At 45.9% G+C, this 247150-nt stretch overlaps 1 protein-coding gene across 14 annotated transcripts; it reads left to right on the top strand.

The window, feature by feature from the left end:
* The first annotated feature begins 95931 nt into the window (after nt 1-95931).
* Nucleotides 95932-236495, top strand: ST3GAL1 (ST3 beta-galactoside alpha-2,3-sialyltransferase 1). Of its 14 annotated transcripts, none has more exons than XM_053245580.1 (13): nt 95932-96072; nt 112069-112171; nt 150919-150987; nt 174910-175102; nt 176982-177126; nt 183446-183536; nt 184364-184454; nt 196338-197200; nt 203981-204174; nt 208578-208757; nt 220960-221005; nt 227672-227791; nt 230554-236495. In XM_053245580.1, exons 8-13 carry the CDS (start codon nt 196886-196888, stop codon nt 230725-230727), a joined length of 1029 nt encoding a protein of 342 aa, XP_053101555.1. In that variant the 5' UTR covers nt 95932-96072; nt 112069-112171; nt 150919-150987; nt 174910-175102; nt 176982-177126; nt 183446-183536; nt 184364-184454; nt 196338-196885; the 3' UTR covers nt 230728-236495. The 14 variants fall into 14 exon arrangements, with proteins under 14 accessions (XP_053101555.1, XP_053101557.1, XP_053101561.1 ...); XM_053245583.1 differs by lacking the exons at nt 95932-96072; nt 112069-112171 and adding exons at nt 96516-96824; nt 152214-152389; XM_053245578.1 differs by lacking the exon at nt 95932-96072 and adding an exon at nt 96524-96824.
* The last annotated feature ends 10655 nt before the right edge of the window (nt 236496-247150 follow it).

Here is a 247150-nt window from a genome sequence, read left to right as displayed (position 1 = left end):
TTAACCATGGCTTTCTCCCATGCCCTGGGACTATACTATTATTATCTGCAAATGTTAAGTGGCTACCCTATCACAATCCAAGAATGGTGGGATTGGGGTAGAGATCTAGTCCTGCAGTAGCAAGCATGAATTCTCCCCTTGACTAAGCACAGTCTGCCCTGGTTTGCATTTGGATGGGTAAATGCTGTCTGCTGCTATTCCCCTTAGGGAATGGGCTCGTAGCTCAATAGTAGACCATCTGCTTTGCATGCAGAAGGTCCCAGGTTCAATCCCGGTCAGCATCTCCAGATAAGACTGGGAAGACTCCTGCCTGAAACATGGGGGAGCTGCTGCCAGTCAGTGTAGACAATACTGAGCTAGGTGGACCAAGGGTCTGACTTGATATACAGCTGCTTTCTATGTTCCAGTGCCTTCGCACATTGCCTTGAGTCTGTTCCCAATACATACAGTATTTGCAAAACTGCAGATCCTGGCCAAGATCCAGATCAAGCCACCACACGAGCACCAGGGAGATGTGTCTGTGCTGTGGGAAGCTTTCCTAGCTGCACAACATTGGGCACACCGTGGGGGAGCAAATTTCAAGGATTTGTGCTGCCTCCAGAAGTGCCCAGTGTCACCCAAAAACATGTCCCTGAGGGCTTTGCAGTAATGAGAAAGCTTCCTGCAGCACTGACAAATCTCTCTGGTGCATCCACAGTGGCTTGCTTTGGATCTCAGAGGAGAGCTGGAGGCTATTCTCACGGCTGCAGAAAATTGGGCTAGCCCAATTTTCTGTAATTGTGAGAACCACCGGGATCGGCTGCGAGCCCGGTGGTTCTAGTGGGTAACCCGCTCAAGTACCCCTGCCCTAAAACCAGGTTTGCAGAGCGAACGCTTGGCAAACTTGGTTTTCAAGATCGTGAGTAGCCGCGGCGCAGCTCCATGCCGTGCCTACTCACGAGGAGACCCCCAAGGGAAGGCAAAAAGCCACCTCCCAGCTCTAGGGGTCTCCCCAGTATGCCCTGCGCACTTGCGCAGGGCATACTGGAGCATCCAGGGGCTGCGTGGCCCCCAAGCTCCCCAGCCCCCGCCGGCTCCATAACAGAGCCGGCAAAATTCCCATCCGGCCATGAAACTCACAGGGTGACTCTGGGTCAGTCATGTATCTCTCAGCCTAACCTACCTCACAGGGTTGCTGTGAGGGTAAACATAACCATGTACACCACTCTGGGCTCCTTTAGAGGAAGAGATATTTTTTAAAAGATGGCAGAAGTGAGCTAACTTGAGAATCGCTTAACCGATTTGAACCAAATTTGCTACAGCTGTAGGGACACATAGGGATGCCACAATGGTGTAGTTTGTGATGATGTCACCCACCCTGATCCAAGATGGCAGATGCATAAACTTTTGAGGTGCAAGTGCACTAACTTGAGCACTGTCTAACCAATTTGAACCAAATTTGGAACAACTGCAGTGAGTGACACACAGGGACACCTCAATGGTGCAGTTTTTAATGATGACAACCACCCCAATCCAAGATGGCGGACACATGAACATTTGAGGTGCAAGAGATCTCAATTGTGGACCTCAATTTGCACCAAATTTAGTCCAGATGTAGAGACACAGTAAGGCAAGCAGGCTGATTAGTTAAGAAAATAGGAACATAAGAAACTGCCATATACTGAGTCAGACCATTGGTCTATCTAGCTCAGTATTGTCTTCACAGACTGGCAGCGGACTAGAACAACTTGTTGTTCACTTATTCAGCCACAGCTGTTGTGATCATATAGCTGCATTCTAGTGTTTTCTCTTCTGTCCTAGTATTGTGGGTTTTTTTAAAAACCTGCATTGTTGCAATTTTGAAAATAATAAAATCCCATTCTACAGCACTAGCCCATGCAGTGTGGTCTGGCAAAGCACTATGTGTTTTCAGGCTACTGTGCCTTTAAGCAAAATCTTCCTATTTGTAAGCTTTGACTGTTTTTACCTTTTTCAGTTAATTTCCTAGTCATTCCAAGGAGAAGAAACTCGCTCATCTCTAATCACTCATCCCCTAGTTCCACTGAATAGGAAGCAATGGAACAATTAGATACTGGGAGTGGGGAAGGAGTCCCAGGAAATGGTGTAGGTACTTTTGGGATTTGTAGTATTTTCTGTGGTTGCAGCAATGGCCATGGCCTCAGGAAAGACTACAAATCCCAGGAGCCCCCACACCATGTCTTGAAATGCCATGGGAAAAGGTAAAGTTCAAGCTGTGAAATGCAGCTGAGGGCAATCTTGTCATGGGGGTGAAGAGCAAGACTAGAGTATTTTCTCCTTGCCCCTCCGGGTGGGCTGAAGTTTTGCTTTCAGCTGCGAGAAGGTTTGGCTCAAAGTGGAGCTGAAGGCAGCCAAGACAAATTGGGAAGCTCTGAACTGAACCCCAGAGTGAAGCTGCCTTGCTGTGCACAGGCCTACACTTTAATTGCACTTCCAAATAAATGTAGAACAGCAGATCTTCGGCAGTGCTAAAAGCTCTAGTGAGGAAGTAACCCTAGCATTTTATTAACGGATTCCCAAAAGTGTAATTGTACAACCGAAAAAGGTTGTTACGAAAAATATTAATTCCCCGTCCCCCACCAAGGAAAAAGAAAGAACAGAAATTTTCAGGAATTTGGCACAATTTTAATGATTTGTTCATGTTCTGAAGAAATATATCCCTAGCTGTGGGTGGCTCCCCCCCCTCCCCAACTCCCCCCCCCCTTTTCTTTTGGCAAGTTATATTTATATCATGTTAAATTCAGTGCTTAAGTGATTTCCTAATTATTGTTTTCTCTTTTGTTCTCTTTTTTCCTCTTTTCATATATGCATATACATAACGCCTATCCTTGATTATGTTATATTATATATAATGCTGTAATCCTTGGTTGAGAAAAAAAAATACCCTAACACACTAATAATGAAAATGCAAGGTAATACTACATTAGAAAGAACTCCTGCATGCAACAGCAATAGTTTGCTCAGGTTAACAGAGAGTAGAAATGGAAAAGCACATAGGGAGCCCTACTGTCCAAAGCATGGCAACTTTCTTCTCTTCAGAACAACACTCAGTGCTCACTCTTAATGGGGTGAAATGAAAGGAGAAGGAGTGGGTAACATTGAACAGGTCAGATCAGAAGATCAGAGGAGAAGCAGTTGTCAAAACCGGCATACACAGCTGCAGCTAAATTATCCAGAGCAGTCAGGACTCTGAAGAAATGGAAATTGCTGCTGTCAGAACATCTAAGTGGTTTAGGAGGTCTTTTGCTTGTGTAGCATCAAACCGTGAGCTCTGACTCCCATGTGAGGAGGGGTCAGTCTTGTTCGACATAACTAGAGACTGAACTTCTCCTGAAAACAAAGCCCCTCATCTGGGATGAGGAGAGTGTTGGAAATGTGCAGAAAGTGAAGCAAAATGTAGAGAGGGAAGTCGGAACAATCAATCAAGGCAAAGCAGGATCAAAGATGTGTGGGTTTTTAGTCAATTAAAACAGGCTTGACAATTATAACCACTTGCCTGCTCACCTGAGGTGAGTGAAATGGCAACAAAGTGAAAATGCCTTTTAGTTAGCTTGTTTAACCACAAAAAATTAACATCGGCATGGAATCTAGTAAAAGAATTCATAAAGGTAAAATGTGCCGTCAAGTCGGTTTCAACTCCTGGCGCCCACAGAGTTTTCTTTTGGTAGAATACAGGAGGGGTTTCCCATTGCCTCCTCCCACACAGTACGAGACGATGCCTTTCAGCAGCTTCCTATATTGCTGCTGCCTGCTATAGTACCACTGGGGATTCAAACTGGCAACCTTCTGCTTGTTAATGAAGAATTTCCCCACTGCACCACTTAAGGGGACTAAAATAATTCAGGGACTAGTAATTTTGGGCGGGAGGGTCATTTAAATCACAGATCTAAAGGATTTCCATTGATTCGTCACCTGCCTTTGAACAAATGATTACATCAAACTTGTATATTACAAAAACCTCAGTTGAGTTTCTTTTTTAAAAAAATTAATGGCTAACATACAGAGCAAAGATGTCCCAGTGAAGCAAGACAGCAGCCTAACAGAACTTCCCAACTAGTGCAGCAGGGAAGCAGCAATTTTTGACACCCTCCCCATCCTCAGGAAGCACTCTGTGCCACCCCAAAATATGTCCCTGCAGTCCTCAGGGACATATTTTTTGGATGGCACAGAGGGCTTCCTGGGGAAGGGGAGGGCATCAAAAGTTGCCATTTCCCCTCTGCGCTGGTGCAGTTAGCTGGAAAGTTCAGTTCGGCTGCTCTCTTGCTGCACTGGTGCCAAAGAATTCTTAGACTGGTTAATTGCACTTGATCTGTCTGCGAACTAATTAATTCAATAAATGTACATTTATTTAGTGTGCATTTATGTACAGCCCTCAGCAATGATGCCTTGTCTCCTCTTACTAAAAGACTACAAGTCTGATAACAGCAAAGGGGCGACTCAAGTGGACAGAAAAAAAAAATGATATTAATGCCTCTACAATATGTATTGCGGAGACTATCACTAACTTTATTACAATCTATCCCTTCACTGAGATTTATTACATTTGCATCCTGAATGCTCAAAACAGTGTGCAAAGGATTTTCATCATATTATCCTCACAACAGTTAGGCTGAAAGACAGTGATTGGCCCAAGGTCAGGCTGTGGGCTTCAGGACCAACCAGGCACTTGCTTCCTGTTCTCCTTGGTTCAAGCCATGCTAGCCATTATATCGCTGTTCCAATATTAAGTATGTGGATTTCTGCTACTTCCAGAGCCTTTCGTAGGCATTCAGATGCAGTAGAAAATCCCTTTCTTTACTCAAAACAAACAAACAAAACCCCTCAGATTGTCTCTAAACATTGTTAGTGGCGGTCTGCCCTAGTAACCTAAATCGAGATGACCCAAGAGCTCTGTCAAGTTTCCATGTCTCAGATTCCTTACATTTTTGACCGCATGCTGCACAGCAGACTTTAATCATGACTATCCAAACAGCAGGATCACGCACAGCTAAAGAGCTTTATTTTTCTACCAAAATAATGTTTTTGTAAGGCACATCTTCTCAGTAGGGAACTTGAATCTGAAGACACTGCACACTTTGGGGTCATGGAAGCATTCTGAAACTGGAGGCTGGTCTTAATTCCTGTGCTTTTCCCAGACTGATGTGTTTCTAGAAGTACTACAGAATTTCTCTAGATTCCTGAATGCCAATGGAAAGTGTTCACTTGCACTTTATCTGACATGAATGCCAATATGCTAAACACCATTCTCTCGGGGAATCTCCTTCTAAAGCAACAATAAATGCAGCATGCTTTGAAGCATCAGTAAACGGTTTGCCTTCTATGGTGGTTTTATTTGATACGTCACTCTGTGCCACATTCCCATTAAAAGATTATAAGACACGCTTTGCTGAAGATGAAGTGCAAGTTTAGATGAATTCCGCTCTCAACATTTCACGCAATGATGTGTTAATTTTGGATGAGGGCCAAGCAGGAAAGGACTGGTTTGGGGAATGGATATTTTGGAGAAATTATCAAATGGAAATTGAAGAGATCCTCCATCTAATATACTAGAAAAAATGGCCACCAAGAATTCCCAGAACACAATGACTGACACCCTAAGGCTGCAAGTTAAAAAAGAGTACATGCAGTGGTTGTGTTCCTGTTCTGCAGCGCAGATACTCACACATGGGAGAGGGATGCGTTTTATCCTCAGAAGTGCTCCGGGCACCAAAAGCATGTCCCTGAAGGTCATGCAGCCTTCAGGGACATGATTTCAGGTGACCCAGAGCACTTCTGGGAGAAGTGGGGATTGGCAAAACACACACACACTCTCTCTCTCTCGTGTGCAAGCATCTGCACTGCTGAACTGGGACAGTTCACTGCACATATACTTTTGCTCGCACACATGCAGTCTTAGTAAGGTTATTGGCCACCTTACACAAATCCCTCTATCAATTGGACAGCAGCAGTGGTGGAAAGCCAGTCTAGCTCTAGAGAGCATGAATTGTCCCCTTGCTAAGCAGGGGTCACTTTGGTTTGCATGTGTTTCTCTTCCTGACAACCTGGGTATCTGGTGCATCACAATAGGTCAGCACCATAGAGGGGAGACACAGTGGTGGAGTGAGGATGCTGGTGGCCCCTGTCTAGCTCGCCGGTGGCAGCCACTGCCACCCAAGCTACCCGGTCAACTCTGCTGTGAGGTATTCCCCTTAGCAGGTGGGGTTGTAGTTCAGTGTTAGAGCATCTGCTTGCATGCAGAAGGTCCAAGATTCAATCCCTGGCATCTCCAGGTAGAGCTGGGAAATACTTTCCTGAAACCTTGGAGGATTGCTACCAGTCAGTGTAGACAATACTGAGCTAGATGGACCAATGTCTGAATTGGCATAAGGCAGCTTTCTATGTTCCAATGAATCCCTTCCTTCCTGATGCCCTGACACATGGAGCATCAGGAATAAAGAGCATGGTGCCTTTCCCCCTCCTCTGATCCCTCCATTGTGAAGGGCTAAAGGACTACATCTCCCACTAGTCAATGTGCTTCTCTTCCTGACAACCTGAGTATCTGGTGCATCACAATAAGTCAGCACCATCGAGGGGAGACACAGTGGTGGAGTGAGGATGCTGGCAGCCCCTGTCTAGCTCGCTGGCGGCAGCCACTGCCACCCCAGCTACCCCCCACGCTGCATTTGATGTCAGACACAGGGGGCATGGCCAAATTAGCAAATGAGGCCATGTGCCCCATTTGCAAGTAAACGTCAGCCGGCAACGCATTTGCAACGTGGTCAGGAGCGCCTCTCCCTGCTTGCAAAAGCAGAGAGATACCTTCCCGGCCAGGCTGAGAACCCAGAACTGGCTGAAGCTTTTCAAAAATGAAGCCGTAGCTCCCTCCCTCCCTCAACTGTTTCCAGGGCCAACAGCCTGTGGTTCCGAATTCGGACATACTGTACCACAGGCTGCCTGGAACTTGGGTTGCAGTGATAAAACTCACTACAATCCAAGGTTTAGATTAGAGTTCCAAATGTGAATCCTTGGTTTTGCCACTGCACAGAACTCTGCGTGTAACTCAGGTTGTCCACATTCGTATGCAATGTCCGTGGAACTGCAGGCCCATTCAACTGCAGCTCCAAGTTACGTGCAAATGCGACCAGTAGCTCCTTATCCAAGAACAATCAAAGAGAAGAGCACTGGAAGCATCAGCCACCACAAACCATTTCACCTCTTCCACATGAGCAATGATCTTGTTTCTTTCAATTCAATCTAATCTCTCATGCCCACTTTGTTGGTTAATATTGCTGAACTCGCCCCTGCTCTGACAAATATGTTAAATATCCCTATGCATCCAAAGTAAATATTCTGCTCCCATTTATGAGATTATTACAGTGGACTTCCTCATGCCTCATTCCACCCAAGAAACAGTAATAATACATATTTTGATAGCATTGTGTTTGGATGAACTCATGCTCCTATGGGAACCCTTAAAAGATATAGTTTACATTAGACAGAGATAACAACAGTATGTGCTGGGATAAAAGGGACAATCAAAAATCACAGTACAAGGTGTGAGTTAATAGCAGCTTAGCTAAGCTGTACACAATTGTCTAGGTCAATTAAAAAGAATTTTTCTCTGATAATGTCCTAAACCCTGCTAACTTGGCAAAGAGGCACCTTTTAACGTGGTGATTTTCTTTATTGAGCAGGGGGAGAGTAAGTGACTCTATCCACCCCCAGCACAGGACCTCCAGTGACTGTTGCTGGTGTCTCTCTTATGTTTCTTTTTAGATTGTGAGCCCTTTGGGGACAGGAGTGCATCTTATTTATTAATTACTTCTCTGTGTAAACTGCCCTGAGCCATTTTTGGAAGGGCGGTATAGAAATCGAATTATTATTATTATTATTATTATTATTATTATTATTATTAATATAATATAGGATGATGCCAAAAACAGAACCACCAATCAACAATAGGGCTGTGCCAAATATTCTCCCATTCCAGTTTTTGAGCAAATGTTAGCTATTTCAGCAAGGAGAGAAATAGAAATTGTTCCCCCAAAAGTTTTAAATGTAAGAATGTGTATCTAAGTACATAAGAAGAGCCTTGTTGGATTGGGCCCAAGGCCTACCTAGTCCAGCATCCTGTTTCACACAGTGGCCCACCAGATGCCCTCTGGGAAGTGCACAAGCAGGAGTTGAAGACATGCTCTCTCTCTTGCTGTTGCTCCCCTTCAACTAGTATTTAAGGGCATCCTGCCTCTTAACCTGGAGTGGCATATAACTATCAAGACTGGTAGCCATTGATAGACCTGTCTGCCATGAATTTATCTAATCCCCTTTTAAAGCCATTCAAGATGGTGAACATCACCACATCCCGTGACAGAGAATTCCATAGATTAATTATATTGTGTAGAAAAAATACTTCCTTTTATTGGTACTAAATTTCCTGGAAACATTACATGTTTCAATCCTGTTGTGTGTCATTATTTCCCTGGTGGCTGGTTATTTTATTTTCAAAAACGTTCATACCCTACTTTTGTTTCCTCAAAAGGAGCGCAAAGTAGTTTACAACAACACCATTAAAGCAACTTCATATTAAAATAACTACAACAAGCATAAAAACAAAACAAGAGAAGAGCAGCAGAGTAGAGATGTGCACAAATTGTTTTCTGCAATTCAATTTGAGCTCAAATCGAGTCACGGATACTTGAATTGATCTGTCAAAATGGCTGGCTACTGGTTGTGCCCCAGCCACTTGCCTGACCTCTTCAACCAGGAGGTCCCTTTACCTGGGCAGCTGGGCAGGGATGACCACTTTGCCCTTGATCCTTGAGTCACATATACAGGACAAAACATGCACTGCCAATGCAGCCAAGGGTGTGCTGTGCTGATCCACCACTCCAGTCCTCAGCTGACCTGCCAAGGCAATTGCTTCCCCAGTGGTCAGCGAGGTCTAGAGCTCACACATCACCCTCTCGAGGAGAAGAGCAACAGGCAATGCCTGGCTCAGCATTTGTGTGTCGGCACACAAGCTGTTCGCGGCAGCAAAGAATGGCTTGAGCACCAAGTCCTGGTTGGATAGGTTGCACATTTCCAAGTCATGCCTCCTTGCCAGGGCATGGATGGCCGCTTCTTACACCTGCAGGTGCCAGAGAAACAGAAAGTTGGAGTTTTACCAGGTCGGAACATTCTGAAGGATCAGGTGTTCAGGTAGGCTGAATTCAAGCTACCTCTTTTTGAGCATCCACCTACCCTTTTCGCTCAAGTAGAAGAAAGATGCTATCTTGTCGCACCTCTCTGCAGTGCAGCTGTGGCAGCAGGAGGATGACACCTAGTGCCTGGGTAAGAGGGTATGTCTCGCCCGGCCACAGCCCCAGAAGGGCCCAGCACATCCCAGATGACCAAATTCAGAGTCTGCTCCACACAACAGGTGGACACAAATTGAGCTTGCTCAGCTGCCCTAGTTATATTGGCAGCATTGTCATGATTATGAACCCTCGGTAGAGGTTTGACTGCTGGGACAGCAATTCCACCGCCTGGTGATCTATGGCCATTGACAGCTCACCCACCATATGGTCAATGCCCCTCCACATGCAGTGCGGACTTGGAGTGCTCCTCCACATGCAGGAGACCTCCACATGCAGCACAGCCCACATGTGCTTTGCTGCATGGGAAAGGCTGGTCATGCCACCACCAGCAGATGTCCCCTCACTCTCCTGCCCCCACCAGTGTGCTGTGACGGACAGGAAAGCCATGTGCCTCCCACTGGGACTGGTCCACAGATCCTCAGAGAAGTGCATGTTGGTGTCAGCCTCTGTGCATGGTTGGTACAGGGAGGTCACCACCTGCCTGCTAAAGGTGGTGTCTGATGGGAATGTTGTAGTCAAGGGCAAGCAATAGGAACAGCCGGTGGAAGCCAGCATTCTCCTCCACCTGGAATGGCTGGTCGTCCAAAGCAATCATCTCCCTGATGGCCTGGGTGATGAGATGAGGTTCTGGGTGACCAGACTACTTGCCCACGAGCTGCACCCACCACACAAGCAACTTCCCCTGCTTGGGAGTAGGAATAGATGCCTTGCCACTAACTGAGGACATACTAGGCTTGTTGCTGTCAGCAGGGGTAGGGACTCCTGAGTGATGCCATCACAGGTGCTGCATCATGCTTGTCGTCCCAAGGGTCCTTAACACTGCTGGCCTGTGTCCTGCAGTGGATGCAGACAGCATGGTGTGGGTCACCTTGGCGGAGCTCAAAGTGGTCCCACATGATGCTTCAATCAGTCCACGATCATTTTGTTGGTGGTGGTCCTGGGGCTGCTGGTTTGTTATGAGGGCCACCACCATCACCCTCCATCCAGGACTGAGAAGGTCCAGGAACAACTGGAATGACTTCCACCTGCTCCTCCTCAGATGGTGTGTGTTGGGGGGGTGTCACACTACCAACGGGGATTAGGAAGGATGGAGAGAGTGATCTGACTGAGCTAGCAGCCAATGAGACCTCCTCCTCCACTGCCACAGGAAAAAGATCCTTTTCCCTGACAAGGGAACCCCACCACAACACTTCTACCTCAGTCGCCACAGGTGGCTGTGCTCCAGGACCAGGCACCTCCAGGTAGGTGAGCCTGTGTAGCACCACAGCAGTGGGGATGTCTCAGGGAGTAGGCCCCTCTCCCCATTGCCCACAATGACCAGCAGAACAATCCCTCCCTCTACCTGGCTCTGGATCTACCTTACACCCTCCTAGACATCTTGGGGTTTGTTTGTTTTTAATTTAAACCCTAACTCTGATGCGGGAGGGGAGAAGAAGTGCTTTTAAGATAGTTTGGGGTTGGGGTGGTCTTTTCATGCTCTGCGTGGTCTATTTAAAGCACTGTGTTACACACACAGAAGCTAGATTTTTTTAAAAAAACCCAAATAAAGAGGCAGGCTTTATTTGGGGAGTGGGACTTTTTTCTAGGGGACTGAGCAACAATGGGGCAAGTGTAAGGGAAGGCAAAAGGCAGGGGATTACTGTGGCCCATCTAACCCAAGCCGATCCCTCCTGTCCTACAGTCCTGCCACTATTTTTTATTGATTGGTTGATTTAACATTTTTATACTGCCCAAAACTTACGTCTCTGGGCAGTCTACCCACCTAATCCCGCTTCCCCAAACTAGGCCCTATATAAAGAATACATTCTAATAACCTTACCAAGGTGGGGCAGTGGGGAGGGGGCGTTTCTCACCTTCCGGCTCCTTCAGCTGGTGGCTTCCGCTCCGGCATCTTCAGCTGGAGTCTGTCAGGTGTTGCTCTCAGAGAAAGCCTGAGCTGTGCAGACTCTGGGATTCAACTGCTGGGGGGAGGGGAGGTGGGTGCCAGCAGGTGGGCACCCATCTACCCAAACAATTAAAAAAACCGAGGGAGCCTGGCAGGTTGGGCACCACACACCAGTCTACAAAGACCAAAAATTAATTCACCAGGCAGCACGCAGACATTAGCCACAAAGGTGGCTGCAGGGCTGCAATTAAAATAGAAGGAGGAAGAGGCATAGCATCCCATAACAGCCACTGGGAGCTGGCCACAAGCAATGAAAGAGAGAGAGAAACCCACCTGAGAAATAAAATCCAAGCACCACCCTGCTAAAGCCACTGGGGGATGCTGGTACAATTTTTTAAAAAGAAGTGGAAAATTGATTGATTGATTGATTGATTGATTGATTGATTGATTTTTTTGAATCAGCACAGCATCTCAGTTCTTAAAGCCATTGGGGCTATCTGAAAGTAATGAGGAGGAGAAAAATCACTAAGGGGGAAAAATTCCAAGCAGCCAGCACCCAGTTCAAGCCACTGGGGTTGCTGTTTAAAAAAGAAGAAGAAGGAAATAAAGCAGTTGTTGGCAGTGGCACTGCAAATGAAGAGGGTGGTGGTGTTCAGATAAGCCCAGCAGGTACTCTTTGTCTTTCTCTCCACTCACTGGGCCAGGCAGGCAGGCTGGCCAGCCTCGATCACCACCACCAGTCTCTGCTCTCAGTGCTGATGCTGCAGTCTCTCTTCGATCCTTCTCTCCTGAAGCACAAATGGCTCTCTTTCTCTCTGCCTCCAAGTAGCCCTTTAAATATATTTTGAAAACCCCTCCTTTTGTGTGTCCCCCTGCTCCTTCCCCCCAGTCAATGGGGGCACAGTTACCCATGCCAGCACTTGATTTGAATGACAACAGGCCAACCAAGAAGCAAGGAGATCTCAAGCCAATTTGAAGCCAGTGCCAGAAAATCAACCAGCAAGGGGGAAACACAGAGACAAAATGGCACTTGCAATTCCAATTACTTGAATCGATTCGAGCTCAAATCAGGGGTGATTTGATTCAACCTTGAATCTGGCCCTTCACTTTAGGGGTGATTTGAATCGAGCTCAAATCACTCGAATCACCTCTATCTCTAGATGCGCATTTCTACAGCATAGTCATGAATAATGCTCAGAGAGTTGGCAACCATTTAACATTCATGCATAAATAAAACAGGTTTTGACCTGTGCCTGAATATGGGAAGAAAGTCACACTTTAGCGGGAGGGGATTCCAGGAAATAGGGGCAGCTGCAGAGAAACCCAGAAGTAGTGTTGTCACTGACCTCATCTTGGATGATGAGGAAAAGTGTAGACCAAGGTCTTACAGGCTGGATAGATTGATGCAGGAAGAAGCAAGTATCTTGGTCCAAAGCTGATATCGCTTCTTCCTGCATTACTCACATGGATGATCTCAGCCAATCAGGAATCATGTTGTGAACATGATGATCCTGTGCTACACAGCCAATCAGCTTTGGTGACATGCAGACACTGCTGAAGGCAAACAAAGTCGTTTTGGAATAAAGGCAATGTTTGCCGAAGTGGCAAACGCTTTCAAAGCACATAACCCAAATGATAATCCAGCAGGGAGAGTTTTCTTACTATGAATACATATTTTTAGACAAGATGAACAATGTTAACAAACATGCATTAAGACAAAGGGCAAAACTGATAAAAAGGGAGATGCTTTCTGACATTGCTAAACATGGAAATAAAAAAGAGTAAGGACTTCAGTTCAGCACTCATCAAAAGGATTCTTCTTGTTGTTGTTCTTGTTGTTGCTGTTGTTGTAGCCTATACAAAGAGTGCATCATGAGGTAAAAAATTATTCCTGTTCTGTAGCACTTCAAATTGCAAGTGGGAATGAATCACATGTTCCATAGCAAAACAAACAAACAAACAAACAAAACATGTGCATAGAAATCTAGCATGTCATAGAAGCTAGGCTGGAAACCTTCTCTTGACACATCCAAGCACTTTTTAAAATAGAGGAGTATTCAAACATCCAATTTTACACCTGCAGCGTGGAGTCCACGAACTGGCTTCCTACAGGTCAAGGATTGGCCATGGGGTGGGGGGCCTTGGGGGTCCCTCAGAGGCTGTGGGCCTCATCTCCCTTTGTCTTATTAATGGTATACCCATGAGATTTGTGATGTCGCAGTAAATGCAAGAATTGCATAAATGCAGTTGTGCAATTGACAACCATGATTTCCAATGGCTGTCCAATTACAAAACTGTGTTTGTGCATTCTTGCATTTAGCACAACAGTGCTCTTGTGCAACAGCATAAACATTTTACTGTAGTACGCATGTAACATTGTGCAGCATGTCAGTTACTGCCCTTGTTGAGTCCGGTTGGAATCCATCATTTTTGGCAGCATACAGGCCAAATAAACGCAGTGCACACCAGCTTGTGATATGCAATCTTTTTAAAAGGATCTAAACTAATTATGTATTAAGTGGGAAACAAATATTAAGGAGACACCTTTGGAAGGTTCTTAACTCAATCTGAGTGCACTGGAACACTCAAATGTGAGTATACTGGAATCTTTTGCTGAAGCACCCAAAATATTAGGCTTCTACTGGGAGCACATTTACTTGCAAAATCATGACCTCACACAGAGGGCCTGTCTTCTGCCATTTCATCCTGTCTACCCACTTTATCTTCATTATGCCAGATTTCTAATCTGCTTCTTACTCTGCACATTACAATTACTGTTCATCTTTGGCTCCTGCTGACTGTCCTTCCAGCACAAAACTCTTCTTAGACATGTGAGCTGAGATGTTTTGTGTTACATCTTAGTCTAATCATGTATAATTAGAGGAGTGCCCCCATTTTTCTCATCGGCAGTAATCCAGTTCCTTATTGGAGGTATAATCCTTTTTACCTGGTACATTATCCACTCAGCAACTGGATTATCCCCTCACTGAATGACGCTATACCCTCCAATTGTCTCTCCAATTAAGACATTGTTCACATTAATGTTAGACACAGAGGAGCAAAGGAATTAGTTTTTAGTTCTGTTGCTTTTGTTCAGCTAGCTCAGATCCAGTCACAGTCTGGGGGCTTCAGCAAGGGTCAGGCCCAAGCAGGACCTTTTTAAGACTCTGAGAGGGATGGGGGCAGAATGTTCACTTAAGCCCCCATACCCACTTTATTCTCTCTGGCTGACATAGTGTGCAATGCAGGGACATAACCTTTGCACAGTTGTGAAAAACTGCTGTTGCACAAGTGCAAAATTGCCCAAATGAAGTTGCACAACAGTGTACACACACACACACACACACACACACACACACACACACACACACTGTATTTACCCAAACAGAAGACAACTCTGAATTTAAGATGATCCCCTAACAATACAGGTTAAATACAGGTTATACCTGTATTAACTTGGAAGGAAGGGGACTCTGAATTTAGGATGACCTGATTTCTAACATGAAAAGAACTTGCCAGTGGTGGGGGGGAGGGACTAGTCTTGGATTCAGGTAAATACAATAATGACTGCCATGCAACTTCATTTGCACAAGTTAAAATAAAAGTTTTGCTCTTGCACAACTGTGCAAATGTTATATTCCACCATGTGCGTAACATGGCACAGCATGTCTGCCACTGCATCCTGCATTTTATAGCACTGGCATCCATTTGTTGTTACAGGTCTGAGAGGGGGTCCTGTTCTCGGCGATTCGCTGGGGTTCCGTTCGCTGCTATTAGCATGGATAACGAAACTGTGAATACAGAATCATTAAGTCTATGGCATCACATGGGTTAGGTTCCTGGTGCCTGGGGGGAACCCCAAATGGCAAAAGCCCCACAAATGCCAAACTAAAGGGCCCTACCATGCTCCACAAGCCTTCAGCAGTCCAGCAACGCCGCCCCCTCCCCCCGGTCCCAAAGTCCCAATTCTTTTAGCAAAAATATGTGGAAAACTGCATTTTCCCTCAAAATGAGCCACAAAATGACTCCTTGTCACAAAATGGAGTTCAGACATGACTTCCAAGGTCATTTCTGGCCATCCCTGACTCGCAGATACAAGGAATTAATCCCTTATTTGCTGTTTTTTTACCTGCATATACCAAGGTCAAGTGTTAATTACCCAGCCACAGATATGCAAATCCACGGATGTTGAATCCGTGGATATGGAGGTTCTCCTGTAGTAATGTGTTTTATGAAACAATGAATTTTTAGAAATGGGAAATTTTCCATGGGAAAATTTACTATGGTGATTTTTTCCACTTTGGAAAACTTCCACAGAAATTTTCAGCTCCATAATTCTGCCTCTCTCTCACCCTGACTAACATTGGGATAGGTCTGTGCAAAAGATTGATCAATGGAGGCTCTCAGAAAGCAAGCAAAAGGGGTGGGAAGATGCACCTTCCATCCAGCTTTAGACTCCTTTGTGTAGGAACAACAGAATGGATATCCCTGGATTCCATCTGTGGCTAATGCCTAATTCCTAATGCACCAGGCGTGGAGACAGAACCTCTATCCCTGTACACACAGTTCCATAATAAAATGTTTTGAAATGACTTGGGCAAAAAGTAGGAGGCTGGTCTAGCCTCTACAGCCCACTTGCGTGCACATTTCCATCTAGAAACTGAGACCAAAATAAGACATGCATGACACAGGGCAGCTGTTGATGTGGAAAATGCGAATCTCACAGCATTGATCACCTGTTGAGTTAAAATGGGAAGCAGATGCCTGAACTGAGTTCAGCACCCCCTGTGATAAGCCTGAGCCCTCCTCTACCACCAATCACCACCGCCATGCATATAACACAGCAACAGGCCTTAGGACACGTGGTTGGGGAGATCAATAACCGGAAATATGATTGCACATCCAAATCCCACCTTCTGAATGGTGTGATCAAATGGCCCATAGCTGTGCTAGTCATTTGGACCATCACTGGTGTGGAGGAGAGTGGAAGAATCAGCTCTCTTCCAGTTTACTCATACCCTTAACACTTCACAGATGGAAATAGGAACCCTCTGCAAGCCGTGCCTTGGCTATTTCTCCTTGCTGAAGGTTCTCCTCTGCCTGCTGTGTTAGTGTCCTCTGCAGTCATCTGTCCTCCCCTGATCTAAAAGCCAAGAGGGTAATTGTCTTTATGTGTCAGGATGCCCTCCAATATGTTATCTTCAATTCAACCCTTCAGCAGATACAGACTGTCAAGCTGTGCACTGCATGGTGCCTTAGAGCTGTACATGCATTACATTTGTCCACACCAGAAGCAAGCCGGAAAGAGGCTCTAGCTCAGTGGAAGAACAGCTGCTTTCCCTGAAGAAGGTCCCAGGTTCAAGTCCTGACATCAAGCTGCTGCCAGTCAAATCAGCTAATCCTGAGCTAGACAGACCAATGGCGGACCAATGGTACCTATGGATACAACAAAAACAAAATAAAACAAACTGTTAAAAGAATTTTAAACACTCAGATATTACTAAAAGCCTGGCTAAAAAAAAATGTGTCTTAAGGGCTCTTTCTGTTAGAGGTTGCTAATTTTTGCCCTCAATATGTAAAACAGCAGAGCACTAAGGAATTAGCACACTCCAGTTACAGAGTGGGTAGCAGAAGATGGTTTAGTTGTTGCAGCTATTTAGAGAAAACACATGGAGATCCTTGTAGAACTAAATACTAAATATTTATTGGTTAAATACACTTGGATAGGAAAGACCTAAACCTAATCTAAAGGACTACATAATGGATAGGTAAGGAGAGAGAGAGATGTTTCCGTCTGTTTTCTAAGAGGAAAGGAAGGATTGTGACTCAGCACAGGAAGTGCGGAAGAGTCAGATCAGGGGTCATAGAGTAGAGACAGGTAGAACAGTCAGGGAGACCCTTACATAGTAGCATAGGAAGCTGCCTTATACTGAGTCAGACCCTTGGTCCATCTAGCTCAGTATTGTCTACACAGACTGGCAGTGACTTCTCCAAGGTCGCAGGCAGGAATCTCTCTCAGCCCTATCTTGGAGAAGCCAGGGAGGGAATTTGGAACCTTCTGCTCTTCCCAGAGAGGCTCCATCCCTTAAAGGGAATATCTTACAGTGCTCACACATCAAGTCTCCCATTTATTTCCAATAAGCAAATAGCTAAGCAAGGTCTGCCCTGGTTGCATACAAATGGGAGACTTGATGTGTGAGCACTGAAAGATATTCCCTTTAAGGGATGAAGCCGCTCTGGGAAGAGCAGAAGGTTCCAAGTTCCCTCCCTGGCATCTCCAATATAGGGTTGAGAGAGATTTCTGCCTGCAACCTTGGAGAAGCCACTGCCAGTCTGTTCAGAGCTGATGGACCTATGGTCTGGCTCAGTATATGGCAGCTTCCTATGATCCTATGTTCCTATGATATCCTTCTGGCTTCCAAATACTCTGCCACCTGAGGTGACCACCTCATCTTGCCTCATGAAAGGACTGCCTCTGTGGTCACCTAAAGGAGATTCCTGCTCCCCAAAAGTGACTAAGCCTGAAGCTCTCATCACACCCACAGATCATGTGCCATTTTATTTTGCTCTGAGAAACCTCTGTCCAAGTAAGAGTCCGATATGGCTCAAGAGGTGGCATTCTTAATCACTGGAACCGATTCAACGAAAGGAGAGCTGCAGGCCTTAATTGGTTCGTTGATTCATCAGCGTGGGCCAGTTTTAGCTGCTACAAATTTTAATTGGCGTGGCAACTTGTTCAAGGGATACCTTTTCATTTCCGAAGCTATTTTGGTTCTGGTGGGTTTTGGCAAGAGGGATGAAAATGAAAATGAAAATGTAACAGGTGGCCTTTCCTTTTAGCAATGAATCTGTGCTGATGGCACATGTCTGCTCTGCTGTTTTGGATTCTGATCAGCTTCTTTTTGCCTGTGGGTATGGATGGGATCCCTGAGAGTGTGAGAGCAGATAAAGGCAGTTGGCAGCTGGTGGGGTGGGGTTTGTCCCAGTGAGGATCATGTAAGGGCGGGCGGGCGGGCGGGCGGGGTGGAGTCAGAAAGGAAAAGGGAGAGCAAGGAGAAGGAGAAAATGGATTTGTTTCTGAATAAACCCTTTGTTAAATCTACATAAGATTACTGATGAATACAAAGATGATGGATATTTATATACCGCTTTTCAACAAAGGTTTCCAAAGCGATTTACATAGATGAATATATAAATAAATAATATGGCTCCCTGTCCCCAAAGGGCTCACAGTCTTAAAAAGAAACTTAAGATAGACACCAGCAACAGTCACTGGAGGGATTCTGTGCTGGGGCCAGTTGCTCTCCCCTGGCTAAATAAAGAGAATCCACCACTTTTAAAAGATGGTTCTTTGTTCAGTTAATGTTTGAGAGGGAAGCAGCTATAAAACATTTGGTTATCGAACTAGCTATGCCTGTGAGCCTGCAAAAGTTTGTGAATGTTCCTGCAACCTCATTTCATTGCATTACTGGGCCTACATTCCTGAACTGCTTTCTACTATCGCTGCTGCTGATTCAATCAATCAATCCATCATTCAATCAATCATCTTTATTATGGTCCAAGACCAACATAAGATAAAGCAGTAGATCATGATTAAAACAAATTATGAAATCATAAAACTATGTTATTTTAAATTTCTACTCTAATGTTATAGAGCTATAATATAATACAAAAAGGCTACTACCCTTAGAATAAAGGATAGTTATAAAATTGTTAACATTATATAGAATATATAAAATGTAGAATATATAAAATACAAAAAGCAGTGACTAAAACAGAGTATATAAAATAAAACATCTAACTAGAAACACTAACAATAATAGTACGATCTATGCAGAGCTGATACAAGGAAATGGCCTAGCAGTCATGACCCAGCAGATCCTACACACTGCCACGCAGAACTTGGTGGTGTTATACGTTAGGGGTGTGCACAAAACTGGCTGACGGGCCTGGTTTGGTCCAGCACCCCCTCGAATACCCCCCCCCCCTTTGGTTCAGGTTTGGGAGGGTCACGAACCGAAATTTATTTATTTTTTTAAAAAAATTCTACCTTCTACTCACCTTGGGGGAGTTCCTGGAGGCAGCAGGGGAGGGGGTCCGCAGAGGTTCCGCCTCCCCCGCTGGCCTTCTAAATCACTCCCTCGCCCCATTCGGGCTCTCTTTGGCTGGTTTTCGTGCACAGGCTCCCAGCCCCCAACATGGCCGCCAAGCCGCTGGGTGAAGGCCGAAAACTGGCTGAAGAGTGCCCGAACAGGGTGAGGGGGTAATTTAGAAGGCCAGCAGGGGGGAGGGGAACCTCCGTGGACCCCTCAAAGTACTTCTTCCTTCTCAATCCTGGACTCTGTTATTCACTGGATGCCCACTGAATGGCTCAGATCCCACCACCACCATTTTTCTTGAATAAGATGGCTGGGGAAGTCATCCAAGAACTTGATGTTGGGTGCCATCCTAAAATTGGATGACACTCAATTTTATCTTTCCTTACCAACCTTAGCTGGAAAAGTAAACAATGCTCTCACATGGTATCTGGAGGTGGTCAAAGCTGGATAAGGGCTAACAAACTGAAACTAAATTTTATTTATTTTATTTTAATTTAGTGCATTTAATGCATTTATATATTGCCCTATATTTTTAAAATCCACAATATAAAAACCATTAAAACATTAACACAATTAAAACAATTTAAAATACAATGAAAACCTCTAAAAACCAAAACTAAAACTATAAACTAAAAGCCTGACTAAACAGTTATGTCTTTAGTTCCTTCTAAAAAACATTCAGAGAAGCAGAAACTCTGATTTCATTAGGAAGTCAAATCTAGGCAACTGGGGTGTACTGTCCATTGGGCAAGGGGAGACAGTTGTCTCCCACCCTGCTGACATGGGGGCCCCCCAGAGGCAAGTCACATGATCCATCCATCCTGACTCCCCAGCACCTGCCTGGGCTTTCTTCAGTAATTATTCCTTCTTTCCACGGTATTCTCTCTCTCTCTCTCTCTCTCTCTCTCTCTCTCTCTCTCTCTCCCCCCCCCCCACCATCTCCCTCTTGCCTAATTACTCATAGGCTCCTCCTTCTCCAGCCAGGCCCCATCCACAGGCTCTCATTGGCTGGCGGGTGGACATGTCGGTGCCCTCCGCATGAGGAAAAGTCCAGAAAGGGCACCAGCTGGAACACGCCAGTGGGTGAGCAAGAGATTGCTGTGAACTTCACAAGGGGAGGGATGCTAGCCCAGTTTATCGAGGCTGCTGTTCCCGCCTTGCTGCTGGTTATAGAAATGTCATAGGCAGGGAGGGCGGCTGCTGTGTGATCTAACAATCACACAGCAGCCGCCCTGTGGAGCCTGATTCCTCAGGTTAGCTGATCTCGCCGCCACCGCTGAGTAGGGCTGGTATCCTTGGGCTGCGATTGGCCTGCAAGAGGTTCCTGAGGGGAACATGGCCCCCAAGGCCTGAGGCACCACATCACACCAGTTAATTAACGGGGGTGGGGGTGGGAGGAAACTATTAAGTTCATCAAACTTTTATTGGGCAGTTAAGGGGATGGGAAGGGAATTAAATCTCTTCAGAGGCCAACACAGCAGCATCGAGGAGCCTTTCCTGCCCAAACCGCCAAGAGACCAATAACAACCTCACACTTCCTATCACGAGCAAGGCCTGGGCCCCGCCTTCTCGGTAGCACGAGCCGCTTCTCTTTCTGTACACTCCCAACCCAGCAACTACTCTCTCTTTGCCCCCCCCTTATTGCCAGACAGGAGGAGGCTATACCCAGTGCTTTTTAAAATGTGCACCCCCTAATTATTTCTCCCCCAGCACCCTCCTCCTCCCTTCGTAAGGGGGCCGTGGGTAGAGAAACTGAGGATCCTTCCCCTTTTAATCTTCGGGTGATCACAGCACAGGCAAGCAGGGGAGGGGAGGGGAAAGAGCAGAGTCACACAAAATTGTTGAGAGGAGAGAGTTGCAGTTTCTCCTCCCCAACTAACCCCCCCACCCCAACCCCGTCGTTCCGCACCAAATGCCTTCTAGCCAGAGATACATGTCTGTGGATCTACAAGTACAACCAGAACACCCAACATTTCCTCGTCTCCACTGAGGATCGCTTCATTCTCTCTCTGTCCTGCTTCAAGACTCTCCCCCACTCGCTTCCTATCTGCCTAGGGCTCCAATCCCAGAAACAGAGATCAGGAAGAAGATGCTTCTCTCTGTCTCTCCTCCCCCCGCCTCCCCCAAGCCAAGCAAGTCTCTTTCCTTTAGCTTTTTAGAAGACGGGGATCTCATCAATGTTTAATTCAATCGATGCTCTCTTTTGTTAATGAACATACTAAAACACTTTGAGGATCAAGATGTTTAAGATACAACTAAATGTTCAATAAACAATGTTGAGAAAGCCACATTACCAGCTTTTGTTCGTGTTGTGTTGTGATTTGTTAAGCACTTCACTAAAAAATAAAATCAAATAAAAATATACCTCTTCAGATTGTGAAACCAGTCAACTGCCATGGAAAATATATATGCATCTATGTAATAGACAAAACAATTACCATTTCAGTGGTTCTTAATGGTTAGATATAAAAGCAAATTGTGTTACACACGCATACCTGTCCTACATAAGAGGCTCTGTCACTCTTTCACGCATAAAGGACCTCCAAGATCTGAGGACTTAAATGCTTGATAGTGGCTCATTAACAGAAATGCTCCTATTTCTTGTATAACATGTGCTAGGTTTTTCTTTTGTCTTCAGGAGGCAGAACATAATGAGATCTTTCTCTTTGGCGCTCCTTTCAGTTTAAGGTATTTGAAATATGTCACTTAATTATCATACAAAGCTGAGCAATGGAAACTGCCAGTTTCTTTGCAAAAGAATAGTACAATGAAGTACAAAATTCATCACTAAGCAATAGCAAGCTGTACTTCTTTCTTGAAGAAAACCAAGATTCTTTTAGATTTGTTCACCTATTGCCTTTTTAAAAACACATTTTATTTTAAAAATAATTAATTAAAATGATTCACAGCATGCATTTAATTTCCAATAATATTTATAATTCTAAAAGGGACAGGCTTTATCTGAAATATTACAGAAGGCTAACATGTTTCATTTTCTGTGGGAATCTCTGCTTTCTATACATTTATGGAATACGTATACTACGGACTATAGAAATCATCCTTTTAAAGAATACTTCATTTACACAAAGCACCAATTCAAATCTAACAGGGATAAAAACTTTCTCTTAATGTCATAAAGTGGGATTCTCTTGCCTAAATATCAGTTCAGAAGTACTGATACAACATATTTGTTAATACCAGAACAGCAGGTCTTTCTCTAGTACCATTCAATGACTTGCATCGTCCACAATTCATAAAACCTTTTAAAAAATAATTTAGGATGATGTTCTATTGTGGCACATAGGTTTTATATATATATATATATATATATATATATATATATATATATATATATATATATACACACACACACACACACACACACACATATATATACCGCCCTGAGCCTTTTGGAAGGGCGGTATAAAAGTTTTAATAATAAATAAATTTTTATATATATATATATATAAATTACAGATTACAGATTACTATTATTTAACTATGCTTTTTGTTACCACTATTCAGCCTCATTAAAGATTTCTTTACCTCATGAGCTGAGCTTCAGATTATGCTTTGACTCAAGAGTCAATTGTTTGAAGAGAGTAACTAATAAACTTACTTGTAAACATGATAATATTCCAGGACCATGATAGTGATTTATCTATGGGTTAATCTTGCAGAGATGTTACAAACTGCTGAACTTGTAGAAGACAACAGTGTGCTGAATTTGACTGTTGAAGGTGAGAAGGTGAGAATGAGTGAGTTTGAATTTCATCTATCTAGCTCATGATATCTTAGCATCTATCTAGCTAAACAGCATAAATACTCTTTCCTCTAGTGTTTCTGGTGTGTTCTAAGCATTAAAAGTAGCACAAATATATCATTCATATATATATATATATATATATATATATATATATATATATATACACACACACACACACACACACACACACATATATATACATATATATATACACACACACATATATATATATACATACATATACATATACATATACATATACATATACATATACATATACATATACATATACACACACACTAGTTGGAATAGTTAGCAGAGACATCGGGCCAGGAGAAGGATAGGAAGGCAGTGAGGGGCCCATTTTAAAATCCCATCTCTGGGCCCACTCCAACCTTGGTACACCCCTGCTAGGCAAGACGGAGGCACTCAAGGTGCTGGTTTTGACCTTTGAAGCCCTAAATGTTTTGGGGCAAGGGTCCTTGAAGAACCAGCTGCTTCCACTTGAATCTGCCCACCCGCCCTTTGAGAACTTGCAGAGAGGCCCTTTTGTGTTTCCCCCCTCCTTCAGTGGTTGAGTCCTACATGACAGAGGGTAGAAATTGATCCATTCCATGCTACTTTTTCTTCATTGTTCTTATTATTCCTCACAAATATAAGGTACACTGCAGTTTCGACCTCAGGAACTTTGGCCTTCCTGGCCATTGCATTTCAAACTTTCTGAGCTTGGGTGCCCTTCTAAATTTATTTTTCAAGACACTGTTTTCTGTTTATAAAGGTGGGTTATACATTTCTAAATGAGTGAGTGAGTGTGTGATAGATTTTGTTTCTGTACATGTGTGATGTGCCTTGTATCTGTTCTGAAATGGGGCTCTTAGAGACACCTTTTGACTACCTCCATTGGTTGCACAAGACCTCAAAAGGAGGGAAGGAGGTTGGTGATCATCACCTGTGTTTCTTCTCTTCCTCAGCTCTGTGTTTGCACCAACTATGAGAAGCACACAGGAGATCCTTCAATTGACCCCTATCTTCTTCTAACAGTTATAGGACGTTTATCTGCCTGATAGGTTCATACGTGGTAATTAAACCCTAACTTGCAAATAAGCCCTTACTCATAGATCTTTATTTCAAAACTGACTGTAGACTTAACTCCTCAGAGAAAGCTTCAAGCTACAGTGTCAGTAGCTTCATGGTACCCTTCACTTAAGACAGCTGTTGTCGAACACATCCAGGTACTGCTTCCTGTGTTTTATTCATGCAGACACCCAGTTAGGCCCTCTATTTCTTGCCTTCACCCAGATGGTTAATCAGCTAACAGTTTTTCCACAGTTATCACTATCTATTAGAGATGTGCATGAACCTGTTCAGAGGCCCTTTTATGGGCCTCCGAAGAGGTTTGAAAGACTACTGGTTCGGCCGGTTCGAAGGCTTTGAGGGCGGGGGAGGATGCTTTTACCCCTCCCACCACATTTCCCCCACTGGCGCTGCAGTTTAAAAGGGTCCGGCAGGGCAGCAGTGTACCACCCTGCCGCCCCCTTGCCTCATAGGACTGGAAGTGACCAGGAGTACCTGGCGCAGGTGTGCACGTTGGGTGTGCACACAAGTGAGCACAACATGCACACACCCAGCGTGCTCATGTGCACTGGGTACTTCCAGTCACTTCCGGTCCAACAAGGCAATGGGGTGGCAGGGAGGTACACTGCCACCCCACCAGACCCTTTTAAACTGCAGCTCTGGTGGGGTTAACATAGCGGGAGGGGTAAGAGCACCCTCCCCCACCCTTAAAGGTATCCCCCTTCCACCCTCAAGCCACCCCCTGCCTGTTCCGTGCATATCTATATATCTATCATCTATGCATGCATCCATCCATCTACATGTACATAAATTTATACATATTATTCCCAGTCTTAAGGGAAATTGGTCTCTCTCTCCACACACACACACTCACACTCACACACACACTGTATATGGCACATATATGTCTCTATATATAGTTATATATATACCGTTTCATTGAACAGGAATGACATCAGTTCAATGAACAATATTCCTGAAATAAAAACACTCAGCTCTTTTCGCAAACCATATATCTCCTTTACCGTTCCTCATATTTGATCCAAAAATGTCAAGCTTTCAAACATCATTATTCCATTTTTTCTTTTCCCAAAGAGTTGCTTCTTGTATATTCAGATGCTTATTTGAATTGCCCTCAAGTCTGGGAATATTTTGCATAAAGAACTTAGATTTGGGCCTTGCTCATTTCCTGCCCGAATGTGGATGGTTTTCTCTTCTTTTGCTTCACTAGACTTTTTAGCCTTGCAGGTATAATTGGGTTCCTGATAAAATAAATGAACAATTTTCACTCAGTCCTTTAGGTTGCTAAAAGGCACTCAACAAGGACAAAAAAAGCAAAAGGGGACCTCAGGCAGAAAGATAAGGCTCTTTCATATCTCTCCTTCTTATTACGGTTGTCCTGTAGAGTGGAAAGAACCTGCCATACTCCAAAATATTACTTTTGGCTTGGACAATTAAGGTCAAATTGGGCTCCTGATTAAGCAATACACCGACTACTCTCAACACTTTGAAGTGGGCAGGAGATCCCTTCCATTCTACGGCTCCTGCATTTTTCTTTTTATTCCTCACAAATATAAGGAGCACTCGGGAACATCTGACCACCTTTGCCTCTGCACTGCAAACTTTCTGAATGTGGGCACCTTTCTGAATTTATTTTTCAGGATGCCCACCTGCACATTGAGAAGGGATCCAGAAACTCAGGGGATGGCCTGAAGGCACATAGTGAAGTGGCACTGTTAAAGCTTAGATTTCTGTAATGTGCTCTTAAGGCTGTCCTCATCCAGAAACAGCAGCTGGCAGAGAACACCATTGCTTACCTGTTGACATGTGAGTCAGTGTGAATATGTGAATGTGTGACCCCAGAAGTTCTCACACTTGGGTCACTGGGAAAATGATGGGATTAAGACTACAAAGGTCATCATCTCCAGTCACAATGGTCTTTGGCCTATCTCCTCGCAGACTGGAACAAAACCCAAAGGAGAGCTGGTCTTGTGGTAGCAAGCATGACTTGTCCCCTTAGCAAAGCAGGGTCTGCCCTGGCTGCATATGAATGGGAGACTTGTTGTGTGAGCACTGTAAAATATTCCCCTCAGGGGATGGAGCCCTGCTGGGAAGAGCAGAAGGTTCCAAGTTCCCTCCCTGGCTTCTCCAAGATAGGGATCAGAGAGATTCCTGCCTGCACCCTTGGAGAAGCCACTGCCAGTCTATGTAGACAATACTGAGCTAGATAGACCAATGGTCTGACTCAGTATATGGCAGCTTCCTATGTTCCTATGACTGCTAAGGAGGAATGACTTTCAAGCCGCTCTCTCCAGGATTCAGGGACCCTGTATTAGCCAGAACTTCTTTGATTTCCCTTGCTCAGACGTAGACCCTGGCTCCAGACCTCTGCTTGCGTGACCTTGGCTCATGCTTGCTTCCATGTAGACCTGACCCTCAGGCTCCTGGCCTCTGCATGTTGATCATGGCTTATACCTACTCCCTAGTAGACTGGCCTGTCCAGTTTCTGCCCTCAGCCTCACTTGACCCTGGCTCAGCTTTTCTCCCTCAGAATGATCCAATCAAGCTGTGTGATTGGCAGGAGCTTTCCCCCAGGAGACATGATAGTTCTTAGCTTGTTTCCAGGTTCATGTGCTCTGAATCTGGTTCTGACTTCTCCCACTTGACAACTGTTGATGGTTCAGCTCTGATACAGACCAATAGGGTTGTGGCTGGATGGCAACTGTAGGACACCTGAATCTCAACTGCCAGTTGGCTCTTCTGCAGACATTCTCCCAGGCTGCAGCAGAGGGAGAGGTCAGACAATGAGGCTCTCATTGAAGTGATAAGGGTAGAGGGGAAAAACAGAGAGGCTGTTCTCACAGGGAGGCAAAACTGGGCTAAGGAAGCCCAGCCTGGTTTTTCCTGTGCATGAGAACCACCAGGAGCCATGCGGCTCCTGGCAGTGGCATGGCGGCAAACCCGCAATGGAGCCCCAGCTGTTAGCCAGGGTTACGGGTACAAATGCACCATTAGCCTGGGCTAACTGATCGTGTGTCGGTGACAAACAACCCCACATGGCACCCACACACCAGCAGCGTCATAGCCAACGTCAAACAACTGCTCATAACCCCTGCTAACTTGGCAAAGAGGCACCTTTTAATGTGGTGCTTCTCTTTTATTTAGCAGCAGGAGAGTAACTGGCCCTATCCACCCCCAGCACAGGACCTCCAGTGACTCTTGCTGGTGTCTACCTTGTGTTTCTTTTTAGTTTGTGAGCCCTTTGGGGACAGGGAGCTATCTTCTTTCTTTATTATTTCTCTGTGTAAACCACCCTGAGCTGTTTTTGGAAGGCGGTATAGAAATCGAATAAATAAATAAATAATGCACCGTGCACTTGTGTGGTGCATTATGGGAATTCCGGGGGCCTCTCAGCCCCCCAAACACTCTGCTGCTGGCAGAAGCTGGCCGATTCACCCACCCAGCAACAAGGAAAGGATCATCAACGGGGGAGATCAACGTTTTGAGGCTTCCTCTCCTCGCCCCTTCAAGCCTTTCTCATGGATCATGAGAAAGGGCTCAGAGAGTCAAGTCTGATGTTATGCGTGTTTTGTCAGCCTCATTAAGGGTGGGGCTGCAGTCGAAGGGCACACATTTTGCATTAAATGGTACCAAGTTCAACCATCTGCATCTCTGAGAAGGGCTGGGAAACTCTGGAGAGCCATTGCCAGACAGAGCCAACAGTTCTGAGCTTGATGGACCAACAGTTTGACTCAGGGAAAGCCAGTTTCCTGTGTTCCTATGGAGGCTTTTTATCCCTTGCTAACTAAAGCATCTTTAAAGTGATGATTCCCTTCTGTTTAGTAGTGGGGAGAACCACTCCCCTATCCAGCCCCAGAATAGCATGCCTTAGTGGTTGTTGCTCACATCTACCTTGCTAGCATCCACTGGGATATCCTGGAGAGACCACATTATGCCTGTTCTTAAAAAGCTGCACTGGCTGCCAATATGTTTCTGAGCAAGGTACAAAGTGCTGATTACTACCTGTAAAACCCTGAATGGCTTATGTCCGGGTTACTGTACCTGAGAGAGTGCCTTTCTCTACAAGATCTCTTGTCAGGAGGGGATCAGGCCTTCTCGGTTGTTGCCCCTGGGTTGTGGGACACACTCCCCATGGATATAAGAGGATTATCCTCTTTGGAAGTTTTCAGAAGAGCCTTAAAGACCCATTGCTTTAGCCTGGCTTTTAATAATTTCTAATTTTAGTTTTAATTTTAATCTGGTTTAAATGTTTTCTTATTTTAATTGTTTTATTATGTGATTTTTATGTTAATAACATAAAATAAACTTTAATTTAAAATTAAAATTAAAATTAAAAGTTAAATTAAAATTTAAAGTTTAAAATTTATTTTAATAAATTTTTTTAAGGATTTTATTATATTTATTCAATATAAATTGAATGAATGAATGAATGAATGAATCTTTTTAGATTGTGAGCCCTTTGGGAACCCTCTTGTTTGTTTGTTTGTTTACATTTACTTATTTATAAATCTATGAGATGGGGAATTGGATGCATCAGCTCTAACACAGCGAAGAGACACCTGTTACAATAGTCATTCTCTTCTGTTTAGTATGGGGAGAGCAACAGCCCCTATCCAGCTGCAGCACAGCAACCCTTCAGGGGTTGTTATTCACATCTCATTTATATTTGGTTGAGGAAGTGGCCAGGAGTGCTTTTTATCAGCTTTGGCTGATACGTCAGCCGTGTCCATTTCTGGAGGTGAATGACCTTAAAACAGTGGTGCACATGCTGGCAACCTCCAGGCTTGACTACCGCAATGTGCTCTATGTGAGGCTACCTTTGTACATAATCCAGAGACTACAATTGGTACAGAAGGAGGCAGCCAGACTGGTCTCTGTGATAATCCAAAGGGTGCATCTAACACCAATTTTAATAGAACTATCTGGCTGCCGATAAGTTTCTGAGTGAAATGGGCAGACTGGCTTCCTTAAGAGAGAGCACATGATGGCAGAAGCCAGTGAGCTGTCCATGAGCTGTCAAATTCAACTCTGCCAGCCAACATTTGCAGCAATCAGTGGTGGCAGCAGCCTTGTCCTCTCCTCTCTGACTCACTGGCCTAGTGGCCCAAGGAGGGACCTCTTCTCTGTCTCTGCTCTGCTGCACACAGTGCGCTCCCTCCAGCCAGGTCAGGAAACTCATGCTTCCCCCACTCCTTATATGCACCTCTGTGGAGGGGAGGCTAGTATTAGTTTGAACTGTGTGGAGAAGGGGTGCACATCCCACCCGCCGCCACCAAAAGAAAGGAAAATGCACAATTTGTCCCATGGGATTCTGTTATCACAATGGTGAGTTGTATTTATTCTCAAACTATCCTATTTTTTTAGCAAAACATGCATATATTCCACTTCTTAGCATATGAAAATTGTAAGCAGATTTTTATGCAAAATGGAGACTTTTGGAGACCTTTTTAGTGAATAACACCAACTATTTCTGCTTCTTTGGTGATGGATTTAGATTATTTTCACCATCTGGACCTGGCAACCCTAAGTCCATCAGCATGTGGTGACCCAGGTTTGAGAATCCCTGCTTTAATACATAAATAAACCAGACATGACCACCAAGAAAGGGAGCACATAAATATCCCCCAGTGGTTCAGGCACTCCAGCACTATCGGTTCTGGCTAGCTCAGGCTGCATAGCCGATCGAAAGGAGGTGACACAATTGTCAGCTCTGCCTCCAGCTGACCCAGATCCATGCTACCTTCTGTCTGTTCCCTCCAGCTCATAGCATAATTCACCCCCCACCACTCATGTTTCCAGATTCATTGGCACAGAAAGAATAAACAGAACAGTTCACTCATTGGCAACGGTCTCAGCTTTTTCACCTCTGTTTACTCGGCTGTTCAATAAGCAAGAAGGGACATTGGTCGAGCTCTTGCCAAGACACACACACACAAATTACTTACCTCAGTGATTCCGCATCTACTATTAGTGCTGCTTCCAGCCAGCTATGCTGGTGGGTCTGTGGGGAATTGGGTATTTCCCCCCAGCTTTTCTTCCATGGGAGAAAATAGAACTGGAGATATTAATAGGTGCATTTATTTATTTATTTTCCTAACCACAGATTGCTTAATTCATATGTTTAGCAAGCAAAAATCAGTTGCTGCAGACAACACTGATTTACAGAAGTATAAGAAGGAGGGAAAGTGCTGTGGAAATGGTTATTTGCAGGACAGCTGGAGAACACAAGTGGAGAAGAGATGGAAGATTAGAAAACTGGGAGAAAGCCACTGGATCATCTCAAACATGGAGGAGTCCAGGGGGAAGAAAAGGGTAGCAGACACTCTACTAATCCTTCTGCTACCCCACTAATCCTTCTGCTACCCCATACATCTGAGCAGAGAGGCAGCAACACTTAATGAACTGCAGAAAATGAATTATCATCATAGATTAATGTCAGCATTTCAGTAACATTTAGAGAAAGAACCTAGCTGGAATAGACTGCCGGACCTCAGCAAGAGTCAGGTTCTACATAGTGAAGTTCCAGGATTAGTGGGGAGCTGGCTGGCTGTTTTTAACATAGTTTTGCACAAGATTTTTAACACAGATGAGTATTTGAAAGTGGTATCCTCTAACTGCAGCCTGAAGTGGAGTAGATGATTCTGCCACCTCAGCATAGGAACATAGGAAGCTGCCATATACTGAGTCAGACCATTGGTCTGTCTAGCTTAGTATTGTCTTCACAAACTGGCAGTGTCTTCTCCAAGGTTGCAGGCAGGAATCTCTTTCAGCCCTATCTTGAAGAGGCCAGAGAGGGAACTTGAAACCTTCTGCTCTTCCCAGAGGGGCTCCATCCCCTTAGGGGAATATCTTACAGTGCTCACACTTCTAGTCTCCCATTCATATGCAGCCAGGGCAGACCCTGCTTAGCTAAGGGGACAAGTCATGCTCGCTACCACAAGACCAGCTCTCCTCTCTTGGCATACTACATGTGTAGACCCAGCCTGAGTCTTTATTAGACTGGGAAAGCATCTTAACTAGGCCAGGAATTATAGCTGGTTTACATATGCAATATCTCATAATTAACTTAGCATTTAAATGACTCACAGATCAAGATGGTGAAAGCTCCGTGAAAATGCCAACTTAGTGCAAACAGTTACTCAAATTCACATTGAATTCACATTGAACTGGTCCACCAATGAGGCCTGGTAAGCCTCATTGGTGGCAGACCTCGGGTGGCAGATTGGTGGAGGTGGCAGCAGAGGGGAGACATGAGGCACACCAGGAAGTTACAGAAGTGAGGCCGGCTCAAGTTCAGCTATTGGTTTGAAGTACTCAGACAACGCTTTGGCTGTGGGCCCCTAGTATGATCCAATTTCTTTCATGTCTATAGCTTCCCTAGCAGAATATCCGTTCAAAGGGTCCACTGGTAATGCCATCCTGTGATACATTTATTTCCCTTTAGGCAAAGCAGGATATTGTTCCATGCCAAGACCCTATTATGCTCCTGGATCAAAGTTCTGCTGCTTGGCAATTGTGATCTATGGGTACTGCCTGTGTCAGCCACAACCACTGAAAGAAATGACAGGCTGGATCCGGGGAGGAAAACCGATGCCCCAAACTCCTTTTATGTGCAGGACAGGATGAAACATGAATCAAGGCAGTGATGGAGGATGATCAGTGGATGCAACCAGCAGCTCCAGGCTCCCTTCCTTTGGCATCTAATGAGACTGGCATTTTTTTTTTAAGGTAGTCATTCAGTACCAAATAAATCCATTGCAATTTGACAGTGAACAGAAGCACACACACACATATATACACAAATGAACACACATCACTCAAGTCCTACTGACTGCTGGGTTTCCCATTCCATTTGTTTTCATACAAATGATCTGCTACATTCATTTTCATCGGCAGCACTCACGGGAAATGTGAGAGGAAATAAATTTGCTACCCGGGCATTCAGCTCCATGCTGCAGTAATTACAAACTGCTAGCTTGGAAACGCAGCGAGAGCTTCTCCAAAGCATAATGTGTACGTGTGTGGTTTATTTGCTTATTCATTGCATGAAAATGATGCTTTGTGCTCAAGGAGGATTTGATATTTGGGCTGAAAGAATGTGGGCAACAGGTTTTATGGCCCTCTTAACTGCTCTTCACAGCTTGGCTTTGAGAAAGGTCACATTGACGGGCTGTCACTCAGTGGAAAAGCAGCTTCTTTGCACACAGAAGGCCCCAGGTTCAATCCCTGGCAGCATCTCCAGGTAGGGCTGTGAAATATGTCTTAAACCCTGGAGGGCTTCTACAGTCTGTGTAGACCAGAGGTTCTCAAACTTGGGTCCCCAGATCTTGTTGAATTACTACTCCCTTCATCCCCAATGACAATGACAAAGGGGCATTGTGGTTGGGGATGATGGGAGTTGTAGTCCGGGGTAGAGAACCTTGGCTCTCCAGCTGTTGCTGAATTACAAATTCCATCATCCCCAGCCAAAACAAATTTCAGCTGGGGGTGCTGGGAGTTGTAGTTCAGCATCTTCTGGCGGACCAAAGTTGCCTACCCCTGTTGCAGTCCAGTGACATCTGTGGTTGTAGTCCCACAACATCTGGAGACCCAAATTTGAGAATCCAACATTATATGGACAAGACTGAGCTAGCTGGATGGACCAATGGTTGATTCATTATAAGGCAGCCACCTCTGTTAATCGTATGGATGCTGAAGAGGAGATGATCTCATCCCTGAATTGCTTTTTGTTGTATGCTTGCTTAGCATCAGGCTTGGTAGCCTGGATAAGGCTCTGTATCACCCTCTTCCTTCTCTCCCTTTTCTGGCTCCTTCTCAGAAGCAGTCCATATGAACAGCCATTCAAAAGGTAAGACTGTTCCTGGTCAGTAGCTCTTCAGATAATGTGGGCGGAGGATCTTATGCCTGGTTGGATGCATAAGACGTTTCTAAAATGATGCTTTGTGCCGATTGGAGAGACTAGATAACGAAAAATGGGATACAGGATGAACGTGATGGGTGTTTGATTCAGAGCAGGCAAATGAAAGCTCTTTTCCACACCATATGTAGTTTACTGTGTGATCCTATGGTTGCTTCTGCAGAGGAGGTCTCACTTTAAACAGGGTTATGGAATATGCGTAGAACGGGGATTAAGATGAATGCCCCCTCGTGCAATTAAGGGAAGGCTCGAGAACACATCAGGATGTCACCTAGTGATGTCAGGGCGGGCACGTCTCAACACATCCCTGTATGTATGTGGGGGGAAGGTTTCCTTGTGGTGGCAGTCTCTCACACTAGGAACATAGGAACATAGGAAACTGCCATATACTGAGTCAGACCATTGGTCTATCTAGCTCAGTATTGTCTTCACAGACTGGCAGCGACTTCTCCAAGGTTGCAGGCAGGAATCTGTCTCAGCCCTGTCTTGGAGATGCCAAGGAGCACTCTATCAGGTGCTCCTCTGGAACTGCTGCCGGAAAGGCAAGCTGAAAAATGCCCCCCATGCAAAATAATAATAATAACATGGTGTGTGTGTGTGTGTGTGTGTGTGTGTGTGTGTGTGTGTGTGTGTGTGTGTGGTCCCTTGGCTCATGGCCATTAAAAATGTTATTATTTGTGTTGTACTCTTCCTAAGTGGCAAGGACAAATTTGACAGCTTCAGACATGCATGTACATCATTTCATTTTTCATAATTTGATGACTCACAGGCTGACTGAGAGTAAATTCAGTGATTAAAGGGGGAAAAACATATTAAGCCCCAAGTCTGCAGTTCCAGGAAAGAGAAGTGGGTAAGGCTGATTTGATCTGGAATACACACACACACACACACACACACACACACACACACACACACACCACAAACTAAAATGCAATGTGACAATGACTTTCATTTATATCAGTGCTAATGCAAGGAAGTTGTGCTAGCTAGTTCCACCAAGTCGGGAACTTGCATTCCAGAGGAGGGCAGCAGGGTGCATTTCCACAACCTGTGGTGTGCCTCCTGCTGCTGTGAAACCTCTTCCACAGTCCACACATGTTGCAGGGAATGATGCCAAGCTATCTACCATCCTTGTGGCACAAGCAGACTGAATTGCAAGAGAGATGGTGCAACTTGGAGCATCCACACAGCTGTGTGACTTTCTCCTGTCTGTGCTTCTTCCACGCAGAGGTCATCTGGATGTCAGCTAGTGGGAATCTGGACATTGCTTCAATGTAGGAGAAACGGGCACAGCAGCACTCTTGTAAAGCATAGCACAGGCATTTATTTGGCTGTGACTATATGTGTTAGGAAGCCTGGGCGGATCTCAACAATCTGGTACACTTACTAATGACTAATTACAGATTTTTGCCACCTGTCACTAGTGACAATATGCCCATTTTTGCACCACCACCACTTTTATCACTATGCAGGAGAAATCGCATCTGTGAAACAGCTTTTGGTCAACCTGAGTTTGAGAGCAGGATAGGACTCAGTTTTTACATGTCCTACATCTGCATTGACTCAAATGGGAAAGTGTCCTTTTGTCTTTTTCCAACAAGTGGTGCCTTCCAGACTTAGCTCTTATTCTCTTAGGTGGTAAGCCTTTATCTGGACTATACCATTCAGATGGCAAGTGAGGAGCACACATCACTGTATGCTCCTCCATACAAAAGAAAAAGCAATATCTCCATGAATAGTATGTCAGGAGAAGGCCAGGTCAGACTTCTTTTCTTCCTGGGATGTAGTTTATGTGCTAGTAAAAAATTCTGACAACCGGAAAGGACCATATAACACCGACTTTGAAAGAATTGCATTGGCTGCCAATATGGTTCTGAGCAAAATACAAAGTGCTGGTTATTACCTGTAAAGCCCTCAATAGCTTGGGTCCAGGATACTTGAGAGAGTGCCTTCTCTGTCATGAACCCAGCCACCTTTTAGGATCATCGGAGGGGGTGGGGGGTGGGGTCTGGTTATGGTTGCTCTCGGCTCGGGACTGGTTTCTGCTGACTCGGTACCGGGCCTGCCCTGTGGCTGCCCTGGGGGTTTGGAATATGCTCCCTGTTAAAATAAGAGCATCTCCTTCTCTGTTTGCTTTTAGGAAGACCGTCAAGGCATACCTGTTTTCTCAGGCTTTTAACTGAATTTTTTTTTAACTATTTCATGCTTTCATCTTGAGAGATTGTTTTTATTTCTTTTGTGAATCTTAACTGTTTTTATAATGTTTTTACATCTGTTGTGTTTTCTAACTTTATGTAAAACGTTAGGAAAAGGTCTTTTTTTAATGTAAACCACCCTGAGCCATTTTTGGAAGGGCAGGATAGAAATCAATCAATCAATCAAACAAACAAACAAATAATAACTTTTACACCACCTATACAGGCATACACTAGGCAGTGTGGAAATATGATAGATAGATAGATAGATAGATAGATAGATAGATAGATAGATAGATAGATAAATTTTTCAGTATAGAAGAACATTCCATCATCATTTCCCCCTCTTCCCCACTGTCTGAAACCCTACAGCGCAGATATAAGTTCACCTCTGCAGTGAGAACTCACCTCTGCAGTAAGAATTTGGCCTTAATGTCAATGGTGAAAGCAGTGGGTACCACTGAGTGGGAGGGTGTCCAGGGGTTGGACACGCGTAGTCCTTCTTCTGTATTTGCAAGAGTTCTGTGCTCTAAGACATGTGCTCAGGCACATCGGCATCATCCAGACGCCAGGTTCTTGAGCAAAACAGTTCTTTCTGCCAAGTCGTTTTCCCGGCTGGCGATAAATAGAAATGCAGGTATACGTTTACTCGAGACCCACAAACACACTCAACAGGCAAACTGCACATATATATCATGTCATGTCAAAGGTGCCCCAAAGGTGAGATAGTGTTCTGTCTCAATTTTCCTGAATTTTGACACAGTCCCAGAGGCAACACTCTTGCAACCTTCTTCTGTTGCCGGTGAGAATGAGAAATTGATACACTCAATTAAGGCTGAGGCATTTGCTGTGCATACGCAAGCATCACAGGGTCACAGCAACAGCAGCAGACAGCCAGGTAGGCTCATCTCTTTGTCTTCACATCTTACTCGGTGTGGAAACTGCAAGGAGCATTCACACTTCACCCTTGGACCAAACCAAAGCTAGATGAGGTCTTGTGGAAGTGAGGGGTCTAGCTTGGTCTTGTGGAAGTGAGGGGTCTTGTAGCACTGGTCTTGTGGCAGCAAGCATGAATTGTACCCTTTGCCAAGCAGGGTCTGCCCTGGTTTGCATTTGAATGGGAGGCTGCATAAGAGCACCATAAGATATTCCCTTTGGGGATGGGACCACTCCGGGAAGAGCACCTGGATGTTTACATGCAGAATGCTCCAAGTTCCCTCTCCGGCATCTCCAAGATAGGGCTGAGAGAGACTCCTGCCTGTAACCTTGGAGAAGCTGCTGCCGGTCAGATGGACCAAAGGTCTCACTTGGTATACAGCAGCTTCGTATGTTCCTATGTAACTGAAGCAAACATTATGAGCCATGTCATCCGGCTTCCTGGCTTAGCCACTGCAAGTGAACGGCATGGATTCATGAGCACAGAATGCAGGCCACACCTTCTTCTGTCTGGGTGGGTGCTGAGATGAGGGCATTGCTTGGGAGGGTGTGTCACAGGGCAGGGAAGAACTGAGGGTGCTTGAATTTATTTCTATAAAGGGAACAAAGTCTGTGATTTTCCAGCAGGCTGTTAAGAAGAAGTCCGGGGGACTCCTCTTGGTTTGGGGGATTTGCTTGAGGAATTAGGAATTAGGAATCCTGCAAGCAGCAGATGCACATGATTCCCACCTACTCAACCTGTACATTGTAAATACATTTTTTGTAAGGCAGCATTAGGGTTACCAACCACCAAGGACCGGCCTGGATTCTCCAGGAATAAGCATCAATCTCCAAGTGACTACTGAAAGCAATTCTCAATATTTTAATGGCTCAATGTTGTAAAAAATATTGAAGGGGGAGGAAATACCCAGGAACAGTTTCAGTCAGAATTGTCAAACCTAGGCAAGATAGGTCTCCTTAACTCTTTTCTCAGAAGCGAATGACCCTTGTGTCTTGCACTGACAGATACCCATGCCACCCTGCAGGATCAGGGCTCCTCAGGAAGACAGAGGAAGTATCTGGATCTCTGCAGAACTGGCCTCCCCCACTCACCACCTGGAAGTCCTTCAAGGCACAATTAACTTATGAAATTCACTCCCTGTGGTGAAGGCCATTAGCTTAGATGGTTTTAAAAGGGAAATACACAGAATAATGGAGGAAAGGTCTGTAACTGGCGATCAGCCAGGATAGTTAAATGGAAATTCAGCATTCAAAGGCGGCAGCGTTCAAAGGCAAAGAACAAAGAATAGAGATGGCCCTCTCATTCATACCCTCCCTCGCTTGTGAACTTCTGGAATCCTCTGGCTGGACTCGCTGAGAACAGTATGCTGTACTGGACAGACCCTTGATCTAATCTAACAAAGCAGTTGTGCTCTCACAGAACTACAATTCCCAGAGCTCACTTGGGGAAAGAAAAGCAATAATACCTCTTCACAGCTACAGCAATGGGTTCCCATAGCTCGGAATGGTTGTGTACTGGACCACAAAGGTGGTACTGTATCACAATGGTTGTGATGAGATGTCTGGGACCTCAGTTTTATTTCACTGGATAAGCAACCCATTTGAAGGAATCCTACACATAGGTTTTCGGAGGCATTAATATATTCAGGGGGGGGCTTCCCCTGAGGGGGGAGGTTTAGGCCATCTCTGCTCCTGCCAACTCCTCTGAAGACACAATGGAAGCCTGAGAATACCCACCTCCACCTTCTACCCCAGAATCTTCTCCTTCCATCCAGTCCGGCATCTGACAATCCCTGCTTAAAGGTCTCTAGCCTCCTCAAGCATCATCTGTCAAGAGCAGAGCCATAACCCAGTGACAGAGCATCTGCTTTAGATGCAGAAGGTCCCAGGTTCAGTCCCTGGCAGAATCTCCAAGTAAGGCTGTGAGAGACTCCTGCCTGAAATCTCGAAGAGCTGCTGCCAGTCAGGGTAGACAATACTGAGCTGGATGGAGCAATGGCCTGACTCGGTATAAGGCAGCTTCCAATGTTGCTATGACATCACTTGGAACCTCTGTTAGAGCTGGGCTCACCTCAGGAATGAGCCTTAGGAATGCATGTGTCCTCCTCCCATTCCTACACAATTTATTTATTTATTTATCTATCTATCCATTCATTTGGTTTCTATACCACCCTTCCAAAAATGGCTCAAGGCGGTTTACATTAAAACAAAACAATTACAATCAACTAACAGTTAAAAACAGAGACTATAGAACACCACAAAACAAGTAACAATTAAAACATTCAACCCTGGAAAACCAGGTTACAGCAGATTAAAAACATTTACAACAATTTAAAAAACCCTGGAAGGCCAGGCGAAAGAAATAGGTTTTGAGGGCTCTCCTGAAGGCCAACAATGAATTTAGATTATGGATTTCTGCAGGGAGTGCATTCCACAGCCCACCAGCAGCTACAGAGAAGGCCCACCTCTGAGTCGCCAACAGACGTACTGGTGGTAACTGGAGATGGACCTCCTCAGATGACCTTAACGTGCGGTGGGGATCATGCAGAAGAAGCACAATGATCAAGCAGAAGAAACACCTAGGTAACCTTCACATCTAGGTTAAAATAAGCTGAGATTTAGTTGTGTCATCCAAACCCACGAATCTCAGGTTATTCAAACCTATCTGCCTTGCTGCCACATATGCTTGAAACTGCCTCCCAGAACACCTACATGATGGCTCTTCTCTTACTCCCTTGAAATCCCTTCTCAAAACCCACCTTTTTCATAAAGCTTTTGTCTCAGCACCTTAAACCTCATTCGCTGATGTCATTGAACTCAAGAATATGAATGGGGAGAAGAGCTGGTCTTGTGGCAGCAAATATGAATTGTCTCCTTTGCTAAGCAAGGTCCATCTTGGTTTGCATTTGGATGGGAGACTGCATCTGAGTGCTGTAAGATATTCCCCTTAAGGGTTGTGGGGCCATAGCTTAATGGAAGAGCAGCATGCCAAAGGTCCTAGATTTCCTGCCTGTCATCCCCAAGTAGGGCTGAGAAAGACTCCTGCCTGAAACCTTGGAAAGCTGCTGCCAGTCAGTGTAGGCAATACTGAGCTAGATGGACCAATGGTCTGACTCAGTATAAGGCAGCTTCTTATGTTCTTAATGTGCAACGGAAATTTGCATATTCTGCCCCTGCTAAGTCCTGCTCCATTTCCCTTCCTTTATCCTGTTATTCGTCTGCGTCCGTATCTAGATTACAAGCCCCTTGGGCCAGAGAAATATCCATGTGTGATGCCACATATATGGATAGTGTTATATACCAACCAAATAATGATGATGATGATGATGATGGTCTGCAGGGAGCAAAAGGAGCTTGAAACCCTGGCAGGCGAACTTCCTGCATTTCCAGCTCATTTGGCCCCATCGTGAAGAAACAGCAAGAAACAAGTTAACCGATGAATCAGCTGATGAGTCAGCTCGATGGAAGCTATAAAACTGCTATTAGTATAATACTATGTTTAATTAGAGTACAAAACTGCATCGTGTCGCCTTTGATTAATGCTCGTTAAGGAGCCGCGTATGCTGGCTCAGATTGGAAAACTGGCTATCTCAAGGGAATAAAAGATCCGGCACACACATGACGCTGTAAACAAAGAAAAGGCTTGGAAAGAAGAGATCAAAAAGAGAGAGAAAAGGAGGCAGCGTATGGATGTTATAGCACAGGGAGGGACAAGAAAGGCAGGATAACTTTTAATAAATGTCTTTATTTCTATTTCTTCTTCACGTCTTTAATTTCGAAGAGCATCGTATCTCAATTTAAAGGTTAAACCTACATAACTTAAAGGTTAAACCTACAAAATATAGCTATAATTGAGGGCTGCAAACTGCGATCAGTTAAACCAATAAATCAAATTGATATTTTAATAGCCTTATGTTAGCAACATGAAACATCCCCTTTGCTAAGCAGGGATTCCCCTGCTTTGCATTTGGATGGGTGACTACATGTGAGCACTGTGAAATTAGGGGATGGGGCTGTAGCTCAGTGGTAAAGCACCTGCTTTGCATGCAGAAAGTCAAAGGTTCAGTCCCAGGCAGTAGGGATGTACATGGAACTGGCTGGCCCGGTTCGGTTCGAGCCCGGACTGGACTCAAACCAGACCAGGCCAGTTTGGTCCAGAACCCCCTCAAACCCGCACCCCCGGTTCGGTTCAGTCCAGGGGGGGCAAGTGCGCAGGCACGCGGCCTCCAAAATGGCCATTGGGCCACCAGGTGAAGGCTGAAAATCAGCCAAAGAGCACCTGAACAGGTGAAGAGCCAGCCGAATGGGCTGGAGGGGGCATAATGGAGGCCGGCGGGGGGAGGGGGGACCTCTGCAGACCCCACCACTGCCTCCAGGAATTCCCTCAAGGGGGAATAAGGTTTTTTTTAAGGAAAATGGTCCATGAAACACCCCCCCCCCGAACATTCGGGGGTGTTCAGTCCGGGGTCGGACTGAACAGGGGGTGGTTCAGTTCAACCCTGAACAGTCAAACTGAACTGGATTGACATTGAACCTGTTTGACGTCGAACCTGTTCGCAAATCCCTACCTGGCAGCATCTCCAAGTAGATGACGAGGGAGTGAAAGGGATTATTAAGGAGGATATGGAGATTGCAGAGAAGCAAAGTGAGTTCTTTGTATTTGTTGTCACAGCAGAGGATACTGAGCCTATACTTGTGCCTGAACTTAGCTTCTCAGGGATAAAGGCTAAAGAACTGAGTCAGAAAAAGGTGGTGATGTTCTAAAGTGGAAAAATTAAAAATTAACAAATTGCCAAGGGCAGATGGCATCCACCCGAGAGTCCCTAAAGAACTCAAATGTGAAAATGCTGACCTCCTTGTATTTGTATATAAATATATATCCAATGTGTGGATTGGTAACTGGTTGAAGGACAAGATACAGAGGGTAGGAATAAATGGACAGTTCTCTTAATGGAGGGAAGTAAGAAGTGGGGTCCCCCAGGGATCTGTACTGGGACTGGTGCTTTTTAATTTATTCACAGATGATCTAGAATTTGGGCTAAGCTGTGAAGTGGCCAAATTTGTGAATGACACGGACTACTTAGGGTAGAGAAATCCATAACATATTGTGAGCAGCTCCAAAAAGATCTCTCCAAACTGGGGGACTGGGTAACAAAATGGCAGATGCAGTTCAATGTTAGCAAGTGTGAAGTGATGCATATTGGGGCAAAAAAAAACCCCAACTTCACATATATGTGGTCTTGGAGTCATTTGTGGGCAACTTGTTGAAAGTGTCAACTCAATATGCAGCCACTATGCAAAACTTCGACTCTGGGTGGTTTATAGCAACATAAAACAGGATTGAAACACAGGAAATAAAAACCTTAAAACAATTTAGAACTGGAGTCAGATTAAAAAGCTTGGGTGAAGAGGTAAGTCTTCAAGTGCATTTTAAAAGTTGTCAGAGATGGGGAGGCTTGTATTTCAGTAGGGAGTGAATTCCACAGTCTTGGGGCAGCAACAGAAAAGGCCCGTTCCCGTGTGGCCACCAGATGAGCTGGTAGCAACTACAGATGAACTTCTCCGGATGATCTCAATGGATGATGGGGCTCATAATGAAGAAGATGTTCTCTTTAAATACTCAGGGCCTAAGCTGATTAAGGCTTTATAGGTAATAACCAGCACCTTGTATTTTGCCCAGAAACTTATCAGCAGCCAGTGTAGCTCTTTCAGCACAGGAGTAATGTGGTCTCTCTGCTGCATTCTGTACCAACTGTCCGAAAACTGCAGTTTCTGGACTACATACAAAGGCAGCCCCATGTAGAGCGCATTGCAGAAGTCAAGTCTGGAAGTTACTCATATGTACCACCATTCTAAGGTCGTACATATCATGAAATGGACACAGCTGGCGTATCAGCCAAAGCTGATAGAAAGCCCCTCTGGCCACCACCTCAACCTGAGTCACCAAGGAGAGGTGTGGATCCAGAAGCACTCCCAGACTGCACACCTGTTCCATTTGGAGAAGTGTGACCCCATCATTAGGAAGGGGATTGAAAATAAAATGGCAAATATTATAATATCCTTATACAAATCTGTGGTGCAGCCACATTTGGAGTATTGCATACAGTTCTGATCACCATACCTCAGAAAGGACATTATAGAACTGCAGATGGTGCAGAAGAAAGCAGCCAAGATGATCAGGAGCCTAGAACACCTTCCTTACAAAGTAAGGCAACTCCTGAGGCTTATTACTTTAGAAAAAAGATGACTGAGGGGAGACATTATAGAGGTCTATAAAATCATGAATGATGTAGAGAAAGTGGATAGAGATAATTTTTTCTCCCTTTCTCATAACACTAAAACCAAGGGTCATCCCATGAAACTGATTGCCAAGAAATTTAGGATCAACAAAAGGAAGTACTTTTCCATACAACGCATAATCAGTCTGTGGAATTCTCTGCCACACGATGTGGTGACAGCCAACAACCTGGATGGCTTTAAGAGGGGTTTAGTTAAATTCATGGAGAAGAGGTCTATCAATGGCTACTAGTCTGAAGGCTATAGGCCACCTCCAGCTTCAGAGGCAAGATGCCTCTGAATTCAAGTTGCAGGGGAGTAACAGTAGGAGAGAGGGCATGCCCTCATCGTCTCCTCCTTGTGGGCTTCCCAGAGGCATCTGGTGGGCCACTGTGTGAAACAGGATGCCGGACTAGATGGGCCTGGGGCCTGATCCAGCAGGGCTGTTCTTAGGGATGGGAAAGACCCTTTCCTGAAACCTGGAAGAATGGCTGTCAGTCAATGTAGGCAATATTGAACTAGATGGACCAATGGTTTTTCTCAGCTTCCTATGTTCTCATGTTCCTGATTTATTATCTCATGTTTCCAACACATTATTCCATTGTGCAAGTTAATAACTATTTATGCAAACTGCAAGCGGCAAGTGCCATTTTAGGAAAGGCATTCCCCTTTCACTCACACAGGTGGGAACTCCTCTTCTAATATCGCACCGGCTGCAACTTATACATGCACCATCTAAAAACAAAGTACTGTATTTACCTTAATCCAAGAGTAGATTTCTTCCAAGTTCTTTGCTGTTAGAAATCGGGGGTGGGGGTCATCTTAAATTCAGAGTTTGCTGTTACAAATTTTGGGGTCAGCTTAAATTCAGAGTCCTCTTCCTTTTGAGTTAATACAGGTATAACCTGTATTTAAGCTCTATTTTTTAATGAGAGTCATCTTAAATTCAGAGTCATCTTGTATTCGGGTAGATATTCAACAGGCCCTATCCAACTCCAGCACAGCATCCCTCCAGTGGCTATTGTTGGTGTCCATCTTATGTTTCTTTTTAGATTGTGAGCCCTTTGGGGACAGGGGATCATCATTCATATATATATCTATATATCTATATATCTATATCTATCTATCTATCTATCTATCTATCTATCTATCTATCTATCTATCTATATATATATGTAAACCGCTTTGAGAACTTTGGTTGAAGAGCAGTATATAAATATTCATAGTAGTAGGATTAGTGAGCTCTGTGGAGCTGATTTCTTTAACCAGCTTCACTGCGATTGTGAGAATGCAGCAGGCATGGCTCATGAACGCGTCTCCGGGGGGGCAGGGGGTGGCTTCTTTAAAGTAAACGGAGCCGGTGCTCCATGCCGCCCAGCAGCCCCCGCGGTGGGGAATCGCCTCCGCCACTCACCTGGCTTCCACGGAGGTGAGCCCCCGCCAGCGGCCAGGTGAGTGGTGGAGGCAATTCCCCACCGCCCCTGGAATGCAGCCTTATGCTTAACTAAGTCTCACTGAAATTAATGGGACTAAAGTTACCGTGAGAAAATTGTCTCACTGATTTCAATGATGTTTAATCGTAACAAACTCGGTCAGGATCCTGCATAATAATGCATTCTGCAATCCAGATTTCCTTCTCAAATCCAGCTGGAACAGAACCCAATGAATGTTGGAATCCCAGAATGGTTTTGGAATGGAACTATTCAGTTCTGCTGATCTGTAGATTTAGCCTGAGACCTTCTATGTACAAAATATGTAGGCTGCCTCTTTCCAATTTTAAAATACTTGTGCTTCGGAGAGCGGCAGGAGCCCTGTTCACTTCCGACATTTGTGAGTGCCGCTGTGCTCAAAGTTACAGCTGCAAAAGTGGGGAAGAAGTTGTCATTCACTCACTACTGCAGGGCATTCCTGGTTAGGGAGCTGTTTGTGTGAAAGGGAAGCACCATAACTGTGATAGCCAGCAATTCTGTGAGCAGCAACCTCAGGTGATCCAGGTTGCTGCTCATAGAAGCACCAGCTATTGTGGTTACAGTGCTTTCCCCTTCATGCAAACAGCTTCATAACCTTGAGTGTCCAGTAGGAGAGGGTGACTGGTGGTTCCTGGGTGGGACTTCCTCCCCACTTCTGCAGCTGTAAGCATGAGCATCTCTGGGGTGAGTAGCGTCTGAATGAGGCTAAGTTGTAGAGCCTAATCAAATGGACCTCGGGCAGATCCAGAGCTTGGAAAAAATCAGCAGGATATGACTATTGCCTGGCAGGAATGGGTTTTTCCATTTTCCAGACCCTGATTCTGGTTACCGGACAGAACACAGTTCTGCTGGTTAGACAGTACATCACTGGCTGCTTGGCAAACTTACATTCCAAGCACATTACATAGTTAAGTTTGCCAAAATCTGTAAGTCATAATACGGTGTATAAGTATGTTGGAAGTGTGTCTCATTGATTTCAATGGCACTTTCTTTCCAGCAGCTGTGCTTAAGACGACAGCCTAAGGCGATAAAAACAAAAAATTAAGCAGGGCAGTTCAATTGTCTTGCTCTCATGTTTCCATATGGCCCCATTTTAATTTTGGATTTTTTGTTTGCTTCTCAGCCTTCTTGGGTAAACATGTACAACAAATCAAAACACACTGGCACAAGCAAAGCACAGATTAAGGAATTAAGATGCCTGGGGAGTGTGCATGATTGTTCCCATATGAGGAAAAAAATCCCTCTTTTTTGCAAGGGGCCCTAATCTTTGGTGTACATTTTTCTATCCCCCATTTGTCATGGAGATATGTGTATGATATTGCCAAGAGATAATGAAAAGAATCTCCCATTCTAAATACACACAAAAATTAAAAAGCAAAGGAGATGGACTGGAGGGGAAAAGAGAAGGCTGAAATTTTAATAAATACTTACAGGATTATTGTTTTCCTAGGGAAAGATGAATATCAGTGTATTCGAAGACGAGCTCTGATTGAATTATTTTGTGCCTGGGCTGTTGGCATTTATTGTGCAAGGTTTCTTAATCACGTTGCCAGAAGCCATCCTTTCAAAAGCAGGCTGTTTAAATTTGATGTTGTTAAAGGCAGTGGCAATCAGTTCGTACTCCTCACTGCATTGATTTGGCTTAAGTCAATCCCTTTTGATTCTGCAAAGACTAGGCATGCATTCAGCTGAATAGACTTCAAGGAAGCCCACCAGCAGGGACCCTCACACCTCCGCCTGTGCATGAATATCCTTAAAATATGGTTTGTTTATTTCTTTAAGGGATTATTTGTTTGTTTGATCTAATCCCCCAACTCCTGATTCTGCCTCTGTTTTCTGGCCCTGCCATTTCTGTGAATGCATGTGGAGACAAAATGGCCAAATGACTAATTGCATGGCTTCTTTACTCCTCGGAATGTGGACTTGCTGCTGGCCCAGTTTGGTTTTGTGGTGCTTTTAATTTTTTCTTTGGATTGTTGTTTTGGTAGTTCCTTGAATGTTTTATTATGGAAGCTGCTGTGAATGTGTCCTTTTGGTAATATTTAAAGTGGGTTTTTAAAAAAATCCTTTTAATAAATCATTGAGGTCGGGGCGTAACTATAATAGGGCAAGGGGAGACAGTTGTCTGAGGGCCCACTGCCTTGGCCCCCCACCCCAGAAGCAAGTCACATGACTGACTCCCCCAGCCACGCTCCCGCCTGGACTTCCTTCAGTTGTATTCATCCTCCCAAACTGATGTGAGTGTTAAGACCTGGAGCTACCAGAACAGCAGGTCTTTCTCTAGTACCATTAAATGCCTTGCATCATCCACAGCTTGAGTGGATTTTAAAATCAGGGGCGCATTTTAAAATCTTGTCTCTGGACTAACTCCAACTTTGCTATGCCCCTGATTGAGGTCATTCAGTGGCCCCTGCTAATTTGGCAAAGGGGCACCTTTTAACACGGTGATTCTCTTTATTGAGCAGCGGGAGAGTAACTGGCCCTATCCACCCCCCGCACGCTACCTCGAGAGACTGTTGCTGGTGTCTATCTTATGTGTCTTTTAAATTGTGAGCCCTTTGGGGACAGGGATCTTTCTTTCTTTCTTTCTTTCTTTCTTTCTTTCTTTCTTTCTTTCTTTCTTTCTTTATTATTTCTCTGTGTAAACTGCCTTGAGTCATTTTTGGAAGGGTGGTATAAAAATTGAATAAATAAATAAAAATAATAAATAATAATTCACAGAATTAAAAACTGTGTCCCACCCAGGTTCGGAAGTTGTGTGTGCTCCCAGTTTTCAGTTGTGTGGAAGCAAAGTAAGAAGAAAAGCTACCCAGGTTTTCCTCCTACTCTGCTTCCACACGATCACTTCTACCCAAGTTTTCCTCCTACCTTGCTTCCACACAACCAAAAACTGGGAGCACACACATTTCCTAAAGCTGGATAGAACACAGTTTTTATTGTGTAAATGACCTCATGCTTTATTTTGCTCATGTGGTACAATATATTTCTGGGTTAGCCTGGAAATAAAGTTGCCCACAAGAATACACAATTTGCCCATTCCTGCCATACCTCAAATTCAGACGTAACAGGAAACCGGAGATCCTGTCACCTCTGGTTTCATAACCTACATGTCCGAATTCATGGAAATTGAGTTTGCAGGGGAAAGGGACCTGCGGCTTCCCTCCCCAAACTCCACTCTGAACTTTCAGTTCAGAGTGGAGTTTGGGTGCCGCAAACTCCATTTCTGTGGTGCCAGTGTTACATCTGAACAGTTACATCACTGCAGTTTTGGCTCCACAGAACTGGATTTGAGGAAGGAAGCTCCTCCCTCACTCCAACCTCATTGTTCGTGCGTTCTGTCTAGAATGAATCCTACACAGCCAGCTCCCCCGCCTCTCTGCAGTCTTGCTGACTACAGAGATGCAGCTCTCCCCAGTGTCTGAATGTAGATGGGAGAGTCGGGTGAGAGGGCACGGAACCACTGGTCCATTAGACCCACAGTTCCACATTGCATCTGAACGGGGCCATAGAGTAAACAGAGAATGCACTGTACTTCTTCCATTTTGGAATGTTATTGTTAAAACATTAGTTTAGAGCAAAAAGGTACATTGCCTCTAGCAAATCTCTAAGGTCACTTTTGTCATGGTCACTGGTACCATCTTAAAACGAATGCTTCATACTAAACTGGTTTGTGAAGCTGTGTGCAGTGGCTTCCTTCTGAAGGGGAAGCTGGGTGTAACCTTCCTCTGTTCTTTCCTTAGTCCTTCTCCACCCCAAAAGAGTTGGGGTAAAGGGAGCTAAACCTGCATCTGTATTGTGTTGTAGCAATGAAGCCTCTATCATCAACTGGTTGAACTGGCATGATGATAGGGACAGTTCATGAACATTCTAACTTCTCAGGAAACAAAGCTGTCAGAATGTATGCTACCCATCTTTTGTGAGGAAAGGCACAGTTGTAAGCTTGGCTGGGTTAAAAACCTCACACAGGACCTAAGGGCAGGAGTAGCTTTGAAAGGCAGACTAATAGAAAAGAAGGAGCCCAGAAGGGAGAGAAACTAAAGGGCAGAGAATGGTTGTAGTAAGTGGGCAGAACAGAAGACTGTGAAGCAGGAAGGAAAGGGTAAAGGAAAAGAAAGCTTAAGTGAAAGAGCAGAGGAGGGAGGGAAATGAACAGGGGCATAGCTAGGGGAGAGGGGGTCTGTGTTTGCCCCTCTCTCCGGTGGCCCCTTGGAGAGAGGGAGATAATAAAGAAAATAGGGAGAGGTGGAGCTGGTGGGGGGCACTCAGGAGCTCAGGGGTCTGGGTTCTTTGAACCTATTCCATTTTAGCTACACCCCTGGAAATGAGGCAAGGAAGGTTCCTGAAGGAACATTTCTTTCCTCATGAACCTTCAGAGACCAGGTTTTTTCAGTAGTGGCACTCCGACTCTAGATTCTTCTCCTCAGGGAACTACTGAACTCAGCCAGACTTTCAATGGTTCCCTGTCCAACCAGGTGTATTTGGTCAGGCTTTCAATTGATTTTAACTGTTGCTTTATGGTGTTTTAGTGTTTTTCTACTTACTCTTTGAATTTAAATTTGTTGTGGTTGTTTATTTAAATTATTTTATTATGGCTTTATTTGTAAATCGTTTTGACAATTTCATTCTAAGAACAAGATTAAAAAATTACAGACCAGCATCCTGACTAAGACTGCATGCATGCTGCTAAGAATGCACTCATAGAACACCAGTATTTGGTACTTCTGAAGCATGGGAGCTTCTATTGGGGGGGATATTTACGGGCACCCCCCTGCTTCCCTTGAAATGCTCCATGCTGCCTGGAAGTAGGTTCCTGAGAGTTGTTCAGCCCTTGTGGGTCCATTTAAGGGCCATACAGAATGCTTCTGTGGGGAAGGGATTGGCAAAAAGGAGCATCTGTGGTTCAGAAGCACATCTAAATCAGAATGTCGTCTAAAGAAAATAAATAATATCAATAATAGGAAGTCTGAATTTGACACAGTAATTTAGAATAACTGACCAGTTATTTGGCTGCAAACTTCAAATTTTAAGTAAAAGAAACTTTAAAAAAAAGAAGGCGGCTACAATATTTTATTTACTACACAAAGAAACCTGTTAAACACAAATAACCTCTTCTCTCTGGAATATGCTAAGCTATAACCTTCAAGCAGGCAACTGTGGTTTTTCCTCTCATGGCTCAACAGATGCAAAGAGTTTTATTAAAATCGAAACATCTGGACAATCCACTGGTGGTTTAGTATTTCATCCTGATGTGATTAGAACCAGCTGAACTCTTGACCTGAGAAAACTAGGCTCCAGAGGAAGGGCTCACATAAGAGGGTTGCTGGCAGGAAGTTAAGTGTAGGATTTGAGCAGGTGGTTAAAAATAATACAGAATAAAGATTAGCATTTCAATAATCCAGGGCATTTCCAACAGACCACAAATAGCAAAGAGTTATCCTATCAATGCAATACGTCCTCCATTAGGTGGGTGCTATAAATAGCTGCTGAAGACTAATGAAGGACTCTGCTAACTGTGCATTTTGTCCCGTATTGCAAATACTCCTGCAACTTACTTGTCCACCCTGGGAAATCTGGCTTGTGACCAGTGTTCCCTTTAAGGCGTGCGCTCATGCGCATGCACACAAGCTTTTTGATGTCAGCTCAGTTAATTTTAGATCCCGCTCAGATTGAATCAGGAAGGTCCCATTATGAATATACGTGTGCACACGTATACTCTGTATACATGCCACCCAGAACAAAACTCATTCCACACAGAGATGGGGGAAAATTAGAGAGAACACTGCTTGTGACCGTTTTGAAAGAATCCAACATGCACCAGCAATTCTTTTGCAAAACTGAAGCTGGAGAGACTGCCACTGATATCCCAGGCTGTTACCAAATTTATAATGAAGGGCTTTGCATGCAAGGCGCCTGAACAAAGGGGTTGTTTTTGCCTAGAGAAAAGAAGATTAAAGGGGTCAGGATAGTTTAGAGCTCCTGAATAGACTGCCGTAGTGAAGACCAAGAACCCTGAGTGAAGGATAAAAGGCAACAGATTTATGTTCCAGAAGCCACAGTTTTTGGCTAAATATTATGAAAAGGGTTTTAACTTGAAGAAAAGTAGGCATTCGAGCCAGTTGCCTCATGGAGTGGTGAGGGTGACTTTAGTTCAATGCTTCTCAAAGTTTTGGAACTTGATCCAGTCAGACCTCATCTGTGTCCAGATCTGGATGCCAAATGGCTAGTTATTTGGCTGCAAACTTCTATCTATCTATCTATCTATCTATCTATCTATCTATCTATCTATCTATTTATAGTACAAGAAATTTTAAGTACAAGAAATCTTTTTAAAAGAAGGCTGCAATATTTTATGCATTACACAATGGAACCTGAGTAAAGTACAAATAACCTCTTCTCTGCAAGATACTAGGCTATAGTGTCGACACTTTGGAATGGATTCTGAGGAGGACAACAAAGATGATCAGGGCTCTCTCAAACAAGCTCCTTGAGGAAAGGCTGAAGGAGCTTGGTATGTTAAGTCTAGAGAAAAGAAGACTGATTGGAGCTGGGGTGGGTGGGATGATAGCACTATTCAAATACCCAAAGAGCTTCCAAAAAGAAGAGGGCAAAAATTTGTTTTCTGGTGTCCTAGAAGGTAGTATTCGATGATCTGATGGACTTATAATAGGAGAGTAGATTTAGGTTGAACATTAGAAGAAAGGAGAAACTGTTTAATGGGAAGAGTAGTTCAGGGATGGAACTGTGGTGTTTTGGGTTAATCCATTCCTTGATCCAGGCCAACTTTTAAATGGGGTTAACAAATTTACAAATGGCTAACAAACAGCCAACAGCAAGAGCACAGAAAAGCAGTCTGCACTTGCCTACATTATGAGGCTCTGCACACAAGAGCCATCCCTGGGTGGCCGGATCAGCCATCCACATGACTACCAGCTCAGTCATGGAGCTGGTAGAGGCAGCAGGGATTGGAGGCCGCTGGATCCCCCAGGTGTCCCAGGATACCCCATGCGAGTGCATGGGGCATTCTGGGGAGACCCCCAAGGCCGGGAGGCTTGTTGTAGACTCCCAGTTGGGGATCTACTCAGGTGTTGCCCTGGCACGGGTTAGTGGAGCGAGTGCTCTGCTAACCTCATTTCAGGGGAGGGGTTCTTAGGCGGGCTAGCACCATTTAACCACTGGGCTCGCCCATGGGTCTGGTGGTTCTCACGATGGAGGGAAACCGGGCTGGGCTCCCAGTTTCCCTCCATCATGAGAATAGCCTCAATATCTATTTCAGAAAAATATTAATATGCTTTATTCCACTCCCCTGCCTTGTCCTTGCATACCACAGCTCTTTCCCTTGGATTCTACACGAACCAATTACCTAGAGGGCTGGTGGGCTCCCCTTTCATGGAGGTCTTCAAGCCATCTGTTGAGGGTGCTCTAGCTCTGGACTGCCTGCATTAAGCAGATGGTTGGACCAAGTGGCTAAAAGGTCCCATCTGACTCCTTGATTCTATGACTGCCACCTCGAAGCATTCTCTAATTTCTGGATCAACTTCCTTTTCCAACCTACCCTCAGCTGCCTGTCTGGCATAAAAGTGTGTAAGGTCATTCTCACAATCAAACTGGTCAGCTGGGGGCGGAGTAGGTGAGGGAGGGAGGCAGACTCCTATCTACCTCCTCCCAGATGACTGGCGGCTTCTCCTGGCTCTGCCAATCACATGCTCAGATGACTGGTGTGGCTGCAAGCAGCCCTGGCTGGCAGACTTGGGGAGGGGAGATCCCCATAAATGCACCATGCACTTGTGTGGTGCGTTATGGAGCTTGGGGGTGGAGTGATGTAGCATGATGCGTCCCGGCACCCTGACCCTCGGAGCTGATGGCAGTAGCTGGTGCTCGTGTGGGTGGCCAATGAGCCCTCCCAGGGATGGTGGAATTCTTGTGTGTGAATTCCACAAACTCAGTAGCTCTTTCTTGTGAGAAAGGGCTCTTAGTTTTGGTTTTAATTTTAATCTGGCTTGATTTGAATTGTTTTATTATGTGTTTTTAATTTTAATATAAAACCATCCTGAGCCACTTTAGGAAGGGCAGTATGTAAAACTAATGAATGAATAAAAGGTTTGTGAGGTGCTCGAAGATTGGGGATGGGGTCAGCGCCATTTTCTCGTGCCGTGTTGGGGGAAAAGCTTAAAACAAACTCTGTCAAGTAGGGGTGTGCACAGAACCAGCTGGTCCTGTTCAGTTCTAGTCCGGACCGGACCTGAACCAGGCCAGTTCGGTCCAGCACCCCCTTGGAACCCCCCCCCAGTTCGGTTTGCTCTGGGGGGGCTCGCAAACACTTTTTTTAAAATACCCAAAGGGGGTAAGTTATTTTTATAATTAAAAAGTCTGAGAACCCCACCCCCCAGAATAGTTGGGGGGTTTTCGGTCTGAGGTCGGACTGAACAGGGGATGGTTCAGTTCGACTCCAAACGGTTGAACCAAACCGGTTCAACATTTGACATCGAACCTGTTTGCACATCCCTACTGCCAAGCTCTCTTGAAACTAGTGCTGTGTCGTGTCCTTCATTTTTGAAATAATACCTGGCATTTATACGGTGCTAAGTACTATACTGTACCAGTTGCCTGCTTAATCTGGCCTGCAGGATCACTGCCGTGCTTTGTTTTACAATCCTTTTGAACAATGTTCAGGATGTTTCCTCTCACAGAAGCTTGGTTGGGTTAAGGATACACTTTGTGCTTCACCTGAAATTCCTCAGATGCTTTGCCTCAAAATATTTCTTTAGGTGAGAACCAGTAACAACACTCTGCGTGTTTCTAAAAGCTAGAAAGGAAAATGCTGCATGCCAAGCATATGTGGAACTTTGCAAAAACATCATGTGTCAGTGCAAATCTAGTTCTTCGGCAATTTTGTCTCAGTGTAACAGCATTAACACTCAACTGTTTTCAGATGTTTTCAGATGATTAATGAAGTTTAGATTGATTCAGTTTATGAAAACTACTGCTATATCTAACTAATGATGCCCCAGTGGATCAGATTTCCTGAGGTGGATAAATTTAAGGTTATTTCTTTTCTATTATTATTATTGACTTTTAAAACTTACAGCAAAATAATAGAGGCAGACACAGTAAAGGGTATTACAAAATGTTCTCTTTTTAATAATTGCAACCAGGGTAAAATGTATCATTAAAATTATATTTCTTAATAATATACTGGTCTCAGAACCAAATTGTACATTGTCATCTTGTTATTTTCGTCCTGATACTTTTCTTGGTGAGAAAATGGTACCACCCATTAAAGTTGCCTCCACTTTTTTTTCTGACAGGAGTTCATACTGTTAACAACTGCATGACAGTGAGAAATTCAACAGGTGCAACTGCAGTGGTGGAAAATCATAAGAATCTCTGACAGGAGAGGAAGTGTGGACCCTGCCTATGGTCTCAATCCCTCCCCTGCCTCCATGAAACACTTTGCTTTTGGGGCATGAGGAAATGCTTCCACTAAAGATAGGATGATAATGAAACAGAGAAGCACCCAATTACTGTAAAAGTCCTTAGAGATGACGTAGTCAGTTAGTTTATCTCATGCTCAGGTTCTTATCTGTTCAAACAGCAAAAGGTTCCCCAGAGGTCTTATTGTATTAGGGATGTGCATGAATCAGTTTGGCACATCTGGTAGGGATGCACCAAATCGATTCGGTGCAACCTGCCGAATCGATCCAGTGGGGCAGGGAGAGGTACCTTTAAGCATGAGTAAAGCAGGTCTTTACTTGCTCCTCCACTGCTCTCCCCTTTTTCCAGGCATGGTGCTGCACCACTCAGTCCACATGTGGCCATGGGGTTTCTTTCTGAGTGCAGCGGCGGGACGTACATGGTCACCGTGCATGCGCAGCACATGCTCAGAACTTCTGAGCAGCACATCTCTGTGCATGGGAAATGGCAGGGCAGCGTAAGGACCTGCTTTACCCATGCTTAAAGGTACTGCTCCCCGCCCCGCAGAAACGTTCATGCACATCCCTAAATTGTATAGCAAGAATCACCTAGAGCTATCATCCATATCTGATCTTTGCTTAAGATATCAGATATTCAGATAATAACCAACTCTCTGTTGGTTATTTGAGGCAGCGCCGGCTGGAAGGAGAGAAAGGGGGAAACATCCTATCGGGCAGCCAGTGCTGCCTGAAATAACAAATGGAGAGTTCTCTCGGGCTCTCGGTAGGCCAGGCATGAGAGGGGAGTTCACTCTGGGCTCCTCCAGAGCCCGAGCCATGCCCCCATGCATATGACATCACACGCACAGAGAGGGCTGGAGAGGGCTGCCGAGCGGGGCCAGACCCACACCACTGTTTGGCTGGTTCCATGGCTGCTCTGGCTTGCTAATCAAGTCATTTCCTCACTTGAGTACAGCCTCCAAAAAAAGGGAAGCAGAAGTCCCACCTGGCACATCACTCATTCTCTTCTGCCAGGTGGGTCCATCATGCTTACAGCCGTCATCTGAAGAGGCAAAGGCTGTAATTGTGATGGAGGGTGTTTCTGTGAGCAGGAGGCTCCTGTTCCCGAACCCCTTGCTCGTGGAATTGCCCTCCAGCACACTTACAGCCTTTGCCTCTTCAAACGGAGGCTGTAAGTGTGACGGGCTCGCCCAGCAGGTGAGAATGATTGACATGCCAGGCAGGACTTCCTCCTCTCTTTCAGAGGCTGTCAAGTGCAGCCTTCTCTCACAATGTCTGAATGAGGCCAAACAGTGCAGGGAAGACTTTCCGTGTCAGGTATGGCTCATGTTGAGCTTGTGAGATGCCGTGGGGGGGGGGGGCAGCAAAGGCAGTCCACAGCCAGCAAGGAGCAGAAGCTCTGTTGCCTACACCAGGAAGTACACCAACAGGTCTGACCAACAAGTCTTTATAAGGGCAAAGGAGGACCACCTGACCTGCTCTAGCCTAACTATCGATACATGCCAAATAATGAACTGAGGAGTGAGGGCCAATTTACATATGATGCTAAGACAGTACTATAATACTGACTTTTCAGCAAGTTGAGGGGGGGCACATTGAGATTGGGCCCATGGCATGGGGGAGAAGGGGAATTTACTCTTTCTCTCTATGCCACAACCATCCCCCAAGCTGTTCTTTGCCCCCTGTTGGTGCCAATGGCGGCTTCTTTTCTGGGGCAATCCCCTCCTTCTCACACACAAAATATACACTACCGGCGAGTAACAGCCTCCCCCAGGCAGCTTAATTCACTAGCTGCAGAGATCCTTTCACCCGGTACGCACAGTAGTGTAGCCAACTTGCAGGTCGTCTGGGGGCAAAATTTGGAACACAGGCTCCCGCTTGCCCTAGGCCACCCCTTCAACCACCACTTGCTGCTTTGCTGGCTGCTCCCCACAATGCTTGCTCAAGCAGGGAGGTGGTGAGATGGGAGATCTCCTGCCATCACCCAGCATTCCACATAGCATTCCATGCATGTACCAATGTGCAGCAGCCATTTGAGGGGTCAGCAGGCAAAAACTTGCAGACCCCTTCAGATGGGTTCTTTCCTGCTGACCAATGGCTGCCCCCATGCGTGCACATTGGCCAGCTGGTGCGGAGTTGGGGCCAGCAAGGCCTGGCAGCAGCACAACGGTGGGAGGAGGGGGCACAAAATTGCACGAGCACAGCAGCCTGTGACAGCCCCAGGCGCCAGGTTCACCGCATGCCCCCACACAATGGCAGTTGCACCACTGCCTTAACAAGAATCATATGTTGTATGATATGTCGCTTAAAATATTTCTGTGCTAATCCTTCACAATTAATGTAGCACTGACCTGGAAACTGTGGTTTCTGTTGGGGCATCTTTTAATCACATGAGAGGGGTGTTCATCTGAATTACCCCACTAAATACTCACTTCAAAACCCTGCTTAAATGGGAATTTGGAGCATAAGTAAAGAGGAAATTCTTTTTGACACCGTCTTACGTGATCAAAAGATTCTGCAACATCATGTCAGGATGTCCTGTGGTGACATCAGGATGTGTGCACTCTGAGCACACCCCACCCACATTACATGTGCTATCTGGCATTCATCAGAACCAGCTCCTTGTGTCTTTGTAAAAAAAGGAAACGTGACAAAGACATCATAATTCTGCAGAGTTTTCTCACCCAAAGGAAACCAACCCCTGTAGTACTTTGAAATTCTCTCTGCTCAGGGAAGTGGGGAGTGCATGTTGCCCTCTGCATCCCATCTCTATATTGTGTATTGTGTTGATCTTTCACCATCAATTTAGCACTGGCTGGAACCCACATACCCTGCTTTTCATCCAGCTCCTTAAAAATGTCTACCTTCACGTGCATTTCTGTGTCATTTATAGTACATAATGGATTATCTTGTTCCATGCCTCCAACGAAAGACAAATCTTGATTGCAATCCCTCTTCAGGTATGCTGTATGTTTTGGCTTTGTTTGTTTTTTAAGATGACAACATATTTTCTCTATAAAATTTGTCCTTGGCATTTCTTGTGTACTTGCTTGGTGTTCAAGAAGAAAGGAAAGTAATGCTGGGACTGAAGTAATGAACACTAGGCCTGCATGTATTCAGAAAATTTGGATTTGGATTTGGACTTGACCGAATCCAAATTTGACAATAATGTATTCAGATCCTATGGGCTCTGGCGGTATCAGATATTGGATCATATTCAGAATTCTAATCCAAATTACAACTTAAATTCTGATTTTCCCCCATAGTGGTCAATGGGGAAATGGGGTGGGGTGGAATCACCAAATATAACCAGTTGGTCCTAGAACCTTGAAACCTGCCACACATTTCAGGAAGAGGATCAGACCACCCTGTAATGAATTTGAATAGAATTGGTCAATCTCATGATTTTTTGCGAATTTATGAAAATGCCAATGTGGACTTCAAGTGTGCCCCATTTCATAACTTAATGCCGATCCATTCTAGAAATATAAAAGGGGAGGCAAAAGGCACATGCTGTTACCCCTTTGCGTGAAGGCAAAGGACAGATTCCTCCATATGCTGGTGGGATGATGGTGCAAGGAGGTTCTTCAGTTTCAGAAGATTTTGTAAAGTTCGGGCTTGAAACAAGCCAGATTTCATGTTCCAAATCTTTTTGCACCTACAGACCCCCAGATCCTCAAGTATTACCCTTGGACCCCACATTTTTATATGCAGGGGTGCAGATCTCCCCTAAGCATTTGAGTAGTTCCCCCTTCATTTTACTGCACTCTCCCACCAAACCTAATAAGACTTATTTCTCCCAAAAACGTGTCTCTCCTCTCCCCACAAAAAATTGTGAAGAGTTACTCCTCAAGCTTCCCCTCTGTTTATAAGGCTCCAGGAAAAAAAATAGAGGAAAAAAGAAGTACTCAGGAAGGATTGTTATTTTCAAGAACTTTATTTTGGCTCACCAAAAAAGCAAACTAAATTCAGTACAGCAAAGATTTTCCATGGACCATCTGTCATCTGGACCAACCCCAGGGTCCATGGACTCCAAGTGAAGAACCTGTCTTAACATATCCCAAAGCAACCAGATTGTGCCACTGTTAAAAACAGGAAATGAGCTCTGTGATGGGCATGATTTGCTATGGTAGTTTTCAGTAGTAGTTTCACTGTCATCATCTTCTCTGATGCTTCTCTTTTAATATGTCCAGCTATTGATTGCTGCCAGATGCTTGAATTTTGAATCCTGTGTTCCAGCAGCAATACCAAGCCTTTTATCTTGTTCAGTCATGGGATGGCTTCTGTATTTTCTGAAAGCATTTTTTAGTCCAGCAAGAATTTAATTTGTCCCTGGAATTGAAGTTTGCTTTGTCCCAGAGAAGTGTAAAGCCCTAGAGAAGTCTTTCATCGAACAGATTTTCTTTATGTGGATGTGTGGGGATCATAGCAGGGGTGTTGCCTAACACCTTGGAAAAAACCGTCTTTTTGTCTCCACTATGTGAGTGGGTGGAATCCAAAAGGTTATTTGTTCATGCTGAGCCTTTGAATGGGTATGAAGGATGCTTGAGGTCCAGGAAACAGTGAACCTATCAACATACCTCTGCATATGATAAGAACATAAGAACAGCCCTGCTGGATCAGGCCCAAGGCTTATCTAGTCTGGCATCCTGTTTTACACAGTGGCCAACCAGATGGCTCTGGAAGCCCCACAGGCAGGGGCAAAGCTTGGAGAAAGACAGCCCATGTTCACCACTCTCCCCTGCAGCCCCTCGGAGTGAGGGAGATAATGAAGAAAATAGGGAGGGGTGGAGCTGTGGGGCCCTCGGGAGCTGGGGGGGGCCTGGGTTCTTTGAACCCATCCAATCAATTATAGCTACACCCCTGCCCACATGCAAGAGCTGAGGGCACGCCCTCTCTCCTACTGTTGTTCCCCTGCAAGTGGTGTTTAGAAGCATCTTGCCTCTTTGGCTGGAGGTGGCCTATAGTCCTCCAACTAGTAGCCATGGATAGACCTGTCCTCCATGAATTTATCTAAACACTTCTTAAAGCCATCCAGGCTGTTGGCTATCACCACATCTTGTGGCAGAGAATTCCATAGCTTGATTATGTGTTGTGTGAAAAAGTACTTCATATTGTCAGTCCTAAATTTCTTGACAATAGTCCAACATTTTCAAGATGGTCAGCCAAGATGATCAGAGGCAACAGATGATCAGGGGCCTAGAGCACCTTCCTTATGAGGCAAGACTGCAACACCTGAGGCTTTTTAGTTTAGAAAAAAGACGACTGCGGGGAGACATGATAGAGGTCTATAATATCATGCATGGTGTGGAGAAAGTGGATAGAGAGAAATTCTTCTCCCTCTCACATAACACTAGAACCAGGGGTCATCCCATGAAATTGTTTGCCAGGAAATCCAGGACCAATAAACAGAAGTACTTTTTCACACAATGCAGAATCAGCTTGTGGTATTCTCTGCCACAAGATGCGATGACAGACAACAACCTGGATGGCTTTAAGAAGAGTTTAGGTAAATTCATGGAGTACAGGTCTATTAATGGCTACTCGTATGAGGGCTATAGACCACCTCCAGCCTCAAAGGCAGGATGCCTCTGAGTACCAGTTGCAGGGGAGTAACAGCAGGAGAGAGGGCATGCCCCTTTCAACTCCTGCCTGTGGGCTTCCAGCGGCATCTGGTGGGTTACTGTGTGAAACAGGATGCTGGACTAGATGGGCCTTGGGCCTGATCCAGAAGGGCTGTTCTTATGTTCTTATTTCACAGATCCGGGACACTCTTTTAGCACCCTTAGCCTGATACCAAAGCCCTTTTGGTATCACATGCTATTAATTTCCTATTTCACATTGTTGAAGTCTATATCCTGTGGACTGCATGCTTGTAGAGTCATAAGCTCCATCCACATATTATTTTATCAATCAATCCATCATCTTTATTACCGTCCAAGACCATCATAAGACAGAACAGTAAGGCATGATTCATAATAATAAAAGAAAGTTATGGAACCATAAAACTATACTATTTTAAAATTGCTACTATAGGACTAAATTATAATACTGTAAAACTGCTACACCTTAGAAAAGAGGACAGCTATGAAATCATTAAAAACCTTTTTATAAACAGCTATATTTAAAAAGTTATGAGCATAAAATATATAACATGCAAAAAGCAGTGGCTAAAATGGAGGATGTAAAATAAATTAGCTAAATGGGGACTCTAGGAGGAAAAGATGTCTGTAGCTGAAAGCTATGCTGAGCTCATACACGGGTATAGACTGCCAGTCAAGGCCCAGCAAATCCTACATACTGCCACGCAGAACTTGGCAGTGTTATACGTGAAGGCCAGGTCATGTATTATGTTAAACATTTGCACAATCTGAGTGCAATATACCCAGGTACAGATCCATGTGCAGGTACAGTTATTCACATGTTATACAGGTCATTGGTACAGAAGTAAATTTCCTGTCTATAGCCGGCATTTGAGAGGGTCTGCACTGCACCCACATTCTCTTTCAAAATGAACAGAGGTACAGTCAATCACGCGAAAACGTGTACTTGTATACGGACATCTGGACGCACATACAACATCATGCAGGCCTTGACAGATTTTCTTTGACTATAGGAGCCAGCTGAAATATTAGGAACCAGACAACAGACACTTGACAAAATTACTGGATTTAGTGAACCGCCCTGAGCTATTTTGTAAGGGTGGGCCAAACATTGAACAAACAAACAAACAAATAAATAATAGTGATGAACATTGGGGAGGGGAAGAGTAAATTGTGGAGGGGAAGAGAGGGGAAAGGTAAACCCTAACCCTAACCCCTGCTAACTTGGCAAAGAGGCACCTTTTAATGTGGCAATTCTTTTTATTGAGCAGGGGGAGAGTAACTGGCCATATATACCCCCAGCACAGAATCCTTCCAGTGGCTATTGCTGGTGTCTATCTTATGTTTCTTTTTAGATTGTGAGCCCTTTGGGGACAGGGAGCCATCTTATTTATTTATTATTTCTCTGTGTAAACTGCCCTAAGCCATTTTTGGAAGGGCAGTATGGAAATCAAATTATTATTAATAATAATAATAATAAATAAATGGGCTTCTCGTAATCCCCTTTACAAGCCACTTTAGAAGTAACGTTTACAAGAACTGAAACAAGGTTGCCTCAGACAAATCAAAGATTTCGAAGCTATTCTCATGCGCAGACAAAACTGGGCTGTTTTGCCTGTGCGTGCACACCGCCGGGATTGGGCCCGATGCTGGTGGCACCTTGGCAGCCACCCTCCAAAATGAGGTTAGGAGAGCGAGTGATTCTGTGATCATCTCCCAGCCATGGCTGTGTGCAGTTGCAACTACAGCTGGCAGACTGAGGAATTCCCCGGCAGCCTCAGGGAGGAGAGGGGGAAATCCCCATAATGCACTGCACACGCACGCAGTGCGTTATCAGCGCTCTGGGGGCGGGGCGACACGAGGCAATGCGTCCCAGCATCCTGGCCCTCCGAGCTACAGGCAGCAGCGGGTAGTCGTCTGGGCAGGCGATCCACCTGCCAAAGAGGACACCCTTGATCGTCTGTGGGGAAGTAAGCTCTTCAGGGCCTCCTCCTCCTCCTCCTCACTAACCCTCTTGCTCTTTCTTACTGCTTTTGAAGAAGGACTCTTTGTTAAATAACACTACTTCTGAATATTTGAGCCCAGGTGCCATAGTTAAATTTCTAGGCACCATGGCTTCCTGGTGCCTGGAATTTATCAAGCACTGAGATAATGCCAGAATAAGGCTGTAGAATAATATAATTTTACAGTTGGAAGGGACCTTTAGAGGTCTACTAGTTCAACCCTTTGCTTAGCACAGAAAATCGCTACGGCATCTCTGAAAGACGGCTGTGTCTGGACACCTCCAATGAAGGAGAGCCCCACTACTAACTATTTAAAGAGCCACCTTTTAAAGTGATCATTCTCATATTTAGCAGGGGGAGAGCAACCGGTCCTATCCAACCCAGGCACAGCATCCCTCTGGTGGCTATGGCTATTGCTGGTGTCTGTTTCTGTTTCTTTTTAGACTGTGAGCCCTTTGGGGATGGGAATTCATCCATCCATCCATCCATCCATCCATCCATCCATTCATCCTTGTGAACTGCTTTGAGCACTTTTGTTGAAAAGCAGTATATAAATATTTTTAGTAGTTGTAGTACACAAGGTATTCATTTATTCAAATATAGCTTTGTGTTTTGCTGATTTAGAAGCCAAGACATCCAGCCATTCACTTCAACGGAATTTGACGCAGGGATGGGGAACCTTGGCACTCCTGCAGATGTTGGCCTACAATTCCCATAATCCCTAGCTATTTGCCTCTGTGGCTGGGGATTATGGGAGTTGTAGTCCAAAAACAGCTGGAGTGCCAAGGTTCCCCATCCCTGGCACTAAGGTGTCCCCAAGACAGGGGAAAAAGAGAGAGGCAGTGATTGATTAGGGACAGGGACCAAAACATAGGGACTGCCCCTGGTCAGTAGGGACAGTAGAAGTGTATGTGCTTGCAGGGTTAGAAACACATTGAAGAAACCCACAGCATTCCAGACTGAGCTGTGTCCCAAGCAGGGTGGGCAAACCTGGTCCTCTAGTTGTTGCTGAACTACAATCCCATCATCCCCAGTCACAACGTATAGTGGCTGGGGATGATGGGAGTTGTAGTCCAGCAACAGCTGCAGGGCCAGGTTTGCCCACCCCTAGTCTACAGGCTTCTCTTTGTTTCACTTTGTATTGCTGCCATCAGGCCTTGGAGTCCAAAGGGATGGGTGGGATGCAAGGACCTGTGTCCCTCCAGTGCATGGTGCAGGACAGCTACAATGAGCAGCATCCAGATGCATTTTCAGATAATGGGTGGGTTCAGATATCATGTGGAACCATGATTTATTCAAACGAAAGTTTATTTAAGACACCTGGATTGGTGCCACAAAGGTTTTGTTTTGTTTTGCCCTATTGTGGCAACAACAGAAGTCAGGGTAGAGTCAGGATGAGCAGGAGTCAAGCAGAAATGCCAGAGCCGGGGGATCATTGCTGCCCAGGCAATGATCCTGCCCTATATCTCTAAAGGTGTTTAGGTGTAAATATAGTAACCATAACTGATTGATTGGTTGGTTGGTTTATCATATTTTTATACCACCTGATATGTACATCTCTAGGCGGTGTACAAAATTTAAAATATTTAACAATCACAGATTAAAATACATGACACAATAAAAACAATAGAATAAAATAGTTATTAAAACCAGTTTTTAAAATTATTGAAATTAATTCTAATTAAATGCCTGTGAAAACAGGAGAGTCTTTTTTCCCCCCAAATTCATTTTTTATTAATTTTAACAATAGCAATATTATCATTCATTACAAATACACACATAAAAGGTGGACTTCCCGCTCACATTTCTTCGTGATTTATCAACTATAAAGTTTACCCTTGCTATAATAATAATTCAAAACGTAAGTTCAAACCCTTACAAACATAATTAATCTAACCAACCTGCGATTTATACTAAATTTCAAACTCTGCTGTCAAGTCCATAGTAGGGAAGTAATTTTTTAGATACAACAAGAATGGTTTCCAATCTTCTTTAAAACATTCCAGGTTTTGATCTCTTAACAGTGCTGTAAGTTTTGCCATCTCCGCATATTCCAAATTTTTTATCAGCCAGTCTTCTTTTGAAGGCAGTTCACTAGACTTCCATTTCTGTGCATATGTAATTCTAGCTGCTGTAGAGGCATACATAAAAAATGTTAAATTGGTTGTAGAAATAGCTCCTTGTGTTATCCCCAGCAGGAAGGCTTCTGGCTTCTTAGGAAATGTCATTTTAAATATTTTCTTTAGTTCATTATATATCATATCCCAATAGGCTTTAGCCTTCCCACAGGTCCACCACATGTGAAAAAATGTGCCTTCAAAATGTCCACACTTCCAACATTTGTTGGAAACATTTTTATACATTAATGCCAATTTTTTTGGTGTCAGATACCATCAATACATCATTTTATAATAGTTTTCTTTGAGAGCATAACATACAGTAAATTTTAAATCCTTTTTCCATAACTTTTCCCAGGCTACCATTTCTATATTACGCCCCGCATCTTGAGCCCATTTTATCATAGTCGTTTTAACCACTTCCTCTCTTGTCTCCTCCAGAAGCAACAGTTTATACATTTTAGAAACTAATTTTTCATCATTTTGACATAATTCCTTCTCAAAATTTGAGATCTGCTCCTCAAATCCAACTTTAAAATCCTTCTTATACATCTCATTTAACTGATGATACTGAAACCAATTTCTAACTTTATCTTGTATTTCAGTTAAACTTTTTAACTTACAATCCTTTTCGTGAAAATGTACCAAATCCCTATAGGTACCCCAACCCGTTTGCATATTTACTTCTTTACATGATAAAGCTTCAAAACAGGAGAGTCTTGAGGTTCTTCCTGAAAACCAGCAGAGAAGGAGATGCTCTTATTTCATCAGGGAGCATATTCCAAAGCCCTGGGGCAGCCACAGAGAAAACCTGGTCCTGGGTCGCCAGCAAACAAGCCAGTGGCAACCATAACCAGACCTCTCCATAACTGGAACAACTGCACTCAAAATTTAAATGTATAATCTCATCTTGAATGAATATTGTAAACTGCCCAGAGATGTAGGTTTTGGACGGTATACAAATAGGTCGAAGGGAGGGAGGAAGGGAGGGAGGTATCCTAGGACATACCTCTGAACCTTGCTGTGATTCTCTTCCACCCACACTGAAATCTCTTTCTCCCGCCTCTTCTAATGGGCCTCTGGCCTTTAAATAGCCATGTAAAGTGTGCCTGTCACAGCTGGCTCAACACATTTTGGTACCCGAGGCAGAAAAACCAAATAATGAGAGGGAGACGTACAATCAAGAATAGCATAAAGCATTAAATTGCTGACGACTGCCATTCTTTAACTATGCCCAAATTCTGTCACCTGCGGCAGCTGCCACCTGATAGAGATACCCCTGAGGCCAGTATTATTACCACCAGACTGTCAGAGGGACAATGTGTGTGTGTGAAAAGCAGAGAGAGAAAGAGAGCAACTTGCATGAGGCTTTGTGCTGGATTTGGGGCCGGAAAGATCTGAACTTGGGACATCCCAGGCCAGAAGTCATGCTGAGCCACCAAGGAAGGAGCCAAGTCATAAAGCATTAGAAGGCTGGCATGAATATTCCACTCTGTTGAGAACATCATAACAGCCCTGCTGGATCAGGCCCAAGGCCCATCCAGTCCAGCATCCTGTTTCACACAGTGGCCCACCAGATGCTGCTGGAAGCCACAGGCAGGAGTTGAGGGCACGCCCTCTCTCCTGCTGTTGCTTCCCTGCAACTGGTATTCAGAGGCATGCTGCCTTTGAGGCTGGAGGGGGCCTATATAGCCCTTGGACTAGTAGCCACTGATAGACCTCTCCTCCATGAAGTTATCCAAACCCCTCTTAAAGCCATCCAAACTAGTAGCCAACACCACATCTTGTGGCAGAGAATTCCACAAGTTGGTTTGTGTGTTGTGTGAGAAAGTACTTTCATTTGTTGATCCTAAATTTCCCGACAATCAATTTCATGGGATGACCCCTGGTTCTAGTGTTATGTGAAAGGGAGAAGAATTTCTTTCTATCCACTTTCTCCACACCATGCATGATATTGTAGACCTCTATCATGTGTCCCCGCCGTCGTCTTTTTTTCTAAACTAAAAAGCCCCAGGTGTTGTAGCCGTGCCTCATAAGAAAGGTGCTCTAGGCCCCTGATCGTCTTGGTTGCCCTCTTCTGCACCTTTCCCAGTTCTACAGTGTCCTTTTTAGATGTGAGCTCCATCCATCCTTTCCAAAATATGCCTTTCCATGCTACTGGTGCCACTTGGCCTGTCTTGGGAGAAGTGGCAAAGGGAGAGCATAAGTGGCCCATTTTCATACAGGCACCCTCCCCTCGTGGTGTGTGTGGGGTGCACCCTGACCCAGCAGTCCACAGCAAAGCTGCCGTGCCCCCGCCACTCAGCTGGCCTCTGTTCATGCGCAGAGGCCATTTGATTGGCTGACACAGCAACCAAGTGCCATGTCGATGACTCAAATGTCTGCCACATATGCATCGAGGCCAGCTGGGTGGAAGGGGAAGGGCAGTCTCATCAGGGGCTTCTGGGTCAGGAAGCCTGCCACTGCCACCCTGTGCAGCGGCAGGGTGAGCAGCACCGTGGGGAGGAGAAGGGGCCAGCATGTTGACCCCAGAAATGAGCGAGGCAGCCCCAGAAGGCTTGAGACCCAGGTGACCTATTACAGCTCTGCTCTTGCCTGGCGGGCTTACTGGATGTGTGTCTCTGATGTGGCACTGAGGAGCCTGCAGCCACTGCGACTGCCTGCCACTGAGATTGCCTGCCACTGCGACTGCCTGCCCCTGCTTGCCACCTGGTGAGGCTAGGCAGGCCCAGCAGCAAAGCAAGCCATGCATTTGCCATCCAGTAAGCTCACCAGTGTCCACCAACAAAGGGAGCAACAAGTGAGCCCACTGACAGGAAGCAGTGGCAAGACCCACTTGTATGGGGGCAGCAAGGTGGCCCAACAACATGGGGGGGGCAGCCAAAAGGCATGTCCCTTAGGGCACCCTGAAACTTGGAGCCAGTCCTATCCGACTGAACATAGCCAAGAGGAGTGCTGGCTGTAGAGGTCCAAGTTCATGGATCTCTTACGTGAGGAGCGCCTGGCTGATATACTCAGGTTCTGATATGGTTACAGGCCCTGACAAGTTGCATCCTGCATGTTGCATCCTGCACCACTAGCCCTCCCGGTCCAACTGACTCCTCCCCCTCAGAGTCCTGGCTGCCACTTGAGGTTGGGGTCAAGAGCAACTGGTCTTTCTCTTTCTTACTTCTTGTGTCTGTGGCTTTTGTCCTGTGTCCTGCCAATGTGTTGGTATACTCCAATGTGTTGGACTTTATTTGTTTTGTGTGTGTGTGTGTGTGTGCGTGCTGTCGAGTCGGTGTCAACTCCTGGCACCCACAGAGCCCTGTGGTTGTCTTTGGTAGAATACAGGAGAGGTTGACCATTGCCTCCTCCTGCGCGGTATGAGATGATGCCTTTCAGCATCTTCCTATATCACTGCTGCCTGATATAGGTGTTTCCCATAGTCTGGGAAACATACCAGCTGCGATTCAAACTGGCAACCTCTGGCTTGCTATTCAAGTCATTTCCCTGCTGCAGCATTAGGTGGTACACCATCCCAAACTTGAGTCTCCGGGCAGTTTACAACAAAAATAAAAAACTTACAACCACAATTCTAGTTTAAAAGTTTTGGGGACTAAGTGCATCTCAAGGGTCTTTCCTAAAGCTGTCACGAGATGGGGATTTGGCAGGGAGCTAATTCCAAAGCTTCGGGATAGCAGTAGAAAAGACCTGTCCCTGAGTAGCCAACAGATGGGCTAGTGGGAACTGCAGACAGACCTCTCCAGATGATCTCAATGGGCAGAGGGACTCATAACGAAGAAGACATTAGGGGTGTGCACAAAACCAGGTTTCCTGGTTCGGTTTGAGTCCGGATCAGACTTGACCTGGACCGGGCATGTTTGATTTTGCGACACACACCCGAAACCGCCCCCCAGTTTGGTCTGGTCCATGGGGGGTTCATGATTTTTAAAAAAATTTACTCACCCCCTGCAGTGGGTTTCTCCAAGGCCACACAGGGTCCTCCGGAGGTTCCCCCTACCCCAGCCGACCTCCATTATGTGTCGCATCACCCAGTTCAGGTGGTCTTCGGCCCATTCCGGGCCTCACCTCCACAGTGGTGGACATTTTGGAGGCCGCCGCACACACCCAATGGGCCTCTGTGTGGCCAGGCCAGTTACCTCAGGTGGCAGGCAACTGGGCATCAGCTGGACAGCAAAATACTTCCCGCTGTCACCTACTGGGCAGCTCTTTGGGACAATCTGAACCTTGCAAGCCTTGCAAGGAGTGCCAGTCCTCACACCTCTTGCAAAGCTTGCAAGGAGCACAAGGAGAGACGAGTAGGCTGCTGGCAAACCTGCCCTCCAAGCTTGCACAGGTTGGTTCTGAAGAGCCCTACAGGTCATGGGGCACCAGGCCTGGGGCCACCCCTGCATCAGTGTAAGCACCACCTCTTTCTTTGTTCTCCCCCTAGCTGGGGGCATAGCCCTGCCCAATGAAGGCTTTCCATTGGCAATAAGTATTTTAAGCCATGTATCACTCTAGTCTTTTCTTATCTCTGTGTCAGCCAGGCCTGCACAACATAAGGCCCGGCCGGGGGCGGAAGGGCAGATCTGGCCCACGGTAAACCTTTTCCTGGCTCCCAGAACAGAATAATGTGTTGCAGCAGCAGGAGCCCCAAAGAGGTCTTCACAGCAGTGGCTCCATGTAATTGGCTGCTTGAGACCTGATGAGCAGGAGCCCACTGACACGTCCCACTTTCCCTTGCCTTTCCCCTTGACTCCAACCCTCTGCCCCCTCACTTTCTGTAATACTTTAAATCATTTTAACGTAATAATTAATGTGTCGAAAATTAACCACCACTCGACACCAAGTCATGGTTGGTTCTGGCCCACCGGGGCATTGGAGTTGTGCACGCCTGGCCTACACTATGACAGTAAAGAGGCTCCAGTGAAGCTCCCCCTTCCATGCTTATCACTCACTGGTCCCTGTACAGGGATACTTGTTCAGTCTTCCATGTGTGTGTACCAAGAGCTTCCTCGTCCTGCTTTCGCTCTGAATTGCACACAATCTCTCTTCTCTCCTCTCCCTCCCAAGACGCAGCTGTGATCTATTCCCAGCTCACTACCACCCACCACACTTTCTGCAGTCTGTCACCTCTTTGGTCTCTGACTTTGATGCCGGTCTTCCTCATCTCTCTCCCTCTCAATCTTCTGCCCTTATCCTCAGGAACTTCAATATTCACCTTGATGTTCCTTGTGATGCCTGCGTCTCTCACTCTCTCATCAACTCCTTTGATCTCCATCTTCATTCCATTTGCTCTGCTCAGGTTGCAGCTGTGTCCTTGATCCTGCCCTTTCTTGGAAGCACATGTTCCTTCTCTGACCTCTCTGTCAGAAAGGTATGTCAGCATCACTACTCCGGGCATCAGTCAGCCTCGGCAAACTTGCTCAGTTGCCACTGGGCATCATCACCACCTCAGTGGATGAGAAAAAAATGGCTGGTTTAGAATTGAAAGCATACTAGGACAGAGTCTTAGGAACAAAATGTCCAGACCTGCCATCAAAGGGTCCATCAAAGGGCTCTCTCCCCAAGGGCCCTCCCATGCATCAGGTCTGGGGGAGAAAGGAGAGTAACACAGGAGACAGGGCATGCCCTCAACTCCTGCCTGCAGGCTTCCAGCGGCATCTGGTGGGCCACTGTGTGAAACAGGATGCTGGACTAGATAGGCCTTGGGCCCGATGCAGCAGGGCTGTTCTTATGTTCTTGAGTGTCTGAGCAAACTTCTGAGATGGCATGGGAGATCATATATACACCATCCAGGGAACTTGAAGAATTGGAGTGGGGGATTTTTTATTTTATTTTTACATTTATATCCCACACTTCCTCCAAGGAGCCCAGAGTGGTATACACAGCTATATTTATACTCACAACAACCCTGCCAGGTGGGTTAGACTGAGAGAGAAGTGACTGACCTGGAGTCACCCAGTGAGTTTCATGGCTGAACGGGGATATGGACTTGGGTCTCCCCAGTCCTTGTCCATCATTCTAACCACTGCACCATGCTGGCTGGTGTAGTGTCACAACCAGACTTGCCCCCTAATTCTGGACCTCCCATGATCACCACTGAGACCTCAAGAACGGAGATGGCAGTGAGCCAGAACCGAAGCTCTGACTAGACATTGCAGTGTTCTCTTGGCAGTCCAGTTGAGAACCCAGATTAAGGAGAAGGAACCCTGTCCTTGAGAATAGTCAGGAGAAGGTCCCCTCTAGTATGCCACCAGGAAGAGTATGGCAGCTCCATAAAACCTCTGGTGTTGCCTGGATGCTGGAAGTACAACAGACTCAGTAGATCAACTGACTTCTGGACTGCTCCTCTTTTGCTCAATACTGGGACCTCTGAGTACTGATCACTTTCCAATCTTGCTTGGAAGTTCAATGTGGGATAGCAGTCAGCATACCCAGGTTTTGGGCAAATTGATGGAATATTCAATTCAGTATTTGGAGCATGTACTATTTGATTCAATATTTGGATTCCCCCGCTCTGTTTGTATTTGTTTAGTCATATCCATATATTCCAGTTGCATGAATATTTGTCCATAGGATATAATCAATAAAATTTCTGTAATATCTTCATTTCTTTGTATAATGGGATGAAAACAACAGGGGTGGAAGCCACTTAAGTCAACATAAGGCCTGCAAACTTTCAAATGAATAGATGCTAGCATTTCCTTTTTTTAAAACTTTAACATGTTGGGGGGGGGAAGCCTTATAATTTATTCTTGTTATTCAGCAATGGGATGAGAGTAGCAGGGAATGTTTATTCCTATGACCTTTCAAGCAAATAGGTATGGGGGATTCTGTATAGGAAAACTTTAAAAGAGTTTTTTAAAGTGTTATAAGTAGTTTGTTTTCAGGTGGAAGAGAATGAAAATAACAGGGGTGGTAGCTCCTTCACAAGGCATTATGCCTGCAACATTTCAAGCAAATGGGTGTAGGGGGTTTCTGTAAAAGGAAACTTGCTTCTTTTCTTCAGAGCTGTAGAAGAAATTCTCCCTGTTCATGCAGGCTGGCAGGCACTGCCTGGCAAGGAGTAGGCACAAAAGGTGGAAGCAATGTTGGAGCATTCTTGCTCTTTTGGTAGGCGGACTAGCAGACACCCCAACCCAACCCATTCTCTTTACTCAGCAATGGTGTTATACATACTGAGTCAGACCATTGGTCCATCTAGCTCAGTATTGTCTACACAGGCTGGCAGCGGCTTCTTCAAGGTTGCAGGCAGGAATCTCTCTCAGCCTTATCTTGGAGATGCCGCCAGGGAGGGAACTTAGAACCTAGATACTCTTCCCAGAGCAGCTCCAGCCCTTAAGGGGAATATCTTGCAGTGCTCACACATCGTCTCCCATTCATATGCAACCCGGGAAGACTCTGCTTAGCTAAGGGGACCTTAGCTATAGGCCACCTCCAGCCTCAGAGGCAGGATGCCTCTGAGTACCAGTTGCAGGGGAGTAACAACAGGAGAGAGGGCATGCCCTCAACTCCTGCTGTAGGTTTCCAGTGGCATCTGGTGGGCCACTGTGTGAAACAGGATGCTGGACTAGATGGGCCTTGGGCCTGATTCCAGCAAGGCTGGTCTTGCGTTCTTATTACAAGTCATGCTACTGCAATGCCATTGCTCTAAGCCTAGACAACAACGTATGGTTGGCCACTAAGGCCAATCCTACAGATAAGGGTTCCCTGAAGGAACAAAGCTTCTCGGAAGTCCAAGAATATCATGTCCACAGATCAGCCATATTCACATGATTGTCACTCTCAAACAATTCTAAAAGGCTGGCGAGGCAAGAATTCTTTTTACAGAAACGATGCTGATTCTTCCTCAGCAAAGCTTGTTCTCCTATATGTTTAGTCATCTTAGTTTTAACCCTGCACCACCTGTGGCATAATTTAACAGACAGTGTTCCAATTTGGGGTAGATTTCTGCCCCAATGTCTAACCCAGAGTCTATGGATGTGCGTGAACCACAGTTCGAAGTGTACTTTGAAAACAGTTTGGGAGCACAATCTAAGAGTTTAAAGAAAGAGGAGAACAGCTACCTGCTAGGGTGGCACTTGGCCCAAGTACCCAAAGAATCCCCACACAGCACCAGCACACACATGGTATCTGTGCATGCGCGGGTGCCATTTGCATGGTCAGCAACATGACCATGAATGTGTGAAGGCCATTTGAGAGAGGAGAGCTGGTCTTGTGGTAGCAAGCATGACTTGACCCCCTTAGCTAAGCAGAGTCCACCCTGGTTGCATATGGATGGGAGACTAGACATGTGAGCACTGTAAGATATTCCCCTCAGGGGGTGGAGCAGTTCTGGGAAGAGCAGGAGGTTCCAAGTTCCCTCCCTGGCAGCATCTCCAAGATAGGGCTGAGAAAGATTCCTGCCTGCAACCTTGGAGAAGCTGCTGCCAGTCTGGGTAGACAATACTGAGCTAGATAGACCAATGGTCTGACTCCATATATGGCAGCTTCCTCTGTTCCTATGCGCATGCTGGTGCTGCATGGGGATTCTTTGGGAGGTGCACTGCCCCGGGAGGAAGCTGCATGGGGAGGCAGAGAGAAGGTAAGGAGCTGCTCTCCTCTTTCTTTAAACTCCCAAACTGTGATCGAGCCACGCATCAAACTGTGGTTCATACACATCCCTAACTCAGTGTAAATTCTTATTCACGGAAAAGACCTGGCTGTATGTTGGATGTGTTGTGTAACAAAGTGCTGGTGACAGTGTCTTACTGTACAATCCTATGCATGTTTACTCAGAAGTAAATCTCAGTGGCTGGCATCCAGACTAACTTACTGGATGGCACCACTCAGGAGTTACTCTAAAGTTCTACTTGATTTCAATAGGATTACTCAGGGGTAATTAAGTCAGGTTGTCAGCCACTACGTTCAATCCATCTTACTCTCACATGATGAGTGTTCATAAGATTTTAGCCTGAAAAGGACAAAGGTGAAGAGCAAACCATTTACAAGATTCTGAAGGAGATATGCCTCTGGGGTACATATGTACCCGCAGACAGTAATGGAATTAATGCTTTTAAAATTAATTTGCCTAGGCGAATGGGTACATAATTTCTTGGCTCTTCCTCACTCCTATCACTTTTTAAAAAATGTTATATTGCCTCCTTCCAATTCTCCAATAGGGAGGCAAATTTTACTGATATGTTACATATTTTTATTAGAAGAGTTATTCATATCCGAGTTCTTTTGGAACACTTGGGTGTATGCTGGCGGAGTCCACTGACTGGTTAACAATTAGCCTTAGAACTTTATTTCTTGTCTCCTTTGTATGACATATTTGTTTAGATGCCCTCCTGTAAAAGAGTGGTTCAGGCACAGGCAACAGTCCAACAGTTTCTGCAATGAAGATCAACACAAAGAATTCATTTAGCTGCTCTGCAATCTCCCTATCTCTTGTCAGCAACCATCATATCTTTGCCATCTAATACTGTACCTCCCTGGCTGGATTCCTGCTTCTGGTGCACTTAAAGAATTGCATGTTTTAATGTGTATGGCCACATTAAAGGGAGGAGAGCTGGTCTTATGGTAAGAGGCATGAATTGTCTCCTTTGCTAAGCATGGTCTGTCCTGCTTTACATTTGAATCGGACGGTAACTACGTGTGAACATTATCTGCTGTAAGACAGTCATCTTCTTAGGGGGATGGATGGGGCTGTAGATCCATGGTAGAGTATCTACTTGCATGTAGAAGGTTCCAAGTTCCCTCCCTGTCATTTCCAGGGAGGGATGAGAGAGACTGCTGCCTGAAGCCTTGGAGAAGCTACTGCCAGTCTGTGAAGACAATACTGAGCTAGATGGACCAAGGGTCTGACTCCGTATAAGGCAGCTTCCTATGCTCCATTTGTTCCTCAGCTTCCTCTTTTGCTTGCATTATGGTCAACAGCATTTCCCCCTAATCCTCATATGTATGATTTTGTAAGCATCTAAAAATATGTCACTGTGAGTGTGCAATATGACAAAATTGAGCGATATAACAAAGTTAAGCGATGACTGAATCAGACCTGCCTGCAGTCATACAATGTAAACAAAACATAAGAAGATAAGGAAGGAAGAAGGGGTAAGGAAAAACAACAATTACTATTTAGAAGATTCATTCGTGTGGTACAATGAGAACCGCAACCGATTCAAAGCAATCGATGCTTTGGAGAGCCCCTTGATCTGATTGGGTGCTTTGGATGGCTGGGCCAATTCAATTTCTCTCAGTTAGGTGAGGTTGCATCAGCTGAGATCTGAGGCTTTGGCCTGGCCTGGTCCAATCCACCCTAGCTGCACGAACCCACCCACACTGGAACATCTCACCAGAATCTACACTCCCCCAAACCCTGTATGTAACATGGCAGCAGACCCACCCTTTGGGCGGGGCGACCTGGGTGATCATGGCCAGATGCAAACACTCACGCATTGCCTACCAGCTGCTATAATTGAGCAGATGGGTTCAACCAACCCGGGCCCCCAAGCTCCAGAGGGCCCCCCCAACTCTACCCCTCCCTATTTTCTTCATTATCTCCCTCACTCTGAGGGGCCACCGTGGAGAGGGGTGAACACAGGCCCCCTCCCCCCTAGCTGCATCCCTGCACAGCACCAAGGAGTTCAGTTGCCTGCCTCATTCTAGTGATGAGATGGGTGTCCAAAATTCCCAGCAAACCAGATACTAAATGAGAGATAAGCATGTGCCCTGATTAGGCATCAGCATGCACATGCACCCCTCATTTGATATCCAGCTTGCATGGTGCTGGGAAGTTCTCCTCTTTCCTCACTCACGCAAAGAGAGAGGTGACCGAACTTCCCAGCTCTATTTATTACATTTACAAACCGCCCCATCCAGAGGCTCTGGGCGGTGTACAACAACTTTTAAAAGACATAAACCCCACAATTAAAACAATGCTAAAAACAATATAAAGACAATTCTAAACGATTAAAACTATTGAACACCTATTAAAATACACTTAAAACCAACAACACTTTACACTTTAAAGCTGGGTACTCAATGAGAAGCAGGTGCCTCTCACTGAGTATCCAGCTCGTGCGGCGCTGGGAGGTTCGGCCGCCACTCTCATCACTGGAACGATGGAGGTGATTGAACTCCGTAGTGCTGTGAGTGCTGGGTACTAAATCCAGCATGGCAGTGGCGCGGGGGGGGGGTGGCAGGAGTGGCAGAGGCAACGAATGAGGAGTACTGCTGAGGGGTGCTGCTCACTCTCCCCCGCACCACAGCCCCGCCCCCTCCTAGGGATGGCCCTGCAGGGCAGGAATAATCTGGGAGACATTGAGGTAGTTCACACGAGCAGCTCTACCCAAGCTTGCACAGCCCTACCCGGGTAGGGTTGCTCGTGTGGAGTTCTGGGATCAGGCCCGATCCTAGCGCTCTTCACTGGAGTAGCCTGGGGTTTGTTTTTTTTAACCTGGGCTAATAGTGAGGTAGAAGGGCACAGGTGCGCCTGTCTATCCCACTCGAAGGTCATGTCAATGCTGGGGCTGCCTGCAGCTGGATTGTCCACAAAGTTGGACGGCAAGAGCGCCCTGCAGTGGGGGAATCCCCGGTGCTCCTAGCGCAGTGCATTGTGGGGTGCCAGAGGACTTCCTCCTCGGGCTCCTAGCTCTGGTGATCTCCACAGCGCTGCTCATGTGCCGCATGAGCAGCAGAGCAGTAAGGGGAAGGGAGATTGTGTGCAGGGAGGCAGGGAGGAGCTGCCTCCCCACCATCCCACCCCAGTGAGGCCGTGTGAATGACCTAATTCTCCATCACGTGTATTTTGCTTGCCTGTTTAGTGTGTCATTCCTTTCCTGTATTGGGTTGTGGGGAGACGGTTAAAACTCCTTCTTGCCACATTCTAGTCTGGGAGGGCTTCTGGGTCCACACCTTTCCCTGGTTCCCCAGGTTGAGGCAGTGGCCAGAAGCGCTTTCGATCAGCTTCGGTTGATACGCCAGCTGCGTCCGTTTCTTGAGGTTCATGATCTCAAAACAGTAGTACACTTGCTGGTAACCTCCAGACTTGATTACTGCAATGCGCTCTATGTGGGGCTGCCTTTGTATGTAGTCCGGAAACTACAATTAGTACAAAATGCGGCAGCCAGGTTGGTCTCCGGGTCGTCTCGAAGAGACCATATTACTCCTATATTACAGGAGTTGCACTGGCTGCCAATACGTTTCTGGGCAAAATACAAAGTGCTGGTTATAACCTATAAAGCCCTAAACAGCTTAGGCTCACGGTACTTAAGAGAGCGTCTTCTTCTGCATGATCCCCATCTCCCACTGCGTACATCAGGGGAGGCTCGTCTGTGGCTACCTTCATGTCGTCTGGTGGCCACTCAGGGACGGGCCTTCTCTGTTGTCACCCCGAGACTTTGGAATGTGCTTCCCGTGGGAAGAAGAGTCTCCCCATCTCTAGCGGCTTTTAAAAAGTGTCTAAAGACTTATCTTTTTACCCAGGCCTTTTAGCTTTTTAACTTTTTAAACTTTGGATTGTTTATTGTTTGTTTTAAACTGTTTTTAGTATTTAATTGATTTTAATGTTGTTTTTGTTTGTTGTGAACCACCCTGAGACCTTGGGTTGGGGCGGTATAAAAATGCACTAAATAAATAAATAAATTCCCAATCCAGATGAGAGGGCACTGCTGTGATTTTATTTTTATTTTATTTTTTTAAGGCTAGAAAAAGAATGGCATGTTAAAACATCATGTCTAGTATGACTGTGACAGAAGACCTGGGAGAATCGTTTTGTGGAGCTTAAGAAATAGTGGAAGGGACTGAATTATTTGAATATCTGGAAGCAATGAATTCGAGATAAGCTGCAGTCCAAGCAAGTGGATGGAGGCATGAGACAACAGATGTAATCACTGGCCTAACTACGAGATAAACTAGAATATGTGCTTGTTGGTTTTTATTTTCCTTCTTTGGCCCAGACTTCCCCTTTTGTAAAGGAAGCCTACCTTCATTTCTTTGCTGGCTCCCTTGACTCTGCTCACAACGCTGGCATCTTTTGAGTTTTATTTGTACTTTCCCCAGCCTATTACATGGTATACATTCTAGCTGTTGTTTGTAGTTGCTTCGAACAGTAAAACATTCCAAAGAAAGTCTGAGCTCCATGTGACTGGCGGATTTGTTAACTCTGCCAAGAATGTACCCTGAGCTATAGGCCCATACACAAAAGTGGGCTTCTGTTATCTTGGTTTCAAATAACTTTAAGTATCCTGGTGATATTTGACTCCTGACTCTCCCTTTTGCCTTCCTTTTAACTAATCCCCTCATTATTTGAAGTTTCCTTTTTTTGAAATGTAATACAACCACATTGGACTTCTTGGGCAACTTTCCACATCCATATAGGCTGGATCTGAAAGCAGTGCATTCACTCCTCTCCAGTGGTTTGATAAATCTTGCACAGTGGCGGCGGCTGCCTCTTGGGGCTGGGGGCAGGGCGCAGAGCGGAGGGAGCTGGGGTAACAATAGGCAGGGCTAATATTTGGCAGGTCCAACTCTAAGTCAGAAAGAATTAGCCCATGGTTTTCTGCATCTGTAGAGTTGTTTACTTGTGTCAACCAAAATCTCCATCATTCATAGGAACATAGGAAGCTGCCGTATACTGAGTCAGACCATAGGTCCGTCTAGCTCAGTACGGCTTCTCCAAGGCTACAGGCAGGAATATCTCTCTCATCCCTATCCTGGAGATGCCAGGGAGGGAACTTGTGGTTCCTTCTGCTCTTCCCAGAGCGGCTCCATCCCCTGAGGGGGGAATATCTTACAGTGCTCACACATCAAGTCTCCCATTCATATGCAACCAGGGCAGACCCTGCTTAGCAAAGGGGACCAGTCATGCTTGCTGCCACAAGACCAGCTGTCCTCCCACACCATCTATCTATCTATCTATCTGTTAGATTTGGTGCTAAATTAGCCCCTTGATTGGCTGTGAGTAAAGGAATCCTGCCCTTAGAGTGGTTAATTGTACAGGTGAAACTTGGAAAATCAGACCTCTGAAAAGTATACAGTGTACTGTGCTTGATTGGCCAGCAAACTCGCCTGACCTGACCCCATAGAGAATCTATGGGGCATTGCCAAGAGAAGGATGAGAGACATGAGACCAAACAATGCAAAATTGCTGAAGGCCGCTAATGAAGCATCCTGATCTTCCATAATACCTCATCAGTGCCACAGGCTGATAGCATCCATGCCACGCCGCATTGAGGCAGTAATTGCTGCAAAAGGGGCCCAAACCAAGTACTGAATACATATGCATGCTTATACTCTTCAGAGGTCCGATATTGTTCTATTCTTCAATCCTTGTCTTATTGGTTCCATGTAATATTCTAATTTTCTGAGATTGTGGATTTGGGGTTTTCATGAGCTGTACGCCATGATCATCACAATTATAACAAATTAAGGCTTGACTTATCTCGCTTTGCATGTAATGCGTCTGTCTGATATATCAGTTTCTTTTAATTTGCATTCCTTTTAATTTGCATTACTGAAATTAATGGACTTTTGCACGATATTCTAATTTTCCAAGTTTCACCTGTAGGTGTCAGTGTGGAAAGCGCAGAGGTGCACCTAGGTAATTTTGGAGCCTGGACCTAAAGGTCTTTAGAAGCCACCCAGCCCAACCACCCAACCCTGCAAGTTATACATCATCCCTCTACACACACTGTGACACACACAGTATTTTTAACACGTGGGTTCTTGAGGGCACAAACAGCAACTGAGCTCACAAGAATGTAAGAATATAAAACAGGTATATTTATGCAAATATGCATTCGCAGAAACATTTCAATACACAACTTAACATATTCCCATCCCACATATTTCTTTCCCCATTCCCTCCTCTGATGTCTCTGAAGCAACCAGCGCAGGTCACACTCACACTTGGCCACCTGGAAAAGCACAGCAACCACACTACCCAGGACAGACTAAAGAGGATTGTGGGGGGCCCAGGGGGTGTGGAGGCCCTGGACTTTGGTAAGAGCATCTTTGGTAAGAGCACCTCTGGGAAAGAAGCAATGCACACACCCCCTCAAGTCCCTATGCCTCTTCTCTTCAGTAGCTCCATCGATCCTCCTATCAGCATTGCTTCCATTTCTCCCCCTCCTTGCAATCTCAGCCCCTCTCATCCCATGCAGGACTAGGCTAAGAAGATCAACTAAAGTGTGTGTGTGTGTGTGTGTGTGTGTGTGTGTGTGTGTGTGTGTGTTGGAGTCTTGAGCACTTATTTTCAGGTAGCACTTGCATACACACAAGTTTCACACCTCTTGAAAATACCACAGTGTATTTGGCCACACAGCTACGTAATGGTGCAGCGGGGATATGCTTGACTAACAAGCAGAAGGTTGCCGGTTCGAATCCCTGCTGCTCTTATATCGGGCAGCAGCGATTTAGGAAGGTGCTGAAAGGCATCACCTCATACTGTGCGGGAGGAGGCAATGACAAACCCCTCCTGTATTCTACCAAAGACAACCACAGGGCTCTGTGGGCACCAGGAGTCAAAATTGACTTGACGGCACACTTTATTTTGCTACACATAGAGCCCACTAGTTTATTTTCTTTTTGCAAATATGCATGCACATTACATACTTAAATATTTAAAAAGCAAGCCTTATTTCTCCCTCTCTCACAATATAAACATTTCTGGGATATGTCCTTGGGCTGCTATCCTATGCACACAGCAGTTACTTGGGAGTAAGCCCCAATGAGTTCATTAAGGCTTGACTTGGAATAAACTGCATAGAATATGCTGCAGTTCTGTGTTGCATTTACTTGAAAGAATCCTTTATCAGATTTGAAAAGTACACCATATAAATCACAAACCTGTCCAAAGAACTTACGCTGAGGATCTCTCCTTTCAATACTTTCAATACACTCACCAAAAAAAAGAAAAAAGAAAAAGAGGCAAAACACAAAATAACCAACCAACAGCAAACAAAAACTGGCATAAGTACTATAAAGTGAGGGAGCTACTTGATTATTTTGGACTGGCCAGGATTCCAAGCTTTGCCTGTTTTGTTTTTGTTTTTAGATATATTTTATACTGCCTGATATGTACATCTCTAGGCGGTGTACAAAATTTAAAATATTTAAAAGTCCCAAATTAAAATACATGACCAAAAAAAAAAGAATAAAATTATTAAAGCAAGTTTTTAAAATCATTAAAATTAATTCTAATTAAAAGCATGAGAGAACAGGAGGGTCTTGAGGTTCTTCCTGAAAACAAACAGAGAAGGAGATGCTCTTATTTCAGCAGGAAGCTTATTCCAAAGCCCTGGGGCAGCCACAGAGAAAGCCCCGTCCTGGGTCGCTACCAAACGAGCTGGTGGCAACCATAACTGGACCTCTCCAGAAGATTGTAACAGGTGGCAGAGATTATGACAAAGGAGGCACTCTCTCAAATAGCCTGAACCCAAGCCATTAAGGGCTTTATAGGTAATAACCCACATTTTGCCAGTGCAGTACTTTTAGAACCAGTTTTATGTGGTCCCTTCATGTTGTCCCAGAGACCAATCTGGCTGCTTCATTCTGTACCAATTGTAGTTTCCGGACTATGTACAAAGGCAGCCCCACATAGAGCGCATTATAGTAGCCAAGCCTGGAGGTTACCAACATATGTACCACTGTTTTAAGGTCATTCTCCTCTAGAAATGGATGTAGCTGATATATCAACCTAAGCTGATAAAAAGCGCTCCTGGCCACCACCTCAACCTGAGAAACCAAGGAGAGCTTTGGGTCCAGGAGCACTCCCAAGCTACATACCTGATCTTTCAGGAGGAGTGTAACCCCATCCAGAACAGGCAGATCTAAACCATCATTAGGTTGTCCATGAAGAGAAGGCAACCATCTCAGAATTCTTAAAAAAAATTAAAACAAGTATTTCTGTATTAAAGACACACACATGTCAAACAGGGTAAGTCTGAAATGGTCCAGTTGTAATTTCAGTCAAAATGCCTTGTTTTATTTGCAAGCTAAAAAACCCTCCCTGGCAATAGGTGAGAGACTTAGAGAAAGATAAGCCAGCTAGCAAGAGGCTTTGCTTAAAGTCCCAGGACAAGAGGGAAGGCAGGGGGCTGCTTGCTTACTTGTTTGCCTGTTAGTAAAAGAACTACTCAAAGAGGAAGTGCCAGCCTACCAAAATCCCCCACTTGCCCCCTCATTCTCTAGGTCTCTGAATGTTGTCAGCATTTGCTGGTGGCATTTAAAGAAAGAAAAAAGATCTCCAAGCAAATGCTGGAGAAATCGAAGGCCAGAGCCTGAGGGCTTTGCTGGGGTGCTGAGTGAGGAGAAAGGGGCTGCCTTCCCTATGGAGAAGGGGAGGGTGGAGAAAGGTAGCTCCTGGTAGGGATGTGCATGGAACCAGGTGGGGGGATTTTGAAGGCAGTGGGATCAGACATTAAGGGCAGGGGAAGGTGCACTTACCCCTCCCTCCGCTTTTCTCCCACCAGCATTCAGTTTAGAAAGCCTCTTTCAGGGTGGCAGCAAAACTCCCTGCCGCCCCGTTTCTTCCTTAGTTGGAAGTACCCGGAAGTTCCCAACATGCATGTGCACACCAGGCGCATGTGCGTGCATATTGTGTTCACTCTCATGAACATCAGGCACAAGCATGACATGCACATGCATGCAGCCAGTGTGTGCATGTGTGCCAGGTACTCCCTTAAAAGGGCCTCCAAATGGGTTCGTGCACATCCCTAGCTCCTGAACCCCATTTGCTTGCAGACTGATCACTCCCATTTTGCACACAGGTCTCCAGAGAGTCTGCTCAGTCTGCCTAGAAGGATCTTGGGGAAATCAGATGACTGGGCTGGCCTTGTTTGCTGGCTATTGGTCAGAATAGGTGTCTGTAAGCTATTCTGACTTTTAATTGGTTGGGGGCAGGGCTAGCCCCTGCCCACCCTTAGGGGGCAGGGAAGAAAAGCAAGACAGATCCTGATTGGCGATGTCCTAAATATGCAATTCGGGTAACGGCTAAGTATGGTCATTTGGGGCAACAGATCCCACAGAATAGCCTAAAAGAGAGGAAATGGCTTTACCAGGGGATTTAGATAAAAGACCAAGAGCCAGTGCCATCTACTGGCAAGCAGTGGAAATGCAAGAGCAACATTCAAGCAAGAGAGACCTAGAGAAAGAAAGACACAGAGGAAGAGAAGGTATGTTTGGTGAGAGAATGGGTGTGGGGTGTGGTGGCAAGAATGTGGGGCTAGCAAGGAGGGGGGCAATGCAATGGATGTCAGCCATTAAAGCCACAGGTCTCTATAATTCCCATGTGGTGGGAGGGAGTGCCCCATGTGATGGCTGGATAGAAGAGTCCCATGAGTTCTCACCACTACAGAACCAAAGTAGGAGAACTCTCCTCTCCTCCGCCACCCTCAGTTAAAAGCAGGGTAGAAAAGCTGCATTACCTTGCTTGGAAAAACCTGAGTTGGAGGGATTTGCATGAACTCTCACAATCAGGCAAAACAGTTGGGTAACCGAGTGCCTACCCTGACTTTCATGGCGGTGTGAACCAATGTAAAGACTGACATATGGAAAATTGCTCAGAGGAGCTCCATTTACATTAAATGGACAAGTTACGCAATGCCTGACCAGTCCTTTTCGTTACAAAAGGACTACTTTGAGTGATTTCCCTCCTCTGACATGATCAAACGCCAATGCCATTTGAAAATTTATTTATTTTTTAAAAGGAACTAGTGAGACTGTAGTTAGAATTGATGAACTATTTCCTCTTCCCTCCCCACACCTCACTTCCTTGGTGCCTGTCTAACTTCAGAGTCATATTAACATACCCTGAAAACTACTTTCCAACGAAAGCCAGTTTCCTCCTACACCAAGTTTGTGCAAGCATCAAGAAAAGAATGGGGGCTTCAACACCCTATGCACTTAACGTTTCTAGCGTACTCTTTATTTTTTGGCTTAGCCAAGGGCATTTTCACACATGAAGCTCAAACAAGCCTTTGCTTTATTCATCACACATTGCAAATCTAAAAGCCTGCATCGCTTACAGTGTACACTTGATTTCTATCCTGCATCAACATTCATACCTTAACAGGAAGGACGAACTTCTGCCTGACCTGACTCTGTTGTCTGCCTCCAGCCCCTCAAATCCCTCTCTTTGGCATTCCAGAACCTGACCTGAACCCTGCTGCTTGTCTCTGAACCCAGCTGAGGTGCCTGGCAGGCGTGGAGTTGATACAATAATAAAGCCACGTGCTCCAAGCAAACAGCCCTGACCTTAACTTGCATTGCACTAGTTGATGTTGCCAAACAGTTCTGAACGGCAGCCCAACACAGAAAGCATTATCAGATGATGATGTTTTTCTACAATACCTTTAACTATTTCTCCTCCCACAACACTCCCGCCGCCGGCAACATTCTGGCTTTTATATCAATGATCTTTCAGTGTAAACCCCTGCTTGCTGTGCAAAAGTAAAATAAAGATTGTGCGGTCGAGTTGGTGTTGACTCCTGGAGACTGCAGAGCCATGTGGTTTCCTTGGTAGAATACAGGGGGGATTTACCATTGCCTCCTCCCGTGCAGTATGAGATGATGCCTTTCAGCACTTTCCTATATCACTGCTGCCCGATATAGGTGTTTCCCAAAGTTTGGAAAACATACCAGCAGGGATTCAAACCAGCACCCTCTTGCTCTCTAGGCAGGTTGTTTCCCTGCTGCACTGCACCTTTTAAAGTGGTGACTCTCTTACATTTAGCAGGGGGAGAGTAGAACTGCCCTTATCTGTGTTTCCTTCTCTCCTGTGTTTGTGGCTGATGTTGACCTTGTGTTTTTAGACTGTGAGACATTTTGGGTGAAGGGACCATCATATTCCCTTTTCTGTGTAAGCCACTTTGAGAACTTTTTTTTGGTTGGAAAAACGTCCATAAATGTTCACAATTGTAAATGAATGCCATATACCACAGCCTAACTGGAGATGCAGCAATGCATGATGGGAGAGAGGGGCTCAGGCAGTAGTCTTTGGCCTGAGAAGAAGGATGTAGTATTTCCCTAGTTTTCAATGGCATTGCGGAGTGCATGTGAGGGGGAGACTGCAGTGTGGCTGAAAAGGCCTGGCTGGTCTCATGCAGAAGTGAGACAGAGTCCTGTTTCAAGTAAAAGTCTTTTCCAATCTGGCTCTTTTAACAAGAGATGGCAAGCACTGAATGCCAAGCCATATACTTACCTGCAAATCCGGCTTTCTTACAACTGAGCCACCGAGATATGGGTTGGGCATCGTCTGTGCAGCTATAGATTTCTCTGAACTGGCTACCCCCAACACAGAGGTCTCTTATGTCCCATAAGAGCTCAGAAGGCTTTAGATAAGGCCTCACAGTTGAGCCCAAAACAAAGAGTGCTTCCGATTCTCCATATTTCTCACAGATATCATGTGAAAGGACCTCCCCTCCAAAGTTAGGTTATATGAGCTGGAAAACACAAGTTAAAAATTCTGCATGATAGAACAGCCTTTAATTATTCATTTTTAATTCCAGCCTCAAGGGTCCTTTTAAAAGTTGAATTCTGAGCAAGAATCCTCTTGTCACAGGAATGGCTATAAAATGAATTTATTTTTTAAAAAATTAAAAAAAATTAAACCGGGGGTAGAGGGCAACAAAGCCTATAGAACACCTCAGCATTTTAAATATTAAACAAAACTTGGAATAACAACCTATTCCAAAGGAGCATTGGTCCATTAAAGTAATTAAAAAATTCACATAGCTTAAATGTTTCAGAGCCTTGATGTTTTAAAATTATAGCTGTGTTAAGCCATGCTAAGTCAATGAAGGGACACATGGACAGATTCACTCCATCCATCCATCCATCCTCTCTGTGTTAGGACCTGGGATGATGGACCTGGGAACATGCATCATCTCCAGCTGCTGGGGTTGATGGAAGTGGTACCCATCAACAACTGGAAAGCCTGGTGGGCCACCCCTGCCCTCCAGAAGATTCTGACTCCTAAACCATGACAGCTTCCACAATGGATTCTAAAGTTGCCTTTCTGTCTGTAGTGACTTGTTTTTAAACTTCAGAGCATTGTTAACACCATTCAATGACAAAAAGGCCATTTTTAATTCATATCATTATCCATTTGAACAATAATGACAATTACAATTAAATGGTGGGTGCATGAAATATAGTTCCCGTGAATAGGCTGAAGCAGAATTATACATTACATTAAACCCATCATTAGGAGACAGGCTTGACATTGCAAGGTGTCTTTTTTCACAATATTTAGCCACCACAGTTGAAATGACCAGGACTGTGGCACGTTGAGAAGAGCCATAGCATTTTCTTCCTGTATATTTCCTAATCCAAATCCCCTCACCCCCAAAAAGAAGCACTTCAAGTGCAAATAGGTGCTTTGGGAGGTGATTTTCACAGAAAAAACAGCACCTTGTGAACTGAAATAATGATCCATGCCATGGGCAGATGGGGCTGTAGTTCAATGGTAGAGCATCTGCTTTGCATGCAGAAGATCCCAGGTTCAAATCCTGGTAGCATCTCCAGATAGGACTTGGAAAGACTCCTGTCTGAAATTCTGCCGAACCTAGGCCCTCCAGCTGTTTTTGAACTGCAACTCCCATAATCCCCAACCACAGTGGCCAATAGCTCTTAAGCTGTAGTACAGAGAGAGAGAGAGAAGGAGAGAGAATCTGGTCTTTATGCTACTCACCATTTTCTAAACCTCTGTCACATTCCCACTATCAGGCTTGTTTCCCCTGCTATGGGTTCCCAAACTTAAGTCCCCAGATATTGTTGGACTACAACTCCTATCATCCCCAGCCACTCGGTGGGTGGGCTGATCTCCTTGAACATCCACATATAATTCTACCATCATGTGCTACCACCATATGAATGCTGAGAACTTTCTGCCCACTGCCCAGCCATTCTGGAGTTAAAACATGGGGTGCAAAAAATAAATAAATGGAGGTACTACTCCTTTTACATGAAGGCAAGGGGCCGTTTCCTCCAAACGGCGCATGAATAATGGACAGAGTGGGAGATTCAATTCCCGAACATTTTGGAATATTCTGTAATGAAACAAAGCAGCTATGACATTTTAAAACACTTTTGGAAACTTTTTTAAAAAGTGCATTAAAATCAGTGGGTGAACCAATATCCTTGATAGTCTGCACACGTACTGCTGTCATCATGTGATAGCATTAAGCATTTTATTTAATTTAGTTAGCATCATGTGAAATTTCAGAGCTTTCTGCCCAGACGTTTGAGTAGAATATGAATAATATTAATATTTTTGAGTTTCCTATTGATCCAGTGGGGTCCATGTTCAGTTCTTGGATGTCAAGCCCCTTCAGAGCATATTATACTACTGACAAAATCAAACAATATTGCACTGTATTTTGGGACATTGTATTTTGATACTTTATTGCTAAACAATGGCATGGATTAGTATTTTAATTTCACAATAAAATTATTGTTGTTGTGTAAATGCCTGGTGCACTTTCGGAGACTGGCCAGATTATTTGTGATATGCCTGAGGCTTTGTTTCTACAAGTGTGTTTGGAAATTTGGAGCTGATGTTAGCTTACTCTTAGGCCCACTGAAAAAGAGACCTCCTCTTTGTCAGTGTGATCAGTTTGCCTCCTGCAGGCATGGATTCCTCTGAAGACTGCTGTAAGAGCACAAAAACCAGGTCATCTGGGTAGAAGGAATGTCTTATCTTGGAACAGTTCAGCAAGAAGAACTGTGGGGTGAGAAGCTTGCACCCACAGAGTAGGTAGGCAGCAAGCATGCACCTTTAATAAATGGAACATGTCCATGTTTCTCCTCGTTTTCTTTCCTCTCCTCAGTGAAAACACAGGTCTGTGTTCTTCTTGTATTGTTCTACCGGCTACGGAGCTGATGCCGAAGGAATGGCAAAGTACAAACCTGTTTACAGTTCATCCTTTGTTACTGGAAGGGATTCAGATCTCCAGTGCCTTTTTGAAGTCACCTGCAAAAATGCCTCTTAAAAGACTGATTGGAGGGATTTCGTTACCTGCTTTGGTTAAGGCTGGACCACTTTCAGAGGTCAGATTCAGCGAATGGTGGGGCTGACCCTGGCAAGAGGCAGGCTTTCCCGGGAGATGATGGCACTTCTCCCACAATCAATGCAGGCTTTGGAGCCCTTTTGCTACTACTGCTACGAATATCACACATTCACTAAAGCAGGGGTAAAATAAATCGTTTTATTTATTTATTTATTTATTTGCATACCACCTTGGGAACTTTTGTTGGAAAGCGGTATATAAATATTTGTTGTGTTCAGGTAGTGGGGTAGGACCTCCCTCTTCTGATCAACATGGAGTCAGCTGAAAGAAGGTCTTACCATGTGACTATAAAGTGGCACTTTTCAAGTGGTGCTTCGGTAACCTTTAGCAGGAGGAGAGCACCTGAGAGCAACAGTCCCTATTCAGCCTGGCATACTGTCTTTGCATGTGGCTGTTGCTAGTTTCTCTTAAAGTTAAAGGTAAAGTTGTGCCGTCGAGTCGGTGTCGACTCCTGGCGCCCACAGAGCTCTGTGGTTGTCTTGGGTAGAATACAGGAAGGGTCGACCATTGCCTCCTCCCACGCAGTGTGAGATGATGCCTTTCAGCACCTTACTATATCGCTGCTGCCCGATATACAGGTGAAACTCAGAAAATTAGAATATCGTGCAAAAGTCCATTAATTTCAGTAATGCAAATTAAAAGGTGAAACTGATATATGAGACAGACGCATTATATGCAAAGCGAGATAAGTCAAGCCTTAATTTGTTATAATTGTGATGATCATGGCGTACAGCTAATGAAAACCCCAAATCCACAATCCCAGAAAATTAGAATATTACATGGAACCAAGAAGACAAGGATTGAAGAATAGAACAATATCGGACCTCTGAAAAGTATACAGTGTACTGTGCTTGATTGGCCAGCAAACTTGCCTGACCTGACCCCATAGAGAATCTATGGGGCATTGCCAAGAGAAGGATGAGAGACATGAGACCAAACAGTGCAGAATTGCTGAAGGCCGCTAATGAAGCATCCTGGTCTTCCATAACACCTCATCAGTGCCACAGGCTGATAGCATCCATGCCACGCCGCATTGAGGCAGTAATTGCTGCCAAAGGGGCCCAAACCAAGTACTGAATACATATGCATGCTTATACTTTTTACATGTCTTACAACATGCACATAACGTTGCATAGTATATCAGCAAATAATATTATTACTGGCTTACATACCATGCCGTGCATCCAAGAGGGGTGCAGGATTGCTGCTTGCATGGCACTCACCAGCTCATCGGTGCTCCTACTGATGGTGGGACACGATCTGTGCAAATTATATGGTCTGTCATCGCTGCAGCAACCAACTCCCTTAATTGCCAGTAGAAGAAAGTCCTTGGAAGTGTTGATGCACTACATTCATCAGCCATCACGTCACAGCAGTCTCTTCAGCTGTCACTATGAATGCCAACAGCCTAATGAGTGCTGTGGAAGCAGCAAGCCTGCATCCCTCTTGGATGTGCTGCTTGCTGCACTGTATGCAAGTCATCAGCGTCATCATCATCATCCGACATTCTAATGAATGCTGTGCTGGAACTGTTCTGCGCCTGCACAGGGACCTCATGGACCAATTAACTAGCTCCTCATGCCACCTCCAACTGCCCTGCATGTGACCATGCTTCCCTTATCCTTGGCAGTTGGGGTGTGCTTCACTCAGTTTCTTGCGGACCGCCAGTTGTTGCCTTTGATGATCCTTTATTTCCTTCTGTCCTGCCTTTATCTTTGTGGGGAGGTTCGGGCGGGTTTTATGAATACAACGGATCACCTCCAGATCATCTGTTACAGGTGAGCAGCCTGTTTATCTGGATCGTGATCCGTTGCATTCATAAGGAATGAGTGATTAGCCAGCTGTGACCCAGTATCTAAGGCAGGACTTGCTTAAGGACCCCTCGCCCAAACTCTAGTTTGTCGTAGGTCGATAGCACAGCCCAACTCTCCATGCAGCGCTTAAAAATAGTCTTGGTCTGCGGTTTGGCAGACATTCTTTCAGACATCCACCAGACAAGTCCAGGGAAAGGACTTGCCAATCTCCCCATCCCTCTGAAGGTGATGCTACCGACGGATATTTATCTAGTGCTTTTCAACAAAAGTTCCCAAAGTGGTTTACACATACATACTGTACATACATACATACATACATACATACATACATACATACATACATACATACATAGGCTCCCTCTCCCGAAAGGGTTCACAATCTAAAGAAGAAACCTAAGATATATACCGGCAACAGTCACTGGAGGGATGTTGTGCTGGGGATGGATAGGGCTAGTTGCTCTCCCCCTGCTCAATAAAGAGAAGCACCGCTTTAAAAAGGTGCCTCTTTGCTCAGTTAGCAGGTGGGCATTTCTGCCTGTCCAGAACTGCAAGAACAAGGAGTTGTCAAGCTTCTGGCATGTAACCACGTTGGGCTGCTGCCCTGCGTTTGGCTGGATGAATCACTGAGCGTGCTTTAGGCCTGCTTTAACAGCAGCATGGCATGCAGAACCCATCAGCTGAAGCTTCCCACATCAGTCTCCCGCCCCTTTCTTTTTTATTTATTATTTTAAAACATGTATTTAAAATATTTCTATACCGCCCAAAACGTGCATCTCTGAGCAGTTTAAAATTAAAATCATTTAAAAGATTAAAAACCTTTAAAACCCAGTATTAAAATTATTTAAAACTATACGTCTAATTAAAAGCCGGGGTGAATAAATGTGTCTACAGTGCCTCTTTAAAAGTTGCCAGAGATGGGGAGGCTCTTATTTCAACAGGGACTGTATTCCAAAGTCCAGGGGCTGCAACGGAGAAGGCTTGTTCTCGAGTAGCTGCCAGATGAGTTGGCGGCAGCCATAGGCGAACCTCTCCAGGTGATCTTAGCAGGTGGTGGGGCTCACGGCGAAGAAGACGTTCTCTTAAATACCCAGGGCCTAAGCTGTTTAGGGCTTTATAGGTAATGACCAGCACCTTGTATTTTGCCTGGAAATTTATTGGTAGCCAGTGCAATTCCTTCAACACAGAAGTAATATGGTCTCTCCTAGATGACCCAGAGACCAACCTGACTGCCGAGTTATTTACCAATTGTAGTTTCCGGACTATGTACAAAGGCAGTCCCACATAGAGCACATTGCAGTAATCCAGTCTGGAGGTTACCAGCAGATGTACCACTGTTTTGAGGTTGTTCATCTCAAGAAACAGACACAGCTGGTGTATCAGCCGAAGCTGATAAAAAGCACCTCTGGCCACTGCCTCAACCTGGGACACCAGGGACAGGTTCAGATCCAGAAGCACCCCCAGACTGCATACCTGTTCCTTCCGATGGAACGTGACCCCATCCAGAACCGGCAGGTTAAAATAGTCTCCCAAGTTTCAACCCCGCATAATAAGTACTTCTGTCTTATCTGGATTCAGCCTCAGTTTGTTATCCCTCATCCAGCCCATTACTGCCTCCAGGCAGGCATTTAGAGAGGTCAGGCCTTCTCCTGATGACGACGACATGGAGAAGTAGATTTAAGTGTCATCAGCATATTGATAACACCCCGCACCAAATCCCCTGATGATCTCTTTTTTGTCATGCTTGCTGCTCTTACAGACCTAGGAGCCCTGCCCAAAAAGAAGTTGGTGACCTTTCAAAGAACTGAGAGAGACTTTCACAAGGTTTCAAGAATAAAATGGTTGTAAAGCACATTACCTCTTCTTCCCTGTGCTTCTTGAGGAAAGGGCAGGAATAAAAATGTAAATAAAATAGAGAAAGGAGAAGCATAAGGGATTGGGACCATGATGACGGGCAGAGAGAGAAAGAGAGAGAGAGAGAGAGAGAGAGAGAGAAGAAAAATTAATCCTCCCTCTGGCTTTTTGAGTAAACTGCGACTCAAACAAGATGAGGCTGAAAGGCCATATCCATTAAAACACAACAGCGATTTTTACACCTGCCGACACTGTGAAAAGCCTTGGGGTAATCAATAAATAATGGACGTGTTGGTTTATTCATGACAATATACCCTTTTATGATCTATGTAACAAGGAGGAGAGAGGGAGAATTGACTCTGCCCCCACTGGTCAAGTCCTCGATCCAATTTTGGCAGGCAGGAACTGCTGAAGAGAGCGTCCCGCCCACATCCACCGGGCTGCCTTTCAGCCTCTCCTGCTTAAAGTAGAAACTGTGAATTTTAATTTCTGTTGTGCTTTAGCTGCCACCTGTCTGCTGCTTAAGCTGTGCAAACAGGCATGCCACCTTTTTCCGGGAGGGCCTCTGTGCCTTTAAAAGCTGCCTAACCTATTGCTGCAGGTTGTGGCACTCTAGGACTACTGTGGGCAGAGCTTGTACCTGTTGCATTTCTGTCTGTCATAAAAAGGAGGGCATCCCTCAAGTGAATGAGTGTTTGTTTGTAAGAGATTGCTATTGCTTGCCTATCATTCATGCTTTTTACAGGCAAAGGAAGCACTTAAATGTGATCATGACCTGAACTTCTGTAGGCTACAGCCTAGACAACATCATAATGTAGGAGTCTGGCTGTCTTGTTTATTGTGAATGATTCTATTGTTATGGCCTTGTTTACTAACGGATGACCCCAAAGGATCTGAATTGTCCTTAATGGCATGGATTTTCTCTCTAGCCTTTGCCAATCAGATTCTGGGGGTGGGACAGAGAGAGATGGAAACATTTTGGGGATTGGGTTCAGAGAGAGAAAAATTAGATTTTTTTAGTTGGCCATGGCAAAAACTGAAGTGTCTTTGGGGTGCTGATACTGTATTAGAATGTGATGCAGGATTAGCAGTTGTGCCACTTGCAGTACTTCTTGCATTTACTATTATTGAAATGCATATTTGCAAATGCACAGATATTGCAAAGACAATGTTTAGTGCTTTATCATCCAAAGAAAAATCTTTGGATGACTAAAAACCTTCTTGTGCTACCGCTGGACTTTCAAGCCTCTTGGGGAAGTGGAGAGAGCTTAACATAACATTACAAACTGCTTCAGTAACTAAAACTGTTTCCAATACCTCACCCTCAAGACATGATAATGATGCCCATCTCTTGTCATTTGATGTCAGCTCTGATTCTGAGACAGCTAAACTGCCTCTGAACAAGGCTCTAAACTGTCTCTGAACAATGATTGTGGCTAAGAACCACCAAAAGGTGTGTTTTCCATGATCTTCATGGATGTCATCACACATAATCATTGGCTTAGAAGCATAATCGATTTACGTAAATCAATGGAGAAACAACTGATTTATATAAATCAATGGAGAAAGAAGCAGTTTGCATAGTGACTGAGAACTACATAAACCAACAAGAAGCACCACTGACTTGGTCTGCAGATCCACTTGGATAAAACTAGGTTAATCCAGAACATGGTAAGGAATCCCACTTTTGCTCCATGGCTGTGATCTCTCAGAGCCAAACCATGGGCACTGGATCGGCTGCCAATTTGTTGGGTGCAGGGTAGAGTTAGTTTGGAAGCTGCAAGACAGTCTCTGGAGATCTTTCTTGTCTGTTTCTGTAGCTGTCAGCCTCATTGTGTAGACTGCTTGTCCTGAATTGTATTAAATGGTCAGTGCTGTGGAGGAGACCATTTAAAGCAGAGCATAGGTAAGGCAGAAGGGGTAAACTGAATTCCTTTCTTGCCTGTAAAGGTAAAGCTAAAGTGTGCCACTAAGTCGATGTTGACTCCCGGCAACCACAGAGCCCTGTGGCTGTCCTTGGTAGAATACAGGAAGGGTTGACCATTGCCATCTCCCGCGCAGTGTGAGATGATACCTTTCAGCATCTTCCTATATCGCTGCTGCCCGATATAGGTGTTTCCCATCGTTTGGGAAACATACCAGCGGGGATTCGATCCGGCCACCTCTGGCTTGCTAGTCATGTCATTTCCCCGCTGCATCATTAGGTGGCTTCCTTTCTTTCCTGTGCTCCCCTGCAAAAATTTCCACTTGTTAAGTAGATTTCCCCATTGGGAGTTCAAGACTGGAACTGACCCTTAGTGCGAGAAAAGACTATATTTAGTTGTTTCAGGCAGGGCTGTCTGAAGGGAGGGGCTGGGGGAGCCATGGCTATGGTTGCCATTTTCAAGCTTCCCAAATCCGGGCGGCCTAATTTGCATATTATGCAGCAACTAATTTGCATTTTATTTATTTATTTGACAGATTTGTATACTTTCCCCGCCTTCTCTGCCTTCCCATGTGATCGGATCCAGAGAAAAATCCGGGCAATCCGGGCAGCGCACTTGAAATCCGTGTAAATCTGGGTGGAATTTAGCAGCCGGGTGGAAGAGCCAAAATCCGGGGGCTACTCTAAATTCTGGGGGATATGGCAACCCTAGCCACGGCTCAGGGCCTCACAACTATTGGGGGGCGGGTGTTGTAGAACAACAACAGAGACTAGTATTTATCCATCATGTGGGGGGTCCCCCACAAACTATTTTTGCCCTGGGCCTCAAAAAGCTGGAGACAACATTGTTTCAGGTGGAAAAAAATGGGGAAAATTTTAAGTACTCTCCTCCTGCCTGTCATGCTGTACTTAATATGTCTTCCCCTCCATGTTATGTTATGTATTTATTTTATTTGCTCAGTTTTAATACCCTCTTTCATAAGACACCCCAAGGCAATTTACAAAACAAAGCTTCATAAAATCACATTTTAAACCTTAAAATCAGTTAAACAATAAAAACCATGAACCACACACCCCCCGCCACCCAAAAAAAGCTTGTGGTAGCAAGCATGACTTGTCCCCTTTGCTAAGCAGGGTCCACCCTGGTTGCATATGAAAGGGAGACTTGATGTATGAGCACTGTAAGGTATTCCACTTCTTAGGGGATGAAGCCACTCTGGGAAGAGCAGAAGGTTTCAAGTTCCATCCCTGGCTTCTCCAAGATAAGGGCTGAGAGAGATTCCTGCCTGCAGCCTTGGAGAAGCTGCTGCCAGTCTGTGAAGACAATACTGAGCTAGATAGACCAATGGTCTGACTCAGTATATGGCAGCTTCCTATGTTCCTAAAAAGAAGCAGGAAAGCTGAGAGACCCAGCAGCCCCTAAGGGGTAAAAGCCTGAACAAATGAAAAGGTATTTTGCTGTTTTTTAAAAGCAGTCACAGATGTCAAAGAGTGGGCATTCATTCATTGGGAGAGCATTCCAGAGGCCTGGGGGCAACAACAGAGAACGCTCTGCCTCACAAATGTGGCAATTTAGCCCCTCTCTCAGTGTCAAAACACCGAGCAAAGGCCCCTCTGACAACCTTGTTGAGTGGGCAGAAACCCTTGAGAGCAGGTGGTCTTAGAGGTATCCAGGACCTAAACTGTTAAGGGCATTAAAGGTAATAACCAGCACCTTGAATTGGAACTGGAAACAAATTGGAAACAGTGAAGTTCTTTCCAAATAGGTGTGATAGGCTTCAAGCTAGTAGTTCCGGAGAGAACCCTGGCAATTGTTAGGACCAAATGTGATTCCTGCTGCCAATCACGTATTGTTGTGCCCCATCCTGAAATGACTCAGAGGCATTGGGCTTTTATCAGTGCCCTGGTCTGCAGCTGCTCTGTGCTTATTCTAAAATATCTGCAGCATGCTGCTCTCAGTGACAGGATATAGGAACATAGGAAGCTGCCATATACTGAGTCAGACCATTGGTCTATCTCCCTCAGTATTGTCTACACAAACTGGCAGTGACTTATCCAAGGTTGCAGGCAAGAATCAGCCCTATCTTGGAGATGCCAGGGAAGAAACTTGGAGCCTAGATGATCTTCCCAGAGTGGCTCCATTCTAAGGGGAATATTTTACAGTGCTCACACTTCTAGTCTCCCTTTCGTATGCAACCAGGGTAGATTCTGCTTAGCTTAAGTCATACTTGCTACCACAAGACCATCTCTCTTCATATTGCCCCCAGCAATAGAAAGTTGGTATTATACAGTGTGCAAAATCTTAATACTGGACAGTATTTCATTTCAACACAAATTTAAAATTTCAATGAATTCCATTAGACACCTGTGTGAGAGATGGTTCTTTTCATATACAAGCAAGATTAAGCCATTGCACCCTTTTAGAATTAGGTTGGTAATTTATGAAGGGCGGGACCCTCACTAAGTTGGGACTAAGTTCCATTGAAATTCATGCGGCATAGACATGAATTTCAATGGTGCTTAGTCATAACCAACTTAGTTTCAATCCTGCCTTAACTGTTGAGAAATTTACCTGGCTCCAAATAATTTGTTTTGCTCTTACAAATTCATTTCCTTTCCTTTAAAATTGCATTTATTTTCACATCTCTGGATGGCTATGTCTGCTATTCCCATGACAATTTGTTTGTCACTTACCTTTTCTATTATTTTCTGATGCTTTTGTAAGAAAGAAAGAAAAAAAGGGAAAATATCAAAATATAAAAAAGGGGGGGGGGAGGATAGATTGATAGATTCACAATTGGTTTGACCACATAAAGTTGTTTATATAGCTCCCTGAAACACTGAATGGTCTCTCTCCACCCCCCCCCCCACACAGACACCCCTCACAGAGACTTATATTACTCCTTTTGCCTCAGCCCAGGAAGCAAAAGCAGAGGCTCTTAGGTTTGGGGCTACCAGAACTGTTTTGCAGGTTGTAACCAGTTGGAAGTCTTTGGGAGCCTGGTTCAAGTCCTCTTCCCTGCACATTCAATTTCCTCAAAGAAGGAGGAGGAGGAGGTGCCTTTATCTATTCTATGGAGATATAGAGACAGACATGCAGTTGCTCACTAAGAAGTAGGAGCCAGCGTGGTGTAGTGGCTAGAGTGCTGGAATAGGGCCGGGGAGACCCGAATTCAAATCCCCATTCAGCCATGAGACTTGCTGGGTGACTCTGGGCCAGTCACTCTCTCTCAGCCTAACCTACTTCACAGGGTTGTTGTTGTGAGGAGAAACCTAAGTACTAGTACACCGCTCTGGGCTCCTCAGAGGAAGAGCGGGATATAAAATGTAAAAAATAAAAAGTAAACTTCCTCTCCTTCGCAGGTTCTGGCCAATCTCTGCAAAAGCACACCCGTCCTCATTGCTGTTTCTAAATCTTATTTTATTGAGATGTCTTAATGCATTAAATAGCGGTCTTGCAGGCACACATTTCCTACGGCGTCTCGGTTCCCACACACCCGTCTCACTGTTAAACACACACTTCCCCCTGCTGTTTATGCTCGCAGATACAAACAACACAGCCGCATGTTCGCGCTTTCGTCTGCCATTCCGGCACGAGGATCCAGCCCGTCACTCTCTCACATACAGCTCTCCGCCGCCCCCCCCCGCGCCCCAACCCTTCCCTTCTCTCTTGGGGAGGGTCCCTCTACACCGCAGCTCTACTGGATGTCGCCCGTGATCTCCCTGAAAACCCAGCCTCCCCAGGGTCCCCGTGCTATGATTGCCGCAGTTAAGACTCCGGCTCAGCCTGCTAGAAGGGAGCCCTGAGGGGCCCTAAAGCGACCAGGGTCCCGGCAGGAAGGAGGAAGCCCCTGGTGGTCATCACACCAGGAGACCTTGAGATCAGCTGCAGACTTCGCCTTATGAGCCCGACGCAGGACTAGCGGCTCTGTCTGGGGAAGCGGAGCCCCAGGCGTCGTTTGTCAGCGACTGGTCAGTTTCAGCTGCCCGGCCAGCGCCGGTGGCGCGCTCCTCGGGCTGCTCAGAGATGGGGGCAGCTTCGAAGCGAGAGTTCTGACTCCGCCCTTTACTCTCCCAAGACACACGTGGCTAAGGGTTTTCTTTTTTTACGGATCCGCTGACTGTCTCTCTGCCTCGCAGACAGAGGTCTCTGTCCCAGTCAGCATACCATTCCCTCCCTCCTCCACACGCCACAAGTCTGCTGCGACTCAGTAGAGGGCAGCTTCCTATGCTCTATTTCCTATTCGATGAAGGAGCAAGGAGGAGGACCAGCCTGGGGTTCACATTCCCGCTCAGGTAGGAAAGTTTGCCCAGAGGCCGAGGATGCAGACCACCCCCTCGCAAGCCTTTGAGGCGTTCCTCCCCGTATTTGACTGAACTCGCCCGCCCCAACATATTTTTCTCCCCGCAAGAATCTTTCCTCCCCCCCTCCCAAATCGCTGCTCAAGCTTTCTTTCTGGCTGCCTGGTGTGCGCTCTCTCTCGCTCACGCACACCCCCTTCTCAGCTCTCTCTCTCTCTCACACACACGAGTCGTGTGACACGACGGGAGAGAGCTCGTCCCCAATCCCAATCTCACAGCCCGCGTGTGAGATCGGCCGAGCCCTCGCGCTCTCTCTCTCGCCGCCTTGCCGATGTTTTAAACACACAAGCGGACGCGCCCCCTCGCTCCCGTCTCTCTCTGTCACTCCGGCCGAGGAGGGGCCAGCGCTGCGCCCCCTGCGTGCGCGTTTTGCTTCCCCCCTCGCCTCCACGTGGCTTTCTTGGGGAGGGAGTACTATATTAGGACCTCCAGAAGGCAGGAAGCCAGCGCTACGCTCCCTCCCTCCCAGCCAAGCTCTTGTTCTCGTCGCTGCCAGGAGCGAAAGGGGGCTCCTCTTCGCTCTCCTGCCTGCTAGGCTCGGGGAGGTACCTCGGCTTGTCTCGGCGGCGGGCACTTTCGGAAGGACAAAGGAGCGGGAGGCAGAGGAGGCGTTCATGGGGCGCCTCTAGAGCGATGCGATCTTCTGCCGGGAAGCGGCGGTGGCGGCAGCCAGCCCTCCGCAGGCGGTGAGTGAGTGCCCCGGCTGGGAGCCGGCATGGCGCGCCGAGCGGGGATCTCCCCCTCTCGCGTCCGGGAAAAGACCCCCCGCCCCGCGCGGAGGGTGGGGAGTGGCGGAGAGCGAAAGCAGCGGGGAACGCGAGGAGGGGGCGTGCTGCGGACAGAGCGGCAGGCCAGAGCCAAAACTGCTGGCGGTGGAAGCCACGCGGGGAGATAGCCGGCTGGCGCGCGGTCAGGCGCCGTGGGAGAGCAAGCGGGAACCGCGCCGGGCTGCCTCGGAGCCAGAGGTAGCGCGGGGGCTTAAACTGCTTCGCCCCCCCCCCCAAGTCTGAGGGCTCCTCCCAACATACGATCTCTGACATCTACTGACAGCCTTTGGAGAGGGGTGCCGGAGGAGGGCCCCGGGACTCTTTTACCCCGGGTTGCCTTTCTGCGGCTTTGGCTGGAGTGAAAACCAAGGCTGGAGGGCAGTCTCGGTTGGCCGCCTTCTCAGCGGTCAGGGTGTGGGCAGCTCAAGAAGTGGATGATCTGTAGCCACTTCCCCCTTTTTTTAATGTTTGTAGTTGTTGAGGGAAAAGAGCCTGGGTCCAGGGACACAGCTGAGGCCGGGTGGTGTTCTGGAGCAGATCCGTGGTAGTAGACCCGGAGCGAGGCAAGGAAAGGCAGGCGAGAGTGTGGCCCGCCGCCCCAGCGCTGCTGGAACGGCTCAGGCGGTCGGTCGACAGAGGATCCCTTGGTGGCACCGATCCACATCTCGGACGGGAGGCGGGGCAGAGAGAGGCACCCCGAGTTTCTCTTGCGGTGGTGCCTCGCGTGTTGAGGGGGGCCGTAGTAGCCTCGCTTCCTCCCGCAGCCCTTTCCCCGTTTGTCCCTTGCGTTTGTAGGGAGGAGAAAGAGCGGCATCGCTTCCCGATCTTGGACCGGGGCGGGTGGCTGTATGGCTAAGCGGCCGAAAGTGGGGATTCCGCCCTGGCGGGCCCGCTCCCCCCTTCCTTGTCCCCCTGTTAGGCTCAGAGGAGCAGCGGTGTTCTTGCCCGCGTCTCCCCCAGAGAGGCTGGAGGGGCCGGCTTGCGCGGGCACCGCTAATTGCCTTCTCTTCCGCCCTCCTCCTTATCTCTTCCTCCGGTTCTGTTTTGCCTTTAGGACGGGGCGGGAAGCCAGCCAAGGGCGGTGGGGGGGAGCGCTAGCGAAGGGAGAGAGGCCCGGTTATTCTCGCCCTCCTGACAGCTGCGGCGGGGCGGGGTGGGGAGGCCATTTGAAGGAGGGGGAGATGATGACAGCGGTCCGTGGCCAGCCTGGCTGGTCGGGTTTCAGGAAGGCGGAGGGGGAGGTGGGGGCGGAGATCGGAGGGGAAAAGTTAACTTCTCGGTGTTTTCCGCACGCCTCGCGCGGAGGAAAGGGCTGGAGAGCGCGTCGGCAGAACCGACGCTAACTCGCCCGGCGTGCTTCTCTGCTCTGCTTCCTTTCGCTCTCGCTTCCCCTTTGCAAGGCCAGTTCTTGTGCATGCAAGACTCGAGGTCGTGTTTAGGGAATGGTGGGGGGGCGGAGGTTGTAACTCAGCCGGAGAGCGTCTGCTTTGCGGGCTTCGGGTACACACCTTGGCAGCATCTCCAGGTCGGGCTGGGAGAGAGACTCCTGCCTGAAACCCCGGAGAGCCGCTGCCAGTCAGTGTACACAAAATACTGAGCTGGACTGACCGATGGTGTGACTCAGTAGATGGCAGCAGCTTCCTGTATTTCCTGTTACACGAAGGAGGACCAGCAACGGGTTCAAATTCCCGCTTGGGCAGGAAAGTTTGCTGCCTGCCCAGGGGATGCAGGCCACCCCCCTGCAAGCATTTGATGAGTTCCTCCCCTTATTTGACTGAATCTCCCCCTATTTCCTCCCCCCAAGATTCTCCCCCCCCAATTAAGTAAGTAGTTGCTCCTTAAGCTTTCTCTCTGCCTGCACCCCTGTGTTTGTTGCCCACCCACCCCCTAAACAAACCTACCTCACAGGATTGTTTGAGGAGAAAATGGGGGGTGAGAGCAATTTTGGTGCCACCCGGAGCTTCATGGAAGAAATCTGAGGGGAGGAATGTCACAAACCAATGTATACTTGGAAACAAGCAGCCAGGTCCTAACCAGAAATTTTGTTGGGGTGTGTGTGTGTGTGAGTATGTGGAGGGGCGGGGGGGGGGCAGGGAATCATGGGTGGACAGCCTGAACCTAAATGCAGCTGTCCTACCTGTAGAGCAGGGGCAGGCAACCTTGGCTGTCGAGCTGTTGTTGAACTACAACTCCCATCATCCCCAGTCACAATAAATTGTGGCTGGGTACAATGGGAGTTGTGGTTCAACAACAGCTGGACAGCCAAGGTTGCCTCCCTATGTTGTAGGGTGTTTTGTTTTTTAAAAATGAACAGTTGGGTAGAATCCTGCTCAAGTAAACAAGCTAGAACAGGGGTTCTTAACCTTTTTGCACCCCTTGACTCTCTTTGCCGATCTGCAAGTTTCCCCCTTGGACCCCCGTTCCATTTATGTATTCATTCATCATGCTCCAGTACGAATCAGAGAGGTGTGGAGCGAGAGAAAGTACTCAGGGTAGTTCTTTTCTGGCTCCATGCCGGGAAAGTCTGGGAACTGCAGTGGCCTGTTGCACTCTGGCACCCCATCTCAACAGTGAGGGTATAATTAAAATTCAAGGAAAATAAAGACTGTTCTGTACTTGCTTGTAAATAATGTTTTTGGGGGACATGCAGTTATATGCAGGTTAAGTATCCTGGGCTATAGACTCCCCCCCCCCACACTGAAAGCTAAACATTTAAGGAGGAATAAACCTGGAGGGAAGGCAAACTATCGCAACTTTTGACGCTCCTATGGGGAAATGGCTTGACTAGCAAGCCAGAGGTTGCTGGTTCGAATCCCTGCTGATATGTCTCCCAGACTATGGGAAACACCTATATCGGGCAGCAGCGATCTAGGAAGATGCTGAAAGGCGTCACCTAATACTGCATGGGAGACGGCAATGGTCAACCCCCCCTGTATTCTACCAAAGGCAACCACAGGGCTCTGTGGTCACCAGGAATTGACCCCGACTCGACGGCACAACGTTTCCTTTTACCAGGAGTTTGCTAGTTGGCTTTCATGGCTCTCATACCTGCAGTCAGGTTTGAAACAGAGCTAGTTTCTGTTCCTCCTCCTCTCAGGACAGTGTCCAAGCTTTCCTCTCCACTTTATCCCCAAACAACTCTGCGGTGCAGGCTGAGAGGTAGTAACTGGCCCAGAGGTGCCTAGGGAACATCATGGCTAAGTGGGGATTTGAATCCAGCTCCTCCCAATCCCTGTCTAACCCAGGGGTTTTCAAATGTGGATCCCTAGAAGTGGTTGGACTACAACTCCCATCAACCCCAGCCACGATGGCTGAAGTCCAGAAACATCTGGGGACCCAGATCAAATCTGAAAACCCTTCCTGTAATACACTGGCTCTCTATATCAAGGGCAGTTGCTTGCTATGTCAGTGTATACCGATAGGGCCAGTGTACTTTCCCACTGTGATGGGCGAAGTAACAGAAATACTTGACATCTAAAGCAGTGGTTCCCAACCTGGGAGCTTCCAGATGTGGCTGGACTATAGCTCCCAGCATCCCCAGCTACAATTTGTTGTAGCTGGGAATGTTGGGAGTTGTAGTTCAAACACAACTGGAGGCCCCCAGGTTGGGAACTGCTGATCTGGAGTGTTCAGAATGCTTCGCACACACGTGAGTACAGCCCTCTTTGCAACAACCCTGTAAAGTGGGTGAGTTCAATGATCCTCTTATGGAAGGTGAGTGGCAGCTGAAACGGAGAGATAGTGAGTGGCCTGTGCCAAAGGCCATCGGATTATGGGCAAAGTGAGGCTTGGAAGGAGACCTCCGGATCAGTGCTCAGGGGTAGCCTCAGAGGAGAACGGCAGGGATTATTTCTGAAAAATTAATCTGGAGTGGCTTGTTCCTGTGTGTGGCATGCAGGGCCATTGCTAGGTACTTAATAAAAGCTCTGGGGCCCAGCCTGCAGATCTCCTTTTAATAATTAAAAAAAACCCCAAGCATACCCCCAAGCATAATTTCACATGTTTTTTAAAAGCCTCTGATATAATCCAGCACCTATGAAGGTGGAAGCAGCCGATTGCTGAGTGAGGTCAGGAGCTCTCCCTCCCCTGTGCTCTGTGCTGGTGATTCCACTGCTGCACTTCCTGGCTGGAGAATGTCATGGAGGAGGGAGGTGAGAGTTGGGATTCTGAGCAGTTCATTGGGGGCCCGTGCTCCTTTGGCCACCCCTAATGACGCCCCTGGTGGCATGTGTCTCCTGCAACATATGCAGTCCCTGTGGCGTATTGAACTTGGCATCAGTTGCCTAAAGTAGGCGATGAAGGGGAAACATGATCGAGGTGTATACAATTATGCATGGTGTGGAAAGGGTGGACAGAGAGAATTTTTTCTCCCTCTCACAACACTAGAACTAGGGGTCACACCATGAAACTGAAGGTCAGGAGATTTAGGACCCACAAGAGGAAGTACTTTTTCACACAGCGCACAATCTGTGGAATTCCTTGCCATGGGATGTGGTGACGGCCACCAGCTTGGATGGCTTTCAAAGAGGCTTAGACAGATTCATGGAGGACAGGTCTATCAATGGCTGCTAGCCTGGTGGCTGTGGGCCATCTCTAGCCCTAGAGGCAAGATGCATCTCAATACCAGTTGCAGGGGAGCAACAGCAGGAGAGAGGGCATGCATATACCTCTTGCCTGTGGGCTCCCCAGGGGCATCTGGTGGGCCACTGTGTGAAACAGGATACTGGACTAGATGAGGCTTGTGCCTAATCCAGCAGGGCTGTTCTTATCTTCTTATCAGGACTCTCTTCAGAGTACACATCAGACTGCACTGGAAGTCAGCCTTTTCCCTTTAGCCTCCTGTGGACACAAAGCTTGGTCAGGAGCAGAGAGGTTATTGTATAGGTTTTGGAGTGCTTGCTAATGGAAATTCTTCCCAGCTGCTTTGCTTAGTTCCTGCAAAGGAAGCAGAAAATCTCTGCTTGCCTATCAATGCAACAGTTGTAAGCAGAGCAAAATCAACACCTTTTGTTTCTCCTTAAGTGGAAGACGAGTTTCAAAGTAGACAATGCTACAGTTAGGTAGATTCACAGCTCATTGAACAAACATGCCCAGCAAGTACCCATTAATGGCTCATGTCATCCTGGTGGGAGATATTAAATGGAGTGCCACGGGCAGGCATTTACAGGTCCACTTGCCAGTGGTGGGTACTCCTAGCCCTCTGGCGAGCAGGATAGGCAGCACCGCACAGATATCCTCCCCAGAGGTTCTCATTTCCACCGTCATTTTGGAGAAGGAAAGAAGCAGCAGGAATTCTGTCTGAGCAATCAGATATGACTCCCCCTGTTTCTTACCATCTCTGTATTACAGTGCAAAAGACAGAAGACTCACTTATCTCCTAAGACGTCTGTCTGGCTGCCAGAAAAGGATCTCAGAAGGGAGGGGATTGATGGTGGCCACAAATAATGGCTGGCTAGTGAGCTAAGCCTACCTGTGGATCCTGGCCACAGGCTTCTGTCCTGGGCCCTGTACTCTTCAGTGTTTTTGTACATGGCTTGGAGGAGGGAGTAAAGGGGATGCTTATCAGATTCGCAGATCACAAGACAGGGTCAGCTGACACTCTAGAGGACAGAATCAAGAGAAACTGTCACAGGAAACAAACCCCAGTCCAATCTGAACAGACCTGGATATTGAGCCAAAACAAAAAAAAGATGAATAGAGACAAATGTAAAGTTTTGGATTTGAGTACAGAAAATCAATTGGACAAGTATGGAATAGAATCTTTATCTCAGTCATTGACCAGACAAAAATACAACACAATAGAAAAGTAGTAACCTCCAGCAATCATGATTCTGCCAGTACTTTCTTACAAAACACCGTTTACAATATAACAATATATAGTGCAATCGACACTTATGATTTTACCAATTGTTTCCTTACAGCTTTCAGTGTAGCAAAATTTTGCCACCATGGTGGAAACATTAATATCACTGTCAGACAAAAGGAGAGACACATAAAAGGCCAATGGCCTACCTGGGAATCTAGAAAAAATAGGTGACAAAAGTGCTAGCCGAATCTCTCTATAAAACAAACAGTGAAGCAACATATGATCAATTGTCTCAACCGCTCCTGACTGACATGGGCATAACCATTGAGAGAAAGGAATATCAAGACAGCGGCCCTCTAAGAGAGGTGAGGGAGCGCATTCAAGCATGCCAGGGCAAATGCCCTTCTCGATTTGACAAGGACAAGCTCATGCAAATATTTAGCTGGTCTATGAGGGTGAGTATATAGCAGATTTTCGAAGGGCTCTGTGCAAGCCCATCTCTGTAAAGGAGAGAATTGCTGTGTCATCTGCATGGAGCAGTGCTGGAACTGGTTAGGGGCCTAATTTTGGAGAGTGGAAATTTCACTCTAATAGAGAGTGTGTCAGTGAGTTTATATTAAAAAATGAAGAGGGTAGGGGCCAAATTTAACCCTGTCTCACTCCCCGCTGAACGGGCATCCTCTGCGTTAAATGGCCCTGGGTGCTGTATCTCACCATAAGCCAGTTGTTTTCATGTAGCATACGTATAAGAGCCAAGAGGCAGTGGTCTATGGAAGAGACCTCCAATTTGCCAGATTTGATTTCACCCCCTTTTTAAAAAGAGGAATAATAAGTGCCAAGTTTGATTCCCAGTATAGACAGTGGTTGTAAAAAGTGCTGCTAGAACTGGAGCCCACCAGTCAGCATTGTTTTTTATCAGTTCCACAGAGATATGGTCATAACCAGGAGCTTTCCCACTTTTCAACTGGGCTATCAGTCCCTTCACCTCTGAGAATTGTAACCAAAGGCCAAACAGGTAGCTTGCTAAATTAAAAAATAGAGGCCTCTAATGGCTTCCTTAAATGCATAATGGGAACAAAAAAGGTCTCCCATGCCTTAGCTGTCATATGGAATCCTGTTTCACCAGAGATTTCCATAGATCAGCTCTTATTATTGACCAAAAAGTTGCAGAGTCTTTACTATCAGTAGCTTGGACCAACCTTGCCCAGATTTCCCTTTGAAATGCACAAGTATAGGATGGGGAAGACCTGGCTTGGCAGCAGTACTTGTGAAAGGAATCTAGGTGTTTTAGTGGACAACAAGTTGGACATGAGCCAGCAGTGTGATGCAGCTGCAAAAAAGGCAAATGTCATCTTAGTCTGAATGAAAAGAGGCCTAGTGTCCAGATCATGAGAAGTAGTCATTCTGTTCTGCGCTGGTCACTTGGAATACTATTCCAATTCTGGGCCCTACATTTTAAGAAGTGCATTGATAAACAGGAACAGGTTCAGAGGAGGGCAACAAAGATGGGGAGGGGTCTCTGAAACTGAGTCCTGTGAAGAATAGTTAGAGGAGCTGGCTACGTTAAGCCTGGAGAAGGGAAGGCTAAGGCGAGGTATGATACTAGTCTTCCAATTTCTGAAGGACTGTTACATAGGAGAAAGCACAAACTTGTGCTCTGTTGCTCCTGAGGACAGATCTAGCACCAATGGGTTAAAATTACAAGGAAGCATATTTAGACTAGACATTGATTGATTGATTGATTAAATGCTGTCAAGTTGGTGTTGACTCTTAGCGACCACATAGATAGATTCTCTCCAGGATGATCTGTCTTCAACTTGGCCTTTAAGGTCTCTCAGTGGTGCATTCATTGCCGGCATAATCAAGTCCAAACACCTTGCTGCTTGCTGGTCGTCCTCTTCTTCTCTTTCCTTCAACTTTTCCCAGCGTTATGGATTTCTCAGGGGAGCTGGGTCTTCGCATAATGTGTCTGAAGTATGATAGTTTGTGCCTGCTCATTTGTGCCTCGGGTGAAAATGCTGGATCTATCTGTTCTATGATCCATTTGTTTGTTTTCCTGGCTGCCCATGGTATCCTCAAAAGTCTTCTCCAGCACCAAAGTTCAAAAGCATCAATGCTCCTTCTATCTTGCTTCTTCAAAGTCTTCTTTTGCATCCATAGGGTGTCAAGGGAAAAACCATTGTCTGAATGATTCTACTCTTTGTAGGTATAGATGCGTCATGGCATCTAAATATCCTTTCCAAGGCCTTCATTGCTAGTGCTAGTCTGTGGCGTATTACTTGACTCCTGGATCCTTTACTGTTGATGGTTGATCCTAAAAGGCAGAAGCTATCCACCACTTCAGTGTCTCCATTATCGATTCTGAGGCTGGTTGCTGTACCCATTGTCCTTAGTTTAGTCTTCTTTACATTTAGTCATAGTCCCATTTGTTCACTGTGCTCCTTGACTTGCATTACTAGAGCTTGCAGATCACCCACATTCTCAGCTATCAGTGGTGTCATCAGCAAAGCTCAAGTTATTGATGTTTCTTCCTCTAACTTTAAAACCACGCTCATCTTCTTCCTATCCAGCTTCTCTCAGTATATGTTCAGCATATAAGTTGAATAAATACGGAGACAGTATTTATAGACATTAGGAACACCTAATGTCTAGACACTAGGGACACCTTTTTAATGGTAAGAGCTGTGGAACAGTCTGCCTCATGGTGGGCTCTCATTCACTGGAGGTTTCCAAACAGCATCTGGACAGCCATCTGTCAAGGATTCTGTAGCAATTTCCTACACTGAACAGGGGGTTAGACTAGAGGGCCTCCAAGGTCCCTTCCAGCTCTAAAATTCTATGAATTCATTATTCTAAATACGAACTAGAAAATCAGATATTTCTGTACAACCCTTGCAACATTTGGAGGTGATTGTATTTCCCACTTCTGTCCTGTTGCTAAAACTTTGAGCTCCATGTCCAGTGGCATACTTGGAAGATAATCCTTCTTTATATTATCCTAGATAATCAGCACTTCAGAGTGTTACGCATATATGATCTCTGTAATCCTTGCACAAACTCCATTGTCAGCACTATACAGTATCTCCATTGCAGATGGAGATCTGGGCTGGGAGCTTTGTGGTTTACCTAAGGCAGGGCTGCACAACTTCAGTCCTCCATCTGTGGTTGTTTTTTTTTGGGGGGGGGGGGACTGCAGCTCCCATCATCCCCAGCTACAATGGCCAATAGTCAGGAATTATGGGAATTGTAGTCCAGCATCTGAGAGAGGGCCAAAGTTATGCAGCCCTGGGGCTTTAGTACAGGGGTGTCAATGGCCATTGTGGTGGTTGGCCAGCGGAGGTGAGATGTTGGGAGTTGAGTTTGAGAATCTCTGCTTTAGGGAGTATTTGTATGTGGTTAAGTTTGAACCAGGGACTTTCCATTTCACACTCCTCGGGCATTTTTGCACATTAAACTTTAACTTCCCTTTGGAGCTCTTTAGCTATTTGTATTAACATCTCATAGTTCTTTTGAGGGAAGAGAACCGAGGAAGGATACTTAACAATTAACGTTACAATTAACGTGCCAATTAACATTCTGACCATTGTGGATTTTGTATTGTTGAAAGAACCCTCAGTCACTGTGCATTTTCCCCTGCTGAAGTAGACCAGAATTCTGGGACTGCCCCTTGAAGCAGGGCTTCTCAAACTTAGGTCCCCAATTGCTGTTGGACTACAACTCCCATAATCCTCAGCCTTAAAGGGAAAATAGTTTTCTGCCTTAAAATCAAGGCAACATAAATAATAAAAAATCTGTCGTAAAGGCAAGACAGTTGCTCTTGTCTAGTTTCACTTTTTGTTGATCATGCTTAGTTTTGCCCTGGCAGAGCCTTGCCCTATTTCTGATGCATTATCACCTTCTGAGTGGTTGTGGAATTATTGCGATATGTGTGGCACTTAGAAGCAAGCCTTATAGTAGAAAGCTTTCTAAGCAACGACCCTAGCTTTCTGGCTTCCGAGAAAGTCCAAAATCAGGACATGAAGGCAAGGTGCCTTCCCTGCTGTTCCCCAGCAACTGATACTCAAAGGTGTACTATATCTGAAATCGCCTTAAGTGGCGCAGCGGGGAAATGACTTGACTAGCAAGCAGAAGGTTGCCAGTTCGAATCCCCGCTGGTATGTTTCCCAGACTATGGGAAACACCTATATCAGGCAGCAGCAATATAGGAAGGTGCTGAAAGGCATCGTCTCATACTGCGTGGGAGGAGGCAATGGTAACATGGAGGCTTCACTTAGTTCAGTCCATAGCTATTGGCCATGGTGGCTATCTGCCTTGAGCAAATCTAGTCCCCCTTTAATTAATTAATTTTATTATTATTTTATTTAAAATATTTCTATATTGCCTAAAACATGTGTCTTTGGGTGGTTTACAATTAAAATCATTTAAAACATCAAATAGTGGCATCTATGTTCATGGCTGTTGTCACATCTCACGGCAGCAAATGCCATAAATTACTTTTCTGTGCACCAACAGCTGGTGCTGTTGTAGGAAGATAGGCTATGTTTTGTTTGTTTGACAGTATGCACAAGATGAAATAACCTTCCTCTCTGTTGTTTGCATAAATGCAGTAGTAGATACCAAGTTCTGATAATAGGGAAGTGCATCATCTGGGTGTGCAGAAGAAGCAAATTAAAGGGCATAGAAAGAGGTGGTTGTGGTTGTGGTTGTGGAGATCTCCTCTCCTTTAAACCTCCCCCCCAGCTTTCCTGCAATAACAAATTGCAGCTGCCAAAGTGCTTCTTTCTTAATTCAGCAATTGTTTGGAAATTGTTGGCAGATTGGGCTCTGGTCTCTCACCAAGCAGATGGTTTCTTCAGTGTTTGGAGTTGCTGATAAATTAATAAAGGGGCTTCTCGGGTTTATGCGGGTGATCAACATCCCTTTCCTGTCGCAACTTGGCTGCAGGCTCTGTAGCCACAGGATTCCATCACTTGATACTGCAGGCAGAGCTTCTGGTGGTCTGGTTGACCAGGGCTATCCATCTTGACCTGGGAAGGGATCTGTTAGCGGGTGATGTTGATCATTAGGTTTGCTGCTGCCACCCTGTTGGAACAGGTGCTGACTGAGCAAGTCTTCCGAGGTGACCCGACTCTCCTGAACAGGTGTTCTCTTGTGTGTGGATGTGTGTGTTCCTGTTCAGAGAAACTGCAAAGTGCACTGCCCATACTAGGCTGCTAGATGCATTTCCAGCAAACCTTTTTCTCATGATCAGATGGTTGTTTGGGAGGATATTCATCTCTTATGTTCTGTAGTATGCTCCCTACCAGGGCTGCAGAAATCCACTAGTGTACTTGTCTGTGGCGAGTGAAAAATGATGCCTGATGAGTGAAAAAAGTCCAGATGAGCAATGTACCAACATAGCTTGATGAGTAAAATATTTTGTCTGGCTGGTAAACTGAGCCAATGTTTCTTCATCCCTGCTCTCCACTCCCCTGAGCGGTGAGAAATTCCTAGGGCAACACCACTCAAATAATCCTACAGTTGAGCAGTTCCCAACCTGGAGTACATGAACCCCTGGGGGTATTTTTAGATCTGCCTGTTCTGAAACGGGTTCACCCCCCCCCGAAAGAAGTACGTAACTTGGGAGTGTTCCTGGACCCAAAACTCTCTCTGATCTCTCAGGTTGAGGCAACGGCTGGGGCGCTTTTTATCAGCTTTGGCTGATATGTCAGCTACACCCATTTCTGGAGGAATATGACCTTAAAACAGTGGCACGTATGCTGGTAACCTCCAGACTTGACTGCTGTAATGCAGCTTATGTGGGGCTGCCTTTGTACGTAGTCTGGAAACTACAGGTGATTCAAAATGTGGCAGCCAGACCGGTCTCCGGGATAAAAGACCATATACAGTGGTCCCTCTACTTACGAAATTAATCCGTTCCGAATGCACATTTGTAAGTCGAAAAATTTGTAAGTTGAAAAGCGGTTTCCCATAGGAATGCATTGGGAACGGATTAATGCGTTCCGGAGCCTAGAAAAAAGACCCAGACCCCCAGTAAGGCTTGCAAACTGCACAGGAACATTTCTTTCAAGAATAAACAGGCAGTAAACAGGCAGGCAAGTCAAGGAAACCCCATCTAAAAATTTGTAAGTCGAGGAAACCCCATCTAAAAATTTGTAAGTCGAGGAAACCCCATCTAAAAATTTGTAAGTCGAAAAAACCGCATCTAAAACCGGATCTAAAACTGCTGTTTGTAACTCGAAAAATACTTATGTCGAGTAGTTTGTAAGTCGAGGGACCACTGTAATACTGATCTCAAAAGAACTGCACTCACTGGCTACCGATGTTTCCAAGCAAAATAAAAAGTGCTTGTTATTACCTATAAAGCCCTTAATTGTTTGGGTCCTTGGTATTTAAGAGAGCACCTCCTTTGTCATGAATGCTTCTGCCTATTAAGATCATCTAGGGAGGTCGGCACTGTTCCCTCTAAGGCGTGCACATGTGCGCACACTCACAAGTTTTTGGATGTCCGCTCAGTTCAATTTAGATCCTACTCAGGTTGAATCAGGAAGGCCCCATGCTGAATGTATGTGCGCACACAGTTCCTTGATACTGCCACCCAGAACAAAACTCATTCTGCACAGAGATGAAAAAAATTAGAGGGACCACTGGAGGTGAGGTTACAGCTACCATCAGCTTGTTTGGTGGCTACTCAGGACCGGGCCTTCTCTGAAATCCACTCCCTGTTAAAATCAGAGTTTCTCCATCTCTGGTTGTTTTTAAAAAGACCCTTAAGATGCACCTGTTTTCTCAAGCTTTTGATTAATTTTAATTGGCTTTATATCATAATTTGTGTTAATCATTTTATCATGCTTTCTATATTTGTTGTATTTTGACTTATGTGCACCGCCTAGGGATGCTCATGCCAGGTGGTATGGAAATATGATAACGTTTTAATGTGTGTGCAGGTGTTTGCGTATATACATATGCTAAAAATCTCTTTGTGGTACACTTGCTTTTTTTTTAATTTAAAGAAAAACCTTAACCACCACCCTTTAGACGAGAGAGAGCACTAGAGACCTTATGGCATTTTTATAATTGCTTCATTTACAAATAGAGCATTGATTGATTGATTGATTAAGTGCCTTGAAGTCAGTGTCGACTCTTAGCGACCACATAGATAGATTCTCTCCAGGATGATCTGTCTTCGGCTTGGCCTGGAGGCAAACAGTATGCATTCCTACAAGGCAGCCAATCTGAGACCCTACACCCCATGGGGCTTTCAGCCAGTTCTCAGCGCTCTGCCTCTTTTTCATGTCTAAGCCCCTGCTAACTGGCAAAGAGGCACATTTTAAAAGTGGCTCTTCTAACAGAGGCAAGGCTGCCAACTTTGACTGAAGCCGTAGTCCTGGAGGCTCCCCTGCCCCTGTCCACTGCCAAATATCTTTCTCAATAGCATCACAATTTCCAGAATTACTTCCAGTTGTCACTTAGAGGTTGATACTAATTCCGAGAGACTCCAAATCAGTCCTGGAGGGTTGGTAATCGTAATCCTAAACCCCTCCTGTATTCTACCAGAGACAACCACAGGGCTCTGTAGTCCCGACTCAATGGCACACTTTACTTCAAACCAGGGGAAGGCAATGATCCATATTCAACCCAGTATAGCATCCCTTCCTGTAGCAGCTGCTGGTGTCTCCTTCATGTTCCTTTTAAGATTGTGAGCCCCTTTGGGGCAGGGAACTATTTTCTCATTCCTTTTGATGTGTAAAGTGCTTTGAGAACTTTTTTTATGATGAAAAGTGGTGACGGCACATTCTTAAGCATTATTAATATGGTGTTGTTTTTCCTTTGACACTCACACCTGCCCCCTCCCCTTAGCCATCAGAGCTTGGAGAAGGTGACCGCCTGCCCATCTTTCAAAACACTTTGATTGCCAACTATCTTCCAAACTGTTTAGCAGCTATTGATGAGACAGCAGCTAAGCACCACAGCCTATTAAATAGCAATCTACCTAACAAAAGGAATCTTCAGCCAACTGCCTGTAACACCCTGTTCCTGCATTTCTGCAATGACTTCAGCAAACTGTTGATCTTGCTGTATTGAGTTACTGCCATAGCAGGAAAAGGCTAATCTGTGAACCAAGAAATCCCACTTCAAGTTTCACCTCTGCCCTGAATGCTCAAAATGACTTTAGGCAAGCGGCTGTCTCTCAGCCTCAGTCTTTCTCCCCTTCCATCTGCAATACGGGAATAATCATACTGGCCCACCCTACAGGACAGTTGTAAAGATGGCTGAGCTTATGTATGTGGAGTGCTTTGAACAAGCTAAATTAATGCTGCTTGTCAATTGGGGACTTGTGTATTAGGAGCTTCAGAGGCCCAATCCTGATTGGGATTGTGGCATGGATTTTTTTCTTCTTCCATTCTTGGCCCCTACCATAGCCCTAGTCCAGATCTGAACCCTCTACATTTGCTGTTTACACCAGGGGAGAAGTTGCTATTGGTGCCAATAGGAGTTTAACTCTTGCCCTATTCAGACATTATGTTGTATGTTTGTAAAGATGTCTGCAAGCATATTCATAAGTTTGTGTGAAAGTCTGTGCCTGCATTCATTTAAAAACTGAACCTGTTTCCGGGCTCACTCAAATGCAGGAAAGAAATTGTACTACTGCTAAATGTGCATTGAACATAATGTGTGAGCGTCTGTAAGCACATACGGAGCTTAGATTTTGCATGCATTGAACAGGACATGGGAATGCAATTTAGATTTGGATGATGTTCAGAGCAAGGGGTTAAAGACCTCCCCATTCTATGGTCCTATTCTGGATCAGGCCTCAGCAGCAGCTGTTTTGGTGGAGGGGAACAAGCAAGTGACTGACAAGCATGTGTCTGATGTGTAGCTTTGTCTAACTTATTACCATGTTATCTTGGTCGGTATCTTGTGACAGCAGGCAGCAGGTTCCCAAAGCACCCTGTTGCGTGAGGTTTCCCATGTCCTGATCAGTGTTTAATCTGGTTTCAATCCCATTAACTCCAACAGCATAATGGAGAGCAGGGGAACGAGTCAGCCAAGCCAGAACCCTGCTTGACTTTACATTACTCCTTCTTAAGTTCTAAGAAACCCAAAGACTTTGGCCTAATTGGCTTGCTGAAGGCCTGACGCTCTGCAGAGACATTTGCCAAAACTGAAACAAAAACACGATCTCATCCAGGGCTGCTGGATGCAAATGGATCAGAGCACGAAACGCCTCTGCCTACAGCTGTCCAGATGCTGCATCCATACTTTTCCATGGAAAAAGTCAATCCTACTTGTCTTTATCACCAGCTCATCAATTCTGCCCCGATTAATCACTGCTTTTTATGTTTTGCTTTTTAGCATCCCTCTCCCCTGTTCTCACCACACTCATTGTCACACTTCCTGTTTATTTGGACGGAATGAGGAAGTGAAGCGGGTGCTGTGGTGTCAGTAGCAGCCACTGGTGAGTCAGATTTTTTTTGTCCTTCTAAGGCCTGATCCAAGGACATGAAATTCCTGACCCTGAAGAAAGTTTGGTTATTCTGTGTGTAGAGCCAGGGGTTCCCAAACTTGAGTCATCAGATGTTCATGGCCTACAACTCCCAGCATCCATTGTGTCTGGGGATGATGGGAGTTGTAGTCCAATAACATCTGGGGACCCAAGGGTGGGAACTCCTGATGTACAGTGTGGTAGGCCTCCCTAAATGATCTGAAAAGGAACATCAAGGTGCCTAATACAGACCCCTTTAAAATGTGTCGGTTCTCTACCAGATTAGAATGCATTAGCACTTTTCTAGGAGATATTGGCTTCCAAGGTTCGTGGAGGGTGGCTTCAGAAGTCTATGGCAGGTGGATGTTCTGAAATGCAAAATGAGAGCTTCTGTCTCTTGGCTGTTGGGATCCACAAGACAGGCTTGGAGTAGGCTGTGGTGATGGATTGCACAGTCTTGGATGTGCTTCTGTGGGGCAAGGGCAGCCCAAGGTATTGTGGCACCTGAGGCAAGATACCTGAGGCAAATGCTGCCTTTCCTCATGTCCTTGTTGGGGGCCAGCCGTTTGCAAAGTGGCTCTTCCAAGCTTTGAAAGTAGTCTGGGAGGATAGTAGCTTGTCGGCAACTTTCGGTTCTCTTTTCATGCTGATTGTCCTTGCAAAGATTGTAGGGGTCAGATCTGTTCTGAAGAGCTGCTCCAATGGCAGCAATGGGGCAGTATGGTGGCACCTCAGTGCTTAGCCACTTCAGGTGCCCACCTCACCTTTCCTCATGAAAGGAGTACTCCAGTGAACGAATTGACAAAACTGCAGCCTTACTTTGTCATTTTGGGATTTTTGATATGGGCATTGTCTCGGTTCTTTGTGTGGGGCATGCTTGTCCCTGTAAGAATATAAAACCGGCATATTTATCCAAATATGCATTAGCAGGAACGTTTCAACATGCATTTTAACATATCCCCACACCAAATATTTCTTTTCCCACTCCCTCCTCTGTCTCCAAAGCAGAAGGCATGCTTGGCCACCCAGCACAGTGATGGGCCAGTGCCAACCAGGACAGACGAAAGAGGATTTGGAGGCCCCCAAGGGGTGTGGAGGCCCTGGACTTCGGCCCAGAAGTCCAGGGGTAAGAGCGCCTCTGACTGTTAGTCTGTTTATTGTTTTCTTGGCCTATGTTTAGTTAGTAATGAATACCAAACTCTTGTTTCTCAGTTAAAGTTGCTTCCTGTACAATTACTTATAGAGGAGAAGTAATTTTTCTGCAACACTACTGCTGATACTTCAGTGCTTTGCCACTTCAGGTGCCCGCCTCACCTTTCCTCATGAAAAGGAATGCCCCAGTGAGGAACTTGACAAAACTGCAGCCTTATGTTGTCATGTTGCCAGGAACAGAATCTCCCAGATCAGGAAGAGATGATTTAGCCTTAAATGGCTGAAGGGTCTTCTGAAGGAGGTTTGTTTCAGTGGAAAGCTACAGGGACAAATATAAATTTTCATGTATTGGGTTGGATGGATTTTCCTCAGGTCAAACTAGCTAGTGAATGTGAGATGCAGCTAGTGAATGTGAGATCCCTGGTTGCAGGGGAGCAACGGCAGGAGAGGGGGCAAGCCCTCACCCCCTGCCTGTGGGCTTCTTGGAGGCATCTGGTGGGCCACTGTGTGAAACAGCATGCTGGACTAGATGGGCCTCCTTGGGCCTGATCCAGCAGGGATGTTCTTAGGCTCTTATGCCTGTTTTGCGTTTCTCTGTAGACTGGTTTGGTTACTTAATTGAGCTGTGATCAGCCCTGTTTTGGGGTACACAATAGTTTGGACTGCATTGGTTCGACTATGAGGAACTGGGCAACAGGAGCTTGAGTCTCCTAGAAAATGATTCCATCAAAACATCTGTTTGTGGTTTTATTAGCTGCTCCTGTTTTATTGTATTATGTTGTGATTTTAATTCTTGTAGGCAGCTGTAAATGTACTTGTGAAGAATGATAGCATATAAATCTTTTAAATCAATAAATCTTTCCAAGTGCGGGGTGTGTGTGTGTGTGTGTGTGTGTGTGCACATGTGCAAAGTTCCAGGGGGAGAGAGGATCATTTTCACATGCATACTACTACACTAGGTCTTCTCCAGGCTATACTAGTGTATTTGATTTTTTTTTGTTACCTAATTGTAACACGCTGCATTTACATTTTACATTCTCCATTGAATTCATCTTGTTGATCTTTGGCCCAGTGTTCAGCCCTCCAAAGCTGCTCTGAGTCTTGATTCTGTCTCTTAAGGTGTTTGCTCAACATGACTGATGGTTAGGTTTTGTCTGGGCCTGCGTTTGCCAGTGATGCAACAGGAAGTGTACTGTGGCTTTGTGAAACCAACAATGTTTTTCGAGTTTGAATATGCACTCTAAAGAGAGAGAGATGGGAACATGAAGGCTGAAGTTGATTGTAATCATGTTAAATGGCTCCCATGTCGGAAGAATCTAGTGCTCATTTCAGGCACTGCCTGGTATTTGGAAGAGAATGGGCGGGCGGGCTGAACTCTAGGAGTTTGTATAAGAGTTTGCCCTGCTAAAATAAAACCATTCCCCAAATGCCCAATTATCCGGAGTCACACCCCCCCCCCCATAAAATCATGAGACTGGCTTAAAAATAATGGGATTAAGAACAGGATTATGTTTTAGAAAAATGCTGTCTGGTTTCCAAGTCTTGAAGGTTAGTGTAGGATTATGTTCTCAGGGTATTTTGCTCTGCTTCTAAAAGCCAAATGTTTAATTTCTATTTAAGATGGATATGCAAGGGCCTGTTCTCCCCCCCATCCAATCCTAATCAACAGGAGTAAGCACCTCCCAAATGAGGGGATTTACTAGTGCAGGAGTTCTCAAATCTGGGTCCCCAGATATTGTTGGACTGCAGCTCCCACCATTCCCAGCCACATTGGCCAACGGGACCCAAGTCTGAGAACCTCTGTTCTAGCCTGTTTGTTAGTTCTATAGCCCAATACATCCCAGAACTTTATTTTTAGTCTGTGAATATTACCTCTCTGGAGCAGAGAGTGAGCAACCAGCCTATGCCACAGGCTTTTGAGACCCATCATTTTGAGTCTGTAGCAAGACGGAACCTAGTCCCGCAGGAGGATTGGCATCTGTCACCTCAGAAGTAGGTGCCTGCAGGTTGTAATGGTTCAGAAAAGGTTCCTCAGTCATTGAGGTTTTTAGTTGCTTGAATACAAAGTCAGCCACCGAAGACAAGTTCCAACCTCCGACTCCTTTTCTAGTCCGCATACAAAGTGATTTGGAAATATTGCACAACAGGGAACACATTTCACAAGTCACCAAAAAGGAGTGGAACAAAAATTGGAACAAAAAGATCTAGATGGTAAGGCAGGGGCTTGACCTCTCGTTCTTTGTAAAGCATCATGTGGCTGGATAGCAACAGCAATAGCAATAGCACTTACATTTATATACAGCTTTATAGCCGAAGCTCTCTAAGCGGTTTACAATGATTTAGCATATTGCCCCCAACATTCTGGGTACTCATTTTACCGACCTCGGAAGGATGGAAGTCTGAGTCAACCTTGAGCCCCTGGTCAGGATCGAACTTGCAACCTTCTGGTTACAGGGCGGCAGTTTTACCACTGCGCCACCAGGATGGCACTACATAAATAATAAAAACTGCAAAATACATTTTGACAAAATGTAATTTTGTTGAAAATTTAGAACTTGTACACATTGACACACTTAGCCTTTCTTAGGGCAGAATTTTAGAATGTGCCTGGATGTAAAGGTAAAGTGTGCCGTCAAGTTGGTGTCAACTCCTGGCGACCACAGAGCCCTGTGGTTGTCTTTGGTAGAATACAGGAGGGGTTGACCATTGCCATCTCCCACACAGTATGAGATGATGCCTTTCAGCACCTTCCTATATCACTGCAGCCTAACCTACTTCACAGGGTTGTTGTGAGGAGAAACCTAAGTATGTAGTACACTGCTCTGGGCTCCTTGGAGGAAGAGTGGGATATAAAATGTAAAAATAAAAAGCAGTCTGGGAAACATACCAGCAGGGATATGAACCAGCAACCTTCTGCTTTTTAGTCAAGCATTTCCCTGCTGTGCCACTTAAAGTGGTTTGTGCCTGGATGTAACCCCCTCCTAAACAAAATGGTTTAGCTCAGTTTCCTCACACATTGGTAATACAAATGATACATGTACTAATCAGTGAAAGTAATGCTGATTCTGTCAATTTTTCTTGCCCTCCTAGTCTTCAGGTGGGTTCTTCACTTGATCAGTTGAAACACTGCTCCTATTAAAAAGGGGGGAGGGTTGTTTGATGATGTCCCTGGTTCCAGCCAATCTGAACTGTGCACCGCCGGCTTCGGTGGCAAATATGCCGAGCCAGTTTCCCCTGAGCTCAGTCCAGGGAAGAAGACAGCTGCATTGAATACAGTGAGTGTGTTCCTGTAGCAGGCTCCCCATTTACGTTATGTAGGTTGGTGTGCACCCTTAATTTTATTTAGGGTTCACCCAGTCCTGATCATAACTATTCCCTGCATGAGATGACTTTCTAAGCCCATCAACAGGTACAGTTGCCAACTCTCTCCAGGAAGCAGCATTAGTCTCCAGAGGAAAGCAACCCTGGAGGTTTTAATAGCTGGATTCTGTGGAAAAGATTTGGGGATGGGGGTGGAAATCTCCAGGAAGAGCTTAATTCAGAGCTGACGGCTTCACAACAGGCCCATGATTTGCACAAACAAGCAGGCTTATAAGCAGCCTGTTTAAGCACTTAACAAACAGCACTGATAAGAATAATTCCAATCATATGACCACCTTCCACTTATTGGAAGAACCTTTTTTAATCACGCATATCGATTGATTCAAAGGTATGTGTTCCTTCTCTTCTCTCCTTTCCTTTCTTCTATCTTCCCTTTCTCTTTTCCTCCCCCCCTTCTATTCTCACTTCTCCCCACCCTGAGTGGGGGTCGGGGGGTCGGGAGCAGTGTTCCCTCTAACCGGAATTCTCAGATGTTGTTCACTACAACTCCCAGAATCCCCTGCTGCAATGGCTTTTGTTTGGGGATTATGGGGGTTGTAGTCAACAACATCTGGGAATCCCTGTTAGAGGGGACACTGGTGGGGAGGAAGGCTCGGGGTGAGGATTGGGTGTGGAGGGCTGGCTCAGGGTGGCAGGGCGGGTATGGAGAAGAAATGGGGGATAACCTGGGTTGGGGGAGGGCAGTTCTAAAAGAACATTTGGGCAAAAATTCAGGTCGTACAAAGGGTGTGTTTTGCGGGTTCAAAAATAATAATGAGAAAAGTAAAGTGTGTGGTCTTGTGGTAGTGAGCATGAATCCCCTGCATTTGGATGGGTGAGTGCATGTGAGTGCTGTAAGATATTCCCCTTAGGGTCTCAGTGGAAGAGGATCTTCATGCTTGTGTGCAGAAGGTCCCTGGTTCACTCCCTGGCAAAATCTCCAGGCTGGGCTAGGAAAGAGTCCTGCATGAAACCTTGGAAAGCTGCTGCCAGACAGTGTAGAGAATACTGAGCTCGTTGGACCAAGGGTCTGACTCATGTCCCTGTGTAATCCAGACTCTGATCATGCGTCCCTGTTTCTCCCCCCACCTCTGCCAAAGATGTTTCCAACAGACTCCACTGCTACTCCTCACAGAGCCTTCAGCAATCAGTATAGCACTCTTCTGCAGTAGTGCTGTCCATCTCCCAGTTCTGAGGTTTTTCTCCCACTCTGTGTAGGCTTCTGGCCACCTAATGGTGAAGCGGGGAAATGCTTGACTAACAAGCAGAAGGTTGCCGTTTCGAATCCCTACTGCTCTTATATCGGGCAGCAGTGATATAGGAAGGTGCTGAAAGGCATCATCTCATACTGCTTGGGAGGAGGCAATGGTAAACCCCTCCTGTATTCTACCGAAGACTACCACAGAGCTCTGTGGGCGCCAGGAGTCGAAATCCACTCGACGGCACACTTTACCTTTATGTAGGCTTCTAAATGACACATGGGATGTGACTCTCGGCAACAAAGTATGTGTGCACAGACAAGGAAAATGCACAGATGTGTGTTGTAGTGGTGCATACAACGCATGTGAATCACACTTGCATAAGATTGCGCCTCGGAGGCAGGGTGCCTCTGAATACCAGTTGCAGGGGAGTAACAGCAGGAGAGACGGCTTGCCCTCAAAAGGGCTTCCAGCAGCATCTGGTGGGCCACTGTGTGAAACAGAATGGTGGACTAGAAGGGCCTCCTTGGGCCTGATCCAGCAGGGCTGTTCTTTATTTTCTTATTGTGCAGTTCTGAATTTTCCTTTCAGAAAGCCCTGGAAGGCAGTCAACTCCCAGGCTGTAAGCTTCCCTGACTGGCAAGAAGGGGCAGATCTTGACAGAGCTGCAATATCCATCCTGTGCCTGTGAAATGTAGAAAGCTGGGAAGTAAGCACCAAGCTCAAGGCTCACAACATCACTGAACACTTATTTTAAAAAGCCATCTTTTCCGGCCCTCCAACACATACGTGTTCTGTTCCATGTATCCCAGATTTTTTGGATCAATGTTGGGTAAATTAAACCATTTGAATGCATTTTTACCCATTCATGCATATGCATGCCATAGAAAACTTATATGCTCGAAGGAGTGCTTGCATACCAGATGCTTTTGAATGACTCATGCAGTTACAATACTTGTTGAATATGCCTACAATTATAGATTTGCCTCCCGGGCTCACACTTTATAGGGGGAAAGTGCCTAATTACAGATTTTTAAAAGAGGTTGGGAAGCAGACAAACTTGTCAGCCGTTGCCTCCCCCTCATTGAGTGCTATTCTAGAACAGGCATTCTCAAACATCTGGTTCACCACCCAGATGTTGGTGGTCTAGAACTCACATCATCCCTAGCCACAATGCTCGAATATTAAAGCCAATTGTGGCTGGAAATGATGGGCGTTTAAGAACTTTTGCTACAGGATAAACATCCTGCACAGGATGAGAGAATCATTTCATTTGTTGCGAGAAGGGAAGATCCACCTGTGGAGGCCCACCCCTGCTGAAACTGTCAACAACTTTAGTCAGCTCTGGTTGTGATTGGCTGTGTGGGCTGCCCTTGATGCAAGAAGGAAGCCAACACAGTTCCCCCTCCTCTCTACAGTCTCGCTGGCTGCAGAGAATGTGCTCTCCGTGAAGTCTGAATTCAAACAGGAGAGCAGGGGTGAGGGGTGGGGAGCAGAATCGCAGGTCCACTGAACCCGTGGTTCCACGTTACCTGCGAATGTTGCCACTGTTTGTTTAACCTACTGTCGTCACTGTTTGTTTAACCTATTTGTTTAACTTACACCCAGAGACGTAAGTTTTGGGCAGTATAAAACTATGTTAAATAAATAAATAACCTGCCTACCCTTGCACCATTTTGGTCCTAAAGGCAGTTTACAACCCTATTTTTCAGGCTGACTTCTCATTTTACACCTCAAAAGTCACACTTCTCTTCTTTGTCTGTCTTTCCAGACACTTGATTGGTTCCTACCTGTTGCACCCAGATTCTCATTGGCTCTTCAGGCTGCTCATCTCCATAGCTACTGTATTAGAAATCGAATATTCTGTGTTGATCGTGGCAACCTGGATTCCATCAAACATTCAACTCCCACTTTTTGACAGGGCTTGTTTACTCTCCCCAATTAACTGTTACCATTAAGCCTGATGATTCGTCTTTCTTCCCTCAAATAAGGCACCATGAGCCATATTCCAACCTGACAAGGTGCAGGCGAAATGGCTTCCAGTCTCCTCCTCCTCCTCCGCACATACATTCCATGACTTGTAAGCCTTGATGATTTATCTGCTGCCTTATCTCCACGGACTCTCTTTAGCTACATGGTGCCAGGCTGTGCCTGCATCTCTTGTTCAGAGGCCACTTTCTTCAAGCAAAGTTAGCCTGATTATGGCTTCTGCTTGGGTTTTTCATAGTACAGAGGGAAAAAAATGTTAAATTTTCCATTTGGTTCAGTCTCCAGTCCATTGTTCTCTTTCCAGTATGAGCTTCCATAGTCCAGCATAGTCCAGAAATATAGGCCAGAGTAACAAGGGGAAAACTGTTTCCAAATATGGAGGTTCCATTTAGCTATCAAGGTTAATCACCCCTGGTACACTTGTCCTTCCTGTCCAGTTTTTTTAAAAGAGTTACCCGAGTACCAAACCACACATTACTTTCAATATACAGTTTGGACTTTCTGTGCTTTTTTAAAAACAAAATTAGCTCACACACACCCTGCCAATCTGGATCGGGACAATAACAAGTAGAAAGAGTATAAAAACCCCACTCTCAAGCTGTGGCCCCAAATTGCCACCCCACACATTATTTTTGTTTAATTACAGCCGATCATGGAAAGCTCAGACTGTGCCATATGTAGTCCAATTCTAAGTTAGTGGCCACTGGTGTCCATAATTGTATGGAAAATGTTGGGCATGATGCAAAGTATTCTAAATGGGACACAGACACACAATTTATTCCTGGAAATGTTGCTTAGAATGGAGACAGGGGGATGGAATGGAAAGCAAAGAATTGTAGTCTAGGGATGTGTACAAACTGGCAGACGGCCGATTCAGCAGTGGGGGGGGGTTGCCTTTAAGGAGCAGGGAGGGTTCTCTTACCTGCCCCACCACGTTTTCCCCGCCAGAACTGTGCCGAAAATTGCTGGTGCAGGACGACAGCATACCCTCTTGCCGCCTGGTCAGCGTCAGACCCGAAGTCTGGCCTGACATGTGCACAGGGCAGCAAGAGGGTATGCTGCTACCCTGTGCCAGCAATTTTTGGCACAGTGCTGGGGGGGGGCGCAGCAGGGAGTGGGGGCAGAGCACCCTCCCTGCTCCTTCAAGGTAACCCCACCCCCTGCCGGGCCTCCGAACCAGTTCATGCACTATTGTAGTCTAAAAAAACCACACAGTTAAATAATTCACGCACAAAATCACTACATATTCTTGGTGGGGTGATTTAAAACGAAGACTTGAGATGAGAATTTTACAATGTTCAAAAGGATCTGCCTGAAACCTCAGAGAGCTGCTGCCAGTCAGTGTAGACAATATTGAGCCAGATGGACTCATGGTCCCACTCAGTAGGCGGCAATTCCCTTTGTTTCTAAACACGCCAGTTAATTGACTGACATCTCAGCTAAGTTACTCTGAATGATTTCTTAGTGCTGAGGAACTTAGGCCACTTCCAGACAGCAACCGGAAGTGCTTCCCCAAGCGCAATTTCACTCTCTTTCCACACACTGCAGCAGCCTTTGAGAGTCTTAGGCAGTGTTCATTGACTTGGTCCATATGCCCAGCAGGGTCCTAGTGTGATTTTCTCAGCTCCACCTGCTGGCCAGCTCTTGCTTTCTGTGAAGAACTGATTTCTACTTTTCTTGTGAATGATGGTTCCGTATTTTCATTTTGATTCTGATCCGTCTGGTATAAAAGTATGTTAAATAAATAGATAATATGCAGCAACCAGGAATTGAAGCCTGCCCCCAAGGGTGGCTCCAAAAGGGGGCACCGAGGCAACTGCCCCCCCTCCCAAGTGGCTTACTGTTGCAGAGTAATTACTTTTCCTCTATAAGTAATTGAACAGGAAGCCAACTTTAACTGAGAAACAAGAGTTTGGTGTGCATTATTAACTAAACATAGGCAAAGAAAACACTAAACAGACTAACAGTCTTTTATGCAAAGAGAGGGAGAACCTCTCAGTTTGAATTCAAGGCAACAAATAAGAGGCAGACACAATCATACCCTGACTCCACCCCCAAGCCAGTACATAGAGACATTCACATAGAGAAGCATGCCCCATACAAAGAGACCTTTCACGTGAAGGGGAGAAACGGGATCCAACGTACCTCCCCTCACCAGACAATAAAGTTAATGTTGCTGGGAGTGCGGACCGTGCTCCCCGACAATCCACACTCTGCCAAGCAGTGCAGATCTCTGGAGGTCGGGACAACAAGTGCTGGTCATTGGGGTTTCCCCTCAGAAATGGGTGCTCTAGGCAGCCGGGTGCTGGGTTCTCTAGGCAGCAGCAGGATCTGTGTGGACCCCGAAGGTTCTCACAGGCAGCACAGCCTTCACGTCTATGACAAAATCCCAACACTTACCCCCCCCACCACCCCATTTCTGTTTCAGAAATCTAATATGCCTGACACAGCTCGCCCACTCATAAATGCACTTTGCCCGTTCTGTGCCCCCTCCTTTCCCTCCCTGGTGCCGCCACTGCCCGCCCCTCTGCAAGTCTATCTTGCCAATGTTGGTGGTAAGAAAGTACAAGCCAAGCGAATTGGACCTGAACTTTGCAAAACAGAACACTAAATCTGCTGCAACTATATCCAGTTGATTCCTCCGCATTCTGGAGCTCCCTAGAATTTCCTTGGTCTGGCCTGGCCCGCTCTCCTTGGGACTGGCTGGCTGGGTTCTTAGACTCAGCCCGCTCCACCCTCAGCCTGACTTACCAGCTCTGCAGCCAGTGAAATATCACAGTTTCCCTATGAGTCGGGGTCTGAACACATAGGCAGCCAGCTAGCCAGCAATAATAAGAAGAGGCAGAAGGGATGCTGCCTGATACTCTTCCCCACCGCTCCTGAAGAGGACTAGTCTTCCTTGATTCCTATATGAGTCCTACAGTAGGGAGCCCGGAGGCGGAGAGTGAACATAGGAAGCTGCCATATACTGAGTCAGACCATTGGTCTAGCTAGCTCAGTATTGTCTTCACAGACTGGCAGCGGCTTCTCCAAGGTTGCAGGCAGGAATCTCTCTCAGCCCTATCTTGGAGATGCTGCCAGGGAGGGAACTTGGAACCTTCTGCTCTTCCCAGAGCGACTCCATCCCCTGACGGGAATATCTTGCAGTGCTCACACTTCTAGTCTCTCATCCCTATGCAACCAGGGTGGACCCTGCTTAGCTAAGGGGACAAGTCATGCTTGCTACCACAAGACTAGCAAGCTGTGCCCTGCCAGTGGCCTGTCCGTCAGGATAGGAGGGACAAATATTGCACCTTGTTCCATTGTAACTATCTCCCTCCATCTAAGATTAAATTATTCATCTTCTATAGGAGTTGAGAATCATATTGCTTAGCACAGCCTTCATGCCGAACTAATCCCCTGCCAGCTACACACTTTGTTACTTGGAATCACATCCAACTTGCTGTAAATTTCATAGACTGCACCATATGTACGCATCCCTCCCCCTTAATTCTTTCCCGTCTCCCACTGACTTGCCACTTTCAGAGGGTTGCTATGTAACATGGTCGGGAAAGCAGGTAAATCCTTGCCCTGTTGCAGCCCACTTTATATAGCAACTCTTACATGTCCATCTTCTATAGTCCATCCCACAGAGCCTTTGTTTACTAACGGTGAGCACCAGTGTTCCCTCTAAGGTGTGCACATATGCATGCGCTCACACATTTTTTGATGTCCACTCAGTTAATTTAGACCCCGCTCAGGTTTAATCAGGAAGATCCCACTCTGAATGCACATGGGCACACACTGCCTTGATACTGCCGCCCAGAACAGAACTCATCTCTCACACAGATGAAAATAAATTAGAGAGCACACTGGTTAGCACTCAAACCAGGACTCTTACCTCTTGAATAGCTTAATTAAGAGTGTGCTTGCATCTGATGATATGCAGTATGCTTCTCAGCATCTTCAAAGCTTCATCTTCTAAAACGCATGACCCCAGTGCTCTCTAGACATCTCACAATCTACCTTCTCCATTCAATGTATAGATGACTTGCTTTAAAATGTTTAACTGACACTCATGTGCATGCACACAAATGAATTAAGGGTGGGGAAAAGATGATATACACTCAAATAGACCTCATTTGTAAGAGATGAAAAAACACGTGGTTATTACTGTGGTGAGTTTTTAAGCCTTCCTTTGGAGGGGTCATGGGGTGGAGGGAGTCCTTATTTCAGTGATAATCCTCCAGGATGAATCTCCCATGCTCTTAGCTCACTAGATTAGGCATTACTTCTTGTACAGGGGTCCCCCCCCACCCCCGGTTCTCCTGTCACCATTTTGGCTATTTGCATTTGGGCTATTGACACCTGATTTCCATGACCATGGGCCTGATTTTCAGCTATTCAAGGTTCCTGTGGACACATTTCACAATTCTGGAATCATTTCTTATGTCCTTTCAGGCATGGAGGCAACATGGAACCATGCTGGGTTACACACACACACACACACACACACACACACACACACACACACACACCAGTATTTGGAGGATTTTTCATTTTGTTGTTTTTACAAAATTCAAAGGGTTTGGGGGGCCAGAGCTGGAGAGTTCAAGTTACAGTTCTGTAGGCCTCTTATTTCTGCCTCCACCAATTTTTTGTTTTGGGGGGTGGTGGTGGTGATATTTAGCACTTTAAAATGTGCTGAGGAATCTAACCCCAAGGTTAGGGAGACAGCTAGTCTTGTGGTACCAAGCATGACTTGTCCCCTTAGCTAAGCAGGGTCTACCCTGGCTGCATATGAATTGGAGACTAGAAGTGTGAGCACTGTAAGATATTCCCCTCTTAGGGGATGGAGCCACTCTGGGAAGAGCAGAAGGTTCCAAGTTCCCTCCCTGGCAGCATCTCCAAGATAGGGCTGAGAGAGATTCGTGCCTGCAGCCTTGGAGAAGCTGCTGCCAGTCTGTGAAGACAATACTGAGCTAGATAGACCAAATGGTCTGACTCAGTATATGGCAGCTTCCTATGTTCCCATAGGCGCAAGGCTTCCAATATCACAGTTTTGGCATTCACAGTTGCAGGTGGGAGCCTAACCCCTGTGAAAAATGAGGGGCCCTTGTACGAAGATGGTTAGAGCCAAAGAAGAGCCCTGTTCAGACATTACATTGTATGTTAATTCAGGCATCTGTAAACATTTATTTATTTAACATATTTATATACTGCCCAAAACTTGCGTCTCTGGGCGGCTTACAGTTAAAATGATTTAAACATTAAAATCATTAACATTAAAACCATTAAAAATCCAACATTAAAAGTATTAAAACTATATGGACCAGGTCTCACGATCAGTGAGACCCGGTTCCTAGCGGTGATCGGGAAGTGCGGGCTAAGCCCGCTCTCCCTGCTCACGGGTGGGCAGGGAGCCCTGACTGGCCGGATCGGCCACCTACACGATGGCCGGCTCCAAGACGGAGCCAGCGGGGGCTGGGGAGCCCGGGGGCCATGTGGCCCCCAGAAGCCCCAGTATGCCCTGTACGAGCATGCAGGGCATACTGGGGAGACCCCCGAGCCGGGAGGCTACTCACGAGTAGCCGCGGAGCTGCGCTGTGGCTACTCACGAGCAGATAGCCCGGGTTTTCAGAGCGCTCTCTCTGCAAACCCGGGCTAAGGGGCGGGCTACAGGAGCGGGTTAGCCGCTCCAGAACCACCGGGCTCGGCTGTGAGCCCGGTGGTTCTGACGATCACAAAAATCGGGCTAGGATTTTCCTAGCCCGATTTTTGTGATTGTAAAAATAGCCCCTATGTCTAATTAAAAGCCTGGGTGAATAAATATGTCTTCAGTGCCATTTTAAATGTTGCCAGAGATGGGGAGGCTCTTACTTCAATATGTGTGGGTACAGGTCTCTCAAATGCAGGGAGCACATAGGAAGTGCACTCCTCTAAATGCACTCGGTATGGAGCATAATGTGTGGATAACAGTACCTGAATACATGCAGATCAGTACATGCGTACACTGCACACAGACAGTATGTGTGTTGAACAGAAGGCGTTTGGCTCCTGGCAGCACTTCAGGGGCATACCTGCCGAAGAAGCCCCACAGTTAGCGAGCGGGCCCTTAACCCTCTCTAACTGCTCATGTGTCAGCACCGGCTGCCTGCAGCTGGCACTGAGACACTGTGGGGCTTCCGGCTGGTGCTGGGAGGGGGGGGGCACAATGCACCACATACTCACGTGGTGCATTATGGGATTTCCAGGGGCCAGGATCCATTATTATTAGTATTAATTCAATTTCTATACCACCCTTCCAAAAACAGCTCAAGGCGGTTTACATAGAGAAATAATAAATAAATAAGATGGCTCCCTGTCCCCAAAGGGCTCACATTCTAAACAGAAACACAAGATAGACACCAGCAACAGTCACTGGAGGTACTGTGCTGGCTGCTGGGGGTGGATAGGGCCCGTTACTCTCCCCCTGCTAAATAAAGAGAATCACCATGTTAAAAAGGTGTCTCTTTGCCAGGGTAGCAGGGGATTATGGGATTCTCACCAGGGGCCTGCACCGCCGCCCTGCCTTGGGGCAGCCATGTGTCATGTGGGTACGTGATCCACGTTCCCAGGCTCTTCAAGTCGCTGGTCTGTGGGGAAGAGAAGGTTAACAAACCTTCGTTCCCGTCCATCTGTTCTGGCTCACAATCGTGAGGAAGGGCCCTAAGGCTTACATGTGACTTTGATCATATCGCTGGCCTTGGTGTGACCAGGGCCACTGAAATTAGCTGAATGCACTGCTTTTTACACTAGAATAAAGTAAAAGAATCATGTGACTTATATTTCATTTCTTGAACTTCTGTATAAGTGTAATCTACATAAAATGACTTTGCCCAGGCAATGATGGGCTGTACCTCCGTGTGTGTGTGTGTGTCTGTGTGTGTGTTTGTGTGTGTGTATATATGGGTATATAGATAGATACGTCTAGCAGAGAAGCAGGGTATCAATATATTCAATAAACTAACTCCCTCTTGTCTTTTCCTTGTTATCTTAGCCTTGGGTTGCAACATTTGTACGGCTCATATTTAGTTTGGCACCTAGGCCTACATGTCCCTGGGAATTTTGCCAGTCCTGGAGTTCAATATCAGCGAGTCTTGGGCCAAGGGAACAAACAGAAACATCGGTGAGGCAGGATGCAGGGAGAGAACGACCTGGAAGAACGACCTGCTGGCCTCCTCCCCGCTTCCAAAGCTTGCAATGGTTGGTTTTGAAAGGGGGCTGCCCCTCACCAGAGGCATGAGGCAAGGAATCATCCGGCACCTCACCTTTGGGGCTGCAATACCTGGGCCTTCCCTGGGCCTAGGTGCACACTCCTTTTTAATCGGCCCAGCCAAGCAAAGCTGAAATACCTCCGTGCCTAGCCATAGTTGGATTTTCAGAAGGCCTGAGCTGTTCATGCTACCTGTCCTGATCCAGATTAATCCAGGGACTGAAATAGATCACTAGTTAAGCTGTTCTCTGATAGGCCATAAGTGACTGCCTAGCGGCAGGAATATCAAACTGGGGTTGACTTGGTGGCTAGTTCAGGTTTCTCCTTCCTGATCAGTGAAGGCTTGTTGGCCAGCAAGGAAAATGGAAGCCCAAGGCCATTTTCTTTGCTGGCCAACAAGCCTTCACTGATTAACCTGTGTTCATTTTAAAAGTGAACCTGGATACAGGCCCTTCAAAGGCATGGTACAGATAGGAAGTGTGCTACTGTACCTGCATGCAACATAACACACGAATGTCCCTCCTAACTGGGCAAAGAGACACTTTTTTCACATGGTGATTCTCTTTATTTAGCGGGGGGTAACTTGGGGGAGTAACTGGCCCTATCCAGCCCTAGCGCAGTACCTCCAGTGACTGTTGCTGGTGTCTATCTTAGGTTTCTTTTTAGATTGTGAGCCCTTTGGGGACAGGGAGCCATCTTTCTCTGTCTATCTATCTATCTATCTATCTATCTATCTATCTATCTATCTAGTTATTTATTTATTTATTTATTTATTTATTTATTTATTTATCAATCAATCAATCAATCAATCAATTAATTCTCTATGTAAACCGCTTTGGAACCTTTTGTTGAAAAGCAGCATATAGATATTGTTGATGATGATGACTGTACCTGTACAGTTAAGTTCAGAACTGTACTCATGTACATTGTATACTCATTAAGGATGCCCGCACACGCACCTGAACCCAGGCAAGGGTAGCCCAGCCTGGGTTAGGCGGCATGTGTGAAGCACCGGGAGCGAGGTGGCTCCCAGTGCTGCAGTGATGTGGTGGAGGGAGACGCTGGGGAGGGGAGGACTTGCGGAGGGGAAGATATGGCTGCTCATCTGCCGGGGAAAGCAGGTGATCTCCTGCCTTCCCCACAGCCCACCCACCCCGGTGAGGTTGTGTGCATGACCTCGTTGCATGAGTGTTGAACATAACGTGTGTGAATGGGCTTCAGGTGATGATTGAAAGCAGACCTGCAAACCCGGAATGTTTAAGCAGAGGGGCTCAAACTGTGGGCCTCCATCATCCCTGGCTACTGGGCATTGTGGCAAGGGGTGATGGGAGCTGTAGTTCAACAGTAGTCAGAGGGCTTCAATTGAGACTGTTGGTTTAAGGCTTGATATATGGTGAAAAATATTGGGGGAGGTGGAGGTAGTGGGGGACCTCCAGGACCAGCCAGACCTCTGATCCTCTAGCATCAGCCAGACTGGGCAATCCTAATAGGAGTGTGCCTGTAAGCCCCATTTCTGCTATAACGTGTCCTTTAACTCTGCCTCCCTGTTTGTCACCATTACCAGTGTGAAGAGACAAGGGATTTTACAATCCCCCCTCTGTCGCCATGTACAGCTTTACAAAGGCTGAGGAAGTCCTGCCCTCGCTGTGTCAATCAGCGGGGATCGTCTGAAGTGCGAAGAGCCCTCAGCATGTTGATGGTCGCTTCTGCCATGGTGAGCCTGCCTCGATCCAGTCTCGCAATCATGGAAGTGGCCACCATCATGCACAGGGCTCTTCCCTCGTCAGAAAAACCCCGCTATCAGTGTGAGTGGCCGGGCATGATGCTGGTCGACACAACAAAGCTGGGACTTCTTCTGGCTTTGCCCCGCTGTACATGGCTACAGAGGGGGATTTTTAGAACATCTGGACGAGGATGGCGATTCTTCTTGTGATTGGAACCCTGGGGTGCCGCAGCATTGTACTCACGGCTTTTTGTTACAAGAGTGTTTTCAGGAGCACTTTAACTGTTTAACTATTGACTCAACATCTGAACTGGACTTAGATGACAAAACAAACAAACAAACTTGCAGTCTTTCCTCTACTCTCTCCAAAGGATTAGCAAAATAAAGGACCGCAAAACCTAATCACTTAGATTAGCTGAGTTTTCAGAGGGAAAGTTTAATCAACTAAAAGGTGCTTTGATCAACTGTCGGATCAAATACTCTCTCTCTCTCTCCATATAATTTTAAATAGAAGTCCATCTACAAAACTGCAGATGGCAAGCGGCAATACAGATAGAGTGAAAGAGCTTCCTTTGGTTATTGGGTCAAGAGGCAATCCAAGGAAGAGTTTCTGGCATTGATTACTTTTCTCTGCCCTCACCCCACCCTGAGAAGCTCCCCTCTGTGGTTTCCCGGCAATGTGCACAAGCCCTCAGTTCCTCTGGCTGTTTGGACTTGCGCCAGCTTCCATCGAGGCAGAACAAACTTTTCGCTACTGGAAAGTGAAGGACCACATCATCCTTATGTTCCACATTGCAAGAATGTGCATGTAACTGCTTTGCATTGAAAGTCAAATTTCAAAGGGTTCAGAGGTCCCTGGAGGTCTTCAAGTCCAACTCCCAGCTCAGTGCAGGAAACGGCTACAGCATCTCTGGCAGATGGCCATCCAGTCTCTGCTTGAAAACCTCTAGAGAAGGAGAGCCTACAACTTTTCAAGGCAAACTGTTCCACAGTTGTTCAATGTTAGGAAGCTGCCATATACCGAGTCAGACCATTGGAGAGGAGAGCTGGTCTTGTGGTAGCAAGCATGACTTGCCCTCTTAGCTAAGCAGGGTCCACCCTGGTTGCATCTGAATGGGAGACTTGATGTGTGAGCACTGCAAGATCTTCCCTTCAGGGGATGGAGCTGCTCTGGGAAGAGCAGGAGGTTCCAAGTTCCCTCCCTGGCAGCATCTCCAAGATAGGGCTGAGAGAGATTCCTGCCTGCAACCTTGGAGAAGCTGCTGCCAGTCTGTGTAGACAATACTGAGCTAGATAGACCAATGGTCTGACTCAGTATATGGCAGCTTCCTATGTCCATCTAGCTCAGTATGATCTGCACAGACTGGTAGCGGCTTCTCCAGGGTTACAGGCAGAAGTCTCTCCCAGCCCTATGTGGAGTTGCTGCCATGGAGGGAACTTGGAACCCTTAGCATGCAAGCAGGCTTTTTCCCAGAGCCGCCGCATCCCCTAAGGGGGGGATATCTTACAGTGCTCAAACATGAAATCTCCCATTCAAATGCAACCAGGGCAAACCCTGCATAACAAAGGGAACAATTCATGTATGCTACCACAGGACCAGCTCTTGTTTGTCTTGTCCGGGGCATAACTATAATAGGGCAAGGGGAGACAGTGGTCTGGGGGCCCACTGCTTTGGGGGGCCCCCCAGAGGCAAGTCACATGACTGACTCCCCCAGCCACGCTTCCACCCGGACCTCCTTCAGTTGTATTCATCCTCCGAAACTGATGTGAGTGTTAAGACCTGGAGCTATCAGAACAGCATGTCTTTCTCTAGTACCATTAAATGCCTTGCACCATCCACAGTTTACAAAACCTTTAAAAAAATAATTTTTAAAATCTTGTCTCTGTGCCCACTCCAACCTTGCTACACCCCGGGGTCTTGTTACTGTTACGGTCAGGGCATTCCTCCTAATGTCTGGCCTGGAACTTCTTTCTTGCATTTTCCACCCCTTCGTTCTGCTCCTGCCTCAGGAGCCACAGAGGACAAGTCTGCTCTTCTTCCTATGCCTCAGCTCTTCAGATGTTTGAAGATGGCTGTCCTATCCCTGCCTTCCTCTTCTCCTCTCCAGGCTCAACATACCCAGCTCCCTCAACCATTCCTCATACGACTTCCCACACATTCTTGGCTCATTTCCATGGTGAAGCTCATTTCCGTGTGTGTGTGTGTGTGTTTGTGTGTGTGTGTTTGTGTGTTTGTAATAGGACATGGGCATCGTTAGGGTTAGGGTCAGAGGCGTATCTAGGGAAAATAGCGCCTAGGGCAAGCACTGAAATTGCGCCCCTGTCCGAACATCTGATACCCATTTTTCAGACAACTTTACCATAATATCAGCTCAAAAATACAAGTCAAGATCGTTAATCTTTTAATCTTTCAAAAACTATTTAGCAGTGGACGCAGCCAGACCAAAAAATGCTGGAAAACTAGAAATTTAAGTATGCTGGGGCTTATGAAATACCCAAATACTATGTGGAGGTGTACTTGGAAAACTAAATATAAGTGTCTGTCTAATTCTTTACTATACATTGTAGCATCACTATTACATAAGTTTTAAAAATAAATGGAGAATTTGACTTTTCCCAGATACTCTGAAAATAATTAAAGGATATGCAGAGTAAACTGTATCACTGCTTGGAATATATTCTGGTATTTCAGAAAGACAGTTAAAATGAGAGAAAGAGAGCAAAAAACTCCCAGTGGGCCTTAATACTAAGGATTTCACACTGATTCAAAGACAAACTAACGATTAATAGCCATATTATTAAGACATCACATTTAACTCACTTACCACAGGAAGCAAAGTAAGAGCAAATGAATACAGTCCTAGCTCATAAGCTTCAGCGCAGTATTCACAAGCCCTGATTCTCTGTACATAGTGCCAAACTGAATATGTGTACAGTGACTTATATTATATTAAATTAAATTTTTAAAAAATCTGTAGCCCCTTCGGGGGGCTTCCTAAAGGCTGGGGGGGGGTCCTGCAAAGGTTCCCCTCCCCCCACTGGCCTCTAGGGCCTCGCAGGGACCATTTGAGCATGTGCGGTGGCCATTTTTAAAACTATTTTTATTTAAAAATTGGCCACTGAAAACAAAATGGCCACTGTGCATGCTCAAATGGCTTCTGTGAGGCCTGGCATTTTGTTTTCAGTGGCCATTTAAAAATAATTTTTTAATTTTAAAAAATGGCGCCCCCCTTCAAGTGGCGCTCGGGGCACGTGCCCTGCCTGCCCTACCCTAGATATGCCCCTGGTTAGGGTTAGGAAACAAGATTATTTAGAAAACAAGAATTTTGGGGGTTGGGTTTAGGCCCAATGAATTGCTCACCCCTAAATCTCATCAGCCTCCTCCTTCCTCCCTGAAAGGAAATGCAGCAGTGGTGGCACCTGCCGAGAGAGAGCGAGAGAGAGAGCGAGAGCGAGAGCGAGCGCTGCTGGCCTCACTTAGCTCCTTGCTGTTTCTGCTTCCAACTTCACAAGTGTTGGATTATATTTATTTTTATTTATTTATTTTTTACATGTATATCCTGCTCTTCCTCCAAGGAGCCCAGTGCGGTGTACTACATACTTGAGTTTCTCCTCACAACAACCCTGTGAAGTAGGTTAGGCTGAGAGAGAAGTGACTGGCCCAGAGTCACCCAGCTAGTCTCATGGCTGAATGGGGATTTGAACTCGGGTCTCCCCAGTCCTAGTCCAGCACTCTAACCACGACAGCACACAAATATTTGATACTTTTAAAACATATGGAGGCTGTTTCCCTGCTCAGCCTAATCCAGTCTAGGGACGCCCAGCCTGGCGTAGGCTCGACATCGGGCCCGATCATGGCAGGGCAGCACTGCCTAGTCAGGCTTTCAGACCCGGCTTTTAGCCTCAGTTAAAAGCGCAAGCGTAGCGTGCTGTCAACCCCACCTCGAGCACGCCCTTAACCCCGACTCTGGAAGCATGTGTTCACTCGGGCTGCATTCAGCCGCGGTGTAGACAGAGACAGGCACCTGGAGCGGCCATCGCCTGGAAGAGTCCCCCACTGCACTTTGCACGTCACGCAGTGCATTGCAGGATCCCGGCCTTCAGAGCCCTGCACTGCGTGACGCATCCGGGGGCACAGTCCGCGCTCCCAGCAACATTGGCTTTCTTGTCTGGGGGAAAGTGAGTTGGCCCAGCCCACCCGCCCATGAAGTCGTGTGAATCGCCCCATGGAGTTTATGGTTGAGGGGCTTTATGGCTGAGTATAACAATCAAAAGTGAGACTGCAGGCTTGGGTCCTGGACCTTTTAAGAACCTAGCAATGCCACCGATGGATACTACTGCATGGACTTCTATGGAAGGGTACACATGGTCCATACCCTTAACTCCCCTTGTTTGCTAGGGCAGAGGTGGGCAAACGTGGCCCTCCAGCTGTTGCTGAACTACAACTCCCATCATCCCTCACTGTTAGCCACTGTGGCAGGGGGTGATGGGCTCCCCAACTCCAGGATCATGTGTTCACTTGGGCTGCATTCAGCCCGAGTGGACACAGAGACAGGCACCTAGAGCACCCATCTCCTGGAGGGGTCCCCCAATGCACTTTGCACATTACACAGTGCAAAGTGCATACAACAGCTAGATGGCCAAGTTTGCCCACCCCTGTACAGGGACTGATGGTCCCTGATTTTATTTATTTATTTAGGAACTCTATTCCTTGTAAAACATCATCCCTATTTTTCTTTTTAATCTTTTTTTGGTGGGGGGCAAAATAGTGAATGAGCGCACAGGCACAGGCACACACTCACAGGGGCAATTGAGGGTGATTAAGGGGCGGTTCTGCACTAATCCTCCAGCTGCTGATCGGGGAAGCAATAAAAGCAACTGAATCTGCAAACAGGAATTTTTCAATAAGCATCAGAAAGGATCTTTTCTAAATGGAACTTACTTGCAGTAGATATTATAGAAGGATCTTGGCTGGATAATGTTACACTATATTAAGTGTTGTACAGTGCCTCATGTTAATTTCAGCTAACTGTGGAGAAGCCATCCCTTGATAACACCACAGAGCAGACCATAGTTGGAAACCTCAGAGCGAAACCTCGCTTTTTCTGGGTCCATCAAGAGGTTTTGGGCAATCTGTATAATAGACAGTGAGAATGGAACTGCAGAGTATCATATCTGAAACCACTAGCCTCAGGGGGAGGGACTGAAATTCAAGTTTCTGTTCCTGAAAATACCATGTTTCTATTACACATGCTGCCAACCCAATGTTCATCTGAAGAATGACATCTGTCAAGATGTCTGTGTACCTGCAGAAAGTACAATTGCTTTTTTCTTTAAAGCAAAAAGAAAAGAAAATCCTCACTGCAAGATGGAAATAGTAAGCGTACAACTGTGAAGCTAACCAAGCTGCCGTCAGAGGCACCCAACATTGCTAGCTTTGGGTGGTAGCTGCAGACGCAAATGGAAGCACTGTAAAAAATGCTTACTGTTCAGTGCTACAAAAGCATATGGTTAAGGGCAAAAGTATCCCTGTAATTTGGGGATTTTTTGCTCTGATGGCTTTTAAAGTCATGGGCTTTAACCAAGACTTGCAGGTGGCATCTGTTCAGAGATGTGGGAATGTGCAATGTGGATGGATAATTTTTTCTCAAGAAAAGACCTGAGTTTCTGAAGGCCATTCTGCATATTACCCTTCTTGGGTTTTTGTGGTGGTGGTGGTGGTGGTTGTTAAATGGGCTACAGGAAATGTGGCTTTTGGTAAAACTCAGAATTGCTTGGGCTGGACTCAGATGCCCAGTGCTGTGCACGAGTATATAGGAACATGAGAACAGCCCTGCTGGATCAGGCCCAGGGCCATTCTAGTGCAGCATCCTTGTTTCCCACAGTGGCCTATCCGATGCCTTTGGGAGGCCCACAGGCAAGAGATGAAGGGGTGCCCTCTCTCCTGCTGCTGCTCCCCTGCAATTGGTATTTAGAGGCATCTTACGTCTGAGGTTGGAGGTGGCCTATAGTGTGGGAGCCATTGATAGACTTGTCACCAGTGAATTCATCCAAGCCCCTCTTAAAGCCAATCAGACTGGTGGCTAGTGGTGTGCCCGAACCGGTCCGGCGGCCATTCCAAAGAATGGCCGAACTGCCGGACCGGTTCGGACTGGGCTGGTTCGGGTCCGGGTGGGGGGTATATCTTTAAGGGCGGGGAGGGCTTGCTTAGCCCTCCCGCCTCCTTGCCCCCGCCAGCGCCCGTATTTAACATTATAGGGGCGCTGGAAACCAGCCGCCCCCACCGCCACCGCCACCGCCGCCGCCGCGAAATCACTCTTAAAAACATCCAGCCCTCCCTCCCTCCCAGCTAGCTGCCCGCCCGCCCCCCCCCCCACCCACCCACCCAGTCGCTCACCCCGGTCGGTAGATACTAAGCGAGAGGAGCTCCGGCACAGAGCTCCTCTCGCTAGGAAGGCCTCCGGGAGAATGGTGGCTTGCGCGCGCATGCGCGCGCCGCAAACCACGCCGTTCTCCGGAGGCCCGGTCTACCCGCCGGGAAAGGGCCGGGTAGACCGGGCCTCCGATCGCTGGGTAGACTGGGCCTCCCAAGCAATTCTGAGTTTTACCAAAAGCCACATCGCTGGGTAGACCGGCGGGTAGACCGGGCCTCCGGAGAACGGCGTGGTTTGCGGCGCGCGCATGCGCGCGCAAGCCACCATTCTCCCGGAGGCCTTCCTAGCGAGAGGAGCTCTGTGCCGGAGCTCCTCTCGCTTAGTATCTACCGACCGGGGTGAGCGACTGGGTGGGTGGGTGGGGGGGGGGGGCGGGCGGGCAGCTAGCTGGGAGGGAGGGAGGGCTGGATGTTTTTAAGAGTGATTTCGCGGCGGCGGCGGTGGCGGCGGCGGGGGGGGGGCGGCTGGTTTCCAGCGCCCCTATAATGTTAAATACGGGCGCTGGCGGGGGCAAGGAGGCGGGAGGGCTAAGCAAGCCCTCCCCGCCCTAAAAACAAGGCCCCCCTTCGGTGCCGGTCCGGACTTCTCCGGACCGTGCACATCCCTACTGGTGGCTGTTTCATGTGGTGGCCCACCAGAACAATAAGTTAGAGCATCTCCTTGGGCAGTGCATGATTTCTGAGCTGTGGAGGGACCCAGTCTCACAGGTTGGCTTTTCTCAACAGGAAATGCTATTAAAGCTTCCTGTTCAGGTGGGGTTGCCTGGGCAATGGTGGTCTTTCCTGGCTCTGGCTCGGTCTCTTGACTTGATTCAGCAGGTGCCTATGGCTCAGCTCTGACAAGCTCACCTGTTGTGGTAATAGTGGTCTGTGTGGATGCTTTGTTTTTGGAACACATCTCAGTGCTCAAGGGAGATATCGGTATGAATTTAGGTGTGCATGTTCAGGACGCCATCTTATGTTTCAAACTGAAAAAGCAGCTCAGCCCTCACACTCATGTTCAAGGGGGCTAGGGAAGATGTAAAATACCATCTGGAGGTGAAGTGCCTCTTCAGCATTGTGCTTTGCCTGTATTTGAGAGTACCGTTTGTGTGTCTGACTCCAGTTTATGGCTAACACATCAAGTCTGATGCTGCAGTAGTGCAAAGATGTTGCACTAGCGTTCTGCAAAGCTGAGAACGTGCCTTCCAGATTAGTGTTGTTCTGGCGCAAGTAACATGGTGCACTTGTGAAGCCTGTGACGTGCCTCCTGCTGTGACATCTCTTCCTCAGCCCATGTATGTTGCAGGGTATGATGCAAACCTATCCTCTATCCTTGCTGCACATGTTCAGTGCTTGCATGAGCCTACAAAACTACAAAAGATGTTCAGCTTTGAGCATCCAAACAGCTATATGACCTTCTCATGTCATTGGATCTTTTTCCATTGTACTAGTGCAGTGTTAGTCTGGATGTCAGCCTAATACTTCTGGCAGCAAGCTGAAAACATGCTTTATTGTCCCAGCCCTCTCTGTTCCACATCCGTTGTTGTTTTAGCTGCTCTTTGTCACCTTTTAGTGTTAGAGCTGTTTAGTTGAGTTATTAGACCAGTTGTTCTTGCATATCTGTACCCAGCCTGCTGCCCTCACTAAGCCTCTCATCAGCCCGATCTCTGCCTCTTCATCTGCCATCTTCAAAACATGCCAAATTATTCCATACTGAAAAGACAACATTATGTCATGCAATGTTGCTTTAACGATCGCTGACAGATTGCCTGAGCTCATGATGTCCATTTTGCGCCCTTGTCCAGTGTTGGCCCAGGGCAAGTGTGTCCTTCTCATCTTATCCTTAATGACCATATTGACTGCAGCCATGCAATCGTGACTTGTGCACATACATATATCAGATGGGTCTCTGAGGAAGATTTAATATAAGCCTTGCAGATGCATATTTAAAACAGTTTCCACGGGAAATGCAAGCTTACAAACTCTGGAAACCACCGAAACTTTCAAACTCTGCAGCTCTGCAAAGAGATGGCATCTCCTCGATGTCAAAACTTGGTTCCCTGGCTCTCCCCCCCCCGCCTGCTTTGTATCTAAAGAGCTATTTGACAATCGTACTTCCACCAAGATGGAAATTCTCTGTCTTCCTTTTTTATTAGGCTGCTGTCGCATCCACTTGTGAATACTAAAACCTTTCTGCTATACAGCTGTCAGAATCAATTTGCTGATATCCCTTCCTTGCTGCTGCCATCCTCTCCTCACTCCAATTCTCCTCCTCCTCCGCCCCGTCTTCCTGATGGATTGCTACTTCTGGGCAGCCACAGAGTGGCTTTGCAGTATCAGTGTGATCTTCTAGGCATCAAAAGCATCTGTGATCGCTGTGCTTTCATGTGGCTTGTTTCTTCTACTGCATGTGTTCAGTTGCTGCAGCAACAACAAATTGAACAGAAGCTTCTGTTTACTCTAACATATTCCTTTGCTGAGCAGAAGTTGGACCGGAGCAGTGATCTTCAGTAATTTTCAAGGAAGACCCACTTTAGCAAAAAGCATTCAATGGGCTGGTTGAGATTTATTCATTCATTCATTCATTCATTCATTACATTACATTTATAAACCACGTAACACCTGAATCTCAAGGCAGTGCACACATCTTAAAACGATAAATAAAACCAAATTTAAACAATTTAAAAACCACATGATAGTTTTAACAAAAGCATTTTAAAAGATTGTTTAGCAGAAGGCCTGAGAAAATAAGTGTGTCTGCAGTGATTTTTTTTTTGGAAAGCAGACAGAAATGGAGAAGCTCTTATATCAACAGGGAGCACATTCCAAATCCCAGGGACAGAGAAGGCCCATATTGCCACCAAACGGGTCGGTGGCAGCCGTAACCGAATGTCCCCAGATGATCTTAATAGGCAGGAGGGTTCATGACAAAGAAGGTGCTTAAAAACCCTGGACCCAAGGCGTTAAGGGCTTTATACGTAATAATGAGCACTCTGTATTTTGCTTGGAAAAAATGGGCCGCTGGTGCAGTTATTTTAAAATTGGTGTTATATGGTCTTGTCAGGACACCCCAGAGACCAATCTGGGTCCCTAAACCCAGATGAACCTCAGCCTGCTGCCACTGTTACACACAATAAGGCTAGAGCCTCGTCATGAATGTGCTTGCCGCAACGTCACTCAAGGCCATGCCAATGTGTTCTGAACATGTCCTTTGCTCAGGTGTAAGGTGTGATAATCCAAATCGCCCTTCTACACGCGCTGCAAAACTGTGAGCCACGTCTTGAGTTGCTGACTGTGCAGGGGGCCATCTCAGCGGTGTAGGGAAGGCACAGGCAGCTTGTGTTCTCATGGGCAGCCCACCCTCCCCACACACAGCAGTGGCGGTGGTGTGCTCCCTGACCCAGAAGCCTGCAGGGAGGCGGCCCTATCCCTGCTGCTTAGCTGGCCTCTGCACATGCACAGAGTGGCCGGCTGCGTGATTGGCATGGCAGCCAAGTGTCATGCTGACTGCTCAGCTGGCCTCTGTGCATGCACAGAGGCCATTTGAGAAATGAATGAGAAGAAATGAATGAGAAGGCCCCAGAGGCAGGGCAGCAGAGGTTTTTGGGACCTGTGCGCCCTATTAGAGCTCTGCCCCTGGGCTCTCTGCTCCCAAGTAAGGGATGTTTCTAAGTAAAGGGCCAGGGAGTAAAAGGTCCACACTCCTGCTGCCACTTTTGGGTCACCCCTGTGTTGCAATACTCTCTCTTACACAGTTGACTGCACATTTGACTGCTATGTGCTGTGCTATGCAGACTTTTGGTTGGGAGTAAGATATTTTGAGTTCTTGCTTTCGCAAGTCTGCAGTAAGGAAGTGCCTTTCCTCTAAAAGGTCCTGTCCCAGGACTTCCTGCCCCCTTTGTCAGCTATTTCCTCTTCTGGATCCTGAATTTTTCTACTCTCCATTACATTATTTATGATAGGCAGCCAGTTGACCATAGTTGACTTATCAGTTGACCAGCTGTCCCAACCTTAGGATAGAACAACATATCTTATTTTGCCTGGGGGTGAAATCATTGCTCATTATCTAATTGCATCCGGCACCTTTGAGCCCCTGACTGACCTAATTCTGTATACTTTCCACATTCTGTTGAAGTGCCGTATTCACCTGAATCAAAGATGACTCTGAATTAAAGGGACTCTGAAATTAAGATGGCCCTCTGATTTCCAAAAACCTGGAAAAAACCTAGTCTTGGATTCAGGTAAATACATTATTAAGAGAGCTCCTCTTAACCAGTCGCCCGACTACCATATAGAATATGCTTTTTATTTCTTCCCTTTTTAAACTTCTGAAGTTATTACATTGCTTCTTTTTATATGTTGAGAAGTCCATTTCAAGAAACATCGTTTGTGTTGACCTGAGAAGCTTCTGATTTTTGTGCAAAATGCAGTTGGACAGCATTGTCCCTCCCTGATGTTTCAACCACGTCATTTATCTATCTGGCATCAGATGTTTATTGGAAAAATAAACCAGAAGTGGACTCCTTGGATGTTTTGCAAAGTCAGATAAAACCCCAAACAACTGCCACGTTGACAAAATATAGTTTAAAAGTACACACATTTTAAATTCTGCTGAGATGTAGCTTCTGTTCAAAGGCTCAGTGCTGAATTTGATTCTAATTTTTAGAGTTTGGGCTATAAAACTCCTGGGAATTTGGTAGAGTTAGCTGGATCTCCTCTCCACCCGTCTCACTGGTGTAAGTGCCTATATTTCCACTGCTCCCTAACAACTCTAAATGGTCAGCAAAGCCAGTTATTCCTCTATCGTAAGTTGAATACCCCTGCTAACTTGACAAAGAGGAACCTTTTAACGTGGTGATTCTCTTTATTTAGCAGGGGGAGAGTAACTGGCCCTATCCACACCCAGCACTGTGCCTCCACTGACTGTTGCTGGTGTCTATCTTATGTTTCTTTTTAGACTGTGAGCCCTTCGGGGACAGGGTTCCATCTTATTTGTTTGTTATTTCTCCGTGTAAACCGCCCTGAGCCATTTTTGGAAGGGCGGTATAGAAATCGAATGAATGAATGAATGAATGAATGAATGAAAGAAAGAATGAATGAGTTCCAATTCCTCAGCACTTTTGCTTTGTCTCAGTAGTCCTCAATTAGTATTAGTATTAGTATTTCAGTTTCTATACCGCCCTTCCAAAAATGGCTCAGGGCGGTTTACACGGAGAAATAACAAATAAATAAGATGGCTCCCTGTCCCCAAAGGGCTCACAATCTAAAAAGAAACATAAGACACACACCAGCAACAGTCACTGGGGGTACTGTGCTGGGGGTGGATAGGGCCAGTTACTCTCCCCCTGCTAAATAAAGAGAATCACCACGTTAAAAAGTGCCTCTTTGCCAAGTTAGCAGGGTTCCTTTGCACCCAAACCCCAAATAAGACAAGACACACACAAGTGGAGTAAACTAGGACCACATTATTAATAAACACAAATTAACTTGCAACAGGATTCTTAACTAACCAGAGTGTGGGTACTCCTCCCCATCTGAAACAGTCTCCTAAAGAGGACTGTTCACCACACAAGGGTGAAACAGCCGGGTGTTGAAGCTGTCCCGAGTCCCAAGTCTTAACTCCTGACATCCTCTTGCCACGTGGCTTTCTCACATCAACAGGAGGGCTACTTGACCTACCACAACCCAAGCCGCAAAACTCTGAGTTGGTGAGCAAAGCAACCCCTCAAAAAGGGGCCATTCCTAACCCTCCAGGCCACAAAACCCTGAAGGACTTCCATGGTAACCCCCCTCACCTCAATGGCCCTCCGGCTGAACACCGATAGGTAACCCTACTTACCCACACCCGCACTCTCCAGCCATAGTGACCAAATCAACCCTCACAACAGCACCACCCCTGAACACAGCCCATAAGAACTCAGTGAGAAGTAGGCAAAAATGGCCATACCCAGCGCCAATCAGGTGCAGCCCCCCAAATTCCTTTTTGGCCCCAATGATGACCAGCTATCCACTGAGAATTGATGTGGGTGAGTGGGTGCTGTTCTGCAGAGCAAATCTGCAGGGAGGAAGAGAGACCGGTCTGCTTCTCCCTCTGATTTGCCAAGCACAGTCACATGCTTGGCCTAACAAGATGGCAGCCTTGCGTGTCTTGCCCACCAAAGTTGGACACAACCTTGCTCCTCGCCTAACTGTGCAGGTATGGCCATGGGGAGTGGCATAGCAGCTACTACCTGGAGGTGTTTATATCTGTAATGTCCTATTCACACTAGGTCTATGGAGGGCAGAGTTGGACTCAACTACCTGATAGTGCCTGACACAATCAGATCTGATACAAGGGTGCTTGATGCGTCCCGTATCGGACTCGATCAGTGTGGGGTTTGAGCCTTATGTGCCAGCAGCACACGTTATTCTTTCTTTTTCAACTTTGTAAAAGCTACTGCCTTGATAGACAACAGCAGTGGCATTCTAAATTGCCAGTTTCCTCCCTAGAAGCCAGACCATAATTCTCCAGGGAAGGAAGCAACGTAATGACTGGTACATTAATGGTCTGTCCAGTGGGGGTATACTGGGGAAAGGACACAACATCATGGCACTACTTCCTTCCCTGGAGCATTATGGTTTGGCTGCTGGGGAGGAAAGTGCTGATTTAAAATGCTGCCACTTATCAAGACAGCAGCTTTTTGAAAGTCGAAGTAAGGAGGAGATCCAACTGTGCTGCTGATAGGTATGGCCTGAGACAAACCACGCATTGCTATTGACTCTGTTCCACACAGGTATCCCTGCAATGCATCTGCAAACCCATGCGTTCAATCAGAATCGAATTTGATACAATTCCAATCATTGCAGTGATGCTGCACAGTCCTAATTCATACTGCCGATTGATGTGGCAGCCATCAATTAATTTTTAGATTGTGAGCCCTTTGGGGACAGGGAGCCACTTTATTTATTTATTTATTTATTTATTTATTTTCATCGTGCCCCCTTTTTTTCCACTCCTGCCCTTTTTTTAACCCAAGCCTTCTCAGGTTTTTAATTTAAAAATACTGTTTGTTAGTTTTATGGTTTTTAAATTGTTTTAGCTTTTATATGTGTTATATGTTGAACTGTTTTAACTTTTATATGTGTTTTAATTGTTGTTAGCCGCCCAGACACGTAAGTTTGGGTGGGCTATAAATTTAATAAGTAAGTAAATAAATAAATATTCATAGATATTTATGAACCAGCCCTATTCCCTTTCTGGCTATTTGTTTTGTTTTGTTTTGTTTATTTTGCGTAAAGGGACCACTGATCTGTTTTCTATGGGCTGTTCTCCTACAAAGCGAACTTTGTGTCAAGTCCTAAAAATCTTTCATCAAACTACCTCTGCAACACTCTTTTTGATGTGGAGGAGGTGACTTGGTTTGTTTTTTTTGTTTTGCACTGAGGTAGATTATTTTATTTGATATGCCCTACCTCCCATAGGAAATGTGTGTTTTTCAGTATAGGTCTCTCTTCCTACTCTAATTTCCTCACTGAATAAATGAAGTGCTCATTTGAATTCACAGTAAAAGCCTCCTTTACTTTGAAGTTATCTTGGACTTCACAGGTGTAAAAGTGTGTGTTCTCTAGTCAATTGGATGCATGTAATTCCCTATAGCTCGAGTGAAGAACTCTGCAGGTGTCTCAAAGGAAAATGGACCCCCTGACATACATCACAAAACTGTGGACTATAATTTGAGGCAGCTGGCAGTCTCCCCTGACAAGAAGACAAGAGCTAGTAGGAGGAATTAATTATCATATTCTTAGAGTTGAGAGTCCACTGACACACAAGCTGAAATAAATCTTGAAGGAAGCTGAAATGCTTCAGTTTTAAAAGCTGATGGAATAGTGCCCACTGTTAGCGGGTGTCAGGTTTGAACAGTACAAGGTGTGTTTTCCAACAGTGTTGGTCCAGATTTCCCCCACTCCCACCATTCCACACACCCCCACACACCTTTTCTCAGGCAGTGAAAATGAAGATGGGAAGTTTGGTGTGTGTGTGTGTGTGTGTGTGTGTGTGTGTGTGTGTGTGTGTGTGTTGCAGGGTGGAGTCACAACACTTCTGAAAATTTTCCGGGTTGGGGGTCTCCTAAACACTTTTTTTCCAAGTTGAGGGCAAAGGCAGCAATCCAGTACCTCCCTCCCTGGGACTATGCCCCACTTAATTCAATGGTAACTGGTTTAATCTGAGGGTGGGGACTGCCCCCCTCTTGCCCCACCTCACAACACCTTTCTTATGAGGCAAGGCTACAACACCTTTTAGAAAAAAGACGACTGCAGGGAGACATGATAGAGGTCTATAAAATCATGCACGGTGTGGAGAAAGTGGATAGAGAGAAATTCTTCTCCCTCTTTCATAACACTAGAACCAGGGGTCATCCCATGAAATTGATTGCCAGGAAATCTAGGACCAACAAACGGAAGTACCTTTTCACACAATGCATAATCCACCTGTGGAATTCTCTGCCAGAAGATGTGGTGACAGCGAACATCCTGGATGGCTTGAAGAGGGGTTTGAATAACTTTATGGAGGAGAGGTCTATCAACGGCTACTAGTCGGAGGGCTACAGGCCACCTCCAGCCTCAGAGGCAGAATGCCTCTGAGTACTTGTTGCAGGGGAGTAACAGCAGGAGAAAGGGCATGCCCTCAACTTCTGCCTGTAGGCTTTCCATAGGCATCTGGTGGGCCACTGTGCGAAACAGGATGCTGGACTAGATGGGCCTTTTGGGGCCTGATCCAGCAGGGCTGTTCTTATGTTTTTAAGTTATGTTCTAACACCACATATTTATATACTGCTTTTCTACAAAATTTCCCAAAGCAGTTTACATGGATATCAGTCAATAAATAAAATGGCTCCCTGTCCCCAAAGGGCTCACAAACTTAAAAAAAGAAAGAAAAAAGCATAAGATAGAGACCAGCAACAGCCACTGGAGGGATGCTGTGCTGGAGATGGATAGGGCCGTGGTTGGGGAACAGGCTTGTTGAGATTCCACTTCTCTCCAGAACACTCATTGCCTGCGGGTAACCCCTGTGAGGGCCCCTCGAAGCCAACAAGGAGTATCTCCTGTGTAGCGAAGTAGCAGGAAGAACTGCAAGGAGAAAAAGGCCTCAGTGCTGCACAAACCTGGCATTTAGCCCACATTTAGCCTGGCATAGAAGCCACACGAGCATTTAGCCCTCTTTTGGGGTGCCCTATCACCCTACCGAAAGGGAAGCAGAATACTGACACCTGTGTTTGCATGCATGCTTTCATAGACATATTTAACTTCCTCTCTTTGTTCTCAAATGTTTCCTTCTCTACTTGCATTAAAAAAAGAATGGAGTCCTTCTCTTTGCTGGGGAAAGGAACTGGAGACGTGGAACTGTATAAAGCCAAACACAACAATCCTATTGGTTTTTAATCTCTCGTGATGGATTTCATGTGTAAATTTCTGCACATGCTACACACCCAACCAGAGCTTGGATTTGGCAAGAATTGACAGTTCCTATGTGTGATATGGATGGGGGGAAAGGCACAGAGAGACTGTGCAAACTTCTAAGTTACACCCAGTTGGGTCATCCATGAAAAAGTGCCAGGCAAAATAAGGTGATTGTTTTTTAACATTGAGGAATGCCAGTTGTCAGCCAGGTACTCTGGAGAGCAGAGCAGAGAGCCTGCAATTAAGCACCTCATCCTTCAGATGTTTCTCTTTCTGTGATTCCAAATAGCAGTATTTTATGAAATTAAGTGGGAGCAGGTTCTGAACAGATAGGGGGAACAATTTATTCAGTGCTCAATGAATGGATAGAATTCAGTATTGCAACCGATGACAATGGCCACTAGTTTCATGAGTTTAGGTTCAAAACATTTTTTTTTTTTTGGCAGTGAGGTGTCACTCTGGGATCATAGCTTGAAGTTTGTTTGTTTGTTTTTTTAAAAAATTATTTCAACCCACTATGGCCAATCCAATGTGCGCATGCGTGTGCGCGCGTGTGCACACACACACACACAACTGTGCATTTAAAGTAATGTGTACTTTGATACTCAGATGGTTTATAGAAAAGGATTGGATGTGAAGGATTGGTCTGCCAATGGTGATTAGTCATGGTGTGATAGCTAAATGGAACTTCGGTATTTAGAAGCAGTTTCCCTTTGTATATCAGAAACTGAGATATACGGCACTGGACAACAATCACCTTACTTCAGGGCTTCTCAGACTTGGGTCCCCAGATATTGTTGGACTACAACTCCCATCATGCCCAGCCCCAAGAGCAATTGTAGCTGGGAGTGTCTGAAGAGGTAGTCCAACAACATCTGGTGACCCATGTTTGAGAACCCCTGCCTTAGAATACAATCAGCCTTCTTTATACCTGGTGTTCTGTATATTCTGGGAGGTATTTGGGCAGCAGCTGATCTACACATTATGCAGAATTGTTTGTTTGTTTGTTCGTTTGTTATTAAAAAAATTATACCACCCTTCCAAAAGGCTCAGAGTGGTTTACATTAAAACACCGTTAAAATCAATCAACAATTAAAACAAAAATTATAAAACTGCATAAAATAATAATTAACAATTAAAACATCATAAAACACCAATTAAATAGCACAAACAATTTAAAAACAAGTTTTAAAAAGCTGAGAAAGCTTGGTTGAAGAGATGTGTTTTTAGAAGTTTCTCAAAAATTGCCAGAGATGGGGAGGATCGTATCTTAGTAGGAAGCGCATTCCACAATCTTGGGGCAGCAGCTGAGAAGGCCCGTCTCTGTGTAGCCACCAAACAAGTTGGCGGCAACTGGAGACGGACCTCCTCAAGTGACCACAATGGGCGGTGGGGCATATAGCAAAGAAGACGTTCTCTTAAATATCCAGGGCCTAAGCCATTTAGGGCTTTGTAAGTTATAGCTAGCACTTTGTATTTTGCCCAGAAACCTATTGGCAGCCAGTGTAACTCCATCAACAGGGGAGTAATGTGGTCTCTCCGAGATGACCCAGAGACCAACCTGGCTGCCGCATTCTGAACCAACTGAAGTTTCCGGACTACGTACAAAGGCAGCCCCACGTAGAGCGCATTACAGAAGTCCAGTCTGAAGGTTACCAACAGATGTACCACTGTTTTGAGGTCACTGATCTCGAGAAACGGATGCAGCTGGCATATCAGCCGGAGCTGATAGAAAGCACTGCTGGCCACCAGCAAGGCTGATGTAATCAATCAGTGCCTGCAGGTGGTATTAGTTCAGGCACTTGGAGGAAGGAAGGTTCCCAATCAGGCAGCAGGACTGTGCTGGTCTGAGTTGTCCCTCCCAGCCCGCAGACCAAGGGTGGGGGAGGCAGCTGAGAGATGCCACGCCATCCAGCAAAGGAGGCTAGATGATAAACAGCCAAAGCTCACCTCCTCTGATCTTCTGCAGGCAGTAGTCAGAGATGACAGTGTCCTAGACTGTACCACTTTTGTCTAGAGGTAGGCACAGGTCACTTTCTAATGCTTCCCCATTTTTAATGGTCCCCCACATTTAGTACATTAGCATACCAGACAGAGATTTGCTCATCTGCATGTGTTGACTACATGGAGGGAGTGAAAGTAGACAAGCTTTCAAAAATATGGTTTGCCACACTGAATATGCATATTCTGCAGAATATGGACCTGGTCTACACATGTGCGGGATGAGATGGCAGAGTGGAGGACAGTACCACTCGGGACTGCAGATGCGGGGTGCCATGTCGGAAATGCCACCACGCCACATCAAGCAGGGCTGTTCTTATGTTCTTATGTCCTCTGGAGCACCAGGAGTTCTCCACTCCTAGCTGCTCAGTCACAGGCAACCCGCCTTTTCTATCCAGAGTTCCTGCCGGGTAGCTGGGCTTCCCCCACCCCCAGCCCACTGCCATTTTTAGCAATAAAATGGAGTTGCGGGAAGGAGTGGCTGTGCCCTGAAGAGTGGCTGCTCTGCTTACACAGGGTGCACTGAGATGCGGGAGGAACTCCTCCTCCTGATCCCAGCTCGGGACTCCGCCATGGCACCGCTCATGTGAGCACACAGCGCAGCAGAGCCCGATACGGCCACCACTCTTCTGGGGAGAAAGGCAGGAGCCCACTTGCCTCCCCCCCAGCCCTCCCCAGCACCACTTTGGCGGTCATGTGAATGACCTTAGTGTATACTTTGGCCCGCATATTATGGAAGGGACCATTTGTAATGCCCCACCCCCCCCACTGCAGTCTGAAGTGGTCCAGGCCCCTCTGCCACCCTATGGCATACATAGACCAGACCATCTCGCACCACTCTAACATCCACAACCAAAGACTGGAAACATGTTTTTTCTTTAATTTGCACTGCTGCAGGAGAAGCAAATAAATCTGAAAAGCAGGTTGCCTAAAAATATGAAACTTTGAGAGCTGCGCCAGGTTCCCTTTTTTTGTGCCCGAGGGACAAACTGTGCTCAGACCAATGCAGATGTGTTTCATAAAGTGCATTTTGTGACAGACTTTGGCCTCTGCGTTTTTTTAAAAAAATATTTAAAAAGCATTGCTCAACCAACGCTTATGCAATCGAAATGAAATGCCAAATACTCAGCACAAAGAGATCCTGATAAAAGCACTCCCTTCAGGACTGACATCCTACCTATTTGGAAAGAAGCAGATGCAGGAGAGAAGTTTGCTTTTTCGGGTGGGAGGGGCCAACTTGGATGGAGCAATTGATAACCATTGCTTTGTCTGGCATGAATGAAAGACGGAGAGAATTGAGCATCAACCAGCACAAGCGAAATACTGTCCATGTGTGTGCGTGGAGGGGGTGCTCTTCTTTTCCTTAAGACATTGGTTGCAAGTGTAGTAGGGCAGCCTAAATCAGCAGCTAGCAGCTGCCCTAGGAAAGATACATCACTGTTGCTTCGGTTTAAGGTTTAAGGAGATTGGCTGGAGCTTTTGGACACTATCTGATTTAGGAGGCAAGAGAGAGAATCTTTTGTGAGACGATGGCTGCTCTTTCGCAATTAACAAACCAACCAACCCCAAACTACTGGTACTATTATTCTCTCCTGATCTCCTGCATCCCTTTACCAACGTGAAAATCTGGAAGAACACTGACCCATGCTAATTGAGCAAAGAGGCACCTTTTAAAAGTGGTGATTCTCTTATATCTAGCAGGGGGAGAGCAACTGGCCCTATCCCAGCCCAGCACAGCATCCCTCTAGTGTCTGTTTCTGGTGTCTTATCTTATACAGGGAGGCTCTGCGGACAATCCATGTGTGACCAATCCATGGTCAAGCCTGCTCTCCCTGTAGACGACCAAACGAAGAGCCCCGGGTGGCCAGATCGGCCGCCCACATGACTACTGGCTCTGTCATGGAGCTGGTGGGGTTGTGGGGATCGAGGGCTGCCCCCATTGCAACTTGGAAAGGGGTCATTCTGTTCCGAGCTCCAAACAGGCCCTTCATTTGAAGGGCATTCTGTTCCAAGTTCCGAATACTTGGAATGGCTATTTGGAAGGGAATCTTGAGCCATTCCTCAGATTCAGTGTCATTCTGATTAGGCTTGCAAACCTGGTGGCGTAATCAGGGCCAGTTCATTATTCCAAAGCTCTTAAATGTGATTGATGTCAGTCTTAACTATTTCTTTGAACTTGCGATACAGAAAAAGCATTCCACCTGTGGCCCCTTGCTCTGGATGTGGGCCAGTGCTATTGCCATCCGAGTGCTGAATGGATACAGCTTGCTGCTAGTACGCACACATGCATGCAAACTTGCACAAGCATATATGGACCGAAACGGCCAGCCCACAGCTTCCCCACCACCCTGACCCTTGCTATAATTACATAATACATCCTGTTGACTGTGTTTTGAGTGATAGCTGTATTGTAACCAGTGTAACTGGATGGTCCATTGTGAGAGGAAACATTCCATTGAGCTTGGGTTTTGTTAAGAAGGAAACCAGTGTGGTCAATTCATCCACAAATCCTCTTTTAAAAGCCCTTGTAAGACAATCTGCTGCAGAGCAAATGAGCACAACATACAACAGGCAGAGAAAAAGAGACTTTAGAAATATGTTGGCCTCAGGCGGTTGGTCCTTGGTGAACAAGCAGGGGTGCGACAAGTACACAATTGTCCCTGTTTCCATCTGAGAAATGTTGGATACGTTTGACTAATTTGCAGAGGTTCCCTGCTAAATAATTACTAAATTGTGTGCATAAACTTTCTAATGAGGTTCATCTAAACCAGGTCTGCTCAACCTAGCTCACTTCCCCACTGTTTTTGGACTACAGCTCCCATAATCCCCAGCCACAGTGGCCAATATCCAGGGATTATGGGAGTTGTAGGCCAACATCTGCAGGAGTGCCGAAGTTGAGCAGCCCTGATATAAACCAAAGACATTCAGTTATCTACATGGCCTGTATGTTTTGGGTGATTCCTTAGGTGTCTCTGCTGGTCTTTTTTTTCCAGGTGGCTTCTCCTCACCACCACATACACTTTGCTGGCATTTCAGTTGGTGACAGAAGATGTAGGGAAGGTTATTTTCATCTGATTCCCCATCTCACTGTAGCCTGTAGTTTCCTTTGCTCCTGTCTGCTCTCTCTCTGGTTCACCCTGGGAGCCTTTCTGGACTCCAGTTTCTGCCCCAGCCTCCATGAGTGTCTCATCATCAGTCTGGCCTTCAAGAAACTCCCTGCAGGCTTTGTAGTTCTCATGAGAGGCTGAGATTACGTTTTGTGAGATCTCAAGATTTTACAAGTTCTCAATGGGCCCTCTAGTTTCTGAGTCTTTTCCACCTCCAGTTACTCCCATCCTGCCTTGCACCTACCCACCCCAGACTCTTACTCCTTTAGGCTGGCTCCTGGTGTCACTCCTGATCTGCACCACCACAGATGGGCCTGTCCTGGGCACAGCAGGGACAATGCTGGCACTGTTGAACAGCTGATACTGTTGTGCATATTGCAGGCGACCTCAGTAGGGTTGCACAAGAGGGCAGTTGTGTAACTCCATAAACCAGCACACCTGCAGCTGTGCAGCACTACTAACCATGGAAACAATGGCTGAAATAGAGAGAAAGGATACACCAGTGCAGCAAGAGAGCAGCCTAACAGAACTTGCCTACCAACTGCACCACTGTAGAAAGGAAGCAATAATTTTTGATGCCCTCCCCTTCCCCAGGAAGCCCTTGTGCCACCTGAACATATGCCTCCAAAGGCTGCACAGCCCTCAGGGACATATTATATCAATGAACATCAATTCTGTATAAAAGTTGAATGTCTGAACTATCTCAGGAGAAAAGTGTGTGTGTGTGTGTGTGTGTGTGTGCGCGCACACACACGTGTGTGACAGAGAGAGAGAGAGAAATTGGGAAATTTCTTTTTGTGGCATCTGATCTAGGATTTTTGGCCAACATCCTAACTAATATTGCATGCATTCAGCAAAGGAAGCAGATGTGCAGCGGCTGCATTCCTGCTTGATACAAACAGTACAGGCACTCATGCATGGGAGAGGGGGAATTGTCACCCATCTCCCCTTTCCCTGGAAGCACTCTCTGCTAACCACATTTAGTTTTTATGTGACGTGTATTTTAAATATGTCTGCCTTTTAGCAATGTGATCTGAATCTCCTCAACACATGAGAATGTCTGACCTTGTTTTATCGGGTTTTGTTTCTCTTTCAATAATAGATCGGAATCCAGAAAGGAAGCTTAGAGCAGGAGGAAGAATCTTAGTCTACCTCTTCTGGATGCTGAAAGGTACAAGGCTGGATGGGGTGGAATCATGTTGCTTTGCCATACTTGAACATTGTGTGTGTGTGTGTGTGTGTGTGTGCGCGCGCACACACACACACGCGTGATATCTGTTGTTGCAAGACAGATTTGTTGTCATACACTAAAGATCAGGCCAGTAAACCATACAGAGCTACAAGACAGAGCTGTATAATAAATAAATAAATAAATGTAGTGAATATGTTATGGCCCGTGCCACTTTCCTATTTCTGGAGTCTAAGGCAGCAAGCAAAAATAGAAGGTTTGTGAAGTCCCTGGTAGAACTACAGTCATTGTGTGGGCCGCATGTTTTGTAGGGCTAGCCTAGATCAGTATAGAATTTGTTATCTTTTTAATGCAGTCAAGTCAGGCCCAAGGAGTTCTACTGCCCGGTGTGACTGTGCAGTGTGACCCATACTCCCATGCGTGGCTGCTGGGATGTAAGGGTTGGAACTATCATGGCCATATCAGTTGTGTATGACTATCTCCAGAGACTTTGGAGCTCATCTCTAAGATAACACACCATTTGGTGATAACCCAAATAACATTGCTTCCTCCAGTTATTACTCGATTGAGCTGACCCTGGACACAGTGGAGTATCTTTGCTTGGCATAAGTCATCAAGTCCACTCGGCAGATGATTTGAGTTATTCTCTTTTGCTTGGAAATGTTTGCTGGGCACCAGAAGGGAGAGCTTTATTCACAGAGGAATGTAGGAAGCTGCCTTCTACTGAATCAGAGCGTTGGTCCCACTAGCTCAGTCTTGTCTACTCTGACTGTCAGTGTCTAGTCAAGGCCTCAGACAGAGATCTTTGTCATCACCTCCCCCTGACCCTCTTAAGCTGGAGACTTCAGTGATTGAATTTGAGACCTCCTGCATGCAAAGTGTTTTCTGCCCCCAGCGATCGTTCATCCAAATCGTTGCTCATTAAAGTGCATTTTTATTGCACCAAAATGGTATGCTGGACCACTCTCCTTTCACCTTGGCAGGCACCCTGTGTAGTATTGAGCTGCTTGGAAAGACCAGGACAGGAAAGCACAGCCTTACTGCAAAAGGCAAAACAAACCGATTGATTGTTGCTCATCCCAGCTGCTCTTCAAGAGTCTAAATTTGCAAAAAGATGCTCAGGCATTGGTAGCAGTTGGCAGCCTAGTGGAATGTGCAGAGGGAATAGAACAGACCAGACTCTTATTGATATACCACTTTCCAAACAGTTCTCAAAGCAGTTGACAAAGAAGAGAGAACAATAGGAAGAGGAAGGCTCCATTCCTCAAAAGACTCCCATTCTGGAAAGAAACACAAAGTGAACACTAGCAACACCAGTGGAGAGATGCTGTGCTGGGCTGAATAGGAACAACTGTTCTCCTGAACAGAACCACCACATTAAAAGGTGCCTTTTTGCCCAGTTAGCAGAGGTGGGATATCTATGATCATGGGATTTGTTCAGCTTCCCAGTAGTTGCAGTAATGGAATTGGGACCTCTTCCCCACCCCCATCTCACATTTTGATTATTATTATTTATTGTTTACACAGTCAGACAGGTATAATTGACTGGTTTGTTTTGTCCATACATTGAGTCCTTACCAAGGACCTGGGATGGCTGAATTTTATTGTCAATTGTTATAGATATCGTCGCAGAATATAGGCTGTTCCCAGTAAAGCTGCTTTTTGTAACTGGCTGATGGTGATTTCTGTGACCCCTATGGTGTTGAGGTGCTCTTCAAAGTATTTTGGAATTGCACCTAGGGCACCAATTACCACTGGGATTATTTTGGTCTCCTCCTCCTCCTCCTCCTCCTTCATTCGATTTCTATACCGCCCTTCCAAAAATGGCTCAGGGTGGTTTACACAGAGAAATAACAAACAAATAAGATGGCTTCCTGTCCCCAAAGGGCTCACAATCTAAAAAGAAACATAAGAGAGACACCAGCAACAGTCACTGGAAGTAGTGTGCTGGGGGTGGAGAGGGCCAGTGACTCTACCACTGCTAAATAAAGAGAATCACCACGTTAAAAGGTGCCTCTTTGCCAAGTTAGCAGGGGATTAACTGGGCACTCATTGAGGCTCTCTACACGAGCAGTGTGGAGAGCCGAACCGGGCTCTGCAGGGAGAGCGGGCTTAGCTCGCTCTCCCCGCACACGAGCAGGGAGCCATCCCTGGGCAGCCAGATCGGCCACCCATACGATTACCTGCTCCGTCATGCAGCTGGTAGGGGTGGCAGGGATCGGGGGCCGCCTGGCCCCCAGAAGTCCTAGACTGTGTGTCAGCTACAGCCGCTGCACATCTCCTTCCTTTGTTGAATGCATATAACATTAGTCAGGATGTTGGCCAAAAATCCTAGATCAGATGCCACAGAAAGAACTTTCCGAATTTCGCTCACTCTCTCTCTCTCTCTCTTTCACACACACACACACACACACACACACACACACACACACACATATTCTAGGGAGACTCCCGAGGCCAGGAGGCTTGTTGGAGCCTCCTGATTGGGGATCTCTTTGTGAGTCGCCGTGGGCGTCTCACGATCAGGAAAACCAGTTTGATGGAGCACTTGGTTCGCTGCCGGGAGCTGTGCGGTTCCTGTTACAGCACTCGACCACGTGGAGTCGGGCTGGCCTCCCTTAGCCCGCTTCTACGCGGCCGTGAGAATAGCCTCGTTATTTACTGTAATAGGGAAGAGTTTCAAATAGCATGTATTGAATTATACGCAAATGTAACAATGTGTATTTCAAAATCTTGAACTTCTGTAGCAAAGCCAGATCACTGAATTTTAGTGCCAGAGGGGTCAATGACAAGCATCAAAAGAGCACCTTTGGATGAGCTCATCAGCATTTTGTACTTTGGATGGAGTCTCATGCCATTTGCAAATGTTTCTTTATCTTCTCCTTTTCCAAAGAGGCTTGCCATGTAACCTGAGGTCTTGCTCAAAGGAAACAAGTTGTTCTAGTAAGAACTAATCTGCCTACTTTCCTTCACAATCCCTACAACTGGACTAAATGTGGTCCAAATTAGTTAGGCAGTTTACAAGTTAGCCCACATGCACCTCAAACGCTGATGCATCTGCCATCTTGAATTGGGTTGGATAACATCATCACAAACTGTGCCGTCGAGGTGTCCTAGTGTGTTACTCACTACAACTGTACCAAATTTGGTTCAAATCGGTTAGACAGTCCACAAGTTAGCCCACTTGTGCCTAAAAAATTTATGCATCCACTATCTTGAATTGGGGTAGATGACATCATCACAAACTGCACTCTTGAGGTGGCCCTATGTGTTTCTAACCCTACAACTGTACCCGATTTGGTTCCTATTGGTCCAGGCATTGCGAAGTTGATAGGGGTGGGGGACACACAAAGAGATGAACATACGGACACACACACAGAATGCCAGGTGATCTCATAAGCCTACTGGAAAGTAGGCCAAATAAATTCTAAGTCTCCTTGAGTATGAGGAACTAGTTACACAGTTCTTTGTATCCAACCCGTCATGTTCTGAAACTTATGCTGTGTGTTCTTAAGAAGCAATGCAGCTCCTAGGAGACTCTTAGCATCTGCAATTTTGAGATCATCTGTAAAACTGACTTAAGGTGGGGGCTTTAAGTCATGTGGGGATTTTTGTAAGTGCAGAGAAGGAGGGTAGTTAAGGAAACAGTTACTTGTGGGATGGATGGAAACTCACTGAAAGCACCGCTGTTCATGATTAATAATATGTCAGTTTGTGTTTGTATGTTTTAAAGGGATGTGTCTTTAGAGACCCAATTTAGTTCAGAAATAAATCTGTCTTCAGATGCAAATGCACAAAGGGAGATGAAAGTTAAAAGGTTTCCCCTAGTCTCGATGTTAATAGTTCAAAGACAGAAGGAGATACTAACAGATCATAGCCACATTAAGTCAGGCTGTCAACTGATTAGAAAGAGCATGTCTGCAATGCTCCTGTGCTTCTTAACATCAAACCGGTGGGAAATAAAATCACACTGATGTACAAGAATCAACAAGCAAAGATCTTCATGGCATGGAGAGAATGTTTATTGCATACAATGGTCTTCACAGCATGCTGCCATTAAAAGTACAGGAGCAGGGGTCAGTTAAAAGTAGGCAACCCTAGCTGGAAAATGCTGGGAAGAGCAAAGGGGCGTATGTGTACTGTATTTGGAGATAACCTCTTGAACTGTTTCTATAATCTTGACATTTGGGCCTCTTCCCTGAGATGATGATTCATGTTTACATGCATTATAATAAGGGTTGCATACTTGCAAAGTGATGTGATGGTTCTCCGCCTGCAAAGTGTGTTAAACGAACCTGTGGCATTCATGACTTATAACAGTATCAGCACATACCCTGGGTGCCTTTTAATGATGGCGGTTGCTTGTGCAAAATCCTTTCTTGGTATGTTTGCTTAATGCAGATGGAAATTTCTGGCAGAATGTTGGTGGGCACATGAGGAATGCCCTTAAATCTGGCATTGCCTTGATTCTGGCAGAAGATGTGGGTGTGTGCCCTATCTAGGCTCTTACCGGCTACATCTGTGAAGCTATCTGTAGAAGCAAGAGATGATGGAGAGAGCCACATCTTACTGTATAATATGCCCATGCCCAAGCCTCTCTGTATCTGGGCAGTGGCAAGATTGGAGTGGGCCCTGGGACAAAACAGTGAAGATGGACCCCTGCACCCCCATCTTCTTTGGAGAGGTACAAGGAATTGAGCAAAGAGCAAGCTGTCCCCGCTCCTTAGGGGCCCAGGGATATCCCCTCCCCTTGCTCAATTGTAGCTATGCCCCTGCTCTGCATCATGAGAACTCAAAGGGAAAATGAAGTTCCTAGGTACTGAGTGAAATCCTGTGCCTCCTGATGAATGGCAGAGATAAATGCCTTGCCCATGGATGACAATTGCTGATGGCAGTTAGCACTCGTCTTTACTGTCCAGCTTCCAGCTGACTCAGAGACACAGGCCAAGTTTAGATGTACTGGGAAACCAGAGGTCCCTTCACCTCCGGTTTCTGATGCAGCATGTCCGCACTCGGCAAACCAGAGTTAAGGGCAAAAAGGGACCTGCAGTTTCCCTCGCCAAATCAGGCCGGATTCGCCACGCTTAACTCTGGTTGAGCAGCGTCAGTTCTATGTTAGAACGCTGGCACTGCAGTTTGGGCCCAACGGGACCAGAATTAGGGGAGAAAGATGCCTCTGAGTAACAGTTGTAGGGGAGTAACCGCAGGAGAGAGGGCATGCCCTCAACTCCTGCCTGTGGCTTCCAGCGGCATCTGGTGGGCCACTGTGTGAAACAGGATGCTGGACTAGATGGGCCTCCTTGGGCCCGATCCAGCAGGGCTGTTCTTATGAGAAAGCTTCTCCCTCTCTCCAGCCTGATTGGCTGTCAAGAAGAAAGACCACACAGCCAGCTCCCCCACCTCTCCCCAACATCCAACCGCAGATAGGAGGATGGGGTGGTGGTGCAGAACTGCGGGTCCATTGGACCCACGGTTCTGTGCTATGTCTGAACCCAGCCACAGGCTCTATATGTCATAGCCCATTTTTGTCATTTAATTCAGCCATCAATGCAGACTGAATAGGGCTGGGTCTACTCATATAGCAGGATGTGGTGATAGAAAGTTGAGGTGGTAGAATGGAGAGCCCTATACAACATGCACCATTGAAAGTGTGATAGGAGGTGCCATTTTTGAATGCTCTTCTGTGTGAAACATCCTGTCACTAGAAAACCAGCCCACAATGCAGATTGAAGCCCAGCTTTTCCCCTGGTGTGCTAGTTTTCACATACCTGCGGCCTGAAGTGTAAAATTCTGTTTACCACTTCAGAATTTGTTCCACCTTCTTTCCACCTCATTCTGCACACCCAGCATTAATTGATGAGGGGCCATTTTGCCCTATCTCTAATTCTCCCATCTTAGTTCAAGGAGAGCTTTGCTTTTTTTGCTTCTTTTTCCTCTTCCAAAAGCAAATTTCTCTCTGAAAGAACTCAGGTTCCTTCACCAGGCCTCGACTTAGAACTCCAAGTTAATTCTCTTGTTTCTTTGAGGAGTTGCTTCTAGCTATCTTTTCACCATTACTTTTATTAAAAGGTTTATTTTAAGAATATCTGCCTCTGGACAAGCCAGCTGGCTCACACAATGACTGATCCTTTTTTCTTCCTTTAAAAAAAAAAAAGTCTAGGAGGGAAACAAAAACTTCAGCCGCTCAGCACGATGAGGTAGCTTTTGAAATGGTGCTAAAGACCTGGGGCCATAAGTTAGTGCCCCATGCCATGGAATAGGTCCAAATGGAGCGATCTTCCATGAAGTTTATTCTACAGAGCAGGTGCAAGTTTTTAAGAGTGTGCAACTTCAAATGTGGTGTTCTCCACCAGGGCTGCCAGTGGCAATTTCTGAGCCGGCTATGCTATTCCACTGGAACTGGGTTGTGTTTTTAGCCAAACCTCCTGCCTTCATAAAACCATTCTGCACATCAGTTCATGTGCAAGGGCTAGGAACCCCTATGCAATCCACAGGATTCTGGGCAGAGCTTTTTTAATGGGCAATCCAATACAAAATGTGCAGTTCCAAAGAAAAAAGTGGTGCAGTTTAAAAGAACATTTGTACAGCTCAAAAATGTGAGTCGTTCAAAAGTTGTATGATGCTACATAAGAAAAGCCCTGCTGGATCAGGCCCAAGGCCCATCTAGTCCAGCATCCTGTTTCACCACCAGATGTCTCTGGGAAGCCCACAGGAAAGAGATGAAGGCATGCCCTTTAGATGTTACAAAAGGTGATTGATAACAATGAAAAAAGTAAAGTGAGTACTGTAGTTCAGACTCCTCTAGAACCCAGACACTGATCAAGCGTACCCATTTCCCTCCTGCCAAAGGCACTTTCCACAGACTGCACTGCTACTCCTCACAGAATCTTCACTTACGAATATAACACTTTTCTGCAATAGTACTGTCAGATTCTGTCAGATATAGAAGTAGGGGTAAGCAGAGAGGTGGCCAAATTTGCAGATGATACCAAACTCTTTTGGGTAGTGAAATCCAAAATGGATTGTGAGGAGCTCCAAAAGGATCTCTCCAAACTGGGGGAGTGGGTGACAAAGTGGTAAATGCGGTTTCAGTGTTGGCAAGTTTAAAGTGATGCACATTGGGATGAAAACCCCAAACTTCAAGTATACGCTGATGGGATCAGAGCTGTCAGTGACTGACCAGGAGAGGGATCTTGGGGTCCAAGCTTGTTGAAAGTGTCGACTCAATTTGCGGCAGCTGTGAAAAAGGCCAATTCCATGCTAGGGATCATAAAATAGGAAGGGAACTGAAAATAAAATGGCTAATATTATAATACTTTTATACAAAACTATGGTGTGGCCACACCTGGAGTACTGTGTACAGTTCTGGTCACCACATCTAAAAAAGGGCATTGTAGAACAGGAAAAGATGCAGAAGAGGGCAACCAAGATGACCAGGGGCCTAGAGCACCTTTCTTATGAGGCAACGCTACAACACCTGAGGCTTTTTAGTTTAGAAAAAAGATGACTGTGGGGAGACATGATAGAGGTCTATAAAATCATGCATGGTGTGGAGAAAGTGGATAGAGAGAAATTCTTCACATAACACTAGAACCAGGGGTCATCCCATGAAATTGATTGCTGGGAAATCTAGGAAGTACTTTTTCACACAAGGCATAATCAACTTGTGGAATTCTCTGCCACAAGATGTGGTGACAGCCAACAACCTGGATGGCTTTAAGAGGGGTTTGGATAACTTCATGAAGGAGAGGTCTATCAGCGGCTACTAGTCAGAGGGCTGTGGGCCACCTCCAGCCTCCAAGGCAGGATGCCTCTGAATATCAGTTGTAGGGGAGCAACAGCAGGAGAGAGGGCATGCCCCCAACTCCTGCCTGTAGGCTTTCTAGAGGCATCTGGTGGGCCACTGTGTGAAACAGGATGCTGGACTAGATGGGCCTTGGGCCTGATCCAGCAGGACTGTTCTTATGTTCTTATTCCCAATTCTGGGGATTTTCTCCCACTCCGTGTAGGCTTTTAAATGGCATGGGATGTGACTAGGCAACAAAGGATGTGTGCACAGACATTGCATAGGTGTGTGTTGTAGCAGTGCATGCGGTGTGCACAAATCACATTCAAACACCACTGTCCAGTTCTGAATGTTCCTTTTTAAAAACCCTGATTCTGGGAAGTGTTCCAGGATAGCCTCTTGATACACACAGGGCAATATCCCGACTTATCGGGCTTCACTCTCTTATTTATTTATTTTTAAATCCTGACTGTCTCTGCAAAAGCTGGCCAGGTGTTAGCGTTTCCTCTTCCCTCTCTTCTCACCATTGGAAGTGATGCCAAAGAATAAGGCTGAAGTGCTGGCTTTGTTCATTTAGTGTGGCTGGAAATAAAAGCCCACTTAATGAAATGCTGTGGCAGAATAAACATCTCCTGCCCTGAAAAGGAAACATGGCTCAGGTTCTGTCACCATCATTTCAACTCAGCCAACAAAGGCATGATGAGAGATGGGAATGTTTCCCCCCCCATTTCCCCCCTCTTCAAAGAGGGGGAAAAAGGAGGGTGCTGGTGGAGAGCTGAAAGGAATTCTCTATAGCGCAGAAGATTTCTGCTTGGAGACACGTCATTCTATTCTGAGCTTACAAGAAAGCATTTTTGAATGGACTTTCCAGCCTATATCCTGCAAAGGCAACATGCAACTACATTGTTCTGGTGGTTTTATATAGCATCTTCAGAGGTCACTACATTTTTGAAGGCAAATGTCTGCCCTGTAATGCATACAGCCAAAAATTTGCCACAGGGAAGACAAGAGGCAGGGGTAATCAGAAGAACAGACATTCATTTAAGTTGCACATAGACTAAATTATAGTAGAACGCAGAGACTCTGTATAATGAGTTGCTCAGAGTGTGGAGCCAAGCCTAAGCAAAGTTCTTATAGAGGGCCAGCAGGGCCCCTATTGGTTCTCCAGATCACCTGATTTCTCTTGGGCTGTCTGGCTGCAGTTTCCTTTCCTACCATTGTCATGGTGGTGCTGTGGAGCCAGAAGAATCGAACTAATCATCCCTTTTTGCTGCAAATTCTGGTGGTGCAGGAAGGAAGGCGCTGAAGAGTGTCTGCTGGAGGTCCTAGTTCAAGACACACACACACACACACACACACACACACACACACACAGAGCGTCTTGCACAACTAGCCCAGAGAACTCCATCTTAAGAGAAAGATGCCTTACAGGCTACTGCTTCCACACGAGCACCACTTGAGGTGTGTATTTCATCCATCTACAGCCATTTCTTTCACAGCATTTAGTGAAGGCGATGGAGTGTCTTCTGAACTTTGTTAGTAGCAATAAACCACAAAGTATTCAAGTGAAATTGGCAAGACTGGAAGCCAAATCTCTGGAGGCACTCAAACAAAAGCAAATGGAGCTGGCAGCAGAAGAGAAAGGAGAAACATATTTCAAGCAAAACCCAATGCTTGCGAAGCCCTGCTTCACAATAAATAGTTGTGCTGAAAATGGCCGCAGGGGCTGAAGTTGTGTTTATAAGCCAAGGTTCATTGTGATCTCATGAGGGAGCTCACATTCCAATATATATTACATCTTTTCTGGCCCTGCTGAAAATGGATATGTGGTGGAAGGGCAAGCAGATATTTGAAATTCAGTTATTTTATAAACTTGCATACAAAGCTTCATTTAGCTGTCTCAAAGGATGCATTGCCTTTCAGTATATTTTATGTAGTTTCTGGTCTGCTTCAGAATGGGTATGAGGTTTGGGCTGGTAGTGGAACCTGAAATATAGAATTGTGTCTTGAACGTGCGTGGCAAATTTCATTCTGCTCTCTCATTGTTCAAGGGAGATTGATTGATTGATGAAGTGCCGTCAAGTTGGTGTCGACTCTTAGCGACCACATAGATTCTCAAGGGAGATTTTATTTTTATTTATTTATTTATTGTTAGATTTATATACCGCCTTTCATTAAAGCAATCCCAAGGCGGTTTACAGCAAAAAAATTAAACACAAGATGGGGGAAAAAGACACAATTAAAGTATTAAGTGGGGGAAAATATTAAACAAATCTGATATCAAATCTGAGATATCATGTTCCAAACCAGAATGCCCAACGGATGAGTTTAAACTCATTTTGTTTAGTCAAAGAGCTATGTCTGTAGCTAACAACCATCCTTATCTTATGACGCACCATGTTTGTCTAGACCCAGTTCTGAATGGCATTTAGATCATGACTGCATATATTCATTGGGTCATGGGGTAGGGGGGATGTGAATAGTGAAAACTGTATACCCATGATAGAGACTTCCTTTTTGATGTAGCTGGCTGGGTGCCATTAAAATATAGAGGACATTCTTGTTCTTGGAATCCAAATGAAAAAATTAGCTGCTCATGAATGATGCTTGAGGTTAGAAGAGATTCATTTCACTAGGCAGGGAAGGTGGGGGAATGCGATACCCAGACAAATGCAGTTATCCCAATGCAGCTGTTTCTTCACAAGAAATTTCTGTATAGAGAATTCTTGTCTATGAAAGAAATTTCTCTACAGCTAGAAATTTATGTGCTCTGGCATACTTTGAAATCTGGAATGGTCTCTCCCCCGCCCACTTCAATTTTTGAGGATAGGAAAAAGAACAGTGAGTGACATTCTCCATGGCGTAAGATGGGCAGCTCAGCACCTCCTGTGCTGTTGCATCTAAAACACCGCAGGTGGTGGTGTGGAACAGCCCTGCTCTGCTGCTACTTAAAATTGTGCATTCACAGTTGTGTGATGCCATATCCATTGGAAATCTAAATGCCAGTGTGATGTGGCGGTTAGAGAGTGGGACTACAACAATAACAACAACAAATATTTATATACCACTTTTCAACAAAAGTTCCCAAAGCGGTTTACACAGAGAAATAATTTTTTTTTTTTAAAGATGGATCTCTGTCCTCAAAAGGCTCACAATCTAAAAAGAAGCATAAAGTAGACACCAGCAACAGTCACTGGAGGTACTGTGCTGGGGGTGGATAGGGCCAGTTGCTTTCTCCTGCTTAAAAAAAAGAGAGAGAGAATCATCACATTAAAAAGGTACCTCTTTGCCCTTGTTTTTGCAGGGACTAGCATTGGGGAGTCCTGAGTTCAAATCTCCATTCAGTCATGAATCTCACTGGGTGGCTCTGGGCACTTTTCTCTCAGCCTAACCTATCTCACAGAGTTAATAAAACATAATTAACAATAGACACTTCTCTGGGCTCCTTGGATGAAAAGTGGGATATAAAGACACACACACATACATAAATGAGGGATGTAGTGTCACAACTGCAATTGTGCATTTTAAGTAGCAGCAGAACAGTGTTGTCCTAGACCAGAGTTTCCCAACCTGTAGTACCCCAGATGTCTCTGGACTACAACTCCCATCACTCACAGCCACAGTAAACTGTAGCTGGGGATGATGGGGAGTTATAGTTCAGCAACATCTGGGGCACCACAGGTTGGGAACCCTTGTCCTAGACATTCTCAGCAGAGTGGGCTGTGCCCAAATGCCCATGTGACATTGCATGAAATGTCAGCCAGCTCTACATTTATGATGTGACATGTTAGGTTCTGGGCCACCTGTGAATATGGAAGTGGAAAGACAAGCAATTCCTGCTCTCCTCCAAGCAGTCCGAAGGACAAGAATTGTTTGTACTGCAGTGGGAACTGGAAACCTCACACCAGCGAGTACTTAAACATGATACAGTGCTTAATTAATACCCTGATTAATTTTTGATGATTAATTGCTCTCTAATCATCTACTGGGCTTATTCTTTTCACACAGCATCACTCCAAGCTGAGATGATGGATCGTCTTGTCAAGGTTGAGGTAGCACAGAATTGATTAAATCTATTTTGTGGTGCATCTCTTCTTTAGCATATGAAGAAATATGGCCAAACTCTGGCTGCTGCCTTGGGAGCAATCCCCAGCTTTTTCCTGGAATGAGGCTGAGCTTTCAAAAAGTATGATGAGAAATGGACCAGGGCAAGCCCATATCTATCATGCATGGAATGCGGAGACCCAGAAACTGTAGAGTTAGGAAATCAATGTGCTAAAATAAAATTTCCAAAATCGACCGCTTTGATGAGGGGTTCCTCAGACTTGGTCTCCAGATGTTGCAGTCCAAGATCTGGAGAACCCAGCTTGAGAACACCTACCTTATTTTATTTCATTTCATTTCATTTTATTTATTCAAAATATTTCTATGCCCCCCCAAACTTGCATCTCTGGGTGGTTTACAATTAAAGTCAGCGTGGTATAGTGGTTAGACTGCTGGACTAGGACCGGGGAGACCCAAGTTCAAATCCCCGTTCAGCCATGAGACTTGCTGGGTGACTCTGGGCCAGTCACTTCTCTCTCAGCCTAACCTACTTCACAGGATTTTTGTGAAAGAGAAACTTAAGTATGTAGTACATTGCTCTGGGCTACTTGGAGGAACAGTAGGATATAAATGTAAATGTAAAAATGTAAATGTAAATAAAATCATTTAAATCATTAAATCAGTTAACAAAATCATTTAAAAGATTAAAAACATTTAAAACCCAGTATTAAAATTATTTAAAACTATAAATCTAATTAAAAGCCTGGGTGAATAAATGTGTCCACCATTCATTTCCCCTTAAACACAGGGGAAATGATTGATCCACCAGATTAAAACATTCCATCACACTCTAGCATGGCCAAAACTCAGAACTGACGATGGGACAATGTATATTTGGCTATGTATAAAATGGCAATGTATCTAGGCATTTTATTAATTTATCTATATCTCCATGAACCACTTTTGGAACTGCTGTTGAAAAGCGGTGTATAAATATTCTGTGCATGTTGCACCTGCAAGTTCTCCAACAGAGGGGTTTAACTGTTTTAAATCTGGTTCTGGAAACAATGAGGCTATTCACACGAGCGTGCAAAAGCTCCGCCCGGTTTTGCACATGTTAACTGCTGGGATTGGGCCCGATCCTGGCGGCTACATGGCGGCAAACCTGCCTACGTCGCCTCCCAGTTAAACAAGGCTATGGGAGCGAGCGCTCATTTACCCTTGTTTTTCTGTTTGTGTGTCAGCCGCGGCTGCTTGCAGCTTGGTGGGCGGGGGGGGGGGAATCCCAGTAATGCACCATGCACCCACACAGTGCATTATTGCAGCTCGGGGGGGCAACACGTCACCCCGACCCCGCGAGCTGCTGGGTGATTCTCCCGCCCAGGGAAGCCACGGTGATCATCTATGGCGAAGGTAAGTTAAGCCCTCCTTTCCCACAGACTGCCCTGGAGCTCTTCTCACTTATCACAAGAAGAGCTCCAATGTCTCGCTGTGACTCATTCAGTGAGTTCTTCACACCGCCCGTAATTAATCGGTGGAATTCGCTGCCATGGAATGTGGTGATGGCCACCAGCTTGCATGACTTTAAAAGCAGTTTAGACACATTCATGGAGGACAGGTCTATCAGTGGCTACTAGCCTTGAGGACTATAGGCTACCTCCAGGTTCAGAGGCAGGATGCTTTGAATACCAGTTGCAGGGCAGCAAGGGCAAGAGAGGGGGCATGCCTTCACCTCCTGGTTAAACAAGGTGCTTCATGAGATAGGCCTTGGGTCTGATCCACCAAGGTTCTTCTTATGTTCTTTTTCTCCTTTATAAGTGGATGCTTGCCATTCACTTGTATGAGGAAAAGAAAAACAATGTAATGAGGGCAACATCCAATCCCCACTCCTGACATTAAATATATTGACCCTTAGGACATAGGGACATAGGAAACTGCCATATACTGAGTCAAACCATTGGTCTATCTAGCTCAGTATTGTCTTCACAGACTGGCAGCGGCTTCTCCAAGGTTGCAGGCAGGAGTGTCTCTCAGCCCTATCTTGGAGAAGCCAGGGAGGGAACTTGAAACCTTCTGCTCTTCCCAGAGCGGCTTCATCCCCTGAGGGGAATATCTTGCAGTACTCACACATCAAGTCTCTCATTCATATGCAACCAGGGCAGACCCTGCTTAGCTATGGGGACAAGTCATGCTTGCTACCACAAGACCACCTTTCCTCTCCTAAATCTTATCTGTACAAATCCTGCAGGAGTTTTAATACTATATAAGCCCTCTTTTTATTGATGATGCAGTCATCATGATGGGCATTCTGTTAGTAAAAATGTCAAGCTTGGGGCACCACTTCATGCAGCATCATCATCATCATCATCATCATCATCATCATCATCATCATACAGGGCTGGCTCCAGATGCCTCAGACGCCCTTATGTAAGCCCCCTCTTCTCTTGGTGGGCGCTTCCTTCCTTTGGTGGTGGTTGTGATCGGGTTTTATTTTCCCCTCACATCTGCTGCAAGGTAAAAGGAGAGAGGTAAAGGATGGGAGGGGCATGCAGGCCCACTCAGACAGTGGCCACTAGTTCATGACTGGCTCTGATCCTTCCTGGGGTGGGGGGCAGAGCAAGCATCAATGCTGCTGCCCCCCAAGTGCTTGGGCCTTGGCGGCTGCCTGAGATTCCATGTGGTGATGCCATTGCCATGGACCAAAAAGAAGCCAGCCTGAGTGGCTTTAAGAACATCTTCAATCCAAGCCCTATTCAGGCCAGCATCCTGTTTCACACATTGGCCTACCAGGTGCCTCTGAGAAGCCCACAGGCAAGAGGTGAGGGCATGCAACTGGTAGATGAACCCTGCAACTGGTATCTAGAGGCATCCTAAAGCCATCCAAGCCCCTCTTAAAGCCATTCAAACTAGTGGCCATCATCATGTACCATAGTAGAGAATTCCATAGATTAATTATGTGCTGAGTGAAAAATTTCCTCCTTTTCTAAGTCCTAAATTTCCTAGCCTTTAATTTCATGGGATGACCCCTGGTTCTAGTGTTGTGAGAGAGGGAGAAAAAATTCTGTCCACTCTCTCTACTCCATGCATAATTTTATACACCTAACATAAGAACAGCCCTGCTGGATCAGGCCCAAGGCCCATCTAGTCCAGCATCTTGTTTCACATAGTGACCCACCAGATGCCTCTGAGAAGCCCACAGGCAAGAGGTGAGGCTGTGCCCTCTCTCCTGCTGCTACTCCCCTGCAACTGGTATTCAGAAGCATCCTGCCTCTGAGGCTGGAGGTGGCCTGTAGACCTCCAAGTAGTAGCCATTGATTGACTTCTCCTCCATGAAGTTATCCAAACCCCTCTTAAAGCCATCCAAACTAGTAGCCAACACCACATCTTGTGGCAGAGAATTCCACAAGTTGATTCCACAACACCTCTCTCATGTCTCCCCATAGCTACCTCTTTTCCATACTAAAAGGACCAAGATGCTGTAGCCGTGCTTCATCGGTTTTTGTGAACCACCTGGACCCTTTGGAGTCAGGCGGTATATAAATTAAATAAATAAATTATGAAATAAATAAGGAAGGTGCTCCAGGCCCCTGTTCATCTTGGTTGCCCTCTTCTGCACCTTTTCCAGTTCTATAATATCCTACTTAAGATATGGCAACCAGAACTGTACGCAGTATTCCAAATGTGGCCGCACGATAGATTTGAATAAGGTCAGCATAATATTTTCATTTTCATTTTCAGTCCCTTTCCTAATAATCCCTAGTATGGAATTTGCCTTTTTCACAGCTACCACACACTGAGGCTGTTCACATGAGCATGTAAAACCGGGAGCCCAGCCCAGTTTTGCATGTTCATGTGAACCACTGAGATCGGGCCTGATCCCAGCAGCTATACAGCGGAAAACCTGCCTGTGATGCCTCCCTTTAAAATTAGGTTAAGGGAGCAAGGACTTCCTTGACCTCATTTAATTGATTGCGTGTCAGCACCACGGCTGGCACACTCGGCAGGAGCCACTGCTCATCTGGGCAGGCGATCCACCTGCCCAGGGACTTAGGGAAGATCGTCTGCGGGGAAGGTAGGTTGAACCCGCCTTGCCCGCAGCCCACCCACGAGCTCTCCTCATGGATCGCAAGAAGAGCTCTGTTGTGTTCACACTTTCATTGAGCGGTCCACCATGACCCCAAGAACTCTCTCCTGGTCAGTCTCTGACAGCTCAGACCCCATCAGGGTATATGTGAAGTTGGGGTTTTTTGCCCCAATATACATCGCTTTATACTTGCTTATATTGAACTGCATTTGCCATTTCGTCACCCACTCCCCCAGCTTTTTACGTGGGTTTTTTATTTTATTTTTTAACACGTGGGAGGGTTGCTTTAAGGCAAGCTGCCAACAAAGCAAGGGCCAAATCTGTCGTCACCCCGCTCTTCATATTTAAACTGTACACAATGACTGAACACCTTGCAGTGTTCCATATGTGGTGGAATGGAGCACTTGCATAATTGTGCAAGAGCGCTCTTGTGCGGGTGCAAAAATTGTGGAAATGGAATTGTGCAGCAGTGTGACCACTATACACAACACGTGTGTAATTAGGCTTATAGAATCGATCATTGTTTTTAAATTGTTTTGTTTATTATTTTTATTTATTTAATTTATATACCGTCTGATTCTGAAGACTCTAAGCGTTTTTAATGTTTTAACTTTGTTTTTAACCTGTTTTATTTTATTGTAAACAGGCCAGAGAGATGTGAGTTTGGGGCAGTATACAAGTAGGCTAGATAGGGAGATAGGTAGGTAGGGAGATAGATAGATAGATAGATAGATAGATAGATAGAATATTTAAATTAAATTAAATTAAGTGGTGCAATATTTTAACCATTAAGCAAACAGGCAAATTTTGTGGTGAATGTTGTTTCTGCTAAAAACTGCCTGGGACCCATCTCCTGCCTGTGCCCCCAGATTCCGCCCCCAGGCCCTGTCCTGGCATAAGAATGTCAGATTTGCTATTAATTCATTCATTTATTTAGCAACCCAACCTAGTATGTAGCTAAGGAAGACTGGAGCTTCGGCTAAGCCAAAGCAGGTGGCGCATGGACACACGCGCACAGAATAATCAGTTTATAAAGGCGGGAGTGTTTGTTTTTCTGCTAAGTAATTGTTTGCTTTATAGCTACTTACACATTCATTTTAATAGGCAGTAAAACTCAAACGGCAGTACCCACACTTTCTGGGCTTCCGCCATGTATCAAATTGACAAGCTCTCTAGTTGAAACAGGCGCGTGCAAGATAGTGCCATAAATCCAGGGTGTTGCTATAGCCAATCTCACATTTATTTATAATTAATGCCAGGGACTTTGCATCGTAGTGCCAATTACTGACTTTCTTTAAAGAGGCAGAAGAGATGATTTGAGCTTTTAAAAGTCTGCTATGGCAACACAATCCAGTGCGAATGCAGTAGAAAACTTCGGAAAAGAAGAGTGTGTGTTTGTTTCTTAAGGGTCGGTTTTTGGGGAGAGAGAGAGAGAGAGAGAGAGAGAGAGAGAGAGAGAGAGAGAAGCAGCTTCTGTTACTTCCCACTCATATAGTTAGCATTAAGTGAAAAAGAAGCTGAGGGCTTTTTCACCCAGAGAGAGTCTAATACTCTTAGGCTGTATCTGTGTTAGTGGTTTGGCTGCATAGGAGATACGTGCTCATGTGCAGCTGATCCATACATTCTGCACTGCAAAGAGACGTTATCATGGTGTTTGTAACAGTGGCTGACATACGAAGCAAGGATGCACTGGTGCAGCAGGAGAACAACCTTACAGAACTTCCCAACTAGCTGCACCAGTGCAGTAGGGGAAGTGGCAATATTCGATGCCCTCCCTTTCTCCAAAAAGCCCCCTGTGCCATCTGAAAATATGTCCCTGAGAATTTTGTAGCCCTTGAGGACATATTTTAGGTAGCATAGAGGGCTTCCTGGGGAAGAGGGGGGACATAAAAATTGCTGCTTCCCTACTGTACCATTTAGTTGGGAAGTTCTGTTAGACTTGCTCTCTCGCTCTACCAATACATCCATGCTCTGTACATTAGCCAATGACACCATCATACAGCCGCCAAGGGCCCTGCTTTCGGTGGCAATTTTAAGATTCCAACATTGATCACAGCAGTGTCTCTGTAACAAGCTACAGGACTGTTGTGCCCTTCAAAGGGACAAGGAGGAAATAGGCAGAAACACCATTTGCACAACTGCTCATTTTATACAACTCTGACACTCCGTTTGAAGGGCACAGTAGCCCCACAGTGCTGCTTTATGATCATGTTGGCCATTATGTCCAAAAGATGAGTTCTGAGTTCTAACCTTGAAGCTCCACCCTCTTGTGGAGGGTGCCGCAGGGAAGCTCTTCCAGGAAGGCGCCAAGTGCTTTGTAGTCAGGCACAGTGAATTAACATCACAGTGGTGGGCCACTGTGTAAAACAGGATGCTGGACTAGATGGGCCTTGGGCCTGATCCAGCAGGGCTGTTCTTATGTTCTAACACTGCACCTACCCTAAAAGTACAGCCGAACCTTCAAATTTTCCCTTCCCTATCTTCTATTGGCTTAGGAGAAACCCTGCTGAAGGCCTGAATTAAGAGCCCAGCCAGGGAACTGTATAAACCCCCCATTTATAAACCTGTTACATTATTATTAAAAATGGGACTATGACGAAATGTAAAGAAGACTAAACGAATGACAACGGGTACAGCAACCAGCCTCAGAATTGACAACAAAGACATTGAAGTGTTGGTTTGCTAATTAATCCACATTAAACCTAGATTTGAGTGATTGTTGTGAACCAGGCCTGTTTCTCTTGAAACAAGCACATTTAATGTCACCTGAGTGGCAGCATCCCCAAAACCTACCCACAGAGGTTGCAATGCCCAGTCCAAGAGATGCAGTCAAAAATAAATTGTGAAGTCACAGAGGCTCTGGGGTACAGCTCTTGGGCTGCACACAGCTGTTGAGGTGGACAACTCAGATTGGACTTTTTCTGCAACAGCATCCCACATCTGTTAACATGCCAAGTGGTCCTTTCAATCTTCTGAAGGATGCTCGCACTTGGATGTCTTGGCATGTGAGTTACATGAGGATGCTGCCACATTGGACTAAAGGTCCATCTGGTCTGGATCTTGCTGCCTCCAATGGCCAGCAAGATGCCCCAGGATGCCTTCAAGCGGGGGAGGATGGTAATAGTTTTCCCTTGCTATTGTAATCTAGCCTGTGATACTCAGTGGTATACTGTCTCCATAGCTGCGCACAGAAATAGAGCCATAGGAATCTAATTGCAAGTCAAAGGTGGTGGCAGAGGGTGGGGAGGTTTGTGCCAAAAATTGTCACTATTAGCTGTATGGGGAGGAAGGGGGTGGAGAGTTGGGCCAATAGAGTAATTTCTTCCCCCTGAGATGGCATTATTGTGGGTATCAGAGTCCTCTGACGAAAATGTTTGTGAAACATGCAGGAAAGCTGCTTAAAATGATCCTTATGAACTCTGCATAGGACCATTTATATTTGACCAAAACATGTTCCACCTTTCCTCTTGGCTTAACAGCCCACGGCTTAAGTTCAGTGACTGGGAACCCAACAAATATTGTGGGTTGAGCCACTTGCTTAGAAACAAACTCAACATTACATGCAAGTTCCATTTAAATATTGGTCATATCCGTATTTTGATGGGCTAACAAGGCCTCCCTAAGGTGGCTTACTGTAACAGGGATTCCGAGATTTTGTTGATTACAACTCCCATCATCCCCAGCCAAAGGCCATTGCAGCTGGGGATGATGGGAGTTGTAGTCCACAACATCTGGGAATCCCTGTTACAGAGAACACTGCATGCAACAGTTTGAAATATCAGAACAAAAGATTAAATTAAACAGCATTATTTAAAATAATGTATAAAGGTAAAGTGTGCCGTTGAGTCAGTGTCAATTCTTGACCACCACAGAGCCCTGTGGTTGTCTTTTGGTGGAATAGAGGAGGGGTTTACCATTGCCATCTCCTGCACAGTATGAGATGATGCCTTTCAGCATCTTCATAGTCTGGGAAACAGACCAGCAGGGATTCAAACCGGTGACCTCTGGCTTGCTAAGCAAGTCATTTCCTCACTGCTCTATTAGGTGGAACAGCACCAAAATACATACCCACAGAAGAGAAACAAATAATAAATTAAACAGCTGGCAAAACAAAACTGCACGTCCAATAATGAGAGGACCATGTCAGCTTCATGGGTCAAGGAGTTCTGCAGTCTGGGTGCCACAACTGAGAAGGCCCTATCACGAGTCCTCTTTAACCAGACTTCTGATGGCATATATGACGACCGTCTTCCAATATCTGAAGAGCTGGCCCATAGAAAAGGGAACCTACTTGTTCTTTGTTGCTCCTAGGGGAAGGACTAGAACCACGGGGTTGAAATAACAAGGAAGCAGATTCAGGCTAGATATTAGGATGAAATTCCGAATTATAAGAGCTGTTTGATAGTGAAACAGTCTTCCTCATGCAGTAGTAGGATCTCCTTTGCTGGTGATTTGGGGAGGAGAGCTGGTCTTGTGGTAACAAGCATGAAAAGTCCCATTTGCTAAGCAGAGTCTGCCTTGGTTTGCATTTGGCTGGGAGGCTACGTGTGAGTTCTATTCCCCTTAGGGGATGGGGTCATAGCTCAGTGAGAAAGCATCTGCATTGTTGCATGTAGAAGATCCCAGGTTCTGTCCATCACATCTTCAGGTAGGCCTGGGCAAGACTCCTGCTTGCAACCTTAGAGAGTCACTGCCAGTGAGGAGCCACTGCCAATACTGAGCTAGATGGACCTGAGTTGATATGAGGCAGCTTCCTCTGTTCCTGTGTTCCCATGTTGGTTTTCAAGCAGAGGCTGGGCAGCCATCGGGCAGAGGTGCTATAGCAGTTTCCAGCATTGAGCAGGGAGGAGGGGTAGACTAGAAGACCTCTAAGGCCCCTTCCCGCTCCAAAATTCTGATTGTTATATATACATTCTCCTCCAACCCAAGAGATGAACAAAACAATGCCAACAGAAACTGGCATGGTTTGGACCTCCTCCCATTTTACTAATGGGCAGCTGAAGTGCTGGAGAGAGCTGACTATTCATGGATCACAGGCATAGCTCCTTTTCAGCCAGACTCCCATGACTAGCACCTGCTTTCATGCCATCCCTGCTCCCCGTGCCAAAGGCTTTTGGCGGAGACAACACCCACAGGCTGGGCAGAAGGCAATCCGGCAGCCTCCTCTGTTGCCAAACAAACATCCCACCGCTGGCACAAGGGCACACGCTGGGGCTTCTGCGCCTCAGTCTATGCAGACTTAAACATCAGAGCCTTCCAACAGTAAAGGAAGAAGGCAAGAAAGTGCCATGCAAGGAATTTCAGGGAATGCTCTCTGAATGCCCTGGCCCAGATAGCATTTGCAGTTCTAACAATGGGAGAAGCATCCATGCTTCTGAAAACCCAGCTCCATTACTGGCTCAGTGGCAAGGGCAAATTTTTCCTGCCCCAGGAAGTGCTCTGTGCCAACAAGAATATGTCCCTGAGGGTCATGTAGCCCTCAGAGGCATGTTCTCAGTGACATAGAGGGTTTCTTGGGAAGGAAAATTCATTGAAACTCACACACACTCACACTCACACACACACACACGCACACCCCGATGAAGCGTTAGTCTGGAACTCTTCAGCAGACTAGTTCTATACTGGTGCTTCTCCCATTGCACTGATACTTTGTTGTCAAAAAGCCAGCCACTATTTCTTCTGCTCTCTCTTCTTGTCTCTAGATTGGCAACTGGGGCAGCTGATAACTCCCAGCTGGCCAGATTTGGCCCAGGGACAGCTAGTTGTTGATTTCTGTTTGAGAGATCAGTATGTTTTGAGTCCACTATCAGCTATTCTCCCCCTGGTGAATCAAACCAAAGTTCCATCTAATTTGAGGGTTCTTAATCCTAGCTCCCCTAATATTGCTGGACTACAGATCCCATCATCCCCAGTCACAATGACCACAGGATTATGGGAGTTGTAGTCCAACATTCTGCTTCCTTCAGTGGCCAACCAGATGCTTCTTGGCAGCCCACAAGGAGGAGATGAACACAAATACCCTCCAGTTGATGAATTGCTATTCAGTGGCATATTTCCTCAGAACATGGAGATTATTTTAAGCTATCCTGGCTAATACTCATGGATAGACCTGTCCTCTTTAAATGTGTCCAATCTCCTGTTAGAACCATTTAAGTTTTTAAAATGTCATCGACTCCCTATGTCACCTCTCTTTAACAATGCAGTTCTCCCCGAAATAGCATTTCCAGCTTTTGATCTCAAACATACTGACCCCTTCATTGAGGCCAGGGAACTTGCCAGGGCAAACAGAGCCAGAATGAATGTCGTTTGACATGATTAGATCCTGGCCGAATCTTCAATATATCGAGTTTTCAGACCCCAGTACTGGCCAGGCCAGTAAGATGCTGGAAGCCAGCTTTCATCTGCATCTGTCTGTAGAAGTGCCTATGCCTGTTGCATTCTTAGATGAGAAATGTAGGACTCCAATATTCTAAAATGTGACCCACAGAGTGAGAATCTTTGTATCTGTGGACAAAATGAAGCAGCAGCTCTGTTGTATTATTGATTCCACTACCCACTTTATAGAGAGCCGAGGGAGAGATTTATTTATGATCTGACAACTAAAGAGAGGGGCCTCCGGAGACTTGCCCCCCCCTTCAGATGTATTCCGGGCCCTCCCTGGAATGTCCAGCTTTTATTTTAGAAAGTAGGCCTCTCTCACACTTTTGGAAATGTGGGAATATTAGGGAAAATTTGCCGCCACTGTTATTCCTGCTTGCTCACTAGGAAGTAAACTTGCTCCTGCTTTTTCTAGCAGTCTGGCCAATGAATGAAAAGCCAGTGAGAGAACTGACAATTTTATTTCTGTACCACTTAAAAATTGATAGTCTTAGTAAATTGTATTAAATAACTTTAAACCTTATCAGGCTATCCATTAAGTCTGTTTTGCACCGGTTCCCACCCCTCAGGGTCTCCTTAGCCATACCGCCCCCCAAAAAAATTTCTGGCTAACTGCACAACAAAATTATCAGACTAGAGACACATGAATTGTGTTATCTTCTTGCACACACATGTACCCAACACTAGCTCTCTTTGTGAAAGCTCCTGAAAAGCTTAGATGAAGAGGACAATGGCTGCTCCTAGTTTTAGTGATCAGTGCATATCATTGTGGTCCTTACCTATCTTCCATGTATACCAGTTTCTGCCTGCCTCCCCTCCAGTGGAATTCCCTTTGCTTGATGCATTAAAATATTTGATTGCCTGCCTTGCCAGGGTATGCTAGAAAGCATGTGGGCCAAGCCTGCTTAAATGTCTGGAGACAGAAAGTGGGCTGAGGGGGATGGATTGATGCATTTCCTTTAAATTATGCCTTTCATCCATTACAGGGTTGCATCCATAGAGGTCCCAGGTGGCCTCCCATCCACAAGCCCAGCCCTGCTTAGCTTCAGCAATAGGGCTGCATCATGTGCCTTCAAATATGGGACCAGGGTACATGGGTAGAACTACCATTGGGCAACTGTGTTCAGTGAATCCAGGCCACCCAGTAGGGCAGGGGCGGAAGCTGTGACTGGGGCCACCGCTGCTGGCCTCCCTCCCTCCCTGTCAGCACTGGCATTGACTCAGGGCCAGGGAAGCTGCCAGCTCACATCTTGCTTGTCCTCCGCCCTCACATGAGGGTTGACATGAGGGTGGACATGCATCAGGTGGTGAGGTCAGCCCACATGTGAGTGTGGTGGGCGAGTGGGGGGTGGGCAGGCGAGCAGGCAAGTGAGCGGCTCTGCCAGCTCAGGCCCCATGTGTGCCAGCCCTCTGCCAGCAAAGCCCCGACCAATAGAAATCTGAGGCAGACCCCATCTCCACTTCTGAGATTTCAGCAGGCCTTGCCCTGATATCTTGAAGCTTCTTTCCATCGTCAATAAGGGCTGGAAACTTTTGCAGATCGAATCGAGTTTGTCAGGATGCCGGCTTGTATGTGCAAGACCCAATTCTGTTCCTTCTCCGCCCCCTGTAGACACAGAAGATCCCGGGTCTGAGCCTATTCCTCTGTGCTGAAGAACTGCCGTCTCATCCGAGGATAGGAAGGAATAAACGGGCAGCTTTGGCAAAAACAAGGGGAAGAAGTGGTGACCTGCCATGACAGGGGGAAATCCATCAACAGTAGACCCAGTGTTCAGCAAAGCATCCAAGTGAAAGAGGCTGGCAAGGTAAATGGGCCCCTTTGTGTTTTCACAATGCAAAGTTGGATGCAGGTTCAGTAACGGAGCCTGCTTCCTAGAACCTCTCATGGAGAGCGAGAGAGAGAGAGAGAGCTGAAGAGCTGTTGAATGCTAAAGGAGTCTTGCTTTCCTGGGCATGCAGCAAAAGGCAAAGCAGGTCAACAAAGAAGCACTTAAGAGTACTCATCGGCTTTGTGGCCACAGTCATTCAACACTGAGTCCTCTCTGAAGAGCCTCGTCTTCTGGATCGGCAATTGGCAGCCCTGGGACTCAGTCCATCCCCCAGTAGCCATCTAGTTTAGGGGGCTTGAAGGTGGCGGTGAGGAGGGGATTGGATGCATTCATGTAGGTGTTTCAGTGGCTATTAGCGGCTAGGGCTGTGCGTTGCATCAGCCCGGAAATCAGGTTGCAGGATTTTCACCAGAAACTGTTCCAATGAAAAATTCCTCCAGTGTTGACAAGCTATATAGTGTTGAATGAAATAAATAAATAAATTTCATGCAATACTACATTGTATCAGTATTGCATTGAATAGTATCGGCCTGGGCTGGGGTGGAGGGCTTAACTTTAGTGAGGATCCAGCTTCTCTGAAGACACCGGAAGCCTACAGTGGCAGCATTTAAAGACCCCGACGCTTCCTTGCCTGGGCTCGCCCTGTAATGCATCAGGAAAGGAAGCAGCATGATGATGCTCCTTCTTAGTGCATTATTGGGTAAGACAAGGCAAGGAAAGACAGGGGTTTTAAACACACTGCTACTGCAGGCGATTGATGTCTCCACAGAAGCCAGATCTTCATCAATGGTAAGCCCCCCCACCCCAGCCTAATGGACTGAGCTGTTGCTGACTATCAGCTCAGTACAACCCAGGTGCCCCCCTATATTGTTTGCATGATGTGAGAATACCTGGAACTGGGATTGGGATTGGCCATGAACAGCCCTATTAGCTACAATGGCTGAATGGAAGCCCCAGGGAGAGTGTGCCACTGCATATCATCTGCTAGGAGGCAACAGTGAGAGAAGAATATTGTCTTCATGCCCTGCTGATGGACTTCCTGAAGGCGTCTGGTTGGCCACTGTAGGAAGCAGGATGTTGGACTTGATGGATCTTTGGTCTGCTCCCTCAGGGCTCCGAACTTCACTGGGGGTAGTGCAACTCAGTGATAGAGTATCTGCTTTGCATACCAATGGCCTCAGGTTCAATCCCCGGCAATACCTCCCAGCAGTGATGGGAAAGGCCCAAAACAGAATGCTGGAATAGATAGATATTTGCCTGATCCAGCAAAACTGTTGTTGGGGAGGATCATAACTCAGTGAAAGAGCATCTTCTTCGCCTGCAGAAAATCCCAGGTTCAATCCCAAGGATCTCCAGGTAGGCTAGGAAATATCCATCTGAAACCCTGGAGAGTCACTGCTGGTCGGTGTAGACAGTACTGAGCTAGATGAACCAATGGTCTAACACGGTATAGCTTCCTAAGTTCTGACTTTCCTTCTGGCCAACAGCAGAATTCCCAATTCCAACTCTTATTTGGAGTTGCTTTCCTCAGTCATGCTAGAGTGTGACAGCATATTGAGTTTCATACAGAGAGCACTGTGTAGTATTCTTCTTAGTGCTGTGCAAGATGGCCCTTGGTCTAGTGATGCTGGAATGAGCCAGGTATACCTCTGGCCAAGAGTTTCTGTGGTATGCATTATTTTTTGCTGGGGGTGGCATGTCTGATTTAGGCACAAGCTTCCCTTTTGGTCCCCTGCTTCCAGCTTTCACAACTCTTGAGTGCTTGCTTTGCTCCATTTTTATTATGCTGAAAATCCATTTTGTACAACATTTTAATTAAGTCTTTCTCTGCTAATCTGTGCACATACGGATGCAGAGTTCTTTGAAATTCGATTTGAGCTGGAGTCTGGGCTGAGAGGAAGAAACCTTTCCTGAAAACAGAGAGACTGGAAGCTTTTATATTTCATGCCTTAAAAGAAAAAGAAAAAGAAAAAGAAAAACATGATTGTCTATCACAACAGGTAAAGAGGGCTGCATTTGATTTCTGCACAATTTTGCCTTGTCTCTGCTTTCCTCCAGTCTCCAGTTACCACCATCCACCTAATTCAGCATTAACATTTTTACTGCGCTTTAGGATTCACAGCCAAGAAGCCACACATGGGGCTCTGTAATGCGCAAATCCCATTTGAATGTGACTCTTGATGCATTTTAGTATTTCAGATAACGCCAAGCCTATTGCTTTGCTAATATATGCAAATCTTGTTTCTTTAAAGCACCTCCCATGTGCCCAACAAGAGCATCACATGGGGGTGGGCAGCTGTCCAGGAACAAAATCCACAGCCCCTCCCCAGAGCTTTCTATCTGGCCATTAGCATTGGTAACAATCATGGGGACCGACTCCCCAGTGATGAACCTTAACCATTATATCCATAGGTGCACACACCTTATAGTGTTTTTTTTTTTTAAGAATGGCTGATGGGGAGGAAGTGGGTGGAACAAAGGTTCTCAAATTTGGGTCCCCAGATGATGTTGGATAACCACTATGAATATTTACACATGGCTTTTCACATGGGTTCTCAAAGTGGTTTTCATGACTGAATGAATGGATGGATGAAATCTTCCAGGCACTGACCAGAGAGATCAGCCCCCAAACTATCTCCATCAGCCCAGAGAGAGTGGGGAAGAGCAGAACCAGGAGTCTGGAGAGGGAGGCAGAGGAGGCTCCAGGGCTAGGTGGCCAGATTTGGCTTTTAAAAAGCCAAATTCTGGCTTACGGCCCATTTGACCCACGAGTATACCCCTTAGGTTCTGGCAACTCTGCGAGTCCAGGGTGACATAACACCCTCCTCCCTTGTGACTGAGCCTAGAGTTGCAAGTGAACCACAGGGGAGGACAAGCTAGCTCTTTCCTGCCCACCACAGTGACTGACATCCTGACAGAATTACTCAACTGAAGCCCTGTTGGAATTAAGTAGTCTTTTAGAGTCACTCCCGAGGAATAATATTGAGGAGCTTAGTCTGGATGTCAGCCAGGGTGTTTTTGAGTTTGGCTTCCCCTCCACCCCTACAAAGGATTAGGTTATAGCTCTTGTCCCAGTTAAGGAGCATAGCATTTCACTCTCTGGGCAGCAAGTTGGTTCTTCGATGGAACTTTATAGCACAAGAGGGCAAGAAAATGGTTAGAACCCAAGAATATGAGAAGAGAAGAGATCAAAGAGCAAGAGTCTTCTAACACAGAAGAAAGAAAAATAAGATGTCTGGAAGCTTAGATAAGCACTTTCTCTATGATGAACCATCCACAACATATACTGTATAGACTTCCTTTCAACTTAGTTTCCGCTGCTCTGTTATCTGCCCATCACTGTTGAGCCATGTGAGTCTGAAAGATAATAGCCAGGGTTGTGCACAACCGAAATATCAGATTCTGACCCGACTCAACAGTGGCACTTCAGGAGGGACCTTGTCAGCCCCTCCCAGCTGCCAGGTCGGGTTGGGTCAGAATCTGATATTTTAGACCTAGTGATTATCTTTCAGACTCAAGTGGTGCAACAGTGATGGGCAGATAATTGCCATAGGAAGGCTCAGAAAATAACTATGAATTCCAGAACCACTCATGGCCACTCAGGGACCAGAAGGGAATTTAAAGGTGGGGGGAGTGCCTTTTAAACAGAGACTGTGAAAGGCAAAGCAGCTGCATGAAGCAGTCTTGTCTCCTGCCCCCCATCCTCTTCAGATAAAGGAGAGGGTGGAGAAGAGAGCAGGGTGGTTGGGATGTGCGTTTGGAGGGGGGGGTCCGACAGGCATCAGGGGGCTTCCAGTGGTTCTGACTGTCAAAGGCTCCCTGCTGCCATGGTGGAACTCCCTTCAACAACACCCAACAGAGGACATGCCATTCCCAAGTGTCTGTCTGACTAACATCAGGAGGAGGAGGAGGAGAAGTCATCTCAGACCAACATGACTGCACAGCCCTAATAATAACAACCCAGGGTTTTACAGATTGTGAGGCAGGAGGCTCAAGCATTGGAATTTCCAGGCAAGCCAGGGTTAATGAGATGTCCCAAGCATCAGGGACTGAGGCCAGAGATCCAGGTGCAGCTCTTCAAGTGGAGATGGGCTGCCTCCAACAAATAGCACCTGGAAGCCCCAGAGAGAGTCTTGCCACTGAGAGCAAGGGCATGGCTTGTTGCAGGGAGAAAGGAAAAGCGCTAAGAGGCTGGGAGTGAGGAGGAGGAGGAGGTGGCAGGTGGCCAGAAAGGAGAGACGTCTGCATTCCTGGTATGAGGCAGGGTAGGCTGCAAGCTAAAACAACTCATAGCTTGCATGGTACTGGGTTGCACAATCGCCTAGGAGGCCCTGGGCACCAAGCATCCTGTAGATCAAAGGCCAAAGGAGCTGAGGCTTGGAAAGGAGGGTGGGGGGGTGGGAATTAGAGAGCAAAAGAGGTTTGGCAGAATGGGGGCCAAACTAGGAACTCTGTTGTATGTAGCCCTCTGGTTCATAAGAGAACTTTAGCAGCAGCCTGCTCTTGGATGTGTGTTTGTTGAGGGTGCAGACAACCCACAGTGAGGCTCAAACACAAGGTATTACTACGCACGCCCACACCACTTGGACTGAGTCAAAAGGCTGAGTGGCAATTAAGCTATTAACAACTATTAATAGACAAGCTATTAAGAAACTGACCCTTTGTTGCCACCGTAGGCCAATCAATGGTGGCTCAGTGGGTTAAGCACAGTGATTGTTCTTAGATTTGACCCAGTGAGTTGTTAGTGTGTTCAGTCTATGGTACCCCAAGGGGCAGTGCTTTCATGAGGCATGGTGAGGCGGCCCCCTCCAGCGGCAGCTCACTGAGTCGCTAGTTGGGTAGCAAGAGGTCTCCCCACCACCACTGCCACCAGAGCTGTCTGCAGGGACTGAGCAAACTCTTGAAAACTTTGCAAGGAGCATTTCTCTTCCCATTCCTTGCGATGCTTGCAAGAAGCACAAGGAGGGCAGAAGTGGCGGCTGGCCACGCTCCCTTCTCCGTACCCCCATTCTCCTTCAAGGGCTTGCAAGGGTCTCTTTGGAAAGGGGGCTGGCCCTCATGGCTCATGGGGCAAGGCAGCATTGGGTGCCACGCCTCAGGTGCTGCAATACCTTGGGTCACCCCTGGTTATCTGGCATGCTACAGTGGCCCAGAGGCTGTGAGTCTAAGTCATAATAATAATAATGAATGGAATTACTGTAGCTTAATGGTAGTGTCCTCACACACACACACACACACCATTCATAATGTTCCAAGTTCAATCCATGGCATCATCCCCACTTAAAAGGGGGAGTTCAAGTAGCAGGGAAATACCTTGGAAAGTCACAGCAACAATATGGGCTGATGGCATAAAGCAACTCCATGTGTTCACATGCACAGGCGGCCAGAGGATTTCCCTTGCCCTTCTGTTCCATACCTGCCCACATGTCCCTATTTTCCCATCCTCAGGTGAATGGGAAAATAGGGGCGTGTTGGCAACTTGGCAGGTGTGCTGTTCTAAACCTGAAATTGGTCCAAGTGAGAGATCTTCAAATGGAAATGCATCAAGATGCAAAGTCAGAGGCATATCCCACACGCTCTTGTTGATGCATTGGCTCCTTTTATCTCCTGAGCGCGGAGGGGACTCGGGCACAGAGTTAAGTGCAGCAGGCTGGCTTGTTGGAGACTGACTGAAAGCCTGGCACACAGATGGCATGTGGTTGAAGATGTGCCAGTGCAGGCTATGGGATTGTGTGTGCCTGGCTTTATTTTGATTTAATACTCCAAAGCTGAGCAAAGCTCAGCTGGTGAGGTTTACTTTGGAGCTCTTTGGTTAATTGCCAGGCATTTGTGGGTCTTCATGCTTGCCAGCTTAAGTTGGCATAGCAGAAAGATGCAGTTAGCAATGCAGCTGAAAGTGGGAAATGAAGCCGGGGGCGGGGTCACGCCCCTCCATGAACCAAGCCGATCTCTGGTGTGAGGGACTAGGGCAGGGATTCTCAAACCTGGGTCCCTAGATATTGCTGGACTGAAACTTCCATCACCCTCAGTTGCAATGGATGATGGGCATTGTAGTCAAGTGGCATCTGGGGACTCGGTGTTGCACAGCTCTCTAGCTGTTGTTGGACTACAACTCCCATCATCCCTATTGGCTACTGTGGCTGGGGATGGTGGTAGTCCAGCAATAGCTGGAGCGCCCAAGTTGTGCAGTTCTGCTCTGGACTATGGAAACTTTTGCATTATTTGGCCTAGCAAAGCTCCTGGTCATAATTGGCTAGTTCCTTGAACACTGTATTCGATACAGATGGCCTTTGTTCTTTATGGGGATTTAGTTCTCACCTATAGGCACAAATACAGAAACTGTGAATAATACACACTCACACACACAACCCTAAAAAAGCAGGGAGGATGAGGAGGCAGAAATAAGAGAAATAAAGTATTGTACCTTGCCCTCCAGCAATACCCCTCAAGCCCCCCAATTCTTCTGATTTTGCACAAAAAATCATGGGGATTTTTTTTTAAGAGCCACAAAATGGCTCTGCACTGTAAAATGGTGGCCAGAAATGACATTGGGAGTCATTTTCGGGTCATTTCTGACCACTCAAAACCATGAATAGGCGAATTTTGGCCTATTTTTATGCCACGGATAAAGAAACCAGATCCCTGAGACCCTCCTGTGGATACGTTAAGCCGTGATTGTTGAAACCGCGGGTGATTAACACCACCTGCATCTGAGAACGGCAGTGCACAGCAGACTTCTAATAACCCGGCTATCTGTTGCTCACAAATCACTGTGAATGCCCAGTGCATAAAACTTTGAACAGATAAAACTCACCTGCAGACTGCTTTTCATCTATCTGGGCCCAAGTCTGTTTGGGTCTCTGAGGAGATCATACAGGCCCACCCCTTCGCCCAGGCTTCAGGTGCAAAACTGAAACTGTCCCCCCAATTCTCTCACATGTTCTTCCCATTCTGAGGCCTTCTGGGCTGGCCTCTTAAAGAGGCTGCTTGCCATGTGAGGTTTCCCAGAAAGACGGGAAGTGCGATACTGACTCCTTTGGGAAGCTCCACACTGCTGTAGGAGTGCAGGACCAGCAGACTAGCACTCTTGGATGTCTGACAGATGCTTTTGTGACTTGGATGAAAACAGTGGAGGTGGGAGGAGTGTTTTGTGGTTGTCGTTGCTGCTCTTTCTTTAGGGCACGAGCCTTCTATTCCCCATTGTAATGTCTCCAGATCCTGTTTGCTGTGTTGGAGGGAAGAGGGGGGCCATTTGTTTAACCTGACAACGCAGCCCTGCCAAGCCCATGAAGAATACGGCCATGCCAGCTCTCTCACGGGTGGCTCAGATCACCAACAGGAAAAGAGCCTTTATCAAGTTAGCAGGTCGAAGCCCGTTATGAAGGCTGCACACTGATAAAGAGAGATCACCATTGATTTGCTCAAATGGATAACATTTCAGATGCTCGGTTTGTAGCTAGCAACTGCTTTTCGTTCTCTTCATTGTGATGGATGAGACTCTGCCAGTTCCTGCCCTCAGTACGTTGTCAGACTACTGTTCTTATCTAGCTCTGTATTGAGGCTATTCCCACCATCACTGGGAAGCCGGCAAAGCGAGTTTAGCCCACTTTCCAGGGATCGTGGGAAGCACTGGGCTCGCAGACAAGCCTGGTGCTCTCAAGGCAGCCCGCCCGCCTAATTCCCCCTCCCCTTAAATGAGATTATGCTCTGTTAACCTCATTTTTTTTGCTCGTGTGCATGGCGACACACGAGTAGACCCCCAACCGGGAGGGTGCAAGCACTCTCCTGGGCTCAGGGGTCTCTCCAGGATGCCTCGCATGCTCGCGTGGGGCATCCTGGAACTCACAGGGGCTTCATTGTCTACACAGACTGGCAGCAGCTTCTCCAAGGTTGTAGGCAGGAGTCTCTCTCAGCCCTATCTTGGAGATACCAGGGAGGGAACCTGGAACCTTCTGCTCTTCCCAGAGCAGCCTCATTCCCCTAAGGGGAATATGTAGTCTCCATTTCAAATGCAAACCAGGGTGGACCCTGCTTAGCAAAGAGGACAATTCATGCTTGCTACCACAAGACCAGCTCTCCTCCCTTGACCAGCTCTCCTCTGTACACATGGACTTGTGCATCTGTATTGATTCATGCCATATATAAGCAAATGAACGCTCATTTGTTTCCTCTATTCTTATTGGAAGTTTTAAAATTGAAGAATAACTGAAATGCCCAGTGACACCCGCCCCCCAAGCCCTGCCCTCCAGGTTGCCCCAGGGTCACCTGCCCCTAACTCTGGCCTTTCCCGTGAGTGTGTGATTGGCCTTTTTATTACAGGTACACAGATCAGGAAGTCAATGCACCCCAGGCAGCTTTTTGGCTTGCATATTCCTATCAAAAAGATGAGACACTGGTGGGAACATTACAGGTGATATACCTTTTTCTAACTTGGAAATGCCTCTCCTTGTTCGCCTTTACCCATCTGTTTTTATTTTGCTTGTACAAGTTAGCTTAAGACCCCTCTTTGATGCTCAGAGGGGGAAAAGTACTTGCCCAGAATCTTCATGGGAGGGTTTCCGTGGATGCTTGTGATCTGGCAAACCTGGAGGGCTTAACTAATGCCAGGTTAGCCCTTGGAAATGTGGCTTGGACTGTGTGCCACAATCCAGGTAAGAGAGAAGTGGGCGAGGAGGCAAGATCAGCTCCATCTTTCCAACTGAAAAAACAACAACTGGGACAGGACACACAATTGCAGCTGTGTGGTTGTGGGCGGGTGGTAGGACGGAATCTTGTCTTCCCTTGTGTCAAAGAGGAGGAAGAATGAAAACACGAAGGAGCAGGAAGAAGAAAACAAGCTTGGCTGTTGCAAACAAATTCCTCTTTGATTTTAATTAAGTTGTCAAATTGAAAATAGCTGTGTTACCAGGCAACGTCCTGACCATTGTGTGCCATTTAGCAGATGTATGGAAAATTAACTGTGGGCACCATGTTAAACAATAGACTGACAGCTCTTCAAAGGGGATATGAGGTTTCGGAACCTGCGTGTGACCTTTTGTTTGGGGAAACTTAATGAGGGGGCGAAGTTTCATCAACTGATTTAATCAAAGCTGTAGTTGATTCAAGTGATGGAGGCCAACATTAATCGGAGAGGGCACATTTTAATGGGTTGTGTTGCAGCTTAAGAGCATTTTTAAAATATTTTGGTTCTGGCGTACTTATTGATATAGCACCATCTGTATCCATGGTGCTTTACAGATTGACAGAAGAAAACAGACAAGTCCCTGCCCCAAGCAGCTTACAGAGTAGAACTGAGGAGAAGACAGAGGAGGATATGGAAAAGTCATAGGTAAGCAGCATGTGACCAATTCAGTGACATATGCAAGGAGCCAGTCCAAGAATTTAGGAGCCAGACAATGGACACTTGACAAAATTACTGAAGTTATTGTTACCCTCTTTACAAGTAACATAGGAGAGGAGAGCTGGTCTTGTGGTAGCAAGCATGACTTGTCCCCTTAGCTAAGCAGGGTCCACCTGGGTTGCACATGAATGGGAGACTAGAAGTGTGAGCACTGTTAAGATATTCCCCTCAGGGGATGGAGCCACTCTGGGAAGAGCAGAAGGTTCCAGGTTCCCTCCCTGGCTTCTCCAAGATAGGGCTGAGAGAGATTCCTGACTATAACCTTGGAGAAGCTGCTGCCAGTCTGTGAAGACAATACTGAGCTAGAGAGACCAATGGTCTGACTCAGTATATGGCAGCTTCCTGTGTTCATACTTAGAGCAGAGGATGCCTGGGGCAAATACAGATTTTATTAAATAGCTCTGAGCATCCCAGTCTAGCTGCCATGGTTAATTTTCTAGGCACCATAGCTCCCTGACACCTGGGAATGGTCAAGCCCTGGTTCAGGCCTTGTTTCAGGACTGAGGCTGTTAAGCTGAAAACTTCACAGAAGAATGAATTTTGAAGGATGTGAGAAAAGTGGCATCAGTTTCAGACAAAAGGGGGATCAAGGGAGAGGATACCAGCTGGAAGTTAATCCAAATGAGATGGAAGTGATGGTGGTTAATAGAGGAGCCAGTTGGAGCCGGGGGCTTCAGCTTATTCTGGACAGAACTGCTCTCCAGAATGAGAAGCTGCTCCAAGATCTGGTGCTCCTCCCGGAGCTGTGCCTTTGCACAGCTGCGCCTCTTCCTCAAGAAGCTCAGTCTGACCTCTGTCACCAGTGCCTTAGTCACATTGCATTTGGATTATTCCAATGCACTCTATGGAAGGCTGCCTTTGAAACGTATCCAGAAATTGCAAGTGGTGCAGAATGCAGCAGCTGGACTGATATCAGAAGCCAATCACAAACTAATTCCAACAATCATAAACATTTCATTAAAAATGCAACTGAAAGCCAACAGGCAGAGCTACAAATCCAACTAAAAGTCGTTGTCAGAGAACAACTGCTCACTGACCGAAGGCCTGAGTCAAAAGGTCAGTCTTCAGTCACCTCTGAAAGACTGGGAATGAGGGAACCACAAAGATCTCACCAGAGAGTGAGTTTCACATTTGAAGTGGGGATGTGCACAAACCGGTTCGGCACCTCCTTCGGGAAGCGTCGAACCAACTTGGGCACCTGCATCCAAACCAGTTAGGCAGGGCAGGAAGCAGTTCCTAGCTGGCCATGTGTGTGCCAATGCCATGCGCAGGCCGCAAGGAACAATGCCGCAGCCGCACACGGCCTTTGGTAGAGCAAGCGCCATGCCTGGGAAAGTGGTGGGGTGGCAGCAGAGCACGTAAGGACCTGCTTCTTAAGGGAACCACTCCCTGCCCCGCCCGCAGCTGCCCAGCCCCCTTCGGGCACATCCCTAACCTACAGCCAAAGCAACATCTTTAGTTTCTTAATACTTTTCAAGGGCAACCTCACATAGAGAATATTGCAGTAAGATCAGATGTGTCCACTCCAGCCCAGATGTGACCTGGGTTGTGTTTGCTTATTAATTTGTTGTTCATCATCCTGGGATCCTAGGACAAAGGGCAATGAATACAGGTAAAGAAAAAAGAGAGGAAGAGTGATGAGAGACTAGACTTGTAGCACACACCGGCAAATTATGAATTTCAGCAGCATCACGGCTATTTTCACACACCTGTTGGCCCCAGATGGAGCGGCACATCCTCCATTCACAATAAATGATGAAGCCTGCCAGTTCCATGGGGCTTAGTGTTTTGTTTTTTTTCCTGGTGTTAACTGCTTTTAACTGCTTTTAATGTTTTAATGTGATTTTTACGGAGTGTTATTGTATTTTAATTTTTGTAAACCACCTTGGGTTGAGTTTTATGAAAAACTCATGGAGGTGCTCCACCTGATTAGTTTGAAGCACCGTCAGGGTTTGTGCGGGGAGTGTGGGCTTAGCCTTCTCTCCCCCACACATGGTCAGGGAGCCATCCCTGGGCAGCTGTACCAGCTGCCCACACGATTGCCGGTTCTGTCACAGAGCTGGCAGGACAGTGGGGATCAGGGGGCGTCGAGCCCCTGGAAGTCCCAGGATGCCCCACGTGAGTGGGGGTTTCCAGGTGGGCTAGCTGCCATAGAATGGCAAGGCAGGCGTATCCAGGTGGGCTAGCCACCATGGAATCCAACGATCACTGGGAAGCAGGCTAGGCTCCCTTAGCCCACTTTCCAGTGATCATGGGAATAGCCTCATGGTGTATGAGCAGAAGGCTGCATCCACATGAAGATCTCCCTTGTTGTTTGTGAAATTGCAAGTTCTCTTACATTTCCTTGTGCATCTCATAGAGGCATCTGTATTATGTTTTGGGTATTTCACTTGATGAGTTGGTGAGAGGAAAGGTTTTTAATTGATTGCGAGTTCTTTATTCAGTTGACAGTCTTTTTATTGGCCCTTTGTACAACTGGTCTGGACAAGTGGCACACTCAACACATTTTGTTTTGGTCTCCAGGCCATTGGTGGCAACTCCTCAAATTTAGAGCCCTTCATAACCACAGCTCAGGTCCAGGAAGTGAGAGGTGGGCATATCTGACCACAGGGCTGTCATCCAGCAAGAGCAAGGGTACCAGATGCCTGTGTTTTAGAGCAAAAGCTCACAATCAGGCTAGTTGGCAACGCGGTACAGTTTACACTAGGCCATGAACTGCCTACCTTCGCTATTAATAATGCTGCACTGCTTAGCTATTCCATGGTATGGCGCTTTCCAAAGTACTGAGCAGGTGCAGGACTATGTTCAAACATGCATTGGAAACAGGTTTTGAATGGCATTTCAAGCTGTGAGTATACAACTACACACAAAGGATGTGCATGTACTGGTTGTGGGTCAGTGCCAACTGGCTCATTGGTCTAAGGGTACTATTCAGTTTGGGTCCAAGACGTCCTGGTTTCAAATCTTGGATTAGTCCTGTTATCTTTAGGGGAAGTGAGCTGGTCTTGCACTAGCAAGCATGAATTGTCCTTTTTGCTAAGCAGTGTCTGCCATAGTTTGCATTTCAATGGGTTATCATATGTGAGCGTCGTCTGCTGTAAGATATTCCCCTTAGGGGATGGGGCTGTAGCTCATTGGTAGAACATCTGCTGGCATGCAGAAGGCCCTGGGTTCAGTCCTTAGCAGCATCTCCAGATAGGGCTGAAAGACACTCCAGCCTGAAACCTTAGACAGCCACTGCCAGTCGGTGTAGACAAGGCTGAGCTAGATGGACTGATACTGTGGCTCAGTAAAAGGCAGCTTCCTGTGTTCCTATGAACGATGCAGGTGACCTTTAACTACCCCCAGCCTGCCTAGAATGCACTCCTGAGCAGTGCAGTCTACATATGCGACAGAGCAAAGTGGCGCAGACATGAGCCTAGCCCGATTTCGCCCCCTCGTGTGAAGCACCAGGCTCAGCTGCGAGCCTGGTGGTTCCTAGGTGGGTAACCCGCCTAAGTACCCCTGCCCTAAAACCAAGTTTGCAGAGTGAGTGCTCCGCAAACCTGGTTTTAATAATCATGAGTATCCGCGGCGCGGCTCTGTGGTGTGGCTACTCACGAGGAGACACACCCCCTCGAGGGGAGGCGAAAAACCGCCTCCCGGTTCCGGGGGTCTCGTCAGTATGCCCTGTGTGCTCGCGCAGGGCATGCTGGAGCTGCCGGGGGCCGATCGGCCCCCTGCTCCCCCCAGCCCCCACCAGCTCCGTCATCGTGTGGGTGGCCAATCCAGCCGCCCAGGGCTCCCGCCCAGATCATCTGCAAGGAGAGAGGGCTTAGCCCGCTCTCCCCGCTCAGCTCACCAAACTGGGTCTCACAGATCGTGAAACCCGGCTCATGATGTTGTACCAGCATTCAGATGTCTGCACACACATATATGTATTTGTGTCAATGACTGTACCTAAGTTCATTTGAACTGTACCTGTGTACAGGCCCCTTGAAATGCAGGTACAGATAGTACACAGATTGTAAGAGCACTGAACATCATATTTGAATAGAGCTATGGTGTAATATGCTCTTTGGAACTGCCCTGCTGGCTCAGACCAAAGATCCATCCAGTCTAGCATTCTGTTTCCAATAATGGCCTCTCAAAAGCTCACAGGTAAGGCATGAGGTCAAGTCCTTCTCCTGTCATTTGTCCCCAGCATCTAATATTCAGAGATACACAGCCTCGGAACATGGAGGTTCCATTTAACATCATGGCAAATAGCCCTTGATAACGCTGTCTTCCATGAATTTGTCTAAACCTCTTTTAAAGCCCTCTAAGCTAGGGGACATCATCACATCGTGCAAATTCCATACATTCCTCGTGCCTCTTTAGAGAGGTGTTTTAATGCCTTAGCTGCAGCTTATATCTGATGGGTCTTAACTTTTGACGTTTTAACATTTTGGTGACAAGATTTTGAACCCGCTAAGCATTTGAGCCTGCAAAGCTTGTGAATGTTTTAACTTGTAATTTTAAATCTGGATAACTTGTAACGTTCAGCATCTGGGGGCTTTTTAGTTTGGAAAAGGGGCAACTACATGGAAACATGATAGAAATGTATAAAATTATGCATGGAGTAGAGAGAGTGGGCATAGAGAAAATTTTCTCCCTCTCTCACAACACTAGAACCAGCGGTCACCCCATGAAACTGATGGCCAGGAAATTTAGGACTGACAAAAAGAAGTACTTCTTCAGACAGCACATAAACGATGGAATTCTCTGCCTATGGTTATGGACACTAGCTTGGATGGCTGTAAAGGGGGCTTTGGCAAATTCACAGAGGACAAGTCTATCAGTGGCTACTAGTCTGGTGGCTTTATGCACCAAGGAAAGCTGGTCTTGTGGTAGCAAGCATGACTTGTCCCCCTAGCTAAGCAGGGTCTGCCCTGGTTGCATATGAATGGGAGACTACAAGTGTGAGCACTGTAAGAGATTCCCCTCAGGGGATGGAACTGACGCTCCGGGAAGAGCAGAAGGTTCCAAGTTCCCTCCCTGGCAGCATCTCCAAGATAGGGCTGAGAGAGATTCCTGCCTGCAACCTTGGAGAAGCCGCTGCCAGTCTGGGTAGACAATACTGAGCGAGATGGACCTATGGTCTGACTCAGTAAATGGCAGCTTCCTGTGTTCTTATGCACTGTGTGAAGAATTCCTTTTTTCTCTCTGTAATTAGCGGCCTGCCCATTTCATTGGATGGTTGACTAGGGCAGCCAAAGGTATTGCTGTGCCGAGGCAAGGTGCCAAATGATGCCTTGCCCCATGCCATGATCCTGTTGGGGCCAAGTCCCTTTCAAAACCAACTCTCGCAAGCTGTGAAGGTGGCACAGGGTGCAAGGAGGAGGGAGGGTTGGCATCAGCCTCCTCTCCTCGTGCTTCTTGCTAGCTTTGCAAGGCGTGTGAGGAGTGCTGCTTGGAAAGTTTCCAAGGGTCAGACTGGTCCCAAAGAGCTGCTTGGATGGCAGCAGCAGGGGACATAGGAACATAGGAAGCTTCCATATACTGAGTCAGACCATAGGTCCATCTTGCTCAGTATTGTCTACACAGACTGGCAGCGGCTTCTCCAAGGTTGCAGGCAGGAATCTCTCTCAGCCCTATTGTGGAGATGCTGCCAGGGCGGGAACTTGGAATCTACTGCAGGCAAGCATGCAGATGTTCTTCCCAGAGTGGCTCCATCCCCTAAGGGGAACATTTCACAGTGTTTACACATGTGGTCTCCCATTGAAATGCAAACAAGGACAGACCTTGCTTAGCAAAGTGGACCATTCATGCTTGCTACCACAAGATCTGACAACAGCATTGATCTGACATCGCCCTGAGCCATTTTTGGAAGGGCGCTATAGAAATATATGTAAGTAAGTATGATCAGCGCTTCTCACATCTTGCCACTCCTTATGCCCCCATAATCCACCACCTGAGGTAACTGTCTCACCTGGCTGCACGGAAATACTACCCCTGATTATGCAAGAGGGAACAAAATTCCTCTCTCTCCACTTTTTCCACACCATGCATCGTTTTATAGACTTCTATCATGCCCCTCCTTAATCGTCTTTTTCTAGATGATTAAAAAAACCCTGAACACTTTAGCCTTTCCCTATAGGGAAGGTGCTCCTACCCTTTGATCATCTGAGTGTTGTCACCTGCATCTTTCCTAGCTTTTACAGTTCTGAAGATTTCACCAATTTAACTCATGCCTCCAAGATAAAAGACCTTGCCAATTTGTTCCCAAAGGTCAGCCTTGAGGTTGGATAAATATTTTTTTCCCCAGAGTCTAAGCAATTCAGCTTCAAGAAGCACTGACTACATTAAGAATTCCCTCTTCAGCCATCAAGCACAATAACCCCCTTAAAAACAGAAATATGTGGTTTTTAAAAAAACCATTTAAAAAACCCAGGTCCAATTAAAATGTGGTGGAAAAATACAGAAGAGTCAGAAAAAAGAGGACAGGCTAACACTTCAGGTGCGAAACAAAGAAAGAGCAATACTTAAATTAGGGGTCACTAAAGTCTGCTTGTGTAAATGTGCTTGGTTTTTCACCAAAAATACTTTTAAATGTGTATTTCAAATTGCTTTATATATAGTCGTGGCACATCCCTTGCATAAACACTGAACTTTTTCAAGCCTGCAAAAGGTCGGTGCCTCTCTTGCTCTCTTAATATGCCATCTTTTCAAAACAAACCCAAGCTGAGAAATAACATTTAAGACTCATCTGGCTTGAACAAGTTTTAAGAATTTGGCATTAGTGGGCTGGTTGCTTGGCTGACTTCAGTGTTGCAGACCCCGACACGCTGATTTCAGCTGCTGAGGATTTTGTTTGCAAACAGTGTTCACTTGAAGTGTGTTTTTGTGCGTTGAAAATTGAGCAGGGGGATGAGCGGGGTGTCATCTTTGCTCCTGAGAATGTTTTCAAATGATGCTGCAGGAGACTGAAGCATGGGACAGAAAGACTTTTTCTTAACCCCGTACAACTCTTATGATAGCAACCACAGAACTCAAATTAGTTGCTGCCCTTGGTTTTAATTCTGTGATGGTGCTCCCTGGAATCACAGCCCCCTTGCTCCTGCTCATGGAGCGCTTGGGTTCCTATTATTGTTGTTGTTATTGTTATTGTTAATGATTTGATTTCTATACCACCCTTCCAAAAATGGCTCAGGGCGGTTTACACAGTTAGTTAATTAATTAATTAGATGGATTCCTGTCCCCAAAGGGCTCACAATCTAAAAAGAAACATAAGACACACACCAGCAACAGTCACTGGAGGTCCTGTGCTGGGGGTGGATAGGGCCAGTTACTCTCCCCCTGCTAAATAAAGAGAATCACCACGTTAAAAGGTGCCTCTTTGCCGAGTTAGCAGGGATATTGTAATAGGAGAGTATTCCATGTGCTTCAAATGTTCCTGTTCACCAGGGAAAAGCCCTGACTGGCGTTCAGACAAATGTTGTGCTAGTGTAATCAACAAGATGCATCCACACCAGGAGGCCACCAGAGTTACATTGTCTCTTGCTATATCAGTCCCCTTGTGCAGTAAGGATTGTGGGTAGTGGTTAGCTAGCAATGCTAACCACTAGCTCTGGTTCGCTCTGCATCATTCCCTGCAACAGATAAGGAGTGAGGAAGAGGTTTCACAGTAGGAGGCATGTGCCCTGTTGCAGCAGAATGCTAGTGACTTCCATAAATGGTCCTGACTTATGAGACTAGCTAGTGCAACATCCTTGCACTAGTGCAACACGTCTGCCCTGACAGATGGCCATCCAGCCTCTGTTTGGAACCCTTCCAGGCTGGAGCCAACATGAGGCAGACTGTCCCACTGTAATTCAAGCTCTTGGAATTGGGAACTTCCTCCTCACTGCTCGACACATTGCATCAACTCAAGAGCCAGCGCTACGGATGCGCACGAACTGTTTGGAGGCCCTTTTACGAGCCTTTGAACAGGTTTGAACACAGGCTGGTTCAAAGGTTCAATGCTGGGGTGTGTGTGGAGCACATGATGAACAGGACTAGTATGTGAACCCATCGTGTACAGAAGCACTGCTCAAAACCATGCCGACTCCCACATCTCCAAATTCTTTAGCCGTCCCTTGGAAAGAGAGCCTGCTCAATTTCATTCAAGTGTCCAAAGAATGTTGGTTTTTTTAAAAAAAGACCTTCGCAAGACAAATGATGGTCTCACCTGAGTCTAGGCATGAAAAATGTGAGACCAAAAGGAATTTTGCCACAGAGAGTCAAACAACGTCTACAAGGTTTGGAAAGGCCACTCCTGTTATTCTGGCTTCATCATATATAACCGGCAAGGTCTGGCGGCAGGAGCTGTCAATAAATCTTGGGCAGTCAGCCTGTCCCCTGTTCCCCTCGCCAAGCAGCTCCCTAGAGTGCTGAAGCCCGGACCACTGGACTCACCTTAAGATGTATCAGCATTCATTCAAGTACTGAAAGGCATCCTAAATCATGTCTGTCACATTTTGTACAGATGACAATTGGCTGCGCTCTCTCCCATGGCAAAGCAGGAAGGAGATTGGAGGGCTGTGTTTAAGCTGAAGCTTTGAATATATTTATGTAGTGTGTGTGTGTGTGTGTGTGTGAGAGAGAGAGAGAGAGAGAGAGAGAGAGAGAGAGAGAGAGAGAGAGAGTTCTGAACATTTCACCCTGCTGTAGTGTGACCAAGAAATAAGCGGTAGGATACGGCCATGGAAATGAAGGGGTGGGACAAGGAGATAGGGGCAGCAGGCTTGCTTCTCAGTGGCTGGGGTTACTGTGGCCACTTGATTAAGGAAGCAAGTCCTCAATCCCCTATTAACTGAGCCAAGAGGCACCTTTTAAAAGTGGTGATTCTCTTTATCTAGCAGGGGGAGGGCAACTGGCCTTATCCAATCCTACAATGGCTGTTGCTGGTGTCTATCTTGTGTTTCTTTTTTAGATTGTGAGCCATTTGGCAACAGGGAACCATTTAATTTATTTTTATATAGCTATGTAAACCGCTTTGGGAACTTTTGTTGAAAAGCTGAATGCCCTCACCTCTTGCCTGTGGGCTTCCCAGAGGCAACTGGTGGGCCACCGTGTGAAACAGGATTCTGGACTCGATAGGCCTTGGGCCTGATCCAGCAGGGCTGTTCTTATGTTTCTTAAATATTCATCATAGTAATTGCAAGTGTAGCTTTCACTCCAGTAATTTTCCAACCTTTACATTCTGCTCTGCAAGTTAATAGTTTCCATTAGAGCAGAAGTCTCCAGCTGCAGCCCTCCTGCAGCTGCTGGCCTACAACTCCCCGTTACCCCCTTTACCAGAAGTACTTGATGCACTTGTGCATGTCAGGGTTGCGCATGCACATGCACCAGATGTGCACACTCGTGAGCACGATGGGCACGCATGCCTCACAGGCGCAGGCACATCTAGTACTTCCTGTTACTTCCAGTAAAGGGGGCAAGGGGGCGGCAGAGAGGTACGCTGCCACCCTGACAGCCTTTGAAGAAACCGAGCGCCAGCGGGAGAAACCGAGCGTCAGTGGGGGTGGTAAGTGCACCCTCCCGTGCCCTTAAAGGCAGACACACATAAATCAAATAAATAAATAAATAAATAAAGTCCCTGGCTACCAGCCATTGTGACTTGCAATGATGTGTGTTGTAGTTCAAAAATAGCTGGAGCGTTTGGAACCCTGCATTAGAGAAAGGATGGACTTGGGGAGACTCTTAAGGCAAAGGCAAAACTTGCCTCCAGCTTTGAGAGTGGTGACCCAGCCCTCAATGATGGGTGTAGCATGTGGGTTTGCAAAGCGGCCCGTTACCTTACGCAAATGTACTTTCTGCATACACCCATCATAATGTCATGACCCAAGTACCTGTTACTGTTTAACATGATGTCTGCATTTTCTCTTGTCCCACTCTTCCTTGTTCCCACTTGTTAAACCTTGTTAAAGTTTTATGTGAATCAGACTCTATCTGTTATGGCCAATAAGAAAGAAATGACACAACAGGAATCAGCAGTGTGTATGGAAGGGCAGGGGGTTGCTCCATTCTGTGCGTGTTCATAAAATCCAGATACGGATCCAACCAGATCCAAATTTGACAATATCGGATTGGGATTCTGTGAGCTCTGGCGATATCGGATCAGATTCAGAATCCAAATTCCACTTAAATTTGGATTTTCCCCTATAGTGCTCAATGGGGAAATCAAAATAAAATCACCAGTTGGTCCTAGAGATTTGAAACTTACCACAAATATGGGGTAGGGGGCCAGGCTGCCCATAGTAAATCTGAAGAGACATAGCCATTTTTACCAAAAAATAAAAATAAATGCACCAAAACTGGTGAAATCTGGCATGTTTCAAGCCAGAACTTTACAAAGCCTTCTGAAAGTGAAGCTCCTCCTTGGAGCATCATTTCACCAGCATGTGGAGGAATCTGCCCTTTGCCTTCATGAAAAGCACCTGTTCATCATGTCATCATTACAGCTTCTAATGGCAACTAACACTTTCATATCTCCTCCACCACCTCAACCACTATGCTTTTCCATGGTGTTGGCTAGGGATGTGCACAGAACTGTCAGGGGCCAATTCGACAGCAGGGGAGATCACTTTAAGGGTGGGGAAGGTGCACCTAGCCCTGCCGGCACGTTTCCCCAAAGTCCATCAGGGCGGCAGTGTACGTCCATGCTGCCCCGTTGCCCCTTACTGTAGGTACTCAACACACTTGTGCATGTTGAGGGTGTGCATGCATGTGCACCAGATGTGCACACTCACGAGCACGATGGGCACGCACACCTGATGGGCGCAGGCCCATCGATTACTTGCAGTAAAGGGGGCAACAGGGAGGCACACTGCCACGCTGACGGACTTTGAGGAAACCGAGCGGGGAAACGCAGCGGGGGTGGTAAGTGCTCCCTCCCCCGCCCTTAAAGGCAGAGACACAGCAATCAATCAATCAATCAAATAAATAAATAAATAAATAAATAAATTGTCCCTGGCTACCAGCCATTGTGACTTGCAATGATGGGTGTTGTAGTTCAAAAACAGCTGGAGTGTTCCCCTGCCACTTTCTCTTCCCTCCTCCTGCCACCCCTTTCTCTTTCCCCCACCTCCGCTGCTTTCTTTCCCCTCCCCACTGCTGCTTTCTCTTTTTCCTGCCTCCGCTTCCTCTCCCCGCCCACCCACCTGCTTGTCCATTCGCTGGCCTGTCTGTTGCCCTTCTTTCCCCATCCCCATCGCTTTCCTCTCCCCCTCCCCTCACTTGCAATCTCTCGCAAGAGCTGCCATGAATGAGATTAGTGACAGGTACATCTAAGAGAATAATAAACGTAGATCGGTAATGACCAGCACTTTGTGTTTTGCTTGGAAACATAGCAGCAGCCAGTGCAATTCTTTCAGAATTAGTGTTATATGGCCCCTTCGAGTTGTCCCTTGGTGCCATTCTGTACCAAGTGTACTTTCTGAACTACATACCAAGGCAGCCTCATGTAGACTACATTACAGTAGTCAAGCCTGGAGGTTACCAGCATATGTACTACTGCTTTAAGGTCATTTATCTCCAGAAATGGGCCTAGCGGTTTACCAGCCGAAGCTAATAAAAAGTCCAGATTTACTTAGTCCAAAGTTATACAATTGTTTGTTCTGAATGTTCTGAATATGTATGGCTACCAGTTGTCCTGTCCTGGTTGCCTGGTGAGGCTGGTTTGCCAAGGGAGCCACAGAATCATTTAATTTGGTGGAGGAGGGGGCAAGATGAAATCCACAACTTCATATTAAATGGAAAGTTCCATGAAACTTCCCTGATGAAGCTTTCCTTTCTCTTTTGCATTTTTAGGTGGCAGAGATGTTTCATCAGCTTCCATGAGCAAGGCTTGACTGTTGGTTGTCGGGAATGAGCTAATCAATGGCCCTAATGAGATAATTTTCAAGCAGAAGTGATATTTTCCTTTACTTAGTCCTTTTTCATTTCAAGTTTCTCCTCCCACATGGATTTTTTAAGAAGTGTCTTTGACACTGTTAATCATTTCTTCCCAATCTGCCTGGGTGGCAATAGGAAAATTGTGCTTGTTCGTTTTGATTAAATCTTTGGGGGAAGAAACTAGTAGTTATTTCCAGGAGAGCTGCAGAAAAGAAACCTGAGTCCAGATTCTTTTTTTCCTCTTTTTAAAAAATTCTGAAGGAAGAGAAGGAAGAGACAATCCACATTTGCCCTCTTTTAAATGGCTCAGATACACAGGGGGCTGTTCCATTGAACCACAGAGATAATTTAACTGAAACTGGTGGCCAAAATAAGACTGGCAGGAGAAACCACTGCGGCCTCCCCGCATACCTCAGTCATCACATTTCTCTTGGGCGGCCAGGCCAAGGAAACTGCGAGGCAAGATGCTCGCCGTCAGGAAGCGAAGCCTGAAACTGTTTACGTTTGCCTTACTTTTCGTCATCACCATCACCTCGTTCTTGCTGAACTACACGCACAACACCATCACCGTCACTTGGGACCCCAAGCAGATCGTTTTCCAGTTTTCAGAGCAGTTTAAGAAACTGATGAAGTACTCCAGGCGGCCCTGCGGCTGCAGCACGTGCGTCTTCGAACAAGGGGTCTCGCTCTGGTTCGACGAGAGGTTTAACCAAACTATGCAACCTTTCCTGACCACAGAGAATGCCTTCATGCCTGAAGAGAGCTACAAGTGGTGGCTGGTGAGTCAGGAAGAGAGGCGGGGGTCATAGTGTAGGTGTGAAATTTGGAGGAGGGAGTTGCCCCCTTTGCCTGCTCAAGTACTGCCCTGGGGTTCCCTGAATGCCATGACCTCCAATTCCATTGGTCTTTAATGTCCATAGCAGGAGCTACTGCAGGCCCCAGTAAAAGCCACCGATCCGTTTATATGCATGACAAGGAATCCTGTAATGTCACTTCCATAGTCTACATCTATGGAAGTGAAATATAGCGGGGGAGGGGGTCTGAGTAAATGTGTGTTTGCCCTGCCCACTGGATGTTTAAGGCCTGCCTCTAGATATCCACATATCATACAAGGCATTTGTATAGTGTCTGTGAGTGGGAAGACCAGTGTGTATAATCCCAGCTTCATGGTAATTTTCCAGATTATTTTTTTTAAATTAGCGAGCCACCATATTGTATGTGCCAGTGCAAGCTGAGCTTTATGTAATTCAGATCTATTCAAAGATTACACCCACTATGTAGATGCACAATTGGCTTGGAAGGAGATGGCCACAGCTGCACTCCTACCCAGGTTTTCCTCTAGTGCTTGCACACAATCGAAAATTGAGCTTACCCAGGTCTTCCTCCTACCTTACTTCCACACAATCACTTCTCCTCAGACCTTCCTCTTACCTTGTTTCCACACAACTGAAAATTGGGAGCATGCAGAGCTTTTTGATTGTGTTAATGCCCTCGATGACTATTTCCAATAGCTTCTTAAAATGCAGTTAAAACTACTTTTTTGGTAGTTGTAGTTAACCTACTCACAAACAATTAGAAATGTTATTGATGCAAGTGGTAATGAAATACGCAGCCAATATATAGATCGGCCAACAGCCAGAAATCTTAAATGCAGTGGTGTGGAATACCTGCTTCAATTTAAAAACAAAAACAGAGAAAGAGACATTTGCACTTCTTCTAAAATTGGATGGAGCCAATCTTCTTCGAAAATCGGCTCCCTCCTGAAGCAGTGGATTGCTAAGCCAAGCTCCCTCTCTCAAAGACTGGGGCGGTTCCTTGAGCGTTGCTTTTGGAGGGCTACTTCAGGGGCTACACTGCATAAGTCCCTCACCCCAAGGTTTGGGAACGTCTCCAAATTCTTCTTTTAGTCTGGTTTTGGAATATATTTAGTTAGTTAGTTAGTTAGATTTATATGTTGCCCTACTCCCATAGGACTCAGGGCAGCTTACAAGCAATAACATACAAGGCAACACCGTTCTATAAAATACATCATACATAACATCATAACCACAACCCCATACAGTACTCATTGCATGATATAATAACCATGGATTACCAGATAACTCTACGACCAGCTATCTCAGCGACCAAACACCCAATGGAACATTTCCGTCTTGCATGCCTTACAGAACGTTCTTGTTCCTGGGTATAGCTAGCATGTTAGGGTTTGAACCCTGGTTTCCTATGGGTTGGCCAACCAGTTCAATAACCCATTGGGCATCCAAATTTCAAATGGGAGTCCACTTCATGTGGACTTCCATAGCAATCTCCCAAAGCCCTAAACCGTTAAATGCTGGTTGTACTCTGGCTAGTCCGTAGGAACAAGAATCTTGAAAAGAGGAAAGAGGTGGTCATAGAACTCTTTGCACTTATGCTCCAAGAATTCTCTGCCGTGACCCTGACCTTGAGTGGCAGCCAGGACTCAGATACAGAGGAGGAGGTCCTAGCCTGATCATGACAGTCCGGAGCATGAGCTGGACCCAGACCTCAACACTGAACTTGAACTGGTCAGTTGGCAGCCCCTTTAATCTGGGACCTTGAAGTGGGACCCCTGTGACAACCCCTGAGCCTGATTTCCCTGAGGGACTGGGTCTCTCCACACCAGGGGTGTCATGTTCCTCAGTGTCTGCTTGTCACCGCAAGCAATGCACCAGGTAGGAATTAAAAGAGGTTGCAGAGTGCTGAGCTCCAAACCAGAGGCCTGCCTCTTTAAGGCTTTCCACCTCATAAGAAGGGTTCTGAGCTTATGAAAGGTTTTCAGATCCAAGAGAAGTGACAGAAGAGCTGAGCTGAGCTCCTGGTATCCCTGGGAGCAAGTTGTCTGCTGGGAGCTATCCAAGGTCCTGCAATGCTAGTCCAAGCTTACCTCTTACTGACTCACTATGCCTTAGCCAGCCCCCTAAAACCTCCTGTGGGCTCCTGTTTGCTTGGCCTTTCTGATCTTGGCCTTTCTGTTTAGGTGAAATCCTACAAATGCTTTCAACCGCTTGTAGAAACATGTTGTCTCCTGTTTCTGTGGGAAGCTGCCCTTGACATGTTTCTCATACACATGGCTTTCCTGCTGTCCGAGGGGCTTATTAAATCTATGCTGACAGTAAAAAGCCTTCCAACCCCCAATGAATCAATACTATTAAAGGCAGTGACCAGACTTTTATTGCCTCTGGTTTTACCAGCTGACTCATTTATGACTTAGGATTATAATTAGGCTTGGGGTGGGGGGAGGAGATAGGTCCCCAAAGAAGTGTTGCTTGCTAATAGGTGTTCAAATCTGCTTGGAAGGAAGAAGGAAAAGAACACAACTGCATAGGGGGGGTGGATTGCATGCTCAGGTGCCACAATATTAAAAGTGTTTGATTTGTTTTGTGAATTTACTCTGTAGTTTGGAGATGCAATATTCTTAGCTGCCAAGGAGGCTGTTTTCATGTGCAAGCAAAACTGGGCTAACGAAGCTAAGCCCAGTCTTGCCACGCATGAGAACTGCCAGGATCCAACGGTGCTGGGAGTTGAGGCTGGGAGACTACGGGGCTCCCGGCCAGCATCAGGGGGATCCCCATACACTTGCATGGTGCATTATGGGAGTTCTGGTGACCAGGGCAATGCATCCTGGCCCACAACCCTCCATGCTACCTGTGGAGGCAGCTACACGTTTGGGTACATGATCGCTGCACCCAGACCAACAGCAAGGATCATCTGCAGGGGAAGTAAGCTTTTGGAGGTTTCCTCCCCTGCCCCTTCAAGCTCTTTCTCGTGGATCATGAGAAAGAGCTCAAGATATTGGTCACTATCGGAAGGCTTCTTGTTACGATGGCTAGTATAGATGGATGACAAAGGTCCTGTGCAAGGGCTGAGATACCCAGTGGCAACCATCCATTTATATAGGAGAAAGTGAGGAGCTGCACCATTTAGGTTCAAGCATCACCCTGCCCCCGGGGAGCCCAGCCGGTGAGAACCAGTCCTGCTCCTTTTATTGATCCATGGTTATAAAATCTTTCTAACCCAAAATGTACAGTAATTAAAACCAGCATACTCTGAATAAAAACATCATCCACACAAAGAAGACCAACAAGAGGATAAACAAAATTCAACAAACCTGTACAGAAACAGTCTCACTCCAGGCCTGGTGAAAGTTGGTGGTCTTGGCAACACCTAAAAATGGAGATTGGAAGGGCCAGGCAGGCTCCTGTGGAAGGAGTTCCCAAGGACCACTTAAAAAGCCCTGTCCCAAGTCCCTGACAATCTCATTTGGCCAGTGGAGTAGCGCTACAATTGTTTTATCAACGGGCCCCAGCCAGTACCAAGAGAGTTGCTGCAATTCTTTCTGCCGTGAGTCTGCAGTGACTGAGTCAGACCTGTGTATGACCCAAAGGCAGGTCTTTGTGTGTCTTGCTCAGGATTGACCTATTCTGTTTGGCAGCAGCTCTCCAAAGTTCCAAACAGCAATCTTTCCCAGCAACGCGAGAGGAGAGCTGGTCTTGTGGTAGCAAGCATGACTTGTCCCCTTAGCTAAGCAAGGTCTACCCTGGTTGCATTTGGATGGGAAACTTGATGTGTGAGCACTGTAAGATATTCCCCTCAGGGGATGGAGCTGCTCTGGGAAGAGCAGAAGGTTCCAAGCTCCCTCCCAGGCATCTCCAAGGTAGGGCTGAGAGAGATTCCTGCCTGCAGCCTTGGAGAAGCCACTGCCAGTCTGTGTAGACCAGGGATTCTCAACGTTGGGTCCACAGATGTTATTGGACTTCAGCTCCCATAATCCCTAGCCTCAGTTGCTTTTGGTTGGGGATTATGGGAGTTGAAGTCCAACAACATCTAGGAATCCAACGTTGAGAATCCCTGGTGTAGACAATACTGAGCTAGATGGACCAATGGTCTGACTTGGTATATGGTAGCTTCCTATGTTCCACCTGAAAATGCCAGGGATTGAAGCCAGACCTTCTCTATGCAGAGCAGATGCTTCTCCCACTGAGCTACAGCCCTGTATCCAATCTCTCTCTCTGCAGACTCACTAAGACCTTTTGCACAGAAAAAACTGTACCAGTTCTGTTCACCAGCCACACTGAGGTCAGTGATCCAGCTGCATGGAGAAACCAGTTGCCAGCATTCCATCGATCACACACTCCCAACATCCCATGTACCTATGACCTTGTACACCTTATTCAGAAGAACAATCCTTACTATCACATCCACTCATGTGCATAAAGCAGACCATTCCATGTGGTGTATCCATACACCATAATTTGAGGTTGGCCTCTCCGGAGGCCCAGCTTCAAATCTCCTACTTAGCCATTAGTTTTGTGGGATGGGCTGGAAATTCTGCATATGCAATGCAGTGGGCAATGTGGACTGCAAACCTAGAAGCCTGGGCTTAAATATTATCTCAGCTATAAATGCATTTGGTGATTTACAGTCTCCATTCCCTTCTCTACAATGGAAATATTAATAATAAATCTGTATAATAATCAGCTCTCCCCAAAGAGCTTTGCCATGCTGCCTCGCTCAGTGTTTTAAGGAACAACTAAAAACACATCTTTTGAATGAGGCTTTTAAATGTTTTATCTGCTGCTTATATCTGGTAGGTTCTTTAGTGTTTATAGTTCTGAGTTCTGAGCTTTTTAAAGGTAAAGTATGTCGTCAAGTCAGTTTTGACTCCTGGCACCCACAGAGCCCTGTGGTTTTCTTTGGTGGAATACAGGAGGGGTTTACCATTGCCTCCTCCTGTGCAGTCTGAGATGATGCCTTTCAGAATCTTTCTATATCACTGCTGCCTGATATAGTACCAGCAGGGATTCAAACCAGCAACCACCTGCTTGTTAGTCAAGCATTTTCCCACTGTGCCACTTAAGGTGACCATTTTTTAAAAAACAATTTTTAATTTGAAACTTTTGTTTTTAAAAATGTAATTTTAATTGTCATTTTAACCTGGGCTTTCAAGTTGTTTAACTTAACTTGTTTACTTTTTTTAGTCTCATGTTTTACATTGTATCTGTTTTATTAATAATGTGAGCCTCCGTGAGCAGTAGTGTACTGGAGGGGTGGGGTATAAATATTTTAAATAAAATGATAAATAAATAATCTACCCCAAGGGGTCTTAAATTTGGTCCTACTAAGCCTCTCTGAGTTGAAAAATATCTTTCAAGTCAAACTAGACTCAATTCCAACTAAACGCTCGCTCTTTGGCCCCAGATTTGATGCTCAATCTGTGTCAAAATTGGCTCAGCCAAATCATAGTTAAGACAGAGGTAAAAGGCAGGGGGCAGGTTCACACATAACGTGGGGCCTGAGGTACCCCCAGCCCAAGATATGAGGGAACTTGAAGTTGGTGCTGCAGGCGGTCATCTATCTCAGTTTGTTGGAAGTAGCAGAGTTAAGCCATAGGACACCCCCACTGGTTGGGCCTCCCATCAAGGCCCTGGATGCTAACCCAGTTGGCCCTGCACTGCCTCACAGCCATTGGAGCTTATGGCAAAGGGGGCGGTCTCCTTGCAGCAAGCCAGAGGTTGATAAAGCACATGGCCTGAAGCTCAGTGGAAGCAGCACTTGCTTTGGCAATCCAACGTCAAATCTTGGTTACACATCTCAGTTTGAGGTCCCAAGTGAACCTCAGGTTCCTGCCTTGTTGTGTATTCAGTGAGGCTGTTTTCACAACCAGCCTAACTCAGCCTGGGGCATCCCAGCCGGGGTTAAGCTGGCCGTGAGAAGCAGCAGGATCCTTGTGGATCCCTCCACTCCCCGCCCACCTAATCGTCTTAAGGAACCCGGCTGTTAGCCGAGGCTAAGGGTCAGAGGGCAACAGTAGCAAATGGCAGACATAACACCATACTTTAGATTTGCTGGCAGCAGCAGAGGACAGAAAATACTTTTATGTGCAAGAGTGAGGGGAGGGGAGGAAACCTCCAATGTGCCCTTAGAATCTACATATCTAGTTTTATGAAGAGACTAATTGTCCTCAGCTTCTGATACCAGATACCAGGCCTCATGTGTCTCCTTGGGCTGAGTTCAGCCCAAGGAGTCACAGAGACAGATGCATAGAGTGCCCAACTGCCGGGGAAATCCCCAGTGCAACACGCATGTCGTGCTTTGCATTGTGGGATATCCAGAGGCTGGAACAACAAATTCTAGCTCGTGATCCCTCCACCCTGCTCCGTGCCTCATGGAGCTGGGCTGCCCATGTGGGCACACAGGAGGCACACTGATGATGGATAGTTCAGTCATCTGGGGTGGGGGGAGATAGGTTAGCAGCAGCCTTTCCCCCACGCCCTCCCAGCCCATCCCTGGTGATTGTGAGAATCACCTCAGAGAGTCACAAACTGGTTGCCGACTTCGCAAGTAGGTTCCACATTATGTGTGAGCCCACCCAGTCTGTGGCAGAGAGCAGCAGCTGCCAATCAAAGAGCAAGCCAGACCCAGAAAGGTGAAAGGTCAAGCCTTGTCACATGACCTGCTGTGGCCTATTGATGTTCCAACAGCTGTCTAATCGCCTTGCAGTCTCTAATGTGGAGCAATTCCTACATTCTTCTTTCCAGAAACTGCAAGGAGAAAAAAAGCCAAAGGGAATCAATGAGACTATTCAGGAACTGTTTGAGATCATTCCCGGAGATGGGGACCAGCTTCTGGAGAGAGGGTCGCGGTGCAGGAGGTGTGCTGTGGTGGGGAATTCGGGGAACCTCAAGCAATCTCAGTATGGCCAAGAGATTGACAACCATAACTTTGTCTTCCGGTGAGTAGCTACAAGGCACAGGGTCCTCAATCTGAGCTCTCTCCCAAACCAGATTGTGTATTGGTTTGAATATATGTATAGCCTGCTTTCTTTTTTAAATTAAAAAAAACAGCTTACAAAAGATGGAAACAGAAAAACAATAATCAGATCCATATTTTAAAAACCACAACAATAAAACAGAACAAAGTAGCAAAAGGAGCAAGTGAAACAGTTGAAGCGTGGCAAATAAGATCAGCAAATCAAACAGAACTACTACTGTTTATATACCATTTTTCAACAAAAGTTACGAAACACACTTACAAAGAAAAATAAATATGAAACAAATAAGATGGTTCCCTGTCCAGACTGTGTTGCCTGAGAAGGTGGACAGGCTGCTTGGAAGGCTGAGGCCTACCATGTGCATGCTCGACCCTTGCCCTTCATGGTTGGTGAAGGCTTCTAGGGTCCATGGGTGGCAACATGGTGAATGCTTTTCTAAAGCAGAGGGTGGTGCCCCCTCATCTGAAGGAGGCAGGCCCTTCCTAAAAAAACCCTCATTGGACCCAGATGACTTAAATAACTTTTGACCAGTTTCCAACCTCCCCTTCTTGGGAAAAGTATTGGAGTGGAGGGCAGAGGGCATTTGCACGTGCGTGGCAGCTGCCAAAATGGCGGTCACTCTCTTGTATGGAGGCCCAAAAGGGCCAAAAATGGTTTGGTTACCGGCCACGGCGGTGATGAGGAAGGCCGGCGGGTGGGGGGGAGGGAACCCATGCGGACACCCCCTCACCCCCTCCCTGGCTACAGCAAGCCCCCCAAAGGGGCTACAGGTACTTCTTTAACATTTTTTTTTTTTAAAAAAATATGAAAATTCACTGGGGTAGGGGATGTTCAATGGGGGCCGGACTGAACTGGCCCAGTTCCATTCGAGGCCGGTCCAGCCTCAAACCGAACCAGGCCAGACGGTTCTGTGCACACCCCTGGTCTCAGCTTCAGGCAGTCCTGGATGATTCTGATTACTTAGATCCTTTCCAGTCTGGCTTCCAACCTGGATATGGGACAGAAACTGCCTTGGTCGCCCTGGTGGATGACCTACTCTGGGAGATATACAGAGAGTGTGTGACTCTGTTGATCCTCCTGGACCTCTCAGAGGCTCTCAATACCATTGACTATGGTATCCTTCTGGGACATCTCTCCAGGCTGGGACTTGGGGGTACAGTTACAGTGGCTCTGATCCTACCTGGAGGGTTGTACTCAGAAGGTGGTGCTGGGGGATGCCTGCTCCACCCTTTGGCTTTTGGCCTATGGGGAGCCACAGGGATTTATTCTGTCCCCCATGCTGTTTAACATTTACATGAAACCCCTGGGAGAAGTCATCCATGGGTGTGGGCTGCGGTGCCATCTATATGCTGATGACACCCAGCTCTACCTATCTTTTAAGTCAGCAGACACCAGGGAGGCAGTGGATGCTCTGAAGTCTAAACCAGGGCTTGGAGGCTGTTCTGGACTGGATGGGGGCAAACAAGCTGAAACTTAATCCAGATATGACGGAAGTGCTTTGGATTGGTAGAACTGATCATCTGAGTAATGAGGTAAATCTGGTCTTGGACAGGGTCACACTCCTCTGAAAGACAAAGTCCGCAGCTTGGGGGTGCTTCTGGACCTGACGCTGTCCTTGGAGGCACAGGTGGTGGCAGTGTGCAGAAGCTCCTTTTACCAACTACGGCTGGTACGCCAGCTTCAACCCTATTTGGAGAAATCGGACCTGACCTCAGTCACTCATGCTTTGGTAACATCCAGATTGGACTACTGCAATATGCTCTACCCTTGGTAGAGCTCTACCTGGGGCTGCCCTTGAAGACAGTTCAGCAGCTTCAGCTGGCCTAGAATGCTGCTGCAAGGATGCTCATGGGCGCAAGTTGCTTCACAAGTGTCACACCCATCCTGCAGCAGCTTAATTGGTTACCAGTCCACTTCCAGACATTTCAATGTGCTGGTCTTGACCTTTAAAGCTCTTCACTGCTTGGGGCCCAGGTACCTGTTGGACCTTATTCACCCATATGAACCTGCTGGACCCCCCGCTCATCATCTCTGGCCCTGTTCATGGCCCCGCCACTAACAGAGATCCGGTTGGTGGGGAGTTGAGACAGGGCCTTTTTGGTTGTGGCCCTTCAGCTTTGGAAAATCCTCTCTGAAGAGCTTAGCCATGCTCCCTCCCTCAGTGTTCTTAAAAAACAACTAAAAACACATTTTTTAAAAGAGGTTTTTTAATGCTCCATCTTTGGTTATATCTGGAAGGTTCTTTAGTTTATAGTTTTTATAATTCTCAATTTTTAGCTTTTAAAATAACTTTCAATTTGAAAATTCTTATTGTGGGTTTAGCCTGACTTTTAACTTTTTTACTTAATTTGGTTAATTTTATTACTTCTATTTCACATTGTATCTATTTTATTGTTGTGAGCTGCTCTGAGCAGTAGTGTACTGGAGGGGCCGGTTATAAATATTTCAAATAAATAAATAAAATAGTCCAGATTCAGTTTGGTTCAAAAGTATCTGCTATCAAGATCCTCATTATTATTAACTCATAGCCAGAGCATGCTCTGTCGGTGTTCAGATGCCTAAAGAGGAGGTAAGGTGAGCCAACATTTAACCTATTTAAAACATTGTTTTCACAGGTTCTTCATTGTGATTCAAGAGCTTAGTTAAATAATGAACTTTATTTTGCCGGAACTGCCTAAGCAGTTCTCAGCACTTAACCCGAGGGTTGAAGAAACCTTTCTACAAACCTGCTTGACAAATAAATTGTATTTACTTTGAATAAGAGCCCACGGCCTTTAGGAAATACTGCTTTTTTAGCATCAAGCTGTTTTTATAGTTTCAGGTCAAAGACTCAGAGTTGAACTGAAATGGCCTCTCTGCTTTCTCTGCCCCATTTGCACGACACAATATTATAAGAACACTGGCAGCTGTCTTATACTGAGTCAGATCATTGGTCCATCTAGCTCAGTATTTACAGAGACTGGCGGCAGCTTTTCCAAAGTCACAGGCAGGAGTCTCTCTCAGCTGTTATTGGAGATGCCAGGGAGGGAACTTGGAACCTCCTGCATGCAAGCATGTGGATGCTCTTCCTAGAGCAGTCCCATCGCCTGAGGGGAATATCTTACAGTGCTCACACATGTAGTCTCCCATTCAAATCCAAGCCAAGGCAGACTCTGCTTAGCAAAAGGGACAACCTGCTTGCCACCACAAGGCCAGTTCTCCTCCCATAGACCATATTGGGGGGTGGCGGCTAGGTGGCATTTATTTATTTATTTAATACCACCCAAATGGGCATCTCATGGGCAGTTTACACAAAAGTAAGAACAATAAAACCACAGTTACAACCAAACAATGAAAACAGTTTAAAACAGCTTAAAAATGACAGTAGCAACAGTAAAACCAACTTGCACCTTACCAAAGGTTTGATTAAATAAATGCATCTTGAGAGCTCTTCTAATGGCTGCTAGAGATGGCAAAGTTCTTACAGCAACTGGGTGTTCATTCCAAAGTCTCACAGTGGCTATAGAAAAGGCCCGACCCTTAGTTGCCACCAGATGAGATGGTGGCAACCATAAGCGGACCTCTAAAAAATAATAATAACCTTAATCTTAATTAATATTCAGATCTTAATAAGATGGAATAATTTCAATAACTGGGGAGGCTGTGGGAGAGAAATTGCGAGGAGCAAACCTCCTCAGTGGCCACCAGTCTTCTCTGGGTGGCTATCACTGTCTCCCATAAGCCCCTGTCGGAAAAAGACCATTCATTCATTCATTCATTCATTCATTCATTCAGTACATTTATATACCGAAGAAAAAGTCCCTGGGCAGTTCACAATATAAAACCATTAAAACATTAAACATAATTAAAACAATTTAAAAGAGAATAAAAACTCTAAAACCAAAGCTTTAAAACTATAAACTGAAAGCCTGACTAAACAGGTATGTTTTTAGATCCTTTAAAAAAACATTTAGAGAAGGGGAAACTCTTAGTTTTGTTAAGAAGCGCGTTCCAGAGTCTCATTATATAGTGTTGTTTTGCAGGGGCTTGTGGGGGGGAAATGGCAGACCAGAGGAGAAGAGTTGCAAAACAGGGGGTGGCATTACAAAAGTAAACTGGGGATAGTTTCCCCTCAACCCTCCCAAATTTCTACATCAGGTTGTCAGTAGAAAACCTTCAGCTTTTAAGTAAAAGTAATGTGAAAAGACGACGAAATGATATTTATTTATTTGATTTCTATGCTGCCTTTCCAAAAATGGCTCAGGGCAGTTTGCATAGAGAATAAATAAATAAATAAATAAATAAGTAAGTAAGTAAGATGGATCAATTCAGGTTCACATTCTGCTCCTGTTGACTCTTCTCTCCGCCTTCCCTTTTGACTGCAGAATGAACAAAGCCCCAACAGCTGGCTATGAATTGGACGTTGGCAGCAAAACTACCCACCACTTTGTCTACCCGGAGAGCTACAAAGAACTGGCAGAGAATGTCAGCATGGTGGTCATCCCTTTCAAAACCTTGGACCTGCGCTGGATCATCAGTGCCCTCACCACAGGCACCATCAACCAGTAAGTAAATCCAACTGCTCAAGTAGAACGGGGGAGGAAGGACTATGTTTATACGTCACGTTGACTTCTTTTATGTCAGAGGGTCACCACAGGCTGATGATCTTTCTACATCTTTTGTTTGAATGCACCTTAGAACAGAAAAATGTCCCGATAAAACAGACCTAAGGTTTATCTTGTCCAGCATCCTGTTTCTTACAAAAGCCAACCAGATGCCTCTGGAAAGCCCACAAGCAGAAGATGAAGGCATGACCACTCTCCTGCTGTGGTTCCCCTGTAGCTGGTGTTCAGAGATATACTGCCTCTGAGGCTGGAAGTTCCACTTAGTTATTATGGCTGATAGCTGCTGATGGACCTCCTCCTCCTCCCTCCTCCTCCTCCATCATCATCATCATCATCATCATCAATTTGTCGAAACCCCTTTTAAATACATCTGAGCCATTAGCCATCACCATGACTCGTGGCAGGAAACGCCACACCTTTATTATTTGTGGAGAGAACTCATATTTGTCCTGGCAGCCAGACTGCTGGAAATTAGAGTCTGCCAGCTCAAATTAGAGTTTGCGGAAGAAAAATAGAGTTTGCTCTTCGCCTGAAATAAAACCGATGCAGTCCAATCGCCAGGTGGTGACTGACTGTATTCTATCAGAAAGTAACAGTAATTGGGCTTGACATGCTCACTTCATGAATACACACAAACATTACCAACTGACATCCTGACTAACACATACTACTCTTGTGCAAGGATGTTGTGTTCATGGGTTTTGCTAAGTCCAGAGTTAGTGTTCAAGGCTAGTGTTGTGCTATTGCAGGTAGGGTTATGCCTGCACAGCAAGGTGTTATGCCTCATATGTTTTGCAGGGAACTTTTGCACAAGAGCACAGTTCTGAAAATCCCCATGACTTCGCACAACTACACAGTCTTCTTGCACTATCACAACTGTATTCACTGTGTTCAGAGCATTAATCAGGATGTCAGCCACTGTTATTTAATTGTGAAAGAAATAGGTTTTTTAAAACACACACACACAGCAGTCTCAGATTTTTAAAATATGGATTTGTTTGTTTTTAAAGCAATTCCACAGTTCCAAAAACAAACAAACAAACAGCAAAACCCTTTTTTTTAAAAGAAAGAAATTAAAATGGGTTTAATCTTTTTTTTTTTTTAATGCTTTGCAATGTTCCAAAAATGTACTTTTGGGAAAATCATGATATCTGACATTTTGAGTTCTACTCCTGCAAACATATCCAGTAAAGTAAGATCCAGCAGAGGTGGATTTCATCAGCATCCCTGGTCCATCATCAGGTAGCATTAAGGGATGGGGCCATTGCTCAATGGTCAATCATCTGCTTTGCTTTGCATGCAGAGAATCCAAGGTTCAGTCCCTGGCATCTCCAGGTCGGGCTGGAAAAAGACTGTGGTCTGAAACCTTGGAGAGGCACTGCCAGTCTGTGTGGACACAGTACTGAGCTAGATGGACCAATGTTCTGACTTGGTGTAAGGCAAGCTCCCTATCTTGCTATGTTCCTAGACTGTGTTGAGTGGCCCCCACCATGTCTCCTGTGGCTTGATTTTAAACCTTGGTTGAAAAATCAAACCATGCTCCCTCTCAGTCTCCACCCTCCTATGAGGGAATAACTGACCCACTTCAGGAAAACTGCCCTTGAATCATCAATCCCCACCCTTTCTTCTGTAGGGGCATACTCCCTTTATTGTACTCCTCATGTTTTTTAATTTCCTGCATGGCACTGGATGGACCTTCATTTATCAATGGTAAAATAACTGGCAGCCAGATATTGCATTCAGTATCCTGATGGATAAGATCTACAGTTACTTATTACTTGGTAAATGAAACCAAGGGGCAGGGAGCTGTGTGAGAATAAATAGGAGGTGGGAAGGGAAGAGGGGGGATTTTGGTAGCTTTCACTTTTTCTTTTCTTTGTAGTTCCTTCTATTAAAGATTTTTATTTAGAAAACAGAACAAAAAGCAAAAGACATGTTGCATTATCCACTCTTGAACTTCCAACAGCTACACATGACACATTACTTATGACAATCCAAGATTTCACTTCCACCCCTTAATAGCCTTTTCCCTCACAGCGGATATTGCAAAAGGTGAAGATAGAGATATGAGTAATACGCTAATTACTTACACACTAATATACTGCCCCGGCCCTCAGTTATAAAAGAAACCGGATCTTGGGTGTGGATGTTGACCCTGTGCTATATGAAAATTTATGAAAGGTTCCCAAGTTGCTGCAAATGTTTCATCTAAGTTATTCTGCAAATAAGCAGTAACCTTAGCCATCAAAGCATACTCCCATAACTTTAGTAACCATTCATCTAAAGACGGGATTGTCTGTGACTGCCAGTTTGCAGCATAAAGAATCTTGGCAGCTGTAATCATGCATAAAGATAACTCAGTGTATTTAGTAGGTATACAGGGTTTAGCCATATGTAGGAGAAAGAGCTAAGGTAAAGGAAAATTTATATTTAAAATTTGTTGCATCTTAGTGTGAATTCTTTTCCAAAATTGCTGTGCTTTACCGCAGGTCCACCACATATGATTAAATGTCCCCACATGATTCTTGCATTTCCAACAATCTCCCGGGTAATTAGTGTCCATCTTTCTGATGGTTGCAGGGGTAATATACCAACGAAAATACATTTTATACCAGTTTTCTCTTAAGTTGCTATTTGTAGTAAATTTTATATTCACCCTCCATTGATGCTCCCATTGTTGAAGATCAATTGTTCTGTTTAAGTTTTGCATACATTTAATCATGCAGTCTTTAATCTGCTCTGTTTCCAAGTCGTATTTCAACAGCAACTCATATATCAGTCCCAGTAGGTGGTAAACATTTTTGGTTATTAATACTTCAAATTCCGTTAAGTCTCTGAGTTTACCACCTTGTTTTTGTATTTCTTTCTGTATTATCAAGCTGATTTGTAAATGTTGAAACCATGGGGTTCTTTAGACCATTCCAGAGTGAGAGTGAAAGTAGTTTTTTACTTTTCCAGTAGTTAGATTTTGCATGCTATATGCTTTCTCTCTCCAAAAGTTAAACTTGTTAGATTTTTCATCTTTATAGAGAAAAATATTTAAAATGGATGCCAAAGGTGATCTATCTGGGCTAATCTTTTTCTTGTACTTATCCCAAACACTTAGCAGACTGTTTCTGATCATGTGGGATTTTGTTTCTTGGTCATCTCTTCTTACATTAGCCCATAAAAATTTATGTAATCCATCTGACAGGTCTGATCCCTCCATATCCATAATCGAGCCATATGGTTCTCTGATCCAGTCCGAGATCCATGTCAAACAACTGGCATGGTAGTATAATTTCAGATTAGGAACAGCCAATCCTCCCCGTTCTTTTACATCTTGCATAATCCTGATCTTAATTCTTGATTTCTTATAGGCCCAAAATAAAAGACTTTATATGCCTCTGTCATATATTCAATGTCTTATCTTCTATCTTAACCGGGATCATTTGAAATAAAAAAATCATTCTTGGTTAAATGTTCATTTTAACTGATGCTATCTTTCCCAGCCAAGAGGTAGCTTCCACTTTCATGGGCCAGCCAGCTTGCTAAGGTTAAATAAACAGGACAGAGAGGAAATGGAGGATGCTTTCTCTTCCTTGCCCCCCTTCACTCAGAAGATTTTTGGTAAGCTGTACTTTGAAGTTGATGTGTAAAGTTCAGGAAAGTGAGGCTACATCCTTACCCATGACGCCATAGGTGCAGTCCAATAGGCACCTGTGCCACTTGTGCAACTGCATTCCACATAGCATTTGCTCACATAAGCAAATAGGCAGGGGGATTAACCCACATTTCCCTCAGCAACCAAATATTGTGATCTGTGCTGGGAAAATGAGAATTCTACACACACACACACGCACACACACACACACAAATGCACTGGTGAAAGGAAAGATATTGCTCCCTTCTTTCAGGATCCAGCTCCAGATGGACTGGACTTCTCTGGCTCGGTCTGTTCTAAAGCCAGCTCTACTTGCTGGTTGCCAGCCAAATGTAGCCTGACTGGTTGCTGGGACTATTTAACAAGCCTGCTGGAAAATCCAGATGGGAATTCTAAGTCTGGGAAATATGGACCTGGCAATACAAGCTGCCTCCGCAATGGAGTGTTGCTCATGGGTTTTTTTTGGCTTTCCATCCCATCCAACCTGATTGGGAATTTTCCATCTTTCTTTAAACTTAAAAATCTACAGTAGCAATAGCGGTGCTTCAATCACCACAGCTCTTCCCATTGCCTGGCAATCACTATTTTTTTCTCCCAGGCAGTGGCACACCTAGGCAAAACTGGTTCCTGGACCACCCCCGCCACAAGGCCTCCCTGAAAAAAAATTTCCCGGTGGGGGCTTCTGCTATCACCCTGCACCCACCGCGAACGGCTAAAAGTTACCTTACTTTAGCCATCAGTGTGTGCTGCCAGTGGGAGGGGGTGGGGGTCAGCCAAGTAGGCCTCCCCAATCACCATGGAGGTGGTGAGCAGAGTGGCCACTGGGCCCGCCTGTCTGTCCCAGTGGTCCTTGCAAATTGCGAGGCATTCTTTTCTGTGCAGGGGCACTGGAGCGCCACACAGTCTGCAAGGATCGCTGGGCCAGGCAGGCAGGTCCAGCAGCTGCTCCACCCACCACCACCGCCATGCGGCAGGGGGGAGGCCTGCTCAGCTCACCCCCACCCCCCAGGTGCACATATTGGCGGCTAAAGTAAGGTAACTCTTGGCGTTTTGTAGGGGGCAGGCTTGGGGTGGTGGCTGTAGGCCCCTTGTAGGCCCCCTTGGTACATTGAAGCCCCCCCCCGGACCTTGAAGCCCACGGGATAGGCCCCCAAGATCTGGGGGTTAGAGCACCTCTGCTCCCAGGGTACATTGGGGGAATGACGCTCAGCAGCACCTGAGCTAAGCTACTAGGGGTGTGCAATTCAATTTGTCGTTGAATTGATTTGGGTTGAATTGGGGGTGATTCACAAATTCGATCCCAAATCAAATTCCCCACAAAATGGAGGGCCCAATTTGGGGTTGGGAAGAAACACCCCTGATTTGACTTAGTACATCCAGACTTAGCACATCAGCCCGCCTCGGAGGATAGATCTACCTGGGTACACCTGTCTCCCAAGGTGGACTGACACTTTGGAGTGGAAGGCTGGTCTACCTGCTGATCCCATTTGGTAGACCAGCTCTCCCTGGAAAAAGAACCATTTTAAGGCTCTTTTTTCCAGTAAAACGGGTCTCAAAATGGTGTACGAACCAATTCAGATGATTCGAGGCAGATTCCTCGAGGCATACAGCTGCTTTTGATAAATCATTGGCGGAGGAGGAAGTCTGTGATTCGATCTGACTTTGAATCAAATCACAGATTTTGATCCATTCACACCCCTATAAGCTACCACAGATTTTTTTGTTTAAAGAAAGATTGAAAAATAAGACTAAAGTAAGCCTACTTCTCCCTCCACCTCCAAAATCTTTCACCCCACTTTGGTGGGGCCCCCACAAAACATGGGTGATTTTTACAACCTCTGAACACTGGTGATCCAAAATGTTGAAATCCACCTGTTCCACACCGTAATGCCATTGCTTTCCAGTCACCCACGCTGCTACATGCTCTTCAGGAACTACTGACGGTTTTGTGCAAGAGCCTGCATTTGGGAGTGCTGCCTAGATGAGAACAAAATTAAATAGAACTCCCAAAGTGTGGGAGTTCTATTTTAAGGATTTGCACTCTTGCACAAGACTGACAGCAGTTCCTGAGGAGCCCGCAGCAGCACAGGGGGCTCAGAACTGCTGCAGCACACATTGGCTGGTGAATCATTTCAGGTCATCACTAATACAAAGGAGAGAGAGAGAGAGAGAGAGAGAGAGGGCGAGAGAGAGAGAGAGAGAGAGAATCCGAACAGTTCCCACACTGGCCTGCTTCACTTTATCTTCCGGATGGGAGCATGAAGGCAACTTTACCTTTCTTTCTTTCAAGAACCAAACATGTGGGGCAAAGTCCACCCTCACCCCATGAAATGTGTGTGGCCACTTCTGTGCCCCAACAATACTTATTTCTGCTGCTGCCACTTCCCATGAGCTGCCCTTCCCAGCTTTCTTGACTCTTTCCCAGACCCTTCTTTTTCCGTGAGCCTTCCCTGTCCTGCTTAGGCCACATTTCCTGCTCCAGCACTGTTAGATGTCCATGCCTCAAACACTAAAAAGATGAGATGTTACTTAGGATTCCAACTGGAGTTTCCAGAGTTGGTTTGGGGTTTTTTCCCCTCGGCTTGCTGCCCCCTTCAACTAGGGATCATTAACTGATCACCCCTAGGACAAATCCAGTCCCCAGAGTGCATATTCTGCTCTTCCTTCTTGCTAGCCAACTGGGAGGTGAGAGGGTTGTGTGGAGGGAGCAGTAGTTGTCCTGCCCTACAGTCAAGAGCCAGGAAGGCAAGGGCCATATTCGGACATTACGTGAATTGGAACCATTGGTTACCTTTAGGTTTTGCCACCGAAACCCCAGGTCAAAAAGCAGCATTGTGTTTGGATTTGGCGGCATTCAGACATTACGTGATATTGGAGGCAACCATGGCAGAAGTTAGGAACATAGGAAACTGCCATATACTGAGTCAGACCATTGGTCTAAGGCAGTGGCTTCTCCAAGGTTGCAGGCAGGAATCTCTCTCAGCCCTATCTTGGAGAGGGAACTTGAAACCTTCTGCTCTTCCCAGAGCAACTTCATCCCCTGAGGGGAATATCTTGCAGTGCTCACACATCAAATCCCCCATTCATATGCAACCAGGGCAGACCCTGCTTAGCTATGGGGACAAGTCATGCTTGCTACCACAAGACCAGCTCTCCTCTCCTTCAAGAATTTGGTCATCTGAATGCATAAACCTGAGGTTTCATCACCAAACCTCAGGTTGGTTTTAGCCCTCAAACCTGAATTGTAACCCTTGGTTACCTTTAGGTTTTGCCGCTGAAACCCCAGGTCAAAAAGTGGCATTGTGCTATTTGGGTTCAGGCACAGAGTCCAACCGGAGTTGAGGGTAGGAAGCGGTGTTCCCTCTAAGGCATGCGTGCACTCAAAAGTTTTTTTTATGTCCACTTAGTTAAGTTTAGATCCCGCTCAGGTTGAATCAGGAAGGCCCCACTCTGAATGCATGTGCACACACACTGCCTTGAAACTGCCTCCCAGAACAAAACTGGATTGAGCTTTGATGAAAACAGTGAAAACAATTAGATAGAACCCTGGTAGGAAGCTCCTCCCTCTCTCCTTCGCAATTGGCTGCTATGAAGGAGGAAGCCCTCTCAGCCAGTGCCGGGATTGTCGGGGTGTGGTGGGGTGGAGATGGAGGCAAACTGCGGGTGACTCGCAATTTGCGGCCAAGGTTTTACAGAACCCTGGAGACCTCTGAGTGAACAACTTACACTGACAAAGGCCAGAGCTACCACTAAGTCCAGGATCAGACTGCCCCTTGGAGGCTCCACGGGAGAGATTTACAGGGCCAGCCTTCTGACCTGATCCAACTCTTTTCCTCTGCCCCGTCAAGTTCCTCTGGCCTGTTGCTTGGCACACCATGAGATACTTGGTGTGGACAAGCCAGCTCATCAGGGAGTGGTTCTCAGGCTCGGCTGGAGCCCAGTGAGTTCTGGTTCCAGGGTCTCTGGTCCTGGGGTTTCTAGTCATGGGGTCTTCCCGTTGGCAGCCCCAGAATCTGCCTGGTGTCTGAGCTGTGGGCTGGGATCAGGTTTGGAGCCGAGTCTGGCCTTGCCAGCCTGACTGCCCCCCTTTTTCTCAGGGCTGGGCAATTCTCTGCTGCTCAGGGCAGGGGTCATGATAGGGTTGATTGTAGCCGCGGATTCAGTAGACCCCTTTGGGGAAGGTTCTAGCCCACTAGGCTCCTTCAAATCTTCAGTATGTCCTTCCAGTAGAAACAGCTGCTGACCAGACACAGGATGCCTTGATATGGAGAGGATGCCAAGGCCAAAACAGGTTGCAAGCAGGGGCATAGCAAGGTTGTAGTGGGCCCAGAGACAAGATTTTAAAATGCCCCCCCCTCACTGAAGCTCAGCTCATGAAGTAAAGAAATCTTAAATGAGGCTGAATAGTGGTAACAAAAAGCATATCTATATATATAGATATAGATATAGATATAGATATAGATCTCCTATGTGCCACAATAGAACATCATCTTAAATTATTTTTTAAAAGGTTTTTAAATTGTGGATGATGCAAGTCATTGTGGACGATGCAAGTCATTCAATGGTTCTAGAGAACGACACGTTGTTCTGGTAGCTCCAGGTCTTAACACTCACATCAATTTCGGAGGATGAATACAACTGAAGGAAGCCCGGGCGGGTGTGCGGCTGGGGGAGTCAGTCAGGTGACTTGCCTCTGGGGGGGGCCAAGGCAGTGGGCCCCCAGACAACTGTCTCCCCTTGCCCTGTTATAGTTACGCCCCTGGTTGCAAGCCTAACACCAGTGCAAGGAATGAAAACCTTATTTTAGTCACACAGAGTATAAGTCAAGGGAGTCAAACTGGTATCCATGGGTCATATTTGACCCATTGACTTCTAGTTCCCTACCACTGATCCGTCACCCCAATGTGAGAAACAACCCTTCATTCTCAGAGTCACCATTAAGTTAGCAAGAATAATCTATTAGGAGATGACAGCTGTCTTAAGGACATAGTGCTGCCCTATGAAATTCTACAGCCTGTTGACAATCTGGCTACTAGATTTAAAAATTCTGCTCTGCTTCCCCCCCCCCAGCAGCTGGCATGCAGAGGTAGTGTGCCTCTGAACATGGAGGCTCTGTTCATTCATCAGTGCTAGTAAATTCCATAAGTCAAGTATGGGTTATGTGAAGAAGTGCTTCCTTTAGTTGGCCCTAAATGTACTGCCCAGGAGCCAACATTCCATTATACCAAGAGGAAAACAAAAACCAGAAGAGGACTATATATAGTAGATTGGAGAATGTTCCCTTTCCAAGTACAGGGGTCACCAGGTGCCGGAAGTATAACAAATAATGAAACCAAGTGGAAATACTCATGTCCCAGAAGAGGAACCAGACAGGAAATGAGTCAGGAAATCCTGGTCAGGAAGTTTCTAGGTAGAGCTGTTCCCTTTCTGCAGCTGGCATAGATATATAGGAAGTTGCCTTATATGCAGGGGCGTAACTACAATTAGGCGGGGGGGCGTTGTCTCGGGGCCCCCCGCCTTGGGGGGGCCCTCAGAGGCTCTCCCCCACCCAGCGCCTACCCGATCTTCCGCCGCCAAGGAGGCAGCCCTGGAAAGCTCACGGCAGGTTTTCGAAATCAAAGGACAGGAGCGTGCACAAGAGAGACGCCCCCGCCCAAGCCCAGGGAGAAGCACGGAAGGCGGCTTCCTCTTCGGCGGGTGGGTGAGGGGGGCGGCCATGTGAGGTGAGAGCGCGTCTGGCTGGGTCCCCTTTGAAGCCCCGGGGCTGGTGGCAGCGTGCAGTTGTTGCTGCTGCATCTCTTGCCCGGTTTCTGTTCTGGCTAGTGGTCTGGGGAAAGAGATGCCGCCCGCACGCGTGCTTGCTCGATCACTCACCCAGCTCTCCTTGTTCTTGGGCATGTCGGGGAGAAAGGCGAGGCGTGAACTCGGGCATTACTTGCTGCAAGGAAGTCGGAGAGGGCTGCTGAGCGAGTCCAGGCTAACCAACGCCTTTTCCGTTGACAACACCATTTCCCCTCTCGGGCACTGGCGGCCAGAGATCCAGGGCAGCAGCAAGCAGAGCGTCTTTAGTTGATATGGGAGGAGTGGGAGGAAAATGGACTCCTGTTTCCCCCACTTTTATACTGATTTTTAGTGTACCTGAAGCCCCCAACATTCAGACCTGAGACCTCTATGGGTTCAGTCCTATGCCTCTCTACTCACAGGCTGCAGTCCTGTGGACACTTGCCTGGGAGTAAACCCCACTGAGCACGGTGGGACTTACTTCTAAGTGATTGCACATGCATAGGTTTGAACTGCAAATGTTGGATCTTCTACGCAGGGGGAGATAATTGTGATTCAAACAGCAATTGGTATCAATACGCCATCACAAATCTGTTGTATTAGTTGGTTCTGCTTTCGTGTTATCTATACCTTGCAACTAGTTGGGATAGTTAGCAGAGACATCGGCCAGAGGAAGGAGAAGTAAGCGGTGACGGCGGGGGGGTGGGGGGGCATTTAAGAATCTTGTCTCAGGGCCCACTCCAACCTAGTTACGCCCCTGCTTATATGTGTCAGACCATTAGTTGATCTAGCTTAGTACTGTCTACACTGACTTGCAGAGGCTCTCTAAAGTTTGAGACTGGAGTCTTTCCCTGTCCTTCCTGGAGATGCCAGGCATTGAACCTGGGACCTTCTGCATGCAAAGCAGATGCTCTTCCAATGAGCTATGGCCCCATCCTCCCAAAAATGGGCAAGTGGGTGATTTTTAACACATTTTTTACCTTTCCCTAAAACCCCATTGGATCCTATTGGGTGGTGGGCTGCGGGGAAGGTTGCAAATATGTTTAATATTGGCTGCTTGCCCGTGTCTTTGGTTGGTTGGGTGGTAGGTAGCAGCCATCATCCCCTACCACCCAACCCACTTTGGTGCCCCTAGGAGCTACCCATGGGGAACAATGGGGTGTTTCAGTTTCCCCCATTGTTCCCTATGGCCATAATACTCTAAGAGGCTATTCTCACACGCAGTGGAAACTGGGCTAAGGGAGCTCAGCCTGGTATCCACAGTGTGTGAGAACCACTGGGAGCCATTCTTGGGTAGCCTACCACTTAACCCAGGTTTCTAGCACAGGAACACCCAAAAAGCAGGTTCCTGGATCATGTGTCACTGCAGCACAGCTCCGCACCACAGTGACTCATGAGTAGCCTCCCAACCAGGAGGCTACAAGAAGCCTCCCGATGTCAGGAGGATGCCCAAATGGCACCACGCACTTGCACAGGGCCTTATGGGACTCTCAAGGGCCACCCCAACCAGCTCTGTGATGGAGCTAGAAATCATCTGGGCTGCCAATCTGCCTGCCCAGGAAGGGCTGTCTGATCTTCTGCGGGGAGAGGGGTCAAGCCCACTTTCCCCACAACCCCCCTTTAGGCTCTTCACACTGCTCATATGGAGAACCTGGCAAGGTTCCGAAATTTGTTCCGTCAAAACAACCTGGTTGCCCGCTGTTCTGATGAAACATTTCAGCCATCTGCATTTTGTTTTGAGCACAAAACAAAGACAAAATCCATTTAGTGCACATTCCTAATTGATACACATCATTTGCATTTGACTTTAATGTATCCACACGGTCCATTCATTGCTTGGGACTGCTGTGTTATTTCCCCCTTTTTGTATGGTGCGGAAGGGGTCATGGTTCCTCACTTTGATCTTCCCGACTGTGAAAAGCGACAGGAAAGAAGGCGATGGAAACGAATGCAAGTAATAAGATTGGGCAAAGGCTACAGAATTTAAGGCGGCTTAAAGTGTTACAAAATCAAAGCAAAGTTTCCAGAAAGGATAAATGCAAACTGAAACGTTCATCAAAGATGTTCATGTTTGAGAGTTTTCTTTGGAAATTTAGAAAAACCTGATTTCATGAGCCTTTCTCTTAACAGTAAGAGGGGATTAGTCTCCCTTTGGTGAAGAAATGGATTTTAGCAATAGCCTCAGCCAAACCAGAGGGTCACAGAAATTTCAGCGGCAGGGAGGTTAAGCTAATTATGTGCCTAGAAAGGTGTGCATGGGCTCCACTATGGATATTGCCTACATTTTTCTGGCATAGAGGACCTTTTCCATCCTCTGAAGCAAATCTATGAATTCTGTACCAGAGCAGCAGATGCAGAATGTTGGCTGAGAGGAGTGGCAATTGGGAGATGATCCTTGAAGAAATGTGTGTCAACATTCCATGACATCGCAATATCTCAGCCAATATCTAAAGGACAATTACATATTGACAGCCTGTGCTTGCCCAGTGTCCTTTTTTTCTGATGTTGCTGTGCTTTTTTTGACAAAGCAATTATATTTTGCAAATCTACAAGTTCTGGATTTTAATTTTATATCTCATTCCTTTTTAATACGATGTGTTCTGTGATTTATTTATTTTTTTAAATGATGTCTTGTATACATAGCGGTTGGCTATGTATATTTTATCATTTTTATTGACTCAAGTATTTTATTGACTCAAGTATTTCCTTCCTTGACAGCACGTATATTCCAGTTCCACGAAAAATTAAAGTCAACAAAGATAAGGTGAGCTATTGCTTTGTTCCGTTCACAAAGTTAACTTATGATTACAGTCTCTGCACTTCTTCAGTTCATCCAATGGGCACGGACCAATGTTTCAGATTCTTCATTCTTCCTCAGCAAATTCCATTTTTAAAAGCAAGTTCATGAGGGTTCTTTTAATGTCAGCTGACGGAGGGAACCTGACATTGCTGGGTTCAGACAACAAATGGCTGGAAGCAGCTTCATGAGGAACTGGTGGTTCCCTCTGACTGACTGACTGACTAACTAACTGACTTTCTGGAGACTTTCTGAGCCTGCCCAGTGCCTGCTGCAATCCCATGGACTAATAAATGCTGGCTGAAAATTATTTCCTTGGGTGGGGAGACTTCCCATGCAAATTCTCTCACTTTGAATGGTTCTGGAGGAAATGGTTTTTAAATTGTTTTAGTTGGTTTTAAATGTTTACTTGTTGAATTGTTATTTTAATTGATTGCTATTTTAACTGAGTGTTGTTTTCATGTATAGTAAACCACCTAGGCAGCCACCTAATGGCACAGCAGGGAAATGACTTGAATAGCAAGCCAGAGGTTGCTAGTTCAGATCCCCGCTGGTATGTTTCCCAGACTATGGGAAACTCCTATATCAAGCAGCAGCGATATAGGAAGATGCTGAAAGGCATCATCTCATACTGTGTGGGAGATGGCAATGGCAAACCCCTCCTGTATTCTACCAACAACCACCACAGGGCTCTGAGGGCGCCAGGAGCCGACACCGACTCGAAGGTACACTTTACCTTTAAACCACCCAGAGCTTCATGGAAGGGGTTACATAAAATATATATTAAATACATAAATAATGAATTTGAATTCATAGTGTCCTAAGATTTAGCAAGTTGATACTTCCTTGCTTATGGGATTTATAACCTGCAAATATAGATTACAAAAAGCAATTCCACAATAAAAAATAAAGACCTGCAGTAAAAGTGCATAGATTCAGTGACAATACCCAACAGCTCACTACAGTAACGGCCTTCCTGTCGTGCCCTGCCCTCTGCTGCAGCCTTGGGGAAATGGCTGCAGGACATCATTTTTCTGAGGGGATGGGAAGATGGCTCCAATAGTTTCAATATTTCAATATTCCAATAATATACTGAGTCAGACCATTGATCCATCTAGCTCAGTATTGTCTACACAGACTGGCAGCAGCTTCTCCAAGGTTGCAGGCAGGAGTCTCTCTCAGCCCTATCTTGGAGATGATGCCGAGGAGGGAACTTGGAACCTCCTGCTCTTCCCAGAGTGGCTCCATCCCCTGAGGGGAATATCTTGCAGTGCTCACACATGTAGTCTCCCATTCTAATGCAACCAGGGCATACCCTGCTTAGCAAAAGGGACAATTCATGCTTGCCACCACAAGACCAGCTTTCCTTAACATTTATGGGAAAGTCTAGGCTCTAGGGTTGTTCTTGTTTTATTTTTTAAGAATTCCTTCAAGTCGAATTTCAAAAGCAACATTCTCAAAATGTTTGCTTTTCAGAAAGTCAGGTTCTGACATTTTACCAATTTGCAAAGATTGAGAAAATGTTTTTTGTTCCCTGCCTCTGCAGTTGACCTTGGACAGGGTTGGTGGGCTAAGACTGAATGATGGCCACTTGACACCCCCAACCATGTGCATGACAAACAGATTCTGTGCAGATGCTGCCATACATAGGACCCATCTATCTATATAATTCTCTAAGGCGTACCCATGGCTAATCCCATGTGTGGCAGTTCCATCATGAGAGAGTTGCCAGAAGGGCAGCTGCTGCTGAGGAGGGAAGGAGGTCAAGGAGGAGGCAAAGAAAGAAAGAAGAGACATTGACCAATGGCATCTCTCGCCACCGAGTCTCCTCACGAGGAGGACGGCCAAGCCGGGGCATAAGAGTGCACTGAGGGTCATCTGCGCAGGCTGGAAGGGAAGCGGAGATGACTGGCTATGTGGAGATTTATTTATTTATTATTCAAATTTGTACACCGCCTCAAACTTTCATCTCTGGGCAGTTAACGATAGCATAAAAAAAGTTAAAACATATACAAAAACTTAAAACAATTTAACAATTTAAAAATCACCTGCAGATTAAAACCTTAAAATTTTTAAAAAGTGAAAAAGCATGGGTGAAGAGATGGGTTTTCAAATGCTTTTTTAAAATTGTCAGAGATGGGGAGGATCATATCTTAGTAGGGAGCACATTCCAGAGTCTTGGGGCAGCAACGGAGAAAGCCCGTCCCCGTGTGGCCACCAGCCAAGCTGGCGGCAACTGGAGACGGATCTCTCCGGATGACCTCAATGGGCAGTGGGGCTCATAATGAAGAAGACGTTCTTTTAGATACCCAGCGCCTAAGTCATTTAGAGCTTTATAGGCTATGACAAGCACTTTGTATTTTGCCTGGAAGCCTCCTGGCAGCCAGTGTAACTCTATCAGCAAAGGAGTGATGTGGTCTCTCCGAGATAATCCAGAGACCAACCTGGCTGCTGCATTCTGTACCAACAGAAGCTTCGGGACTACGTACAAAGGCAGCCCCACATAGAGTGCATTGCAGAAGTCAAGTCTGGAGGTTACCAACATATGTACCACTGTTTTGAGGTCATTCATCTCAAGAAATGGACACAGATGGCATATCAGCCAAAGAGGTTCTGAAAAGAACTTCTTCTTTGCTGCATGTATTGCCTGAGCATAGATCTTTATATGTGCTCTATGTTGTAATCTGTCAGATTCGAGTCGAGTCTTTCTCCACTTGCGCTCCAGTTGCCTACCTTGCCACTTCTGCCCCCATAAATCTTCCATATACCAAGGGGCCAGTTTTGAAGTGGGTTGGAGGGGACGCTTAGGAGCAATCATGCCTCTTGCCCTGGTGAGCATGTTATTCCAGTTTTCCACCAGGACATCAACAGGATCACCGGCAAAGCCAACACTGAATCCCTCCAAGGCTTCTTGGAATCCTATTGGATCCAATAACCTCTTCAGGTGGACCATCCTAATGGGACCCCCCGTGGAGGTGGGACGTGGTCGTGAGTCCAACCTTAACCAGATGGTGATCCATCCATGACAATGGGGAAATCACAGGAGCCCCCACCCACGGGACACCACCCCGATCACCCTGATCACCACCCTGATCACGGAACACCACCCTGACCACCCTGATCAGAGTAAAAGACCAAATCGAGCATGTGACCTGCAATGTGTGTCGGTCCAGAAACCAGTTGGGATAGGCCCATAGTTGTCATGGCCGCTATGAACTCCTGAGGTGCCCTGGACAAATTGGTCCCAAAATGAACATTGAAGTCTCCCAGCGCCAAACGTCTTGGAGACTCCAACACAAGTTCCGCGACCAAATCCGTGAGCTCAGTAAGGGAAGGGATTCCATCGGGCAGCAGGGCGATCGGTATACCAACAGAAGTCCCAATCTGTCCCTGGTCCCCTATGGCCAGATACTTCGACAGGGACCCTGGTAAGGGAGATAATAGAGCACAGTCACTCCACCTCCCCGCCCACATCCCCTCACCTGCTCCTCTACAGAATATCCTGAAGGGAGAAGCTGGGACCAGACTGGGCCACTAGCCTCCCCCAACCAAGTCTCGGTGATACATACCAGGTTGGCCCCATCATCCATAATCAAATCATGGATGAGTTCAGGTTTATTTTGGACTGACCTGGCATTACAGAGGAGCAAGGTAAGGCTATGTGGGTTGTTGGCAGTGCTCCCCAAGGTCAAACAGCTGGCAGGACAGCCAGAAGGGGAGACAGCTATTAAATTTCTGACTACCCTTCCCCTGGAACGTCCTGCTGACCTGCCAACGTTACTTTTTCTATTCCCCCTCCACCACCGGAATAGCTGCCCCACATTCAACGAAGGCGCCCCCATCTCCCCTTCTCTAGATGAACCCAGACACATTACAACTACTTCAGCCCAATCTCACCAACAGTGAAGTGAGCCACAATCTTCCTTCTAGCCATTCAAGTTCATAAGTCGGCCTCAGTCCCACCTCCAAAGGCCACCTTCGAAGGCCGACCCCCTTTGGCAGCTGCCTGCAGGTGGTCTGTGCCAGCAGCTGTGCCTCTGGCTGCAGCCCACTCTAATCAAGGCCAAGAGCTCAGAAGCCCAATGGGTGTGTCTCACCCCCACCCCAATCAGGCCATCTAGCCAGGTGCACAATATATATACACACAGAGTGAGCTCAGCCCCAGAGAATACACAGGCTGCAAAGGGAGGACGAGAGCACAGAAAAGGTCTTGGCCAGACCCTTCCCCCACCTAGAGGAGAGTGGAGCGTAGGAGCCAGAGAAGAACTCCTTACCCCACAGCCATCTTCCAGTCACCTGGGTGAGTGAGCAATAAAGGCCTAGAGGGCAGATGCGCGGCATAGGATAAGCTAGTTGTCCTAGAGTGCTTGCACTCACCTGCATTTATGGCCTGCTCTTTTGCATGTTTATTCCCTTGCCAAAGATTGAACCTGGGACCTTCTGCATACTAAGCAGATGCTCTCGCACTGAGTTATGCTCTGATCCACAGCTTTGCCTCTACATCAGTTATGGACCCAAAAGGTCTTTGAGCTTCTATAGACGGGGCATTGCTCTGCTCCCCAAATAAAGTAACACAGCAGCTCATGTAGGGGGCAGTTGTGTCATCACAAGGGCTTTTGGGAAGCCAAGGGTTGTGGCAGTGCTGGGTGGGTCTCCGTTGGCCTTCCATTAGTGCAAAGGGGGTGATTTGCTTATTCTCCGTAACACTGAGAATCATATGCTACATCCTTTTAAGTTGCTGCCTCTGCATACTACCAAGTCCTTAGCATTTCAAGGGAGAAATGGCCCAAACAAATCAGCACTTTTGGATTTATTTATTTAAAAAAAAAAACAGAATCCTGGCTTTCAGGAAAGTTTGCCATCTGACTTTATTCAACAATCCCAGCGTGAAACCCTCACAGAAGTTGGAATAGGGTTAGTGAGGCAACTGTAAATCCCACTAAAGTGTGACTGTATCACCACCTGCTGGTGACAATGGGAACTGTGCATGTGGCATTTTAATTATTTCCTTCTTAGCCCACCCTTCCTTCAAGGAGCTCTAAGCAGTTTGTGTGACTCTCCCACACCCCAGATCCATCTTTATAACTACAACCTGTGGGGCAGGCCAAGAGAGATTAACTAGTCCAAGATTGACCAAGCAACCTTATTGGGGAGGTGAACTCACATAAGAAACATAAGAACAGCCCTGCTGGATCAGGCCCAAGGCCCATCTAGTCCAGCATCCTGTTTCGCACAGTGGCCCACCAGATGCTGCTGGAAGCCACAGACAGGAGTTGAGGGCATGCCCTCTCACCTGCCATTACTCCCCTGCAACTGGTACTCAGAGGCATCCTGCCTTTGAGGCTGGAGGTGGCCCACAGCCCTCCGACTAGTAGCCATTGATAGACCTCTCCTCCATGAAGTCATCCAAACCCCTCTTAAAGCCATCCAGATTGTTGGCTGTCACCACATCCTGTGGCAGAGAGTTCCACAAGTGGATCACGCATTGTGTGGAAAAGTACTTCCGTTTGTTGGTCCTAGACCTCCTGGCAATCAATTTCATGGAGTGACCCCTGGTTCTAGTGTTGTGTGAGAGGGAAAAGAATTTCTCTCTCTCCACTTTCTCCACACCATGCATGATTTTATAGACCTCTATCATGTCTCCCCCGCAGTCATCTTTTTTCTAAACTAAAAAGCCCCAAGTGTTGTAGTCTTGCCTCATAAAAAAGGTGCTCCAGGCCCTTGATCAACTTGGTTGCCCTCTTCTATACCTTTTCCAGTTCAACAATGTCCTTTTTAAGATGTGGTGACCAGAATTGTACGCAGTACTCCAAGTGTGGTCGCACCATAGTTTTGTCTCCCTGATCTAAGTCTAACCCTTTCTCCACAGCACCATGCTGCCATAACCAATACATTCCTTACCTAAAACATTCTGTCTGGCACAAGCTCAGTGTCGGATACCAGAGTGCCCCCTTCGATGCTGTCAGTGGCAGCCAACGTTCCTTAGAAACCCAATTATTTTCTTTTTCTTTTTGTTTTATTTATGTATATTTATGCTTTGAGAGCCAGTGGCCTGAAATAATAAATAAATAAGAGCAGCAAATGCATATACCCAACCTTTTAAATGCAGACAATCATGTTGTGACTCGAAAGGAGTAGAGGAGTTTTCTTTCACTGAGCTTTTGACTTTGTTTCATTAATGTTTAAAACAATCTGCAAATTTCTAAAGGCTTTTATCTATCCTGAGTCTTTTACAACAGGGCAGGTTAAAAAAAATTAAAATTCCAGTGATGGAATCCAAACCATTGTTTGTTGGTACAGCAAATGTGAATTTTTATTATTTATTTACATTTTATATCCTGCTCTTCCTCCAAGGAGCCCAGAGCGGTGTACTACATACTTTGGTTTCTCCTCACAACAACCCTGTGAAGCAGGTTAGGCCCAGAGTCACCCAGCACGTCTCATGGCTGAATGGGGATTTGAACTCGGGTCTCCCCGGTCCTAGTCCAGCACTCTAACCACTACACCACACTGGCTCCAATTTGGCTTTAGTAATTTCAAATCGGGGTTGTTTTTCTGATTAGGGGTATTTATTTTGTACTGGTTTCTGCATCTGCAACTGAACTAACAAAAGATATCCCTGCTTTCTATTAGATCCTGGTTTATCATCCCATCTTTATGAAATACGTTTATGACAACTGGCTGCAACACCATGGGAGATACCCATCGACAGGCTTCCTGTCGATTATATTTGCCCTTCACATCTGTGACGAGGTATGTGCAATATTACTTTCTTTATAGCCCCACATTATATAAGGACCAAATACTTGCTCTGAGAGCTGACCTATCCTATCATCTGATAATCACAGGGAGGTCACAGTGTTTCTTTGGGTGTTTGCCAGGCTCTCTTTGGCCTGGTTCAGACATTGCAACAGAACACGATTGCTGTGAAATGAATAAGTGGCCACAAGCTTCCCTATTATGTCCATTTTCCTCACTCCTTTGCAAATGCAGGGAGGTGAATGAAAGCTTCCAATTGTGGGTTGTGGGGGAAAGTGCACTTTCCTGTATTCAGATGTTGCAAGTATCCTGGCTTAACTGGGTTTTGTACAAACCACAGTTTCCTTTATTGAGATGGAACGGAAAGCAAATTTTACAAATCATAAATTTGTTACAAATGTCCAGTCTCTTCCATGTATGTGCAGAGGGGGAGGAGGAAAGGAAGAGCATGAGAGCCCAAGACTCGTGTCTGCTTCTTCTCATCACAACAAGCCACTGTTTGCTGTGACATCTGAACCTATGAATATAACCACTGCATAAAAATGGTCTCACTTGGCGACAATCCCATCTCTCTATTATTCATTTCCTAAACCCAGACTGCACTAGTTGTGACTCATGAAGCTGATCACAGTCACATAAGTCTTGTGGTAGCAAGAGCTGGTCTTGAGGTTGCAAGCATGACTTGTCCCCTTAGCTAAGCAGGGTCCGCCCTGGTTGCATACAAATGGGGGATTAGAAGTATGAGCACTGTAAGAGATTCCCCTCAGGGGATGGAGTCACTCTGAGAAGAGCAGAAGGTTGCAAGTTCCCTCCCTGGCAGCATCTCCAAGCTAGGGCTGAGAGAGATTCCTGCCTGCAACCTTGGAGAAGCCACTGTCAGTCTGTGAAGACAATACTGAGCTAGATAGACCAAGGGTCTGACTCAGTATGGCAGCATCCTATGTGTCATCCAGGCCTGTTTCTGAACTGTATAAGGAGTCATACCCTCTCCAGCACCCCCCTCCAAAATTTTGGTCCTCCTTGAACCAAATGGTAGATTATTCATTCATCAGCTACTTTGCTGTTGAGCTGCCCTTAATTAGGGTGGGTTCAAATGACCATTGCAAAGTAAGGCAGTGGGAACCACAAAGTGCCACTCCCGGCATGAGCTGTAACTTCCCCTCAGGTCTGTGTTGTCTGAATCTGGAAATGTTTGGTTGCCAATGTCGCGTTCTCTCCACACTGTGACATTCTCCACCCAACTTGAGACTTTGGTTACAGTTGTTGGGTTGCAGAGGCAGATATCTGGCCACGGTTACCCATGCCTTGGTCACATTGCAGTTGGATTACTGCAATGCACTTTACATAGGGCTGCCCTTGAAGAATATTTGGACACTTCACCTGATGCAGAATGCAGCTGCCAAGGTTCTCTCTGGAATTGCTCACTCAGAGCCTATTACACCTATTCGGAAAGAGCTGAAATGGCACTTATAAGGGACAGAAATTTGGAATGTTTCAAAGAAGATTGGGAACCATTTTTACTTTACTTAAAGAACTATTTTTCTAATATGGACTTTTCAGCAGGGTTTGAAATATAGTAATAACAGCAGGTTGGGTTGGGTAAAATCGAGTAGTAATGTGGATTATGTATGTTTTGAATTATTCTAGCAATGGTTTATATGTATAGTTAGCGTGAACCACGCAGATAGGTGAGCGGGAAGTCAATATTTACTTAATTAAATAAATGAATGAATTAGAATGTAAAGCTATTGTAAAAGCCAATAAAATTTAAAATGCAAAAAAAAAAAAAAAAAAGGAAAGAGCTGCAATGGCTGCCAATTTATTAGCAGATCCAATTCAAGGTGCTGGTTATTACCGTTAAAGCCCTTCATGGTTTGGGCCCTGGATACTTAAAGGGTCACCTGCTCACAAGGGGTTCTGCCCACCCAACAAGGTTGCTCCGTGTGCTGACAATGAGAGAGGCTAAACTGTCATGCACGCAGGACAGGGCCTTCTCTGTTGTTGCCCCCAGGCTCTGGAATGCTCTCCCAGTGAATGGCCGCTCTTTGATATCTGTGACTACTTCTAAAAAACACCTAAATACCATTTTATTTGTTCAGGCATTTTCCCATTAGGGGCTGCTGGGTCTCTCAGCTCTCCTTCTTCTGTCTTTTTGTGGGAGTTTTTTTTTGGCAGGGGGAGGGGGGTATGGTTTTTACTGTCTAACTGATTTTAAGGCTTTAAATGTGATTTTTGTGGAGTTTACTTGTATCTTATGAAAGGCAGTATGGAAACTTGAACAATAAACAAACCAACCCAATATTAGCATCCTGACAGTTCCAGGTTCAGGCAACATGAAAATGAACCAAAGTTGGTGCTCGCACTGGGTGGGTGTGCTTGGTGGCAACCAGCGGTTCTCACTGCTGTTCCAGTGGTTGTCTAAACCCACCCATCATTTTAACTGCTGTTTTTGGCTTTTTCTGTGTGATTGTGTTGCATACTAGTTTTTGTAAACCACCTTGAGTGCCATTTTAACAATGGAAAGGCAAGGTATCAATCTTTATAGTAAATGTTTGCTCTCGCTAAAATGGCCATGTTAATAGACCCTGAGTGTTTCTTCTGAATTACAGTAGTTATAAGCATGACTCACACATCGTGCTTAGCCCCATTGGTGCTATTTACCTACATGGTTTTTCAACTGGGGTGTGGGGAAAGGTAAGAGTGGGCTTAGCTTCATGATTCAGTCTACTGCAGTATCCTCTTCTCTTTCTGTTTAGGTGGATCTCTATGGCTTTGGAGCAGACAGCAAAGGAAACTGGCATCACTACTGGGAAAACAACCCATCTGCTGGGGCTTTTCGGCAGACAGGTGTCCACGATGGGGATTTTGAATCTAATATAACATTGACTCTCGCCGCAGTTGACAAAATCCGTTTCTTCAAGGGCAGATGACCCTGGTTACAGAGAGTACTGTGATTCCCAGCTACAGACATTGCAGATGAATTTCTAACAAATGAAGCTTGTTGGATCTCAAACCTCAACTGTTGGGTTGGATTGCAAACAATATTGAATGGCTCCATCTTTTGTCTAGAAGACTCTGATGATATTTGAAGAACATGGGAAAGCCCCCTCTTAAATAGTGATGGGAAAGGGACATTTCTGTTTCATGGTAGTTCTTTGCAAGAAAGTCTTTAAGAGATGTTTCAATCCCGCAATCCATGCAGAAGCTAAAGCAAATTTTTTTCTTTTTTCGAAGAATGATGGAATGCATTCAGAAGAAGTGCAGAGCAAAAAGGATACGAAGTTAATATGATTTCCATCCAGATAACAGTGGATGTGAAACATCCTTTCCATTCAAGATTACCTCAGAGGAGCTTAGTCCAACTCTTGATCAAGCTTCCTAAAAAGGCCTTCCGGGCCGGCTCCCGCTTGGCACCAATCTCTATTTGCTGGCACATGGGAAATGAATCTGGATGAAACCCTTCTATAACCATTATTAATTTTTTGTTGTGAAAGATATATCATTCTTCATAGCCATAAGCAAGGGGGAAAGAGAAGTTGTAAATGATGATTTAAGAGAATGGAGTACACTAGCCACTTTTATTTACTTTTTTAAAATGTATTTCCGACTGCAAAAGCATCTCTGGACTCTGTTATAAAAGCAGAGAAATTGAATGAAGTTATTTTTTCTATATCTGTCATTGACATGTGCCTTTCGAAAACGTCCAGATGATAGAGGTTGAGGTTTTTGGTTTGTTTGCTTCTTCCTGTCAAAAGACTGAAATCCGTCAGTGAAACTTTTTTTATATGAAAACAATTGACCAAAGTTCAAGTCTGCTTATTTTATCTGTTTCTATCAACAGCTTCTTCACTCTACTTGAAAAATTCAAAACAACCATGTTTGAGGGTGGTTTTTTGGTTTTTTTTTAATTGTGAGGTAAATATTTTGCCTTATTTTAAAAAACAAAAACATATCAAAGAAGATATATGCTTCTACTTTTCACAACGATAACAGATAATTTCTACAGAAAAAGTCCTGAAGTGGGAAGAACAGGACCCCGCAGTGGGGTGTGAACTATGGGAGGTGGTTGAGGTACACCAGACACACAAGCATTAATCTTTATGTGTGGATGTGAGAATGAAATCAATTCTGAGAGACAAGCTAAGACAAATAAACTAATATGGCTGTTGGTGGTTCGGTCAGCGTATAAAGAACTGCTGGTATTTAATCAAACACAAACTAGAAAAAATCCTCAGCAGGAGACAGCAACTTAGGTTATTGCCTGGCAACAACTAGAATATTCTAGAAAACACTGTCTTGTGGAGGACAAAGAGAATCACAAGGAAGGAAACACCACAGGATGAAACCATGATGTTAAGAAAATGGCTGCCAAACAGCCCATCTTTCAAAAAATGGAGATGGAACCACTTTAAAAGTACCTCATGTCAATAGACATGGGGCCCACTGATAGCTAGCCCTCAGGCCTGGGGCAATGTGGTATCTGAGTGTTTCTTCACACACATTTGTCCTGACATGTAGATGGTTAAGCCATCATATTATCTATTCTTTTTTTTAAAAAAAAAGTCTGCACTGAAGTCTTTAGATTCTGTGGTCCAGTTACCAACTTTGGTCACCTCTTCTGTGCCTTTAACAGCAGCTTCATTCGCAGTCATTAGCAGGTGATAATGCTTATCTCCAAGCTGTGATAACAGTTACTTCTGATTTTGCTGATCAACCTGCTGTTACAGACACTTTGAGCTGGCCAAACCAACATTTCTGGTCAGTTGGCAACCCTATTCTGTGGAGAGCAAACCCTAGAGACTATAGCCCTATTCACATACTATGTTCAGAACTAGTACAGTGAGTGTACATTGTACACAGGTACAATTATTCACACAAGTTGAACACAGGTGCAGCAGGAAACTTCCTATCCAAATGCAAGTACCATGCATTTGAGGGACTGTACCTCGATTCACTTTTTAAATGAACAGAGGTACATTCATTCACACAAAAACATGTTGTACACTTGTACAATATAAGATCTGAATGGGACTTCTGTTCAAGTTTTGTTTAAGAAATCATGGCCTGAACTTGTAGCATAGGACTAATGCCCAATTAAACAAATCTGTAGCCTGTTTGTGGCTATAGATCATTGATCTGGCTCTATATAATCTGAACAAATTCTGGGAATCTGGAAGAACTTGAAAAACTACCTACTTTATTCCTATTGCAGTATTTGGGTTTTTAGCAATTTAAAAAAAAAAGAATTGAGTTGGAAAGACAGAAGGAAGGGAAAGAACATATAAAGCAATGCCGGTAGAGACAGTAATGGACTGGAGGAGGACTATGAAGGAAGACAGGAGGTTCTATAAGGCGCAGAAGTCCTGGTGACTCAAAGCCTTACTCAGAGTCTTGAAAGGTTTCTGAACATTCGAGATCTGTTTCTTACAGTTCTGAAACCTCATTTGATCATGAGGGCTAGAAACCTGTAAAAATTGTTCTTAGCATTCTGTAGCAGTTACTGCACTGCATACTTGGTCTTGATTAGAGATCAGACTGACACATCTTTTTTTTTTTAACTGCATAGTTTGCAGAAATCTGAGAGGGAGAGCTTGTCTTGCCATAAAGATGCAGTGGTATAGGGAAGTCTCCCATGCTCGATTTCTGCCCAACATAGCATAGGAGCCCCATTTTTAAAAAAAGAAAAAATTTGCAACCTTCATTGGTGGGATTACCTTCCCTCCACTTGACTTCAGTGCGGTATGAAACTTATTTTCAAATAGCTGCTTGTTTGGTTTTCTTTATTTTGTAATGGTTTGAAATCTGTGGGTGTGGTGTTTTGGTTTTTTTTGGGGGGGGTGGTTTTTTTTGTAATTTTAAAGAAAAGAAAGAATTTCTGGTTATCATTTTCGATATCAAAGTAGATTTGTTTGTTGTGGATATCTTTTCTTATTCTCCCTTGAGGTTCCTTTTTTAGCATTCGCCTTTCCTTTTTTCCTTGTTCTCCTACCATTTGATATTGCAGCCTTGAACAAGCCCAATCACCTGGAGTCTCCCAAATGCTCCCCTCTTGTGGCCCTGTTCCCACAATGGTCTTAGGTGTTGCTGGGAATTTCCATGCATCTTCTTTTTAGCTTAGGCTTTGTGCATTTGTATGTCTCTGAGGAAGAAACCACTTCTGCATTGACCTCTAGGTGGCACTGCCCAAATGTTTAATACCTGAGGCCCAACAGTATGTTGAAGAATGCTGGAGACACGCATCACACTCAAATCTGTATGTGTTTTATTGATCAGCTGCCAGTATAGTGAACAGGCATGTTCCTTGCAACTGCAGGAAAGCTCAGTTAATATTGCCTCCCCACAGGTGGGACTATGCAGGCCTGTCTCTGGCTTCCGTGGGGCTCAGGGTGAAAATAGTTTGCAGGGCACCTGATGATGAGTCAATACTGTTCCGGTCCTGCCAGACCAACAAGAGTCTCTCTTGCAGTGTGGGGCCCTGGGTGCTCACTCCCCAGCCTTCCCTTTCAGATATCCCTGGGACTCTGCCTTCTGAGCAATGGGGGATCCCTCTTGGATTCCTCCGCAGTTTTAATCTGTAGCAGAGAATCTCAAATGCATCCTTGCTCCCTGAGAATGTCTAAATATTTGCAGAAGGGATTAACACCTCATGGGTGCATCCAACATGGCGACTTAGCTTTTCAAGGCATGCTTCAGCCCTTTCGGTGACATAACAGTCTGGCTGTCACTTTCTTGGATGGCAGGGCTTCTGTGCAGATTATCAGAAACTCAGGGAGCTAAGAGACAAGATGACAGGAGATCTGTGATTATTGTTTTTTTTGTTTTTTGTTTTTAAAGAGCCAGTGCAGCAATTCAAATAGCTCCAGAGTAGTTATTCAGACTGGGAAGACACAGGAGCCTCACCACCCCTGATGCAGAACATCTTAGGCAGTTGATCTTTTATACAGGGAAATGTTTGCTTTTTCCATATACGTAGTTTCCATCTGGTCAGGTCACTGCACTGTAAACTACTGCTTAAACTCTCCAGAGATTACCAAAAACAGCTTAAAACGTAGCGAGAAAAAGAGGCTAGTGTTGCCAGCTGTTTTCTTTTCTCTGTGCAGGCAGCCTCAGCCATGAGAATGGGCCAGATAATGTTTTTCCTTGAGTGGAAATAAAGGCCTGGGAGAAAAGATCACCAGCTAAGTGCATGTGTCTTTTTTAAAAGGTGGGAACCCTGAAAGCCATTCACACAACACTCTTAGGGCAGAGTCAGATGACTGCTTGCAGTACGTCATAGGAAACCGTCAGTGCCTGGTGACTGAGTGTGTGCTCACAGCATGGGCCTGTACTCCTGCACATTTCCATGTCCCAGAGATGTCAGGTTGCCAATATTCCCTCCACCACCCAACATTTGCTGCCGTGCTTCAAATGTTAGTTGCAGATGTCTGATGGCACAGGGAACCTGACCTTGGCCACCCAACATTTCTGGATTCAGATGACATGGAAATGCACCTTCTTTGTCATGAACCCTGTCGCCTGTTATGATCTTCTGGAGAGGTCTGGTTACGGTTGTCGCTGGCTTGCCTGGCGGCGACCCAGGACCGGGCTTTCTCTGTGGCTGCCCCAGGGCTTTGGCATATGCTCCCTGCTGAAATAAGAGCATCTCTCTGTTGGTTTTCAGGAAGACCCTCAAGACTCACCTGTTCTCGCAGGCTCTTAATTAGAATTAATTTTAATCATTTGTTCTAATAACTGTTTTATGTGATTGTGTTTGTTGTGTTTCGTGGATTTCAATCTGTGACCTTTTTATATTGTTTTAAACTTTGCGCACCGCCTAGAGATGTACATATCAGGCGGTATAAAAATATGATGAAATAAATAAGTGAGCAGAAGTACTGGCTCATGCCCACAATGCATTGCTAGTACCCTCACATGCAGTGAGTCATCTGAACCTGCCCTTAGAATCACTCACCACTCATGTACTTACGTGCACACTGCTGGAGCAGCTGGTTTCAGAAGGTGGCCATTTTGTTATTGTTTGATTCTATGTTCCATTTGTAAAATTCAGGTGACGTTTCTCTTTGCAGTACAGGACTGCTATAAAAATTAGCAAGGCAGACGGGCTGTGCAGCTACAGCCCCCTTCCTGCTATGAACACAGACAGGATGTCTGTCTGTGCCCTGTGCCTTGAACAGTCATTTAGTCTGCGTTTATTGGCAGGTAATAATGCTTATCAACATGCCATGTAAAAAAATCCACCTGCTGATTTCTGCCAACCAAGCAGCCTGTTAAGGGCACAGGAACAGGCCTAGAGATTTTGGGTCAGTTGGCAATCTTAATCATAGAGTTTTGCTGGGGAGGCAAGGATCCTAATCCTAGAAGCTCTCAGCATTCATGTAGACTTTTTTAAAAAAACAAAACACCAAATTAACTGGAAGTATATGGCCCGGCTTCATAATCCAGAGCTGCATTTCTTACCAACACAGAATGCTGTATTTATTTTGTGTGTGTGTGCGTGTGTGTGTTTTGAACAAAGCCAAATTCTTTGAACACTTTGTCTATTTGCAAAGTATCTTTTGTCTCTTATTTTTATCTTATACTGCTGTTTTTATGCTCACTCTTTCCAAATGAAGGATCACTTGTACTTTGTTGACACCTTATTTATTGCTCACATTTTCAATACGATACAAATGACTTAAAATAAATTTTTCTATTGTAACGGATGCTTCTTGAATGACTTAAAAGATCCCTAACAACCGGACCTCTCACCAGTGTTCCCGGTAACAGGGATTCCCAGATGATATTGACTACAACAAATAGTCCCATTATGCCACTGGCTTTTGGCTGGAGATGATAGGAGGTGTAGTCAACAGCATCTGGGAATCCCCATTACAGGGAACACTGCCTCTCATGCAATGCAAAAAATAAAATAAAAATCTTCAATTAGCCACTTGTGTCTGTGGTTGATTAATCAGTTGATTAATCATAGATTAAATCTGCACATTTAAATGTAAGAGAAATTGTCTTTGCTTTTAGATAACACATACATCTAATGCAGCGGGGGGGGGCTTTCATGAGGCATGGAGAGGCAGTTGCCTCAGGCAGCAGATCACTGGGGCACCAGCAGGGTGGCAAAATTCCCCCCTACACTGCCAATGCAGCAGCTCTTTGAGACTGATCGGACCCTTGCAATCTTTTCAAGGAGTGCCTCTCCTCACATTCCTTGCAAAACTTGTGAGGAGCAGAGGAGAGAAGGCTGCTGGCCAACTACCTTGCTTCCCAAGGACTTTCAAAGCTTGCTAGGCTTGGTTTTGAAAGAGGGCTGGCCCCCACCATGGGTGTGGGCAAAAGGCACCATTTGGCTTCTCCCATCAGGCTCTGCAATATTGTGGGCCACCCCTACAGAAAAGGCAAGAGAGAAGGAAGAATGCCTCTTCTAAAATGGCACCCATTGTTTTTGTAAGCCCCTGCCCTGTATCAAATAATCTGCTTTTTTAACTGCTGCAGAATTAATCAGGAGTGTCTTTTAATCAGCCCAACAAGTTTCCAGCAATTAACCGAACCAATGAACTGTCACAGCTCTATTAGGATGCCCAACTTCTGAGCCAACCCCTATTGCTGCTTCTTCAAGAAGAATTTGATTTGCAGGCAAGAATGTTTAGCTGCATGCTATGAAAAGCTCCACCTGCCAATTTCTGCTTAGCAAATCCATCAAAGGGACAGAAGCCAGGCATGTCAGGTGTCCAGGGTCTCCCCCGCTCCCCCTGGGCAGTTGGCAGTCCTAATCTCTTCTTACTCTCTTTCCTGGCCCCTTGCTTGCCCAATCAGTACAAAAAGATGTATTTATTTTATTTTTATCTCATTCTGTCTACTTAGAACAGCTTGCAGCATTTTTTAGATAGTCCCTAAGGGGTCCACAATCTTAATAACAGAAAACTAAATAAATAAATAAATGAGATACATACTGTGTAGCAAGCTGGACACCCAAGAGGGATGCAGTCTCTTTGGTTGTAGCCACCACTCCATCACTATTCCTGGCATAGGTGGGAGAGGCTCCATCTAAATGACTGGGTGCATCAGAGCAGCTGTGGCCAGCTCCCAGAATCCCTAGTGGGAGTAGGGGACATGCCCTTATACAAAATGATGGTGCGGCCAAACCTGGAGTACTGCGTACAATTCTGGTCACCACTTCTAAAAAAGGACATTGTAGAACTGGAAAAGGTGCAGAAGAGGGCAACGAAGATGATCAGGGGCCTACAGCACCTTCCTTATGAGGCAAGGCTACAACACCTGGGGCTATTTAGTTAGAAAAAAGACGACTGCGGGGAGACATGATAGTGGTCTATAAAATCATGCATGGTGTGGAGAAAGTGGATAGAGAGAGAAATCTTCTCCCTCTCACATAATACTAGAACCAAGGGCCATCCCGTGAAATTGATTGCCAGGAAATTTAGGACCGACACACGGAGGTACTTTTTCATACAACGCATAATCCACTTGGGGAATTCTCTGCCACAAGATGCGGTGACCGCCAACAACCTGGATGGCTTTAAGAGGGGTTTGGATAACTTCATGGAAGAGAGGTCTATCAACAGCTACTAGTTGGAGGGCTATAGGGCACCTCCAACCTCAAAGGCAGGATGCCTCTGAGTACCAGTTGCAGGGGAGTAACGGCAGGAGAGAGGGCATGCCCTCAACTCCTGCCTGTGGGCTTCCGGCAGCATGCGGTGGGCCACTGTGTGAAACAAGATGCTGGACTAGATGGGCCTTCTTGGGCCTGATCTAGCAGGGCTGTTCTTGTGTTGTCTGTGCACAGCTTCAGAGGATGCCCCCTGCCTGCACTAGGAGCAGCAATGGAGTGGTGGGTTGGGAAGCCAGAAAGCATTCTTGGGGGGCAGCAGTTCACAGCATGTCAGGCTTTCAGCTCCTGTCCAAGCATTTCCTAACAGCCTCTGTATATTGGTTGGAGAGGAGCAATGGCAGGAGAGGGGGTTATGTGTACATCTCCTGCATGAGTGCTTTTTAGTGGCATTTGGTGGGCCATGGTGGACAACAGAATACCAGACTAGGTCGGCCCTGGATCAGACCAGCAGAGCACTTCTTATGTTAACTGGTCACAATATAGATCTTTGCAGGATATCCTTATTAGCTTTCCTCCCTTAAATCAAGATCAGTATAGCACCAAGGGTTAACCCTAATGGAAGCCCTGCTCCTGAATCCCAGATCAGAGCCATCCCAGATCAGAACCATCATTTCCTTTGTTATGCCTGCACAGAGATCAGAGGCTCGTTTTTAGAACAGAATGGGGGGATTTGGTCAATTTAAAAGCCTCAATAAAAATTCAACAAATTTATTCAACTCATGCCAGGCTTCTACGAGGGTTTACTCCAGGCAGTCAGGTACGCAAGGGGGAAAGCTGTCTGTCAACCCAGCTGGGCCAGAAGCAGGTTCATGGTCCAAAACAAATAGAGGTCAAACCACAAGGCTGCAATCGGGAAAGGAGAGCAGTTATTTATTTATTTATTTCAAATATTTATACCCCGCCCCTCCAGTGCACTACTGCTCGGGGCGGCTCACAACAATAAGATAGACACAAGACACAAGTAATAAAATTAACCAAATTGAACAAACAAGTTAAAAGTCAGCTTAACCACACTCATTGTTGGGTTCAAAATAAAAGTTATTTTAAAAGGTAAAAACTGAAAATTATAAAAAGCTAAATGCTAAAGAACCTACTGAATATAACCAAAAATGGAGCATTAAAAGGCCTCCTTTAAAAGGTGTGTTTTAAATTGTTGTTTTTAAAAATGAGGGAGGGAGCATGGCAGTATCCTCAAAAGAGAGAGAGGGGAATAGCTGTAATTGAGCAAGGGAGGGGTTACAGATATCCCTGGGAGGGGGCCCACTAGGTAGGAAGCAACCTGGTCTTTGTTCTGCCCTCCTGACTCACAGGCAAGCTGCTGGGTCCTGATCAGAGTGTGGGGAGCATGTGATATGACAGGAGCAAGAGAATGGACAACATGCCAAGAATATTTTCATGCCCATGCAGGTCTTCTACAGCAGAGACACATGGGGCAGGGAGGAGGAGCTAATAGGGGCCTGGGGGCCCATCTTAGGAACATAGGAAGCTGCCTTCTAATGAGCTAGGCAGATAAATGAAGCATACTGGGATCTATGAAAACACACCAGCAAAACCCAAACAAGTTCCACCCACCAAACTGAATGGAGAACCAATGCAACTTAGTCCAACAAATCTATTGTGGAAAATATATGCAATCTATAACAAGACAAAGCCATGGGGAGTGATATTGAAGAAACAATTGTATAACATGGGAGAAATAATAAAGTCCATGATGTGGAGAATGGTAGAATGTATAAGTAAAGTCCAAACAACGGTGACCTGGTGACCTCCATTTTGAAATCTTTTTTTCAAGGGGAAGTTTGTCCTGGTGAAATGACACTGCAGGTACACATACTTCAATGTCCAAAGTTTTCTCTCTTACAAACCCTTCTAGAATTTTCTCTCACTCAAGCAAATTCTCATCAGATGCAAAGACCATCTCTCTCATTTAATTTTTTGCCCCAGGGCCCACTTCAACCTTGCTAAACCCCTGACCAAAGACAGGTTGCTCAGACGGAGGCACAAGCTATGAGGCAGGGGCTTTATATGGTCTGGGAGGCAGGAGATGGCCCTTGAGGTCAGTTGACTGTGTGCTCAGGTGGCTGGTATACTCAGATGGCGCCCTTGAAGCCCAGAGCTCTGGCTGCCAGGTTTGCATTGGCAGCCCAGGGTTCGCGCTAAGGGACCAGAGCTTGAGTTGAGTGCTGGGAGCACCAGTTCAAAGCCCCAGCACCTTACAACTTATCACAATGTTGCTAGAATCCCACATGCTGCAGTCTAATAGGCATCATATACTTAGACTTTCAAAAATCATTTGACAAAATCTCTTACTAAGAGACTCATAAGAAGATTTCAAGATCATGGGGGTTCTTCCAAAGTTGCCAACTGACCACAGCATGACCTTGCCTGCTTCTGTGCCTTATTCACAGCACACTGACATGCTGTTTACACTGCAGCTTTTCAGCAGACAGGGAAAATAAATATTCTCACCCAATATCTGCTCACTGAACTGATTCTAAAGGCACAAAAGCAGGGTCTGGTTAAAGAGTTGGCAACTCTGATAATGCCCATAAGCAAATCTCCCTTCTCAAACATTCTGCCCATCACGATGGTGGACTCTTGTGGTTCTCCTATGAAGCACAAATAATGGTGCAACAATTTTTGGAAGAGTAACTCCAGCCTGACTTTCAGAAGGTTGTATTCATGTGCTGAGTTCTCTCTCTCCACCCACACACAGATCTGTACAATAGATGATTAAAATAAATGTGCTGGCTGGGATCAGCTGATAACAATGGTAATGACCTGCAATTATTTAATAACAATAACAACAGAGTGGGGGAGATGTATTTTGGGAATGTCATCTGGGAACAAATACCAAATTGAAGACTCTTTTTTAAAAAACCAGGCCTTTTAGCTTTTGTAATTTTTAATTTTGTAAACTGTTCTCGTATTAGGCAGCTTTTTGGTGTTTTTAATTGATTTTAATGTTTTATTTATTTGTATTGTTTTATTATTGTCAACCACCCTGAGACTTTGGTTTGGGGCGGTATAAAAATTCATTAAATAAATAAATAAAATTATTTGGGAATAAATACCAAATCCTATACATAATAATATAAGAATAAATTTGCAGCATCAGAACAAAGTTTCATCTAGTCCAACAGTCTGTTTCAAATAGAGGCCAACCAAATTCTTCTAGGAGCTTAACAGGCAGTACATGAAGGTGCCCTGTCCCAAGCATCAGGGCTATTTAGGGACCTACTACCTCTGAGCATGCTGGATGCATTCACCTATAAGAATATAAGAACAGAAAAATAACCTTGCTGGATCTGGCCCAAGACCAAGCTAGTCCAGTATCCTGTTTCAGACAGTGGCCCACCAGATGCCTCTGAGAAGCCCCCAGACAAGAGCTGAGGGCATGCCGTCTCTCCTGCTGTTGCCCCCCTGCAACTGGCATCCTGCCTGTGAGCCTGGAGGTAGCCTGGAGGCATCAAGACTAGTAGCCATTGATAGACCTGTCCTCCAAGAATTTGTCTAAGCCCCTTGTAAAGCCATCCAAGCTGTTGGCCATCACCAAATCCTGTGGCAGAGAATTTCATAAATTCAGAATGCACTGTGTGAAAAAGTACTTCTTTTTGTTAGTCCTAATTTTCCTGGCCATCCGTTTCATGGGATAACCCTGGTCCTAGTGTTGTGAGAAACAGGAAGGAAAACTTCTCTCTCTCCACATGCCTATTATGATGAACTAGCTTAACCCATGCAAAGCATCTGCATGCTAGTACTTGATTGCTCCCCTCACCCCCTGCCACAGCCTCCCTCACCTCAGAGATCTCTCCACCCTCACCTGAGCCTCACTCCTGCTCCTCCTCCTCCATCTGGTTGCTTCCATCCCCCTCATCCCTCTTGGTCACGGCTGCAGCGTTGTGGCACCCATTGTCTAAGCTGCAACCCTCTATCCCCAGAGACCTCCCCACCCTCACCCGAGCCCCACTCCTGCTCCACCCGACAGGAACAGCAGCAGCAGTTGACTGGGCCCTTCCTGACTGCAGCCACCACCATGGCTGCTCATTCCCCTCAGGCCTCTGAGACTCGGCCCCATCCCTCGCCCTTCCTTCTTTCTCTCTTCCCCTCCCTTCTTTTTCTCTCTTTCTCTCTCCTCCAATCACTCTTCTCTTCTCTTCTCTTCTCTTCTCTTCTCTTCTCCTCTCTCTCTCTCTCTCTCTTTCTCCCTTCCTGAGTTAACAGATCTTGTTCATCTTGTTTCCTCATCCAATTCTTACAACAGCAGCCTCCTTCCCCTAAAGGGGCTCTTTCCTCCATCATGACCCCTCTCTTCACAGACCCCTGCCCCCTGCCCACTGTCCTTTTATATATATAGATTCCTCTCCTCTGCAATCAAAAACATCTTCTGACCAGTAACAGTTGCATTCCAACTGCCCTTACCATCACAGGCTCCTCCTCCCTATCTGCATATGGAATCCCCACTGCCCAATCACCATGGTGCCGCAGGCTCCTCCTCCCTATCTGCATATGGAATCCCCACTGTCCAATCACCATGGTGCTTCTGCTCACGAACTCTCGCGAGAGCTGCCATGCACAGGATTAGCCACGGGTATGCCTTAGAGAATTATAGAGAGAGATAATAGCCATTGATAGGCCTTTCCTTCAGGTATGTGTCGAGTCCTCTTTGAAAGGGGCAAGTACATATTTTATAGCTACAAATTCCAGAAGCTAATTAGGTGTTGTGCGTAGTGATGTTGCCAAATTTTGTGTTTGCTGTCTTTGACATATGGATTGCAGGAGCTTGAAATGCTTGAGTCAATCATGAGGCAAGCATTTCAACCCCAGATTTTCTTTTCTGGCTCAGATTGGCCAAAGGAAAACTTGAGTCCTCCTTCCCTGCTTCTCTCCCACCCAACCAGTAGCAGCTGGTGAGCCCTGCTATAGGTGGGATGGTGAGGGTGGGCAAAATATAACTTTTAAAAGAAGCAAATATAGCCACCGCCTGCACCCTGCCTCCTATTCGGCCTGGTGGCAGCTAACCCAGCACAAAGGGAGGGCGCCCTGCCCCCTCTGCGCAGCTGGCCATCTGAGGGGTCAGCACAGCAGGTGTAGTGGTTAGAGTGCTGGACTAGAACTGGGGAGACCCGGGTTCAAATCCCCCTTCAGCCATGATACTTGCAGGGTGCCTCTGGGCCAGTCACTTCTCTCTCAGCCTAACCTACCTCACGGGGTTGTTGTGAAGAGAAGCTTAAGTATGTAATACACCACTCTGGGCTCCTTCGAGGAAGAGTGGGATATAAATGCAACAACAACCACCACCACCACCACCACCACCACACATGTGTGGAGGCTGGTTAATTGAGGGCCAAGGCCAGAGCACCCTCCCTGTGGAATGCTTGGTCAGCCATCAACAGGCTGTATAGGATGCTGGGTGCTGGTGGCAGGTATGTTTGCTACCTTTTAAAGCTATATTCTCCCACCTGCACCACCGCACCTGGAGCAGGGCCCAGCTGTCCCTAGGGCTCATCTTCCTTGATGTTCCAGTAGAGGCAGTTGCAGAATGGAAGAAGCTGAAGAGGATTCTCTCCCCACCCTTCGCTCTGAGAACAGGAGCACTGCTTGGGCCGCCATCTAGGCACACCATACCAGGAATGATGGTAGAAGTGGTTTACTTGACTCCCTGTAGTTTATGGGGGACTACAACAGGGTAAGGAAGAATGACGTCATTGGGGCTGTGATAGGATTCTGTTTGGATTGGACTTGCAAGAGCCAAGCTGTTTTCTAAGTTTCCCAGAGGAAATAGATCTGTTTCCCAAGCAGAGGTGCACCTAGGTAATTTTGGAGCCTCGACCTAAAGCCCTTTGGAGGGCCCCTCACTGCAAGTTAAGCATCATTTTTTAACACGTAGGTTCTTGAGGACACAAACCACACCACCCAGGACAGACTAAAGATTATTTGGGGGGAGGGGAGGTGTGGAGGCCCTGGACTTTGGCCCCCAAAGTTCAGGGGTTAGAGCGCCTCTGTTCCCAAGTGCAACTCTGAGTCTGTTTGGGAAAGTTCATCATTACATTCTCACTATTCAAACTAGCTGTCCCATATAAACACAAAGTTCTTCAAAGGCCAAATACATCGCCTGCCTCCCATCGGACCTCATTATTACATCCAATTCTGCATTTGCTTGCTCTGAAATTAAGAGCGAAAGATTTAGCAGTCTTGGAACGAGAGCTGACCATACCTTTTCCTCCTTGCAACTTCAAAGATATAAAGAGGGGAAATTTATTTATTTATTTATTTATTTATTTAAAATATTTATACCCCGCCTCTCCAGTGGACTACTGCTCAGGGCAGATCACAACATTAATAATATAGATACTATGTAAAAGAAGACTAATGAAGTTAAACAAGTTTAAAAGACCAGGCTCAAACCACATTTAAACATTACCCCCAAAAAATTTAGTTTCAAATTAAAAGTTAATAATAAAAAGCTAAAAACTGAGAACTATAAGAACTAAAGCAAGTGGGTGGGAAAGAGAGCAGAGAAACACAGGCAGTGGCAGCTACTGAGGCCATTGCTTAGCGGAACCACGCAGTGCTTCTGTGGGGTGCTAGAGAGCAGAGGCTCCTGCCCTGATCAGTAAACCTTGGGAAATGCCTCAGTCAACAGGTACGAGCACATGGTTATTAACCGGTAGCCATACCTAGCAGAGCCACCTAATGGTGCAGCAGGGGAATGACTTGATTAGCAAGCCAGAGGTTACCAGTTTGAATCCCCGCTGGTACTATATCAGGCAGCAGTGATATCAGAAGGTGCTGAAAGGCATCATCTCATACTAAGCAGGAGATGGCAATGGTAAACCCCTCCTGTATTCTACCAAAGACAACCACTGGGCTCTGTGGTCGCCAGGAGTTGACACCGACTCGACGGCACACTTTTTCCTTTATCTAGGGGGTTCTAATGTGAACTGAACCATAGGCTGGTTCTAACAGTTTAGAACCTGAACCAGTAGAACTAGTTCGAGTTTGCTTCTAATTAGAACTGAACCACAAAAACCCATTTTGTGCACATCCTGATCGTTCACCAGCTCCAGCGACACTTCTGAAAATACTGAACGGCCGCTGTAAAGGCAGATGTGACACAATAAAATGAGCTGTAGAAGAAATGGACCAGAGTTTGCAAAGCATGTAAAGCTGGAGTCTGCCTGAACTGCAATGAAAGCAGAATATACTGGAATGCCACAATCTGGCAAGATCATGCAGATCCTACACAAAAAGGGAGTGACCAAAGAATGAGCATGCCAGAGACAAGGGCTAGTGTGGAAGCAACCAAAGTTATGGTTCTATTAGGAATGTATCTTTTTTAAAAAAATCTCTGATTTCTATCTATCTATCTATCTATCTATCATATATTTATGCCACCTGTACATCTTTAGGGATTGCTACCTAATGGCGCAGTGGGGAAATGACTTGCCCAGCGAGCAAGAGGTTGCTGGTTTGAATCTCTGTGGGTACATAGGAAGGAACATAGGAAGCCGCCATATACTGAGTCAGACCATTGGTCTATCTAGCTCAGTATTGTCTACACAGACTGGCAGAGGCTTCTCCAAGGTTGCAGGCAGGAATCTCTCGGCCCTATCTTGGAGAAGCCAGGGAGGGAACTTGGAACCTTCTGCTCTTCCCAGAGTGGCTCCATCCCCTGAAGGGAATATCTTACAATGCTCACACTTCTAGTCTCCCTTTCATATGCAACCAGGGCGGACCCTGATAGCTAAGGGGACAAGTCATGCTTGCTACCACAAGGCCAGCTCTCTAGACCAGCTCTCCTCTCTGTTTGGGTATGTTTCCCAGACTATGAGAAACACCTATATTGGGCAGCAGCAATTTAGGAAGGTGCTGAAAGGCATCATCTCATACTGCACAGGAGGAGGCAATGGTAAACTCTTCCTGTATTCTACTCAAGAAAACCACATGGCTCTGTGGCTGCCAGGAGTCAACACCGACTCAAGGGAACAACAACAACATCTTTAGGCTGTGTACAGAATTAAAACTTAAGTTACAACAAAATAAAAACAGTTAAAATTTCACAAGATAAATAAAAACAACCTCATAAAATAAAAACAGATTAAATAGTTTGAAATTAATTCAGTTAAAAGCCTGAGAAAACAGGTGCATCTTGAGGATGTTCCTAAACTCAAGTAGAGAAGGTGATGCTCTTTTTTCCACAGGGAGCATATTCCAAAGCCCTGGGCAGCCACAGAGAAGGCCCAGTCCCGAGTCAGTGGCAAATGGTCCCAATCCGGAAGCAACTGGAGCCGGAACCCCCGATATTCTTAATAGGTGTCTGGGTTCATGACAAAGAAGGTGCTCTCTAAAGTAACCTGGACCCAAGCCATTGAGGGCTTTATAGGTAATAAACAGCACTTTGTGTTTTGCTCAGAAACATAGCAGCAGCCAGTGCAGTACTTTAAAAATCGTTTTTATATGGTCCCTTCTTCAAGTTGTCCCAGAGACCAATCTGCCTGTTGCATTCTGTACCAATTGTAGTTTCTGCACTATGTACAAAGGAGAGCCAGCGTGGTATAGTGGTTAGAGTGCTGGACTAGGACTGGGGAGACCTGAGTTCAAATCCTCATTCAGCCATGAAACTAGCTGGGTGACTCTGGGCCAGTCACTTCTCTCTCAGCCGAACCTACTTCACAGGGTTGTTGTGAGGATAAACTCAAGTATGTAATACACCGCTCTGGGCTCCTTGG

This window comes from Hemicordylus capensis, chromosome 4, assembly GCF_027244095.1.
Source record: "Hemicordylus capensis ecotype Gifberg chromosome 4, rHemCap1.1.pri, whole genome shotgun sequence".
Taxonomy (NCBI): domain Eukaryota; kingdom Metazoa; phylum Chordata; class Lepidosauria; order Squamata; family Cordylidae; genus Hemicordylus; species Hemicordylus capensis.
This window is presented reverse-complemented; position numbering and strand designations above follow the sequence as displayed.

Bases quoted from the DNA above. Each gene is read 5' to 3' on its own strand.
- ST3GAL1 (XM_053245580.1), top strand. From the start codon at position 196,886: ATGCTCGCCGTCAGGAAGCGAAGCCTGAAACTGTTTACGTTTGCCTTA. The intron at 204,175-208,577 runs GTGAGTAGCTAC...TTTTGACTGCAG, and splicing joins AACCATAACTTTGTCTTCCG to AATGAACAAAGCCCCAACAG. The intron at 208,758-220,959 runs GTAAGTAAATCC...CTTCCTTGACAG, and splicing joins ACCACAGGCACCATCAACCA to CACGTATATTCCAGTTCCAC.